Below are 288,358 nucleotides of genomic sequence, written 5' to 3'. Positions count from 1 at the left end.
CTCTTTGTTCAATATAATTTACTCTAATAATAGCTTCCTATTATTAGATTCTTCTGTCCCAGTAATCTGTTTCCATCTCTGCAACAACTGAATATTTTATTCCAGCTGAGTTTATCAATGCATAATTTCTGGGCATAAAATGTCAAAAATTAGCAATAGGTCAGAGCGGACTAATTAAGATGTAATATATCCTTACTTTTTGGGGAGTAAGTCCCACTGAACTCTGTAGGTCTTGCTTCTAATTAAGCAAGTCTACAATCAAGCTGCTCATTTTAACCCAGTTTAGGTATCTTTTCTGAGTAAACTTGCATAGCTTTGAAATAAAGTCATAATCATAACGTAAACAGCTCCCATAATTATGTTAAGTCCAGGTACACACCACCAAGATCATTTAGCACCAGAAACTAAAATTAACCAGTTGTATTATTGTAAAAAAAACATCATCTAGAACTTATAACTTACTGTGGGAAGGGGAGTTGTATAGTTACTACAGTATTCTGCATTTCCATTAATGGACAGGCACCCACATACATACTATAAGAGGGATGTGTATGTTTTACTGGTAGCAGCTAGCGGATTGATAGAGATGTTAATATGCATCAAATTATTATTGAGTCCTTAGAGTTTTGCCATTTGAGGAACCAAAACATACATGGCACTATTATCATGCAGAACAATGATAGACGAGCTACATAAAACCCAGTTGTTTGCTTTTGCTAAGATCACGGAGGGTATTCTGATTTCATTTTTTTAAAAAAAATAAGTTTAAGATGAGTTTAATACGCTTCCCCTTTTTTATTCATCCTTCAAAAAAATGAAAATTGCAATTTAGAATATGCTATTTTAAGCCACGTGCCTTGTTAACTGTAAATACTATGATCTGCCTTACAGTACACCTGATGATGCTTTTACAAATTATGACAGAATTATAGAGTTGAAAGAGGCTATTTCAGCCAATGAGTCCAACCTCTTGCTCAGTACAGGAATCCAAACTAAGACAACAGATAGCTGTCTAGTTTCTGAACACATTCAATAAAAGGGAGTACACCACCTCTGAATAATTGATCCGGTGGTCAAACTGTTCTTCCTGTTACAAAGTTTGTTCTAACATTTGGCTAGAATCTACCTTGCTGTAACTTAAAACCATGATTTGTTGTCCTACAATATGGAATGAAAGAATCAGATTTTGATCTTCGGTGTGACATCCTTTCACTTATTTGAACACTGTTATCATATTCCATCACAGTTGTATTTTTTTTTCAAGGACTTTTTCAATCTTAAGGACTTCGTTTCTAGTCTTCTGATCATCCACGTTGCTTTTCTCTGAAACAGTTGTAATTTCTCAGAATTCTTGGAATGTAGTACTTGAAATTTAACACAGCACTCAAAATGGAGCCTGATCAAAACATAATAAAATAGTTTCTATTAGTCTCAAGCTTCAATTCTATTTTCAACATGTTTCATCTGTATCTAATACTTCAAAGTAGGATTAATTTCAGATTAAATGCTGGTAGATCTGTAGGCTTTTTATACTAAATAAAACAAATTCAGGCTCCAGGTTTGATACCTGTGGATAATGTATTTTCTAGCTATATTCTATCTTTGACAACTGCACAGACAATTTTCCTGACAATTCTATTTCATAGCTATAAACTAGGCCATAGTCCAAGAATAGTTTTTTTAAAAAAAGAAATTTGTGTCCCTCAATTTTCTTAGCAGGCAAACAGTTCAGAAATATCCAAACCTACTTTTTTTCTGAAACATAAAAACAAACAAATAAACCTATAGCTAGCTGTATTGGTCTATGCAGAGCAGAACATCCGCAGAAAAATCACAGTTGGGAAACACTGTTATTAGGACCTATCAAAGTATCATTAAAGAATGTGTGAGTTTTCTGGTACTCTGTCACTCTTAATTGGGCTAGGTAATGCAAAAGCCAAGGAAAGACAGAAGAAATCAGAAAGACCAAACATTCAGGTCAGTGGCTCAGTGGTTAAGATGTTGGGCTTGTGAACTGGAAAGCTGGCAGCCCAGGTTTGGAACCCGAGCACCACACAAGTCCCTGTGGGTTTTACCCTGCTAGTTGCCAACTATAGGGAGGTGGTGCCCATCTCCGTTTCAAGGCCATTGAGCCAGCATTGTCCAAAGACATTTTCATAGTCATGTTGGTCATGATGTTCAGAGAGCTGTTACCTTTCCACTGAAGTGGTACCTATTTATCTTGCACTTGAACTACTATGTGGGCAGGAGCAGGGGAAAGGACAGGAGCTCATCCAGTTGTGTGGCGCTCGGGTCTCAAACCTGGGCTGCCAGCTTTCCAGCTGACAAGCCCAACATCTTAACTGTTGAGCCATTGTACTGCCCCAGAATGTGGTATCAGTCTTAAATACCAAAGCCAACTTCCCCAAAAGCAGCCTGCTCTTCTCTCCCACTTCTCTCCCAATACCCACCAATAGCACAGTGTCTTCTTGTGACCTCACCGTGCTTTCACCAATCAGCCTCACTTCCCTGCTTTCGTCCTCCCACAAGGCAAAAGAATCCTTCTTAACATTCACTCACAAACAGATAGAGCAGGGGTGTCAAACGTGCGTCATCACGTGGTTGTCACGTGACGTATCACGACTTCCCCCCCTTCGCTAAAATGGGGGTGGGGGTGGCGAGCGCGAGATGCATCCGGCCTGCAGGCTGCTAGTTTGACACCCCTGAGACAGAGAAACATAGACCTGTCAGACGATCTCCCTCCCCATCACCCAATCCACACTTACCTTCCTAATTCACTCTATACAACTCCCATCTCCAAGCACCTTCCTCTCACCGGGTAATTAGGGAAGGCTCACCTCTTGTGAGCTTTAAAGGTAACCCCCCCCCAAAAGTGGCAGGAAGGCCCATCCTGTTTAGCCTGTTCCCCCAAACATCAGTCCATAAATTAGCCCTAACCATTGCAGGTATTTTCTCACTGGGAACCAGCTGCCATTAATGCTGTCCAATCTGACCCAAACCACAAACCCCAACAACCACAGTCGTCTAAGGCTCTAATTCTGCTGTACAGTGCAAGCAACTCTTCCCTTTTCTTTAACATACTTTTGATTTCCAATGATTCTCAGAGGGATGGTATTATATACAATCTATAATGGTGGTTGTTCAATACTCTGCATGATACTTTGAATTCACATCCAAAACGGTGTTTCACTCCTGCCCTCTGAAGCACTTTTTTCTGAATTGTATCTGAAGCACTACACAGTCTCAATGTACAGTATAAAGCACTGTATCTGAAAAAGATCTAGAAATGGAAATGTTCAACTTGTTGTGGAAGGTCAGGAAAGGCTATTGGGGCTCAAGAGAATGACCTGAAGACCAATGTCAGTCTCCAGAGCAGCAAGAGAGATAAAGCTTACTCTGCACACATGCTGAGGTCACTGATTCTTTTTAGCAATTCAGCCTCTATTAAGAATAATGCTTCAAGCAACAGAGTATTATTGTAGCATCAAGAACAACAAAACCGTGCAAGTTATATCACCAACACAGTTTGTGCCTTCTTTTATACAGAAGTCAGTTTCTTGACTCCAAAGTTAACAGTGAAATAAGTTTGCGGTGTTTTTTTGAAGATTTACAAGACTGTAAAAAAAGACTGGGTCCCCAGGGTGATCATTATTACAGCCAGCTGGGAGACATAAGGCAAGAAGGAAAGGTGACCTTTCACTAGATGGTAGCTGCATGACAATATAAACAAGAGCTAGAATCCTGTACACACATTTTTTAGACTTCTTCCCCTTTATTATTTTTATAAACAACTCAAGTCAGCAAACATACCTAATATTCATTCCTCCTTCCATTTTTCCCACAACAACCACTCTATGAGGTGGGTTGGGCTGAGAGAGAGTGACTGGCCCAAAATTACCCAGCAGGCCTTTGTGCCTAAAGCAAGACTAGAACTCACAGTCTTCTGGCTTGTAGCTTGGAACCTTAACCACTAGACCAAACTGTCTCTCTGCCATATCTCTTATCTCATATTTATCTCATATCTCTCTATCTCCCAATTCATAATCATTAAACAGACCTAGAATCCAATAGTTGTACTAATAGGCCAATAGTTGTACTAAACAAAACAAATAAATTTCACAGTGACGTATGCCATGATGTGAGAACTCAGTGAGTAAAGGATGCCCCTTTAGGACCCAGCAATTAGATTGTTCTTGTCAGATGTAAATGCCTTATTCTCTAATGTGTAAATAGTATATGAACGGGGTATCAGGGGTTAACTTATTCTTCACTTCTTAATGTATTCATAATTCACCACTCCCATATCTAGCTCCACCCATTGTATATATAAGGAGCTGTATGCACCCACTTCCTTGCTTCTATCTGTGAATATTCAGTGAATATAGAATGCCTAATGTAAATAAAAGGAGATATATTTAAACCTTTAACTCTTGCTAAATTTATTGAGTCTGATCCTGAAAATATTGCAACAAGCTGGTAGCAGAGGATGGTTAATTGACTCAATAAATACTTAAAAATGTCTAAGAAAGATAGGCCCAACACCAGGGCATACAGCAAAGAAATGGAAACAGAACAAGAAATAATCAACGAATCCACAAACGCGATTTCGAGAGAATCCGAAGAATACACCACTGAAGACGAAGAAATAATAGATGAAAATGATGATCAGGAGGAAATCGAAATAGAGAATAACGAACTCAGGTCAGAGATATTAAAACTATTGAAGAGCCAGAAGAATGATGAAAGCCTCATCGCGAACCTCCAAGATATGCTGAAGAACAGCGGAGCAGCGAGAGAGAAGTACATCACTAATGAAAAATCAAAAGACCCAAAAATAGTGAGTGATATGACTGCAGAAAAAATTGTTGTGAAGAAGAAAAACGGTGATCCCGCGCGAAATTTTGAATGGCAGCCATCTTGGTTTCAACAGACCTCCAGGGTGAGCGAAGCAGAGCCAATCAGAAAACTCAATTCAAAATTTCTGGCGCGAAAAACATTATCAGACAACGAAAACGAAAAAGAAGATTCAAACACCTCAGAAGAATCAGAATCAGAAAGTGAAGATGATTCAACAAACAATCAAATAAAATCAGCAATGAAAACGCTTTTTGCTGCATTTGGGCCAAAACTAAGAATTACTAAAAAGCTAACGAAGAAGCGAACGAGCAAGCCAATGCCTCAAGACCTGCCCGCTCCCATCCTGACTACGAGAGCGTCGACGCCAGAACCCAGAGAGCCCTGCCGATACCGCCCCACGCCACAGACCGAAGCAAGCACCAACGCACTCAAAAGAAGAGGAAGAGCAGCCACCATCGTCAGGACTCCCAAGATCGAGCCAGAGACCGATTCGTCTGAGGAGGAGCAGAACGAGCAAGCCGCAACGAGGAGAACCTCTCACGACGACTCCAGGGAAGAAATGGACAACGCGCATGCGCAAGACTACGCAGACGGTCCGGGAAGACATGAATTGACGAGAAGACCATGCAGGCTCGTTGCGAGCATCCCCATGCCGTTTTGTAACTTTCTGCATTTACGAGACCACGGACTACCTCAGGTTGTAAGTAATGGACCTAATAATGTCGGAAATTTACCCAGTGACTTCCCAAAGCTAAGGATAGATGGCATTAATTTACAAGAATGGTATCAGCAGCTCCAGGTTGTCTTTATGAAGGAAAACTTACTGTTTTTTATCACTAGTCCCCCAAAAAGACCTTGGACTCTAAAAATAGACTGTTTACACCATAGAGCATTTTTCTTATTAATATCTAGTGTATCTCCTGCAATGTATCACAGCATTAAGCAAAATCTGACTGTTTCAGAAATTATTCAATGCATGTTCAATTTGTTTCACAGTGACAGTGTAGCTACCACCACAAGGATGTCTAAAGATTTCTTTTCATCTAGGATAAAACCAGGGGTTTCCATAAGTGAGCACTTAATATCTTTAAACAAAATAAGAGCTGAACTGCATTTAAGGGGGGAGGTGATTTCAGACCAAACAATGAAAAGTGTTATTATCAACTCACTTGATCCATCATGGGACAATTATATGTCACATTTAGACACAATCAATCTAGGATACTTATCCATAGAAAGTCTATCCAATAAATTAATAGCAGAAGACAATTCAAGAAGGGATCGTTCTAACAATCACATAGAACACAAACCATATAGGAAAGTAACTTTCCAAGAAAAATATAATGAAACATTTAAATGTCATAACTGTGGATCCAGGGAACACAATAGAAGAGATTGCCCCAAAACTTCAAAAGAAAGACATAGGTCTGAATATAGAAACAAATACAATTATAGACAGTCTTCCATGGATAGACATAGATATAGAAGCCCACCAAATTACAAAGAGAATAGAGGGGGCAGAGATAATTCAAAGGATAGAAAATCTGGTTCACTGAATGGATTAAATAAACAAGACAACACTAACATACAGCAGAATGAGAACAATAATTGGCTTATTGATTCTGGAGCAACTAATCACACCACTAATAACAAAAATATATTGTCTTCATTTGTAGAAGATAAATTTGTAATAAAGGTAGCTAACCAAGAAAAGGTTCAAGTATTAGGTAGAGGGAATGTAACCTTGCCTGGTCTAGGAAAAATAGAGGGGGTATTGCTAATACCTGAAATACCTCATAACATACTAAGTGCCATAAAACTAAGTAGAGAGTCTGATATTAACATTGTTTTTTCTAAAGGAAAAGCGACTTTGGAGAAAAATAAAATAGATATAGGCACTGTGATGATTAAAGGAGGCCTACCTTATCTGATAACAAAGGAAAAATGGTTGCATAACATTGATTCAAATATGGAAGATTGTATTGAAGTAGATGATGGAAACATTAGCAACAGTGACAATGATGAATGTAAAATATCTCATGATCACAAAGATGCACACAATGAAAAAAAACCAAAAATAGGTAAGCCAATTCATGATGAGTGTGCTCACATCTTACATAGGAAGTTAGGACATGCCAGTTTTCCTGTAGTACAAAAAATGACTGAACACGCAGAAGGTGTTAAAATAAAAAATTGTGAAAACTATTTGGAATGCTCAGTATGTAAATCCACAAAACTAAAAACTAGCCCCAGGCCAAGAAAATCTACTAGATCAACCAACAAAATTTTTGATTTAGTACACATGGACTTAGTTGGTCCACTAACTCCATCAATCACTTATAGAAAACGTTACTTCTTGACCATAGTAGACGATTATAGCCGCTATGGATTTGTTTATACATTAAAACACAAAGATGAAACCTTTCAAAAATTTAAAGAATTTTATAAACGCATAGAAACACAACACAATATCAAAATAAAACAAATCATGACAGATAGGGGATGTGAATTCATGTCTAAAGAATTCTCCCAATGGTTAAAGGACAAAGGAATGTTACATTACACATCTAGTCCATTTTCTGCGTTCCAGAACGGGATTGTAGAGAGAAAGAACTCAACATTACAAACCATGATTAGATGCACATTGGAAGATGCTGGCTTAAGCAAACAATTCTGGTCAGAAGCCCTACATTATTCCAATTACACACAGAATAGAACCTGGTCCAGCATTGTAAATAAGACACCATATGAAGTGATGTATAATAGGAAACCAAAATTGGCACACATGCACATATTCGGAGTCACTGCAGACGTACACATACCTAAGCAATTAAGAAGAAAGGGAGAGAACGTGTCCAGAAGACTCAGATTTATGGGATATGAGACAGGCACTAAAGGGTACAGATTCATTGATAATAATAACAAATTTATAGTCTCCAGAACAGCTGTATTCCATGAACAGGCCAACTGGTCTAAAATACATCTTAATGAAATATTTCCAAGTAACAACAAAGATACAAAATCTCAAGAGAAAGGGACTATAGAAAAGCAAAATATCAACAAATATAAAAACAAAACCAAAACATGGATAAATAGCCAACACAAAATAAAGACAGACACACTAACAAAAAAGGAAGCAAGATATTTGCATGATAACAATAGTAAACCTGAAAAAACAATTAGAAACACCAGAAATCAGATGCCTAATAAATACAAGGATTATATAATGCATATGGATGGTGAGTCAACGACACCTAATACATATGAGGAAGTGTTAAAGCTCCCTCGTAAAGAAAAGGAAAAATGGGAATTAGCAATGAAAAAAGAGATGGAAAGCTTACAAGGATTAAATGTATTTACACCTGCAGTTGCACCAAAAGATAAAACAATTATTGGTACCAGGTGGATATATAAAATTAAGAACTTAGAGGGAGGCAATACCCTATACAAAGCTAGACTAGTTGCACAAGGTTATGCACAGAAATATCCGGAGGACTATACTGACACGTATTCCCCCACAGTAAGAACTGAGAGTGTCAAAACAGCTCTAGTGGTAGCATCAGCACTCAATCTCGATGTATTCCAATATGACATACAGACTGCGTATCTACACGCAAAACTAGATAAGGAAATATATGTAAGAGCACCTCACAGTCAATACACAAACAAGAATGAGACTTGGTTGTTAAACAAGAGTTTATACGGGTTAAAACAATCTGGTAAACGATGGTATGATTGTTTAGTAAAAGTACTTAAAACCATGGACTTCAATGCCACCACTGCTGATAACTGTTTCTTTGTCAAAAAGGGTGATGATTACATAGAATTTGTATTGATCTATGTGGATGACATTTTATACATAGGAAAACATAAAGAGAGAAGAGAAACTTTTGTGACTAAGCTAAGTGAACATTTCTCATTGAAATCTTTAGGCAAAGTAAACAAATATCTTGGTGTTCAAATTAATAAGACTAAAAGAGGATTCAAACTTACTCAGAGAGATAAGATCATAGAGCTCTTAAACAAATGCAATCTAAGTGATGCCAAACCTTGTGATACTCCTATGCAGACTGATTTTCTAAGAAATGCTGATGAATCATCCCCTGAATTTAAAGATAACACATTTTATAGATCAGTCATAGGTTCACTTCTTTATATATCTAATTGGACAAGACCAGATATCGCTTTACCCCTCAATTTATTATCCAGACATGTCAGCAAGCCAACAATGTACCACTGGGAAGCCGTTAAAAGAATATTAAGATATCTGAAAAATACACTAGACTTTTGTTTAATGTTGGAACCTAACGATAATAAAGAACCAAAGCTTACATGTTACGCAGATGCGGACTGGGCTGGAGACACCTCATGTAGAAAAAGCACATCTGGTTATATATTCCTCTTAAATGACTGTCCAGTTTACTGGTACACTGGTAAACAAGAATTAGTGGCCACTTCAACGACAGAAGCAGAATATGTTTGTTTATCTAAAGCTGCAAATAACCATGTATGGTTTAATGATTTGATTTCAGATGTTTGGAAAAAACCTGCTTTGCCTTTTGTTATGCATGAAGACAATAAGGCAGCTATTGAAATATCTAGATCTGACGCCATTGGACAAAGGTCCAGACACATAGATATAAAATTTAAACATGTGAGACAATTATCTCAGGATGGATTTATTAAAGCAGTGCATTGTGAAACTTCAGAACAATTAGCTGACATATTGACAAAACCTTTACCTTCTAAGCAGCATAAATACTTAACTTCTAAGTTGTATGTTTTGTACTGTCCTGAATCTGAATGTAATTGGTGTTGCATAACGAATCGGCATTTAGAGGGGGATTTGTCAGATGTAAATGCCTTATTCTCTAATGTGTAAATAGTATATGAACGGGGTATCAGGGGTTAACTTATTCTTCACTTCTTAATGTATTCATAATTCACCACTCCCATATCTAGCTCCACCCATTGTATATATAAGGAGCTGTATGCACCCACTTCCTTGCTTCTATCTGTGAATATTCAGTGAATATAGAATGCCTAATGTAAATAAAAGAAGATATATTTAAACCTTTAACTCTTGCTAAATTTATTGAGTCTGATCCTGAAAATATTGCAACAGTTCTGAAATCCCCAACAAAGCATAGACTTGGAGATCCAGGAGTGAGTATAGGATAGGATATAAGATAGGAATTGTTGTCTATCGACATCTGGAGAATCTCAAAGATCCCTATGTTCACTAAAGTGTGAAGGGACCAAGAGAAAAACAGGCTGAGAGTAGAGTAGCTAAATTCTGATTGAATGCTAAGATGCTCCCATTCCAGAAATTTTCATTAACTGGTTGACTTCACCCATCACATTCAGCCATAATGTGGGTTGCCTGCATTTTGATTAGCATAGTACGTGAGTTAACAAAATAATCTAGTAGAATGAACACCAGTTCTCAAAGTTTATAGCTTAGCATGTTGTGTGAATCTAGCCACTATAGTATCTTCAAAAAGCCATTGTTTACCATCAGGTCTTATTGCCCAACAAAACTTTCTACTTTTAATATTTCAGCCATTTATTTCATTTTCTGAATAAATCCATGCAATATTCTATCAAGCTTGTTAACTAATAGACCAATACCTTGGTACCTTATTGTTAATACTTGTCAATTATAAAATATTTCATTTCTTACAGATACTTTGATTCTTGTTAGGATATGCGGTTCAACAAATGAGGTAATAATATACTTGAAAAAAAGTGTAACATTCGACCCATCCAGAATTGACTCCCGTTCCAAATACCAGAAAACCTTCCAAGTCTCATAGTAGGCCAATCCCATTTTTTTTGCCTGAAAGATGTTTTGTCAGCTTTATTGGGTATCTCTTAGGACCCCTAGGCCAGTAGGGATCCTCACTGCTGAGCCTGAACTTCCCTGCCCTGTTTCTAGTAACTCCCTCAAAGTTAGTTCAGGCATGTTATTTTGCTACCAATTTCCAGAACTAGAAATTCTAGGCATTTAAAAATGTAATTATCATAAATACATTAAGCCACTAACAATCTGCTGCCCATCCATCAGCACTAAAATTCAGATCCCCCACTTCTGCAAAGAGTTATTGGATCAGGTCAAGAACTACTGTATTACAGAAGAGTTAGGCTATAAATCAATCAAAAATAAAAATATCATCCCGTTGTGATACAACAGATATGTTTGTGGGTCAGTAAACAAAGAAAATAATTGGTCTGAGAACCAATGAAAGGGTTAAGTAAAATAAACTGATGTACTAAAAATAAGAGATATTTCATTATTTCAGAAGTTCAGTATAGCTTTCCTCAAAACATTGGACTGAAACTAAAGATGCTTTAAGGTAAAGGTAAAGGTTCCCCTCGCACATATGTGCTAGTCATTCCCGACTCTAGGGGGCGGTGCTCATCTCCGTTTCAAAGCCAAAGAGCCAGCGTTGTCCAAAGAAATCTCCGTGGGCATGTGGCCAGCATGACTAAATGCCAAAGGTGCACTGAATGCTGTTACCTTCCCACCAAAGGTGGTCCCTATTTTTCTACTTGCATGTTTTACGTCCTTTTGAACTGCTAGGTTGGCAGAAGCTGGGACAAGTAACGGGAGCTCATCCCGTTATGCGGCGCTAGAGATTCGAACCGCTGAACTGCCAACCTTTCAATTGACAAGCTCAGCATCTTAGCCACTGAACCACTACATCCCTTACTTAAATTACTTTAATTTTTAATTTAATTTAATTTAATTTAATTTTTGATTACTTAAAGGAAGTAATCAAAGCAATCTAGCACAAAATATCTAATACAATACAAATTATATCAAGTGTTGAAATAATCACATCAGCAAGAGCGACAACAAAAGCTTTTTAAAATGCTTAAGAAATGGGCCAGGTAACTTTGGTTTGTAATATGGAGCTATAAGTTTTCAGAGCTGAGGTGAATCTGAGAAAAGAAATGAATACCAAACCAGAACTTCAGAAAGGCCAATTTGAATGTGATAAGATCTGAAATGGGCTGGAGCTGTCTATAGGTCTGCCAGAGCCCTTCGTAGATTGCCACATCTGCGTTGCTTAAAATATAGCACTTTCCACAATAAAGATGGCGACTAAAACCATGTGGCTGGATGCTAGCAGAGGTCAGCCTAGTGCACTTAAAGGAGCCAGCCACGTGGTTTGGTAGCCTTACTCATTAGAGCAGCAAAGAGTCTTGCGAAAGGAGGAGGGCAGTGGGCAGACAAGTCTCCATCCGGATGGAGACATTCCAGGGAGGAATAGAAGAGGAAGGCTGTTCAAAGTATAGGGACTCTTCAGGCAGTGATCATCCCCAAGAAGCCTCGTCTCTCTCACGCAAGTATCTTGTTAGGAAATCTAGTGATTCGTCTATAAAAAAACATAGAAAGAATTAATGCACTGCAGGTACGTTAATGCACAATGTGAGTCAATAGTTTTTTTGGTGGATGGTGGAAAATGCGGTCCTGTTACTCTCCATCTGTGATGCTTCTTGGTGTTTCTCCCGGGTTCTCCTGTGTATGAAGATTGGGGGTCTTCATACGCAGAACGTCGCCTCTCTATCCCTTTTCAAACACATACTGGCTGGGAAAACTGTGTAGATGTAATGGCACATACACACAAGAAAGCTCAGAAACCCAAGCCTGCTCACTTTAGAGCAGATATGGCCAGTCTTTTGGTTTGTCTGGGCCACACTGAGTGGAAAATAATTATCTTGGGCCACATGTAAAACATATCATATAGTTAATGTATATAAATCACATAATAATGTTAAAAAATTACAGTCTTGTGCATTACTAGCTGTCGAGGATGACATGTGGCCCATGGGTTGGACACATCTGCTTTAGAGTGTCAAAGTGGAAGAAGATAACCTAGGTTGTCACCTCTCACAGTATTACGGAAATGTGCCCTTAAAAATGAATATGGTAATGCTTTCAGGTCACGAATTTTCCACTCGTACACAAATAAACTACTACTGGATTAGAAATCTGTCTTTCATTTTATGTGTGGGTGTTATTTTGTGGTAGTGCTTTTACTAGGAAATGATGCATGTCTGCAACCAAAGCTGGTAATTTTGTCTACACCTATATCTTGCTAAGATAATTAAGTGAATTAAATAAAACCTGCAATGGGTTGCGATGGTCAATAGTTATGACCATCCTCCATCTGGCGATGATCATTGTGTATGCAAAATTGCAACAGGGAATGCAAGAGGAGCCAATCATGAAAAGCATGCCATTAAATAAAATGAAAGGGCGAGGAGTCTTGTGTACCTGTGAAACTAATAGAAAAGGGAAGGATATAATACATTTGAATTAAGATGATCTGATCTTATGGAGTGAAGTTGATGGATACATGCAAAGAGTGAATGTCTCCTAGGTTTTTGAAGGTGCTATTGAGAGTAGGTTACATGGGATGGTGATATGTGCACAATATATTTATTTTATTTATTTATTTATTTTATTTTATTTATATGCCTGTCCTATCTCCATAGGACTCAGGGTGGCTCACAACAATAAAATATCCAATAAAACATATTAAAATACATGTTAACCTCCCCCAGTCCAGGTTGAACAACCATGCCTTTAAGTCGTGGCGGAAGGTGCGGAGATCAGGGGCCAACCGGTGCTCCAGAGGAAGTTGGTTCCAGAGGGTGGGAGCACCCACAGAGAAAGCTCTACCTCTAGGGGTCGCCAGTCAACACTGTCTAGCCAACGGTACCCTGAGTAGGCCCTCCCTGTGAGAACGCACCGGGTGATGGGGACCTGTTGCTGGTTACAGATGGTCCAACAAATATCCTGGGCCTAAGCCATGAAGGGTTTTATAGGTCATCACCAGCACCTTGAATCTCACCCGGAGGGCAACCGGCAACCAATGCAAGTCGCGCAGGAGAGGTGTAACATGGGCATATCGGGAACCACCCATCACGACCCGCGCGGCTGCATTCTGTACCAGCTGGAGTCTCTGGATGGTCCTCAAGGGCAGCCCTAGGTAGAGAGTGTTACAGTAGTCAATACGCCAATAAATAGTACAATGAAACAATCAGAGATAGTTGAGCAGTAGAGAATGTAATTGGGAGGGGAAAAAATCATTAGATGTCATGAATTCATGGATAGGAATGAGACAAGACAGTATAGGAAAAGTAATTGAATTATTCAGAGACCCAAGAATGAATAAGGATATTGACTGTTTCAGAGTAACTGCTTAGAAAAAGATCTGTTATTTTCAAATATGTGGTTTAACCATCATATGTTCATTCATATGTACACATGGAAAAGGAATGAATCAAAAGTGTAATTAATGTGATAATTTATTATGAAATGCTGAGCGAATTAGTGAGGAATATAACAACGAGAAGTTCTGAGTATAGAGCAGACCTTAATTTTGCAGTGTCAAGAATGGATCTTGGGCAAAAATGGACATGGAGAAACAGAAGTGAAAGAAAGCACATGAATGTAGAACAAAGGCAGGAAGAAAAATTAAAGAGTCCTGTATGAAATAGTATTAGAAGATAGATTAATCTTCCCAAAGAATGAATAGGAAATTATCTTAAAGAAAAAGGATACGGAAGCTGCTTGGAACTGAATGAAAAGAACTAAATTACAGTGTGTCACAGAGGTATGGGGAGTTCCATGAACAGGAAGTATGAGAAAGAATACTTGGTGAGCTGATGAAGTAAAACATTGTAGATGAGGGAAAAACATAGATGAATAATGACTGTTGCAAAATTTAATTTATATAGAAATAAAAAGATAGCTTCAAAGAGAGCAAGGAACAGGGCAGTAGACTGAAGATTGAGGATTTACACTTTATCACTCTGCCTGCTGTTTGCCAAAAACAATTGCTTAATTTGATATTACTTCTTTCTGCCTTTTTTTTTTAAGCCAGTCATACATATACAGAACGCATGTTCTTTGATTCTTCTTCTGATAAGAAGTAGCAACAAGGTTTGCTTTCCTCATCCCATTACTGTTCTGTTGTACAAAGGTAAAGTTGACAAGAGTGAATGCAGAAACTACAGGAGGATTAATTTGTTATGTGTTCCTGAAAGGATGCTAGGCAGAATTCTGACTGAAAGGATATGAGCGGCATAAATGAACACCATTTGAGAAGTGTGGTTCAGCTCTATCCAAGGAAGAGGGTGCACAGATCAGAATTTTGTTCTTCTGCAGCTCATTTAAAAATGTCAGATCTTACATATGTTGCTTCAGTAAAACACACGATAAAGTGACTAGACTTGGATTATGCAATGCATTGAGCAAATATGGAGTTGAAGGTTGATTGCTGAATAAGATTATGGAAATTAATTACGGGCGGGAAGAAATGGAACATTCAGGAAATGGTTCAACTTTGAGAAGGTAGTAAGACAAGAATGTTGTCCCTTGGATGCTTAATATATTTATGGATAAATGTATAAAGAATGCTTGTTATGGTATTAGAGATGTGTAATTTGGAAATATGAATCAATATGTATTTTAAAATGCAGATAATGCCATGTTGTTGACTAAGAATCTGAACAAATTGCAATATGATATGTTTTATAATACACCAACAAGTATAAATAAAAATAATGCTACAGGCTATATTTTGCTTTGTAGGATGGTAGTTTCTCTGTTTTAAAACATATCCCAAGTAAATTATTTGCACAGGCTCATTATGAGCTGCTGATACAGTTCTACAAGAGGGATTATTGAGTCTATCATTTTTACTTCTGTAACTGTCTGGTTTGGTATAGCAACTAAACAGGACAGGTACAGACTTCAATGGAAAGTTAGGACTGTAGAAAAACAATTGTAACCACCTTGCCTTCCACTGAGTACCTATATATTGCATGAGCCAGAAAGAGAACTGAGTAAATATCTACAATCCCCTCACATCCTGGACATAAATTGATTCAGCTTCTCTACTCAGGATACCACTATAGAGCATTGCATGCCAAAAAAACTAGACACAGGGACAGTTTTTTCCCTATGCCATAACTCTGCTAAACACCTAATTCCCACAGCACTGTCTTATGCCTAAGAGCATCTAACCATGTAGTAGGGTTGTATTATTATTATTATTATCCTTCTCATCTTTCCTGTTACCTGCTCCTATTGGTATCTTATGATTATCACTTTGTTGGTTGTATGTACACTAAGAGCTTATGCACCAGAAACAAATTCCTTGTGTGTCCTTGGCCAATAAAGAATTCTGTTCTATTCTATTCTATTCTATTCTATTCTATTCTATTCTATTCTATTCTATTCTATTCTATTCTATTCTATTCTATTCTATTCTATTCTATTCTATTCAACAGTGTTGCCTATCCTAATCTTAAATAAAAGCAGGTTTCAGCACCTTGGACAGTGTTATAAGAAAAAAATCTTGGACAGGTTCTCTCTCATGCACAGGGTTTTGTAGTTGACTTAAAATTGGGACTTTGGCTCAAGTGTTTCATATTCAAGTTATCATGAGAAAACATGATCCAAGACCTGAAGTGGCTTTGAAAACCAGGCTGCAGGCCAAAAACATATTGCAACCTTGAGAAAATAGTAGATGGGATCAAGACCATTTTTTAAAAAATAAATTTTACGACATTTAGAATTAATTTATACGAGCTTTTAAATTAAAGCAAATACAACATTTCCTTCATATGCAGTTTTACAATTCCACACCCTCTTCCTCCCTTTCAAAATCTACAATTTAGGGGCAACTTTAGTAGTGTTTTGAGAGCCTCACTCACTAAGGTGTAGAGAGAGGTGAATGGATGGATGGAGATGAACCCGTGTTAAAACTATATAAGCTCACCTTAAAAGGTGACTCACAAAAAAGGCAGAATACAGTTCACATTGGCACAAAATAATTCAAACTAATACATATGCAGATAATAACTTCCTCCCATCTATTGCCTCTTCCCATCTTGTTTGCTGCAGTTGGTGTGGGACGAGGTTGGTCTGGAAACTGGTGATTATTTTTTTTTCTTCCATTTTACCTCCAGGATTTATGTTGTAATTGTTTATAAGCTTCCTTGTAGCTGTGAAATGATGTTTATGTGAGTATGTGTCTGCGTATGGTCGCACACACACACACACACACACACACACACACACACACACACTCACAAGGACCCTTCATTTTCTTGATGGTCTTGTGATCCAATCTGCAGTCTATTTAAAAGAAAATGTCTCTTCTCTCCACTTTGTGGTAGTAGTAGCCACTTGGAGTTCTATTTCAGCTTCATTAATATTGATGGGCCTGGTCTCCTGACTTATTTGGCAGCAGATTTGTTGAAATTAATCTTCCGCAGTCGGCCGGGTGATTTGTTTCAGAGCTTTGCTTCAGCTTCTCTCATTCAACTTTTCTCTGCTTAATTTGGTTTTTCTGTTTGCATGGACTTATGATGACTGCTGTCTCTTGTTTGTATTCACAGGGAACGCTGCAGCCTTTAAGGGATCTCTGTTTTGTCTCGGCTTGTCACTGTCATTTTCCATCATTATGCACCTCTTGAATAAAAAATGTAGCCCTTGTTTCTGACAAAATCCACGTTTCTTTTTCTTCTCTGTGATTTTCCATCATCCAAGTGCTTAAATTTCTTGAATAATGACATATTTTATGAACAAATGGAGGCAGCAGTAATAGCTTTATCAGTGTTTTCATAGATATAGAAAGGGGGGGTACACATGCACACCCCAATACTTCAGAATATATAGCACTATAACATTCTGTTCTGTGTATTCCAGAGTGATGCCAAGTAATGCCTTTAAAACAATATCACCAATCATAAATAAAGTACTTGTAACATCAATCTTTAGCCATTCAAGTCTACTTTGTATTACTTTGGATCCCGGTTCCAAAACTGGGACTTGGTTTAGCACAAAAAAAGATTTACAGAAAAATAAATATATACATAATAGACCGTATGTGTTGTGACTCTGACTCCCGAGCCTGTCCTCATGGAGGAAGAGGACTCAGAAGGTGAGGGGGAGGAACTGACAAGGCCTCCCTCTCCAGGACCCTCCTCTCTGGCAATGCCTCAGGTTCCATCTGAAGGCCAGGAGGAGCAGCCTGGGATGGGCCAGGAGGAAGGCATTTTGGAGCACCCATTAATAGAGAGTGATAATGATGAATCCTGGCTTGATCCCAAGTAGCATCGGAGGAGGAAGCGTGCGCAGCAAAGGAAGAGGCATGGGAGGGCCAGGGATTGAGCTGAGTCACTGAGCCATGCCCCACAAGGGATAAAAGGGGGCGTGATTGCTTGGCAGGCTTTGTGACGGACAAAAGTTTAAACTCTAAAGAGTCACATCGTGAATCCTGCACTTCGGCTCAGATATATTTTGGACTAAACTCTTGTGGATAATTTGTCACTCTGGAAACGGACTGCAGATAAGGCCTCTCCTGCTTTTTGGGAGTACTAATTGGACTGGGCAGGCATTTTATAGTTAGCTGCCAGAACTCTCGTCTGCCAGGAATTCTGGTCTGTTTATACAATAAATTATTGGCAGGCGTGTTTGATACTGCATTTGTCTGTGTGAGGACGGGGGACAGAACAGTATCTGCAAAAGTTAGCGATCCCAAAGATGCTTTTTCAAGAGGCAACTGGACTTTCTGGTTTCTCTTTGAAGATGTTTCACTTCTCATCCAAGAAGCTTCAGAGCTGAAGAAGCTTCTTGGATGAGAAGCGAAACGTCTTCAAAGAAAAACAAGAAAGTCCAGTTGCCTCTTGAAAAAGCACTTTTGGGACAACCATGATCTGGATGACTGAGAATCTCTATAGATATTTAACTATGCACTTCGGGATGAATAGCCATCGAATGGCAGTATGAATGGATTTCCAGAAAAAAGGCAGACTATAGGAGCCATTTGTACTTCAGTTTGAGACAACACAGACTCATCCCCAGCAGCATGCACCTGCTTTCAACAGTGAAGAGTCACAGGGCAGAAAACATCCTGCAGAAAGCACAACTCCACAATACAGTTCTTTCAGCAGTTCCAAGAAGGCTCCACACTCATTTGCACTACTCAAGTGACCCTGAGGACACAGACAAACCTGCAAGTGGCCTCAACTATTCTCTAAAAAGGATGCAAATGACCGGCTGTCTGCAAGGAATATAAATCCTTCCATTACTCACTATCCTGTCAGAGCTGAAGAAGCTTCTTGGATGAGAAGCGAAACATCTTCAAAGAAAAAATAAGAAAGTCCAGTTGCTTCCTGAACAGTAGTGGGTTTCAATTTTGTTCACTACCAGTTCACTCGTGGGCGCGCGTGCGTGCACATGCATGTGCCGCTTCTGCGCATGCGTAGAGACATCTGGGTGGGTGGGCGGAGCCTCCTGCCGCCACTGCTACTGGTTCGCCCAATCTGGGGTGAACCGGTAGCAACCCCACCACTGCTCCTGAAAAAGCACTTTTGGGATCTCCACTAAATCAGCAATTTAAGAAGGAGTCTTTAGGATTACACAAAGTGACTTCCTATTTCTGGGCAATGACTAGGACCTATTCAATTGTGCTTTCCTCTCCTCTTACTAAGACTATTCACAAGTGTTTTTCTTTAGAGTTTCTTTTTTCATAGCTTGTATAAGTTATCCAGTATGAAGGTGTTGTGGCTCCGTTACCTGAGCCTGTGTCATCGGCAGGAGAGGACTCCCAGAGTGAAGGAGAGCAGTTGGCAAGGCCTCCCTCTCCAGGACCCTCCTCTCTGGCAATGCCTTTGGTGCCCGCCGAAGGGCAAGAGATAGGCCCGGGGCCAAGCACATCCACGCAGCCACAGGTGGACAGTAATGAGGAAGATGAGTCTTGGCTGGATCCTCGGCAGCATCATAGAGATAAGCGCGCACAACAGAAGAAGAGGCGTGCCAGAGATTAAGCTGAGTCACTGAACCATACCCCACAGGGTATAAAAGGAGCCTGGTGGAGCAGCAGACTAATAGCCTGTTATTAACATCCAGCTGCCTGCAATTACTGCATGTTCGAATCTCCCCAGGCTCAAGGTTGACTCAGCCTTCCATCCTTTCTAAGGTAGGTAAATTGAAAACCCAGTTTGTGGGGGCAATAAGCTGACTTTGTATAAATATACAAAAGTATGAAGGCTATTGCTTAACGCATTGTAAGCCGCCCTGAGTCTCTCGAGAAGGGCGGCATATAAATCAAATTAAGGGGGTAAGGTGGCCGTTCAGACTCTGTGACGGACAAAACTAACTACTATCGAGTCACATTGCATCTTTGGAAACAACATTATCTGCCTTGGATTTATTTTACGAACTGGACAATTCTTGAATTGTGTGTATTTTGTTTATGAGTAAAGTTCTTGGCAAGCAGCTACTGGGTTGCTGCCAAGCTTCTTATCGGAAGAATTGGTTGTCTGCTAGTTTATTTAACCCCCGGCTGTCTGTTTGTGTGCATGTGTGAGACGGGGACAGAACAGAAGGAGAACATGTGTGAGACAGACCAACATCTGCTTGCAGCTGGAAGAGGAACAAAGAAGTTGCACTTGTGGCAATTTAATGCACAAAGGTGGTGCAGATCTCTTGAGGGATCTGATAAAGAGTGTCAGATCTGCTGTCCTGCCAAACTGTTTTCTTTAACATGCGTGTTCTCTTTCTATTGAAATATCACAAAATGCCATAAATCTTCAGCACTGCTTTCTCATTGGTCTTCTTATGATTGAGAAAAATTGGGAAGCAAATAACGGAGGATCCAATCCAACTTATTTCAACAGCTTGAATTTTGTTTGCTCTTGAACAACAGCATTGTTATGTTCTTATTAAACGGTGAGTAAAGCCACAATCCTAATCTATACACAGAGATATCCATATTCTGAAATGAATGGAGTTTACTTTCAAATCAAGTGTTTTAGATTTTGTCATAAGTATGTGAAAATTATTTTTTTGAAAAAACTCTGTCAATACAGAACATAAAACTATCTGTGATGTTCTCAAAAGTCCTTAGATGCCATAATCTTTTCACCTTCCTTTTTTCAGCATTGCAGTGAGGAATATATCTCTTTGGTTTCTTGATCATCATAGGATACAATATGAAATTCCTCAAGCCAGAAGATTCTTGCAGTTGACTTTAACTAAAGACTGGTTTCTGTTGAAAGATTAAAAGAAGTGCATGTGCTATGATGAGTACATTAAACTACAAATGATATACAGTAATTAAAATTCATTTTATCCATTCCAGAAAAGCTGTCCAGATTTCTAGGAAGGGAAACAGCTATGTCTAAAATATTTATCTTAAAATATGCTGCCCATTGATGCAGTTATTGTGGTGGAACAACCAACTGAAGGGGAGGGCCTCCTGCCAAGGGAAATAAAGAGACATTTCAGTTTAGACCCAAAGGTGCTTTTTCAAGAGGCAATGGGACTTCCTGGTTTTTTCTTTGAAGACATTTCTTTTCTTATCCAAGAAGCTTCTCCAGCTTTGAATTCATGCAGAAGATTGAACATCTGAGATCAAAGGAAGGCAGTCAGTCTGGTGAGATTCTTGTAATATAGCTGATCAGCAATAAAATATCTGTCTGGGCTTATGCATGAATGGTTCTAGTTTCTTGTGCCTGACATCTATGAGCCAAGGTTGTACAATCTGTTGGGGATTCAAAGGTTGTGTACTTGATTTACCTTAGTTTTCTGGAGGCTGCATTTGTTGCAGAGCAGCAAACAACAGAACAAAGTGGTGGTTGGTGCTAAGGCAACTATTTATGACTTAAATGTAAATGTAAAATTATGTCTGATTGCATTCAGGTAATCTAATTGTTCCCAATACGCTCTGGTACCTCGGTACTCATTGTTAATTGGTTCTGGGAGGCACAAGTACTAAAATGATGAGTACCAAACAAAAGGGGCGTTGGTCCTACCTGACACGCTCCTTCTCGTTGAGTGGAGACAGCAGCCATGCTTGGGTAGTGACTCGTACGATCAGATTGGAGGACTGAGCCTGTAAAATTTGACAAGTCCCGCCTCTGTTGCCAGGGATCCCAGCTTTTGGTGAAGACGGAAGGAAACAGGCTCGTCGTGTGGCAGAGACATTCGTGAAGAGTACCAGAAAGAGAAAAAAACAATACCCCAAAGAACCAGACTGAAAACGGGTGGGGATGGCTGCTGTCTCCACTCAACGAGAAGGAGCGTGTCAGGTAGGACCAACGCCCCTTCTCCATTGAGGGTGGAGACAGCAGCCATGCTTGGGACATACCCAAGTTCACAGTGTTAGGCAAGGGAGGGCTCAGTCTGGGCCAACGACTCTCCTCCCGCAATAACCCTTTGTAACACACTACGTTCAAAGGCTGCCTCCTGTGGGGCAAACCTGTCCAATTTATAACTCTTAACAAAGGGAGAAGGAGAAGTCCAGGTTGCCACTCTGCAAATGTCCACTTATGACGCTTGCGTGGCCCAGGCCGCGGATGTTGCCGCGCTGCGTATCGAATGCGCCGTCAACCTTGCCGGTAAAGGAGAAGAGCGAAGCTCGTAGGCAGTAGCAATCGTCTGGCAAATCCAGCGACCGATGGTAGATGAGGATACCTTAGAACCTAAGGAAACAGGAAGGAAGGAGACAAACAAGGACTCTGAATGCCGGATCGCTGCCATTCTGTTGAGGTATATCCGGAGAGCCCTCCGGACATCCAACTTGTGCCACTTCTTGTCTGACAAAGCGGTTGGATGAGGGCAAAAGTCTGGAAGAATAAATTCCTGTGTGGTGAAACACAGAGTTAGTTTTAGGAACAAAAGTAGGATCTAGCCTTAGGACCACATGATCTGCATGGAAGACACATAAGTCGCTACTCATCGATAACGCTGCAATTTCCGAAATCCTCTTAGCTGTCGTAATCGCCACTAGGAAGGCCACTTTGCAAGACAGAAGCCTCAGGCTGGTAGATTTCAATGGCTCGTACGGTGTACCTGTGAGAGAAGTCAAAACAATAGAAAGGTCCCAAGTGGGGTACCTATGTAACACCAGCGGGCATAAATTAGAGGCTCCTCTGAGGAAGCGACGAATCAAAGGCTCCTGTGACAATGAAGGAAGGGAGCTGTAGGTTAGGATCGAAGCGAGAGCCGCCACCTGTTGTCAGAGATATTGGGAGAGAGACCCTTGTCTAAGCCGTCCTGCAAAAACATGAGAACTTGGACTATCGAGGCCCGGATGGGAGAAACGCCGTGCAGGTTACACCAAGTAGAAAATGCCTGCCAAGTGGCTGAGTAAATACGGTCCATATTTACCTAGATGCCTGAATGGTCTTTATGACCGTGGCTGGGAGATTGTCACACAGCAGTGCGTCCCACTCAATCTCCAAATGGTCAATTGCAACCACTGGGGATCCGGGAGCAGTATCGCCCCTTGAGATAGGCAGTCCACGGGCAGGGAAGTCTCCAGGGGGAAGACACTGACAACTGCAGAAGGTTGGCAAACCACGACCTTTGCGGCCAGTGTGGAGCTAGAAGGAGCAACTCCGCTTGTTCCTGTATGAGTTTCCGCAGAACCCTCGGGATGAGGGGAATTGGGGGGAATGCATAAAGCAACCCGTGGGGCCAACGAGAGCGCAGAGTATCTCCAGCCTCCGCCTGGTGTGCCGGAAATCTTGTGAAAAATCATGGAAGTTGGGAGTTCATTGGTGATGCAAACAATTCGACCACTGAAGTGCCGAACTTGGAGGACAGGACCTGGAACAAACGAGGATTCAGACGCCACTCTGTGTGATCAATTAGTTGTCGGCTTATCCAGTCTGCGCGTATATTCGATTCCCCTGATATGTGTTCTGCCCTCAAAGAAGCCAGCTGGCGCTCCGCCCAGAGACCCAATCTCTTGGCCTCCTGCATAAGGGCTCTGGACCTGGTGCGCCCTTGGCGATTAATGTGCGCCTTTGCCGTCACATTATCTGTAAGAACTAAGACGTGAGATCCGGACACTAGATGTTGAAAGGCTCGAAGGGCTAAATAAACTGCATGTAACTCGAGCCAGTTGATGTTTAATGATGACTCTGGTGTCGACCAAATGCCCTGGGCCACCTGATCTAGACAGTGGGCTCCCCAGCCAAGCATGCTGGCATCAGTCGTAATCACCAGCCATTGCGGTTCAAAGAAAAGGCAGCCCCTAGAACTGGCTGGAGACTGCCACCATCTGCGTGAAGCCAAATGGTCCGAATGGACCGAATACACTGTAATGGGTCTGGCAGTCAAAAAAGAATGAGCCGACAGGGATCGTTGCACCATTCCTGCAATCATACATTGAATGTCCTCTGGACTTAAAGGGGTAGAATCATGGTCTCGGGCTGGGCTGGCCTCCATAGAGGCTCGAACCAGAGCATAAGATGAACCCCCCACCCAGCTGGAGTGCTAGACTCCACAGCATTGATACCCCACAGATGGGGGAGATCCCAATAAGTCACCTGACTCAACTGACACCAGGAAGTCTAGCAGCAACATCTGATCTGGGGTCAGAGAGGGGTCACATCTACGTTCCCCTGGAGAAACCCTGGCTGTTGTAGATGATGTAGAACCACTGTCCTTGGCCTTGACTACAGGCTTCCGTAGAAGCTTTTCCTTGCGTCTAGCAGAAAACTTAGACTGAGGTTTAATGGATACTCCATCCCCTTGCGTGTGCTTGGCATCTTTATGCTTGGAAGCAACTGACTGCTCCCTTACTGTGGCCTGGTGGCCATGTTTTGACTTGGCCAGAACCTTAGGCATGATAGGCCGTATAACACCCAAGGAGTGGAAAATAGATTCCGTGTTAAGCAAGGCAGTCCTGTATCAGGGGAATGTCAAATTCTAGATGCAGCCTGTGATAAATATCTGAGGCACCAACAGAGAAAGGAGAAGGCAATTAACTCCAAGCCTATAAGGTGCAGCAATGTCTGACAAAAGGGCTGAAGGCAAGGTTAGGCCAGGGTAGCAGGCACAGCCAGAAAGACTGGAGGCCTGAGAGAAGCTCAACGTGTCGCCTCACCCCTAAACAAAATGGCAGCCAAAGCTGCCAACTCAGGGATCACCAAGCTCCATTACTGAGCAGATCAGCAATGTCAAACAGCTGAGATACGGACCGGTAAGAGAAGTCAAAGAGCTGAGCAGGAATAAATCACCAAGCCCTTGTGATGTGACTACAAGTGGCAAACCACAGGGAGCGCGAAAACTCCACTTTGAAGCCGGCGGCAAGGTCAATCAGCTGAGAAGCGGTTAATAGTGACAGTGGGCAGAGCTCTGTTCATTTCCGCAGGAAAGAATCAGAGCCTGGAGAAAAAGAACCGACAAGTGGTGATAGTCAGGGAGCGCAAAGACTCCACTCAGAACCCGGCAGCTAGTCTCAAACAGCTGAGAAGTGGCTCTATTTATTTATTTATTTATTTATTTATTTATTAAATTTTTATACCGCCCCCTCTCCCGAAGGACTCGGGGCGGTGAACAGCCAAGATTAAAAACACACAATACAAATATTAAAATGCATTAAAACAGAATTAAATTATCTTAGGCTTCTCCAATTTAAGACCCCGTTACCCATAAAATTCACCAATTAAAAAAATTTTAACCCAGCCCGGCTTGCTGAAACAGAAAAGTCTTCAGGGCCCGGCGGAAGGTCCGGAGATCCGGGATTAGTCGTATCCCTGGGGGCAGCTCATTCCAGAGGGCGGGTGCCCCCACAGAGAAGGCTCTTCCCCGGGGGGTCGCCAGCCGACATTGCCTGACAGACGGCACCCTGAGGAGACCCTCTCTGTGGGAGCGTGTTGGCCGGTGGGAGGTTATCGGAGGCAGAAGGTGGTCTCGTAAATAACTGGGTCCTAAGCCATGGAGCGCTTTGAAGATGAGAACCAACACCTATTGAGTCTGCTGGAGAAAAGCCGCGCCTGGGTGAAGGCCGACAAGCGGCGAGAGGCAGGGAGCGCAAAAAAAAACTCCACTAACAGTTATGCGGCTGGCAGTTACAAAATGGCTACCCAAAGACTGTGGGGAGTGCAAGATTCCACAAAGAGAAGCCACTGTTTAAAACGCAGGGCTCCACCTGCAAAGCCGGTGATTTTGAGCCACTCACGGGAGCGGAAAGCTCCACCAATGTACAGAAACTTACCAGTTCGATGAAAGGATGGAATGGCAGAATGGCTTCAACAAGACCTCAGAATTGTAATCTGAGGCTTCCTGAGGTAAAAAGGTTCACAGAATGTTCAGCAAACAAAAGAATAGCCAAGTACGACATCCAAGGTCAAATCCGAAGAATCAGGTATGAAAGAAAACACTCTTAACTCTGAAAGCTGTCAGAGCTAGCTATCCACAAACTGTGCCACCGTAAGGGTGGGAGCGCTAGACTCCACATTATTGTTACTCCGAACAGGAGGAGGAGATCCCCATAAATCAGATGACTCAACTAATAGTGGGAAATCTTGCATTGACATCTGATCTGGGGTCACAGAGGAGGCATGTCTACATTTTCCTGGAGACCCAACGATTCCACTGGGGCAGAACCAGTGCCTTTGTCTTTGATAATAGGTTTTCTTAGTAGCTTCTCCTTGCTCTTAGGAGGAGCCTCAGAACAAGGCTTAATTGCTACTCCTTCCCCTTGTGTATGCTTGGAAGCTTCCATCTTAGAAGCCACTGACTGCTCACGCACTGTGGCACTATGGCCATGTTTTGACTTGGCCAGAGCCTTAGGCATGTCTGGCCTTAATCAATCAATAGGGTTGAAAGGACACCCCTAAAATTTTATCAGCCCTGTAATAGGGTAATGTAAATTTAAAGGTAGTTTAAATCAGTATAAATGTGTTATAGATTGAAATTATATAGCCAACTCAATTTCCAGTAGCCAGATGTGGCAGACTTAGTTTATAAGGGCAGAATATGCTTATAGCCGGCATAGAACTAAGAATTGGAGGCTTGATAGAAAAAAACTGTGCCCTTGCCCTTAAACAAAATGGCGGCCGAGCAGTCACCTAAGAGCTCAAGCTGTCATAACTGTCAAAAACTGAAGCACTGCTCAGTCTCAAATGAAGGTAGATCTGTTTTAAATAGTCTAATTTGGCCAAATAATCAAAGCACTGTCAGAGTAAAGAGACTACATACAATTAGTCTCAGTCAGTTAATAAGCAGTAAGCCTGTTTGTAAAAAAACGCTGACAAGCGGCAAGCCTTTGGGAGTGCGAAATTCCACTTCACAGCCAGCCCCAAATTCAATCAGCTGAGAGGCAGTTAGGCTAAGCAGCAGTAGCGCTTTAACAGCCTATTGTGGGGAAAGTAGCTTCTGCTAAAAGCTCTGATAAACGGAGATAGCCAGAGAGAGTCAAACCTCGTAGCGAAAATGTTAATTAGCTTCAATCAGCTGTGAGGCAGTTTAAAATAGCAGGGACAACTCTGCGCTTTGTTAAAACTGCCGACAAGCGGCAAGAATCAGGGAGTGACAACTCCTCAAATGGAAAAGTTTATGGCTATAGTTGTTGGGAGAATCGATATGGAAGTGCAAAGCTCCACAGCTGGTATCATTATTTAATTGTTAGGATCCCACCGGCTAAGCCGGTGACTTTGGATCACCCCCAGGAGCGGAAAGCTCCACTAACCTTTGAAACTGACCAGTTTCAATGTGCCTCTGCTGAGATATGAATAAAATACACTCTAACGCTGAAATCCCCTGGCAACAGGGGCTCAGTAGCGATTCCAAGTAAATTGCTATCCAAAATGGCCGCCTATCAATCAAATAAGGGGGCGCGAGGCTCCGCAGCGATTCTAAGTAGATGATCGTTCAAAATGGCCACCTGTCAATCAAAAAGGGGAGCGCGAGGCTCCACAGAGATTTCGGGTGAATGCCTACTCAAAATGGCCGCCTGTCAATCAAAAACAGGGGCGCGAAGCTCAGCAAGAATGAAACTGCCTCAGAGCCTTCAAATCAATTAAGTAAGTGGAAACGCTGCGAAAAGGGCAATCAGATAATAAGGCAAGCCAAGACACAGGCTGGAGATTGTAAATCTCCTTTACAATTCAATGGCAGTAAATGAGACAAAATGGCTTCCAGGCTATAATGTGGAGCTCTGTGACTAGAGGAACACAATGTAGGGAGCGCAAACACTCCTCCAGCTACCACAATATATTTAAGGTGAGGTAAGGGATTGACCAAATAAGGAAGGGGCGCGAAGCTCCATGATCTCTTCAGTCAGGGGAAGTTTTTTTTTTTTTTTAATTAATATAGAAGGGGAAGAGGGAATTCCTTTTCACCCCCACCCCCTAGCAACCCAGCAACTCTAGTTGCTGAGGTAAAAAGGGACAAAGAATTAGTCACACTCACGAAAGAATAGTCCAAGAGAAATCCGAGTCAAACCTTGATATCAACCATCTGAAAAAGAGAAATAGGAAAATTAGTAAAATTGTCAGAGACAGAAAACCACACGACTGTCCAGTCTGAAGGACTGAGCCAAAAGCTGGGATCCCTGGCAACAGAGGCGGGACTTGTCAAATTTTACAGGCTCAGTCCTCCAATCTGATCGTACGAGTCACTACCCAAGCATGGCTGCTGTCTCCACCCTCAATGGAGAACACAGGACTGCCACGTGACCCTTTGTTTCAGCTGGAAAGAAGTCATGAGGCACATGACACTGACAAGTTCTAGCTTGTGTGTCGAGTATCAAAGAAACAATGAGTACTGGGATAAAATTTTCACGTCAAAATGTATCGAGCATCAAATTCGATGAGTTTCAAAGCAGTCGACTACCAAGGATTGACTATTTGATTGTTTCCCTTTCCTTCCACAATTACAATTTGCTGGCTACTCTGGAAGGGACTCTGGGTATAAAATATTTGGGGTTTCAAGTTTTGCTCTGGAGAGTATTGGGCTGTATCAACCAAAATATGATTTCTAACTAATCCCATTCATTTATAGAACATTTCAAAACTTTTAAATCTTTTGGTTTAATCAAAGCACATCAGCACTAACATCCATCTGAAAAATTAAGTAGAGCCTGCTTCCAACTCTAGACAGAATCACAAACTTTTAAAATAGCAAAGGAATTCAGCTCCTAAAGTGATTCATTATTTTGGAACACACTGTTTGCTTTTGCATCTCACCAAATTAGAATAGCAAGCCCAGTCTTCTTGGGTTCATGAGCTACTTAATCATGGATTAAGCATTCGGCGTGTCTCTATATTCTTCATTCTGAAAAATCAATAAAGCTTGGAATAGTATTGTTGCAATATTTTCAGGATCAGACTCAATAATATTAGTGAGAGTTAAAGTTTTAAATATACTTCCTTTTATTTACAATAGGCATTCTATATTCACTGAATATTCACAGATAGAAGCAAGGAAAAGGGTGTAGGTGGCTCCTTATATATACAATGGGTGGAGCTATAAGTGGGAGTGGTGAATTATGAATACATTAAGAAGTGAAGAATAAGTTAACCCCTGATACCCCATTCTTATACTATTTACACATTAGAGAATAAGGCATTTACATCTGACAAATCCCCCTCTAAATGCCGATTCGTTATACAACACCAATTACATTCAGATTCAGGACAATACAAGACATACAATTTAGATGTTAAATATTTGTGTTGCTTAGAAGGTAAAGGCTTTGTCAATATGTCAGCTAATTGTTCTGAAGTATCACAATGCACTGCTTTAATAAATCCATCCTGAGATAATTGTCTTACATGTTTAAATTTTATATCTATATGCCTGGACCTTTGTCCAATGGCATCAGATCTAGATATTTCAATGGCTGCTTTATTGTCTTCATGCATAACAAAAGGCAAAGCAGGTTTTTTCCAAACATCCGAAATTAAATCATTAAACCATACAAGGTTATTTGCAGCTTTGGATAAACAAACATATTCCGCTTCTGTTGTTGAAGTGGCTACTAGTTCTTGTTTACCAGTATACCAGTAAACTGGACAGTCATTTAAAAGAAAAATATAACCAGATGTACTTTTTCTGCATGATGTGTCTCCAGCCCAGTCCGCATCTGCATAACATGTAAGCTTTGGTTCTTTATTATTACTAGGTTCTAAGCACTAAGCAAAAATCCAGTGTACATTTCAGATATCTTAAAATTCTTTTAACAGCTTCCCAGTGATACATTGTTGGTTTGCTGACGTGTCTGGATAATAAATTGAGTGGTAAGGCGATATCTGGTCTAGTCCAATTAGATATATAAAGAAGTGAACCTATGATTGATCTATAAAACGTGTTATCCTTGAATTCAGGGGAAGATTCATCAGTATTTCTAAGAAAATCAGTTTGCATAGGAGTATCACAGGGTTTGGCATTGTTTAAATTGCATTTATTTAAAAGTTCTATAATCTTATCTCTCTGAGTAAGTTTGAATCCCCTTCTAGTCTTATTAATTTGAACACCGAGATATTTGTTCACTTTACCTAGAGATTTCAACGAGAAATGTTCATTTAACTTATTTACAAAAATTTCTCTCCTCTCTTTGTGTTTTCCTATATATAGAATGTCATCTACATAAATCAACACAAATTCAGTGTAATCATCACCCTTTTTGACAAAGAAACAGTTATCAGCAGTGGTAGCGTTGAAATCCATGGTCTTAAGTACTTTTACTAAACAATCATACCATCTTTTACCAGATTGTTTTAATCCGTATAAACTCTTGTTCAACAGCCAAATTTCATTTTTGTTGGTGTATTGACTGTGAGGTGCTCTTACGTATATTTCCTTATCTAGTTTTGCGTGTAGATACGCAGTTTGTATGTCATATTGAAATACATCAAGGTTGAGTGCTGATGCTACCACTAGAGCTGTTTTGACACTCTCTGTTCTTACAGTGGGGGAATACGTGTCAGTATAGTCCTCCGGATATTTCTGTGCGTAACCTTGCGCAACTAATCTAGCTTTATATAGAGTATTGCCTCCTTCTAAGTTCTTAATTTTATATATCCACCTGGTACCAATAATCATTTTATCTTTAGGTGCAATTGCAGGTGTAAATACATTTAATCCTTGTAAACTTTCCATCTCTTTTTTCATAGCTAATTCCCATTTTTCTTTTTCTTCACGAGGGAGTTTTAAAACTTCCTCATAAGTATTAGGCGTTATTGGCTCACCATCCATATGCATTATGTAATCTCTGTATTTATTTGGCATTTGATTTCTGTTGTTTCTAATGGCTCTTTCAGGTTTGCTATTGTTATCATGCAAATATCTTGCTTCCTTTTTTGTTAGTGTGTCTGTCTTTATTTTGTGTTGGCTATTTGTCCAAGTTTTGGTTTTGCTTTTATATTTGTTGATATTCTGTTTTTCTATGGTCCCTTCCTCATGAGATTTTGTATCTTTACATTTATTTGGAAATATTTCATTAAGATGTAATTTAGACCAGTTGGCCTGTTCATGGAACACAGCTGTTCTGGAAACTATAAATTTGTTATTATTATCAATGAATCTGTACCCTTTGGTGCCAGTTTCATATCCCATAAATCTGAGTCTTCTGGATACGTTTTCTCCCTTTCTTCTCAACTGTTTAGGTATGTGTACGTCTGCAGTGACTCCAAATATGTGCATGTGTGCTAATTTTGGTTTCCTATTATACATTACTTCATATGGTGTCTTATTTACAATACTGGACCAGGTTCTATTTTGTGTGTAATTTGAATAATGTAAGGCTTCTGACCAAAATTGTTTGCTTAAGCCAGCATCCTCCAATGTGCATCTAATCATGGTTTGTAATGTGGAATTCTTTCTCTCTGCAATCCCGTTCTGAAACGCAGAAAATGGACTAGACGTATAATGTAGCATTCCTCTATCCTTTAACCATTGGGAGAATTCTTTAGACATGAATTCACATCCCCTATCTGTCATAATTTGTTTTATTCTGATATTGTGTTGTGTTTCTATGCGTTTGTAAAATTCCTTAAATTTTTGAAAGGTTTCATCTTTGTGTTTTAATGTATAAACAAACCCATAACGGCTATAATCGTCTACTATTGTCAGGAAGTAACGTTTTCTATAGGTGATTGATGGAGTTAATGGGCCAACTAAGTCCATGTGTACTAAGTCAAAAATTTTGTTAGTTGATCTAGTAGATTTTCTTGGTCTGGGACTAGTTTTTAGTTTTGTAGATTTACATACTGAGCATTCCAAATAGTTTTCACAATTTTTTATTTTGACACCTTCTGCGTGTTCAGTCATTTTTTGTACTACAGGAAAACTGGCATGTCCTAACTTCCTATGTAAGATGTGAGCACACTCATCATGAATTGGTTTACCTATTTTTGGTTTTTTTTCATTGTGTGCATCTGCGTGATCATGAGATATTTTACATTCATCATTGTCACTGTTACTAATATTTTCATCATCTGCTTCAATACAATCTTCCATATTTGAATCAATGTTATGCAACCATTTTTCCTTTGCTATCAGATAAGGTAGGCCTCCTTTAATCATCACAGTGCCTATATTTATTTTATTCTTCTCCAAAGTCGCTTTTCCCTTTGAGAAAACTATATTAATGTCAGAATCTCTACTTAGTTTTATGGCACTTAGTATGTTATGAGGTATTTCAGGTATTAACAATACCCCCTCTATTTTTCCTAGACCAGGCAAGGTTACATTTCCTCTGCCTAACACTTGAACCTTTTCTTGGTTAGCTACTTTTATTACAAATTTATCTTCTGTAAATGAAGACAATATATTTTTGTTATTAGTGGTGTGATTGGTTGCTCCAGAATCAATAAGCCAATTATTGTTCTCATTTTGCTGTATTTTAGTGTTGTCTTGTTTATTTAATCCATTCAGTGAACCAGATTTTCTATCCTTTGAATTATCTCTGCCCCCTCTATTCTCTTTGTAATTTGGTGGGCTTCTATATCTATGTCTATCTATGGAAGACTGTCTATAATTGTATTTGTTCCTATATTCTGACCTATGTCTTTCCTTTGAAATTTTGGGACAATCTCTTCTATTGTGTTCCCTGGATCCACAATTGTGACATTTAAATGTTTCATTATATTTTTCTTGGAAAGCTACTTTCCTATAAGGTTTGTGTTCTGTGTGATTGCTAGAACGATTTCTTCTTGAATTGTCTTCTGCTATCAATTTATTGGATAGACTTTCTATGGATAAATATCCTAGATTGATAGTGTCTAAATGTGACATAAAACTGTCCCATGATGAATCAAGTGAGTTGATAATAACACTTTTCATTGTTTGGTCTGAAATTACCTCCCCCCTCAAATGCAGCTCAGCTCTTATTTTGTTTAAAGATATTAAATGCTCACTTATGGAAACCCCTGGTTTCACTCTAGATGAAAAGAAATCCTTAGACATTCTTGTGGTGGTAGCCACACTATCGCTGTGAAACAAATTAAACATGCATTGAATAGTTTCTGAAACAGTCAGATTAGGTTTGATGCTATGATACATTGCAGGAGACACACTAGATATTATTAAGAAAAATGCTCTATGGTGTAAACAATCTATTTTTAAAGTCCAAGGTCTTTTTGGGGGACTAGTGATAAAAAATAGTAAATTTTCCTTCATAAAGACAACCTGGAGTTGTTGATACCATTCTTGCAAATTAATGCCATCAACCCTTAGTTTTGGGAAGTCACTGGGTAAATTTCCGACATTATTTTGTCCATTACTTACGACCTGGGGCAGTCCGTGGTCTCGCAAGTGTAGAAAATTGCAAAACGGCATGGGGATGCTCGCAACGAGTCTGCGTGGTTCTCTCGCCAGTTCATGTCTTCCCGGACCGTCTGCGTAGTTTCGCGCATGCGCGTTGTCCATTTCTTCTTTGTAGTCGTCGTGGAAGGTTCTCTCCATTGCGGCTCGCTCGCTCTGCTCTGCTTCAGACGAGTCGGTCTCTGGTTCGACCTTGGGAGTTCTGACGACGGCTGCTGCTCTCCTTTTTCTTTTGGGAGCGTTGACACTTGCTTCGGTCTGTGGTGTAGGGCGGAATCGACAAGGCTCTCTGGGTTCGGGCGTCGGCGCTTTCGAAGTCAGGATAGGAGCGGGCAGGTCTTGAGGTATCGGCTTGCTCGCTCGCTTCTTCGGTGACTCTTTGGTAATTTTTAGTTTTGGCCCAAATGCAGCAAAAAGTGTTTTCATTGCTGATTTTATTTGGGATTTTGTTGAGTCATCTTCACTTTCTGATTCTGATTCTTCTGAGGAGTTCGAATCTTCTTTTTCATTTTCGTTGTCTGATAACGTTTTTCGTGCCAGAAATTTTGAATTGAGCATTTTGATTGGCTCTGCTTCGCTCACCTTGGAGGCCTGTTGAAACCAAGATGGCTGCCATTCAAAATTTCGCGCGGGATCACTGTTTTTCTTCTTCGTAATGACTTTTTCTGCAGTCATATCACTCACTATTTTTGGGTCTTTAGACTTCTCATTAGCGATGTTTTTCTCTCTCGCTGCTCCGCTGTTCTTCAGCATTTCTTGGAGGTTCGCGATGAGGCTTTCATCATTCTTCTGACTTTTTAATAGTTTTAATATCTCTGACCTGAGTTCGTTGTTCTCTATTTCGATTTCTTCCTGGTCATCATTTTCGTCTATTATTTCTTCGTCTTCAGTGGTGTATTCTTCGGATTCTCTCGAAATTGCGTTTGTGGATTCGTTGATTATTTCTTGTTCTGTTTCCATTTCTTTGTTGTAGGCCCTGGTGTTGGGCCTATCTTTCTTAGACATTTTTAAGTTTTTATTGAGTCAATTAACCATCCTCTGCTACCAACTTGTTGCAATATTTTCAGGATCAGACTCAATAATATTAGTGAGAGTTAAAGTTTTAAATATACTTCCTTTTATTTACAATAGGCATTCTATATTCACTGAATATTCACAGATAGAAGCAAGGAAAAGGGTGTAGGTGGCTCCTTATATATACAATGGGTGGAGCTATAAGTGGGAGTGGTGAATTATGAATACATTAAGAAGTGAAGAATAAGTTAACCCCTGATACCCCATTCTTATACTATTTACACATTAGAGAATAAGGCATTTACATCTGACAAGTATCACAATGGAGAGGGGGTCCTATATCTTGCTATATCTGCAGAAGGCTAATTATTCATACTGGATTTGCTGGAGAGCCCTATAGATAGTCCTGCTTTAGTGATCATGGTTGCATTGGCAAATTGGTCGTTAAGTGGGCACTAAGTGAAACTGTCACTATGCTTATGATCCTATTTCTTTGCTTTACAGACCTGCGATAAATGAGAGGACTGGTCACAAAATTACTGTTTCATCACCATCATAACTACAAATGGATGCTAAATGAGGCAGCCGCTAAAGGAGCTGATTATGAAGTTTAAATTACACACTGTTTATAATTAATGACCTTCCAGAGACTAGATTCTTCATCCTAACTTTAATATATAAAGTGACCTCTCTTTATTTGGCATACAAACAAGATTCTCCTAGCCATAGATTCAAGAGTGTTATTGTTATAATACTTTTAACATGAAAATGTATTAAGGTTTTCTTGCACTCAGTATTACTTCCATTTAAAAAAAAAAATCTTTCAATCTAACCTCCAAACCTCTGTCCCAGCCAGAGATAATGAACCTCCAGTCAATTTTCCATTTTAAAGCAAACTTTGGGCTCCACTCTTTTTTCGAGGTAACATAATGGTTCTTTGGCTAGGACTGCTCCAGATCAAAACTTTTAAAATAATGGACGATATACTGTGGATCTTGCAATATTTCATTCAATACAAGATTTCCATTCAGAGAAATTCTATGGAGCTGAACTACCTGACATCTGTTAACAATACTGATTACAGAACATCTGGCAAATCTTCCCACCTGGGGGATGATGAAGGAATGAAAGGGAGCTGAATGGGAACTGCCTTCCCCATTCATTGCAAGTAGTCACTAGCCCTGGATCCTAGACAGTGTGGCAGGCATGGGGGCAGGAGGAGGGGGAGGACTGGTGGACCAAATTGTCTAATAACTAAGCTAATACACTGTCCAAATAAGAATGAACTTTACAAGAACTGTTGGCAAAGGAGCATTGTTTGACTTCTATTAGTAATGGATGGCTACTTGGTCCACTTGGCAATGCACTGCAGCATAGAACACCTGAATGTGGCATGGAATGAATATAGGTAGTCTTTGAGTTACCACCCCAATTAAGCCCAAAATTTACCTTGCTAAGTGAAACATTGGTTAAGTACGTTTTGCCCCGTTTTACGACTTTTCTTCCCACGGTTGTTCAGTGCAGTTATTAAATTAGTAACATGATTGTTAAGTGAATCTGGATTCCCCATTGACGTTGCTTGTCAGAAGCAGGGGCAAGAACAGTACCACTGAACCCACAATAAACAGAGTCCGCAGCAAAACCTGAGACTGACAGCAAAGAGGATAACTATGAGCAGCTTGAGGGACTGGAGAATGAAAACAGGTCATGTGGAAGCCTATAATTCCCTATTGCCAGACACCTTGTGAAAGTATTTAAAAAATAATAATACTCCACTTATAGTCAGTCACTTTATGAGAATTCTTTGCTCATGTACAAGAATAATCTAGAGCAAAGATCCACAGTAGTTTGAACAAGCAGCATCTTGTTCAATGATATCAGTGAAACCAAGACGATACAGGTTGTCCTCGAGTTACAACCACAATTGAGACCAGAATTTCAGTAGCTCAGCAAGGCGGTTGTTAAGTGAGTTCAATTTTACGACCTTTTTTTTTTTTTTTTGCCATGATTGTTAAGCACGTCACTGCAGTTAACTGAATTAGTCGGGTCCTTAAACAAATCTGGCTCCCCTTATTGACTTTGCTTGTTGGAAGCCAGCTGGGAAGGTCACAAATGATGATCACATGACTCCAGGATTCTGCAACCACCATAAATACATGCTAGATGCCAAACGGCCAAATTTTGTTCACATGATGATGGGGATACCGTGATTGTCATAAGTGTAAGGAATGGTTATAAGTCACTTTTTGATTGTCAACGTAACTTTGAATGTAAACGAATGGTTATAAGTCAAGAACGATCTGCAGTTAAATTCAAACCATAGCAGTTGGTAGAGCAAGGTGGGTGTGAGCCAATTAATGGGCACAGACTACAGGTACAAGGCGTGTTTGTTGGTGTGATTCCCATAAGCCGTTTAGTTGAGGCAGGACAGTAGCAGTTGTCAAGCACTGGGGAACTCAGGTGATTCAGGCAGATCAAATGAGTATCAAGATTTAGCGGCTAAGACGCTGAGCTTGTCGATCAGGAAGGTTGGCAGTTCAGCGGTTCGGATCCCTAGTGCTGCGTAACAGGGTGAGCTCCCATTACTTGTCCCAGCTTCTGCCAACCTAGCAGTTCGAAAGCACGTAAAAAATGCAAGTAGAAAAATAGGAACCACCTTTGGTGGGAAGGTAACAGCGTTCCGTGTGCCTTTAGCGTTTAGTCATGCTGGCCATATGACAATGAAGATATCTTCGGACAGTGCTGGCTCTTTGGCTTTGAAACGGAGATGAGCACTGTCCCCTATAGTCAGGAACGACTAGCACATATGTCTAAGGGGAATTTTTATCTTTACTTTTAAGCTCTTTACAAGAATCTGACCAACTGGCCATAAAGGGAAATGAGCGGGAGATAAGAAGGCATTCAAAGTGGCTGGACTTAGATCTCTTGCGGGCACACAGGGACTCTTGACTTATGACGCGTTTGACTCCTCCCTCGGTCTCAGTCTGGTCATCTCCTACAGCAGTTCCTGTTTGGGAAAGAGCAGCTGACTTTCTTTTGTAGGATTAAGTTCTTGCTGCGTGTTGTTAATCTTAGAAATTCCACCGGTTTCATCCCTAAACTGTTGCATCATATTACAGAAACGGTTGCCAGCGCTCAGAGGAAGAAATATGTTTTTGCAAAAAGACATAAAAACCTACCAGCCGAAAATAAAGCCTATTTCCATGCTGCATGCCTCTCTAAACCATACACATCTGTGTGACCTTATAATTATTTTCAGTCCGTATGCCAATTTCCCATTGATATCAATGACGATTGCATGCCTGAATGGCTCAAACGCCGCATTTCATCCTTTGTGTTGGAATCATTATGCTATAACTGGTCAATGGGAGTGCTGCATTTGCACATTTTCAATGACAACATATTGTGCCTTCACAAAGGCCATTTTTGTCAAATGTAATAGCTAGTCAGAATTTGTTTCCATAATAAAAAAAGCAGGGTTTTTTTTGTTTGTTTTTTTGGGGGGTGGGAGGGGATAAACAGAAGAATCTTTTTTTAAAAAAAGAAAAGCACAGGTGCAATTTTGTCTTTTAAAAAAGTTTGAAGCTACAGTATTTGTTGAATATGGGTATTAAACCATTATTAATTGATTTTCAGCTAAAATATTTAAATAAACTGTACTACCATGAGTACAGCCTAAGAGGTTTAGGCCAATATTTAGGCAGCTGAAATTCCACTCTCTAACAAACTACAATTTCAGTACAGCTGAACCAGGGTATTTTAGCAGGGTACCATTGCTTAGGCCCCAAATATGAAGGGAAGGGAGGGGGCTGCTCTTCCAGTACATGCTTTGAAAATATCAGATGGATTTTCATTAAAAACAAAGAAATAAAAAACTCCTAACCAGTTAAATATTGTTAGAAGAAATGTCCTTCTGGGTTCAGCTCCAAGTGGGGAAAAAGACACTGGAAACATGGAGACTGCTTGGAAAGATGGTTTAATGATGGACAGGATCACATGGTTTGAGTTCCTGAACAGAAAAGGGCAGAGATGCTGCGAGTCCCCGGGTTTTATACCCTCTCTGGCTTTGAACTTCCTGGGGCCCAGAAAGAGTATCCTGATTGGTTGTCAGACTCCCAGGGGGTGGGGGTCTTAGCTAGCCTTGCTGGCTGATATAATCTTCCCAGGTGCCATGTGGTGAGTTTCTGTTGCTAAATGGGTCCTATTGTGTTAGTTTCTATTGCTAGATGGATCCTATTGTGTTGCAGATGATGGTCCATTGACAAAGATGGGAGGGAATTGAGTTTCTGCCTCTGGCCCATTGACAAAGGGTGCGGGGGGCGGGGGCAAGAAGGTGGGAGCTGCTTCGTCTTTAAAACATGCTTCTCCATTTCTCATCCAGGGAAATATAATATTCTGCCTTTTTAATATTTCCTAAAATATTTCATTCTTCTAGGAAAGGGGTGGGTGCTAACTTCCTACAATATAATGCTAAATGTTCCTTCATTATTTTAAGTTGCTTCACAAACTCATGTTTACTGCACCATTCTCTTCAATAAACTAAAAAAAAAAATTGAGGAAGAAAAAGAATGCTATGTAAAGGAAGATTGCCTTGCCTCCTCCTTCACATTTCTCAAACCCCCATCCCTTAAATCAGTGAAGGATGGGAAGCTGAGTAATTCTCCAATATACCATCACACGGTATTTCACTCCTGGTCAAGAACTCGGAAGATAGCATGGGGCCTTATAACACTGGAATTTTCCTTTATGCCAAATCATGGCAGTTTCAAATTTGCAACAGAAAATTTGCAACAGACTTCCCTGGATTACAATCAGGACAGCTGGGCCGTCCCTCTCCCCCCCCCACAGTCACATGACAGCACATCAAGTGTTTGGCACCTGATCCATATTTATGGCTCTTTGCCACATCTCGTGGTCATATGATTGTGTTTTGCTTCCAGTAACTGGCGCATAGCAAACCATTGATTCTAAGCATCCCAGAGTTACTCTGTGGTAAGAAGGGAGACCAATACATTTTATAAATCAGTAGTGACTGCTGCAAAAAAATTGTTGTAAAATAAGGTCAGTCATATGATATCTTGCTTTACGACCATCATGGTTTATGACCCTAATGGGCAGACTCCATTATGGTCATACTGTAACTCAAGGACTATTTACATTTTTTTCTGTCATGACTTCATAACATCTCCTTCATCTCATCCATAGCCCATAAGAGAAACAAACTTAAATCATTCTTAGGTCTAGTAAGTAGTATTTTCCCCATTATTCTGACAAATCTGAGGACAGTCTCTAGGGGTTCAAAATTTGTTAGCATCTCTATGCCATCAAGTTGAGGAACTCAAGACTGGACAAGGAGCGTTTCACCCCAGAAGTGAAGAAAAGCCCTCTCTATTCACCCAGTTATAGAATTTAGAGAAATCCTGGGTAGACTCCAATTTATTTATTTTTATTTCATTTATTTAATTATTTTGTCAACAAGTACAAGGAAACAAGTATCAGTATAGACATAGGCAAGGACACATGAAAAAATGGCACAAATAAATGGATATAAATAAGTAAAACATAGCCATAAACACATAAAATGAGTACATATAAACGGGGACAGTAGGACAGGGACAGTAGGCACGCTGGTGCGCTTATGCACGCTGGTGCACGTATGCATGCCCCCTTAGGGACCTCTTAAGAAACGTGTAAGGTCCACGGTGGACAGTTTAAGGTAAAAGGTATGGGGGTTAGAGAAACTAACAACAGGATCAGGTAGAGTGTTCCAGACATTTACTACTCTATTGCTGAAGTCGTATTTTCTGCAATCAAGATTAGAGCAGATTACATTTAGTTTGTATCTATTGATAGCCCTTGTGTTATTGGGGTTGAAGTTAAAGTAGTCATTAACAGGTAGGACGTTATGGTAGATAATTTTGTGTACTAAGTGTAGGTCCTTAGCATTATTCCAATGCTGAGGAATTTTTCTGATATAGCCTAATGTTCCATTAAGCATAATCTGATGTAAAAAAAAAATTCATTGAAAAAAAAAAAAAGATTCCTGCACCCAGAGATTGATACTGAGCCCAGTATCAAAAAACTAACCTTATAATCCTCCCATTGAAAAATCCAGTCCTAGGAACTCAAACGTTCTTCATTTCAAAGAGGCAGTTTAGGATAGAGAAGAATTCATTTTACCACTCTTCTGCCAATCCGAAACCAGTCACTCTTTCTGCATAGCCTTGGTTTATTTATGTACAGGATCTATATGGCTGCCTATTCCATATAGTAAATTTATTATAGGTGGCTCACAACAATCCATTAAACAAAGTTTAAAAAAAGAAGCACCCTGCTTACCCCAGGCACTGGATGAAACAGCCTCCCAGATCAACTATAATGTTCAATACTTGTGGGAAGAACCACAACCCTCCAGAAGGCTAAAAGGCTAGGGATCACTTCAATCTCAGGTGGGAGGCTATTCCAAAGGGCTGGGGCATCCACCAAGAAGGCAAACCTCCAAGATCCTATCAGGTGGCAACATTTAAGGGAGAGGACCTGGAACATGCCTAATCTACCGTATTTCCCTGAAAATAAGACTCCGTCTTATATTTTTTTACCCCGAAATAAGTGCTTGGCCTTATTTTCGGGGAGGTCTTATTATTTTGGGGCGCTTGGAGCAAGACGGAGCTCCTCTTGCCATCCTACATGATTTCCAGCTCTGTCTCCCTAATCCTAACCAGAGGAAATGGCAGGGACCGGCTGTGAATTGTTTAAATATATTCAGTGAGGGCTTATTTTAGCACATGCACTCAAAAGCTTGATTGGGATTATTATCCAGGGAGGTCTTATTTTCGGGGAAACACAGTAGTAGAACAGGAAGATACCTTCTCAGGAAGAGGTGATTGCCACAAATAACCTGGTTCCATGCCATGAAGAGCTTTAAAGATAAGAACAGCATATTGAATTGCACTTGGCCACTGGGAGCCAGACCCAGCACAGTTCATGCAGCAGTAATATTATTTGGATTTGGGTGAATCATGGGGCACCCAAAACTGCAGGTTCTGATGCTTTCTGAATCAGTTGCAGCTTCTGGAGAGACTAAGGGTTAGAGATTTAATGGAATTACAATACAGATAGTCCTTGAGTTACGGTGGCAATTGGGACCAGAATTTCTATTGCTAAGCAATGCTCTCATTAAGCACGATGTCATGTAGCAATGGCAATCCCTGCAGTCCCCATTGCCATTGTTAAGTGAAAATTGTCATTCAGTGAGCACCTCACAACTTCCTGCCGGCTTCCAATAACCAAAGTCAATGGGGAAGACGGCAGGAAGTTGCCAGTGCTTGGAAGCTTGCCGGCAGGCAGGTAAGTAGTTGTGGCTGAATGGGTCAGGAAGCAAAAGGAAGTGCCAGTGATTGGGGAGGCATGGCACAAGTGTGGCAGGGTTTGGAGGTGGCTGCTGTGGCTGGGAAAGGGAATGCAAGTGGATGGGGAGGCATGATGTGAGCGCAGTGAGGCTTAGGCGGGTGTGCGAGTGTCAGGATACAGAATGAGCATAGTAAGGTTTGGGAGGGCCACTGCCAGGTGAGGGACGGTGCACAAATAATGGAGGAGTTGCAGCACCAGTGCATCAGGCTTGGAGTGGTTGCTGCTGGGTGGGTGAAATTGGGGGAAGGTGCATGAGTGGCCAGGAAGGGTGTGCAAATGGCTGGGGGGACACGGTGTGAGTGGATACCAGCTGGGAGAGGCTGTCCAGGTGCAGGACACTTATCTGAGCAACTTGCAACCTTCCCTGCCAGCTTCCCCATTGATTTTGCTTATGGGAAGCCAGCAAGGAAAGTTGCAAATCATGCTCATGAGATGTTGCAACTAAGCCTAATTAATGAACCACCAAGTACACCCTCACCAACCTTGACAGGGCAAGCTACCAGGATATAAAATGGCAGCAAACCCCACTCCCTTCTAGCACTGATGATGTTACCTAGTTTGGTTAATGAAATGTCTCTAAGAAAGTAACCAACTCTGAGATCACCAAAGACCTTACTGTAGTTGTGATCTACTTGTGATCCCTGCAACTTAATTGCATCTGCTGTCGAGCCTCGCAGCACGCTCGACGCTACCGCGCGATGACAGCAGCAAGGAACATACATAAGATATACATACACACGGGGTGATGGTGGCACTGGGTGCAGGCGGTCGTGTGTGGGGTGTGGAGTGGAGGTGTTGTGTGCGACGGGTGTAGGGCGGTTCATGAACGTTGCTGCGGAAGAATGCTCTAGAGCACACTGATGCCCGATACGCTGATGAGGGAGGGTGTGGTACTAATAACAAGGGCATGGTATTAAGGAGGAAATGGAGGTAATGAACGGGCGGGCTATTTAAACGCTCACCGTCAGGGATCCATAGCGCTGATTTCGTTCGTTTTTGCGAATCGCAGCATGTGTCTGGAAGCCGACGTGAATAAACCAGCATTTTGCAAAGAGCTGAACTGTGTTTGCTGAGTTTTGATTGCGTCTTGCACGGAACTACTGAGATCTGCAATGTATATTCTACTCTTTAAATAAATTAACAAGGTGGGTTGCTGTACAGTGAGTTGTTGTATCCACAATGTATATTCTATTCTTTAGATAAATTAGGGTTTAATATAATATAAATTGGGTTTAGGGGTGGAGAATTTTGTGGGGGGGGATGTGTCTGGGGATTGTCATGTGTGTTGGGCTTGGTCTCTGGGTGTTATATGAATTTTGTTGTATGGGTATTCTGTGTATATATGTACAATGACAATAAACTTTAAACTTAAACTTAAATTAACAAGGTGAATTGCTGTACATAAATAACACAAAATGATAAAATCAGCAGTCTATAACAGCAGCACAAAAATAGTACAAATAAAAGGGGAATACAAATGCTTAAATGTTTGGGGAAAGTAGAATATTTAACAAGATGAAGCATTCTAATGTAGATGAGATGAGATTCTTTTTATTTTAAAAACACTTAGAAGGAGTTAATACAAAAATAGATTTTTTTAAAAAAAAAATCTCTTAAGAATTGGTCCCTTATTTTGTTGTTGGAAATAATTCTGATCCCTGGTATTGCTTCAGAACAAGTGTAAGATGTGTCTTTGCAGTACCTGACAACATTCTTCTCTGAAGGTAAGTTGGTGTGGATCTCTTCTAAAACTGGATGGGAGACAACATATAAACCCCACATATGCCATTGTGAGTTTGATCATTAAAGCGATTTAATTGTGTAAAATAAATAATAAAAAATAAGTAACCTTGGAAGGGTATCATCTTATATGGGAATTATATATTTAGGGCACGATTCTCTCATCTAACAGAAGATTAACTAGATAAAGGAAGATCAAAGGTATTTACAATTTACTTGAAATAATTGTATCCAGTTTTTAGTTCTGAGACCTTCGGGTTGCATCAAATTATTGAATATCCAGAACAGTTCCTTCTGTTGGAATAGTGTCTCAATGTTGTTCTAATTAAATCCATGTGTTTATATTTGCTTATGCTAATTTGTTTTTAAAAAAATCTTCATAGGGTATTCTTTTAAAAAACACAATTATGTAATAAAGGAGTTTCTCCCTAACTCTCTGCCTAATTACACTTAACCGTTCTAAACTGCAGTTGTGTATGATTGTGCTGATGCATTGTCTTTACGCAGCTTGGCACTTCTTTTTACAGAAACTAGGAGAGAATCTTTCTGAAAAATTGTTAAAATTCTTTCAGTAGATTTCTAGTACACCTATTTTATATAAAATAATAATAACAATAATCCCAATGGCCCCAAATAGGTAGCAGCAAGTAACTGACCTCAGCAAAGCTATAGAGGACTGAATTTGATAAGTATTTGGATGATAAGATTGCCTGGGAATCCCAGGGCTGCAGCCTTGACTGAGAAATTAACAACAAAAATTAACAGTCCTCAATACAGGTAGTCCTCAAGTGGTGCGGTGGCCTAGAGGTGGAGCTCTCGCCTCACAATCAGGAGGCTGTGAGTTCGATCCTAGGTAGAAGCAGATATTTCTCTCTCTGGGCACAATGAGAATGTATCTGCTGAACAAAGCTCCGCATTGGCGATAGGAAGGGCATCCGGCCAGTAAACACTCAGCTCCATTCAGTTGCTCAGACTCCACCTCGCAAGGGATTATGGGGTCGTTAAATGATGATGATGAATGCAGGTAGTCCTTGACTTACAACTACAATTGAGCCAAAATATCTGTTGTTAAGTGAGACAATTGTTAAGTGAGTTTTGCACGATTTTACAACCTTTTTTGCTACAGTGGTTAAGTGAATCTCTGGAGTTGATAAGTTAATAATCCGGCTGTTAAGTGAATCTGACTTCCCCATTGACTTTACTTGTCAGAAGGTCGCCATAGGGGTGCTCTGCCCCAGCTACGGACCCCAAAGAACGCAGCACACACAAAGTCTGTACAAACCTTAGTTTACTAAATTAAATCAGTCTTTTTCAAACAAAGGCTGTTAATTATCTTTCTTAACAGCCTACAAGAATCCAAAGAATAAATAATCGTAATCTTACTATGGTTGGCAGAAAGCCCAGAAGCAATTTGCAGAGAACTAAGATCAGGACGTGAAGGAGAGTCAACGAAGTTGTTCCCTGCAAATTGCCTCAGTCATCATCCTTCCTTAAATAGGCTAAGGGAGTGGCCAATTAGTCCCAAGCCTTACTCTCGAGGAGACCTCCTCCTGAGGAGCCACTCCTGTCTTTTGGCAGCTCTGCGCGGTCATGCATCAAGAAGAGTTCCTCTTCTTCTTCCTCTTCACTTATGAGAGCTTTTGGAGGTTCTGAAGGCCCTGGCTGAATCCCCGCCTCTGGCACCACATCTTCTCCAGCCTCCTCATTGTCCGACTCAAGTGCCAGCTGCCCAGACTGCTGGCGCAGCACCACACCAGCCTCCTTGCTGTCGGAATCAGCTACTAGCTGCACAGGCCACTGATGGGGCCACAACAGGGGGATCCAATGACCTCAGAACACAGCAATGGTCATAAGTATCAACCAGTTGCCAAGCTTCTGAATTTTGATCAGATGACCATAGGGATACCGCAACAGTCATAATTTTGAAAAACAGTCAAAAGTCACATTTTTCAATGCCATTGTAACTTTGAGCAGTCATTAAATGAACTGTTGTAGGTCGAGGACTACCTGTACAGACTGGCAAACCCTTTCTGTTTCATAGCCAAGAAAGCAGCATAATGTCAGGGTTCCAAGTAACACTCCCGACGAAAGAAGACTCAGAGGCTCGAAGTTCCTCGAAGTTCCATTTGATTAGAAATGTCATATTGGCACATCTGGGAAAATCCGAATCTGAAAGCTTCCAGGTTTTCCCCACTCAAAGGAAACTCCAAGTCCCTGCCCAGCACCCATGTCCATCACATGATCCAATCAAAGCATCATCCCAACTGAAGATGCCTCCCAGTTCAAGCCCTCCAGGTACAGGGCAAGATGTCCTTGACTCTTTGAGAAAGGAATGTTATTATGACTATATAGCACCCTGGCTCCATACAATTCCCTCTCCCAATTTCCCACAGCAGTAAATGTGGCAGGCCTGAAGGCCCAATGCAAAAGATAGCTTCCAGGCCGGACACATAAATGTGTCCATATAAGATCGCCAGTTATTGAACTTGACTTGAAGGACACTTTATTTTTTTACCAGCATAGAAAAAAGGGTCAAAAACATTCTGCTCTGAGGTGTGATTTTGTCACTGCCACTAGACCCAGGTGAAGTAACCAAATAAAAAATATCTATTCCTGGCTGTGAAATGATTTCCTGCTCCTGCTTTAAATGGATTTATTCTCAAATAATCTGGCCCATACTGAGAAAAAAAAATATGTCAGAATGACCTAATAAATTCTTGAGGTTCTTTGACTTTCAGAAACAGAAAATGAGAGAAATGACTGCTGCCTTTGGGGGAGGCAGGGATTGAAGGTACCAAAGCATGCTGTCAAAGGTGTATTTCAATTTATACTTTCATTCAAATTATTTGCTTTGAGTGGCACCTTAGCTGATCTTAAAAAGCTAAGTGGGAATGTCAGGTACTTGAATGGAAAATCTTACTGGAATCTTTTTAGGAAACTCCCAGCTTCATTTCTTACTATTTTGGTCAAAATATATTGGTTTTTGTCTAGCTTCAGTTTGGCATTCCTTTGTATTCCTGCGGTGTGTTAAGATATAATGTGGTTTGCTTGGTTTGGGTTTAGCACTTTATATGAATGCAATCAGTTATGGCTACCATTAAACCATGGTTAACCAAATGAGTGCCAATGCTTGAATTGGAGCTAGGCAATTTGGTACAATCTAGAAATTTGGACTGCATGTCACACATTCATATTATCACATAGCTGGAGGAGGGTTTTTTTTTTAGAGAATCTCTGATCCAATCCCTTCCTCAGTGTAGATCTATCATGATCATCCAGTCTGTTTTGAAGACCTCTAATGAAAGAGAACTCAGCACGTCCTAAGGCAGCTCATTCTACTGACTTGGTGGAGTCCAGAAGTTCCCTTGATGAGGGATCCTTAATGCTCTCTGACCTTGTTTTCTTGCAGACATTTCATTACCCTAACTAGGTAAAGTCATCAGTGCTAGGAAGGAGTGCTGTTTGCTGTCAATTTATATTCTGGTGACTTGCCTGTATGGGTGGGGGCGGGGCAGTCTTAGAGATCCTTTGGTTGGGCTGTTTACTAATGGCTCTTTAGCAGTTTCTTGATTGGGGTATTGCTTACTTGATTGTTGGTCTGAAGTTAACCTTGGAGTTAATCTATGCTGATCTGGATGCTGATTGCTGGGTGGAGAGGTGCTTGGGTCTTTTTCTCTTTTGGGCTGGTTGACAAAAGAGACAATTAACCAGCCTAAAAGAGAAAAAAGACTCCAGCAGTAATCAGCACCTAGATCAGCATAGATTAACTCCAAGGTTAACATCAGACCAACAATCAAGTAAGCAATACCCCAATCAAGAAACTGCCAAAGAGCCATCAGTAAACAGCCCAATCAAAGAATCTCTAAGACAGATCCCATTCACACAGATAGACAAGACACCAGAATATAAACCAGAGGTCCCCAAACTTGGCAGCTTTAAGACTCGTGGACTTCAACTCCCAGAATTCTCCAGCTAGCACTGATGACCTTACCTATTTAGGGTACTGAAACATCTGCAAGAAAACAAGTTCAGAGAGCACCAGTGACCCCTCATTTCAACCCTGAGCTACAAATATTCTCTTTTATTGGCCTTACCCTCCTTCTTGATGTTTAGCCTTACCCTCCTTCTAATGTATTGGTTGTGACTTAGTAGAAAGTAAGCACACTCCTCCTTCTGTAAGACAACCCTTCATATATATTTTAAGGGCGCCATTATACTTTTCCACAGACTTTTCTTTGGTGTAGAGATCACTATTTCATATGGTGTAGAACATATGAACATTTTCATATGGTGTAGAGATCACTATGAAGAGACAATGGTGGTTAGATGAACAAAAGCATAGTTAAGACTGAGAAACGGTGAAAGGATGAAAAAGCAGCTCATATGTATTCCTTCTCAATTCACTGTAGTATGAGAGGGAGGAGCAAATCAGGATTTCAAGATTTTGTTACTAGAGCCTATATCAATAAAGGACAATTCCAGGCAAGTTCATGGAGTCTGCTTCCTGACCTGGACTAGGGACTGATGGAAATTGAAGTCCCAAATATTAAAGAATATCAGAGTGTCAAACCTTGGCATGACTTCAGTCATTCTGACACTTGTTACATCACCTTCTTTTCAGCTTGTTTGATCTGTGAGCAATTGATTTGTCTTCCCTTATCTGCGATCAATAGGCTGATTGATCCCAAGAAGAATTTCAAACACTATTTAAACCAGATTTTCCCAGTGAAAAAAAGTATGGGTGGAAAACAGGAGAGTAGCGTCTGAGTGAGGTGAATCTCTTCATATCCTAATGATGATTATACAGGTTCATAATGACTAGTAATCCTACAAAGATACCCTTTTCTCCCAGAGTCAACTGCTATCTAAACCAGTAAATACATCACTCATCTAAGAGCACATACTTGACTGAGTCATTATGTAGCAGCCTCAGTCTGCAGCATCACAGCTGCTTCCAAGAGAATGTATTTACTTGTTTCTTACAGTTCTATCCCACCTTTCCTTCAGAAGCTCAAGATGGCTTAGAAAAGGATATCTCTGCTCATTTCATCCTCACATTCCTTCCCTGGGAGAGGAGTAGGATGAAGGAGAGTGGCTGGCTCAAGGTCACCCAGCAAATTGCATGGACTTGAACCTGGGCCTTCTCAGCTCTATAATCTGATACTTTAACCACAAGGAGACACGGGCAAATTTAAAAATGGAGCGTAACCTGAGAATTAAATCCACTTTTCTTGTGGATCAAAGTAAATGTGGCCACGCTGATATCAGCATTCTGGTAATAGGATCCCACCCAAGCCTGTCTTTCATCTTTAGGGTTTGCTTTAAAGTACAAGTGCTGGAATCATGAGAGAGAAAGAGAGAATTTTACATTCCCCTTCCCATTTGCATTCTATGCATACAAACATGGTAATTCTACAGTTGAAAAAAATGTCAAATATAGTTTACTCATTGATATGAAAATTTCATGAACTCTACTTTCCCCAGTACTACATATTCAACGAACCTAATTACTGAAGCTATTTACATTCATGAGAGTTTCTCTGCATCCCAAAAGGACAGAAATGTTTCCCCCCATCCAAATGAAAATGTTGATTCTTTTAAAAAAGCCAGTGTGTGTTTGATCTCCTAAAAATGGGCTTCTTTCAGATATTGTCCTCTCAAACACGCAGGCTCTTTCCTTGCAAAACTATGCTGGTTTGTTCCCTCAGTGTGGTGAGTGGAGCTTATTTTTCTGCTGTGGAATAAATTCTGATTTTTTTATATGGAAACAAGGTTCTGTACCAAGATATCCTCCTTTCCCTGCTTTGGATGGGGGAAAGAGTTAAAAATAGAATGATAAGGAGCTGCAAATGAATTACTTTCAGCATCATGTATGGTAGTTAGTGCCATCTGGGTACCACCATAGATAAACTCTATTAGAAGTTATTGTCCACTTTGTGAGATTTATCTATTTATTTTTCCTGTAGGGGCAACTAACAGTATTCCAGCTGCTGATTTATTCAGGCCAACAAACAGGCTACTAGAGATTTCTAAGATTATAGAGCCTGGATTAATATCCCATGGTCCCATCTTCAATATTTAGGCATGTAACTTTTCTATGTGAAATATATCCTCTCCTGTTTGATGCAATTTTATGCAGAACTGATATTTCAGGCCTTGGTTTTGTAACACCAGGGAAAAACAGGGTGCAGTTAAAATGGGAAGGTGAAGAAATATCCTGGAAGAAGGCAATATTAACCCACTCCTTTAATCATTGCCAAGGGTTGTGAGAGTCGAATTTAACTCAGAGGAGGCTTTAGCCTTACAATTCATATTTGCTCACTTTATTTGACCACAGAGATGTGCCAGGATGTATCCAGAACATTGTGCAGTATGTGCATTAGTCGAGATAGTCCTGCACATCTGATAAAGAATGACTGCTTGCACAGAGAGATACTGTAAATTCAGTCTTAGATCAGGCAGGCGATACAAGGGTCACCACCGTTACGTTGACAAAATATGAAATACTTGTATGGTCATTCTTTTATGCCTGAAGCATGAATTATTCAGTATTCATCACACAATTTTCATAACTGTTCGTCAATAAGAATCTTCGCAATAGATGCTTCCAGGTGAAGGTTTGATAAGTGAGAAATCCCTCTTGTGCAGTATTTCAGACTGGCACAGCTCTTTTTTTCAAGGATTCCCAGTAAAAGTCAAGTACAATAGACTGCACATTCTGAAACATCCTAGTCTGTCTCGGTGAGGAATTCTTAGCCCTTCTACCAATGGTGAAATCCAAATTTTTTTACTACCGGTTCTGTGGGCATGGCTTGGTGGGCATGGCAAGGGAAGGATACTGCAAAATCCCCATTCCCTCCCCACTCTAGGGCCAGCCAGAGGTGGCATTTGCCAGTTCTCCAAACTACTCAAAATTTCCGCTATCGGTTCCGAACTGCTCAAAATTTCCACTACCGGTTTTCCAGAACCTGTCAGAACTTGTTGGATTTCACCCCTGCCTTCTACAAGGTCATCTCCCTTCAGCACAGCTCTAGGAAAATGGAAAGGAAGGGGTTTTGACATCCAATCTTGAACCCAATGGGCAGCTGTACAATCCTACATGTGGGCAAGGTTGAATATGAAATTCCTTATTAAGCCATTGAAGCCAAATCACTAGGTGTACAGGAGGAACACAAGGGAAACAAAGCAAAGGCAACAACCACAATCAAATAACTCCAAATAAAATAAACATTGTCATACAGATTATATTAGCAGCTACCTCCTTGAATATATATTGGGATTCAGGATATATTCAAAATTTATGATAGAAGGTTGGAGAACAACTATCTGGTTCTCCAGTTCGAATGTGGCTAGACAGGTCATTCTAACTTTTCTTTCTTTCTCTCTCTCTCCCTCCCTTCCTTTTTAAAGTATAATACCTTCAGTTTTGCTGAATGTGGAAGATAACTGAAATATTGTGTGTTTGGGAAGATTGTCTGTTGCTTTGCCTGGTCAGGCAAAATGTTCCAGTTTTAATGTCCGGGTGTAGATGGCACATCAGAAAATTAAGAAGAAGGTGAATCTATTTCATAACAACCTTTGGTTGAACACTAGAAGTGCTGACACGTTTTCACCAATTGTGCCATTGTATGAAAAGTATTATAGCAGAGAAGCTGTTTTAGAAAACAGAAGATGAATTCTGTCTATTCAGTCTTCTCAGCATGGAAACAACCTATCATATGTTGTGGCATTCAAAAGCTTGGGGTTTATCATATGTAGTTAATTTTTTTTTCTCCCTTGCTGTGACTGAAGGAAAACTTCATAATATTAATTTTTCCATCATTTCAAAAAATGACTAAAACAGACCCAGGACAATAGACTAGAAGCTTTTAGGAACATTGATCTGCAGATGAATAACAGCAGGCCAAGAATTACAGTCTACTGGAGTTTCCCCTTCCAGTTCAGCATTGCTGCTGTGAGAAGCTTGATCTAATATTTTGTTCACTTATGTAACTTAGAAATAAAAAAGGAAGATGGCATTTGAGATGGCTGTGATTTGGAAAGATTGATAATATTAAGAACATTTATTTTCCCCTGCTATCCACTAGCTTTTATTTGCTGTTTCACTGTAACAAAGCTTAAGATCTTGCCGTACTGAAAATCCATCTACAGAAATGGCCAAGTAATTACTGTACTTTTCGGAGTATAAGACTCCCTATTTCCCCCCTAAAAGTGGGTGAAAATTGCGGTGCATCTTATACACCGAATGTTGGCGAAGCCCTGTGCAACCGCCGGCCCCCACCCTTTGGTCATTTTCGGTCTCCGCGCATTGCGTTTTTCACCTCCGCATGCCCCATTTTAGACCTGTTCCAGGCTGCAGGGATCGCCACAGCACATCGCCGTCGATCACTGCCTCCAAACGTCACGTTTTTGGTCTCCGCATGCCCCATTTTTGGCTTCAGTGCGTCACATTTTCACCCATCCGGGCGATCCCCGCAACCTGGAAATGGTCTAAAACAAAGCATGCAAAGGCCAAAAACGCAGTGCGCGGAGGCCAGAAACATAATGTGTGGAGGCAGCGATGGGCTCTGATGATCCCCGCAGCCTGGAACAGCTGATTGGCGGTATTCCGGGAGGCTGATCCAACCGCCAATCAGCTGTTCGTGCTAAATCAGGCTGCGATAACGTGCTGAAGCTAACCAAACTGATGAATACCAATGTATGCTGGTAGGCAGAGGCAGAATTTTTTTCTTGTTTTCCTCCCCAAAAACTAACGAGTGTCTTATACCCTGTTTCTCCCAAAATAAGACATCTGATAATAAGCACAGTCGGGCTTTTGAGCCCATGGCAATAAGGCCAAGCACTTATTTCAGGGTTCAAAAAATATAAGACAGGGTCTTATTTTCGGGGAAACACGGTACTCCTGAACATCTTATACTCCAAAAAATACGGTACTTTGTTTTACCATGTGCTTATATAGATGGTGGATATAAGGATATGGTGGATATACCATGTGCTTATGTAGATGGTGGATATAAGGATGAATTGAAAGGCTGATGCATTTTTGCCCTCTTTCTTCCTGCTTCCATCTTGCAATAAGAATTTTGAGTCAGAGGACAAAGGGGAGTAGTAGCTCTTATATCTGTTATATAAATATTTTGTGAGATGCAATATTTTTATTTTTTTTAAAAAAAAACCTTGTAGTTTTAATTGGTTCTAAACATATATCAACCATAATTAGGGTTAAATGGAAGAGGGGACTACCACTCAAGAACCAATCAAAAGTTAGCAAGAACAGATCTCTAGACAAAACAAATTCATAATGAAGCGCTGGTGAATGCCCAGACTGTCTTGAGTTCTTTGTTGCACTTAAAAGTGCAAGGTGAGAAAATAGTGGAAGATGGTGACCATGCAATTCCTCTTTCCTATGATAGTACAATTCAGGAGATATTTGTTATATAAAAAGGGCCACTTCATTTTCAATTACTTTCCATATTGCATGGGAGAACGGAGGCAGTCATGTCTGTTTAAATATCCTGCAAACTTTGGCACAAAGATTGTTTGGGAGTTATTTTAAACAAATAACTATATTGTGCTATCATTGCGGAAAGGAAGATGGATGTTTGTAACTGCAGTAAAAATAAAGTAGAATACTTATAAAGATTCCTAGAAGAGAAAGGTTAAAAAAATACTTCCTTATTTGTCAGAAGCCTTGATTATTAATTTGTTGATTGTGCAGTCTATTCAATAATATGTTCTAAACCAGGATTGTGGATTTATCAGACAAAGAAGCTATCAGTAAACAGCAACCTAATCAAGGAACCACCAAGAACACTCCCCACCAATACCGACAGGACAAGCCACTAGTATATATATAAAATGAGAGCAAACCTTACTCCCTTCTAGCACTGATGATGTTATCTAGTTTGGTAATAAAATGTGTGCAAGAAAGCAATCCGGCTCAAAAAGCACCAAAGACCCCACAGTTCAACCATGAACTACAAATATTCTCTAAATTGTCTATCTGTTCCAATAATATTTTAAAAAGAGCCTTGGTGGCGCAGCAGACTAAAATGCTATTAAGTAGCACCAGCTGCCTGCAATTACTGCAAGTTCAAATCTCACCAGGCTCAAGGTTGACTCAGCCTTCCATCCTTTCGAGATAGGTAAAATGAGGACCCAGATTGTGGGGGCAATAAGCCAGGGGTGAAATCCAGCAGGTTCTGACAGGTTCTGGAGAACCGGTAGCGGAAATTTTGAGCAGTTCGGAGAACTGGCAAATATCACCTCTGGCTGGCCCCAGAGTGGGGCCAGAATGGGGATTTTGCAGTATCCTTCCCCTGCCACACCCACCAAGCCCACCAAGCCAGTGGTGGTAAAAAAATTTAGATTTCACCACTGCAATAAGCTGACTTTGTATAAAAAAGAACACCGCTTAGGGGGGCCCGAAAGCCCTACTAAGCAGGTATATACAAAAGTATGAAGGCTATTGCTTAATGCATTGTAAACCGCCCTGAGTCTCTGGAGAAGGGCGGCATATAAATTGAACAAATAAATAAATAAATAAATAAATAAATAAATAAATAAATAAATAAATAGCAAAATTGAAATGCAAACCAAAATGTTGTGGCCCCTTAAAAAACTAGCAAATAACCTAGACACATGGAGCATAATGTGTCCATGGAGAGAGAAGCCTAGCATTCCCTAAGTCTTATTACTTGCTATCTCTTATAAAAACAAACTGTATATTTCAACACAAAGTGTTTTCCTTATGTCTAGCTACTGAAGCTAAGCAAATCCTGCTTAGGACAAATATATCTGGGTAGCTGTCGAACCACCCACTTCCCCTCCTCCCACCCTTTAGATCAGAAAGGGCCAAAATCATTTCCCTGTCTATTTTTCTCAAATAGCCATTTTGCTTTAATCTACCTTTTCCAAATGCTAAGTTTAATGAGAACTTCAGGCATTTCTCCAGCAAAAATATGTTGTTGGCTTTCTTTCCCACCACACACACACACACACTTTTATTTCCTTTTTCCCTTTTCTGTATTTTTCCCCCTTCTCTCCCTGCAAGCCTCAGTATCTATGTATTCAATTCAAATGTATTTCAAATAAGCAGCAAGCTTGGACACTATTGAAACACTGCTGGAGAACTGCTGAAATAATAGGTGTATTCGCCAAGGAAACCTGCTTTTCTTTTCAAGTTGACTGTATGCATTATTGCAGCTTCTCCTGATAATGGCTCATTTAATGGTAGGGCCAAGATGCAATCAATCTTTTCTGTCTCTCTCTCTCACTCACTCACTCACTCACTTTTTATCACCACCCTTACTGAGGAGTACACTGCTTGGCTGCAAGTACTCACCTAGCAAGATTGGAGCTGCTAAAGTTCACCTGGGGTGGAGTAGCTGCTACTTCTTAACCTCGGTGTCCTTGGGGAGGGGGCAAGAAGGCTGGGGAAATGGGACCTTTCCCTAATGCAGTTGAGAGAGATCCTGGGTGAGTCTGAAGAGCTTCGCCTTCCTCTGTAATTAGACCCTTGCTGAACTCTTTACAGTTGACTTAAGTTACTTGGAGGAGCCTCTCTGCTGGGGCTCCCTGATTGGCTCCCCACCCTCATTGATGAACCACAGCATCCATTTCCTCTGTACAATAAAGAAGGAGGGGTGGAGGGGGAGCAAGATTAGTAAAAGTTCACTTGATCACAATGAAAAGACTGATCATTAAAGGGCAATGCAAGCCAGATGTAAAAGCAATGTCTGGAGAGACACAGGCAGGCAATCTGTAGCTCTGGCCCAGTGGGGAACGCCCCCACTCTTCTTTCCAGCCAAGTAGGAAGGTGGCTCATTGTTTTCTGTGGTGGAAGATTGGAGAAAGGAGGAGAGGACAAGAGGAAGATGGCAAAGAGGAAGAGGCCTTACTGTTAGGAAAAGGGAAGTAGCTGCCTCTTGTGTTGGGTGCTAATGAATGGAGGGCATCAGTGAGTTGCTGGAGGACAAAATGCTGCCCCCTTCCTAGCCTGCCCGCCAAGGTTTTAACAAAATCAACTCTCCTACCTAACCATAGAGCTTCTCCATCAGCTCTTCAGTGGACTTGTCCTCACTTCAGGTTGAGCCCTCTTTCAAAATTCTACAGATTTCGAGCTACAAACTTGCTATCCAAACCATTCCTCCAATAAGCTGGTGCACTGAGTGAGAAAGTTGTCCAAGAAAGCAGAAACATCCTGCTTTACCAAGGCAGCTGACCCATTCGGTTGCCGTGTCTGCTAGCAAGCTTGTTTTAACAATGGGTTTAACTACTGTGCTAAATTCCTGCTTATAACAAGTCCCCCACACACCTGGTCATGGGGTCCAGGAGCTAGTATGTTTGAAAGATTCGCACTCTGCTGCTTCACTGGCCAACCTCTGTCCCCAGTCAACTACTGCTAAAGAATAGGCGTGTCTCAACCCTGTTTGTCTTCTGGAAGAGGTTAAAACAGCTTTTCTGGAGGGTCTGTTTAATTGATTAGGATAGTGCCATAGGAATTGTTTATACCAGAGGTCCTTAAATTCTCTGGCTCATTGACCCCTTGATGAAATTTCAGATTGTTCATTAACCCCCAAACATTTATTATATGAAAATAATGTAATACTAATTGCAATAGTACTATGAATAACAATGACCATTTGTATAATCCCACTGACCTTTGGGAGTTTGATATTGACTACTTTGGAGAGTCTTGGTTTATACCCTGCAGACTGAACAAAAAATATGAACATTCATTTTTATTGTAAGTATTATAATTACCGGTATATTGTACTATGGATGTTCATTCCTTATAAACAGCCAAGAGTCTCCTTCTGGCTGCAACAATAAAAAAACAACAACAACAACAACCAGACAGCACATCTGACCAGGCATTATAATCACCACATAAAGCACTCTCAGAAATTTGGGAGCTGTAGTCAAAATACAACTGGAGGATGTAAGATTGGGAAAAGCTACCTTAAGGCAAAGCATGTAGAGGCAAACACATATCTGCCATGAAATGGCCACTTTGTCCAGTCAATAAGCTATAGCCTAAACTCATCTGCAAATAAGGTTATCATATCACCATCTGGCATTTTGAGGTCAAAAAAGTACTCCAAAGACATGGAGCAGAAACTCCATAGTAAACTCTCCTGCTCCATGACTGTGAAAGTGTACTAGACCAATATTGTGATACTTTGAACAATCAGCAGCCCCATTCTTGGTCCTGCAGCCATAAGATCCAATATAACTGCCAGTTATATTGGATTTTATGTCTGGATCCTCATCCATTAAAAAAGAAACCATAAACCAACCAGCCCAGCTTGGAGAGTTGATGTACAGGTAGTCTTCGACTTACAACAGTTCAGTTAGTGACCGTTTAAAGTTACAACAGCGCTGAAAAAAGTGACTTGTGTCCATTTTTCATACTTATGACTTTGCAGCATCCCAGTGGTCACGTGATTTACATCCGGATGCTTGACAACTGATTCATCTTCATGACAGTTGCAGTACCCTGGGGTCACGTGATCACCTTTTGCGACCTTCTGGCAAGCAAAGTCAATGGGGAATCCAGATTCACTTAACAACCATGTTACTAATTTAACAACTGTAGTGATTCACTTAGCAACTGTGGCAAGAAATGTCAGGAAATGGGGCAAAGCTGACTTAATGAATTTCTTACGTAGCAATATCAGTTTTGGGATCAATTATAGTATAACTCGGGGATTACCTGTAGTTAGATGTGAAATGGAAGGCATTTCTTGTTTCCCTTCTTCAAAGCAACTCTGGAAATTTGGCAACCAATAGGCAGGACTCTCTTGAAATTTTTTCCACCTCCCTTCCTTTGAACAGGCCAATCTATGCCAATATACTCAAAAGTAAACTGTCACCTCTCATGTGGTATGACAGGGACTTATTGTTTTTTTCTATCAGTTGGAAGTTGAAGGCCACAGAGTATTGGACTTAAGAGCAGGGAGACCTATTGAGCTTACTACTCTTGCTTACAAGTAGGCACTTAAAGATTCAGTCTAAAGTTGGCCATGCTGCCCAGGAATTATAGGAACCAAAGTCAACATATCTGGAGAAAACAGGTTGGATAAAGCTGGTTTAAACTGCCCTAGCATTTTGACTTGAACCTTAGGTCCTAGTGAGATGTTCTTTGAATGCAATCATGTATGGGTTCAGAAATAAGGCCCACCGACATTGCTCATCAATGTGACTTTCCTTAATCAGATGCCTTTCAAATGTTTTGAACTACGGATAGTCCTTGACTTATGAAGAGCCCTGGTGGCACAACGGTTAAAGTGCAGTATTGCAGGCAAATTCTGACCACAATAGGAGTTCGATCCTGTTGGGGCTCAAGGTTGACTCAACTTTCTATCCTTCCAACGTTAATAAAATGAGGACTTAGACTGTTTGGGGCAATATGCAAAAAATGCTTACATTGTAAACTGCCCAGAGAGTGCTATAAAGTGCTATGGACCAGTATATAACCCTAAATGCTATTGCTATTGCCACGACTGCTCACTTAGCAACTGTTCAAAGGCATGATTGACCTGTCTGGGGGTAGGTTCATTCCTTTAATGGAGGATTGGACAACCTGAAGCCCCTCACAATTTTTGGAGTTCAACACTCATCAGCTTTACCACCATGGCCAACAGCAAGGAACTTGGGGAGCTGCAGTTAGAATGCCTAATAAATGTTGTCTGTGTTTGCTCTTCATCTTCTACCAATACCCTTCCTATTCATATCTACTCATAGTGATGCTTACTCTTGGATCATTGGGTTTAGGAATGGTATTAGTGATATGAAAAAAATGCTTAAATGGCTTGTAGGGATGTCTCAAATGTTATGTTTATTATCTCCCATGCTACTTGAATAGAAATTGAATCTTATCAAAACACTTGGAGGGAGGAAGCTTTAGAAGGGAGTTGAGAGATGAGGGCAGAGTTGCAAGGAGCCAGGCATCTCTCCATAAATCAAGCATGCTGGAAGACCTAAGAAGTCAATGCTTTAACATAGTGCTTCCCAAAACTTGGATAAATTATCCAAAAAGTGTGTAAAAGTGTGTAAAAGTGGGTAATGACACATGAACCCATTACCCGGCATCCATCACAACAGGAACATTTAAATTGCCCTAAAGATTACTATGTGTACTAAGATACATTTGAAAATCTCCCAGTTTATTAAGATGAACATCAATTAAATTATCAATGATAATTTGTAGAATTGACAAAGATAATTTGGTGATATTGTTTTTATAGTACAGGTAGTCCTCAAGTTATGATTATCCTTTCAGCAAGTTAGAATGGTTCTGAAAGAAGTGACTTACCATGGATCCTCAACATTTGGTAAGACTTTAAAAGCAGTTTAGGATATGAAGAAAAAAGTTTGGGAAGTACTGCTCTAATAGCTTCAGTGACTTAGGGAATATAGCAGGCTATCTTTTCGGCTCAGTCTGATGCATTTTTTTTTATTTGACAACCACTTCAAATAAAGTTAGGCTCCTAATGTCATTCTTACAAAAAAAAAAAAAAAAAGACCTACTGAACAAAGGAAAGTTTGGAAAGTGTTGCTGTAACAGTTTCAGTGATTAAGGGTATACAGCAGACCACATTTTTGCCTCAGTCCAATACATTTTCTTACTTGACAGCCATTTCAGATAGAGCTAGACTCATAATATCACCCTTAACAAAAACTCCACTGAATTCAGTGGAATTTTCTCCCATATGAGCCACGATGGGATGGCAGGTGTAAGAAATCCAGGCTTTCTAGATCAAGAGGAATTGTTGGCCATGTTGACCTGCAGTGCTGAAAACGGTGTTGATCAACCTATGAAGGGCCGGACCGGATGGTTTCTATTTCTGGAGGGTAGGGTGGCGATCCAACAGCCACCAGGTACACAGAAACATATTCACGGGCTTCTTTGGAAAACCAGGAGCCCTGAGCCCTTCTTCTTTGCTTCCTCTCCCCGACTGTCGCTCCTTTTTTAAGGCAAAAAGCAACACCAAGACAAAAGGCGGAGACGGGGGCGGGCGTGGGATCGAATTAAAGCTCTTCTGTGCAAAAGAAGGGAGACACGCAGCCCTCCCGCCTGCCGGTGCCGGATCCTTCCCGGCAAGTTTTCCGAACAGCTTTCTCCCGCAGCCGAAAGCTTGATGGATGGGCTCCTCCCGCGCTAGGTTGCTTTGCTGAAACATTAGAAAGAGCGCGAGGTAAAGGTTGGCGGTGCGGGGCTTGGGGGTGAGGCTCTCGGCGGTATAAATCATTCACGTTGTTTAAGGTACATTGATCCGTCTAATGGCTCGTAATAGACGCCTAATTACCGCGAGGAGGAAACTGCTGCAGAGGAGAAGGGCTGCGGAGCCGGAGGGGAGACTTCACCTGAAGCGTCCAAATGACATCGCCACAAAAGGGAAAGGAAAGGTCGCCCCGCGGGGCCCTGACGATATAACCCGGCCACACCGTCGGCCTGAGTGATGCCAAGGGAAGACATTAGGCGACAGCCGAAGCCAAGCCCACTGAAGCGCCCCGGATCTTTAGAAGCAAGGCTTGACCTTCCCCGTTGGAATTTTGCCTATCCTTTCTCCCAAATTAAAGGGTTCCCCGACCCCCCTCCACCAATTCTCTGGAGTAAGTTTAGAGGGAGCAAAAAAAGTGATTCTTCAGTATCGATAGAGGATATATGTGTAGTTCAGGGTTGAAATGAAATGAAGGTTCTGCTATGCAGTGAGGTCAGATAGTATGGCACAGTGGGTAGAGCATCTGGCTTGGCACTGAATAATCAGGAGGGATCCTTGGTGCTCTCTGGACTTGGTGGTTTTCTTGCAGACGTTTCATTACCCAAACTGGGTAATAGCATCAGCACTGATGGTGTTATCTAGTTTGGGCAATAAAACTTCTGCAAGAAAACAGCCAAGCTCAGAGAGCACCTCCTGATTTAGTGCCAAGCCAGATACTCTACCCACTATGTCATACTATCTGATCTCACTGCATGGTGGGCCCACACTCCTTTTCTCCATGGAGGAAAGGAACAGCAGAGGCCTCAGTGGATTGAGCAGCGGCTTCCATGCAGCCCCCAACCTTTCAGGTTCCGTTTAACTGAAACCCAAAGGCCCCGATTCAATTGAGTTGAACCCTCACGCCCAGTTGTTTGTTAAAATCAAGCTTTCTTAGGGAAGCCATTTTGAGGTAGGATTTTCTCCCACTTTCTTCCTCCTCCTCTTTCTGGTGGGAAGGTAATTTCAATTCTTTTCTCTGAGAGAAGGTGTGGTTTTTTCCCTTCTTTCTTCTCTACCTGTAGGAAATGCTTGTAATTATGAGCTCCTTGTGGGAAAAGCCCACCAGGAAACCCAGGCAGAGAAAGCCGAGTCCGCCCACTTCTCAGCCACAGGTTCTTATTTGTAAAAAGATCTGGCCACTGTCCTGTGAGGTAGGCCGAGTTGAGAACTAGTAACGTTGAGCAACAGCTTTCAGCTGGTATGACTAAAAGTGGAAATGGAAGATTCCCCCTATTCCAGCCTTGGACATAATCTTCCTTAACTTGGTGCCCTCCAAATGTATTGAAACTCCATTCTCTGTAGCCATGGCGGCCATACTGGCCAGAGACCGAAAAGACTCATTACTACATGGAAAAGGAGCCATGTTGGGGAAGTCACAAACTAGGCCTTGTTAGCAAAGGGTGAGCGACTAGAGGTCCTCCAAATATTGCTGAACTAGTTTCCCGCTTTGCTCCTCAGGGCCCGGATGCAGGGCCTGCTGGGAGTTGTGGGGAAGGCCGCAAGTCGTTTGTGAGGAGGCAATCTCGACTTCCAGCCTCTGGCCGGTTTGGCAGGAGGCGTCCTTCCCAACGGGCGGAGTAAATACGCGCCAACAGCGGCTGCCTGCGGGGAAAACAATCGGGACCCTCAGCCAAGAGGGATTATGTCCTTGGGGAGCGGCGGCCTGGTCTGCCTCCCACCCCGCTTTCTAGGCCGGGCAAAGAAGAGCCTCTCCAACTTGTGGCCTGTTGGGAGTTTCCGGAAACTCTGTTAAACGGCAGCGACGAGGTCTTTCTCCCCGCGCAGTAAACAAGCTTCTTAAAGACGTTTTGTTGAATAATCTCTCGTAATTGTAGTAATTAAAATCATCATCCAGTCACCTTCGTTTGACACAACAGAGCCTTCCCTTGTTAATTGTTCACGTGTCTTCAGCAGACGAGGGAGAGGGGCGCGGGAGGAGGAGGAGGAGGCGCACTCCAGGCCCCTTCTCCAATCCAGGCGGGTGATCCATTAGTGAAAAGGGGGCGCTGGGAAGCCCAGACGTTTCGAAACTGGCCCGTCATTTGGCCCCATAGCTCGGCCTCTCCAGGCAACTGTAGTGTGACCCGTCCCAGCCCGGCGGAAGTGGACGATCTGCTGCCGGCTGTTGCAGTGAAGAAGATGGCAGTGGAAGCGCGCCAGGATTCCCAAAAGCAGGAAAGGAAAGGAATGTGTGGGCGCAGGGAAATCTGGAGCGCCCCATCAATCCCTCCTTTAATTTCCAGAGTTTGACACCCAGGGGGACGGGTCTCCTTTGCTTTTGTCTCTCTCCTGGTCCACCATCCCCTTCTTTTTCTTAACCAGAAGATATTTGCTTCTAAATCCAAACCGTCTCTTCTTCTTCCTCCTCCTCCTCCTCCTCCAGAGGATCCTTCCTTTCCACCAGAAAGAAAATAAATGTTTTATCGGGGCTTCCCTAACCTCAGGGCACCTCTCTAGTTTCCCCTTTCACTCCTTTTTTTATTATCTCGATCCTGGAGGGAATCTATAGGAAGCACACCCCCACACACCCCCTTCAACTACACTTCCTGACGTGGTCCTGTTCCGTGGGAGGGACTGTCTCCTGGCATCCCTGGCCGGTTTTGTCTCGGGGAAACGCGCGGAGTACCCGAGACTGGGTGATGGGGTTGGGGGAGTGGGAGAGAGAGAGAGAGCTTGCTGCTTAAGGAGAAAGGGGGCACAATTATTGGTGCAAATGATCGGGGGCTTTCCTCCCTCCCTCCCCTCCCCTCCCCACCATCTGTTTGGTTGAAGGTGCGCTTGCTCCTTTCAGAAAGGTTGGCACGGGCGCGTCTTCGCCCACCCCCATCTCTGTAGGAACTCTTTCATCCTCTGGTTCTCGGGCATGTTAACAACTGCTCTTCAATCGATTGATTTGCAATAGCTACCCCCGCCCTGTTTGTGCGAAGAGAGCCCGTTTCATCTGAAGGCTCTTGAATACGAAACCCGTGTTGTTCCCCTCCTCCCCCAGCTCAATCATCTCTAATGAACCAATTGTTTCGTATTTCTACCTCCTGAAGATTGCAACTTTCAGAGTCGCTGCAGATCGGAAGGCGCAAGGAAAGGGGGAAATCTGGAAAAACCAAATTTGCTGAAAGGGAGCAGGGCCGGTGTCTTTAATTAGTCCATTCTTCTTTATTAGTATTCATATTGAGATTTGTGGGAAGGGAGGGAAAAAGAGTTGCATGTTGATTTAGCCACCGTGTTATTTACGATGTAAATATATTCCGAGACAAAAAAAAATCCCGTCACGGATCAATTGTAAAGGACCCGGATACATAATTTTTAAAAAATCAGTTCAGTTTATATGAGGTTCTCACCCCACTTTCGCTTCTTAGTCAGATTTGTTTATGCAGAATCGACATTTAATAGTGCTAATTGCACTCCAGTTAAATTGCCCTGATTGCAGAAAGGGAAGCAATTTTCATGCTCTCTGTCTGGGTTTGGAAGAAATTGTTTTATATTCACCTCTTTATAAAGAAGTAGAGATAAGGCACCGAGCCTTTGCACAAATTGCACTTATGGGCTGACTGGCAGCATTCAGGCGCTATAATAGAGCATTATTTGGCCGTTTTGAATAATGTAAAGCGGCTGCTGAAAGCCATTCTCCTGAAAATTGCTTTAACTTTTAAAAGGGTGATGATTCACTCCAAACCAGCCCCTTTGTTACATTGTCAAACATTGTCCCCCCCCTTCGCCAATGTTTTAACAGTCAGCTCAACACTTCAGCATAACACACTGATCTTTGTTTAAAAACTAGATTTTTTGAGTATGAAGAAATCTGACAGAAAACGTTTGAACCTCCCCCCCCAAAAAAGAAAAAATATTTAGGAAGCGGCTTTTTCTTTTTCCTCCAACACTGGATATCTTCCCTTCTTTTCAGACAGGCGCCGCTGCTCCGGTTCTAGTTCATTTCACTCACTTTTACTTAAAGAGGAGAATTGCTCGGCCACTAATTTGCGGAGCCGCCCGGCGCCCTGCGCATTTGAAAATAAGGCGGACGAAAATGTGTAATGAACTTCACGGGACACGACGCGTGCTTTTGTTGAGGCAAACGGGTGGTGCCTCCAAAGCTTCGTCTAAAGTCAGTGACTAAAAGATGTGTAACTGCACCGAACAAATATCTCACCTTCCTTTCTCAGCTAGTTAGACAGAAAAGGGTCTTCGTGTATCTCGTTATCTGCCCATCTCCTCCTCCTCTCCAGCTGCCCTCAGTTAGAAAAGACGCCTTAGTGTCATTAGCGCTCCCTTCTTTTAGCAAATGCAGGGGCGAATTCTAGCAGTAGACCGGAGAACTGGCCTTCCTCTTCACTAAAAGAGGGGGAGGAGGGAGATTATCACTTGTTGGGTGAAGGCTTCTGGACCGAGGTCCCATGGGACTCCCTTCCCCATCCCTTCACACCCCTTCAACGCGTTGTTGAATATCAGTGACTACCCTACCCCCCACCCCACACACACACGTCAGCTTTAAGAGAGATTTCACTGCTCAATTTTCTTTAAATTATGTTTTGCTTTTCGCTGCTCAGCCCTCTTCCTCCTCCTCTTCCGCCTCCTCCTCCTCCTTCCCCCCACGTGCCCCACTGTCATTGCTAAGTGTAAAAATGATGGCGCACAGGTCTGGGGACAGCCAGAGGGGCACGGATTCCCCTCCCCTCTATTCACATTTGAGCTTTTTGTTTGTCTACTTCTCCAGCCATCAACAAAACGGAGCAAGCTAGGGCTAAAACGCTACAAAGGAGGTTGCAACAGCCACATTGCCGCTGAGCTATTGAGTTTACTGCGAGCGACAAAATTAGTTTCTTCTTTGAATATCTCAGCGCAAGTCGCCTCCCCCCCTTCACCCATCCCGTCTTATTTAAACACGGACGGAGGGTTTTCAAGTGGTAGGGTGGGGTGGAGATAAATTGTGATCCTTTGAATCACGTGTATTTTGCATCTGCGAACTGATGAGGTTTGGACGCAACAGATGTGGCAGTAGAGAAGAATTAACAGGGGGAAAAATAAAGGCACTTTACCTCCCTATGTTCCCTACCTCCGTCCCTCCTAACAGCAGGGAAGATTGGGCAGTTCAATAAACAAAAGCGAACAGCCACAGCATTGCAGATGAGAGCTCATTCGTTTGTTTTATAGTTAATCTTTCAGCCAGGCATCAAACTGGTGAGTTGGTCGCAATTTCCTGGAATAGTCTGCCACTTGCCCTCGTCAAAATTCAGAGAGCTGGTATGGTGTTAATTCGACTTCTCACTTGTAAGAAAAGGATGAGACATATTTTGTTCAACGCTTTGAGGACTGGTTAGCCTGGATGGTTTCTCCAGTTAGTGGTGGCCAGTAGGAAATGTAATGCAGCCAGCAAATCTGACATTGGCTCTGTCTTTTCACAATTTACATACCTGTTCTTCGCAGGTAGAGGAATTTTACAGACACCGATGGCTAAGATGCAGGCAGTTTCGTCCCAGGTCCTTCCATGTAAAGGCGGTCACAATTTCTCTCTTGCTTCAATTTTCCAATCAAAGCAAGCAAATACACCGCACAAGCACTGCCAACATGCTGCAGATAGTTGAGATAAAGTTGTGTGTAACAGTTCCATCACTTTATGTTCTGCACCACATGCCTCATAGGCGACTATACCCTTATAGGCGGCAAGACCAAGATGAAGGAAAAAGGCTTTATAAGGTGAATGATTATTCTTTTATTTTACTTTAATGAATGGAGAATTAATGAGCTGTGCATTATTCGGGATATAAGGGGAGAAACGAAAGCGGGGAGTGGGGTGGGGCGGGAGAGAAATAATCTGAACTACAACCATTCCGGCTGTGTTTTGCCATTATACCCTGCCCTTTGTGCTCCCATCCTAGAAATCAACACCGAAAGCAGAAGTAGCATTCCTATTGTTCGTTCCTGTTATAACCTTAGTGGTATTTCAACCTAGGCATTATTTTTTTAAAAAATAGTTAATTGCAGTATAATGCTTTTAAAAGACTAAAGAACACTAATAAAATCCCCCCCTCCCGGCACGGCTTTGACTGGCACGCGCTCAGAGCCCTGGTTCTTGCATCTCAAGTTTCTGATTGGCTGCGGGGCAACTCCTGCTTGTCCTTTCTCCATCCTCATTGGGTTAGAGTCCCAGCCAGCGGTACTTCAAAGCAGGCGCTCTCTGCACTTAGGCTGAGTTTAGCGGTCCAGAGACAGGAGTGTACTTAGTGCACTGGAGTACAGCGGGAAGCTGGGAGGACGTCGCGCACACTCGCCAGCCTCCCTTCAAGGCAGAGCCCTCCTTCCGATCCGCTCATCCAGCCAAGCGACTTGGCTATGGCTACGTCTATCCTTGGGGTAAGTCAGGGGACGCTTCTTATACTCACGGAGGTCGATTTTCGTTGTCGTCTCCATCCCCTCCCCCATTTTTGACCCACAGTGTTGATCCAGCAGGAATCAGTTTGTGGTTGCAATCAGGAGACGAGGTTATATAAACTGTATGATAAAAGAAAGCCAATCATCTCCTTGAGGGCTTCTTTGAATTCCCGTTTCAGCTTTCGACCCTCTTTATTCGCTGTTTTGATTTGTCCTGGCACTCACTGCTCCCCCCCCCAATTTATATCATCTTAAATTGACCCCGTAGCAATTTCTCACAGCCTCAGATTTACTGGCGACCTGGTAGGGAAGTCCTGTGACCGCGTGTACGGGTTCGTCGCGCTTCCTTTTTTTTTTCTTTTTAGTAAGATGGCCCTCTCTTAATGTCTTTAGAGAGACCAGAGTGCCGCCGTCGCCCGCTCCAAGGTATATATGATTTTGATTTTAAGACGGGTTTGGCCAGCCATTATTATGAGAGAAATGGACAAACCTCAGCTTTCTCTTTAGGGGAAAAAAAAATCAGTGATGCGGTTTGCTTGTGTCTTTCTTCATTTCACTTCCGTCTGCCCTAGAGTGTTCTGGAGTTTCCTTCTTAAATTCTTTCTCCTTCCGCTCAGCACCATCCCGGGGAGCAAGTGACCGTCTGGATCGAGCTAGGCGGGACAAGACTGAACCTGGAGTTTTCCCTTTGTTTGCTTTTTTAAAGAGAATCCACTGCGCCCCAACTTTTGGCAAGGACGCCTTTGATTTGGGTGCATCCGGGGCCTCCTCCTGTGAGCGTCTCGGCGGGTGAAGGAAGCCGGGCCGTGTCCGATGCGCGCTTAGGGCTTAGAGGGCGACATTGACGGGCTCGTTTTGTGTCTCCCCCACAGGAAGAGCCACGCTTTGGAACCACGCCCTTGGCCATGCTGGCCGCCACCTGCAACAAGATCGGGAACACCAGCCCGCTCACTACCTTGCCCGAATCCAGCGCCTTCGCCAAGGGCAGCTTCCACCCTTGGAAACGCTCCACCTCCAGCTGCAACCTGGGCTCCAGCCTGTCCGGCTTCACTGTGGCTACTAGTCGGGGCTCCAGCGGGCTGGCCAGCGGCAGCGGCACAGCCAACAGCGCCTTCTGCCTGGCTTCCACCTCGCCCACTTCTTCGGCCTTCAGCAGCGATTACAGCGGCCTTTTTTCCAACTCGGCGGCGACGGGCGTGTCCCCCCAAGAGCCCGGCGGACAGTCGGCCTTCATCTCCAAAGTGCACAGCTCGGCGGCAGATAGCCTGTATCCACGGGTGGGCATGGCGCACCCGTACGAATCGTGGTACAAGTCCGGCTTCCATTCCACGCTGGCGGCCGGCGAAGTGGCGAACGGGGCGGCCTCGTCGTGGTGGGACGTTCACACCAACCCGAGTTCGTGGCTGGAGGTGCAGAACCCAGCCGGAGGCTTGCAGAGCTCGCTGCACTCGGGCGCCCCCCAGGCCTCCCTCCACTCCCAGCTGGGCACCTATAACCCGGCCGACTTCAGCTCCCTCACCCACTCGGCCTTCAGCTCCACCGGCCTGGGCTCCACGGCTGCCTCGCACCTGCTCTCCACCAGCCAGCACCTGCTAACCCAGGAGGGATTCAAGCCCGTGCTCCCTTCCTACACGGACTCCAGCGCCGCCGTGGCCGCGGCCAGCGCCATGATCTCGGGAGCAGCGGCCGCGGCGGCGGCTGGAGGAAGCTCAGCGCGCTCCGCCCGACGTTATTCGGGCCGGGCCACTTGCGATTGCCCCAACTGCCAGGAAGCCGAGCGTTTGGGCCCGGCGGGCGCGAGTTTGAGGCGCAAAGGGCTGCACAGTTGCCACATCCCCGGCTGCGGGAAGGTCTACGGCAAGACGTCGCACCTCAAGGCGCACCTGCGCTGGCACACGGGCGAGCGGCCCTTCGTCTGCAACTGGCTCTTCTGCGGCAAGCGCTTCACGCGCTCCGACGAACTCCAGCGGCACCTGCGGACTCACACCGGCGAGAAGCGCTTCGCCTGCCCGGTCTGCAACAAGCGCTTCATGCGCAGCGACCACCTGAGCAAACATATTAAAACGCACAACGGGGGAGGCGGGGGCAAAAAGGGCAGCGACAGCGACACGGACGCCAGCAACTTGGAGACGCCCAGATCCGAATCGCCGGACCTTATCCTGCACGAGGCGCGAGGCAAGGACTCCACAACGGGGCCCAATGACTCTTAAAGAGGAAAAAAAAAAAAAAAAAGAGCGGGAGGCGGCGGCGGGAGAAGTTTTTGGCGGGACGGGAGCCCGCCAACTAGAGCGCGAGAGAAAGGAGACGCGCGGGGGGAGAAGCCAAAGGCGGCGGCGGCCGCGGCGTCGCCGCCATTCGGGCTCGGCTGTTCCGCGAGTTCTTGTTTTTTAAAGCAAACGGGGTGGGGTGGGGTGGGTGTAAAGGTGACGCGGAGGGCGAGCTGTTAAGACTTTCAGACTGTTGGAGAGACCTTGAACCCGGCCCTCCAGGCAGAGACAATGCAACCATTTCCCCCAAACAATAAAACAACGAGCTTCATCTTCCTGGCGAAGAGCAATACAAGTGGCCGGAGATTTATTATTTTTTCATCTCTGCCAACCCCACCTTGTCACGCGCATTCACCTTTCTCTACCCCACCCCACCCCAAAAATAACAAGACTCGTCACGAACAGCCGCACAAAAACGGAACTCGCCACCCGGGACTACGGTGCTTTTCTTTTGGAGTGATTATAGTATAGTTATAAATCTAAATTTACTGCAGACAAACGGCAAAGTCTTATTTGGTGAAATATTCTACAATGATGCTTTTATATTTAAATCTGAGAAATCTCGTGGCGCGCCTGTGCGCCGTATATACACCCAGACACATATACAAAGGCTGAAGGTGAGAAACCAAACTGGAAAATACCCGGAGACGGTTTATCTCTTGTGATTCATCAAAGCTATGTATAAGTAGGATCCCAAAACACTCCCCCCCCCCATTGTGTTCTCTTTTTTCCCCCTTGTAAATGTCAGTTCTGATTTGGGGGGGAGGGGTGAATTCCTGAAACTCAGAGGAATTCTTTTTTTCTAATTATTATTTCTGATGCACTTTGTGGAGGTCAGTATATATGTAAAATATATTTAAAATGTTGAGTTTAACATTTCACTCGCACCAGTAATTTAAGGTTGTTTAAAGAGATTTAATGCGTTTATCTGTATTGGAAAAAAAAATCTTGACATATTTTCATTTTGGTATTATTAAAGGATTCTGAACAATGCGCTCTGGGGTTTCATTTTCCCCTAGTCAATCCCGCCGTTTATTCACTTTTATTGAAATCTGAGCGTCATAGACATTGCACTGACGAGATTAAAGCAATAGTTGCAATGTTAAACAGGTTAGGAAATAAATCCCATTCCAATCAGTACAATTTATTCTGAATAAACATGCTTGTGATTTAAATATATTAAAGGTGAATTAAAATACTGTGTGCCGTTCATACTAAAGATCAAACTTTATTTAAGAACTCTCTCAAATGATGGGTGCCAGAATTTTAATTAAGTCAATATTCCACCTCCTTATAGGGAAAAAAATGGGACCGAACCTCTTTTAATTCAGTTCCCAAATCCCACTGATCTGAACCATATATATGGAGCGCAACTTGCTAAAGCGATTGGGCTCCTTAGCAATGAGAAAACCTCTAAAACTCATCCCGAATATCAAAGGCCATTTCCATAAGACTGAGAGCCCATAGGAAAGATTTTGAAATGATAAACGTGGGCCGAGCAAACATTTTATTAAAGCGAGCATGTGAAATCTATAGCGAGGTGGCTCAGGTTACAGAAGGCAATCCCACGGGGAATAAATCGCAAGAGACATTTCATGCCTAAATGAAAATCTTGTTAAATGTTATTAATTTTGACTTGGAGCACATAGCAGCCCCCTGTGCCTTGTATTCCCTTATTAGAGATTCATGTCTTATCAAATATCTAATTAATCTCCTAGACATCATTTGTTCTGGCCAACTTTATCTCAGCTGGTCCACGGGGAAAACCCCTCAGAATGTTCTCAGTGACAAAGCTTCCCTGGAAGATCCTTTTAATTGTTGAAATGAACTGCGCCAAATTTGCATGTCAAACGGTAAAGGGCAAGGCGAGATAAAACGTAATCGTTTTAAAAGCCTTCCAAATTCAGCACTTGATTTGATAACCGAGCCTCTCTCTCTCTCTCTCTCTCTCTCTCTCTCTCCCCTTTTTTTTTTTTTATGTTATGGAGGACAACTGCTCTTTTTCTTTTCAAAAGGATAGTTGATCTATGCAAATCGTGGTTTGGAAATGCTTATGTCCCCCTGCAGTCAAATGCCCCATGCATGTTATTTGAATATCAGTGGCTCTGCCGTTGAAAAGGTTCGAGGATGCTCTCTGACTTCTTTGTGATTACGCAGTGCAGCGTCTTATTCTGAAGGAAAGGGTGGGGGGACCTCAGGAATAATTAAAGGCTGGGATAAGGCCTGGGAACACATTTGGGACAGGAATCTCATTTAGACAGCCTCTTTTCAAAATAAGGCACAGTTAAATTGACCAGAAGGCAATTATTGAAATGAAAATTATTTTCACTCCCTTTGTCTTCTGACCACCAACTTAAAAGCCACCGTGTATTTCTAAAAGAGGAAAATCGTTCCAATCGTCTCCTCCTTAATTGCGCTACTTTAAAGAGGGAGAGAAACGAATGGAAGGGGGAAAAATTGAAAGAAAATTTAAATTGAACATTTCAGAATGAAAGGCTAAAGTATACTCTCGGCTTTTCTGTCCATTTGGTTATGGAAATTCACACACACACACACACACACACAGGGAAAGAGCGGACACTTCTGTGTATGTGTAGGCAGACATATATTTCTTTCTTCTGGAAACTGATTGGCAATCAGGAAGAAGAACCAGGCTGCCAGGAGGCTCTGAATAAAAAACATCTGTTACATCTCCCAGGCAGAAAACTCGCACTGAGTTTTCCGTCATTATTGTGCTAAAAATACAGTAGGAAGGGGACTAAAATATTTCCCAAAGCTGGGTAAAAACGGTGTAACCCGAATTTGGGAAGGGTTATTTGGGGGAATCGAAGGACAGTTTTGATTTATGCGTTGGTGGCTATTCTCCCTCTCTCTCTTTCATTATTTCCGCTTTAATCTGATGAAGGCGAGAGACGCGAACTATCTTTCCTCCCCGGCTGGCCCGTCTAATCCGTTGGTTCGCGATTCGGTCGTAAACCTAAACTTGCAGAAGACGACCATTTAATGGGTGTGAAGTTTGCGAACGTCCATTTCTTTCTCTAACCTTTCCTCGCTTCCCTTCGCCCACAGCGTTTGTTTGCTTTGGAGCCTGTTTTGCTCTGGATCTGAGAGGGGGAAAAGAGACGGTAGCATCGGGCGTGGGGGGGGGGAAGCAGAGGTCGAAGGGCGCAGAGCTGGGCCAGCGACAGGATGCGGCTCTTCTCTCCCCGCCCGCCCGCCTCTCTCGGCTGGGGCGGTCATTGTGGGCTTTCTAAGGAATGCGTTCCTTCTCACTGGGCCTTGGGCAGGAGTCAGCTTTGTTTCCCAGTCCCTAATAAACCAGATCAAAGGCCCCTTTCGTTGAGGTCCAGTTTCTGTCAGGGTTACAACTTCTCAGCTCGGTGATCAAGCCATTGCTCCCCCCGGGGGGGGGTCAGAAAATGTCCATCATCGACACACTCCCCCAGATAGGAAAAGTGGGCAATCTGAACGCTTCGCGCCTCGGCTTCGGGGCCGGCCGAGCCAGGGAAAAGCGCCAAACAATCCTCCAAGGCGATCCCCGGGGCAGGCTGAAGTGGCAGCTTTTGAATGCATAATAATGAAGGAGAAGCGGGGCCGCCTGGAAGGGATCTTGGACAAGGAGCGCTTGTCTGAGCGGGGCTCCCCCCGCCCCCGGCTCCCAAATCGCGCTTAAACTCAGAAATCCAGAAAATGCGCGGGAAAGTGCAGATACACCATTGAGGGTGAAGGAGACAAGCTTTGTCAACCCCTTAGCCCGCCTCTCTTTTCAGCCGGACAATAATGCATTGCGTCCCACATAGAAGATGGCAAAGCAAACGATTTCTGGCCATTTTATGGAGACCGGGTATTCTTCCTTCCGGTGAGGGGAAGTTAAGAGACACATCGAGAGGCGGCGAAGGGAGGCTCCCACAGTATCTAACGAGCGACAAAAGGAACGGAAAGCGGGGAAACTCTGCCCCCTTCTTTAAAACCCGCTTATTTCTCTATTTTTAGGGTTGTTTTTCCCCTTCCTAGTTGCCGCCTGAGGAAGTTGCAAATAGTACAGCTTGGATAACCGAGACAACTGATCAAATTTCCCTCCTTTAAAAAAAGAGAAATCCACACGTGGAGGCTTCTATTTTATTTGCAGCCGCTCTCAGTATTTACCCCAGCTATATACTTCGCTATGTTCCATAAATGCAGATGAAGAGAAGAACGCCACGGAAAATCCGGCCTATTTGAGTAATTGGTAGACTAAGTGTTTATTTTAAGTGAGAATAATTTAGCTACAAATTTTCTTAAGAAATAACATTCTTAACATATTAAATTCTCTTCTCCCCCGCAAACTCTGATTTGCTTTTATGTTTGACAGTCACTTCTGAGTCATTGGAGAGGAAAGGAGGGGGGGTTGTAATTCCCGACTCTTTGGCGCCATCTAGAGCAAATTTCCTCCCGAAAGCAACACTTCCCTATTCCGATAAGAATTAAGATATAAATCCTTTAAAAAAAAAAAAGGACAAGTCAGATCAGCGCCTTGAAATCTGAAGTGAAGCAGCGAAGATAGATACGCTTTTTCCAGTCGACAATTTGTTTATAGAATTCGTTAGGAACTACTAAACCTTGGAGGGCGTTTTCATCCTTTATTCTCTCCACCCCTGCCCCGCCCGCTGATTTTTTAAATATATATTTATGTTAAGATATTATAATTCCTTTACCTCCCTGAATTGGGGAGCTATATAGCGCGATATTTGATCCTGAGAGGTGTTCCAGAGAAACCAGTGTTTTCCAAAGCAAGTGGTGGACCTTCTGACATGCCACAGGTACAATACTACTATAGGAGTTTAAACAGGTAGGTGCATGCCTCTCTTACCAAAAAAAGCAGTAAAGTTGGGCCAGATCAAATTAAAAGGGGAGGAGGAGAGAGAAATTAAAAATAATTAAGAAGTCATTCTGTAACCCGAACCACGTTTGTTTTCCTTGCTTAAAACACACACATACACAACAAAAACCCTGCCCATTTCAGATCTTCTACCTAGGAAGCGCGCCTCCAGTTTCCAATGATCGCCTCCAGTTTCCAATGATCGTTCAACAACCCAGAGTTTGGGATCGGGGCAGGGGTGAAATCCAAAATTTTTCCCTACCGGTTTTATGGGCATGGCTTGGTGGGCGTGGCAGGGGAAGGATATTGCAAAATCCCCATTCCCACCCCACTCCAGGGGAAGAATACTGCAAAATCCCCATTCCCACCCTATTCTGGGGCCAGCCAGAAGTGGTATTTGCCGGTTCTCCGAACTACTCAAAATTTCCGCTACCGGTTCTCCAGAACCTGTCAGAACCTGCTGGATTTCACCCCTGGATCGGAGCCTGAGAAAGTCCCCGTGTATAGCTTTTCGATAAACCGGCGGCGTTTTTGATTCCTTCAGGAGCACAGGTGGTGCCCCAGCAAGCAAAAAAGTCGCGGGGAAGCCGGAAGAGAAGATGGGATGGAGATTGAGGGGGGTGAGGGAGAGAAACCCTGCCAATCGCTTGACAGGAGATCGGGTCATCTGTAAGAAAGACTACACACTCGTGCCGGTTATTAAAACTCGATTACACACACACCCCCTTCCTGCGAATCCTCTTCTCCGCCTACAAGCATCGAGGATCGTTTTAAGGAAGAGATAACGCCGCGCTTACCTCCTTTTTAAACTGAGGAGCCGCTCCCTCCCTCCGCCTCCCCAAGCAAAAGCTCACTTTCTAAACCTCTCCCACTTAAGGAAGATCGGAGCGGACCTCTGCTGTGGAGCCCCCCTCCTAAACCCAGCCACCATTACCCGCAGAGTTTAGCAAACATACATACACACCACAAACATACACACACGCACACGCGGGTTTCCACAGCCAGGCCACGCGAGGGGAAAGTCGGCGGGAGCTTTGCTTCGCGGGACGGTCATCTGTGAAAACAACCCGGAGCGGTTCCACACCCAACAGAGACTCCGCCTCCACCGGCGGGCGCACCCCGAGCGAAATCGGGCTCCGCTCGCCGCGGTTTAAAAGCCCATCATCCCGGAGCTGCCTGTTTTCCGAGATGTGTTAATTACATACTTTGGAGACCAGGGCTGCAAAGTCCTTGTCCGTCCCCTACTACAAAATAGGGTTTTTGCTGCGGGGAGAGGGGGACGAAAGATATAAATATATATATATATATATTTTAAAAATTTGCCTTTCAGCCTAAAGCTGCCTTACCTGAATGTCATAATTACAGTAATTATGTACATCCAAATTACATGCTAATTAAATTAGAATCAAATCGTTCTAAATCGAAATCAAATGAGGTAGCGAGCATTAATCAATGACAACATAAATAGAGAGTTTCCTTCGGGGATATTTATTGCAACGATCCAAGAGGGAGCCTGAGCTGAAAAGTCACCTGTTTATTCACCTTTCAATTAGTAATAATTTATTCTCCTTTACCATCTAAATTCTGGCGCTGTCGGCAGAATCCCTCCTCCACTGCCAGGCTCTGTGGAGAATTAAACGGTAGGCACCCTTTCTGCCTTCAGCACCGCTCTAAAATCGGTTAATATCTAGTCTGCAAAAGGCAGCCTCCTCTTGGAAGTATCTGGGAACAAAGAGATGTTTTTGAGACTCCGGTTTGGCTGACTTTGGAAGCTGGTTTGGAAAGATGCAGAAGGAAAAAAAAACCAAACCCCTTCATTCTTCAGCAAACAACACCCAGAGGACAGAAGAGCCAGGAATTATTTCCCTGCCTTTCCATTAAGTGTAAGAACAGGGATTGCTGGCTGAAGCACAGTAGAGCTGTCACCCTTCACAAGAGAGTGACAATTAATTTGAATGTTTTAAAGGTAAAAGAAAAATAGCAGGTGTCTAAATGTGAGCTCCCCAATTTGCACTGCAAATACTTCAAGTTCCTGGCATAGCCAGGAAGAAATAACCGTGATCCCTAAAATGCCATTACCAGCAGCCATGGCTTGTAAACTGCCTTGAGTTGCCCATGACAAGATGGGCAGCATATAAATTTAATAAATAAATGGCATGAAGTTGGTTTAAGCAGTATGCTTAAACCAACACCCAGGGGGAGGGCCTTCTCTGTGGGAGCCCCAGCCCTGTGGAATGAACTGCCCCCGGAAATACGTAAGATCTCCGACCTCCAGGTGTTTTGCTGCGCACTGAAGACCCTGTTGTTCTGCCAGGCTGGGCTATCAACATAATTTTAAATTGGGGTATTTAAAATTTTCGGGGTTTTAAACTGGGCCAAATCTATTTAATTATTTTAATTTTTAATCACTGTTTTGTCTTGAGTTTTTAAATTGGCTGTACACCGCCCTGAATCCTTCAGGAGAAGGGCGGTATAGAAATAAAATATTATTATTATTATTATTATTATTATTATTATTATTATTATTATTATTATTATTATTATTATTAATATTAATAATAATAATAATAATATGCAGGATTCCAAGATGCTTTGATGTGGGGACTAAAACTTTAAATGCCCTCTGCCCCCTCCCCCCACAAAAGTACATTCAAGTTCTCTCATTTCTGGTCCCTAATAAGGTACAGTGTCTCAAGATCCTTGTTCCAGAGTAACCAAATGGCATCGGCCTATCAAGATGTACAAGACCCTAATTTAACTAGAAGCCCAATATGCTTTCTAGAAGTACACATAGTATGTTTGATCAGAAGATTTGATAAATATATCCTGGAGAAATTTTCCAGTCTTTAGATAGATGTGCAGTAACATTTCTGTTGAGTACCTCCAAGTTTGGGAGATGCTGGAGTTCCCAAACTAGGCCTCCAGTTGGCGACTGGGGGAAGTTGCTTTAGAAGGCTTTCCAAGTTAGCCTTGTTAATCTAACTTGTATCAGCAATTTTAAATGGGGGATTTTAACTGTCGGGCCAAATTGCTTAATATATTTTTAAATTGTTTTTAAATTTTGTATTCTTTGTTTTTTATCTATGGCTGTTCACCACCCTGAGTCCTTCAGGAGAAGGGCGGTATATAAATTTAAATATTAAATTAAATTAAATCAGTAAATTGGGTCAATGAAGACAATCATGCTTAAAATGAAGAAGACAAAATATGTCTAGGAATTATATCTTTGGGGGGGGGGTTGAACATATCTGGATCTCAACACAAAATTCCAACAACACATAATCCCAATATTTAGACTGAAGCAAGAACCATCTAGCAATTTTTTTCTGCAGAAAAAAAAAGATAAGTTTGTGGAACATCCTTTTGTCTCAGATTTGTACATTTAGGAGATGCGATCGTGGACTCTTTTTTTTAAAGTTAGGTACAGAAAGTTATTACTGCAGGTTGTTCTGTTTTCCCATGAGCGGGTGTTCTGTGGGTAGAGATCTGCTAAAAAAATGTACCATGCACCACTTTCATCTTGTGGCTAGGAGCCGGAGGGCTATGTTTGCATAGTTTAAACAAATTCTAATCGGAGATGCTTGTGCACATTTGTAAACCAACAGCACCTCCTACAGGGTTTAATTTGATATTGTCAAGTTAACATAGCTAGAGGCAATTTACCACTTTTGTGTCCCTCTTCTTTTTCCTTCTTTTTTCAACAATTGTGTACAGCTGATTTTTTCTAAACAAAATACTTGCAATTCATGTTATATTTGCCAACAAACATCAGAAATCCAAATGCAGGCTCTGGAACTTCAGTGACTTGTATCATCCATCACTACCAGCTCACCTCTTTCACAAGAGAAGTTCTGTTACAGTACTACTCTAAATCACCCCTTTTCTAGTGCCACAATCTTTTATCTTTAAAATAAAGTCTTTGCACACTTAGATCTCTTTTGATGTACTATTCCAAACGCTCTTCCAAAGTTCCTCAATATTAAGATACAGTGCAAAGTATGCTTAAAAGATCTGACTATCTTTCAGGGTGTCCACTTCGTTAAAAAAAAAATTTCTTTAGGGCAGGGGTGAAATCCAGCAGGTTCTGATAGGTTCTGGAGAACCGGTAGCAGAAATTTTGAGTAGTTCAGAGAATTGGCAAATACCTCTGGCTGGCCCCAGAATGGGGTGGGAATGGAAATTTTGCACTATCCTTCCCCCAGGAGTGGGGAGGGAATGGGGATTTTGCAGTATCCTTCCCCTGACATGCCCACCAAGCCACGCCCAAGCCACACCACGCCCACTAAGCCACGCCCACAGAACTGGTAGTAAAAAAAATTGGATTTCACCACTGCCTTAGGGGATGTGAATGTTTGTTGCTTAGTACTGGAGTGAATCTTGCAAAGTAATCCGGCAAAAACAAGAATGTCAGCAATTCCTTGTTTAGCATAAGGTCCTCAGTCTTAAAAGGCAAAAGTTACCTGTACATTGGGCATTATTTTTGATCTAGTTTCTGTTTGAGAGAAGTGAGAGAAGTTTAGTGAGCGAAGGAGAGAACTGGATGGCAGAGTCAAGGCTTTCCAATCAACAGGAGCACAAAATTATAGGCACATGCTCACCCAAGTAACTGACCTAACAGTAACCAAGAACAGAACACAAGAGAAATGCTTGCTAAGAATAGAGGGACCGGTACACTTAATCCTCTTGTGTGAGAGAAATGTAACAGCAGCAGCTGGGTGGCACGTTGCCAGCGCAGACAAAGCTGAACCAAATATTCCTTTTCTACCTACCACAAATATATATATGCTGCAGGGATGGGAGAGGGGAAAAAAGGAGGTTGCTCTTTGCAAAGAAAAAGAAATAAGATATCTGGCACTACTTGTCTATTATTCCAAAGGCCTTTTCAAAGTGGGGCCATAAATTTTCCTGGGCTGAAACTCAGGTTTTGCTGAACAATGATTCCTCCTCTCTCCTGTGTTCTCAAATACACAAGCCAGAAAAATAAGCCAGGGATGTTTCCTGTTAAATTCTTACCCTTGTGTCATCTTAGAAACAAACAAATACTGCAGTCTTGTGGAAAAGAAGTGTTCAGGTACACAAGAACTGACTGTCTGGAATCTTCCAGCATCTCTTTATATTGTCTATGTCAGTAAAGAGAGATGCAGGATATAGCCAGAAATGCTGGAGCAGCTCCCCCACCCCTTATAAACTTAAAACCCACACACTGTATCTAAGCAATATCATTGATGGTACAGTCCATGCAAAAACAACAAAAATGTTCTTGATGAATATTTTATAACCGTGAGAAATGTTTTTCCTATTATGGTTGGTTGCACAGTCAACAGACATTAAGACTGAATTTGGCATTTTTATCCACCTATTTAGTCCTTCCCAAGGATCTGGGATAGGCAGATGTTTAAAAATGTTAAAGGTATTGTGACAGGTGTAAGCTCTTCCAAATACAGCTGCCTTTTGCAATTGACTGGTGGTGATTTTGTTAAATGCCGATGACTTTCAAGTGGTGCTCCAGATGTTTTGGGCTTGCACCCAAGGCACCTATTATTATTATTGGTATTAGCTTTGCTTTCTTTTGCCACAGTCGTTCTACTTCTATTTGAAGGTTTCTGCATTTTGTGAATTTCTCCAGTTTTTTCTCTTCTCTTCTGCTGTCTCCAGGTACTACAATGTCCACTATCCAGACTGTCTTTCTTATTGCCGTATACTAAATAAATAATGTTTTTCTTATCGACAACTGTTAAGTATGGAATGTTAAATGGTAGGTGCCAGTCTGTTTGAATTCTAAAGTCCCAGAGCACTTTAGCTTCTTCATTCATTCATTCTTTTGTCTATTTTGTAGCCCATCAGGTCTTGCCTGTAGGCAAGTGGAATTTCTTGCAGATATTCCAAATTGTTGATACTTTGTCATGCTGTTTGTTGCCAGCCTGTGAAATTTTCTTGCACCAGCTAAGTGGTCCACTGTTTCTTCAGCTTCTTTGCAGAGGCAGCATTTGCTGTCTGTTGTTAATTTCACAATTCTGGTTTTATATGCTGATAGGATTTGGTCCTGTGCAGCCAGAATTTTCTCTTCAACTTTCCAGCTCTTAGCCATGAATCTTATTGTTTTCTGTTTTGCTTGCTAGTTTTTTTTTTTTTTTTTTTGTACTAGCCATGTTAAGACTGTGCTTTGCCACGTCTCTTGTGTTTTTTATTTGGTGTTTCTTGTAGGCCAGGTTGATCTCTTCTACAGTTGATAAGCCTTCACGGTTTACTAACTTCAGTGCATTTTCTTCACTGTCCTTCAGATATTCTTCCAATACCATTTTATCATCTTCAATTATCTGGTGTATTTGTGCAATATTCCACATCCATCTACTTTCCTTTTTAAATAGTGTCTGTCAATATTGCTGTGTGGATGAAAGGCATTTTTCACTGTCATTATTTTTCTGGTCTTCCTATCCAGGGCTTTTAGCGTCCAATCCACTATTTTTATTTTTTTTATTTATTATTCATATTTCTATGCCACCCACTCTCCGAGGACTCTGGGCGGCTTACACCAAAGACAATATACTAAATAGCATATTGCCCCCAACAATCTGGGTCCTCATTTTACCCACCTCGGAAGGATGGAAGGCTGAGTCAACCTTGAGCCGGTGAGATTTGATCCGCTGATCTGCTGAACTAGCAGTCAACTGAAGTAGCTGCAGTACTGCACCCTAACCACTGCACCACCTCGGCTCTTATTTCAGCTGTGTGTCTAATGACTGGAGTTACCTTGATGTTAATTACCGTGATGGTATTTCCTCCACTGAATTTGGACTAAGATCAAGCTCCTTCTTGACTTCAGTGTGCTTGATGTTGTCAGCTTGAACAATGCCCAGGTATTTGTAGTGATCTTCTTTGTCCAGACTCTTGATGTTATTTCCATAGAGCATCTTGATTTCTTCAGTTTTCACTATCATTCCCCTATAGATGGTGAAGGTGGCACATTTTCCAATCCAAACTCCTTTGGAATATGTTGGCTGTATAGATGACCCCCGTTTTCAGATGGTGTTTATCCAAAGAACTTCAGATCGTCTATGTAAAGCAGGTGCTACAGTCTGGAAGATGTTTTTGATGTTTGATAGCCATGGCCTGACTTCTTCAATATTGTTGACAAAGGAGTCAATGCAATAACAAACAGTAGTGATGATAGTGTTTCACTGAAAGATCCTCTCTTGATATTAACTTCTACTATTATTATTTTAAACTAAAATCAGAGATCCTTACTGGGATAGACTAGATATGTATTTTATCATTCAGAAACATTATATACAAGGAATAAGAACTGTCCAATTTCACCAATAGCCCCAGTGTTTACAGAGAAGTCAAGGATTTTAATTTTCAAGTAAGAGGGGAAAACAACACTATCTACTTTATATATTATTTTTATTGATAATAAGGCCATAGAATATATTTTCATTCTGTGAAAATACCACCACTTTATTACTTTGCATTCAAAGGCCACAGAGTTTAATTGTATAAGTTTTATTATAAAACTTATGATAAAAGGCAAAGATGTAACATACATCAAAGCTCAGCTCTGCAAAGTGAGTCACATTTCATTTTTATGCAAAAATCTCAGCATGGTGATGCAAAACCGTACAGAAAAACAAGCATTAATGAAGATGATTTAAACTATAGCAAGACTGCAAAATTGCTCGGTGTCCCACTAATGAGGTCTACCATATCTTAACAATAACGATCTGCAGTTTAATAAGATAGGGCTGGAATGGACATTATATTTCTGGAGCACACAACACTTAGAAATTCTTAACACAAAAAATATTTTTCTCAAGTGCTGCAAAATAACTGACACTGTGATACCAATGGGAGTTCACACATTTAGATAGTTGTGATGAAGATACACTTTCACAAGGACAAAACACATTGGCCTATGTTGAACAATGCTGCTCTGTTGCTTTAACTTAGGAAACCATCCTCAAAAATGAAACTAAAAGTTCAGATCAAAATAATCCAGTTTTTATGCCTCTTAACAGGAATTTTATTTCAAGCCACATTAAATGCCAACAAAATAATTCCATGTCTCTGGAACAGCTTCTTTTGTTTCTTGAAAGGCTTGTCTAGATATATTATCTAAAGAAAGAACCACGCTATTGTTGAAACTCCAGTACTGCACACCAGTATCAATGGCAAAAGAAAACTAGATGTACCAAATAACTTTTCTTCCCACTCCCCTCCACCTCCGAATTAAATAACTCCAATGGAAAAACCTGGTTTGTGTTTATTTACTGCTTATATGATAGATACAACGTAAGTATACAAGAATTTTTGAAGTGTGAGGCTGAGATTTTCTGAGACGTAGGAGCCCTTCCCAAGAGGTGTTGGGGGAAAAAAACGAAAGGGGAAAAAAATGCACGCACCACCCACTTTCTCTATTTTCTCCTCTCTCTGCTTCTTTCTCGGTGCTCCCTCTTGCTGTATTCATCAGGGTGGCTCTCTTTATGCTTCCTTTGCTTTCTGCTTACCTCTGAACTGTGGCTTTTTACTTCCTTACTCTTGTCTCGTTCCTCACTTTGACTGTAGTAAGCCCGCTGCCTTGAATCAGAGCGCTGCCTGCTGCTCCTCTCCCCTTTGCTGTGGCTCCTGCTTACATGTCCGGGTCGTTCCAATTCTTTTCTCCCCTCTGAGTTTTCCTTTCTGCCTGCGGGATTTCTTTTGCTCTCACCGGAGCCCCATTTGTTGTTCTTCTCTCTATCTTTGTCCTTGTTATCATGTCTGCCGGAGGGATCTCTGTAAAGTTTTTCCTTCCCCTTCTCATCATCAGAATCACTGCTGTCGGTCTCGGAAAACCGGGTTCTCCTTTTTTTCTGAGAATCTAATTTTCTGCAAGGGGCTTTGTCTTTGCTGCTGGTCTCAGTGTCGCTGCTGCTTGCTGAAGACTCGCTGGAGGATGCAGAAGAGTGTCTGCTGCTCTTATGTTTTCTGTGTTTACTTTTACTTTTTCGCTTCTGCTGCTTTTTCTTCTTTTTGTCTTTCTTCTTCTTCTTCGTCTTCTTCTTCTCTAGGCGATCTAGTTTTCTTTGATTTTGAACAGAGAAAAATTGACCAATGAAACAAAGTGGCATAACAGGGCAATCCTTTTTTTTTAAAAAAAAAAAAGGTCAGCAAGTAGAGACTCTACACTGAAATTTTAGATTATAAGCTTATTATTTTATTTTATTTTTAAAAAAAAGAATCAATCCCCAAACTTGCCTCTTTTAAAGCCATCCTTGATATAGTATATCCTGATCTAATAAATGTGTTCATCATCTTTTTTTTTTCTTAAAAGGTTTAGAGCAAACTTGACACTAAAGCGTCCAGATACCAACAAGTATGGCTCCACTGCTGTCATAGAATTTTTAAAACGCATGATTTCATAGCATGGTTGCTATAAAAGCAGAGCACTACAGGTAGTCCTGAACTTACAACAGTTCGTCTAGTGACCGTTCAAAGTTACAACGGCAATGAAAAATGTGAACTAGGACTGTTTTTCATAGTAACCTTTGCAGCATCCCCATGATCAAGGGATCAAAATTCAGATGCTTGGCAACCGGTTCATATTTATAACGGTTGCGGTGTCCCAGGGTCATGTGGTTACTGTTTGTGACCTTCTGACAAGCAAAGTCAACGGGGAAGCCACATTCACTTAACAACCCTGTGAGTAACTTATCAACCACTGCAGTGCTTCACTTAACAATTGTGGCAAGAAAAGTCGTAAAATGGGGGAAAACTCACTTAACAAATGTCTCACTTAACAACAGGGCAATGGGTGAACTGGAACATGTTCCTCAACATGAGACACTCTACCTGCAAAGTTCCCAATCAGATCCAGCAGTTACTGCTGTACATGTAGGAAGCTACTGAGATAAACAACCATTAAATGAGCCACAGTGGCGCAGTGGTTAGAGTGCAGTACTGCAGGCTACTTCTGCTGCCTGCCGGCTGCCTGTAATTTGGCAGTTGGAATCTCAGTTGGCTCAAGGTTGACTCAGCTTTCCACTTTCCACCCTTCCCAGGGGGGTAAAATGAGGACCCAGATTGTTGGGGCCAATAGGCTGACTCTGTAAACTGCTTAGAGAGGGCTGTAAAGCACTGGGAAGCGGTATATAAGTCTAAGTGCTATTGCTAATACACTGGTGGAGGAAGCACTGCTTAGCACTTCCCTCTCCCTGCAAAGGAGATGGAGATAATCCAAGGGATACATGCATTCTGTCCTAGATATCACACTTACATTGGAGTGAATATATTCATTTATCATTTAAATCTTTAAGTTATCTGTCCCTATTCACTAGGTACCTAGGTATTTAATCAGAGTAGTACAAACAAAATATAAAACAAATGGATCAATTATGTACAAGTTCTACTTTCCTAAAAGCCAATTTTATCAACTATGGTAGAATAAGAGTGGGTTAATGTTGGATCCAGTTAAGAGCAAATGAGATATTTCCAAATGTAATTTTTTTGTTAAAAAATAATCCATTATCTTTCAGCTGTAGTATAGAATTACTCAATGTAATTTATGTGTTTTCTCCTCATAACAAATTAGCATATAAAATAGTATTATAACGGGAACAGTTTAAGGATCATGCAATCACATTCTGCAAATGCCAAGTATATAAAGATTCAAGGATGTGCTGCTCACACAGCAAAGCAAGAGGAAGGGATTTCAGAACCCCAATAACCCCCAGCTCTCAACAAATCCCACTCAAATAAGCAATGAATGATAATGGACTTAAAATCATGGGAAAAGATAAGCTGCGATTAAGTATTCTGCACAATTATTTTACAATAGAATAATAGAATAAAAGCAGAGCTTTTAACTTCAAAATAACTCTTGTTAGTAGCCTCTACATCCTCACGATAGGATTACCTCAAAAGTTTTTGTTTTTGCTTCGTTGTCAAGGATTTCAGAAATTCTACTTCTGGGTCATCTTCTGCCTCGCTTGCAACATATTCCTAAAAAATAGAGAGAGATTGAGAGATTGAGAGATAGCAATAGCATTTAGACTTATAAAACAGTGTTTTATAGCCCTCTCCAAGCAGTTTACAGAGTCAGCATGTTGCCTCGAACAATCTGGATCCTCATTTTACCAACCTCGGAAGGATGGAAGGCTGAGTCAACCTTGAGTCTGGTGAGATTTGAACTGCCAAATTGCAGGCAGCTGGCAGTCAGAAGTAGCCTGCAGTACTGCACTCTAACCACTGAGCCACTGTGGCTCAGATTTAGCTATAGAACATGGACGGAAGGGACAGTATGGAGAATACAGAATATAAATAATATATTTTTTAAAATGGTTGAATAAATATTGTTTTGAGAGGTAGAACATATAATGCTGCCACAAAGAAAAGAGCACCAATGTAATGCACAGGAATAGGGTCAACTGACTGGCTTAGTTGGGTTAGTTCCTTTCAGCCACATCTCCCCCCCTCCCCATCTCCTTTTAAACCCCCTTTTACCCAACTGGAGCAGTTCAAGGCTTAAGTGCGTTAATCTGCAACCATCCTAACATTACATTACAGGTAGTCCTCAATTTACAATCACAATTGAGCCCAAATTGCTGTTACTAAGCAAGACAGTTGCTAAGTGAGTTTTGCCTCATTTTATGACTTCTCTGGCCACAGTTGTTAATCAAATCACTGTAGTTGTTAAGTTAGTAACACGATGGTTCAGTGAATCTGGCCTCCCCATTGACTTTGCTTGTTAGAAGTTTGCAAAAGGTGAACACGTGATTCTGGGACATGGCAACCGTCATAAATATGAGGCAGTTGCCAAGAATCTGAATTTTGATCACATGACCATGGGGATGCTGCAACCGTCCTAAGTGTGAAAAATGTTCACAAATCACTTCTTTCAGTGCCATTATAACTTTGAACAGTCACTTTACAAACTGTTGTAAGTCTAGGGCTACCTATATTTTGTCCCCATATGAAGTGTAGTTTAAAGGGAGCCTAGGACCAATCAGATGCTTTCCCCCCCCCCACAATTTCCAGCCTGAATAGCCAATTTGGAGGACATTAGAAAAACCATGTTCAAATAGTATCGCCTGACGGTCCCATTTACAAAGATCTTGTGCTATGGAGCTCGTATGAGACACAAGAAGAAGAAGAAGCTGAACCTTAAGGACACAAAGCATCTAGAAACTTGTATGACAGGTCCCTCATACACTTTGAGCTTGTTTTCTTGCAGACGTTTCATTACCCAACCTAGGTAACATCATCAATGCTAGTAAGGAGCGGTTTGCTGTCAGTTCTAGTTGCTTGCCCTGGCAGTGTTGGTAGGGGTGGTCTTGAGATTCTTTGGTGGGCTGTTTACTGTTGGCTTCTTTGGCAGTTTCTTGATTGGAGTATTGCTTACTTGATGTTGGTCTGATATTAACCTTGGAGTTAATCGATGCTGATCTGGGTGCTGATTGTTGGGTGGAGAGGTGCTTGGATTATTTTGGTACTCTTTTCGGCTGGTTGATTGTCTCTTTTGCATAGTCTATAGATACTGTTAATGTCTATGTGTCTACTGATTGGTAATTTGCCAGAGTGCCAGGCTTCTAGAAATTCCCTAGCTAGTTTTTTGGACTTGGCTGCACTCCTTACTAGCACTGATGATGTTACCTAGTTTGGGTAATAAAACATCTGCAAGAAAACAACCAAGCTCAGAGAGCACCAGGGACCCCTCATTCCAACTCTGAGTTACAAATATTCTCAATTAGAAACTTGTATCTTGCTTGCTATTAAGATGCTCCTTTTGAGGAGAAAGATCGCTGATCGGTAAGCGCGGCATCATGTTCTTCTATCTGAAAGTGATTTAACTATGCTGTAAGTGAGGTAAAATCCACGAAACAGGACAGCAACAAAAGAAATAGCACCACAACTCCGGCTCTGGCAGCATAACTCCCCATCTCTGATAAGCAAGGGTTTACCCTACATTTGTCAAGCTTCCCTTCTGGTAGCCACGCAGAGAGAAATGATACAATCTCCAGCAACACACAGGGCAGTATTCAGAATTGCACCTCCAAAGTATGGCATCCCCTGGTCGGCACTGTCATTATTTTTCACCAAGGGATAGAGTTAGATAAAGCAGCCGCCATCATAAGCAAGTAAAGAAAAGTCAAAGCCATTTCCTCTGGTAGATAATAAATCTCTACTAACCTGCAGGAGGCTTTTCATTTATTAAACTATGGATTGGACAAATTCTAGACTATCATTCCAGCTAACAAAAAAAGTGGGAAAACAGACGGTATTTTAAGAGACACCGAGCTTTCTCTACCTATCTGGCGTTCCTATGGTTATGCATATTACAAAAACATTAAGCAACAATTCACAACCAATCACATTTAGATTTACACACATTTTCAGCTTACTGATAAAAAGATCATTACCTGGGATGGATCATTTGCGGTCAAGTTTCTCCCCAGTACATTTTGTTTCAGCGCAAACCCACTGTTTCTCATCTCCGCTATTAGCTCTGAGGGGTGCATCGATGGCCCTGTTCACCAAAATCACAGTTTGAATGTATCATTTATATCTCTCTACCTTTTTTGGACTACACAGTGGGAAATTCAGTGGAAGCTTTGTTAAGTAAAATCATAGCTAAATCAACGCAATAATCTTCTGCTGAGCAAATAATCAGATACGATTTTCTAAAACAGCAGTCTGGAGATTCAGAATAGAAAATAATTGCATTTTTCTTTAAGTGCAAGGGGTTTCTCTTCTTATGTAACTTTGTCACATTGAAAGCAATATATTTTAGGTGAGGTCTGTCTATAAGCATTTGATACAAGCACATAAATTGAAGTACAGCAAGCCAGTTTCCAAACTAAAACATTTTCTGACATCAAGAGTATGCATTAGAGCAGGTATTCCACAAGCTGCATGTGTGTGTGTCTATAGTCCTGAGTAACCCAAAAGAGATTCACATTAAAAAAAACAAACACTCCCCTATTACAATTCTCCCTGGGGCTCTGCTGTTCCTTTTCCAGTTCAAGCAGGAACCCAAGGAGACAGTGTTTCTATAGTACAGCAGGCAGCTATAGGACTGTAAAGTCAAAGAACCCTTGGCAATATATAGATTCATTATTAGAAGTATGCAGCATGTTTAATATCTGCCCTAACCTTAACCCAATGGAATAGTTTTATTTATGGCGTCAGACAAATTCATTTATCCTGTTAGGGGATCAATATACTCCCAAAGAACACTGCTTTAAAGGGATTGCTTCTAATGTCTATGTAGCAAATGTTAAATAGATCAAGGCTGGGAGATAACATGGGGAGGTCTCCATCCTTGCACTTTCATATAATTTTAACTAGCATAGGATAAACTGAGGCCAGCTTTTTGAGATTTCATGGACATCACCATGTTGAGTAGTTTTTGGCATGTTTTCTCAAGTTTCCATTCTAATTCACACTAGGCTGTGTTAATGTAGTTCAGTCTTGCTTAGTTTTTTCCAAAATGATTCAATGTCAGTCAGGGGTTGTTTACAACATACCTGAAAATCCAAATGGTTTTAGAGCACTTTTTAAAACATAAATGCTACATGTGTTGCTTAAATGTTAAAAATTTTAAAAAGCGTTAGTTTAGGATAAATGCTTGTGAAAACAATTTAAAAAATTAAAATACATTTTATACATGCAAATAGTAGGCATTTTAAGATTGAATTCTTTTGCTTTTAAAGTTTAGCTAGTGCTTCTAAGTTTATTTAAGGTGTACTCTGCATTTAAGTTTATTTAAGGATTTAAGGTCTACGTATTTATGAAAGTGTTCAGAATTCATGTTGTTTGCTCCTATTACTGCCTCTGCTCCAAAGCAATATACATTTTTCCTTTCCTTTAACTAAATATATTTCCATACACTGGCTTTATTTTCCTACATACTGTGCAGAGAAATTTTACTTTAATGAGATTGTTTTCTTAACAAACTTGCCTTATTTATCCTATGATTAGCACCCCAGACTCGATCTAAAGTGGTACCAAGTCTACCATTGCAAGTAGAAAGAGCAATTCCTACATAAGAAATTCTGAATTTGTTTGTTTTAAGATATAATATATTAAATGTGTTTCATTAATATTATAGCATGAATGTTTGCTGAGAGTTAAGCATCTTCTTATGGCTTGGTTATTTCACAGCAAGAATCGGGCTGATCCCATTTTCTGGCTGTGAGGTTCTTAATTCACTGCACTGTTACTGTACACAACTATGAGCCATGTAAAAGCTGACTGGGTTACAGTTAATCACTAGCTGAATCAACAGTGTAATGGCATTAAAAAACAAGATTAATAAAATGTTCATCTGTATTAACAAAATCATATTTTTCAAACGATAAGAAGCAATTTCAGTTTATTATTCTTTCATTATTTGTTATGTTTATAATATACCTCTTCACCAGAGGATCAAGATGACAAGCAAACTATTTTCCTGGTTAATTTAATCCTCAAATAAAGAACATTCCAAGAAGAATATGGCTAGTCCAAGTTTTGATGGGTGGTTAACTTGAATCAGGCTCTTTCCATCCCAGCCCTACAGTATCTTCTGACTCCACATTGGTTCTTATCTGGATTTCTATCTGGAGTCTTGAGCGCCCCCTCAAGAAAATGCTAGACAAACTGAAGCAGGCTTAGAAGACAGCGATGTTGGATGAATAAAAATACAGTAGGACCTCTGGTCACGAACGTTTCTGACCTAGACCAAATCAGGTTCTGACCAAAAAATTCACACACACCCCTGCAGCTGATTTCCCCTTCCGCGCCATTTTTTTTGTAAGCGCCCAATTTCCAAATTTAGGTTCGGGTCACGACCAAATTGGTTTGCAACCAAAGTTATGGAACAAATTATGGTCGTGACCAGAGGTTCTACTGTATGAAAAACTATTTCTTGGGGATAAAAGGAAAAATGGAGGATGTATGTTTGTATGGAGGAAAACACAGACAAACATTGGCAAAAGTATTCAAGGACTATCAGCAGATTGTAAAGTAGGTTTCAGATCTGAGAAAGGAGAGAACATGAGAAAGAGACTGAAAATAAAACTGCCTTGAGGGCATAAAAGGAGTCAGAGGAAAGTCTGACAGGTTTTCAAGTTTCTGCTATTATCTCACACAGCAAGAAACCAGGGTTTCACTAGTCCTTGTGGTGACCTCCTCTCAGGGCTGACCTCAATTTTGAGAGCCTCATTACTTTCTATTCCGAAAGGCACTGAACTTTACTTTTGGTTGTAGAGATGGCATCAGATCCTCAGGACATTCCACTGTCTACAGCACAACTTCGCTGATGTACTGTTATAATAAACTGCGTGGCTATAAAATTAACAATCCTGCACGTCATGATATGTCTAACAGAGCAACTGAGACAAGGTTCGATAACCAACAGCCCAACCAGAACTTCTTCACTCCCATGGACCTTTGAAAGAAAAATTTGGAAGCCTGGGATCAATTTCTGATTTTTTTACAACTCGGTGTGAATTGTTTAGGTCAGCCAGTAGAATTTCCTACAGATCACTCCAGGTTGGGGCTCTTTTGTTCCGGGCTTGCCAAAGGAAGGGACAGCCTAAGGTTCTGTGCTTCTCAATGAAAGCAATGATCCATGATGAATAATTAGCAGAACTTTATGCCAAGTTTTAGAGCTGTATGTATTTGATGATTCAGCTGGGAGACAAAGCCCAACTGAGAGATCTACTGTATAAGCTGAACACAGAGTTTGTGAGAACATACTGGATATTCACTTATCTGCCAGAGAAGCGGTCTAGAATGATTGACCAGGTTTGAGAAGGACTTGATGAAATGAGAGATGAAGTTAGTAAGTGAAGTCACACCAGGGAATTGGGAAGAACTGTTCCAACATTGCATGTTAATTGATGTGTGATTAGAAAACTGAGGCATGGAGGAAGGTTTTATAGTAAGGGAAGGTTTTACAGCCTTTCTTTACCCACTCTTTCTCTCTTACACCTTACTGTTGCCTCTTTGGATGTCAGCACTGGAAAGCTCATGCAAATAAAAATGTTCCTGTCCTCAGCAGTGGAAAGGCTTTGATTCATATTTCTCCTGTGCAGGTGCAGAACCAACAGCCAAGACTTACTATTTCCAACATCTGAGTTAGCTGTGGAATTGAAGGCACATAGAAAGCAAGTGCCCAAATTGCTCCAAAACGTAGCGTTTGGGAAACTCCATAGATTCCCCTAGCAAGAGCTGGGTGAACAAATAACCACATCTTTCACATCAGATCAGAGTATAGCAACAACAGGGCTTGGATGAATGACCTCCAGGGACAGCCACAGAGTGAGGTTTCACTTCTTCTGTCAATGAAGTACAATGGCTTCAAAATAGCCATTTAAAATACTCCCCTTCTTTTACAGAATAAACACGACTGCCATAACAGCTGCAGGGCCAGAGGTAGTGTTCAAAACTTTGCATTGGGTGCTCAGAAAGTTCTGGTGGCCAAGGAGAGCAAATGTCAACGACTATTTCATCTTGTCATGTTTGTTGCTGGGCAAAGAGTGTCCCTGCCAAGCTGTCCTAGCCCTTCCTTTACAATGGGTATCCCTTGCAGTATCTGTTCCCTGGCTTGGTCTATCTTGGTGGGCTGATAATTTGTTTGGAGAAAACGTAGTGCAGGAAAGCATTATAAGATTTATCAAACAAAGGACAGTTGTTTGGCCATGAGAAGATTTATTGGTGTAGGGTTTCCTGCCTAAGCAAGGGGTTGGACTAGAAGATCTCCAAGCTCCCTTCCAACTCTGTTATTCTATTTTATTGTACATAAAGTATAAGAGGGGAAAATCCCAGTAGAAATTTAGGATAAAATTCTTAATGATATGAGCAGTATGACAGGAGACCCAGGGAGCCTTCCTTTCTGGAGATCAGCAATGGTCAGTCATTTATTGTGGTTGCTCTAATTCTGAGTATCTGCAGAAATTATGATTCAAAGGTTTCCTTAAAACCTGTATTTCGAAGATTAATTGTGAATATTGCATTTCATGCACTGGATTAGGATCTGGTTGGCTGGAGCCTTAAAGGAAAGAAGCAGTCATCACCGTGGCCTTCTGAATGAAGACTATTCATCCTTTTTTAAAACCATGTTAAAAATTTTTTTAAAAAATCTTCATCCAGACAATTCAAATATATGTGCCAAAAGTAGAATATTTTGACTTGCTGTAGAATAACTTTGACCAATTTCTCTCATGTTGTTATTTATTCTGGTTTTGCTAGCAAAAAATCAGAACCCTACTTTGGCTCTACTTATTACTTTGCTAAATACTTGTATGTTTTTCAGCATTTTCGCATTATTTTAAATGCTGTAAAATAACTTTTCTAGAATCATAGGTAACAGAGTGACTAAGTAGCAGAGGGGAAAAATATGAAGAGTTTTCCTTTCATACAGGAAGATAGAGAAAAAGTGTTCTAAAGATGCACAACATTTCAGTATCCTTTTGCACTGAGAAAGCACTGCACATCCCATTTAAAAGTGAGGTCCTTAAAATGATTGATACCACTACTTTGCATTCCAGTTCTCCAATAAGGGTGGTTGCTCCAGTCCTTTTATAAATGTCAGTGTGAGCCTCCAACGGTTTCCGATCTCTAACTCCTACCAGCTCTACCCAGCAAAATGAAAAATATTATAATTCAATGCATTCTTATTTTAATTATTCCTGCTACTGAACGTATTATAGCAAGAACTGGGGATAGGTGTGTACATCTGGTTAAAAACGCTGCTAGAAATAGTAAATTCTACTTCATTATGCCCATGTAATGTAAAACTAAGACTAAACTAAGTCTTATGGCAAATTTTAAGACAACTGCCACACTAATGCCCCCTCCCGCATGAGAAACGGCGTGGCATCGCTTAAGTTCTACTATTTTCAGATATAGAGGAAGAGATGACTGGCAGCTGCTTTGGATGATCAGCATCTGACCTACAATGTCAGTTTGCCTTCTGAAAGTATCAGAACTGTGTTTTTCTGGCATTTCTGTCATGGTTTGATAACAGTAATAGCTGATAACAATAGTTTGTTAGAAAGCAAATGGTTGCTTTCAATGAGGAAGAATTAATCACACATCATGCCAATGCCGTCCAACTCACATAGAAAAGTAGAGCATGAAGTTTTGCCTTTTTTTTATTACGAATGGTAAAAGTTAGTATCAGTATTTTTTTTTTTAAAAAAAAAAAACAGCTTAAGGTAAAACAGCATTTTGATTGCCTAATTTAACTTTATAAAGGATGTAGTCAATCTTATAGTGGGTCTCAGTAAACCGCACAGCTGGAACATTCTCTCACTGCTATGTGGTTTCCAATGATCAAAGTAAGTTACTTTATATGTCAGACTAAGATTTCATAATGGAAATAAATGCATCATCAGGGGGAGTACAGTTGTCATGAAATAATTACAGTCCTGGGAGATTACAGCCAAGGCTGTACCCCAGGGGTGTGATTATCCCATGATAACCACATCCAGTGAAATTGCCTTATTGCAAAAATAATCTCCATTCACCAGCAAGATATATTATTCAATAGGAGACTTTGGAAAGTGAAAAGATTATATTTTTAAAAGTCTGAATCGACAAATGGATTAGCATTATAGTCGAGGAATAAGGAAGAAAAAATCCTATCGCAAATAAGAGTATTATTTCTTTTGGTTACTTGGTATGGAGCACTTTTGCTTTTAAAGTACTTTTAAGGGGTTCTCATTAGTTCCTTACAGACATTTTTTCAATAGTTTGGGTGCAATCATCCTGAAATCACTCTATCCGAAATATTACCATGGGATTAGTTATCTGTAGGTGGGATACAAACATGAACCACAATTTGGTGGTTCTAATGTTCATACAGAACTCCATGCAAAGACTGAGCACTGGAATACTGACTGAATCACAGTGGCTGGAAAATTCATTAGCACACAAAAATATTTTCTCTTCACCTAAGATACCTGAAAGCATTTATAGAAGACCTTCGATCCGAATCCTGCAAAGTTAAGCACCCAATCGTTGCTGAGCTCAATAAAATATAGATAAATAGAACTTGACATTAGTTGACAAACTGACTGAAATACCTTTTAGACACCTACCTGAGCCATCACTGGAAACGGAGCTTGCATTAATTCCAGAAAGGCCAAATAAAGGACATTCCCGGTCTGTGTTTACGTGGCCCCACTTGTGACATTTAATGCATCTCACGTTCCTCACCTGAAAATGATTCATATTGACTTAATTTCACATTTCAGTTCAGCATGTTTTATTCCATTATATCCAAAGTAAAGTTTTCGTAATGCAAGCCTAATGTCATTTATTGTACACTACTAAATACATGAAATCCATCTAAAATAGAAGGAAGAATTCATAAAACTTGCCTGGATGCCAAATGGCTGGTCTCTAATGTTCATGTCATCTTTAGCATATCTGTTAAATACAAAATAGAAGCATACATATAATATTTATGCATTACAAAGAATTATAATTACTAGTTACTGGGGATTCAAACAAGATAAAAACATGGCTGCAATTGTTGAAAATGCAAAAATCACAGCATCAAAATGTTTCTTAATTCTAATTCATTCACATTTATCCAAAAAGCATACAGATAAAAATTTGGTTCTTCCTGACATCAAGAAAGGCTGAATAAAAAGGGAAATCTCCACTTAAGATTCATTTAACATGACTTCTAAATAAGATCCCAAGATCGCTGTTCCCTGGGGAAGCCTTAATTAGATGGCAAGAACAACCATTACCTAACGTTTGAAAAATCTGTTCTCACCCTTTTTATTCAAGCTGCCACATTCACCATGTCAAGGCTATGATGCACGTGGATTTTTAGCCATCTAAAATTGTGCTTTCATTGTGTTTATTTGCTTTCCTGCTCTACTCATTATTCTTACTATTTTAATAGAACACCATTGCTTCCTGGTTATTCTATTCTATTCTATTCTATTCTATTCTATTCTATTCTATTCTATTCTATTCTATTCTATTCTATTCTATTCTATTCTATTCTATTCTATTCTATTCTATTCTATACGTCTCTTGCCTTCGCTCTTTGTGGTTAAGCTGATTCAGGTTTAATGCAAATTTAAGTTGTATATGACTTTGAGTACTCTTCAGTTTGGGATGCTGCAGTATTTATCTTTTAAACAGAAAAATAATAGGCTGACATTTTGAATAAATATATACACAAGAAAGATATTAGCAAGATGGTTTCCTTGAATTTCATTGTTCATCCTGGGCCATTTCAGGAGAGGGAAAGTTTTATAAATATGGAACTTTGTTCATACTTTTTGAATGTGCTTATTATATATCTGCTGATGGAGTGAACTACAGTAGAACTTCTGGTCATGAATGCTTCTGACCATTACCAAATCGGTTCGGACCAAAAAATTCACATTTTTTTTCCTGCGGCCGATTTCCCCTTCTGCGCCATTTTTTTGTAAGCATCAAATTTCCAAAATTAGGTTTAGATCACGACCAAATGGGTTTGTGACCAAAGTTATGGAACGAATTATGGTCGTGACCAGAGGTTCTACTGTACTTGCAAATAGCTCTGGTTCTCTCTTGTTACAGACTTCATGTCCGCTGAATCTGCTTTAGAAAGTTGAGATGTGTTCTGAGACAGATTTGGGAACTCTAGACAGGCAGCAAAGAACAAGAGAAACTTCGTAACATGAAGTCCTTGAGAAAAATCCTAGATATTATATGAAAGCAGTATCTAAACACAGAATGTGTACTTTACAGTCTCAATAATATTCTTGGCTAATTTGTGCTTTCCTTCCATTTATATCCTTCCAACATTTTATTCTAAGATCTGATATGGTAACTCATGTATTCAGCTGATCTATTTCTGTGGGGAAAAAAAATACAAGAGGTATTGTCTATTGAAAAGGCAGTGCCTCTGTTCATTTTGTAAAATATACAGCTTGAGACAACAAGCTTCTTGCTTAAAGAACACATCCATGAAAACAGCTCTCAGAATACATTAATCAAATTATAAAGCAATAAGTCTTACTTTTCACGTGGAGCTACCTTCTGCCATTCAAATTTGTAATCAGTTTCTCCCTCCTGCTAAACAACAATACATAAACTCAAGCTGATATTTATATACACATTGAGATTTTGAAATATGAGAAAACATGACAAATTAAACATTGAAATTACCTCTTTGGTTTCTTGTTTGATGATCATGATGAAATGGCAGGGAATAGGATAAGGCAGACCATTAGATGAGACATATAGTAGGCAACCGGGATATCAAAAACATTCAGATCATGCAATTCACAGACCTCTGAAAAACACCTTATTTCATAAAGTTAATCTACTGAAATTTAGTTTTTGCTTTTTAATTATGCATAACCAAATGTGTGTGTTATAGATTTATAATAAAGCCTGCAGTTTTATGTAACCATACTCAAGAAATTCACTACATGTAGACTTACTCTTCAGTGATGCTTATTTCAGGATTTTTTTTACAAAACTAAAAATACTATATAAAAACAAAATATTTAATCCACTATTGTATGACCGATCTGCAAGGGTTCAAGTTTGAACCAGAAGAAGCATTTCAGCTCTTTGCCTAAAATGACTCAAAGACTAGAATCTTCTAGCATATTTGACAAGAATACAGGATCCTCTCCAACTCCCTATATCTACAGCAGGAGTGTCAAACTCATGGTCCTGGGGCCAGATGTGTCACACACTGGCCACGCTCAGCCCCAGTTTAGCAAAGGCGGGGAAAGTTGCGATACATCACGTGATGATGTGTCGTCGCAAGTTTGACACCCCTGATCTATAGCCTTTTTTTTTTTTTTTTGGCCATATGGAAGATTAAAAATTTTCCATCTCAGTGTAAGGAGTCTTTCTTAGAGGCTCATACTCTGATTAGAGACTTTGACAACATCTGCATGAAATTTAACAATAAGATGGATAATTAGTCCTATTTGGGTCCCATGTATGCCCGCTACCACTTTTCCAGCAGTGTTTGTCAGTGGGCTGTTAACCATTCCTAGCAAATGAACGCCTCATTTGAATACAAGATGTACACTACTTCCAACTATGGCAAATTGCAGAAGGTACTGTTACCGCATTTTGTGGCAGACTGTTCCTAATTTTAAATCACTTTACCGCAGCTTCTTGTGAGAGGACATAGTTACACATGGAGGATTAGCAGGGGTATAAGAGTGAATATGAGCTCTGTTGTTGATTAGAGGAGCAATTGCCAGTTCATAAATTTGCTTTCAGTTCTACAAGTGATAAGATGCTCTGCACATCACAATATTTTGATTCAGTTTACAAGCAAGCAAGCAAAATAGGATATGAAATCATGTCCACTACAACACAGGTTCCAACTTCTGAAATCAACAATTGTGGGCATCACTGCAAATTTTTCCTTTTGCTAATACTGTTGGCTGTAGTTTCTAATGGTCTTTCCTAAAGTCTGCAATATCATCTACTATAAAAAAACTGTTTTGTACCAAGTCAAACCATTGATCTGCTTAATTGAATGTTGCTATTCCACACTCTTCAAACTGACACCATCTGGATGTGTTAGATTTCAACTCCCAAAAGCTCTGGCCAGAATGGAAATTGAAGCTCAACGTAGCTGGATTATGTAAAATGGCGTCAAACCTTCACAGGTGAAAGACATTTGGTCTTACACAACTGCAACAGCTCTCTCCTGTGTTTGAGAGAGTGGTCTTTCTCACCCTTATCTGGGTACATCCAAAACTGAAATTGTTTGCTAGGAAAATATTTACTCCTCCAGGTGTTAACTGTAATTCTCTAGTACTTTTCAGTTATAATTAAAATGGGGTGGGGGAAGATAATGATAAACACAGGTGTAAAAAAAATCTGCAGGAAAAATTTGTCACAATTAAAACAAGATGATCAAGAACACTTTGATGAGTGTTATAGTTACTATACAATTGTTGGTAAATATTGTGTTAGTTACTAAACAACTAAAATTACCTTTCTTTGCTCCAGGTGGCGCTTCATACATAAAATTTAGACCATTCTTGACACGTTCATCTCCCATAAGCAATCTTTATAAACATATAATAAAATTATGATATATCACAAGATATATATATTGATTCAAAATATATATTTAAAATAAAGGTAGCATGTTTCCACAATAAGACATAGCTAATAAAAATGTTAAATATCTGCAGTACATAATAATAATTCTAGATTAAGCAATAATTACTTTTTAAACTGGAAGTTCAGCTCCAAAAGTATTCCTAGGCTTAACTTTTATTCCAAACATTTTAGATGGTCATGCACATTTCTAATGCACCATTAGAGAACTGAGAACATTAGAGACTGAGAACATTTTTCAAAAAAGAATCCACATGTTGAATTCAATTTTTAAAACACTGATATTCTCTGATCTTTCAGTCTGAGCAGTGCATGTGATCTGAGACCTCTAGGAAGTGAGGGAAAGAAAGATTTGCAGATTGTATAAAGTAGAAATTGCTTCATAGCATAGCTTCAGTGACCTAGGAGACACACCTATGGTACTCTGCTGTGGTACCTATTATATGGAAAAGCATATTCCATGGGATCTGGGTAGCCCTCACCTTACTGGCCTTCCATAAAGCTTTAAAGACCTGGCTTTTCCCTTCAGCTCTGGAGCTGGGATGTCATATGAACTGAGTTGGTTTTTCTGCTTACTATTGATTGCATGATGAAATGGATTGTTTTGGCTCGAGTACATTATATCTGATTGTTGGTTATAATTATTTTCAACCATATTAGTTGTTATTTTGGAGTTTTTGTTTCTTACTGAGAGTGCCATTTTTGAGCTGGACGGGCATATACATTGATTAAATAAATAACATCTTTCTCAGAGATGTTTACAGCAAATAAAATATTTCAATCATGTACTGAAACATTATAAAACAAACATGTATAATAAAGACAACAACCAGCAGAGTCACAAATTTAAAGGGTTATACTTTGTTTACAGATTTTTATCACCCAAGTGTAAAATAATGAGCCACATCTCACCTGTTATCATAAGATTCTTGCTCTTTAAGATATTGCTGCATTAATTCTTCTTGTTTCTTCCTGTCATAAGATATTTTCTGTTCTGCCATCCATACCTAGTTAGAACAGATTGATTTTGTAAAAAAATTTTTTGCATTCCTGCAAAAATTTCTTTCTTTTTTGAATTTTATATTGCATCTACACTGCTCTAAAATTTTGTAATTTTGTAATTTTGTAATTTTAAATCATTACTAAAAAAATTATCCAGGTGTTCTTGAAAGACTCCAGTAAGAAACGATGGGCCTTTTAACAGAAATATTTAATATAGAAGTTAGCTTTCTTACTAGAAATTGAAGATGAACTCAACTCACTATGCTCCATGGGACTACTATCACTATGTTCCATGGAACATTTCATAATAGTTTGTCTCTTATGGATACTAACACCTCTGTAAAGGTCAAGAGAAAATTTGACAGAAGAAAAACATGTATTCAATGACAACCTATACAATTTAGTCTCTATGGCACTCCTTTGCTTGAGGGTTGGTAAGAAAACACCCCTAAAGGTAGCTGAACCAACAGATGTGTTCATTTTAGAAGAAAAAGACATTTGAAATGAACCAAACTAATAACTGATGAAATAGGCAATTAACAGCTTAAAAAACCAGGAAGATGGGATTTTACAGATTCTGATGACTAAATCAATGGAAACAGCCTTGATATTAACATTGTCTCTATAAAATGATATATTATTAGTAATTAATATTATTATTAGTAATCTACTTAAGTATGTAAATAATTGTGAACAATTTGATATTAAATGTGAAGTACTCTTTTTACAATGCAGGTAAATTACAGGAGAAACTTCTGTGATCAAAAAGATCCCCAGGAATTGTCTAATACAGGCCGGATGGGTCATGCACAGGCCATGCCCACCCCAGCTCAGCAAAGGGGAAAATGTCGCAATACCTCACATGATGGCAATGTGACGCCATGAGTTTGATACCCGTGATCTAATACCTTTTGCTGTTTTGGTTGATGGACAAGATCCCTCTCCTTTTTTCACTGGAAATTTGAAGTTCCATGCTATATCAACATCTGTTGTGGCCCATCAGCAGCCTGTGCAGCTAGTAGCTGATTCCGACAGCAAGGAGGCTGGTGTGGTGCTGCGCCAGCAGTCTGGGCAGCTGGCACTCGAGTCAGACAATGAGGATGCTGGAGAAGATGTGGTACCAGAGGCGGGGATTCAGCCAGGGCCTTCAGAACTTCCAGAAGCTCCCATAAGTGAAGGGGAAGAAGAGGAGGAGCCTATTCTCAGTGCACGGGTGCACAGAGCTGCCAAAAGGAGGAGTGGCTCCTCAGGAGGAGGTCTCCTCGAGAGTAAGGCTTGGGGCTAATTGGCCACTCCCTTAGCCTATTTAAGGAAGGACGACGACTGAGGCAATTTGCAGGGAACAACTTCGTTCACTCTCCTTCACGTCTTGATCTTAGTTCTCTGCAAATTGCTTCTGGGCTTTCTACCAACGAAAGTAAGATTACGATTATTTATTCTTTGGATTCTTGTAGGCTGTTAAGAAAGATAATTAACAGCCTTTGTTTGAAAAAGACTGATTTAATTTAGTAAACTAAGGTTTGTACAGACTTTGTGTGTGCTGCGTTCTTTGGGGTCCGTAGCTGGGGCAGAACATCTGCTGTTTGCTTATTTGAGAACAAAAAGCATATCTCTACTGAGTTCAGTGAGACTCATTTCTAGATAAGGACTGTAGCCTAAAAAGCTTCATTAATATAAACATTGAATGACAAACCTGGCAATTATACTTATTTTACGGTTTAGTATGTCATTTTTGTTGCTTTTGTTTTGTGCCTTTGGGTCAGTTTTTCACTCCTGGCAAGTGACTGGACTATAGATCCTGTGGGTGTTTTCTGAAATGAGTTGCAACTCCCTGCTTCTTAGGAATGAGAATGTGTGACTGGCCCAACGTCACCCAGTTGGCTTTGTCCCTCAGGCAGGACTAAAGCTTATGGTCCCCTAGTTTCTAGACTAATGCCTTAACTACTACACCAATCTGGCACTATACTACGTGCACAAAGTGTCATATACGTCCAGAAACATGTAGAGCATCATATCATATGTAGAGAGAATACAGCCTAAGCACCAATTCACATTATATTTTGTAGATATCTTTGTGGCTAGCCATCTACATCTTCAAAGTCGACCTCAGGACAGTTATTCACAACCTTTGAGCATCGGTATAAATGTATATTTTGTACAATTTTTTATTTATTTATAAATAACGCAAAGCAACAAACGTATCTAACGCTCCTTTATTCTCTTATTGTCCCCAAAACAGCAATACCGTGAAGTGGGCTGGGCTAAGAAAGAGCAACTGGCCACCCAGCTGGCTTTTATGCCTCAGCGGTGAACTAGAACTCCCAGTCTCCCAGTTTCTATTTTGATGCCTTAACCACTAGACAAAACTGGCTCTATGCCAGGGATAGACAACCTGAAGTTATTTTTTTGACTTCAATTCTCCTCGGTTCATGCCAGCATGGCTGGCAAAGATCTGTAGGAGTGGTATTTCAAAATATCTGGAAGATTTCCTGATTCTGCTTTAATGGATGATGTCTGGAAATCCATTTGATAGTTGCCCCTCCTAAACTCTTCCATTGCTAATTCCTCCATCCCATTTTATTTCTGCCCCATTTTTATTCTTAAGCATATAAAACAATACGAGTTATAGTTGCAAATCTAGAGTCTAGCAGCAGACACCTGCTTTAAATTCAACAGGATAGGCTGTGGAAAAGAAATGCCTAAAACCGGGAAACAAATCAAAGCATTATAGTATAAAAGGGGCACCCTGTCCCCCACTCTTTGGTGAGTAAAGAGGACTCATAATGGAAACAGTAATTTCTGGTCCCTACCAGGACAATTATCTCCAAGCAAAACAAAGCAGAGATAGGAGAAGGGGGTGGGGGGATAAATTGGCAATATGCTGGATTTATTTGTTTACTTTGGAGGACAGGAGGGGATTTTTTTTTTTTTTTTTTTTTTTGCACCCAGGATGCATATTCAGATCTTTTTTTTTTTTTCAGGGAGGAAGGAAAACCCAACAGGGAGAATTTCCGAAAGCTCCTTCAAACTGACTAAATCAATACAGGCAGTCCTCGACTTACAACCCCAATTGAGCCCAAAAATTCTGTCCTTAATAAGTGAGACCTCTTGTTAAATGAGTTTTGCCCACCTTTTCTTGCCACGGCTGTTAAGCGAACCCCCTGCAGTGGTTAAGCCGACAACCCAGTTGTTAAGTGAATCTAGCTTCCCCATTGACTTTGCTCTCATCAGAAGGTGTTCACACGATCCCGAGTGGGGGCCGCACTGCAACCTTCATAAATATGAACCAGTGGCCAAGCATCCACATTTTGGTTGTCTGAACAACGATCGTTAAGTGTGAAAAAAAAAAAACTTTTTTTCCCAGGGACGTTGTAACTTCCAACGGCCACCAAACGAACTGCTGTAAATCGAGGACTCCCTGTGTACATAAACATCTCCCATTCAGGGAGAGGGGCTTCTCTCCGGCTGCCCTGCGGGAAATGGCCCCGAGACCGACGGGCCGCTCACCTTTTTAATATTGGACTTAGAGGCGGGATGAAAGTCCTTCTTGCACATGAAGTTAGCGAATGACTTCCCCATGGTGGCGAGGCGGCGGCGGCGGCGGCTGCCGCGGGGTCGGAGAAAGAGAAAGCGGCGGCCCTTTTTACGTTGCGACGGTGCCTATTTTGGCTTCCTCCGCCCTCCGCTTCTATTTACTTCACCCGAGCCAGCTTCGGCTTTGACCCGGGGCTTCCGGGGCGAGATCGGCAGCAGCGGCGACGTTTTCTACAAGCTGGAGAAGGCCGGGAAGCTGCTCTGCGGCCCCGCCTGAGCAGGATTGGACGCCGACTGGGAGGGCGGAAAAAGCATCAGCGCGGCGCCTGCTCCGCGCAAGGCAAAGGCGGTGACGCCAGACCGACTTGTGGATCTGACGTAAGGCTTTTGCGAGGCGCTGCCGGTTTCCCCATTGAGTAAGAGAACCGCAGGGGGGGGAAAAAGAAACGGCTACCCGTAACCGATCGGGCTTGGGTGAAACAGAAACAACAGGGAGCAGATTTACAACAGAAAACCAAACGAGCCAATTGAAGCAATGTGGATTCAGCAAGGGTGGAAAAAAAACAACAGCAGCAGCTTGCTAGCTTGGTGTGATCTGTTGCCCGTTGTTGCTTTGACATTTTGCAAATCCTTGGCAAAGTTTTAAAGTACAACTTGTGCGCCTTCGGGTTTGTTTTGGCTTTGGCTGCGGTTGCGCAAACTAGCAGGGTCTGGTTTACAAACGTGAAGCCATAAAACCGGGCTCGGCAAGCCAGCATGGTTAAGGGGGAACCGATGCCCGGGTAGCGTGAACCTTAACACGGAGACTTGTCAGATCTAGAGCCTGAACTTTAACACTCGTGTCGTGGCACCTTAATCCTGTTTGTCTATTTTTATTCGCGCAAGCAGCCTAGAAACTAGCGAGTAAGCGATGAAGTTGCTGTTTTTTGGAAAATAAATCTTCCCCCATTGGTCTTCCAACAGCCAAGTTCTGAAAAGCATCCAGGTTGGGAAAAGCTACCTCCTTGCAATGTTTGGGACTAACTTGTGCTAGTGGAGAATCTGCCTATTACTACTCTGTCTTTCTGACAGCCGCTTGATTTAGCCTGACAATGTTTCCCTTCCTTCCCCCTTCTGGTTTCTTATGTGCAGTGCACTTCTCACTTGATATGCTCCTCCTCCTCTTGCCTATTCCATTAAAAAAAATCCTACTTTTTTATATATACAAGGTAACAATCATAACAATATTCCTCCTCCTATTTTCCCCACAACAACAAAGCTGCAAGATGAGTTAGGCTGAGAGAGAAAGTGACTAGCCCAAAGTCACCCAATTAGTTTTTCATGCCCAAGGAGGACTAGAACTTACAGTCTCCTGGTTTCTAGGTCAGCATCTTAACCACTTAACCAAACTGGCTTTCATATACAGTATTTACTTATTCATTTACGTGTCTGGCATCTGATCTCACAAAAACAGCTGGATTCATGCAGCCTATTTTGTAATTCAAGTGGATAGAGAGATCCACTTTAAGATGAAATTGAGTCTTGAATGATCTTTCCTCTAGGTTCGTGATGGCGAACCTATGGCACGCGTGCCACAGGTGGCACACGGAGCCATATCTGGGGGCACACAAGTATTGCCCTAGCTCAGCTCCAGCACGCATGTGCACGCTGGCCAACTAATTTTGAGGCCTTCTGGGCCCACTGGAAGTCAGGAAATGGGCCGTTTCCGGCCTCCAGAGGGCCTCCGGTAGGGATGGGGAAGGCCGTTTTTGCCCTCCCCAGCCTCCTAGAAAGCCCCTGGAGCCTGGGGAGAGTGAAAAACGGGCCTTCTGGTCCCACCAGAAGTCAGGAAACAGGCCATTTCCAGTCTCTGGAGGGCCTCCAGGAGGTGGGGAAGGCTGTTTTCGCTCTCCCCAGGCTCCAAGAAAGCCTCTGGAGCCTGGGGAGAGCGAAAAAACGGGCCTACCAGGCCCACCGTGCCATCGCATGCCAAAAGTGGGTGGGAGCACGGGTGGGTCATGCATGCATGTGCAGGGGGTGGGGCGCATTGAATTATGGGTGTGGGCACACGTGTGCGACCCCCCGCGCAACCTCCGTTTTTGCCCACGCAACGGCAAAAAGGTTAGCCATCACTGCTCTAGAACTTGTAGAAATTTCTATAACCTTTTCAGCAGTAAACAGTGGTTGGATATATAACGGTTAGATAGTGGATGTCTCTAAAAGATCTAAAATTCTCCTGATCTCTAGGTCAGTATTTGTAAACTATGCTGGCTGAGAATTCTGGGAGTTGAAGTCTACATATCTTAAAAGCTGCTAAAGTTGGGAAACACTGGTCTAGTCACACATAGTTCTGCTCAACAATTTATTTATGACCTTGTGCAATATTTTCCACTATATTTTTTGTAAAATATCTATCTTAAGGGAAATTACAATAGTGGTTCATCCATTATGGAGCAATCAGAGAGATATTATTGTTTATTGCTTTATTTTTCAGGATGGCTAACAGTGTTGCTGAACCCTTTTCCTGTGATACTTTTGTGGCTCTGCCTCCAGCCACACTAGGTGGCCGAATCATCTTTGGGAAAAATTCTGATAGGCCTTCCGATGAAGTCCAGGAGATTGTGTTTTTTCCTGCTGCTGTTCATGATCCAGGACAAAAAGTTGAGGTAAGAGCAATAATTCTGGAAATATCCTAAAACCTATTGGGAAGTTTTATCTGAGAAACTTTAAAGATAAAATAAACATATTTATATCCAAAATCAAATGCTTGGGTAATTGTATAGCTTGCCTGCATAGGTATCTACATGGAATTGAAATGATGAACTGTGCATTGCAGTTTTTTGATGCAAACCATGTGACCTGTAAAATTTGCAGTCAAATCTGGGTTCAAAAGAGAGAGGGAGAGACAGAGGAAGAGATTTATTTTGTGATGTCATGGTGTACCTTTTATCATTTTTGCATCATTGCGGTTTCTAGTAGATACCTATACTGGATTGAAATTGTAAACCAAGAATAGAAGTTGCCCAGCCATCAAAATCTGGTTTATTTCAAGCCTGATCATTGGAGAATACAAATTAGCTGTCAGGTTTTGGCTCAAAGTTGCAATTAACCATCATGTGGTTTGTCTGGTTTGGGGTTTTGTGTATTCTGCAAACTCAGCCATTACAATGTATAATCTGTGGTTTATGATTTAATTCATTATTTAATCCAAGCAAATTGTAATCCAAACTATGATTAAGCAAATGATGGCTTAGCACAATGTGTATGATTCTAGTTACTATTATTTGCACCCAATGAAAATAGTTCTCCATAATTCCAGGCATCAATCTTTCCTAATTCTGTGGTATTTTAAGAACTTTTGCAAGCAAATTATTTAATCCTTTTCATCAATATTTGATTTGGTATAGGGTCAGACATCTAAATTTGAATGATTTTTCTCTTTACCTTGCACAGTGAGAGATAGACAACTCAAGGTCATTCCAACAAAATATATTCTCTATCTTAGAATATTTAGAATACATTTTAGGGTATGGGCCAGTAAAATGAGGACCCAGTTTGTTGGGGGCAATATGCTAACATTGTAAACTGCTTAGGGCTGTAAAGCACTATGAAGCAGTATATAAGTCTAAGTGCTATTGCTGTAGCCTCTTATCCTGAATTTAAAGGTAAAATCTTGCATGAAGATAGTTCTGAATTTGGATACAGCTTTCATAAGAAAAATGGTCTAAAAGGCAGGATTTGAGCCCATAAATTGTTACATTTAGACAATATGCACAAATTTATGAGGGCACTCAGATTTTTGCTCTTGTTGCCTTCCACTGGAACCTCTAAATTCCAGGACCTCATTTTGTTCAAAAGAATCTCATAATTCCAGTCAGAGGTTTGAGAGCCCCACAGCACTATGGTAAAAGCTCAGGGAAGTACTGAATCGGTTGTATGTAATTTTAAAAATAATCTGTAAAATATCTTTGAAATTATCATTATTGTAGTGTACTTACATAGAAATCGAACAAGTACCCGAAACCTATGCAGTTGTCCTGAGCCGTCCATCCTGGCTATGGGGTGCTGAAATGGGAGCTAATGAATGTGGAGTCTGCATTGGGAATGAAGCCGTATGGGGAAAAGAAGAAGTCTGCGATGATGAAGCTCTGCTTGGCATGGACCTTGTCAGGTTGTTATTAAGTCTGTTGGATAAGATGTGAAACCAAGTGGAAACCAAATGGTTGTTTTATACTTGCGGTGCTTTGTCAAACAGCCGTCTCTGGAAAATACTGTATGAGATGGAAAATAAACAACTCTGATATTTGATCTGGAGCAGGGGTGTCAAACTCGATTTCATTGAGGGCCACATCAGGTTTGTGTTTGACCTCGGGGGGGATTTGTGGCATGGCCAGGGTGGGCATGGCCAGCTCAATGTCAGTCATGTCGGGGGTGCCTGTGGTGGCCCGAATGTTCTGCCAGTGAAAAGGAGATCCGTTTCCACTGGCAGAGGGTATAGGAGGCCATCGCAGGTGAAAACGGAGCCCAGGTGGGCCACATGCGGCCCTCTTGAGCTCTCTTTTCACTGGCAGAGGCACCACGAGCCAGTCCTTCGCTGTTTCCAGGCAGCCCTGCGGGCCAGATCTAAGTACCCCACGGGCCGGATCTGGCCAGCAGGCCTTGAGTTTGACACCTCTGATCTGGAGGGTTTATGGGCAAATGGGGGCTTAATGCAGAATGGTGCTACTAAAATGAAAAACTGAAACATAAGCTTTTGAAGGAATTACTTTGGCCTGGTCCAGAAACTATGAATGGTACAAGATACTACAGGTAGTTACTGACCCACGACCGGGGTGTAATCCAGCAGGTTCTGACAGGTTCTGGAGAACCAGTAGCAGAAATTTTGAGTAGTTTGGAGAACTGGCAAATACCACTTCTGGCTGGTCCCAGAGTGGGGAGGGAGATTTTGCAGTATCCTTCCCCTGGAGTGGGATGGGAATGGAGATTTTGCAGTATCCTTCCCCTGCCATGCCCACCAAGTGACGCCCACAGAACCGTAGTAAAAAAATTTGAATTTCACCACTGCCCACGACCCTTTGTTTAATGACCACTTGAAGTTATGATGGTGCTGAAAAAAAGTGACTTGCAACCGTTCCTCACATTTGCAGCCTTCGGAGGGTCCCACAGTAACATGTTCAAAATTTGGGCGCTTAGCAATCAAAATGTATTTCTGCAGTTGCAGCATCCTGGTCCCACAATCACATGATCACCATTTGTGACTTTCCTAGGTACTTCTGACAAACAAAGTCAATGGGGGAAGTTGGATTCACAATGGCCGCAGTGATTTGCTTAACATCTACAACAAAAAAAGGTGGAAAAATCAGCCATGATTCACTTAATGGCTACATCACTTAGCAACAGAAGTTGGCACTCTTAATTGTGGTCATAAATCAAGGATTACTTACAGTTCATAAAATCTGATTTTCCTACGGACAGCCTACCAGTTCGAGAATGTCCGTAAGAAAGTTTTGCATGCGCAAACAGGCAAATGTCACTTGTGTCATTGCAGTTTTGTAGTTACTAGGATGTGTAGACGCGTGTGATAGTTTTCATCCCAAAAACCTTGTTTTAAGGTTTTTGAACATGAGCCCAGATTGAGAAATAAACGAGCATGTTCAAATTCTGTCTTTTAAAGTTGAAGATGAAGAATGTTACAGAAAGCTAAACACTTTAATTTGATTTTAGGCTTGGACTTGAAAGAGCGGATACTGCAGAAAAGGCTGTCAGTGTTATCATTGAATTGTTGGACAAGTATAATCAAGGTGGAAACTGTATGGAGAGTGAAATGACATTTACCTACCATAACAGCTTTTTGATAGCAGATAGAAAAGAAGCTTGGGTTCTGGAAACATCTGGAAAGTACTGGGCTGCAGAGAAAGTAAAAGGTATGAATAATAACTTTTATTCAATTTTAAAATGTCTCAGTGGACAACGTCTGTCTATCATATCTCTCAATCAATCTGTCTGTCTTTCTATCATCTAATCCATCATATCTTTCTCTCTCTGTCTGTCTCTCTCTTCAGCAGAGCTATATTGGTAAAAGTGATGCTATTGACGCTACTGACGCTATTACACTTTTTACAGAAAGCAAGCCTGTTACAATCTCTGGATTCTCTGCCAGCATAAAAAGCAGCTATAATCCTCATTTAAACCTGAAAGGTTTCTGGGGCAACGTACATCCCTTTCTTCAGATTTCTTCAGCACTGAAGAAAAAGAGAATGGGTGGGAAAAGGAAAGCATTTTAGAAATTATTCTTCCTGCGGACACACTCCAACATGCTTCGTCCTCATCTGTTTAAAAAAATTAAGTGGGTGAACAGTTATAATGAAAAATCTTAGCATTATATTAAAAACTGGCATACATTTCAGTTGCCAAGACCTGGCTGCTTTCTTCCGGTCATGTGCTTAATTTCTCTTTTCCAGTCATGGTATTGAGTTAGTGCTAATGCTTAAATTGATACTTGGTTATTTACAGTTTAAGCTGGAGAAAAAGTTAAATTTATAATTGGCCCAATGTATTTATTATGGCCAAGTATAATTATTGCAAATGAGGAAGGAGTGAGGCAATAGCAATAGCACTTAGACTTATATACCACTTCACAGTGCTTTACAGCCCTCTCTAAGCAGTTTTACAGAGTCAGCATATTTTCCCCAACAATCTGGGTCCTCATTTTACCCACCTCGGAAGGATGGAAGGCTGAGTCAACCTTGAGCCTAGTGAGATTTGATTTGCCAAATTGCAGGCAGCCAGCAGGCAGCAGAAGTAGCCTGCAGTACTGCACTTTAACCACCGTGCCACCGTGGCGCATAAGAAGCACTCAACATTCATATTGTTGGATTTAGATTCTTTCCAAATTTCTAACAGTAAATTTAGACATCTCAATAATTTTTAAGTAGGTCAGTTTGGGGCAGAAACATTTAGAAGTGTAATAGCTTGTTTTCTTCTCCTTTTAAACAGAAGGAACGCGGAATATTTCCAACCAGCTATCAATCACAACAAAAATTGACAGTGAACATCCAGAGCTAAGGAATTATGCTCTAAGCAAAGGCTGGTGGGATGGTAAAGAAGTATTTGATTTTGCTGCCATGTACTCATATGTAAACACTGCCAGAATGACAACTGCAAGTGGCAGATATTGTGAAGGCTATAAACTACTGAAGAAATATGCAGGTACCTTTGTTGTTATAGAAGAACTTACAGTTGTATTTCATAGTTGGGTTTGGATGTAGTGTTTTATGAGATTCAAAATATATTTTTTTTACCTGAAAGAACAGGATTAATATCTATCTTAATTATGTTAGTTTTCCTTGGTTTTGCTTTGAACAAGAGATCTACATACTGCCCTTTTATTTAAGATGCATATGTCAAACTCCATAACTTTTTGAATAATCCTTAACAAATACTGTAGCTGACTATTTATTTTAAATAGCTTAATTCCAGCTTGAGGCTCAATAGCATTAAGGTTCATTCTGATGATGTATATATTAAGAATACCTTGACATCCTCTTTTGGTGGGAAAATGTCTCTCATGATTCTTGTTATGGTGATTTCTAATTTGAGTGAACTACTGTTTCGAATGAAGGCAAATATACAAGTCCAGGGATAATGTTACAGGTTCCAATTTGAGTCAGTCACTGGGACCAAACGTTTAGTCTTCTGAGCTTTTGGACTTGCGCTGGAGCCCATCCTTAGTGAACTTTAGAAGTAGAAGTTCCCTGAAGATTCCAGCACAAGTTCTAGCACGAGTCCAAAAACTCAGAAGACTAAACCTCCGGTCCCAGTGACGACCCAGACTGGATCCCAAAATACTGTTTTTAAGCCTCTTTTCTGAGGTTTTGCCATGGTTTTATGTATTGGATAACTTAGATCATCTACATAGTTCCTGAATCAAATGCAGCAAGAGAACTTACACCGCTAAAATGTATTATCCATATATCATATATCTATGCAAGGAGTTCCAATACTTTATATAGAATTCACCCTAAATTGGCAACTTAAGGCCTTTAGCAATTTTTAAGTTTTTCTATCTCTTTTCTACCTGTCTCTCTTTCCCCATACCTATTTTCTGCCCCATCTCTGTCCCACTGTTTGTATTATTTAGAACACAATTTTTGTGTTTATCCAAAAATAGCCTGCCAGAAACACATTGCTCTTTCCAGTCTGATCTCTTCATCTGGTGATGGGTTAAGGTTGCCCATCACCAGATTCTCAGAGAGTGTAATCAATAGCCCTGCTGCCCAGGGATTCTGGAGCTGCAGTGTTAACCACACATTTGGAGGGAGACAATGTCTCAGTGGTTAGAGTGCAGTACTGCAGTCTACTTCTGCTGATTGCTGGCTGCCTGCAATTTGGCAGTTCGAATCTCACCAGGCTCAAGGTTGACTCAGCCTTCCATCCTTCCGAGGTCGGTAAAATGATGATCCAGATTGTTGGGGGCCTTATGCTGACTCTGTAAACCGCTTAGAGAGGGCTGTAAAGCACTGTAAAGTGGTATACCCCGACCTTCTTTCCTTCCGTTGCGAGCTGAAGATGTGGCTCTTCCGTCAACTTAACTGATGCGTTTGGAGGTACATTGTTATAATTTTAAATTGTTTTAATAGGGTTGCTGATTTTAATTTTTATTTCATTGTGATTTGTATTGGAAATTGTCACTTTGTAAGCCGCCTTGAGTCCCCAGGGAGAAAGGCAGCATATAAATCGCAACAACAACAACAACAACAACAACAACAACAATAATAATAATAATATATATGTCTAAGTGCTATAGCTATTGCTATGTATCACTTTGAAATATTTCTTTTTTGAAGTTTTGTTAGAGTTTCCAAAATGGCTGAGTCAAGGAAAAGGTCATGTTTTCTCCCTTGCTACTATCAGTTTCAACAATACAAATCAGAATTACTTGTAAAGGCATGTGTGCTTTGGGAAAAAAAAATAAGCCAAACACAGTTGCACCCTTCTGTTTCAATATTCGTTTTACCGTGTCCCGCCATTCTCAATTGCAGTAGTTATTTTGGGCTTCCTAGTGGATTCCTTCCCTGTATGATTGTCCTGTAATCATGCAAATTTCATTCATTTGCAGAATAGCAGGTTCTTAATGCTGAACATCTTTTTAATACTTGTTTAAGGTTATGGATGTTTTGGAGTTCTATTAGTGTATTTCTTCTAAATCCCTATTTTTTGGGTACTTAACTGAACCATTTTTAAGTCACACCAGGTGTTCAAGTGATCAGTCAATGCAGTTTTTTTTTTAGTTGTGAGAGAATCATTGCTGTAAACCACCTTTGTCTCTAAAGGTTTTACTTTCATTTATTTAACAGGAAATCTAAAATTGATATAAAGAAATTGTTTTAAATACCGCAATTGCTATTTTAAATTGATTACAGAATATTCTGAATTTACAGGAAGACATGCTGAAAATCTAAATTGGGAAAGGAACTGTCACCATGGAAGGAAAGTCCTTTTTAAAAAAAAAAGATTTACAGATGCCTGAGATCAGAGATTTGGCTGATTATTCCAAGACCATGTCTAATCTCCAGCCTGTACCCAACTCTTTATCATGTACATATACTTTGACTGTGTCTTCTTTCTTTCAATCTCTTCTACTCTTCTTTCTTGCCTTCTGCTTCAGCTCTCATTTTCATGGAACACTCTTTCTCCACCTTGCTCTCTTATATTATCCTGTTTTGCTTTATTTCGTTTTTCCTGCGGGATTTTTTGTTACCTTTTTTTCTGCATAACCCTAACCAGAATCCCATTTCACTTCTGTTCTCTATAGCAGATTGCAGCTGTGGTCCAAGAATTTTTTTTTCTGTTAGAAATGGAGTCAAAATGGTGCTTTTCATATCTTCCCATTTGAGAAAAAGATACCAAGCACATTTATTTATTTAGAGGTATTCCTTTGCCTATCACTTCACAGTACTCAGGCTGGCTCCCAACAATAAACTACAATTAAAATAACCTTAGAAGCTTAAAACAATATTTCTAAAATTAAATAATAGTAATATTAATAGCATATCCTGGGTCCTTGGGAAGAACTCGTTAGGCATACAAAAATATCATATCCAGTCTGAACATCTGTCTGACTGCCTGACAAACCATAACAAATATAACAGAGCCATAAAAATTCCAGGGATTGCCAGAGTAAACAGGTAAGCATTTAGCAGTTGTTTTAAAATCTAAAGTTGAAAAGAAAAATTGAAGTTACAGTGTTGCCATTTCTTTTAAATATACAAGTTGCTTTATTCCTGCTTTTTAGCAATTTTGCATAAATATGAAATAGTATAAAAGTATATACAGTATTAAATAAATAACCTATCTTAACTACCGGTAGGTAATATAACAGCTGAGACCATGATGACAATTCTTCGAGATAAAGAGAGTGGCCTTAACATGGAAGGTGCCTTCATGACCACAGGAAGCATGGTTTCTATACTTCCCCAAGATCCTAGTCTTCCTTGCATTCATTTCTTCACTGGAACGCCAGATCCTGAAAGGTAACGCAAATAAATATGTCATAATATTTACCAACTGACTATTGGGGGCGAGTCATTGGCCCCCATGGAGAAGGCTCGCAACTTGGGTGTCCTCCTGGACTCACGGCTGTCTTTGGAAGAGCCCTTGACGGCCGTGGCCAGGGGGACTTTTTATCAGGTCCGCCTGATTCGCCAGTTGCGTCCCTTTCTGGATAGGGACTCGTTAAATACGGTCACTCATGGGGCTCCCCTTCAGGAGCACCCGGAGGCTCCAGCAGGTCCAGAATGTGGCCGCGCGGGTGGTTATGGGAGCAGTGTGGCGCTCCCATGTGACCCCCCCTCCTGTGTGAGCTGCACTGGCTCCCGGTGGTCTTCCGGGTGCGCTTCAAGGTTTTGGTTACCACCTTTAGAGCGCTCCATGGCATCAGATCGGGGTATTTATGAGACCGCCTTCTGCTACCAATAGCCTCTCACCGACCAGTACGCTCTCATAGAGAGGGGCTTCTCAGGGTGCCGTCGGCCAAACAGTGTCGACTGACGGCCCCCAGGGGGAGAGCCTTCTCTGTGGGGGCACCTGCCATCTGGAACGAGCTCCCCCCAGAGATACAGAGGATCCCGGATCTGCGCACGTTTCGTTGTGCTCTCAAAACTTTTTTATTTCAGCAGGCTGGCCTGGCCTAACTCTCCCTTTTAAATTTTTAAATCATTTGATTTGTTTTATAAATTGGGTGTTTTAATCTGTGTTTCGGCCAAAATATTTAATAATTTTAAGGGACTTTTAATGTTTGTATTATCTGTATTTTATCTTGGCTGTTCACCGCCCTGAGTCCTCCGGGAGTAGGGCGGTATAGAAATTTGATAAATAAATAAATAAAATAAATAAGAACAAAATCTTAATCATCTCCTTATTTTTGTCATTTTAAATAAAAGGCTTGAAACCTTTCCGGAAGTATTAAATATGACCCAGTGTAAGTAAAGTAAAGATCAATAGAAGCTTTAGAAAAGTACAAGACTAAAGAATCTGGTAAAATTTTTGATTCATCTTAAGCCAATTCTGTAACAGGAAAGGTATTTAATGCTTTAATATCTATGGAGATTCTCAGTCATCCAGGTCATGGTTGTCCCAACGATGCTTTTTCAAGAGGTAACTGGAGTTTCTGGTTTTTCTTTGTGGACGTTGCGCTTCTCATCCAAGAAGCTTCTTCTACTCTTGAGCTGAAGAAGCTTCTTGGATGAGAAGTGAAACATCTTCAAATAATAACAAAAAAGTACAGTTGAAAAAGCATCTTTGGGATAATGTTTCAGTGGTTTTCGGCTGGAAGCATTAATTGTTCTTCTTTTAAAGTACGCTAGGAATCTGATCTGCTGGGAAGCCATCTTCTTGGTTCCAGAAACATTTCTACCTAATCAACTAGATTGTGACTGATATGAGAACTGATAAGAAAAGTTAGGTTCTCCTGGAATTTATGCCGAGTGAACATAACACTGTAATGTGAAAGTAGCAACTACTTTTCCATATTTGCTTATTTTCATTTTATTTTTTAGGTCTGTTTTTAAACCTTTCATTTTTGTGGAAAATATTACCCAGCTTCTAAAAACTAGTTCTCCGGTGTTTGGCCATGAGGATCCAGTTAAAAAGCAGCCACGGTTTCATACGAAGCCTGACAGAAGACATGAGCTCTATCGAACGCATGAACGGGCAGTTGCCATGATGGAGTCATCAAAGGTGGGTTGATCTTGGAATTGCAAAATGTGATTTAATTTGGAAATTCAAAGTAAGAACGTCTAGAATCTGTTGCATTTGTAGAAGCTGATATGCCTTGAAAAATTGTTCTGGCATATCAATTTTCAAGCCGAGGGTTAACATGAATTTATGGAATTCACGAGCAGGTTTTATGCATTCTCAGTAAACTCCCCCCAAATTCTTCATAACTATACTTTTAACAGCCATGCATTAAATACGATGTGAGAGCTCAAACCATTTATATTCAGAATTCTTACTGAACTCTTGGCAACAAATCAGGAGGAGCCTGGTAGCATCTTTTCTGACTAATATTTTTGTATTCAAAGGCATCAGCTTTCATTAGCTGCAGCTCAGTTTGTCCTCACAATCTTCTTCCTGTCACATTCAAACTCTCCTTCTTTTGTAACTTCTGGTTGTGGTTTTAACTATTTCCTCTTTGGCCTATGTTTTTCATTTTTTAGCTTAACATACTTAAATTTTGGTTCTGGATTAAATAGATTTTTGTTCCCTGAAACTCATTTGAAAGAAACAGTTGTTATGTCCTCTTCCTTTCCAATTCTCCTTTGAAGAAATCTTGCTAGACACAACTAGAAACAGTTTCCCTTTTGGCTCAATATATAAGGAATAGAGTGTTGTGGCTCCGTCCTCTGAACCTATCTTATCGGAGGAAGAAGGCTCCGAACATGAAGGAGAGGAGACGGCCAGGCCTCCCTCTCCAGGACCTTCCTCTCTGGCAATGCCTCAGGTGTCTCCCGAAGGAGAAGAGATTGGCCAGGAGCCAGGTGTTTCCGAGCCGTCGGATAGTGACGAAGAAACATTGTGGTTGGACCCACGCCAGCGTCGGAGACAAGTGGGCGCAGCAGAAAAGGAGGCGTGCCAGAGATTAAGCTGAGTCACTGGATCACACCCCACAGGCTATAAAAGGGAGTGTGGTGGCCATTCGGACTCTGTGACCGACAAAGCTAATCTCTGGCGAGGTACTTTGCACCTTCGGACACAACACCTATTTGCTGTGGATTTAATTACAAACTGGACTATTCAAACTGTGTGTATTTTTGTCTGTGTTATCGGAGTAAAAGTTCTTGGAAGGCAGCATCGGAGTTGCTGCCAAGTTCCTTATCACTGAGTGTTTGAAGAGTTTATTTAACCCTCGGCTGGCTGGTTGGGTGTGTGCGTGGTACGGGGACAGAACAGAGAGGGGAAAAAACAGGAATAATTAATCCACCTTTAATGCATGTTGGCTCTTCATATACCTGTTTTCTGTGAGAAGGAATTCCTTTCTAAACATTTGCTTTTGTCCTCCATATTTCAGACTCTTTCCTTTCTGTCGTCTCTTTAAATATTTATCCCTGCAGACCTTGTCTAGATGCTTCCAGCCACTCCTTCAAACTTAGGTCTCCAGAACCTGTCAGAACCTCCTGGATTTCACCCCTGAGCAAGAGGCTACTTCTCAGATTGGTTGGAGTCTCGAGCTGGAGCTTGCTAAGGGATTCATAATTTGAAGACTCAACATTTGTTGCAAACCTTTCCCTATATGAATTTTTTTTCATTATGTTGCTGGTTTAAACATGTTTAACTTGTATCTCCCTTTTCATTCAGGAGCTCTTAACAATGTACACCGTGCTCCCTTTTTCCCCCCATAGTAATTTTCTATTGTTAACTGCTCAGAGTCACTTAAATGAGACAGGCAGTGTAGAAATGTGGCAATTACATCAATAAAGTAAACAATTCAGTGAAGTTTTTCTGGCTGCAAGTGGCTGGACAAAAGTCAGCATGTGACTTTCTATGGCTGAAGGTGAACTATAATTTGGGTCTCTACACAGTCTAACATTCTAACCACTAGATCACACCGGTTCTCATTTAAAGTTAATTTTAGCAATCATTTGCTGTGTACAAGGTTTATATTTGATTCTATTTTCAAATTTGTTTTCTAGGAAAAGGCTGCACTGATCATGGAAAAGATCCAAAAACTGGAGAAAACAAAGATTGATGAGATGGACTGTATTCTCCAGAATGGGTCCCTGAATGTTGATCAAGCAGTTAATCTTTTTTCAGATTGTGTTGAAGAAGAAATACGTATATATGCATGACAAAATATCTGCAGTTGTTTCCCTTTATTAATCCAAGTGTTGTTTTCCAAAACAGCTTTATTCACTGTACAATGCTACTGGCCAAATAGCATTTATTATGTAAACTAGCTGGAAGATAAAATATTGGCATTAGCCTTAATAGAATATAATTGCTAATTTTAAATGTGACATGCAACCCATCCAAAGTTTAAAACATCTACAAAATTACTGGGTTTTTGTTTACTCTGCATATATTTTCAGCCTGTATTTGTTTGTTATTTCATACACTTACTGGCCAAATGTCGTACATGTTTAATAAGCAGAATTAATAATAATTTATATGCTGCCCCTCTCCCAACAACTTCAACATTTAAAAATCTAGTTGGACAAGAAGCAAAATAAATAAAGCAAATAAGTGAAGTAACTAATTCTGGAATTAATATATAATTAACCTAATCGACCCCAAGACATTTTAAAGACCAAAGTGGCTTTTGAGAAAACCAAAGCCTGTAAATTACAGCACATTTCCCATTTTCTTGTAAATGGTTTCTCAGATGCAAATTTAAATATTTAAGAAAACAACTTTTAAGAATTCAAGAAAGTATTTCTTTCTATACAGTTCTATTGCAGAAGTATGAAAATGTGGATATGGTTAACACGAATGCCTTTAATCTAAAAATAATAATATACATTCAGTGAGGTCTGTATATGATTTGAACTCGTACACAGACTTAGTCTTTGACAATGGATTAAAAGAATAAAAATTCTGTCCTGAAAAGCTCGCATTAAAAACATAATACTTCAGGATAGTTTGAATAGGATGTTATTTCCAATGTCATTATACACTGGATTTCCAACAGAAATTAGATGCATTGGCCCCTATTAGAAGAATAGGCTTCACTAAATAGCATTGTTCCACTGCTTCTATACATTATTGGAACATCATCTAAAGTTGGTGGTAATCAGATATAATTCAAAGCACCTCTGCAAAATGTGCTAATCACATAAAATCAAGAAATTGTTAGATAATGGGAAAGCTCTGATTGCCATATAATTATGATAATGGATGTTTGTAAGATGCCTTCATTGGTAATAGGACCTTGTTGGGTTCAGATTTCATTCCTCCTTTGGTTTCTCATCAGTAAGTGGAAGGAAAGAAAAGCTCAAGCAGTTAATCCAATGTTCATAAATAGGATGTTTTGCTGCTGAATGTCAAAATTGGTTTTAAAAAACAATCTAAATATTTTTCAGGCAATAAAGGAGGACTGTTGGGAGCCAGTTATAGAAAGGTATGCAGTCAAGTCATAGGAACATTTAAGTCCTTCTGATTTATCTAATGAATTAAATATAGCGTTTAATTTTAAAAAAGGGTATTTTCTGAGTTGAAAGCCTAAATTTGGGCAGAAAACTCATTTGAGTGGCAATCTTATGCCTATGGCAGTTAGGTAGTATAGCACTTTAATATGTGAATAAAATTGCACTATTAATGTCCAGAAGACTATTAATCATTTAGTTGTAATTCTTGACAATATAACTGAAAACCAGGTATATAAATTAGTTGCATGTCCCAATCTGGCATACATAAAAATGTGATGAATTCAAGAAGGAATTAACAAAAAATTATATCCATGAAAAAAAAATTCTTACGTAATATGAGATATTTTTATGAAAAATAACAATTGCTACCACAACAGCAAAAATATCAAGAATGAAATGCCATCTTCCTATGTGGGGGGATACAACCTAGAGCTGAATGTCACAAAAGTTCAAATTGAATACTCTTACCATGGCACTTTGGACTTTAAGCTTGAATCTATCTATTATATTAAGCCATAATTTAAACTATGATTAATTTGGAGCTTAATATTTGTATGAACCAGCTCTGAATTATTTAATAAATGATGTTTAAATAATCTCAGTGTATAGATTGATCTTTGAATGCAGTCTATCTAGCCTAACTTTAAGGATATTTTAAGAATTGAACCACAAGAAGTAAAAAGTATATAGTGTAACTTTTTGCTTCAACTCTTAACAAGGAATATTATACAAGTCAGGACAGCTGTATTTATTGAGTAACTGGAACAGCAAGAAAATCTGCTACCGTACTTTCAGGAACAAGTTTCTCCATAACTCTTCCCAATTTAAAAAAATAATAATTGGGTTTTGTAATACAGCATGCTTTTCATTTCAGCTGTAGATCAACTTACAAAGTAGACTTTATATAAACTTTTTTTTCCATTTTGGAAGATAGCCTTTTTTATATAATGCAGAAGAAATCTTGGCAGTATTTCAATTCATGTGCATCGATAGTAAAAAAAAAAACTAAAAAAACCCCACTTCCTTATGTCTGAATACATAAAATTGTGAACATGAAAAGGTTCATTATTTTTCAGGTGTTACAGAGTTAACTCTTTAAAAGATAATAGTCATAATTTTAATAAGCCCAGCTTCCAAATATAATCCATATTTGTATAAATATAAAACATATCCACACATAAATGTGCCATGCATCTAGTAAAAAAAATAGTGGTTAGATAAAGATAACCAACAAGTCTTAATAGTTGAAGAAACATGACAAATTGCTGCTTCTAACAATATTGTTGATGAACCACTTTCAGAAAAAAATATTTAAGCATTTTTCTTAACTTTAAAAAGGCCGATAAGATGTTCATGCCTTCCTATTATTCTACAACGCTGCTTAAGAATTAAAAAATTACCAGAGTTTTTAATAAACATATGCATTTAAAAATATATTACTTTTACGGTGAAACCTTACTAACATTACACACACACACACACACACACATTTCTATGAATTACTTAAAAATTTGCATTGCAAAATTAAAATTTAACAAGAAGTCAATTCAAGTTCTTTAATTTGCATATCAAGAGTGGTACTCAAGTACAATTTGACATTTTAAAAAATAGTAATTTGGTATTATTAAGTACAAAATAAATATGGCATCTACAGACTCCAACTGATTGCAGTCTGTGAAATAAATTGGTCCATTTTTGGCAGTTATGTGCCAATTACTTATCAATGAACCAAGGGGAAAAATTATGAAACAAATTATGCTTGAAGAAGTCCTGCTCACAATTATGCAGCTTTAAATCTCATTCAGATTTAAACAGACTGATAAACAGAAACCTGTATGCTTTAAAAATTAAAACTGGCTTATTCATATAAGAATCAGGATGAACAGCAAAATTCATTTGCTGATTTCTCCTTTAACACATCAATCTTCAGTTATTTTGTCAGTACAAGTAAGAGAACTTCACTGTTAAAACAAGACTAAGAACTGCATACACCAAAATGATCTACTGTTCCCTTTTAAAAAAAAACACACACATCACATGATAACAATGAGTTGTTTTCTCCACAGTATTGTTTGTACTGGCAAGGAAAGAAAATTCTTTTTTAAAAAAACCTAGTGTTTCAAAAAAATAAAACTGAGTACAAAGCCTGTTACTCAACTTTCGCAATTGGAAATAATTCCCTGAAGCAACTCATTTTAGTCAACATTCAGATTGCAAGACATAATTCTCTTTGGGTTAGAGATCAACACAGCCACATTATAAGCAAAAGGATCTCAAACAGCGTGCATTAGATGCGAGTAGGAGGGTCTGGTCTTGGCTAGCTTCCACGGGCATCTTCATTCCCTCGGCTGTCCTGTATTGCAGTTGTCGTAGCGGTAAAATGGTAATACAATCGCTCATCCCGAAATTCAAAGTCATTGGTAATATGTTGGATGATGCCGCCTTTCACCAGCCTCTCTCCATACACTACAGCTTCCCCGCGGTCCAAGGCAAGGCCAACTTCCAAAAGCCAGTTCACCAGATCACAGCCAAAGAAGACTCCAGTCACAGTCTTTGTGCCACACCTGTATGTCAAAGGAAGGATTCACCCACATGTTCTGTAAATCTCGTACCACCACTGCTTGTTGGATGAAGACAAGGGGAAAACAAGGAAAGACAGCATGATAGTTAGAAGGACATTAAAAGAAAGCCTAATAGCCAAGTATACAATTAAAGCTGTTTTTCCTTTTTGGCAGGCCTCAATCGACTTTTTTATTAGCATGCAAGCATCTAATGAAAGCACAATATACTATATGGTTAGTGTAAAATTATTAAGTGTTAGTTCACTATTGATACTCTTAGAATCTGAAATTAATCTTTAGTCACAGAAATTACTATTGGAACGATATACAGGTAGTGTCAGGCCTGGAAGCCATCTTTTGCATTGGACCTTCAGGCCTGCCACGTTTATTGCTGTGGGAAACTGGGAGGGGGGATTGTATGGAGCAGGGGTGATATATAATCATAACAACATTCCTTTCTCAGAGAGTCAAAGATATCTTGCCCTGCGCCTGGAGGGGTGTGACTGGGAGGCATCTCCAGTTGGACGGTGCATTGACTGGGCCATGTAATAGACATGTGGGTGCTGGGCAGGGATATTGGATTTTCATTTGGGTGGGGAAAACCTGGAAGCTTTTAGATTCGGGTTTTCCCAGATGTGCCAATATGGCATCTCTATTAAAACGGAACTTTGAGCCTCAGAGTCTTCTTTCATTGGGGGTGTTACTTGGAACCCTGATAGGTAGTTCTTGACTTACAACCATTTGTTTAGTGCCGAGGTCTTCAAACTTGGCAGCTTTAAGACTTGTGGATTTCAACTCCTAGAATTCTCCAGCCAGCATAGCTGGCTGGAGAATTCTGGGAGTTGAAGTCCATAAGTCTTAAAGCTGCCAAGTTTGGGGACCCCTGGTTTAGTGACTGCTCGAAGTTAACAGAAAAGTGACATACAACCGGTCCTTGCTTTTACAATCATCCCAGCATCCTGTCCTGTGAACAAAATTTAGGTGCTGGGCATGCTATTCACAATGGTTGCATGTCTGGGGGTCACATGATTGCCACATGTGGCTTTCCCAGTCAGCTTCTGATGAGCAATTTCAACAAAGGAAGCCAGACTTGCTTAATGGCTGAGTGATTCACTTCCCAATCATGGCAAAAAAGGTTCTAAATTGGTCATGACTCCTTTAACAATTGCTTTGCTTAACAATGGAAATTCTGTTCCCAATTGTGGTCATAAATCAAGGACTACCTGTACAGTAGTAGAAGAGTTAATGGTAACATTTTAGATGATAACCATATCAAATTCTATTTGAGACGGGAAAGTCCTAAGTGAGCATGCGAAAGGCTCAGATACTCTGTTCAAGGTTTGTACATGCTTCAAAAATTATTTTGAAAATATATTTTGAAAGGAATGAGAGCCCAGGAGCCTTTAATTATTCCCCCCCCCAAATTTCAAGCACTTCTTCAGAGCAGTTTTTGGCTGAATCATTTCTGAAGCACATACAGCTTTAGCAAATGCTGTTTAACATAGCATTTGATTAAATGCTTTTTTTTGTTTTGTTTTATATGCTCAAGATTTTTCTTTTATGGATAGTGTAGACTTCCATTTGCAATCTGAAAAGGAACAAATTCAGGGAGAATTAAATAAATTTGTCTGCTCTGTAGGTTAAATTTGGGTCTCTTAATCCTAAAATGCTTATTAAGCAAATTAATACATGGAGGCCTTGAGAGACAATACAACTGGTTAAGATTCATTTCAAACTCCAAAAAGTGTTTTTTTCTCAATTCAAAGCTGAAAAATGCATGCAACCTTGTGCAACCACCTCTAAGCCAATGTTGAGTATCTCAGGCAGCATAATGCTTTACTATGCATGACTGGGGTAAGGGTTGAAGTCAACAATGAAAGCAAGGCATGCCTTGTGTAAGGTCTTTCTATGACTTAACATGTCTGTATTAACTATGCACCAACAGTCATAGGCCCAACTTTCCATATGTAAAACTATTTTTAAAGTATAAAAACACACTTTCTTCCAAGAGAAGTGTTATCTATGAATCCACATACATACTTAATGTCAGGAAGCCCTTGGAGTGGTCACAACAAGCCTTGAAATGGATGCAGTACTTCAATGTTTCAGTCAATAGAAGAAAAATGCATGAAGCACTCCTCTAAGTGGTTTTTTAGAACTTTTGGATTTAGATCTAATTAAATGTTATTGAACAGAAAGCAACTATTTCGTGATCTAAAGTTAGGTCAAGACAACATACAGACTATGTGAGATAGCCTTTTAATTAATAAGCTAATGTTAATTTTAATTAATAGAACATGGGAACATATAACAAAATCAGTGCTGGGCCAACAACATACATTAGAGTTCTAATGCCAGGCATTCATCTGAGAAGAAAAGAGAGATATATAGATGAAAAGGAGAAGAAGAAGGGGTATATCACTTATTACAATCTGTGTAGAACAAACAGGGATAGTGATTAAAACAAAGCAACAGCATCAATCTATTTTTCTTTATGTAATATTAATATTTTAATATTAAAAAAGAATTTCAATATTTTATATTCCTTGGTTTTTCAAGAAATATAAGAAAGACAATTTAAAAATTGTTGTAAAATGCAGAACAAATATTTAAGAATTATTTATTTCCCACTTCCACAGAATTTTATATCCAAAAATGGAAATTTGGGGAGATATGTAATCCTAAATTTGAGACATGGCATGTGAATATGTTGAAACAGCCGCTGAATCACAGTTTAGGACTTCAGTAGGGAAGATTTTAAGATTAACAAGGCCACCAAATCTCCGAAATAATCACTAAAAATGGGAAAGCACATCGTTAATAAGTTACACTTAAGTTTTATCAATGGCTTCACACAATTCATGAAAGAAGCCATGTAATAATAGAAAAGGTATCTTTTTTTGTTCATTACAGGTAGTCCTCAACATACGATCGTAATGGAGTCTATTATGGTCGTACATCGGGTTGGTCATGTGACTGCCAAATTTTACCTTTTTTGTGGCCGTTTCCTAAGGAAACATGCCGGTTGTAAAATGAATGTGGTAGTATTAAGCAAACTTATTGTTTGCTATGGCGCCGTTTTGCTGAAAAGTGAAAGTAATTTCTGGTTTTTTGTAAAAACTTTGTAAAACAGTTACGTGACCGTGGGATGCTGCAAACAACACTGCTGTGTTACCAACCTCCTGAAGTGTGGTCACATGACTGGGGCAACGAGAGTAATTGGGTCATAACTCTCTTTTTCCAGGTAGGTCATAACCTTGAATGGTCGTTAAGTGACTGGCCATAAGTCGAGGACTACCTGTAACAGCATCAATTGCTGCCATTTAAACTTCATGGTTCAAAATGTTTATGCTGCGTTTGATTTCTATTATTTAAAACTATGTACTCTTTCCGATAACATATTGCTTGATATATAAATTAAGAAAAATAGTTAAACACCAAAGCACGTGTATCAAACTCAATCGCGTCACGTGACGTATCGCAATGGTTTTTGCCTTTGCGAAACTGGGGTGGGCGTGGCCTGCACATGACGCATTGAGCCCACAGGCTGTCAGTTTGACACCCCTGCATCAAAAGTTAATAGCAATATCATTTAGACTTATATGCTGCTTCACAGTGCTTTACAGCTCTCCCAAAGTGGTTTACAGAGTCAGCCTATTGCCCCCAACAATCTGGGTCCTCATTTTACCCACCTCGGAAGGATGGAAGGCTGAGTCAACATTGAGCCTGGTGAGATTTGAACTGAATATCAATTCAGAAATAATTATTTACAAATGAACAATTAACCAAGTGTCTGCTTAGTGGTATTTGGAAACCTGTGTAGCATATACTCCAAGTAAAAAGAAGGGTATCAACAGATGCAGAGCACACCCCCATCTAGAATATTAGAATAATTTAAATCAATTTTAACACTTATAAACAACTCCACCTTCTATCCTGGACAATGCTTCTCACACACACATCTCTGTGGTAACTAACAAATTGTTGGCATGTCATCCGAATCTCCTCTGGGACAGATGATTGCCTCTGTTCCACGGTTCTAGCACCCCAAAGGAATTCAAGCCTACATGAGAAAAAAGTCCATTTGAAATACCGTCTGGAAAAAGCATAATACAAGGACTTGATTTTAAATACCGGCGTTTTTGCCTGTGAGATTTTATTGTTATTGTGTAAATTCAAGATGTAATGATGTGAGCCAACTTTCTTTCCTATGCTGTTATGCACTTTGATCTAATTCGCACACATATGGATCCTAAATTACTTCTCTATTTGAGAACCTCTGTCAACTCAAACTTCCATTTCTTACTTCTGTCTAATATTCAACATGTTGCCAAGGTTCCCTAACCCTCAGAAGCAGGGGGTGCAAAGGAAGCGAGGAGAAAAAAACTGTATGAGGAGAGAATCAAATCACATTCTATGAATGAAAGAACTATTTCATTCATTGAAAAAATAATTACATTCCAAGGCTATATAATCATGTAAACATAGACATTTTATACCACCTTTAAAAAGTATTTTATGGATAATAGCTCATACACAAGCCTATATGTCACATCAATACCATGGAATTCAATTAAAGCAACATTATTTAATGGTTCTCCAATCCAGAATGTGTTAATATAAATTGATGTTCAATCGAGAAAAGTATTGCTTATGCATGTATTAAAAGGAGCAGCATTTTAAAATAAACCAGATTACTGTTTTGTAAAAAGGAACAGCATCAGAATTAAAAGCTCTCAATGCAGCTGAAATTAAATGGATGTATAAACTGCTAAAATTACCTCCTTTTGAATGGAAGAATAATTAGATGTTTGTCTAAACCAAACATTCCAAAAGAAATGAATCCCTGAAAAAGAAAAAAATAAATACTGTAATAAAGATTCTGGATGAACAATTGTACACAAATTCCTGAAATGAAGTTTTTAATTCTAACAAAAAGACAGAATAAAATGCTTAAATTTATTTAAATAAAATTCAGAGTACAGCATGGACCAAGCTCAAGAAACGGAAAAATATTTAGGCACTGATACCAACACTGTGATTTTTAAAGTCAGTCATATTCTTTCCTTTCAATATCTCTACCCTTATATCACAATTTCCTAACTGTATGTTTATCTTGACTAGGATTATTATAGTTTCTTAATTTTCCATGCTTCCTCTTATAATGAGACATACATGAGTTACAAACCACCCCCAAGTCCTTGCTTAAAACAACTGCAATTGGGACTGGCAACTCCATTGTTAAGTGATACAATCATTAAGAAAGTCATCATGCAACCATGATGGACTTACAACCTCATTTCATTAAGCAAATCACCCATAGTTCTTAAGTGAGACATTGCATGACCATGACTTGTGATTTGAATGCTGGCTTTTTCAACTGACTCTAGTTTTTGGAAGCTCGCTTGAAAGTGCAATAATGATGATCGTGTGACTGTGGGACACTGTAACACTTTTAAGTGTGAGATTTGGTCATAAAGGGCTTTTTTCAGCAACTTTGGATGGATGCTAAACAGGGCAGTTGTTAAGGGAGGAAGACCTGTATTGCTGGAATACAGGAGAATTTAAGAAAACTAAGATCTATGAACCAACTGTAATGAACAGCGTATTTTGAAAAGCAAAATGATAAGCAATTTGGCAAGCATGTTAACATTAAAGAAATAAAAATAACATCTCAAGAAAAGAAGGTAATGCAATTAAAATAAAGCTGAAGCTCTCAAAAAGCATTTTACTTCCATAGGAAAGACTAAAGGTAAGATTATTTAAGGAACAAGCCTATGGGCTCTTCCCATGCTGCCATATTGTCAGAAAGCAGATTTGCCTTTGTGGTTGGAGTTTTTTCTTATTGAATTATCTTTTCAGTGCAATTTTAACAGTATGTGAGAATGACTTTGCGGGATAAGGGAAAGAAAGGGGCCAGCGAAACAATAAGATGAAAGGGAGGAGCCCCAGTGGCTTAATAGTCAGAAGATAAAACTTAGGGAGGTCTTGTCCTAACTGATTGGGTGCTTAAAAGTGGTGGCAGGAGATCTGTCCTTTTAGATTTGAAAGATTCTGTTAATGTAGCCTTACAATAATGTAGAACTAACTCATCTAGTTATGTTTCCTGTCTGGTTTACCTGGGAACACTGAAAGCAATTTAATTAGCACAAGACTATTATTTCAGCTCCTGGTTAAATTTCACTCAGGCATTTTAATGGGAATGTCACTAAACATATTAGGGAGGACACCAGCTGAAATCCTACATTTTTACCATCTGCATCAGTTAAATCTGCATTCTCTTGGAAAACATTTTCTCTGGATGGCCTCTATTAATGAAACATCCCTAACTACTTACATGGATTATTTCCCCCTTTAAACAGGTGGAAAAATTTGTCAGTGCACAATGAGCAGTTTTAATTTTATCAAATTTAAGCTAAGAAAACGGGCCAAAAATAAATCCGGCACTTTCTCTCTCTTCCTTACAAACATAAGCCAGTCTTCATGTACACATTTACATATAGGTTCAATGAGACATGCTATTAAATACGTATGGATAAGTTCACATGATTAGTTTGAGACAGCGGATAAATATTTACCTGACCAAAATTAAATACAGCACAGAAGAACTGCAGTTCCACATAGAGTCTCCCAGGCTCTTGGTTAAATAACCACCACAAGCAACTTGATAGGTTCTGTGAAGGAAAAACAAAATGAACAAGTGCTAACATGAGTATCTCATTGCTACAACTTTCACACTGGCATTTCCTTTGGATTATAGAGACAGATTTTTTCCCTGCATAACTGTTAAAGTTTAGTGAGTTGCCCCTTTAGACTACTATTACTAAAACCAAGAGTTTACTGCAGGTCTGAACAACCTTTCTGGAAAGGGGTAACAAGACCAAGACAATAATTCAGTGATAACATCAGTAGGTGACAGTGGAACTCTTGGTCTTTCTTCCTCTCTTCCATTTCTGGGATTTTCTGTGATTGTTTTAAAACATAGTTCTTATACATTTTCTTTCTTTCTAAGAAAAAGAAGCAGAAAAGCACACCGCTGCAGTTGGGCACTTGCTGCAAGTAAACAATCTGCTAAAATGACACACACTTTGAGAATTACCCACTCTTTGTTTAGGGAGAGAATGTGAAATGGCTTTGCCAACACAACTGTAGCATCTCTCACCACTGGCAGGTTGGCTGCAACCATCAGAACTGGAACTCAATATTTGGAGACCTATTTATCATCTCTTGTCCACATAAAAACTTTTTTGAAATAGGCCCTTCTCACCTCTTCCTAGAAATGCAAGATATAAACCTGGGATCTTCTGTGGGCATTGGTATATTAAATTACCTCCATAGCTTTGTCTGTAGCATCAGGCTATTGTGTGAAGATAGATGGCAATAGGCTCTTAAAAAAGAGGGCAGCTCTAACAAATGTTCTGTTTCTGGATTGAGGGGCCCTATTCATGAACACTCATGCCCTGGTCCCCTCCCTATTGGACTGTTCTCTACATGGGGCTGCCCTTAAAGAGAATCCAGAAACTTCAGCTAGTACAAAATGCAGCAGCAAGAGCCGTTATGCCTGTTCTCGATAGCATTCATGTTACACCTCTGCTGTGTGGCTTCAATTCAAGGTGTTGGTGTTGAACTTTAAAGGCCTACCTGGCATGGGATTGATTATTTGAAGAATCTTCTGAATTTCATCTGCCTGTCCCACCAGATCCAATAGAATGGGTATGCTATGAGTTTTGTTATGTAGGGAGCTACATTTGGCGGGTTCGAGACTATGGCACCTGCATTGTGGAATATCTCTTCCCCCCCCCCCCCAACCCCCAAGATAAGGTCAGCTTCACCACTTCTGATCTTTGGGAGATCCCTCAAGACCTGGTTCTGTCAGGCTTGGTGACTTCAGGGGATGGGTAAGGTTGTGAGGGATATTAATATCCCTCCATCTATTATTTTCTTCCCCTGTTTTAGTCCTGTTTTTACAGTTTTAATACTTCATAATTATTATTATATAACACTTTTAGGTAATGATTTCTTTATACATTTACAATTTGTTTGTACCAGAGTCACTCTTTGTGAGAAGAGCAATCATATAATGAGCCTGGATTTAACTTCTTTAAAAATAACATTACGCTAGTAGCTGATATGAGAAACACACTTTGTAACGGAGAATAGGGTAAAATGACTACATATAAAGAATCATACATTTCTGCCTCCCACCAAAGAAATTCTTACAGCAAAAAGGCCCACAATGAGAAGCAGGCACAACAGAACATGTCTGGCCAATTGTTGGTCTCCAGTTTGCAGAAGCTGTTCTTCCTGAGCCAGGACGCACCTCTGAGAACTGCATGGACTCAAACACTGGTTTGCTGAAAAACATTTAAGTATCAACACATAAGGCATAACCACAACACTGAATCCTGTTGTTCTCTGAACAAAAGTCATAAAAAAAACAAGAAAATGAAAACACGATCAAATGCTTGGTTTAGAATTGGCATGCTTCATCTGGAAACCATAACTTGTGATTTCAAAAAAAGGAAATTGAATGTTGATTCAGACAAGAGTTGGTGATAGGGATGGGCAACCTGCTGTCCATTTGCAGTCTTCCAATACTCTACTCTAGGTCAATCCCAGACTTTATCACTGATATTCAATTGCTCAGTTTGAGTTGATCATTTCAAAAAGAGGAAATTGAATGTTGATTCAGACAAAAGTTCGGCTTGTAGTGAGAGAAAAAAATACTTTTTAAAAAAAAAGACTGCAAATGTTAATACTGCATGGACATTTTGTTAAAACAAGATTGAGTTGATGATTTTGGGATTCGGGGATTAAAAATGGATGAATAGGATCGGGAAAAGATTAAGATATTTACTTGATAAAAAAGGTGAAAGGCATAATTGTCTGACTTTTTTCATTTCCTTTCCCCCCCCCCTCTTTACCTTGCTTTCTAACTTTTTTGTTGTTTTGTATACTTTTAGTATATCAAAGACAGACAGACAGAGATGCTTCTGTTTGCTTGCTACCCAATCCAAATCTCAGCAGAATCACCCCTGGAAAAGTATCAAACTGCAAAAAAATTATAGTAGTGACTATCCAGATTTTTAATCTACACTTAAACATGTTATAACAGGATAGAGACCATTTCTGCACACGAACAGCCTGCTTAGATTATTAGCAATACCACCATTTTCAACTTAGCTGGGTCAACGTTAACAGAGTAGCATTTTTTTTTTACTTCTTGCGTCTACCAAATTGCAGGATAAAATATAGTAGGAATCAGAATTCATGATGTTACAGACTATTTTAAGTTAGTGACATTTATCACTAGATGGCAGCAAAAAGCTAATAAATACTGCACCTTGTGCTGCCAAAGCAACTCCTGCTCTTCAGTTTCAGAAGCTCCAAAGCTTGCTGCTACAGTGCAGAATGGCTTCCTAATCTTAATCTTCTTTTCCAAATTACAATACTTATCAATCCCATCTATCTGTAGCCAATTATTACATTACAGAACTTGCTTCCTTAAGTGTCAAAATAAGTGACAGCTTTCTTTTTTCTTCCTTAACTGTATTGCCCATCTATAGAACCAATAAAGCTTTTAAAGAGCTGCAAATTGGATGGATTTCTCTCTCTGGACAAGTCCAAGGGCCCACTTAAAGCTTCTTAAGCTTGAGTATCTCTATGAAAAAAAGAAGAAACAAGGCACAGTTCAGGGAGGACAAAATTTTCCTGGATGATTCCTTGTGGTTCTAGTTACTCTCAAATTTAAATCTAAGCCTGTATAAATGAAAATTACATTAAACTCTTGCTCTATGGTTATAGAGCCATGGTGGTGCAGTGGTTAGAATACAGTACTACAGGCTACTTCTGCTGACTGCTGGCTGCCAGGAGTTCAGCAGTTCGATTCTGACTAGCTCAAGGTTGATTCATCCTTCTGAGGTCAGTAAAATGAGGACCCAGATTGTTGGGGGCAATATGCTGACTCTGTAAACCGCTTAGAGAGGGCTATAAAGCACTGTACAGTGGTATGTAAGTACTATTGCTATAGCATAACATTTATTTTTAAAACAATATATTAATATTACTAATCAGCAAATCTATACATCATTATTTCATTTTTTTAATGTTTCATGCCAAAAGTTCTATAGGGGCTTCCAGTGGCGGATTAAGGCTCACTGGTGCCCTAAGCACTGACAAATCTTGGTGCCCCCTTATCAATTTTTTTTTTTACAAATCTTCATTGGTTTTTATTTTTTCTTTCTCAACTTTGTGATGCCCCCTTTGAGCCTGGTGCCCTAAGCACATGCTTAGTCTGCTTAATGATTAATACACCACCGGGGGTTTCCAATTGGCATTAAAGTGACACAATGTCTTTTCTTTAATCATTTTCACCATCTCAGCCAATTCTATCAACTTTATCGACCATTCTTCCATTATAAATATGAATGATTTTTTCCACTATTTAGCATACAGGAGTCTCATTGCTGTTATCATATATAAAAAGAGATCACCATGTGGATTTTCCAAATTTTTATCCAACAATCCTAACAGAAATACCTCAGATCTGAACCAAACTTCTGTTCTTTTTCTTGATTAATAGTTTTTGTTAGTTTTTATCTTTCTACGGTATTTTTGAACTTGGTGAAGTATCCAAGAAAAAAGAAAAATAAATAAATCTAAGCTTCCAAAGCCAGGATGAAGTACAAGATCTTCTTTCTGCCTCTGCTACTCAAAAGGGAGGGATAAACAACTCTTTTCTGAGAGACTGCGTCATGGCGAGAACAGCTGAAAATAGCGGTGCTCCGCCGAGCTCCGTAAAAAATAGCCGGTATCTGCTGACCGGGAGACCCTATGGGGTCAAAGCCGCCTTTGAGGAGTGGTGAAGAAAGGAGAGGTGCTTCATCGACCACAAGGAATTCACAATTTCCTCGTTAGGTCCGAAGAAAGCGCTCCTGAAGAGCAGCAGGGATGACAGCCATTTTTGGCAAGTCACAAACTATGACAACTGGGACATTAAGATTTGTGCTGGAGCAGTTTGTGGACAGAGTATTGAAATTGGGTGAGATAACTTCCAACTTTTATTCTGGAGAATAAAAGAGAATAAACCCAAGTAAAAGAATTTCAAAAATAATATCCAAGAATTAAGAAAGCGGCAATTAGATATATGGAGAAAGACTAAAGATTAAGAGGTGAAAGAAATGCCCAATGGAAGCTTTAAAATATAGAAAGCCTTTAAAATATGGAAAAGAGCTAAAAACAATTGGAAAGATTTTCCCTTACTTTGTTTACATAGGTAGTCCTTGACATACAACTGCCTGCTTAGTGACAATTCAAAGTTACAACGGGGCATCCAAAAAGTTCTTACAATCTGATTCCAGAATTCTGATAGCCGTCCACTCTGTTTGATCATCTAACTTCATTTTGGGCACTTGGAAACATCCTTTGTTTATGGTCCTTTGCAGTGTCCTGTGATCACGTGAACATGATTTTCCATGTTTTTGCTGAAAACTGGCATTTACTTCCAGTTTTTGGCAAAACTGCCCCATAGCATTTGCTTAATGACCGTGGATTTGCTTAAGACCGCCCCCCCAAAAAAGGTAATAAAGTTGGTTCAGTCATGCGGGGGATGTGCTTTTCAACTATCATGACTTATGACCATAATGAGTAGACTCTGTTACAATAATAAGTTGAGGATTATCTATATATTAATCATAGATTCATTTATAAAGCAAGCTCAGTTATACAAAGGATAAAAAGTGAAAACATGCAACTTGCAGCAAAGTATGCAAACTGCACTAAGAACTCTCTTGGTTAAGTTAAGATACAGTGTCGCATAATTGGTAAACTTTTGAATTTTATTCCAAACAAGATACTTTACCTGTCTCAACTGAGAAAGAACAGTTCTCACTGAGTCCAGTAGTAGATGCGGAGTCTTCTTCAGAGCAGCATAATTCTCCGTTTTGTTTATGACATGTGTAGAACTCTACAAGGAAAAATATATATTTCTTAGGCTTTTTAAAAAGAAAATAACCACAGTTGAATGTGCAATTGACTTGGGCAATGGTTAGGAAATATACATATACATTTTCTTAATAAGTTCAAAAAATATCCATAGGTAAACATACCTCATTCTTTTTGTCCTCCCTGGCTGGCTTTTTCTCCATACTGAGGATTGCTAGAAATGCTATTGAACTCCCAAACTCCCCCACATGCAAAACTGTGAAACCCATTATGCAGCAGATGTGGTTAAAATACAATGATTAATATCTCTTCACTGCTGGCTGGAGATGTAGATCACTATGGTTTCAATGGGAAAAAGGTGTTTCAAAGCACGTAGGAGTGCTCAGGCTGTTGCAATTTCTTCAAGCAGCTCTGAGGTTGCACAGATGGCTATCACAGCTTGCTACGTTTGGTTTAAACAGTTGCAAACAGATGCTACAAGTGCTTTGAAACCCTTTCCTCTTTTGGGTCAGGCCTTCCATAGCCCTAATCATAGCCTTAAACTGGAGGGCCATCTTAACCCTAATTCTGCCCTATGCTTCTTCGATCGCAATCTCAATCTTGAGACGTTCATTCCTAGTTGCATCTCTATTCCTCACTTTAATCTGAGGGACTCTACCTCATCTCACAGGTAAGCAAGGCAAGGTGCCTGCATCTCCATTACGAAACCAAGGGCAGAGAATTGGAGACCTAAGTCTTTCTTCTATTCTACAGTGGTAAGAGCCATCACCAAGTCAGGTTTCCCTGCTCCTAAAACTAAGTTGCAGTTGTTCATTATACCTCTTTCCAAGGGAGAATCAGTTTCAGAATGAGAGACACTGGGGGAAGGTTTATAATGTTGATTCGCTTCCCTTTCGGGTTCTTCTACTTGATGTTGAAATTGCTGGTTTAGAACCTCATAATTAGTCCCTGCTGTTCCAGATCGGTTCATACACATGAGTGACACACCCGAGAACAATATGCTGATTGTTACGATTACTGCAGTAGTAATCACCTGGCCAAAAGAGGAATCGAAAGGAGGAAGTTAGGCAAAAGTTAAATTATTATTATTATGATTCATTGCACAGTCCACCAGATGTTCAGACTGGATTTGGCATTTTTATCTATCTATCAAGTCCTTCCGAAGGACCTGGGATAGGCAGATGTTGATGTTTAATGGTGTTAGGGGTATCGTTGCAAGATGTTCTGAGTAAAGATGCCTTTTGTAATTGACTGATGGGAAATTTGTCAATGCCGCTGGTGTTTCAAGTGGTGCGCCAGTTGTTTTGGGATTGAACCCAAAGCACTTATGACAAAGATACACCTCCTACCTTTGCTTTCTTTTGCCATAGTCTAGAGAAGCTGGACTCTTAGGGTTCTTCAAATTTTGGGGAGAAGCTATATAGTCAATTAATTTAACGCCTCTTCACTTTCAAAAGCTGCTTCTCTTTATCAAATAATGAGCTTTTGAAAACTCATGAAGCACTGATCAACAAATGGTAATAGAAGACTCTCCCTACCTGATGTTTACCATAAAAAAATGCTGAGTCAATTTCACCAGTGTGTTTTCCAGCTATTAGAAGAATTCCAACAATGATTACTGGAATGCTGCAAAATGTAAAATACAATATAAATCATACATATAATTAATTTGTGATATCCTATAAATTTTCTTAGCAATGAACTCTTGCAAACTTACCCCCAGCCAGCTATAGTAATAATTCCAACAGGAATCTTTAGGTTTTCCCTTCTTTTCAAAAGGAGAAGAGAAAGAGCTAAAAGGCCTATTGAAAACAAGGAGAACATCTCAGTCTTGTTCTTTTCAGGAAACAATATTTCCCCCCACAAAAAGAGGATATCTCTCCCTCCCCTTTTCTGTCCTGTACAAAAGGCAGCCACATAACAAGCCTGTTGTTCTTATAGCAATAAAATTAGCTTGTGGGACATAAGAACCTGTCCATCCTGCAAATCAAAAGCAATATTTCATTATAGGGATGTCACAATTACTTGTTGGTATGTCAGTACCCTGTTTCCCCTCAAAATAAGACATCCCCTGATAATAACCCAATCGGGCTTTTGAGTGCATGGCAATAAGGCCAAGCACTTATTTTAGGGTTCAAAAAAATATAAGACAGGGTCTTATTTTTGGGAAAACATGGTATATCATGACAAGAGTCAGTCAGTATGTATGGGTGCAGATGCTATAGGAATGCTAATGATTCTTGTTGTCTAGGAGAAGAAAAATTGAGAGCATTCTATTTTAAATAGCAATAGCACTTGTATAGCGCTTTACAGTGCTTTGCAGCCCTCTCTAAGCGGTTTACAGAGCCAGCCTATTGCCCCCAACAATCTGGGTCCTCATTTTACCCACCTTGGAAGGATGGAAGGCTGAGTAAACCTTGAGCCTGGTGAGATTCAAACTGCCAAATTTCAGGCAGCCAGCAGTCAGCAGAAGTAGTACTGCACTCTAACCACTGCACCACTAAGGCTCATAATTTTCCACCACCAAGGCTCATAAAAGGAAAATAATTTCTAGGATTAATGTAATATATAATGTAACTTAATTTCTGTAATCACATACATGGCTCTTGCAAGTTTTCTAATCAATTGTATATTTATCCAGTTTTGCAAAATATAAACTATGGCGAATAAGTTATAACTGTTTTCAGACATTGGGAAAATACTGACCACAACTTCCTTATTAGAGCTGACATGAGGTTTGGGATTGCAGCACTGAGTTCTAAGTAATATATAACATAAAACTGCTTTTTAAATGCATATCCCATCACCAGCCAGCTGGTTGTGAACATTACAAAAGACAGGCTGTACTGAAGGAAATGGGCCCATGGGAAATCTTGAACTCTGGTCATATTCACTTCCAGTCCTTTTATCAACTGGAAGTCATTCCCATGGTGATTCCTTCTATTATGATGGTTAAATGCTTCATTTCTTCTCCATGACACCTCCCTTCCCCTGATCCTCACTTAAGTCCCATTCCCTCAATGCAAAGTGGGACATCCCTGATCAAGTAGGATTGTGGGTTATAGTTATCCAAGCATAATCCTTCAAGCAAACATTTATACTACATCCAATGGACTTCTAATCATACAGTGGCAACCTTCTTGGTCTTTTTTCCCTCCTGCACCTCCGTAAAGGAATGAACAGGAAGAGTTACCAAGACAAGAGTCAGATAAAAGAAACCTGAATGCAGGTCAGAACTACACTTGGAGAAAGCCTCTCAGACAAGACTGTCACTAGGTTTTACAAAAATAAAGAGAGGGAGCAGAAGGGTATTCAGACTTCCAAGATTCTATTACTATAATTTTATCATTAAAGTAGCATTAGCCTGCATGACTGGTTTCCTAATGTGATCTACCTTGAAGGATTAAAAAAAGTCTCATACAATCCAATAATTCAGTGATTCTCAACCTTGACAAGTTTAAGATGAATGGACTTCTAGATGTGATGGCTGGGGAATGCTGCAAGTTGAAGCCTACTCCTTTTAAAGTTGCCAGTTGAGAAATACTACAATAATTCTATTTACGACTTTTATAGGAGTTTGTAGAAATGGATAGAAAGGTTGAAGCTGATTCAGTGGTAACTGTTCAATAGGTAAAGAGAATTAAATGGATGTAAACTGGTGTTAAAGTTTATGCTTCAAGAACATAGGGTAATCTCCAAGCATTGTCCCTTTAGCATTAAGCCATCAAAGAAAACATATATTGCTTTATAGGCCAGAAATTTCTACTTACCTGTCCACAGAAAAGCACTATAAAGGGAACAGTACAGGACAATGAACACAAGAATCTGCACAAAAATGCTTTTCTTCTCAATGGTGAAATTCCACATTACCATTCCAACACAGGCCACACACTAAAAGAAATCAAAGCAATTGTGTTTAGTGTATATTTTATGAATGAGATGTAACTGAAGAAATTTTGATTAAAATCTCTCATACAGTAAAACGACTAACTCTACAAGATTTTAGAAGAGGCATGTCCTCCTGCACCAAGGTAAGGGAAGATGCCTCCAAGACAGAGCATGACAAATTTTTCAAACAGCACGGCATCATCTAGTGCAGGCAGACCGTTGTCAAAACTTATCATTATCAATCATTTGAAAGCCCTCTGCTTTTCAAGAAAATTTTTTTTTCACAATGCTACCTGTGTTTTGGAGTCTATAGTTTCCATATTAGAATTGTATTGTATAATGGACTTCTATTTTTTTAATAGTCCATACTATTAAAACAAAACCTCTTTCTCAATTAGCACTAAAATTCCAAAAAGAAAACGCCTAAATTTTTAGACATGAAAATGTTGCATTTTCAGTCAAGGAAAATTGGCAGTAGTATGAAAAAAGCAAAGTACAGTGAACACAATCCAATTGGAATGGAAATTCCCCATTGGCTCTTTTGCACTGCGTCTGTTTAAGTTTTTCCTGATTTGATTCTTCAACTGCAGTCTATAACTTATGCTTTGTAATGAACACTCTCATTTCCATTGATCTAGACTCTGAATTTACATTACAGGAGAGTCAATATCAGATATTACACTTACGTATAGCTTAATGTTTAGTTTTATTCACAACGTTTCAATAGCAGCTTTTGTTTTAAAAACACCAAAGTGATATCACACATTCTTCCATCATGCACCCAATATAAAACACATATAATTCAAAGGCAATAACAAAGTGAAAACCTGCTTGAGCAGAGTGCTTGCATTGTGTACCTTCTGTGAAAAAAATAATGCTGTCTGCAAACTACAAAACAACCATTCTTGGGGGGAAAATAAATATTTAGGGATATCATTCTCCATTTCACTGACCTGAGCAATGAGTAAGTTAGTTGTAAGCATATGCGGAAGTTGCTTGTATTTTTTACTCAAGAGAATAACCCCGAGGGACCAGATCTGAAACACAGAATGAACACAAGCTTTCACTTCTCCTAAATAATTATAAAATATTCCACCAAGGTTTTTATTTCAGTGACATTCAAATACCTGCTAAGGGATTTTCCTTGGCATTAGTGGTATTTCCATAATGGGCTCAGGTATCCTTACAATGAAGCTGAAAATCAGTCTCCTCTTTGTGCTGGGATTCTCATTTTTTCTAAGCTAGCTAATGAACCCTGGACTGGCCCTCCCTTCCACCTTGGACTTGGATGTACAAGGTGTACAAGAAAGCCGACCTGTTAGCATTGCGAGACTCCCCCTCTCGCAAGCCTGGCCCTCGACTTTATCGAGGGCCTACCTCGATGACGGGTTTTGGAACCCCTAGAGGTGGCATGTAGCAAAAAGGAGAGTGAGGGGTTTTTTGATTAGGATTTGTGCAAAGTTTTTAAGGGATTTTAAGAATGGGTGGGTAGGACCTGGGGGGTCCATAGAACCTCAGAGCGGCAGAGTGGGTCTGAGGGTCATGGCGGGAGGAAAGAGGGATGGGGGCTAGATAGGGAGCGGGGGACGAGGTAAAGGGCCATTCCATCGAAATAGTGGGTGGGAGCGGCAGATATGGCAGGCGCAGGGGGCCGTATCATGTTTGGGGAGTACGCACTCGCTGTTTGCGAGCGGTGGCGTGCTCCGGCCCCCAAGGCGCTTCTTGTATCCCAGGTTGTGCGGAGTCTCAGGGCCTGGCCCTCCAGCTGTTGTTGTGCAATGCCAGGTCTGCGGTTAATAAAGCCCCCCTCATTCATGACTTCGTGCAGGAGGGGGGTGCGGACCTGGCAGGGATTACGGAGACCTAGTTGGGCCATGAGGGGGGGTTCCCCTTGTGGAGATGTGCCCACCGGGCTTCCACGCATTTCATCAGCCGAGGGCCCAGGGGAAGGGCGGAGGGGCAGCGGTGATTATTAAAGGAAGTCTTAGTCCGAAGGAGGCCACTGTTCCTCAGATAGCCGGTTGTGAGTCCCTCTTTGTGAAGTGGGGTCATGGGGTGCAGATGGGTTTGCTGATTGCATACCTGGCTCCCTGCCACGTAGCAGCAGCCCTGCCTGAGGTGCTCGACGTAATAGCCGGGGTGGCGGTGGACACCCCCAGGCTTATGGTCATGGGGGATTTCAACCTGCCATCCGTCGGTGAAACGTCGGAAGCAGCCCGGGAGTTCATGGCTTCCATGACGGCCATGGACCTGACCCAGTTAATTCATGACCCCACCCACATCGGGGGACACACGCTGGACTTGATTTTTGTCTCTGGTCAGTGGTTGAATGATCTCACAATAGGGGACCTAGTCATTAAGCCCTTGTCATGGACAGATCATTCGCTCCTTCAGCTAGACTTTCGAACCGCTTCCCCTTGCCGCAGGGAGACGGAACCGACCAGGTGATTCCATCCCAGGCGCCTGATGGACCCTGAGAGGTTCCTGACGGAGCTTGGGCCATTCCCAGAGGCTCTGACTCACGGCTTGGCTGAGGAACTGGTGGCCGCCTGGGATAGTGCGGCTGCCGGAGCCTTGGACCGCGTCGTGCCTTTACGGCCTCTGACTCGATGCCGTTCTCAACTGGCTCCTTGGTTCTCCGAGGAGCTGAGAGAGATGAAGCACCGGAAAAGACGCCTAGAAAGCGATTGGAGGGCCAGCTGCACTGAATCTGACCGAACACTGGTGAGGTCTTATATCAAGACCTACCTAGTGGCAATAAAAGTGGCAAAATTTAATTATGCACTCTTATTGCATCTGCAGAGAACTGCCCAGCCGTCCTGTTTAGGGTGACCCGCTCTCTACTGCAGGTAGGAGCGAGGGAGGATCCCTTGCAGGGTAGAGCTGAGGATTTTGTGCAATATCTGCATGATAAAATCGCTCAGATTCGGGGCGGCCTGGACTCCAACTGGGTAGCCTCGGACGGGATGATGGAGGTGAGTCTTGAGAATGTTATCTGGGAGGAGTTTGACCCTGTGACTCCTGAGGACGTGGACAGGATTCTGGGGAGGCTTAATGCTACCACATGTTTATTGGACCCGTGTCCCTCCTGGTTGATGCTGGCCTCCCGGGAGGTTACACAAGGCTGGTTTCAGGAGATTATCAACGCTTTGTTGAGTGAGGGCGTCTTCCCATCCGCCCTGAAAGACGCAGTGGTGAGGCCCCTCCTCAAGAAGCCTTCCCTGGAGCCGGCTGTATTAGCTAATTATTGTCCTGTCTCCAACCTCCACTTCGCGGTGAAGGTTGTTGAGAGTATGGTGGCGAGACAGCTTCCTTGGTTCCTGGATGAAGCTGTCTACCTAGATCCGTGCCAGTCGGGCTTCAGAGCAGGTTACAGCACGGAAACGGCATTGATCGCATTGGTTGATGATCTCTGGAGGACCTGGGACAGGGCTTGTTCCTCTGTCCTGGTCCTCCTAGACCTCTCAACGGCTTTTGATACCATCGATCATGGTATCATGCTGTGTCGGCTAAAGGGAGTGGGAGTGGGGGGCACCGTGTTACGGTGGTTCTCCTCCTTCCTCTCTGACCATACGCAGTCTGTGTTAACGGGGGGGCAGAGGTCAACCCCGAAGTTCCTCACTTGTGGGGTGCCACAAGGGTCAGTCCTCTCGCCCCTCCTGTTTAACATTTATGTGAAGCCGCTGGGCGAGATCATCCGAGGCTTTGGGGTGAAGTGTCAACTGTATGCCGATGACACGCAGCTGTACATTTCAACCCCAGGCCACCCCAATGATGCCCTTGATGTGATGTCCCATTGCCTGGAGGGAGGAACAGGCTCAGACTCAACCCCTCCAAGATTGAGTGGCTGTGGTTTCCAACATCCTGATATAGCCAGCTAACACCATTGTTGGCTATTGGGGATGAGATCTTACCCCCCTCAGAGAGGGCTCACAACTTGGGCGTCCTCCTGGACTCACGGCTTTCTTTGGACAATCATATGACGGCCGTGGCCAGGGGGGCTTTTTATCAGGTTCGCCTGATTTCCCAGTTGCATCCCTTTCTGGATCGGGACGCCTTGCGCACAGTCACTCACGCCCTCGTCATTTCCCGTCTGGACTATTGTAATGCTCTCTACATGGGGCCCCCCTTGAGGAGCACCTGGAGGCTCCAACTGGTCAAGAATGAGGCCGCGCGAGTGATAATGGGGGCGACTCGTCGCTCCCATGTAACACCCCTCTTGAGCAAACTGCACTGGCTCCCTGTGGTCTTCCGGGTGCGCTTCAAGGTGTTGGTTACCACCTTTAAAGCGCTCCATGGCTTAGGACCTGGTTATTTACAGGACTGCATTCTGCCACTGTTTTCCTCCCACTGACCGACACGCTCCCACAGAGAGGGCCTCCTCAGGGTGCCTTCGGCCAAACAATGTCGACTGGCGACCCCCAGAGGGAGAGCCAGAGAAGGCTCTGTGGGGGCTCCTGCCCTATGGAATGAATTGCCCCCGGACATACGAAGGATCCCCGACCTCCGCTCCTTCCATCATGCTCTGAAGACCCTATTATTCCAGCAAGCCGGTCTGATGGGATAAATGATTTTAAATTGGGTTTTGAAAGTGGTTTAAAATGGTTTTAATTGGAAGTTTTAATTTTGGCCAAGGATTGAATTGTTTTAATATGTTTTTTAAATTTTGTCTTGTATGTTGTTTTATCATAGCTGTTCACCGCCCTGAGTCCTTTGGGAGAAGGGCGGTATACAAATATAATAAAAACTAAAACTAATCTAAAACTATCAAACCCTTAAAAACAAAGACACTGTATTATACCTCCAGAGTTTCACAGCCCTAGCCCTTCATCTCTGCAAGATGACTTCCACTAGCTTGATAAAGAGTTCAAGGTTTTAGCCCCAGGCAACAATCTTCACCCCCAAAACTGAAAACCCTAGGGAGGGGGGGAAAAGCGGCAGGGGAACAGAATACAACAAACATTGACTTCTCTTTTTTTCCCTTGGCCAAATAAGCTTCTTATTTAATAAGCTGGACATGCTTGTTTTTCACCTGTTAGTGAAATAGCATACAACTTGTTCCTTAGTAAGATAAGCGAGTGCTTAACTGGGAAAGGGTCCAGTGGTGAGCTGCCCCTGATTCGGACTGGTTCGCAAGAACCAGTAGTAAAACCGGAAGGAGGCTCCGCCCACTGACCCTGACGTCATCATAGGTGATCTGCACATGCGTAGAAGAGCGCACACGGCCACGATACAAACCGGTAGTAAAAGTAAGTAGAACCCACCCCTGAAAGAGTCTGAGTCAGGGGTGGGATGGGATCCTACTGGTTGAACAACTGGTTTGCTGAGCTGCACGCACGTGCGCAGTTTCCATAAAATTGAACTTCCGCATTGCCAACAAGGAAAGGAGCAAGGAAAACAACTGAAGAGGGCCAATTCAATCTGCCACCCCCGATCAGCTGGGCTTCAGAAGCAGAAATAAAGGTCAGTATAACCCGGGGGCGGGCGGGCAGGCCCACTTTCACAGCAACAGAGAACCAGTTCCCTCTCGGCAGGAAGTGGGAACTACTGGTTCAGCCAAACTGGTCCAAACTGTAGAATCCCACCACTGGTCTGAGTGGAATTGACCTTATTCTATTGTAAAACACAAGATTCCCCTCCCCCCAAGAAAGTCAGGAATCTTGAAGATTCATCTGTTGAGCTGTCAGTCACATTAGACAGAAGACCACTTGTGGGTGCAAGAGAAGAGCTTCTTTCAAAAAGCTGTTGAACAGAAAAGGGGAAAAAAAACCCTCTTCAATTTCTCTTTTTTTTAAGCTTCTGCCTTTTGTTGCCTCCTAACCAGGATGCTTTGTCATGTTCAATAATGAGGTTTTATTTTCTTCTCATAAAGAACAGGATGATGCATAACATAACAGAAATGCAGCATGAATGGTGTGACAATTATTAAAAAAAAACAAAAAACAAAATCTATGGTAATAATTTATCATCATGATTAGCTTTGTTAATATTCTTCAAAGTCTTATATATGATTTATTGAGTTATATACTCCATTTCATGAGGAGTTCGAGACAATGTATATTGCATTCCCTGCTATTTTTCCCCTTACAACAATAATCCGGGGAAGTAGTTTAGCCTGAGTGAGAGAGAATGATTGGTTCAAAATCAACCGATGAGCTTCTGAGGCCAAAGACTGACAGAATCTGAACCTCCCTTCTTCTTTTCTAACACATTAATCTTCATATCTGTTAAAAAAAATTTAACTTTGGTCTTTGGAAAGAAGAGGGAGGGGAAATGTTTGCAAAGTAGAAAGCGTGAGAAAGAGATTCAGAAACAGCTACAGCCTCATTTTATTGCTCTGAAAAAAAGGACAATGATGGTTTTGAACAGGCTTGCAAGATTCTGCAAATGTATCCTATAAGCAATAAGATAATAATTCCTGCCATGACTATTCTTTGACCTGGGCTAACCTAAAGGGCTGACAACATAATTGGGATTGCTAGTTCCTATTACTCGGCTTCTCCTCAGGCAACAGACTAAAATAGAAACCAGTGGCACAATTCTGTACTGTACGTATTTACAAGTAATTTAATCCAAACTGCATCTCTGACGCACAATAAAGCAATTTGCTCCATTATGCCCAGGATATGCCCAAATTATCCCCAGTTTAAGAACCACTGCTGTAGAACCCGTTTTAAACGGGACTATTAGAATCAATTTTTTATTTTCCTCCCCATCTTTTAAACACAGAATAGCACAGTTCTGATTAACGTGATACTCACCAAAGAGACCAGACTAACAATGCTAATATCAAAACTAACGTTCTGAATTGCTGCTGACAGTCTGTCTGGATCCATAGAGGGAATGGTCAATAGCCACGCGGAAACATACATGATGGGGGCAGACACGAAAGTACTGATCACCATTCCAGAAGTTATCTGCAATCACAAATCAAATTAACTTTATGTAGGACATGTAATAAAGCAATGAAATATTGGAGTAGGATTCATATTCTTAAAGATTCTTAAAGTGAATATAAAGAAAAAAACAAACTTTTCTTTTGGGTTTATTGGAAAAAGACTTGGAAAAAAAATTTGGAACTTTGATTTTATATAAATTGACAGCAGCAAGATTACTTTATGCACAAAAATGGAAGGATACTTCAATTCCCACAATGGATGAATGGCTGCAAAAGTTGATGGAGTTAGCACAGGTGACTAAATTGACTGTTCTGATAAAAGAAAAAAAACACAATTACTTTTGTTTCTACCTGGAAATCACTTCTGCACTTTGTGCTTGAGGTGTAGGAAAAAATGAAAAAATGATTTTGGGTTTTACTGATTCAATAGATTTGTTATAGAAATGGGTAGTTTATACTATTAAGTAAAAGTAAAAAGTTGAGGTTTGATGTTACTATCTTATTCTACTGCACCTAGGAAGTCAATGCCTTTTCTTTCTTTTTCCCTTCTTTTCTAACACTTTTCCCTTCCCTTTTCCCTCCCTTATTTTTCCTGTCAATTGCTTTTGTATTTTATATTATAAACTAATAAAAAGGGTAACTAAGACAAATCAAAGTAACTGCACATTTCCATACTTTATTACATGCCCAACAAACGGGTATATTTTCTAATACATTGTTTATTCTCTGTGCCAGCTTCCTCTTTCTGAGTTACTACAGAGGTAAACATATTAGTCTGCAGAAGAAAACCATTATTCCACAGGTTGATTATAAAAACATTTTTATTCTCCCTTTTATTTTACTGGGACAGTATTTTTACAAGTACTCCATGACTTACGATCACCATTGGGATCAGAATTTCTGTTGCTGAGTTAGGTAATTGAGATGTGTCCAATTTTATTACATTTTTACCATGCCTGTTAAGTGATTCCCTGTGGTTCTTAAATGAATCACACAGTAATTAAAAGAATCCATCTTCCCTCACTGACTTTGCTTGTTAGAAGCCAGTTGCAATCACCATAAGTGCAAGGATCAGTAAGTCAGTCACTTTTTTCAGTGCTTTTGCAACTTTGGTCATTAAACAAATCATTGTTGAGGATTATATATGTACTTTTGCATGCATTCCATGTCCCCTTAAACTAGTAACAAACAAGAAAGTACAGATGTTCCTGAAATCTTGAGGAATTATTACCATTACTTATTTCTTTTCCTGGCCTAAAAAGCTACCAAAATATTTAAGTGAAGATTGTGCCATCTGAAATAAGAGATTTCTGGTGACTTCTGTTTCTGGTGGCTTTTAATTTCTTTAAAAATTATCCTGGCGTATTTTTCATTGGATATCAAGATTAAGAATTACAGCTTTTAATAGCTATGCATTGTTTCAGGACCCACAAAAATTCTGCACCTAAGAAAAGCAACAATGACATTAGCATTAGCACTGTCACCAAACAATTCATGGCCAGAAAACATATATTTTTGCGTTTCATGACAAAATACTAATAATCTGATTAGTGAAAACATTCTACTTTGAGAGGTTTATCAGAGGATTCATTTTTAAAAAATACTTGCTTTGAAATCTTTTGAGGTCAAAATCTGAAAGTTGTCTATAATAAAATGACTTACACAGCATCTGCTTAAACAGGTATTGTCACAGTATGATTAACAGCCAGAGAACAGAGGGATGGGAATGCATAAAGTAATAGCAGCCTATTCCAATGGAAGATTTCTTTTTCACGAATAAACTCAGAAGTAGTAGTTTAACCAATAAGGAATGTTATATCATGATTTCTCTCTCTTTTTTTCCCTCCAAAGGGAAATCCAATAAAGCAGGAGTCTCCAACCTTGGCAATTTTAAGCCTGGAGGACTTCAACTCCCAGAATTCCCCAGCCAGCTTTGCTTTGCTGACTGGGGAATTCTGGGAGTTGAAGTCCTCCAGGCTTAAAGTTGCCACAGTTGGAGACTCCTGCAATAAAGCATAGACAAAGCCTCTGGATTTTTAAAAAAATACTTCTATTTAATAACTTTTTGTCCCCAGAGTTAAATATTTTAATATGAATCAACTCATGAATCTGATTCGTTCAAGCAAAATTAACTGCAATTGAAGCTAAATGGAAAAGTGCAAATTTAGATTGAAAGGTATCAATTTTAATGCTACTTAAATGTCAAGCCATACAATCCCCACTCCACCCCAAGACTTCTGAAAATAATCAGTTCTTCTACCCATCTTTTATTCATTACGCAGTTAATTCCAAAAATGAACTTCAAAACAGATGCATGAAACTTCTGAAATATTCATTAGCATATTTAATTATTTTCTAAATAATTAAAATTGCTATAATTTTTCCTCAACTTGAAGAAGCCAGTAAAACTTGCACAAAGAAATTACAGATAGTCGACTTATAACTGCAATTGGGACCGGATTTGATTGTAAATCATTCTGGTCGTGAGGCACCCACATGACCAGACCCAATTTTATGACATTATTTTGTGTAGGCTGCAGTCATTAAGAAAATACTATGGTCATGTGAACCTATTCATCCAAATGGGTGTTTTTTTGCTAGAAACCAGCAAAAAAAGCTACGAATTGCAGTCACATAAACCATGGAATGCTGCATCCAGTCATAAACGTGAGCAAGTTGCCAAGCATCCCAAATGCAGACATGTCACCACAGGGTATGACAGTGGGGTGGCATGGCCTTTTATAACAGCCAGAGGTTCTTTACGAGTTGGAAAGCACCTGTTCCAGGCTCGTTGTAATTTCAAATGGTTGTTAATGCAACCAGTCATAAGTCAAGGACCACCTGTAATTATGTGGAAAAGGAAATATTTAAGAGACATACAACTTCCACTTCCATGTTAAACTGTGTTGCAAATATAGCCACACCCGGAGCTGTTGGAAAGACTCCATAGAGAAATGCATAGTTGGATAAACTGGTATGGTTGACCAAACTCTGGCTCTTGTCTAATAATTCCACCATTTCCCTGCATAGAAGGGGCATCAACAGCCTAGAATAAAGATGGAAAAATAAGTTACTCAATTGTAAATTTAGGGCCCTAAATTAAAAATGATTTTTCAGTGAATCTTCTCTATGCAGGTCAACATTTAGACTTAATTCTAAATATAATGCAGATAGTCCTTGACTTACAACCATTCATTAAGTGACTATTCGAAGTTACAACAGCACTGAAAAAAAAGACTTATGACCAGGGGTGGGTTCTAAATTTTTTTACTACCAGTTCAGTGGGTGTGGCTAGGTGGGGGGGGGGGGACTGATTGTGTGTGGCCAACGTGACATCACTCACGCATTCAGTCACATGACCCCCCCCAAGCCACGCCCACCAAAAAGGTGGCTAAAATTTTTGGGACTTTTTGAAACTTTTTTTTTGACACTCCGGCCCCATATCCAGGTCGGGACGCATGGGATGGCGGTGGTTGTCTCAGCTTTCCCTCCGTTGCCCTTCCTGGCTGAAAAGCGCCCCTTCTCGCCTCTGACGGGCCTTCCTTGTGGTTGCAGCCAGAGCAACCCACTCCGCCAGCTCAGGGCAGCGGACTCAGCTGCAGTCCAGACGAGCCAAGAAACTGCGGGGAGCCTCCCGCGTGTTGCACCCCCTCCCAGCCTTCCCCCCGTGCCTCTGCACCATTTTTGGGCACCCAGCTTACTGGGCTGTCCCCATCCATGTCGCGACTCCAATGGCGGCGGCTTCAGGAGACGCTGGCGGCACAGAGGCGCAGGCGAAGGCTGGGAGGGGGATGCAACACACGGGAGGCTCCCCGCAGTTCCTCAGCTTGTCTGGGCTGTAGCTGATTGAGGTGCTTTAGCAGCCATGAGCTGCGCTTTCCTCCAAGTCTCACAGAGAGAAGCACCTGTTTCTCTCTGCCGCCCACAGCGCTTAGAGGAAAGCACAGCTCATGGCTGCTACTGGGCTGCCCCAGTCCCTATCGCGGCTCCAATGGCGGCATCTTTGGGAGGTGCAAGCGAAGGCTGGGAGGGGGATGCAACACGTGGAGGGCCAAGTCCGCTCCCCTTCACCTCCCCACACTTGTTTACCTGTCCCAGAGAGCTTGGGCTACGCCTCCCTCCAACCCAGCTGCCTTCCTTGCTGGCGTTGCTCCTGAGCGAACTCTTCTGTCCTCAGCTGTTGCAAAGAAGCGGCAGCTCTGGGTGTGCCATGCCCGTTTCGTTCTCTTTGAAAGCCGCTTTGCACTTCGTTTGCAAAGCAGCTCTCAAAGAGAAAGAAGCAGGCATGGCGCACCCAGATCTGCCACTTCTTTGCAACAGCCAAGGACTTCTTTCACTTGGAGCTCCAAGCTGCGGGGAGTGGGGGGGTGGCTGCAACGCCGGCAGCTTCAGTGGGCTCCTTCCCTCAGTGGTTTGTTTTCTTTTACCTCATCTAGACAACTTTGTAATTAAAGGCTGCTCCGCGCCTTTTGATCTTTCTCTGACATGGAGAAAAGCGACCCTGTGTAAGGGACTGAGCCTGCTACTGAACTCGGAAGCCAAGAGGCTTCTTTTCTACCCAGCCACTGGTGCACAGCGCCGAAAAGACCTCCGGTCGCTGCCGCCATCTTTGCGCATGCGCAGCTTTTACCAGCTGAAGGACTTTTCGGCACCCTGTGGCCAGGCAGCTGAGAGGCTTCTTTGCTCCGGTCAGCTTCGGGTGGGCGAGCAAGCAGCGACTGGGGAACCGGTTCGGGGGCGTGGCCTGGCTGCCATTACTACCGGTTCGGAGAACTACTTCCTAAAGTTACGACCTATTCGGTAGAACCAGTTCAAACCGGAAGCAACCCACCACTGCTTATGACCATTTTTCACACGACTGTTATAGAATCGCCATGGTCAAAATTAGGATGCTTTCAACTGACATGTATTTATGATGATTGCAGTCCCAGGGTCATGTGATCATCTTGTGACATTCTGACAGGAAAAGTCAATGGGGAAGCCAGATTTACTTAACAACCGTGTTACTAACTTAACAATTACAGTGATTCATTTAATAAGTGTGGCAAGAAATACTGTAAAATGGGGCAAACCCACTTAAAAACTGTCTTGCTTAGCAGCAGAAATTTGGGGCTCAATTGTGGTCATAAGTCAAGGACGACCTGCATTTTTAAGAGCACTATTTTGCAGCATTGAAGCACAAAGTACTTAAAGACTCTTACCATCTAATAATTTTAAATTCCTATAACTCAATCATAATAAAAAAGGGCAACCCATTTTTCAGAATGTGAAAGAAAATGGTACAGCTCACTCATTAGAAATTATTTTTTTAGTTCATGACAAAGTATTTAAGATTTAATTTCCAAGCATAAAGAAACACAATGAAAAAAACTTACAGTTTAGCCGTGATGAGGAGAATCAGTGCAACAAATGTACCTCTTGTCAGTTTCTTTATTTGGCCAACCATGGTGAGACCCAGGTAAAAAAGAGCCGAGCCAGAAAATGAATTGGCAAGACTGTCAAGGAAGTTTTCCAAATATTCAGGAATCTTTTGTTTAAGGATGTAATTGGAGATAATTCCTATGAAGACCATAAACACAATTGGATTCTGCAACACGTGGAGAAGCCCGAGTCCTATGATCTTCATTTTGCTATGAGAGAGATTCTGATTGTCTTTTGATTTCTGGATTTCACAGAAGATAAACCCCAAGGGGTTTAGCATCATAAGTGATATTGGAGCAACCAGGTAAATGTACTGGAGATACTCAGGATATGTATTTTGATACAAAGCTTCAACTAGAAAGAAAAAAAGATTATGATTAGAGAGAAAACAATATCTACATTTATGGCTGACTGGAAACCCCTAGTAGACTTTTTGCATGAAATGGGAAAAAATGAAGTTATGATTTATGAATTTGATGATTAGGGGGGAAAAAACTGTTACAACATTATTCCCTGCAGAAGGGATGGAATTCCAACTCAAACTGCATTCTATCAGTTGTGCATTCTATTGCACAATTTCTTTTTCTGAAGGTAGGAGGACATTTTGAACAATGAAGAGAAGCAACAGCATATACTTACAACAACATCATTATCCTGCCTTTGTTTATAGATAATTGAAGGTGGCAAATATACCTAATACTCCTGCCTCCTCCTATTTTTTCCACAACAATGCTGTGATGTAAATTGGGTTGAGAGAAAGGGGGTTGGCTCAGTTACCCAGCTATTTTTGTGCCTAAGTGAAGCCTAGAAATCACAGACTCCTTATTTACCAAACTGGCCCTCAATTGCATATTTTATTGGCAAGATAATTCGCTTGACTATAGGATTGAAAAATCCTATTTGCTGAGGAAGGACATGATCTTACCTAAGTGTTTTAAAAACCTTTGACAATATTGAATGGCCTTTGAATTGTAAAAATCAAACTTGGACTGGTTCTGAGAACAGTTATATAACTCCATCTACTTAGAACCTTTGTAGGCAAGCTTGAAACATGATATAACATTCCATTAATGATAATCTTGTTTTATAACTCTGGTCTTTCTCTCAATGAAATGGCCTTTGTATAATCTTACACCCAGTGATAAACAGAAATCAATTAACTCTTATATATTTATAGAGCAGCTGACACAAAATCTCTGTCATCGAAACACACTTTCCAGCCAGGAAAACAATGAGGTAGATAAGTTTCTGGCTTTTAAATTTAGTAACGTTGTCTTTCATCTTTTAGTCTAACAAGCAAATATTTAATGAAATATCAATTTGGCCATCTTTCCTAATGACCTGACCATCAAATGCTTTCAACCCAAATGTTTATTAGCCCTCTTGGCCATGCTGATAGAGATGATAGGATCAGTATCCCAAATCTCTCAAGAATTTTTCTCTGACCTTGATGGTGGCTCTCTGATATGCCCCAAGAAGCTATACCAGCTTCTATCCAATTCATCTGGTAGGAGTTTGCAAATTCCTATAACCGTGATGGTGAACCTATGGCACGTGTGCCACAGGTGGCACGCGGAGCCAGACCTGCGGGTATGCAACCGTTGCCCTAGCACATGCGTGCGCTGGCCAGCTGATTTTCGGCTGGCCTCACCCACACCGCCCCCCCTCCAAGGAGTCTCCACGCGGCCCATTTTGGATGCCAGGTAAGTACAGGGCTTACACGGAGGCTCTGGGAGGGTGTTTTCAGCCTCTGGAGGGCCTCTGGGGGAGTTGGGTAGGCCATTTTTGCCCTCCCCAGGCTCCAGGAAAGCTTCTGGAGCCTGGAGAGGGCAAAAAATGGGCCTGCCGGGCCCACCGGAAGTCAGGAAATGAGTCCTTTCCGGGTTCTGAAGGCTTCAAGGAGGCCTGCTAGGCCCAAAACATGGCATGGGGAGGTCGTGCGTGCATGCGTGGGGGGCAGGGTGTATTGAATTATGGGTGTGGGCATGCACACGTGCGACCCCCCCCCCAGCACTCCACCCACTTTTGGCACGTGATGGCAAAAAGGTTAGCCATCACTGTCCTATAAGAACCTAATACTTCTTCCTTCTCCTAATATTCCCACAACAATCCTATGAGGTGGGTTGGGTTAAGAGAAAATGACTTCACCTAGTGAATACAGGTAGTCCTTAACTTATAACCTGTTGCTTAGTGACCGTTCAAAGTTCTGATGGATCCCCCCCCCAAAAAAGTACTCGTGACCCAGTTCCAAAATTCTGATGGTTCCCCAACCCCACCCCCAGTCACAAGAGCACATTTCAAGTGCTTGGCTACTGGCCTGCATTTACAGCCATTTGCAGCATCCTATGGTCACATAACCACGAATTCCATTTTTGTCGAAAATCAGCATTTACTTTAGGTTTTCAGCCTAGTAAAAACTGGATTTGCTTAACAACTGCCACAGAAAAGATCATAAAACTGGGTCGGATCACATGGTGATCCACTTTACTACAATCACAACTTGCAACTGTAATCAGTGGTTCTATTATATTCATAAACTGAGGACTACCCACATATGTCCCTATAAAAGAGGTACCTGGAATGTCTCGGTATTTTCAGCTGGGACCACATAACTATGTGACATTATTAGCTGAATGCAACATTTCTTGCTGTCATATTAACCAATCGCACTATCTTTTTTCTTATCCCAAGCAATTATGTGGCAAAGTGACTTTGAAGTCACTTTTTTAGGCAGGGTGTATATCTTGCCAAAAGTTTATTGAAATAGTAGAGACACTATTCAAAAGCGGGGATGAGATTAGGCAACAGGATAAGGGACAGTATGAATCACCCGTTAAGTCTTTGAGATGAAAGACATGCTAAGAAAGATCTAAGCCTGTATATGAAATGAATTGATAAAGCCAGTACCAGGAAAAAAAACAGCTAAAATGTTCAAAGTCATAAGAGACAAAGGGTGACAACACTTAAGTTCCACCTTGAACAGCTGTTCATAAGGATGATGGCACAGCCCATGAGATCATAGAATCAAAAGAGTTGGAAGAGCCATTTAAGCCCCTGAATTTAAACCCTGCTCAAAGTCTGAATCCAAAAGAAAGCATCCTAAACAGCTGACTATATAGACTCCATCTGAACATGTCCAGTAAAAGAACTTCTAAGCAACTGGTTTTACTGCTAAGCTGCTTTTATTATTAGGAAGTTTTTTGTAATAATCCTACAATTATCCTCTAACTATAATTCAATTAAAATCGACCCTCCTAGTCCAGGTTCCAATCAATACAGTCCCTTAAGAGATGCTGCTCAACTCTTGCCCCACTGCAAGCATCTGAAGGGCAAATAAAAGGGCACACATAAAAAAAAACAGATCAGTGAACTGTATTAAGATGTGGAAGTTAAAACTGTGACTAGTTCTCCTTCCTGTTTTTTCAGGACTATAGTACTAGCAACTGACCAGAAGCGTATTCTGCAGAATCTTCCAAAGAGGCCCTTGCTTATGTACTGTACATGAGTATCAATGAAACTCTTCTTTTGAGTAGTTAAAGCAGCCATCTCTTTTGAAAGGCTAGCTCAGTTGCTCATGGCTCTGCATATCCACGTGGAAACAGACTGGAGTAACTTATGAAGTAGCCAGAGAAATCTTGTACATAAAAGGTTGCCTTACTGATTCTAAGAGAGACATTTCACAGATGTTCCTGTATGCCTTGAAACAGCTCCTCTGAAGACTTTTGCATACCCTAATTAAAGTTTTAAGGTTTGGGAGGAAAATTGAGTAGGAACAACATTATTACCCCCTCACTATTCTTCATATCTATAGAGTATAGTATAAAGTATTTGTATTTCTTTTTAAAAAAATATGTTGCATTTTATTGCAATTGGTTACTAGATTGCTAGTTTTATTGCAATGTTTTTTTTAAAAAAAGAATATTTAACTATATATGTATAAATTAAAATGAATTTTAGCAGATTTCCCAAACTTTCTCACAATCATCCATCCTAAACAAATACAATTGTGGTAGCGTACTAGAAGATATGCCTTGTATGCATTCTTCTAAAAATTGTATACTGTAGGGGTGCCAAATTGGCAGCCCACAAGCCAGATGCGTCACGCATAGGCCACATCCACCGCAGCTTCGCTAATGGGAAAGATGTTGCAAAACATCACATAATGTCAACATGACGTGGCGAGTTTGATACCCTTGGCATTGTACATGGCCTCATCCAATGCTCTTAACTTGTCAGGTTTTATTTGAGAGAAATAATTGTCCTGTGCACAGCTATAAAAATCAAAAATAGCATGTTCCTGAAAACTAGCTGGCAAATAGTAAAACTTTTTTTGCTACCATATCACTGTATTATACCACTGATTTGGTGACAATTTACAATCACAAAGACAAGATATCACATAATCTGCATACAGAAAAAATGCATATAACGAAAATTATGGGAACTTTACATATAATTTTTGTATAGTATCTGGCCTGCAAATCAAACACATCCACTTGACTTCAACAGGTCTACTTTAAGTAGGGCTGCTACATTCAGTCTATTGAAATCCAGAGTATGAGTTAGTAGCAAGGTACTAGTTTTCAATATTTATTACCCCCTAGTGACGACCAAGATTTTTGCTGCACAGATATATGGTAGTTCTATTTTAAGATGAACTAAATCACAATAGATGTTGTAACTTACAGTGAATGGCCTGCCTGTATTTTCAAAGATATGTTTAACAACTTCTGCAGGAACTCTGACAGAAGAGGATTATGGAAAAAAGAAGACAAATATTTCCATTCTGTAGAAAACCAATTATATCAAATTTCCTGTTTCATCACACTATTAAATAATTGCACCTTACATGATAACCCCAAACTTCATTCTGCTTACAGGTTCTTTAGTTAGGATATCTAGAATGACGTATATACCGGTATATTACTTAGGATTTAATGGTGCTTAAAGGACACAGCTATATTCCATTCTGTTAAGTACCTTTTAATGATAGCCACCTGAACTTGGTTTACCAATATCTGCTTGTGTATTACACTTGAGACTCCAAGCTTTCTTTCTCCAGCTAAGGATTCAAACTATTATTTTCTTATAAACGGCATCAGCATAAGGTAACATTAACTAACTGTATATAAATGCAAACTCTGTGAATCAGTGTAGCTTTCAAGAACAGGCAATATAAAAACGGTGAATACTTTTTTGTATCTGGAGATCCAAACGTAGTGCCTAATGTGCCACTCCCTACAAATGATGAAACTATTGCACTCCTGCGCAGAGAGTAAGTTTATATATCATGTTAATCTGTTGTTTATCCAATAATGGTTCATTAAGTAAAGCATGAAGGTTAGCTTCATCAGACACTGTGAGTCACAGAGCATGGCTTACAATTCATAATGATTGACTCCACACCAAATACTAACTACAGTACAATATCTATCACTTCTTACAATGAGATTTTGGGGTTTGGGTGCAGTTTCATATATGAAATGTTTGTCTTAAGGCTTTCACAGGCTAAAAACACTTACTGTACCTTTAAAAAAAACACCTCATCTTTGCAATATCAGGCCAATATATTTTTTCTTTTGGGGAGCAAAATATATTTTCTTCTCAAAAATTAAAACACTGTACTACAGGTACAAAAAGTGGCCAGCTTCAAAAAAGCTCTTCTCTATGCAGAAAGTTATACTTTGCTGATAAAGTGGCTAATTTATGTCTTGTATTAGAACTCCAGACACACCTAACCCCCTCCCACCAGCCCCAAATATGTGTTTTGGAAATGGGTATTACGCATGACGATTCTAAAGCACTATGGTTACAAAAACATAGAATGATGCTTACCTATAGGATATCCCAGTGCAAAGTCATTGCTTTGAGTAGCAAAGATAGGAAAGAGTCCAGCTTTGCTAAATCGTTTTTCAGGAGTGACTATTAACAATGTTAATGCACAAACTAAGAAGAATACTGAGGCTTTGGCAATCAGGATGCTGTACAGAAAGGACCAATTCACGTTGGAAAAATTCAGCAAGACCATATTTTTGAACAGTAAAGCTGGGAGTGCAAAGCGGGAGACAAAGTTTCCTAATCCTTTGGCCTGAGTTGATGTAATTACATTAACTCTTCCAGCTATGTATCCACAAAGGATAATGCCAAAGCATTGTAACAAAGCTGGAAAAAGCTTACTTATTGACATCGAAGGAGAATTACTGCTTAAGTTCAGTTGATCCTCAAACTTGCCAGATAGACCAGACATATTAGTTTTGGAAAATATATTCTTTGTGTTGAGGTGAGTAAAAAGATCCATGTTTATTCGTCCCTTCTCAAAATTTGAAAAGTCGAATCTGATCTGTAAAAGAAGAAAGGCAATGGGTTTTTTTTTTTTATCATTTTGAGCTGATATTGCATTCTGTATTTTTGTCTAGTGCATTTCCAACATGTCAAACCAAAAGCCATTTTCATATGTTGAATATTTATCAGTGGACACAGAACATTGACTCTTCTTGAAAACAAAAACAAAAAATAAAGTAGGTGGCATCAGGATGATGGTGGAAAGGAACCAAACTGCTTGTAGATAAATTAGTATGATTAATTTACTTCTGGGTAGATCTGCCAACCTAGTAATTTGAAAGCGTGCAAATGCAAGTAGATAAATAGGTACCACTTCGATGGGAAGATAACACCACTCCATGTGCCTTTGGTATATAGCCATGCTGGCCACATGACCATGGAAACATCTTCCAACAACATTGGCTCCCTCAGCTAGGAAACGGCAATGAGCATTGCCCCCCTGGAGTCAGACATTACATTTACCTTTATCAGATCTGAGTGTCTCTTTATAGAAAAACTAAAAACTCTTACAGAAAATCTGTGGGCTGTAAAAAGTAGGAATTAGAAGATAAATTTATAAAGAAATTATATTATAAAATTATAAAGAAATTATTTTAAAAATGAAGAAATTACTGGTCTAGAAACCAGAGGATTATGAGTCTGCATTGACAAAAAAAACCAAAAGGCAGAATAAAAATCTAAGAAAAAGAATTGGGAATCTTTTCATACAGCAGTGGGTCCATTTTATTTGGACTAGTGATATAGTAGCCCAGAATAATTGTGATCATGTCTGCTTTCCTTGTTTAGGATGCCTATTGCACTTAGGAATTCAATGAATCAGGTTTAATTTAGGTAGAAACTGAAATATACTTGCAGGTATGAAATCTAAGTATACTTTCCTATCACAAATAGAAAGATCAAGAATAGCTTTGTGGAAGAAAGTATACTGATTGAAATTGCAAAGAAAAATATCTGCAACAGGAAATAACATTGTTAAAACGTGGGGAGATGAGAGTTTTAAAAAATAAAACATAAGAACCAGCTTATTTTTGAATTTCCTGTTTTTGAAAACCAATTAAACCATCTATCATCTGATTTTCTACACTGAGGCCTGAACAAAATTCTATCTTGGTAGAAAAAAAAGAGAAAAATGCAAATATAATTTTGAAGATATGTCAGTTTTACTTAAAAGTGTATAGAAGTCACCATCAGGCCATGAAGGTATTACAATTACTTAATTCGCCAAACAATATTGCCATTATGTCATTGGGTAATTACAAGGGAAAGGAGTAAGTAATTGCAATAGGATGGTGTCATTTTGGCCAGTTGACCTGTATTGAGTTTAAGAAAGAGATTCTGGAAGGTGGAGAGAAGCCGGAGAGGGAGAGTCAACACTCAACAATGGGTGATATGCCACGTACAAAAGCACAAATTACACAATGCCTTTGTATCATGAGAGCAGCTCTATGCAGTGATTAAAGGTAGTGGACTAGGAACTGTGGGTACACTCACACTCTCTCAGCCCTAGGATAAATATCCTGGCAAGTTGTCTGTGGAGATTCTCAGGTCATGGTTGTCCCAAAGATGTTTTTTCAAGAGGCAACTGGACTTTCTAGATTTTCAGAAAGTCCAGCTGCCTCTTGAAAAAAAAAAAACCTTTGAGACCATCCTGGTAAGCTACTTCCAAAAAATGTTTCCAAGAAAACTGCAGTCTTTTCTTCTAATCTGAAGGCTTATTTTCTGAGATTCTAATAGCTATTGACTCCGGTATAAGTAGTACCCGCATTTGGACTTTCTGAATGCTTGCTTGAGTAATAGCAATAGCACTTAAGACTTATATACCGCTTCACAGTGTTTTACAGCCCCTCTCTAAGCGGTTGACATATCTTGGGTCCTCATTTTACCGACCTCGGGAAGGATGGAAGGCTAATTAATCAACTAAATCGCTACAAAGTTTGACTGATTTTAAAAGAAACGCATCCAGCCCAGGGTTAGGGCTTAAACAGAAGGGGACCGGGACCCCCCCACACACACACACCCTTCCCGCCCGTGCTCAGACCCCCGCCCGTGCTGAGCTGCAAGAGAAGCGCTCGTCTCACTCGAGGCGGCCCAGCCCGCAGCCAATAGGATGGCGTTTACGAGGAAAGGGAACGCGCTTGGTGGCGAGTTTGAGTCTATTTTGCAACCAGAGCGGCGGTGCCGGCCGGTGCTGAAAGTGCAGCAATGGGCGCGGGCGAATGCAAGACTCCCACAGAGCGCCTAGCAAATTCACCATCCCCCGCTTAACCGCTTTCCCTGCTGTCACCGGGCAAAAACAGAAGCTCCCACGGAGGAGGCGCCTTACAAGGCAACCACCTCCGAAATAAACACACACACACACACACCATGCCTTGTATGTTAGCCCCAGGAGTGCCACAAGCCCACCCTTTGGCTAAAGTCCAGTCCGTGAATAGCAGCCCAAGCGTGGTCCAAGGGGAGAAAGCTGGAAGCCCCTCCTCAACCCCACTGCCTCGTCTTGGAAGCCGGCTAAAGCTTTCCCTCCCTCCCGGCGCCCTCTCAATTCCCAGGTTCCCCACAAGCAAGCAGCTGGCTCGGTTTCCACCCCCTGCGAGAGGAGCTGCAGCCAGCTGCGACCCGCGCCTTCCTCCCTTCCTTCCCCGCCCGCGCGCCGCCCGCCTGCAGCTGTTCTGATTTACCTGCCCTCGCCCTACGGGGGCTGCAACAGCGAGAGCAGAAGCAAAGCGGGCATCTCCGGCCCTGCGGGGAACCTGTCGTCTTGACGGAAGGCAGCTCGCGCGTGGGGCTGAACCCGGCTGCGTGTGAGCTCACCGCAGAGGCGGGCCCAAGCTGGCCGAGCCCGCCCCGCGTCTGGGTTTAGCTAAAATGGCGATGGGGTCGCGGGCGGCTGCACCAGAAAAAGAGGGGTGGGGGTTGGAGAGAGAAAAGCGGTTCCCGTTTTAATCCCACCTGCCGATCGCATTTGCTCCGTTTTACCTGATGAGTAAAAGCTTACACCTCTTCGTCTCTGGTCCCTTTATGTAATGAGCTCTCGGCCGTAGACCTGTATTTACTCGGAAGTAATTCCTACATGCCCGAATGGGGCTCCCTGCCATATGACGCGGCGCAGGGTTGCATCCTTGCGAGATAGCCCTGCTGCATGTCTCTGCTTGACGGTGGATTCTTAGGCTCTAATTAGCCTCGATTCTGATTTATTATTTTTATTTTCCAATATCCAACCGATCGTTTAAAAAAATAAAATAAAAACAACTGCTTATCCTGGTAGCCAAACGGGGCTTTTCCCTACTGCTGAATTGAAGCACCAGCGTTGAGTATGTACAAAACTATAGAAGAGGCCGATTCCTGTTCTATTTTTATTGCCTCTCGAAAGCCAATTAACCACCTGACTTCCCTGCAAGGCAGAGGTGACAACACACCTCCATTTTGACACACCTGGAAGTTGCGGTGCCAGAAATAAGGGGGAAATGTTAATAGGGCGAAACTTCTCTTAGCAAGCAATCAGATGGATTGGCAAGGTAGGTTTATGCTAATGGTGAAATCAGTATGAACATGCTGTTTGCCAATTCAGATGCCTTTTTTAAACCCTTTAATGTAAAGGGGGGGGGAAGGGAATACAAAAAGAATACAACAAAGGCATGTTTTTTAAGTGTGAAACAGTTTTCTCACTGGAAAAAGTCTCCCCCCCCTACACTCCATGCTCAATAAATCCATTACTTTTTGTGTTTTAATAAAACACAAATCTTGGGCATAAAATTCAGAATTACATTCACATCTTTAAAACATACCTCCCTAAAACAAATTAGTAAAATATAAAACCAAGATGAAATAATCGTGGGATTGTAAAAGTTCCATCCAACATTTTATACTTAACATCATGCCAATCCTTTTAAAACATTCTCTAGTAGCATATCCAATAAACATGAAAAGTCCTTGTGGAATTAATTGCATGTTAGGATTATAATAGTGAATGTACTCAAGATCCATTGGTGAATTGCTGATTTGTTAATATGAGATATCTGAACACTTCATTCCAAAGTTGTTGCCAAATATCCACTTTAACACTCAGCTTTAGTCGCTACCTTTAGTTGTCTAAAGTAGATGCCAAATCTCATATCTACTTTAGCAGCATAATGTGTGTTTATCTTTCTCAGTCAGCCAACACTGCCCTTCAGCAGTTTTCTAAAAGGCCACTTTCACTAAAGTAAGAAATTAACACATCTCAAGTTTCAGTTTGAAACAAGCAAACCAGCATAAAATTGAAAAATTCTTCCCTCCTGGCTTAATCTGAGCTCCCCCCCAGTTCCAACTTTTAAATTATCCTATATATGTCTGTCAGCTTATCAATACAGTAATGCCTTGTATCATCCAAAAATTGTGAAGTTCCTTGTTAAATATTAATATTTAAAGCTTAATTTTCCATTTTTCCCATTTTATTCAGACAAGGATATATATACTGGTAACTCAATATTGCTATAGAGACCTGAAGGAGTAAACAAAAGCTTAATTCATAGCAAATACACAGGTAGTCCTTGACTTATGACCACAATTAGAGTAACAATCCCAGCAATCTTGGTTGCTGTTGTAACTCTAAACACATGGGTCATTCAGCAGGAAGTGAAGGAGTTCAAGTAAGGAGTATGGGGGTGCCACACTGGGGTTGGGGAGGCTGATTGAGGGGTGCTACAGTGTGGCAGTGAGTATAGGGAGGTCAGGTGGAAAAATAAGCTGAGACGAAATTCTGTGTCCCAGCGCTTTGACTATGACCACAGGGTACTTGCTGTGTATTTTAATACCTACTTATTTTGCTACAACAGACAAGCTGCAGAGCAGCCTACGTCTCTAAACCTTTTAGAAAAACATATTGCGCACTTTAGACTCCATATCTGCAAAAAGCTATTATTTTGATTCAATTACCTCTCAATAAAACATTTGCAATTATTGGCAGACAATTCCACCCTCTTTAAAAGAGGCAGTGATCAGGCCCTTCTTTTTTTAAAAAAAAATGTATTGTAAAACACAACTATCATACATTATATTATGTTACAGTGGTGCTTACCAGTATTCACTGAAGGTTATTAAGACTCTTAACAATTAGATGACATAAACCTTTAAACACTAAAAAAATATATTAACCCTCTTTTTAAAATATTAATTTATATCTAGAGCTAAATGTGGCATTAAGTAGGCCATTCCTGAAAAGGCCAGTGACCTTGTTCCTCCTGGACAAGGTGTTTGAATGGATGGTGATTCATTAGTTCCACGGTCTCTTGTGTGCAATTGACTTCTTCCACCCATTTCAATCCTGTTTAAAAGACTGGCTATGAAATAGAAAGAATCTTTGGTTGCTTTGTGGGAATGACACTGTGTTGGAGAAAAATGGGGAGTGCAGTTGTGTTGATCTTTCTGGACCATTTGGAGACTCTCCACACTATTTACCATGGGATCCTGATTGTCAGAAGTTGGGTTTTGAGGACACTGTTTTAAAGTGGTTCCTCTCCTACTTAGGATGACTATTTCTAAAAGGTGATACTGAGAGGATTACTCTTTGCCTCATGGTGGTTGGGTTATGGAATCCTTCAGGACTTCTTATCTTTTTAACACCTACATAAAATAGTTGGGAGAAGTCGCTCAGAAATGTGGGCTGAGATGACCCCCACCCCAGTTGCCATTGCCGGGAAAGATCTTTAGTACGGAGATGAAGCCAAGCTCTAGCTCTTCCTTTAACTCAGGTGAGACAATTTAGTGCCTGAATCAGTGGTTGGTTGGGGTAATGGACTGGATGAGAGCCAATAAACGGAGACTCAGTCCAGAGAAGATAATGTGTTTATGTGGTGTCCTGCTAGTCCTGGAGTATTTGCACTTGCCCTAAAGGAGCATGTTTGCATTTGGGTGTAGTCCTAGATCCATCACTGTCACTTGAAGTAACCTTGGTAGCTTTGGTATCAGCTTCAACTGATATTTAACATCTATGACCTTACCTGGGCAGAATCAGTTAACAGGGATTATTCAGACTCTGGTAACTTCTTAGTTGGATTACTGCAACATGTTGTTTGTACGACTGCCTTTAAGTCAGTCTGGGGACCTCAGTTGATTCGAAACAGAGAGTCTAGACCACTCAAGGGCCTGATGGATACAAATATATTATGCCAGTGTTTTCCATCTATGTTGAATGCTAATTGTTTCCAGCCCTAATTCACAATGCTGCTTTTCACCTTCAAAGCCCTAAATAGAGCTATGCCCCTACAGGATATGCCTTTTCCCACATATATACCTCCTTGAATCTTGAAATCTTATAATGGGGATCGTCTTGCAGATCCATCCATCAAAGGTGGTGACGTAGGCCTCCCTAAGGGGGAGGCCTATTTCTGTAGAGGTACCCCATTTATGGAATTTCCTCCCTAAAGAGGTTCAACTGGTGCCCACATTGGCATCATTTTGGCATGAGGTGACCACCTGTTTTCCCAAGCTTTTGAATTGTATTTTAATTAAAATTTGTATACTTTTTAGTTTGCATTTGATTTCATTATATATATTTTAATTTGAATTGTATTTATGGGTGGGTGTATTTGCACGTGTGCTTGAATTTAGATACCTAACTGTATTCCATAAGATTAAGCAGAGTGTGTTAATATATATGGTGTATTTTAAACAAATTGCCATTTATTTAATTGAGGCCCAAGTGTCATTCAGTTGTCACAGGTCTGCCTTACGGATTTCAAAATAAGCAAATTGGATGCTGTCAATTTTTATTGCAAGTAGTCCTCACTTAATGATCACTTGTTTAGTGACTGTTCAAAGCTACATTGGCGCTGAAGTGATGACCAGCCCTCATGGTCACGTGGTCGCCATTTTCAATCTTCCCAGCTGACTTCCGACAAGCTAAGTCATTGGAGAAGCCAACAGGGGGATTCACAAATCATGGTCATGTGATGTCTTGCTTAATGGGTGATTTATTTACAGACAACCAGGCCTCATTGCTAATGAGATGGTCATATGACCACTTTGCTTAGTAACGGAGTCCCTGGTCCCAGTTAAGGTTGTTAAGCAAGGACTACTTTTCCATTGTAGAGATCTAACTAAAAACAAACAAAAGAGCACCATCTAGTGGTCAGTTTTAAATGTGAAGCAGGCAACTCAAAAGAGTTTTATTAAAACCAGACTGGTAGATGTTTTAAAATGAAAAGTAGAATCTTAAGCTCATATAAATTTTATATGTAAATTAAATTTCTTAAACAGCTAAATAAATTTTTTTGGTGGAGATCATACAATTCTGAGAGATGGGAAGAATGATATTATAAGTGAACTGGCACTATCAAAGAGGACTGCACTGAATTTACCCATGGTGTATACAGTCCCACTGAAGCAGTGGTGGGATTCAGAGAATTTAACAACTGGTTCTCTGCCCTAATGATTTCTTCTAACAACCAGTTCACCAAACTGCTCAGAAAGTTAACATCCAGTTCTCCCGAAGTGGTGTGAACTGGCTGAATCCCACCACTGCACTGAAGTATATGTGCTTTGCTAGCCACTTAATAATGAGATTCTAAACCATAAAGGTTATCAACCCACATTTTGTATATAACAAACACAAATACAGCTGCATCTGACAAACCTTTAAATCATTTTAATTTTTATTCCTTTGTACATGCAAGAAATTCACTTGCCATTTAGTTTCTCATGTACTTTAAGATAAGCATGTTAATAACCTAAAGTCAAATAGAAACAACCTTATTTACAATATAGGCATGTTCTATTCCATGATTTATGTGCAATTTTATAAGAAGGGTATGGATCATATATTTAAAATGCATATCCTGTTATTTCACAAATGATTTGATTCATTCATATGAACAGGATTTAAACTTTGCTTTTTTCAAATTTTAAACACATCCATCTCAAATTTCCATGAATTCATCCATCCAAGATACTGCTAGAATAAAGATCTTAAAATTGCAGTCTGGTAAGTCTTTTGCAATTCATTATATTGTATTTCTGTACAGTAAGGTAAGATGCTATATAGTGAATACTGTGGGTTGTATGTTGCTTGAATATCACACATGATAAAGTATAAATGTTGTATTTGAAATTCACAGTGGAGACAATCAGTTTTAGATCTTGTTTCTTTTCAAAGCTGCCATTTAGACTCAAGGCACCAAGCTGTTTTAAGGCACCAGGGATGAAAATCTGATTTTATTTTTTCCCCTGTTTGCTTATCGTGCATAAATAAATATGTACTCTAAAACATCTATACTAAAATGTGTTAAACATGTTGTTTTTAAAATATATCTGGTGAAAGAAAAAGAGGTGGTTTACACAACCAAAACAAATCTCTTCTCCTTTGAAACATTTTCTTACAGTATTTAGCATAAATTCTTTGAGGAAGATTCCTATAGAAGATAAAGTGCTAACAAATTATCCTCTGAGAAAGAGAGAAGACCATGTTTCTCTCTGAAGGCCACATCTGCACGTTAAGGCTTTGGTTGGAATTTTAGATTTTATTGCACTAGAAGTAAATTTGCCAAGTTAATTCTTTGACTGATTAATGGTTAAAAAAAACTAATTTTCTAAATGCCACAAAGATGGCAGCTATTTAGTAGTAATAACTGTAGTTATAGTAAGCAATATTATCTGGTATGTGCTTATAACTAAGCACAGTAAGGAAAAATAATTAAGCGGAGTACAGGTATTTTTATTATTTGCCTGCTCTTTCTATTCCTGGCTGACTATACTTCTTCACATATCTTGAGTAGTTTCTTCCTAAACTGGTTCTTGCTGGATGTGTTGGGACTATAAGTCCCATTACTTCTAATCAGCCATGGTCAAGATGGTTGAATGATATGAGATTTGGAATTGACAGCCCACTGGAGCCAGAAAGCACGTTAAAGAAAACTGATCCTGATTTACTGGCAGAAGAGCAGTGCTCTATTACTTTATTTATAATGGCTAATCTACTAGCATAAGAGTACAAGTATGACAGGCCCTTTCATTGATAAATCGGTTTGTCCAACTTTTCTAGCTCAAAGGGTTCTATTATATTAACTACTGCAACTGCAGTGAATTTGGAATTTCTTTCTGCCACATTCCCTTTATATGCTAACAAAAAATAAATTGACGATCAAACTACACATACAAGATGCAGAGACTTTGCAGCATATAAAAAAAATCTGGGTAATACAAAAAACAAATATTCCAGTTTCTGCAACAAAATGTAAATAATTCAATTATTTTTTGTTCATCATGTTTTTAATCCACACACGTGTACTGTACAATGGCAATCAGACTGAAACTGGAATGATTCATCCGTATGAATGTCAGAATTAAGTATATACAAATAGGGCAAAAGTCCATTGAAAAATATAATTCTAGACCATATATGACCCTGAAAAGTGCTGAAACCTATTTCTGATTATAGTTTATGTAAATCTCTCATTTTATAGCAAAATTTGTGTGGGTAAAGGTTTTGGATCCTGAAAGGTATTCATTACATACCAATTCCATCACAGAAGTGGGGTTCAAAGAATGAACCTCAACACTAAAAAAAAAATCCCAAAAAGTAAACTTAAAAACAACATTCACTCACTCACAGAAAATGCAATGTTATATTCTCTGCTCTCTTTAGTTCTATCTTTACCGTAAACAGGAACTACACAAAGGTGTATCTTTGCTGATAAGGCCACTAATACAAATACCATTGTGAACACTTTCAAGTGTATCCTCAGACTTTTTCCTCAAATATGTGTGTTTACTTTTCATGTATGTGACTAAAGAGATCTTACTTCACCTTTCCACAATTCTGTTGTGCTTTACATTAAATTAAACACATTGATTCATCAATATTTCTGCTTCTTCCCATCTCATGACATCGTCGCTCAGCATCTGCCATCTTGATTTTTTAAAAACCTCCTTTATAGACGCTGCTAACATCATTTGAAAAATCACTCTCCTGCCTCTACCTTGCAAAGTTTTAGGCAGATAAAACCGAGATCCTGGAAATTAAATCTTCATAACTTACCTCCCCTAAGTAGAAACTGTATTTGTTTTATTTTATTATTACCGGTACTTATTTATTAAATTTATATGATGTCCATCTCACCATCAAACCACTCTGGGCAGCTTATCACATGAATTTCAATACAGAATCATAATTCTGCAAGGATTCTTGCCATAAATTGATATCAGCTAGATAAAATAAACATTGCAAATTGCCAAATCCATTTATTAACAGGCAGGATTCCAAAACCATGTGGTCCCAACCCTCAATAACGAAGTCTTCTCTTGCACCTTTTCAGGTAAGGAAAATCCTGTGAAAGGAATGATCATCGCAGCAAAATCAGAATGTAAATAATAAACTCTTCTGAGCCCAGGTTGAAAACTTAATGAGAGCTTGTAAAAAGCTCAATTGAATTTCTTCTATAGTTAGACATTTCCTACATATAGCTGGATATTTGATTAATAGCTGCCACGCAAAAGAAAAGAAAAGCTGTTTGAAGCACATATAAGCCAAGTAAAAAATTCCCATACTCAAAAGTATCAACTTGTACCATAATAAAAATGGAGGTCCAGCACATATAGATATTAGCAAAAAATTTTTACAGAAATCATAGTGGCATTCTCTGATACTTGGATACACTAAATAATTGTTGAGTATCTGTCTTTCGCGGATCAAAATACAGGCTTTTATAGTAAACATTACATATTATTGGAAAGCTTTGGGTTACGATACATCTTAGAAGGGAGCTCTAATAGTATAACCATTAGTGAAGTGATGGTGTAATCCTCAAGATGACAATGACACTCAATCATCCCAACCTAATGACTGAGTGCCCAGTATTTTTCTTTTTTTAATTCTCCACTTCAATCCAATTGAGCCCAACAGCTAGCCTGAGATGCGTTTGTGAAAGCTGTAACGGAAGTTATAAGCAATCTCGATGGCAACATTCTTTTGGTCTCTGAAAGACTCCAATTCATTACAGATCAAACAGATTGCCTGAGAAAATGTCACGTAATTATCCCAATCTCCTCCTAAAGGTGGAGTGTAGCAATTACTGTGCCACACGGTTTTTTTTAATGGCCAAATGGGCCAGATCAAATTGATCAGTAATCTCACAGAGATTACAGTTTAAAAAGTGAACCAAACTTCCACCCATAGAAATAGGGAAGATTTTCATCTCCAAGAATTACATCTAAGAATGTTATGCTATAAACCAAGGCAGCTTTTCTCTCCTTGTTGATGACAAGGCTGAGCAGAACTGCAACAAATGATAGTTTCCAAGAAGTTTTGAAGATAGTTTTCAAGGTAAGGATACTTTGGCATTTTATTGGAAGCAAGTTCCACTAGTATCAGTAGAACTAAATGCCAAAAAATGGGAATAAGATCTCAGTCACCCTGTATCTAAACCAACGTAGGCAGGCCATTTAAAGCAAGTCCTTCAGCTTCACCAAATTAAATGGAAAAATTAAAAAAATTAAAAAAACCTAAAGGTAAGGAGTTGTGCTCAAAAGTGCTGTTGGAGAAGGAGCATTGTGACATGTGGAGAGGTTCAAAGAACATGTAAGGATAACAGTCATCCTGAAAAGGATTAGAAGCCCACTTCACCGTGGGATGGGTGGAAGTGGTGGAGCACCTCTTTCTCTGCGACTGGATCCACCTAAAGAAAGAGAAAGCAAACCTCACAGTCATCTTTTACTGACAGATTTATCAAAACCTGGAAACAGGTTTGAAAAACATACAGGAATTTCTGAAAAAAAATATCTTGGTAAGTGGTAAAATTACAGCTTGTGGGTTAGCAATGGTGGCATCTCTAGGGAGGCAGAAGTTCCATAGTATTCCAGCCTCAGCATTCAAAAGCTGCCCCTTCTCTAAGCACACTGTGACATTACACACATATATGAAAGGGCAGTCTAGAATTGTTTATTGGCCAAGTGTGGAAAAGGAATTTGTCTTTGGTGTATATGCTCTCAGTGTACATAAGGAGAATAATATACATTCATCAAGAATAAAAAGATACAACACTTAGTGATAGTTAAGGTTACTAATAAGCTATCAAATTGTACTAGGAAAGAAATAAAAACAATATAAATTGAAAGATACAAGCCAGTGGTGAAATCCATTTTTTTTTACTACTGGTTCTGTGGGTGTGGCTTGGGCATGGTGTGGCTTGGTGGGCGTGGCAGGGTAAGGATACTACAAAATCTCTATTCCCATCCCACTCCAGGGGAAGGATACTGCAAAATCCCCATTCCCTCCCCACTCCTGGGGGAAGGATATTGCAAAATCTCCATTCCCTCCCCACTCTGGGGCCAGCCAGGGGTGGTATTTGCCGGTTCTCCGAAGTGCTTAAAATTTCCACTACCGGTTCTCCAGAACCTGTCAGAACCTGCTGGATTTCACCCCTGATACAAGCAACATGGTTATAGTAAGTGGGAAGAGATAGATACTAGTAAGGAAGAATAATAGTAATTCAGTCTTAGTACATTATTTGACAGTGTTGTGGGAAATAGTTGTTAAGCAGAGTGATGGCATTCGGGAAAAAACTGTCCTTGTGTCTAGCTGTTCTGGTGTGCAGTACCCTATAGTGTCGTTTTCAGGGTACAAGTTGAAACAATTTATGTCCAGGATGTGAGGGATCTGTAGATATTTTCACAGCCCTCTTTTTGACTCGTGCAGTATATAGATCCTCAATGGAAGGCAGGTTGGTAGCAATTGTTTTTTCTGCAGTTCTAATTATCCATTGAAGTCTGTGTCTGTCTTGTTGGGTTGCAGAGCCAAACCAGACAGTTATAGAGGTGCAGATGACAGACTCAATAATTCCTCTGTAGAACTGTATCAGCAGCTCTTTGACAGTTTGAGCTTTCTGAGTTGGCGCAGAAAGAACTACACTGAAAGAAAGAACTACAATACATTACAATCTACACTGTAATGCCATGACACTTTCACCATTCTGATGAAAATGGAACACTTCTGCAGATAGCAGTCTTTTCAGGGAATAGGCCCCCTTCATGCAACTCCATACAATGTTCTAAGCCAGGGGTTCCCTGATTACTGGCCTTAGCCTGCTCGGAACTGTGCCGTGTAAGTGGTGGGTTGCCCCCAGTTCAGACCGACTCTATAGAACCGGTAGTAAAACCGGCGGGAGGCTCCGCCCACTGACCCCCAACGTCATCAGAACACTTCTGCGCATGTGCAGAAGCGTGCATGCACAGCCGTTGCAAACTGGTAGTAAAGGTAAGTAGAAACACACACACCCCTCGGGGTGAACGCGCATGCATGCAGCTCATTTGAGCGAGCGGCAGGCACGCTCATGTGCGAAGCTCCATTTGTACTAAGGGCAGATGTGCATGCCCGCCATTTGCACAAATGCCACTCACACAGAACCATCTCTTTTTCCTCCCCCCTGGGCCACCAAGCCAGAAAGGTTGGGGATCATAGTTCTAAGCTATACAAATATAAAAGCAATCTCATTAAAAATAAATTATTTAAACATTCAAATTAGTCAGCCTTTCAAGATTTGGCTATCATGGTTTTTAAAATCTTGAAGAGACATCTATTGGCATGGCAGAATTATGGCACCCTTAAATGCAGCATTATAGCTAACCCCTCTCACCACCCCAAAAAGGAAGACAAATTAAGTTTTTCAGAAGAGAAGAAATGTGAAAGGAAAAACAATAGTTTGTATAAGCACTTATGGCCCAGAATATATTTTGTAGGTTATAACCTTTTAATATTAAACTTTGATTAAATGACTGTTTAAGGTTATAGATAAAGAGCATATTTTTGCAATTAGAATATTTATTTGTATCCTACCTTTATTATTTTTATAAATAATTCAATGTGGTGAACACACAAGATACTCCTTCCTCCTCCCATTTTCCCCATAACAATAGCCTGGTGAGGTTGGGCTGAGAAAGGAGGATTGGCCAAAAATCACCCAGCTAGCTTCCATGTGTAAGGTAGAACTAGGATTCACAATCTCCTGGCTTCTAGCCTGATGCTTTAACTACTAAACACTATGTTGAGCACTAAGCAATAATTTTTATGATGCATGAGAGTAATATGACATTATCATTTCTCAACAGTGAAAACGTTGAGATTTTTCTAAAATCTAGTCCCTTAAGATTTTATTATTGTGCCCTCTGATGCACCTCCGATGTAAAATGATGATGAATTAGAGTGAATCACTAGACGAAGAATAGTCATTCTATCTGCTGACAATTCTGAAGGTAGAGGAACTTCATTGAATAAAAATTTGCTAGCTATCTGTATTTATTTTCTGCTTGCTTATCTTTTCTTCACAGCTAGTGGTTTGTGCTTCTTCCTTCCCCAATATCTACAGAAGGAGCAGATCAGCAGAGAATCAGGGCAATGTTGTTTCTCCACCTTTCGCTGCTTATCTTGGCGGGAGGTATCTATCTGCCTTTTCAGCAAACAGAGGTGGGTTGAGGTAGGCCTGACTGGCACTTATGAGCAGGGATGAAATTTGTTACTACCGGTTCTGTGGGCATGACTTGGTGCTGGTGGGGTAATATGACTGGGTGAGCGTGGCCAACTTTTTTTAAAAAAAAACTTTTCAAAGCATTTTTCTACAACCTCTTTGGCCAAAGAGGTTGCAAAAAAATGCTTTGAAAAGCCTCTGCCGATCAGGCAACTCAGCTGGGATCGTCAGAGGCTTATCAAAGCATTTTTTTTACTACCTCTTCGGCCGAAGAGGTTGCAGAAAAAAATGCTTTGAAAAGCCTCTGATGATCCCAGCTGAGCCACGCGATCATCAGAGGCTTTCTTTTTTACTTTTAAAAGCATTTTTTCGTCGGAAGAGGTTGTAGAAAAAATGCTTTTAAAAGTAAAAAAAAAAAAGCCTCTGATGATTGTGCGGCTCAGCTGGGCATGTTGGGGGGGCGCAGGGATTTTTGCTATCGGTTCTCCGAACCACCTGCCGCCATCGCTACTGGATCAGGCAATCCAGTCTGAACCGGGAGCATTTCATCCCTGCTTATGAGTAATATATGGCCTATCTATCTGACTTACCTTGCAATCTACCAGACTATCCAATTGGATCACTGAAATAACTCATTGGGGAAGAGAGCAGAACTGAGCCACTCCTGTTGAGCTAACTGGTACTCTTTCCATGATCTTACAAAAAATAATTATATTTAATATTTATGGAGTATCTGATGAGCATTCAAAATGTTTCACATATTTTCAACTCAGAAATAATTCACCAAGTACGCTACTATTAAATCTACTTTCTAAAGGAAAAAAAATACTTACTTCTATTGTCATTTTTTACCAATTTACTAGGATAACTCTTGTTCATGGGCACATATGGTTCTGGAGGTGGCAAGTCAGACAGAGGATGGAAGGAAAATCTGCTTTCCCATTCATCTAGATAAACATAAAGGAATTGTATAACATTAGTGCATACATAAGACAAATCATGTTAATACAAATCTCAACTAATAGGCTCATTCAAGAGCATTCCATAAAACTGACTACTACATTTTACAAAATATTGGATTGTTGACATATTATTCAATAGAGTGTATATTTTGTAAACCAGTCTTAAACTGGGCGTACATCCAAATGTGAATAGATCTTGTTTAGCATAGTTGGGCTTATTTTTCATGAGACTATTTTTCATGAGACTGAGGGTGGCATTATATTTCCAAATATTGGAACATCTTTAGCTTCAAATCACTTTATTTTTCCAACATAAATACTGTACATCCCTTTGATTCAGGGTAGGCTGACATCCAATATGTCTTGAATGCATCAATTTTTTCCTTAAATTGTCTCATGATTTTACATACTTTTAATTTGTTTTAAACAGGACTTTCATATTATTACAAATATGTTTAACTGAAAAGAACAGTAAATTCATTTCACTTCCTCTTTCCATTCTCATTAACTTCACCCAGTCCATATATCTAAAATCAACCTGGCACTGGTCATGAAACCATATAAAAATATTACTAACAACATGCGAGCTTACAACATCTGCTATTTATTCATCAAAACATTTCTAACATCTTTGCAACAATAATGTTCTGTAATATAACTCATCCAGATAGGCAAGCTCAGCTTCTCTTATAGTTCTTATCTCTAGCAAGATTGATGCAAAATACAAGGACTTATATAAATTCTAAGGTGGTCAAAGGTTTGTTCCCTCCATCATCTGCATTTACATTGAAATGAAACATTCTTTACTTATAAAAAAAATCAGTATTTTTTTATAACTAGCCTTTGATTATTATATGAACTGAGTGGTGGAAAAATGTGATGTGTGAGCCTCACATATACAATGACAGATATGGAAACCTCTCGCCATACAGTTGAAAGAGCTTTCTTGCATTCTGGAAAAAATGGAGAGTTCCTTCCAGAACTCCACAAGAGAAGAATTTTCCATAAACACCAGGACTCTTGCTAATATGGTGTTGAAAGCAAGAGGGGGAATAAATGATCCCAAATACCACCAGAGAGGCCTCTAGGGAACCATCTTGCTTTGAGGTTATGGGAGAAGAAGCATAATTAGATCCGTGATTAGCCACCATCCAGCTCATTATGGTTGGTCCTTCTGCTTCTGTCCTCTGGAGATGGCAGAATAAGCAAGAAAAGTTCAAGCAAAGGGAAGGTGGCCAGAAGAACATATGCCATGTAAATCTGAAGTCTCGTCCAATCTGCTACTGCTCTCTTGTTTATTCTATACTTTCACTTCCTTTTTTTTGTGTAAATCTGAAGCCAAATAACTGGACTGACTGGTTTATGTAGAGAAGTAAGAACTGAGATAGATATATAATACAGAGTAACAGAGTTGGAAGGGACCTTGGAGGTCTTCTAGTCCAACCCCCTGCCTAGGCAGGAAACCCTACACCACTTCACACAAATGGTTATCCAATATCTTCTTAAAAACTTCCAGTGTTGGAGCATTCACAACTTCTGGAGGCAAGTTGTTCCACTGACTAATTGTTCTGTCAGGAAATTTCTTCTTAGTTCTAGATTGCTTCTCTCCTTGATAACCCATTGCTTCTTGTTCTACCCTCAGGTGCTTTGGAGAATAGCTTGACTTCCTTTTCTTTGTGGCAGCCCCTGAGATATTGGAACACTGCTATCATGTCACCCCTAGTCCTTCTTTTCATTAAACTAGACATACCCAGTTCCTGCAACTATTCTTCATATGTTTTAGCCTCCAGTCCCCTAATCATCTGTCTTGCTCTTCTCTACACTCTTTTTAGAGTCTCAACATCTTTTTTACATCGTGGCGACCAAAATTGGATGCAGTATTCCAAGTGTGGCCTTACCAAGGCATTATAAAGTGGTATTAACATTTCACATGATCTAGATTCTATCTCTCTGCTTATGCAGCCTAGAACTGTGTTGGCTTTTTTGGCAGCTGCTGCACACTGCTGGCTCATATTTAAATGGTTGTCCACTAGGACTCCAAGATCCTTCTCACAGTTACTACTATTGAACAAGATACCACATATACTGTACCTGTGCATTTTGTTTTTCTTGCCTAAATGTAGAACCTTACTTTTTTCACCATTGAATTTCATTTTGTTAGATAGCTCCCAATGTTCAAGTCTGTCAAGATCCTTCTGTATCTTAAGCCTATCTTCTGGAGTGTTGGCTATTCTTGCCAGCTTGATGTCGCCCACAAATTTGATGAGTTCCCCATCTATCCCCTCTTCCAAATCCTCGTCCAAATATAAATTGGAGATGAACAACCAAAATGAACAGGATGGTGGCTAATCGCTAATCTGTTTATGCTTCTTCTCCTATAAACTCAAGACAAGTTGATTCCCCAGAAGCCTCAATAATTGGGACCCTTTATTTCCCTTCTGGTTTTTTATGTCTGCAAGAGTCCAGTGTATATGGAAAATTATTCTCTTGCTCTAAGGAATGCTGAGTTCCTTCCAGAAGGCAAGAAAGTTCTTCCAACTGTATAGCGAGACTCTCCATACCTGCTATTGTACGTGTGAGGCTCACAAATCATATTTTTCCACCATTCCACTGACAGATTGGAAACTAGGCATTCAGACAATGTCAAAACAGGAATACCATCACTCACCATCACAGGATGAATCCTGGAAGCCATTTCGGAGGACAGATGACGGGAGTGATGGAGGAGGGGGTGGGGGTGCTCCAGAACCTGGCCTGTCAGGAGGAGGTGGGGGCACAGCCCCACCTCTGGGTTTTTCAAATCCTCCTCTTGAGGGAAGCTGGGGAGTAGCTGGCAGTGCCCTGGAAGTACTTCCGTTTCTGGTTAGCGGAGGTGGGGGTGGAGGGAGAGATCCTGAAAATAATGGGAACAAAAAGTAAAGGTAAAGGTTTCCCTCACACATATGTGCTAGTCGTTCCCGACTCTAGGGGGCGGTGCTCATCTCCATTTCAAAGCTGAAGAGCCAGCATTGTCTGAAGATGTCTCCATGGTCATGTGGCCAGCATGACTAAACACCAAAGGCACACGGAACGCTGTTACCTTCCCACCAAAGGTGGTCCCTATTTTTCTACTTGCATTTCTTATGTGCTTTCAAACTGCTAGGTTGGCAGAAGCTGGGACAAGGTCAGTGGTGGGTTGCCCCAGTTCGGACCGGTTCTATAGAACCGGTAGTAAAGCCGGCAGGAGGCTCTGCCCACCGACCTCGATGTCATCAGAAAGCTTCTCCGCATGGGTGCAGCCCCATTGCGAACCGGTAGTAAAGGTAAATAAAACCCACTCCTGGACAAGTTATGGGAGCTCACCCCATTACGCAGCACTAGGGATTCGAACCGCTGAACTGCCAATCTTTCAATCAACAAGCTCAGTGTCTTAGCCACTGAGCCACCGCATCCCTGAACAAAAAGTAGTTACTGACTGTACATTTTTGCCAGAGCCAATCACTCTTCTCAAACCTCCAAACAAGCCCCCACTCCAGTGCCTTATTTTGGAAAAACACACCCATTTTTCTCATAAGCTATAAGCAAATGCCATTATCCCTCCCAGGTAAACCAGACAGGGAACACAACTAGATGAAATCATTCTACTTTATTGTAAGGCTACATCAACAGAATCTTGCAAGCCTTAAGGTACAAGGTTGCCATTTTAAATTGCTTAATCCATTAAGGTGGGTTCTTCCTAAATTTCCTAAGCTTCTTTCTCCAATCATTAAGCCTGGGGGCTCCTGCCACTCGTCTGATTATTTCCTAGGTAGCTTCTCACACACACATATATCTAATTCTGCTTGGGGCAAAGAGGCAGAGATTGAATTCTCAGTTTGAGAAAGCTTCCATGAACATCAACTGGCAATCATAAGACATAACTATCACGTATCTTAAGTTTACAACATGCTGAAAAGTTCAGCCAGAGTTTCAGTTAGAAAACAGTATGTATCCTACACTAAGCCAAATCCAAAAATGCAAGGGAATTCCTAAAGGAGGAATTCTTCCTATAGGAGGCTGAATTTTCCTACAAAGCAGTCATAAACAAAAACACTGAGATAAGCACTGCCTACAATCCATTTCAGAAAGAAAGCAATCAAAAGATGAAGAAAAGAGGCAAACAGACTTAAACCCTCTTATCCCTCTTTTCACATCTTTTAACCAACAGTCAGATAGGCAAGTACTGGAACCAGATAAAAAAGAACAATCAAGGCTGGTACGACAAGCTACTACACATATACAGCTAGTGAATTCCACCCTCCATGTTGTTACCTGGCCCAATAACGAATCAGCAAAGAAACAAGCTCAGAGAACATTAAGAACAATATCCATCCATCCCATCCCTCCATCCATATTCAGGTAGATCAGACTAGGAATCCAATGCCATATAGGTGATTAGTATTTTTTACTGCAAAGCCATAACAAATCTTGCAAGTATAAATTTGCTTCTCTCTTCCTCCCTTTATCTTTGTGATAACTAGGGAGGGTTTTGTTAGGTTACATGGCTTCCGTGGACTCATTGTTTTTTTCATATGACCATGTTCTTGGTAGCAGCTTTTTCTGTCCCTCACCCTTTGCCCTCACGCTATTTATGTATGGATATATATATTGCATAACCCTGCATTCAGAATATGGCTTTACATTTTGTAGTAATTTTTGCTCAGATAATCTTACCTGATCTGCTAGGCGGGTCCCTTACAGGAGGCGGTGGTCTCTCAACTGGGGGGGGAAGTGGAGGTCCAGGACGATTGGAGCCAGGCAGACATGGAGGTTGAGAAGAGCCTAGCGATAGGTTCCTTTGAGGAAGCCGTGGCATTTCATCATTTCCGCCAGATGCCGGTGGAACTGGAGGTGGGCCTGGCCGACTTGGGGGAAGAGGAGGAGGTACCTGAGATCCTGCAGGTGGCCGTGGTGTGGAAGGAATTGGTGGTTTATGGTTTTGGGGCGGGGGAGGTGGTAGGGAAGCCTCCCTGCCAAAAGATGGCCTGTTTCCACTTGGAGGTAATGGTGGAGGTGTCTTATCTTCTGTTGGCCTACCTGGTACTGGAGGGAGAGGAGGCCTGTTTGAGAAGGGAGACGGAGGACTAACTGGTGATGATTGTCGAATGGATCCTCCAGGCCCTAAATTTCTATTACCTGGGAAAGGTGGAGGGGTAAGCCCTAAGCTCGCTTGTCTGCTGGCCCCGGGCACAGGGGGTGGTCCCCTGTTGTACAGACTAGATGGAATAGGTCTTGGAGTATTTGGCACAGGAGGAGCACCCGTGTCAGGCCGGGAGCCAAAGTCAGGTCTTGAGGGAGGCATTCGGTTTCTCTGTGGCTCTGGAACTGGAGCTCTTAGTCCAGAAGGACCCGGAAATCTGCCTACTCCACTTGGAGGTGAAAAAGGCTTTGCGGATGTTGCTCGCCCTCCTGGTGGAAACACTGGAGCTTTGTTTCCTGCAGAATCTAAAAATAGAAAGCAATTAGTAGATCCATGTACAGAGGTGTGTAGAAGGGGAAATAAATTGTATCTGGGGGATTTTGTATAATCAATTTTGACCTATAATGTTGAAAAGATGGAAATATAAAGCAACAGCTCCTTCCTCTTAATATATATCCAACTGGCAATCTTACTCATTCAGGCACTTCCAATCATACTGAACTTCAATTCCAATAATCCTGAGCCCAAAAGCCATTGTGGATGTTAGGGCTTGTAACAGTCCAAAACGTCTGGAAGTTATCAGGTTGGAAAAGCTGATTTGCTGCCAGGAACGGCTAATACAAGCCAGATTAGAGAGAGAAAAAATCTACAACTGTATAAGAGTTTTCACTTCGTATTTGAACGAGGCTCCATTTATTTCGTGTTATTACCCTCTCTATGTTAATTTCAGTAAGTATAATTAGATCTGCTTTGTAGCTCTTGAAGAAAACTTCTACATTCAATATACTATAAAACAAGAGGGAAGGGCAAAGGCATTTCTGGACTATTCCTAAACTTCCTGAAGGAAAACAGGCAACCTCTCAAAGAAACTCTGGCATGTTAAGTGCTATGAGATTAAAAGGAAGATCTATAAAAAGCTGCTTTGACATAAGAGATAATGCTGGCTTTGAACAACTGTTATATCACCACTTGTTCAAAGTGCACTTTAGGTATTTTAACAGTGCTACTTCATTCATATGCTTGCAAACAAAGAAGGTACAAATCTGTCTTCCTGTAAACTCCCTGGTTTATATTCTCTGGCCAAGAAATGTATTGAAGTGTCAAGAAAACAATAAATCATGTGGTACAATGCATATTGCTTTGTGGAAATCTGTGCACTGTTTATATATATATATATATTGCCATCTTGTAATTTTATACTGCTATTATAAAATGCTGTTGGACTTTTTAAAATGAGAGTTGGTGAATAAGCATCTTAAATAACTAAAATAAACATATCACTCTTTTTCAGGCATGCTGTTCCAAAATTTGATACCAGCATAATGAAAACAATTAAATAAAAGACAGCCTAATGGAAAATTATTATTATATTAACTTTCACAATTTCCTGACTGGTCTACATGTCATACTAAACCATGTCATACTAAATCATTGCACATACTTCATTAAGTTACAATGAAGTATGTAAAATTAAGTAAAATTAAGATTTTATATACAACATGCTAAATCCAAATCAAACCAGCATTATGGTTTGGTCTGATATGCAAATCCAACTAATATACTATATAACTCCAACCTATTAAATAAATCAGTGCAGCCTGGAGAATACACTATTATGGGGCTGAATTGATGGACTTCGGGTTGATTGATAAATTGGACAAATCACTTATCCAAGCTCACAGAATTATTGTATAGATAAAACAGAAAAATTTCATGGCTAGCATCTTGAACTTTGCAAAGCAGGGTATAAATTATTGATGAATAAAATGAATAGGCAAGAACCTGAATGCAATGGAGCAACTAAATACGATTCTCTAGATAGGGGAGAGGCAGGAAAAAAAGTAACGTGATCTTGGCTTAATACCTTTCCACACAACTGAGTTAAAAAGTATTTTCTAGCTACCCTTGAGTCAGCAGAAAACTATAATGGCATAAGACAGGCTGTTCCCACTGCCAATCCCTGTTCCAACTGCCACCTCTATTTCTAGTTTCCTCCATGGTAATGGGCAATAAAACCTAATAGATTTCATACAATCTAGAGTTGACTTTGAATAATGTCGATGCAAATGGCCAGCCTTAAACTACGCGACTTTGGACATATTATGTGAGGACTTAGCTCTCTAGAGTAGGAATGGGTGCCTCATTTGAAGACTTGAAGGACTAGGTTAGGGACAGATTGTCATAGAGGAAGTCTATCTTGCCAAGAATCAATAATGACTTAATGCCACATAATCATTCAAGTTTGTGTGTGGGGTGGGGGGAATGCTACATAACAGCTATAGATGGCTTAACCTTGCCATTAAGGGTTTGGAGAGCACCATGGGAACCCCGCAGAGAAAAAAAAAATGTCAGGGCATATTAGGACTGTGGTTAAGTGCAAGTGGAGACATGCCTAAGTGGTGAATACTGAGTCAACATTTTTTTAAAAAAAGGATTTATGTGTTGTTTCCATACTTCTACGCCTGATAACAAAAAGGGGGGAAAAAACCCAGCAATTGTGCCAAGAACATCTAGGGTCGGGTAAAGGAACAATGTTCAGTTTCAAGTGCACATGATCTATTAACAACTGTATAACTCAACATAGACCAAAAGCGAAGACTCTTGTGGCACTTTGAGACAAACCTGTGGGTTTTTTCAGCTCGGAAATGATGCAAGGCCCCTTCCTTGTTGTGCCTGCAGCACACAGGAAGTTAAATATCTTGCTTGAGAGAAACCACTGTTCTTTTGTGATAGGAGAAGAATGTTTTCTTGAGTTTTTGGCTTCACAGATTTAATAGTATTAAGTATAGTCAGTCCAAGGTACTGTGTTTCTAGGAATGCAGCTGCCTTGATAGCACACCTCCTCCTTACCATTATCTCTGTTTGTAGATCTAAGTTTTGGCATCCCTGCTTGGAACAATCCTCCTAAGCCAGGAGGTCCACCGCCACCATAACTGTTACCGCTGTTACCGCTGCCACAGCTACCACTGGAGAAACCAGAGCTGCCACCTCCGCCACCACTTGACCCTTTTGGTTCTGCAAAGAGAGGAAAATTGAAGGGTTCTTAAATCACGATTCTGAATCCACAAATACCGTACTTTGGCTATTTATATCTAGCTTAAATTAAATAATAACCACCCTGTCCCTAAACAGAAAATTGCTTTAGACTCCAAGCCTTTATATCATAACCATATTAATTAAGAATTTTTAGTTAATAGAAGTTTAGTTTAGTGTACAGCAATTATTATTTATTTAAGTCTGTGATGCTAACTCACCACATTAACCTCTCCCCATCCGGTCCCTTGCAGCTTTGTTGGACTTCAATTCTCATAATGTTCAGCTAGTAGTCTAATCTTTCATCATGAATGCTGGAAATCATGTAAATTGAAGTCCTTGGAATGGCTACATATAGATTGTTATGAATAAAATCTCCCCACAACTTCAGATTAATGACTGGCATTTATTTCTAGGTAAAAGGAAATCTAAGAACACCAACAGAATTTCTTTGATTCGATCTTAGAATAAATTACTTCAGTAAAAAATAGGAAATTCTGTTTTATGTCAGCTTTAGAATTATATTTCAGAGATAATTCAAACCAATTAATATCTTTTAAGGATGATGATAATGATAATGGTAGTAACAATAATAATAATAGAAAATTTCCCATCTTTTTACTGGGACTTTGGGACTGAGAAATCCTATTTATTGTAGACCAGCAACATCTTGTGGTCTGCTGGGAGCATTTTCTTCTTTTTATTTATGTGGCTGTTTTTCTATGATATGAACAACTGGGTAGTTTACCTGTTTCACTATTAAATGGTTGCATTACAGATATTTAAAATGTAAAGGCTATATTTGTCTTCTTCTTTTAATGACATTTTCATTCTGTTTCTGTTAGGTGACATTGGTCTGCCCTTTAAAGACAGAGGAATGGTTGGAACTTCCAGTTACACACGTGGAAACTGAGGGAGTTATTATATAAATTATTTCAAGTTTTACATATTTGATATTTTTATTGCTAGAAAGGCAAAACAGACTGGTTCTGAGAAAACTGAAAACCATATTTCTCTCATATATTGGAGTGTTTGTTGTGAATGCACAGAGTGCAGGCTCAGATTCCCATAGACCATGGGTGTCAAACTTGATCGCGTTACGTGACGGTTTACAATGTTTTTTGCCTTTGCAGAGCTGGGGTGGGTGTGGCCTACATGTGACGTATCCAGCCACGGGCCGCCAATTTGACACCCCTGCCATAGATGGCTATTGTGCCAATTTAGATATCTCCATCCACATCTTGTCGAAGGAGAAATGCTTTATTTGTCCTGCAGGGCATAGTATTTTTGTTTGTTTTTAAAATCTGCTGAACGTCGAGGCTGAGAAATGAAGGCTTTTACATTGTTCTTCAGAGTTCAGATTAAAGTGTAATTTTCAAGAAAAAAGGAAGTACAAGAAACTGAATCAGATAAAATATCTTTTTTGAAGAGGGTTATATTTCTGAAGAAACAGATCACAAGGCCAAGGTGGAATTTGCATTAGAACTGTTGTTTATTTCCCTCTTGATGTTTAAATTTTCTATCTTGTTTTCTATGTAAACTCTGTAATTGAGTATATTTTAACCGTTTATACAAATCTTCATTGGTGCAGGACTAATATTCCTTTTTTAGAGTCTTTATGACTTGGAATAAGAAGTTCCTCTCCAATGCTTTTTTTAAAATTATCAATGGTTAGGGGAAAGTACACCGTATCCCTGGGAGACAGATGGTAGCAGAGACAACTATCAAGGGACTTTTCCAAAGCAGGAGGCAGGGCCAGGACAAGAAGACCCAGGGGGCCTCTGAGAAGGAAGGTGTGAGGCCTCCAGAGTTCAGGCTCACAGGCTCAGCCATTCCATTGACTAGAAGGAAATACTTACTATCAAGAACTGGGGCACTCCTATCATTGGTAACAGCCTTTTTCAGCCTTTTCCCTTTGGAAATATCCGACAATAAAGCATTTCGTCCTGCCTGCTCTGATTTATTCAAACTAGGCTTCTCTATGTTTGCCTGCAAAGTAAAAATACAAAATATTAGAACGAGGACAGAAGCACTTCAATCAGAATATTTCTTCCTGAAACCAGCACGTTTTTTTGCATCAGAGCTTCATGATTTCCTATAGAGCTTTGTTGCTTGCACATCCATGAAACACTTAGCTGGATCAGATTTTATACCTTTCAAATTACAATTCCGTGAGGGCTGGGTTAAATGGAGTAACTTCCAAATTCTGATTGATATCAACAGTGCTACCTAGTGTGCCTACTCTCCATCAGCACAGCCTGGGGATGAAGAAAATATATTACATCTTGTCAGTGGTGGGTTTCAAAAATTTTTACTACTGGTTCTGTGGGTGTGGCTTGGTGGCGTGGCATGGCTTGGTGGGCATGGTAGGGGAAGGATACTGTAAAATCTCCATTCCCACCCCACTCCAGGGGAAGATTACTGCAAAATCCCCATTTTCTCCCAATCAGCTGGGACTCAGGAGGCAGAGAATAGATGGGGGCAGGGCCAGTCAGAATTTTTACTACTGGTTCTCCGAACTACTCAAAATTTCTGCTACCAGTTCTCCAGAACTGGTCAGAACCTGCTGAAACCCACTTCTGCATCTTGTTCAACAACAATTGCTAACATTTTGGCTTTTTATGTATTTTAGGAAGAAATCTTTAAAACTATCATGTCTTTCCACAAATCCACGTAGCCTTGAATCATAGTTACTAATTCAAAGTAGTAGCAATTTAAAGCTAAAGACTTATTTGAGTCAAGCTAAGTCTAGAAAGACTTCAAGCCATTTTTCTCAGTAGCAAGGAGTACAGAATGTCAGAAGAAGAAGAAGAAGAAGAAGAAGAAGAAGAAGAAGAAGAAGAAGAAGAAGAAGAGGAGGAGGAGGAGGAGGAGGAGGAGGAGGAGGAGGAGGAGGAGGAGGAGGAGGAGGAGGAGGAGGAGGAGGAGGAGAAGAAGAAGAAGAAGAAGAAGAAGAAGAAGAAGAAGAAGAAGAAGAAGAAGAAGAAGAAGAAGAAGAAGAAGAAATTTGCCAAGCTTCACTCCAAAAAAAAACCAGTATTGAAATATTTTTATTTTCCTCTGCTTAAATATCTTACCATCACACAGCAAAATGTATCATTTCAGAATGCATGTTTGGAGTGAGATTCATCAAACAATGTTTGGCTGCATATGTGTATGGAAAATGATATGAAGAGAGGTTGCACCGATAATTTATTTCAAAAACAGCATTTCAAGAAAAATTGGTAAATGGTTTGATAAAAAAGATGGATGAATACACAGTAAAAGATAAAGAAAAATGATATTTAAGGATTCGTTCCAGTGGATACTTTTTAGCATCATGGTTGATAGGGCAGCATCTGATTGGAATGGGACAACTCGCTGCAGCCAACTCACCACGACCAATTGACCACGGCTAACTCACCACAGCCAATTCGCCACAGGACAGCTCACCATGGTCAACTCGCTACCAGACAACTCGCCGCAGAATAATTCAACAATTTAATTTAATTATTTAAAATTATTTTAGAATTATTTTAATTTTTGTCATTCACATTTCATTTTGTCCCTCCTTTGACATCCTTTCTTTAATGATTATATTCCACAACTCCTTTGATATTAATGTAACTCTTGTTCCATGGCAAATTGTCCCACAAAGAATTGGCCATGACGAGTTGTTCCATGACGAATTGACTGAAGAACTGTCCTAGACCAGTGATGGTGAACCTATGGCACGCGTGCCTCAGCTGGCATGCGGAGCCATATCGGTAGGCACACGAGCGTTGCCTTAGTTTAGGTCCAGCGCGCATGCGCGCACTGGCCAGCTAATTTTCAGGCCTTCTGGACCCACCAGAAGTCAGGAAACAGGCTGTTTCTGGCCTTCTGGCCTCCAGGGGGGTGGGGAAAGCCATATTTGCCCTCCCCAGGCTCCTAGAAGGGCTCTGGTGCCTGGGGAGGGCAAAAAACGGGCCTACCGGGCTCATCGTGCCATCGTGTGCCAAAAGCGGGGGGAGTTTGGGGGGATGGAGCACATTGAATTAAGGGCGTGAGCACGCACGCGCGCACACGGCCCCCTGCGCTCCCCCCACTTTCGGCACACAATGGCAAAAATGTTAGCTATCACTGTCCTAGACCTACATCTGATGGTAGGATCACAGGCATAAGCCAAGCTTGGCATCAGCCATCAATGTATTCAGCCTGGGACAATGATTTATACACACCAGATTTTTGTCTTTCGGAAGGTTATAGAGAAGTATATAGATATGAAAAAGTTGCATTGTACACAGAAAAGACATTACAAAAATGAATCAGCTGGAAGAATGAAATATTTTGCACAAATATGTAGATGAATGTAGGCTGATGTATGTTGTTCAGGGGAATAAAGGTGAATAAACTGAATACTTAACCAATGGCTCAACTCTAAGCAGTGTGAAAGACAAGGCTGAGTCATTTCCCCCCAGTAGATTAATTAATATTACGGCTAAATGTACATTCATGTTCATGGTGATATTAGACTTGTGTGAGTTGGGAACGTGGATGTATATCCATTTTGTAGGGAGACGATGCTATGTAGGTGATTAAGAACTCAAATGATTAGCAGCAAACATTAAATAGATCCTATGAAGCAAAAAAGAAATGTTTTTTTTCTCTAAAAATGAATGTATTAAAGACTAAACCAGTTGTTTTTAACATGATAAAAGAAAGTCAGGTTGGGAATGAACTAATGACATCCTCAAAAAGGGGGAGGTGAGAAAAATAATAACAAAAGACAATACATGAAGTGGTACAGAGACATGGTGGAAAGAAGGACAGAAATATGTGGAGTAATACAGGGGTGAAATCCAGCAGGTTCTGACAGGTTCTGGAGAACCGGTAAATTTTGAGTAGCTTGGGAAACCGGTAGCAGAAATTTTGAGTAGTTCGGAGAACTGGCAAATACCACCTCTGGCTGGCCCCAGAGTGGGATGGGAATGGAGTTTTTGCAATATCCTGTCCCCAGGAGTGGGGAGGGAATGAGGATTTTGCAGTATCCTTCCCCTGGAGTGGGGAGGGAATGGAGATTTTGCAGTATTCTTCCCCTGCCACGCCCACCAAGCCACACCACGCCCACCAAGCCACGCCTACAAAACCGATAGTAAAAAAAATTGGATTTTACCACTGGAGCAATATAATGAAATGTATTGGTGTAAACTAGATTTAAATAGATTCCTTTTCTTTCCTTTTATATCATGCCTTCAAATTGCTTGGCTTATTATTTCTTACTCTTTTTCTGTGCTTTGGTGTATAGCAGGGGTGTCAAACTCAAGGTCTAAGGGCCACATCCGGCCCACAGGGTGCTTAGATCTGGCCCTGGAAACAGTGAAGGACCAGCCCATTGTGCCTCTGCCAACGAAAATGGAGCCGGAGAGGTTGCGCTCAGTCTTTGGCCACAACGGCCTCCTGTAGCCTTCTGCCAACGAAAACAGAGCTTGGGGAGGTCGCGTGCAGCCTCCCGGGGCTATGTTTTCAGCCATGATGGCCTCCTGCACCCTCTATCAGCAAAAACGGAGCAGGAGGCTGTCATGGCTGAAAACGGAGCCTTGATGAGTGAAGTTGAGCTGGCCACGCCCACTCTGGCCACGCCCCCCTTGAAGTCAAACAAAACCCTGATGTGGCCCTCAATGAAATTGAGTTTGACACCTCTGGTATATAGGTATCACATTGCTTCTCCAGAATGAGAATACCTCTAGACTGATCAGTATTTATGAATGAGAAGCTCAGCTAATTAACTAACTCTGGAAATTTCTTTTCCTGAAGTAAAATGCATGTAGCATAAATGGCAGATATGTGGCCTCTAAAGATGCAATTTTATATAAGAAGGGCAGCTGTATAAATGTTATAAACTTACTAACTAACAAACAAGAATATAGTAAAAATACGCCCAGCCCAGTTACACATCCATCTCTGAATGTCTAGGGACTTAAATGAAAGCAGACAATCAAATTCGAGTACAAATAAGCCTGTGAGGAAGCTACACTTTTAAAAAATTGCTAATTTGGAAAGACATGTTTGCATAACTTATTTTCTATAAACTAACACTTTTAGATTAGTGGATAATCTCATAGGATTTCCTGGCTTTATTTGTAGAGGAGCAAAATTGTTGATTACAATACTTTTTATTAAAACCACTTGAAGATTTTTCATTTGCCAGTTCAAACAGCTGTGTAGCTATTTCCAATTTCTTAAACTTGCAACCTATGTTTAAAATATGCTGTGTAGTGCTAGAAAATCTAAACTATATTTTCTTAACAGAAAATATAATAGCCTATAATAAAATTTAATATAAACATATGAAAATATTTGCAAGGGTAAGATGAAACAGCTTAAATTTTCTCAAATGTCTTAAAAGCTGACTCAAGTTTGTTCAAAATTTAACTAAAGTATATTTTACTTCCTACCACTATCTCCCATCTTCAGTGTAAATTTTGCACAATGTTCTTGTGCTTTGTTGTTGTGTTAAATTTCTATTATATTTACATGATAGCAGTGTTCCAATATCTCAGAGGTTGCCACAAAGAAGAGGGAATCAATCAGAGGTGGGTTTCAGCAGGTTCTGACCAGTTCTGAAGAACCGGTAGTGGAAATTTTGAGTAGTTCGGAGAACCGGTAGTAAAAATTCTGACTGGCCCCGCCCCCATCTATTCTCTGCCTCCCAAGTCCCAGCTGATCGGGAAGAAATGGGGATTTTGCAGTAACCTTCCCCTGGATTGGGAATGGAGATTTTACAGTATCCTTCCCCTGCCATGCCCACCAAGCGCGCCCACCAAGCTACACCATGCCCACTAAGCCACGCCCACAGAATCGATAGTAAAAAAATTTGAAACCCACGACTGGACTCAACCTATTCTCCAAAGCTCCTGAAGGCAGGACAGATGGAAACTAATCAAGGAGAGAAGCAACCTAGAACTAAGGAGACACTTAGAACAATCAGTGGAACAACTTGCCTCCAGAAGTTTTGGATGCTCCAACACTGGAGGTTTTTAAGAAGAGATTGGACAGCCACTTGTCTGAGATGGTATAGGGCTTTCTGCCTGAGCAGGGGGTTGGACTACTGTGCACTTAATTACATGCCCTGTTGTTGATTATTTTGTAAATCATAACCATTCACCCTAGCAACCCTTTACATGCTCTGAATATTTTAAACATACACACCAGACAAAAGAGGTTGTGGATGCCTGACTGAGTACATTTTACAAACCTAGCCAATTGTTTAACAAGTTCAGCAAAACATGCTTAAGCAAATCATAGTATCCCCTTTCATGGGTAAACAGATAAATGAGAATGGAGAAGTAGTGGGTAAATGTGTTGAATATGTTCACTCCTCCAAAACATATTCCAGATGTTTAGTGACTACCTTAAACGCTGCTCCAGAGAGACATGGAACTTATTACAGAGATGCTGAATCTATCTCTATGGGAAGCACTGAGTGGGTCCCAATTCCATACCTACATTTGCAAGGTTGCCTCTTTGTTAACTTTCATAAATGTAGCATGATTTTAGCTAACTCAGGAGTAGTAGGGGATTATTTTTGATCCTTTCCCAAAATAAACGCCAGTTGAGTGCCATTGTAATTTATCCTGTATATATGATTTATTTTAATCATCACAAAGCTGAGCACATCTGCTAAACCAGGATTTTTTTCCCAACAAAGCTTTGTTGAGGAAACTTAGTAGCCTGATTTGCCTATCACATTTGTTTGTTTAACAAACAAAACATTTCATGTCTTGATGTATGAACCCGGTTAGGAATCATCTAAGGCAGAGGTGTCAAAGTCAAGGCCCAGCGGCTGGATCTGGCCCATGGAGTGCTCAGATCTGGCCCGCTGGGCCCTCCTGGAAGTAGTGAAGGACTGACCCGCAGTGCCTCTGCCAATGAAAACGGAGCTTGCAAGGGCCACATGTGGCTCCCCAAGCTCCATTTTCACTGGCAGAGAGTTGTAGGAGGCCATTGCACCCAAAAATGGAGCTCGGGAGCCCGTTTTCACTGGCGGAGCACTCGGGCCACCACAGGTGCCCCGCAACACAAGTGACATGTTGGCCCCCCCGCCCCCCCAAGGTCAAACACAAATCTGATGCAGCCCTCAATGAAATTGAGTTTGACATCCCTGATCTAAGGTCTACATCATAGTAGCATAATCTATTTTTATTCTATTTTTTTTATCAGTATGTCCTTCTATATAAATCCACAGTAGAAGATCTAGCTAAGTTCACAACAACCTCCCTGAGAATAACTGGGCTAAGAGAGTGAGAAGGAGAAAGCACGACTGGCCCAAAGTCACCCAGTCAGCGTCCATGGATGATTCCGTGCTCCTACTTCAAATCTTTAACCCTAATGCCACACTGTTTCATTGTAAATCAGGATAACTCAAGACAGCAAGCTTTTATGACTAGACTTTGATCCCCAAAGGCACCTGATATTGCTTCCAGAAGTTGTAGGTGCTCTAACACTGGAGGTTTTTAAGAAATTGGACAACCATTTGTATGAAATGGTATAGGGTTTCCTGCTGGAGCAGGGGGTTGGATTAGAAGACTTCCAAGGCCCCTTCCAATTCTGTTACTCTGATATGCATAGTAGTTGAAACCTTAATAATGTTATTTATCTTAGCAAGTTTTTCAGAAAGCACCAAAAAAAAAAGAACAAAAAGCTGAAAGAGAACGATATGAAAAACAACAAAAAACAGCCAACTGAACAAACAACAAAACCAACAAAAAAATGAAAATCTGTCTGCCTATCATTCTAGTCTAAAACATGCTTTATTTTCACAGGACAAGCTAGGATGATCAAGTTTCGTCTCTCTTCCATTATTTTTATTTTTTAAATTGTAACTTACCTGCGAAAATGTTGGCGGAGGGGGCGGAGCTGGAGGAGGCGGAACAGGCATCTTCTAGACGTCAATCTCACCTTTGTTGCAATGAAACCTATTGGGGGAATACAAATAACCTATATGGTTACAAACTGAGCCATATTTGATCTAGTGGTGAAGGAATCAAGCTAGAAAGCAGGAGACTGTGAGTTCTAGTCCCACCTTAAGCATGAGAACTGGCTGGATGACCATGCGCTCTCTCTCAGTCACTCTCTCTCAGCTCAGCCCACTTCACAGGGTTGTGGTGGGAAAAAGAGGAGGAAGGAGTATCAAGTATGTTTGCCGCCTTGTGTTATTTGTAAAAAAATGGTGGAATAAAAATCAATAAAATTCATGAGCAACTATTCCCCCTTTCTCCATTATAATTTATAATAAATTTGTAGTTTTAGAGAGCAAAAGATCTGACTTGACTGAAAATCCAGTCAATCTACTTTTGTTTAAAGAAATAGGATGATATGGGACAGAAAGCTAAGATAAGATAAAGGCACAAACATCTTCGCATGTCAATGTTTCAAAGAGCAAGTTTCTAGGTCATCTGTCCTATTTGGACCAAGATATCTACTATGGCATTGCCAGGGGAGAGATCTAGATTCAGAAATCTCCATTTAGCTATGATGCTTGTGAAGATCAGTCTCAAATTCTCAGTCTAATCTACTTCATAAGTTTGTCATAAAAGATAAAATTCAGAGAAAAGAGGAACAATAATGTGGACCATCCAGAGTTCCTTGAAGGGAAAAAAAAATAAGAAAAGTCCAAAACTCCTACGTGCTACAGAATCAAGGAAGTAAACCAAAAACAAGAAGCTTAAAGGCAATTTTTATTATTCCTCCACCAGCGTGCTTAAGAACTGGATGACCTAACTTTCAGTGCTAACATCTAGTTACATACCCCCCACCCCCCACCCAAAAAAAAGTCAGGGCACCTCAGACATGGAAAAGCTTTAGAAAGAGAAAAGATTTTGGTGTGAAGACACCTGAGAGTTCATATTCAGTCTTTTATAATAATGTCTTAATGGCAGCGTGTTTTTTGTAATCACTGTTTTCATGGTTTTACTGCAGACGTTTTGTGAGATAGGCAGCATATGATAAATAATATTCCAAAAGACTTAGATGTATCCTATTGGGAAATAGATGGAAGATATACATGTATTAAATATTTCCAACACAGAATATTGAGGAATAGCCTGCAGTTTATTCCCATCACTTCCCAAAAAATATATTGTAAGTTGCAGAGAGAAAGTAAATTTGATCTACAGTTTGAAAAGTAGAAAGTTTGGTATGAAGGTTGTAAATAAAACATGGTCCAGATCAGTGGTGAAATCCTCTGCGGATCACCACTGGTTTGCTGCCCGCGCATGCGTGGTGCGCGGAAAAAGTATGCGCGCATGCACAGCATATGCAAAAAGCACACTGCATGCGGTGCATGCCAAATGCGCGCTTTGCGCGGAAAAAGAAGTCTTCACTAGGTAAGTAGAACAGCGAGAGGGGGGGGAAACAGCTGTGCCGAGCGATTTAGAATATAAACCGCATGGTACAGCTGATCGTTGGAAATACCGGTTCATATGAACCGGTAGCTTTTTTTTACTACCGGTTCACCACTGGTCCAGATCAGTGTTTCTGAACCTCAAAAAGATTCATGGACTTCAATTCCTAGAATTCTCCATGCTAGCTGAGGAATTCTGGGAGTTGAAGTCCTCACATCTTAAAGATGCTGAGGTTCAGAAACACTGACTTAGGTATTATTAAGTAGATCATCCTTTTCTTTGGGGACTAGCCAAAAAGAACAAGTAAACAAGACTTTCAATCCAACACCAGGTATTTTAAACTGTTATTGGGAAGGGTGGTAAGGGAAAGAAATGAATCGTTTCTCTTGGCTGCATATTGTTGCTCCTCCATACATTATTCTTACGTCTAATAGCAGCATGGAGGAGTTTTCAGGTTCTAAAAAGTACTTCTCTGAAAGGAAATGAATGATGGGGGGTGGTGAGGAATGCCATATATCAATCCAGTTATCCTATTGCTAAGATTTAGTCAGCAATTTGATCAATACAAAATGTAATATTATCTAACTCAGATATGTTCTATACTCTCTCTTTCCTAAAGACAATCAGACTAAAAGCTTGATTTACAATATTACAATGATTTGCTCTGCAGTCACATTTTCCTCATTCTTATATTAAAACACTTCCATCAATTAGTATCAGCTGAAGTTGTCAGTATTTTAGCATTATACGTTTTGCTATCAATCTACCCCGTAAAAAAAGAAGCTGTTTTTTCTGCAACCATTTTGTCTAAATGTGAAAACTGCAGTCTAAAGTTAAATCTGTTTCACTTCCTGTTAATAGAAAAATAGTTCTTGCAGCAAACCACAATTTTTTTTATTAAACTACAAGTTTCAGGGTGTTTTTTCTTTCAATAGCTGCAATGGTTTGTTGAATTCATATCCTACAGCCAACAAATCCTGAGAAAATACTTATAGCCATTCAAATGTAAGTATTTTTGTTATTCTGAGGTGGTAGCAGATTATATAATGCAGTAAGCAGAAACATATCAGACTGATTATGCTTAGAATTCCTATGAGGATTAGACAAACCATATTTAATTTTCTTAAGACACATTTTAAATACATAAAGCATTTTAATGAATCTTAAAAATTCATCGCGTACCAGTAGCTTTGAGTACAAACTTCTGTAGACTACCCAAATGTTCATTTAGCATTTTGTTTAAAGGTATTTTGAAAACAGAAATGGTATTAAGCATAATGTAATTTATATTGACCAAGCATCCAGATCTCCCTGCCTTTGACAAGTTCTATTTCTCAAACCAGACAATTTATATAAATTATGTCACTAGGTTTACCGTAATTTATTGTGTGTCACTTATGTGATTACATATTGATCCAAATGATGTCAATTGATCCAAATAATATACATTCATATTTAACAAACTCCCCCTTCCCTCGAATAGCCTGTTACTGTATATGAAATTTCACTGTATTGTTTTTAGACAGATAAACACTGAAAATGTGGAGGAAAAATCACAGTCTTCGTGCCCAAAGCTTCCTTTCCTTTCTTGGATCTTTGGTTGTTGTAACAACACTGGCAGCAATCTTTAGATATGTAGCATAACTAAAAACACACAATTCTAAAATTAAATACTTCTAAACCCCTTTCAACCTGGGAGGCCCAAGACTTGTCACAACAGGTCTGCAACCTAAGACTTCTATAAAAAATTAGTAAAACAAAAACTAAAGGCAGTCCTTGTTTAGTGACAACAACTGGAACTCGCAATTTGGTCATTAAGCAAAGCAATTATTAAGTGAAACCATAACTGTGTGCTTATGTTGTTACTTCAGCTTTCCTTTGCTTTACAGATCAGAGCTGAAAAAGTCATAATTGCACGGATTAGTTGTAAAGTTACTTTTTCCGTCACCGCTGAATTGCAAATGATCACTAAATGAGGCAGTTGTTAAACAAGAACCACTTGTATAGGCAGTTTCACAGGTGCCTGTAAGATCAGCAATGATGTTGTATTGAAAATCTTGAATGGTAACTTAATTATTTAAGACCAAACTTTTCAAATACCCTGAGCTAGGCTAAGCGGGTGGTTATGGGAGCGACGCGGAGTTCCCATGTAACACCTCTCCTGCGCGAGCTGCACTGGCTCCTGGTGGTCTTCCAAGTGCGCTTCAAGGTTCTGGTTATCACCTTTAAAGCGCTCCATGGCTTAGGACCTGGTTATCTACGGGACCGCCTGCTACCACCAATAGCCTCCCACCGGCCAGTACGCTCCCATAGAGAGGGGCTCCTCCGGGTGCCGTCGGCCAAACAATGTTGACTGGTGGCCCCTAGGGGGAGAGCCTTCTCTGTGGGGGCACCTACGATCTGGAACGAGCTCCCCCCGGAGATACGGAGGATCCCAGATCTGCACACCTTCCGTCGCGCGCTTAAGACTTTTTTATTTCATCAAGCTGGGCTGGCCTAAATCTTCTCCCCTTTTTAAATGTAAATTTTAATTTATTTTTAAATTATGGGGTATTTTAAATTCAGCCAAATTATTTAATTCGTTTTTAATTTATTTTAAATTTTTGTATTTAAGTGTTTTATTTTGTGGCTGTTCACTGCCCTGAGTCCTTCGGGAGAAGGGCGGTACAGAAATTTAATAAAATAAAATAAATAAATAAAATAAACACCCAGATGTCCATTAGATGACAGCAAAGATTACCCAAACAATTCTTAACTCTTTGTCACCATCAAGGATTGTATGTATTTTGCAGTAGGGTAAAGTAGCCTATAAACATCTTTGTAGCATACTTACAAATTTCAATTCCTTTGCAATCAGGACTAGGATCCCTGACCTAGAATTACAGGGTATGTAGATGACATGCACCCAATAGGCTATTTTAAACCTATTCACTTAAAAAAAAAACAACTTAAATTTAGACAAAAGACAGAAGTGGAGAACTCTCTGCAGTTATTCATTTCCTGAATGATTAGCTCTAAATAGAAAAAGAGGAATATTGGCAAGGATACTAGAAGATTTGGAAGGGAGAAGTGGAGAAATGGGGATTAAATCAGTAGTGTAAGACTTAGTACTGGTCGTCCTCAATTTATGACCACAATTGAGCCCAAAATTTATGTTGTTAAATGAGAAATTTGTTAAATGAGTTTGCTCCATTTTATGACTTTTCTTACCTTATGTGTTAATTACTGCAATTCTTAGTCACATAGTTATTAAGTGAATCTGGCTTCCCCATTGACATTGCTTGTCAGAAGGTCGCACATGACAAGGAGATCACATGACTCTGGGACACCGCAACCCTCATAAAATGTGAGTCAGTTGCCAAGCCTCTGTATGAAAATCACATGACCATGGGGATTCTGCAAAGGTCATAAGTGTGAAAAATGGTCATAAGTCATTTTTTTCAGTGCTGTTGTAACTTTGAACGTTCACTAAATGAACGGTTGTAAGTCGAGGACTACCTGTATTCTCCTAAAGGCTCACATTTTTGGTCCAAGGCATAATACATTGAAACGCAAGCTTGTAGGACCAACTGAAGTTGAGCAGTATGCAAATACTCACACTCGGAAAGAAAGAAAACAATAACATTGAAGTGCCAGATTTTTTAAAGGATATAAATGAGTGTGTTGTCTCTTTAAAAAGGGGAAATTGGTAAAATAAAATAAGCAGTTTAAAAACAGGTTGGGAGATGCATTTTTGAAAATTAGCGTAATCTGGAGATACGATGATTCGGGACAGGGTCAAAAAAGGCAACATTGGGGTAATACACACAGAAAACCGTCACAGTTTCAATCATGTGGTCCTGACTGGCAGAGAAGATTGACATGCAGTTAACATGGCCAGCCTTGACTTTGACTGTATAATCCACTTAGTGTTACTATGTCAGTCTGTAAACCATGGTTTATGGCAAAGCATTATTTGGCTTGTTCAACAAACCATGGTCAAGACAAACATGGCTTTGTGTAACATGTGAAGCCACCCACCTGCATACAGTCTGCCTCTCTTTCTCACTCTCTATTCCTAATCATGGTTTGTGTAAGAATATAATGCATAGGACAAAAGGAGAATTAAAAGGCAAAAATTTAAAGATATGTGTTATATACCCACGTACTCCCACACCAGGGGTGGGTTCCACTTACCTTTACTACCGGTTTGCAATGGGAGCGCGCTTGCGCTTCTGCGCATGCGCAGATCATCAGTGATGACATCAGGGTGGGTGGGCGGAGCCTCCCGCCGCCATTACTACCAGTTCACAAGAACCGTACCGAACCAGGAGCAACCCACCACTCTCCCACGCCAACAATTAGAAACAAGAGATGTAGAAGAAGTAAAACAAGCAGGCTATATATCAAGAAACACTATCCTTTCCTTAACCTCTTGAAATCTTTCCTAAAGAAAGCTGTCTAAAGTTGTCATTAACATGAATATTATTAGCAGAGAACAGCGTATTATTAAACAACAAAGCTACCTATTTTCATGGAAAATCAAACTAACCAGCAACGATGAGGGTGGTGGGGCATACAATTTATATTTAGGATGCCAATACAACTATTATTATTATTATCATCAAGAGCAGGAGTTTCCAAACTTGATAATCTTAAGACTTGTGGACTTCAACTTCCAGAATTCCTCATGCTAGCTGTGGAATTCTGTGAGATGAAGTCCACAAATCGTAAAGTTGCCAAGTTTGGAGAGCCCTGTTCAAGCGCATACTTGGTACAATTGCAAAAAATAGATCCTGCTGCTATAGCAGTGAACCAAAACAGACCAAAACTTCTCCAAATATATTCCAATTGTGAACATATCTGTATTTGGGACATCAAATTAAAGTACACATTTCTATTCTATAAGGTACAGTACAATGAGCCACAGTGGCGCAGTGGTTAGAGTGCAGTACTGCAGACTACTTCTGCCGGCTGCCTGCAATTTGGCAGATTGAATCTCACCAGGCTCAAAGTTGACTCAGCTTTTCATCCTTCCGGGGTCGGTAAAATGGAGACCCAGATTGTTGGGGCAATATGCTGACTCTGTAAACCGCTTAGTGCTGAAAAGCACTGTAAAGCAGTATATAGGTCTAAGTGCTATTGCTACAGGACTTCATATTTTTAAAGAGAGCATTCATGTCACCTCATCAGATGACTTTCAGATAATCTAGCAATATGCTTACAGGGCTCCACTGGTTCCAAAAAATTTCTATTGTTGTTCATCAGCCTTACTGCCTCATCCAATTTTTAAAAACATTTTTTGGGGGGCAGAGCAAGCATCTCAATGAGATGGTACTGAGTTTTTGTGGCCATGGGTTTGTAAATGCCCATACCTATTGTACAGCTGTTTTTTAAATGCCCATACCTATTGTGGTAGTTGTATGAGTAAAATGCGATATTCCTAACATTTCAAATGTGACGACCTCTTCCCTCCCAAATTTGCTTACCTCTCTCGCACATACAAATATATTAGAAAGTAGGAAAAAGACAAAAATCCAATCCCTTTCCCCCCCCCACACACAAACATTCATAATATTGTTCTGCCAACTACAGTAAAGTGAAATTTGTTGCAAATAAAAAAAAAAATCACTTGTGCTTATCTTTCCAAAAGCTAAGTATCTTACCTCTACTTTGGGTACGCAAATCTTAACTACAAAAATATGTCAACAGTCTAACAGTCATTTATTTACAGAGCTCTTTTGAAGTCCTTTAACTGTCTCACCCTTATCTGTTCAGTTGCTAAACTCAATCACTGGATTTTACTTTCAGTTTCTTGATCTCAGTCTTTTATAAGTTAAAGAGAAAGAAGAGAGTGAGAAAAATCATATTTTTTTTTAAACGTCTTGTAAAGCCAGCACTCCAATTGCTCATCTCTGCCCCATTTCTCCTGGGATATCCTTCCATTTCTCCATCTTTCACAGCTAACCTGCTTTGCAGATCTTTTTTTTATTCCTGACTTTGCTTACTCCTGCTGGGATTATCTCTTGCACGTTCCTTCTTCCTCTGGTGATCTTCTTTCCAACTCCACTCCCTTCTTTCCTTCAGACTCTTTGGTGCCCTTCTCATCTGATGCACGAATGTACCACCAATCCACACCAGCACACATACACAAAATGAAACTACTTTGCCTGACAAATCTCCTTATCAACCTTAGATAAGATAGACATGCTTGCTGACAGATATCCTAACTAAACCAAGAACTTTCTAGCTGCCTACGTGACACTTCTTTTGTATCTGGCAAGATCAAAATCTAACCTTGAGGGGGGAAAAATGCAAAACTTGATCGCGGTTAGGAGGTGATGTGATAGCCATCTTCAAATACTTGAAGAATCTATTTATTTTCCAAAGCACCCAAAGACAGGACAAGAAGCAATGAGTGGAAGCTAGTCAGTGAGAGATCCAACCTAAAATTAAGGAGAAACTTCCTGAAAATGAGAACAATTAATCAATGGAACAGCTTGCCTCCTGGAGTAGTGAGTGACCCATCACTGGTGGTTTTCAAGAAAAGATTGGATAATAATTTGTCTGGGATGGAATAAGGACTCCTGTCTTGGGGAGGGGATTGGATTAAAAGACCTCCAGACCTCCAGCCTTCTGATTCTATGGCAGGTCATCCTGTCACAGAACTGAATAAACATTGAAGCAGAAGCCTTAAAATATACTTATTCAGGGTTAAAAAACAAAACCACTTTCCAATTCCCCATCCAGACCCTCGGGAAAACACGAACAAAATCTTGGACTCATTCATATGTCATATGGTCCACCTTATTTTCATTGCTCTTCTATGTGCCCCAACCTTACACCCCTGTCTAATTCCCTGGAATATAACGAGGAAGAGAACGTACAGCACAACTAGATTTGCAAGATTCTGTTCTTATAGCCAACCGCAATAAAAGCCGCTGTTTCTGTTGAGTTGGTTTCCTGGTCTGGTCTATCTAATAGGGCTCTCTGTAACAATAATACACTCAGTTTAATCTCGGAGTATTCCATTTGGTGATCTCTGATATTGTTTTGGCTGTTTGGAGACTGTATTAATAAAACAAAATAATTGGATTGTTGGGAATTGATGAACTACTATATTTCTGTTTTCCTAACTGTACGATCCAACTCCTTGTAATTTCTAACACTGGCATTCCAGTTTCTAACTACAAACAGTGCATCTTGTTTCACGTTCTGTTAATTTCAGACTGAACTTGACTGTAAAACTCACCAACCTTCTACATTAGTGGTTGGATCATAAACTTGGATAACTTAAGTTTAAGGGTTGTCTTTGTAATTTAATTAATATTAATCAGTCGTTGATTGCATTGAACCCAGAGACTGTCTTTGCTATTTTGTATATTATTTCTAAGAGACCAATAATGTCTTTGTTTTTCCATATCCTGAGTACAATAATAAGCAGAATAAGTGACCAAATTTCAGAACGTTTTAATTCTGTGATTCCTAAGATATATCAATGGGTAGACAATTCATTTCCTCTTTCATTGTGTTGAAATTTCTCATGCTTCTAACAATTTTGGATGCATAATAGAAGAGCATACTATATTTGTTCATATATTTATTTATTAAATTTATATGCTATCCATCTCACTGTTGAAGTGACTGTGCGGCTTACAATATAATAAAAGTATAAATATGCAATGATTAAATATTTCATTATATAAATATTAAAATGATTAAAATTAACAAAAGATAAATAAAGCTTCTAGATGTACATATATAGATATAAAGATGCAGGCATATAGCTGAGCTGAAATGCATATTTTGAATCCTTCTCCTGGTGGTGCTCCGTGGACAGGGCTTTATGATCTCTGCACAACCAGAGAGCAGATCTGCAATTGTGGCAGATGTCTATGGAGTTCTCAATCATCCAGGTCATGCTTGCCCCAAAGTTGCTTTAAAAATCAAAGATGCATTGATTTTTCAAGAAAGTCCAGTTGCCTTTTTAAAAGCAGTTGTGGCAAGAAACCGTGTAGTGCCATGGACTCTCTTTGAATCTTTTAAAGTCCCAGAGTAAGCAGGGCTGCCAATTCAACCAAGTAGAATAATCAGAACCTGCTCAGACCCCATCATATATGCAGTCATAGGCAACATCTTAAGGCTGCCAACTGACCTCAAGCTCCACTAATACAACTCATTTTCTAGGTGTTATGTCTTGGGATGAAGACTACACACTAATGTTGTAGTTACCGAAATCTGAATTCATATTAACTGCATAAACCTACTCATCCACCCACAACTCACGAAGTATGTAGGCAGAATTCCATATACATGAAAAATGCATATTTCACTCATCAGAGGAAGAGTAGAGGCATCCAGCCACATAATTTCACACTTCTTGGCATGGCCTTGCAAAGGAGAAGTGGTACTTGAACCACCTCTGGAAAACAATTCTGAAAAGTGTTTTCAGCTGCAAGAGCACTGAATGGTGGATAGAAGAGAAGCAACAGAATGGAAGCCTCTATAATCTGGCCAAAACTGTCTCATTTATTTTGGTCATATCATGAGGGGGGAATTCACCGGAGAAAGCAATTATGCTTGAAAGAGTTACAGGTAGAAGGAAACCAGGCCATCAAAGAATATGGGGAGTGGACAACATCAAAGCTGACACCAGACAAAGCATACCAGAACTCAAAGAAATGGTGCCAGATCAGAAGATGTGGAGCCAGACACGACTGAATGGATAATATCATTGTCATCCTCAAAATCATCGTATCTGGCCCCTATCCTACATTCAGGGTTAGAAGATTTAGATACAGTTAACTATTTTCTAAAGTAATTAACATATTGTTTAACTACAGGTAGTCCTTGATTTACTACCACAACTAAGCCCAAAATTTCTGTTGCTATGTGACACATTTGTTAAGTGAGTTTTGCCCCATTGTACGACATTTCTTGCCACAGTTGTCAAGTGAATCACTGCAGTTGATAAGTTGGTAACGTAGTTATTAAAGTGAATCTGTCTTCCTCATTGACTTTGCTTGTCAGAAGGTTGCAAAAGGGGATCACATGATCTTGGGACACAGCGACCGTCATAAATATGATCCAGTTGCCAAGCATCTGAATTTTGATCACATGGTCATGGGGCTGCTACAAGAGTCCTAATTTTGAAAAATGGTCATAAGTCATTTTTTTCAGTGCCGTTGTAACTTCAAACAGTCACTAAATGAACTGTTGAAAATCTAGGACTGTTTGTATTTTAATTTCATTATTAAATTCCTTCCCCACCTTTCGGTTTATACTAATGTTCAAGTCAGTTTACAGCAATAGACAATTCCAATTATAAAATGGAATGAACTTAATGCAATTAAAAGCAATATGAAAAATATTAAATACCGTATTTTTCAGAGTATAAGATGCACCTTTTTCCACCCTTAAAGGGAGTGAAAATTTAGGTGCGTCTTATACACCGAATGTAGCCCCGCCCACCCAGTGGCCCCCACCCTTTGGCCTCTGCCTCCCAGCAGTTTACCTCCTTGCAGCAAGCAGCAAGAAGAAACAGCCTGTTTCAGCTTCAGCACAGCCTAATTAGCACATGTTGATTGGATCGGCCTCCCGACTCTCAGCTGATTTGCTCTCAGCTGTTTTGCGCAGGGCTCTGCTGCTTGCTCCAAGGAGGTAAATTGCTGGACTAGATTTTTTTTTCGCTTGTGCTAATCAAGCTATGCTGAAAACGAAAATGAAAGTAAAGCAGGCTGTTTGCTGTTTGCTGCAACAAGGCAAAATTGCTCAGAGGCAGAGACAGAGGGAGATTTCTTTTTCTTCTTTTCCTCACCGAAAAAGGTAGGTGCACCTTATACTCTGGTGCGTCTTATACTCCAAAAAATACGGTAATTGAGAATGAACAGTTTGGTGAAAGCAGCAGTCTTTTTCTATCTTTCTAAATACTTGGGAGAGCAAACACCAACAGTATCTCTTTAGGGATGGGAATACTTTCTATAATCTGGGACAAGGTCATTTCTTCACAGACCTGATATCTGATTTTCTATCTAGCAGAAGGGACATCTTCAGAAAGAAAGATAAAACCATTTTAAGCTAAATTGACTAGATCCTTCTTGGCAAATGTTTACAAAAGAAGGACCAACTCATTGCTGAATATGAATCCAGTTTTAGGAGTTAAAGAAGATTTTAAAATGACATTGTGTCCTCAACTGACCCTGCAGTGGTTACAGACTATTGGTTGGCGAGAAAGCATGCAAGCTTCGGAAACTTTTTAGTACTTTTTTGGTACTTTTTTTTCCCCAGAATTGTTTCAAAAATCTTGCCAGTTCTTTGGAATAACTATCAGTTTAGTTCGTATTTTCAAAAGCATATACTTTTTTTTTAAATAGTCAAATGTATTTGATTCTTGTTGCAATTATATTCTGATCCCTTAGGATATAAAAGGAAGCATCACATCTAGGAAACATTTGGGTTTTCAGCACAAAATTGTTAGGAATAAAAAGACCCAAAACTAAGAAACAATCTGAAAATTAGGTGGTCAGCCATAACACACAACTGTGTTTTTTTTTTTACTAAGTTTTAATTGTTTTAGCGATGTAGTTTACAAAGTGGGAAGAGTTGCTTCTGCTAAAATAGGGGGAGTCAGAAATCCTTAATTTAGCACAATTCCATTCTACTTTCAGTTTACCACCCTTGCTTAAGGTTTTTGGCACACTACGGGTGAGGACTGTTAGTGATCAGTGGCATGGAAGGCTAATAGCAATAGCACGTAGACTTCACAGTGCTTTACAGCCCTCTCTAAGCGGTTTACAGAGTCAGCATACTGCCCCCAGCAATTTGGGTCCTCATTTTTCCCACCTCAGAAGGATGGAAGGCTGAGTCAACCTTGAGCCTGGTGAAATTTGAACTGTCAAATTGCAGGCAGCTGGCAGTCAGCAGAAGTAGCCTGCAGTACTACACTCTAACCACTGCACCACCATGGCTAATACATAACTGATGGAAGGAACCTTCTATGGAGGGAATTTAATGGAGTATCTTGAAAGGTTTCTAAGCTAGAATACTTCTCCATTCTGCAACATGTGTTTATTTGCTTTATTTTTTATTTGCATCTATTCACCAATTTCCTCAGTCAATAAAAGAGGAAATATTTCTTTTAAAGGAAGATGTGGAAAATCATCTGGTTGGAACAAACTGAAGTGCAAATTACTGATCTTTTGAAAATCACTTTGGTGCTGCTGTTTTCTTTTCTTTCTTTTTTCTTTTTGTCTGAAGTGGAGCTGTGAATGATGATGGCTACCACAACTGGGCTGAACATTTTTGGACAACCCCAAAATGGCAGCAATACATTATTAATATGTTTGCTGCCATCTAATAGTCATCTGGATTTTTGTAGCACAAATACATACAGGTAGTCCTCGACTTACAACAGTTCGCTTAGTGACCATTCGAAGTTACACTGAAAAAAATGACATGACCATTTTTTACATTTATGACGATTAAAGTATCCCCATGGTTAAGATGGTGGACTAGGAGTAGGTAGATCCAGGTTCTACTCTTCCCTTAGGCATGAAAGACAGCTGGGTGACCTTGGGCCAGTCACTCTCTTCCAGGTAAGACTGGGAAGTAAAAAAACAACCACCACCTACCAAATCATGTCAACGTTAACCTTTCTACAAAGGTGGCCGAAGAAACTGAATGGACCTGACCAGAAAGTGATCAGGAATCAAAACTGATTCAAAAGTACTTTGATTTCTTGTCTAATCATGAGTGACAATCAAATGTTAAGATTATTTAACCAAACAGTAAGAATTATTTTAAGAGACAGAAATTCATCTACTAAAAATAAGAAACCTTCTCAAGGAGGATTGTGTGATACTTTGGATTCTATTTCAAAAGCATTTTTTTCAGAGTGCTAGGGAGGGTGAATTTAGCAGCTGCCTGCAACTCTTTAAAGCACACAGGTGCCAAACTTGATAGCATCATGGGCCAGATTGTAACATATCACATTTTTTGCCTTTGCGGAGCCTGGGTGGGCGTGGCCTACACATGACGTATCTGCCCCGTCGGCCACCAGTTTGACAGGCCTGCTTTAAAGCCACTGTGACTTCTCTTGGGACAACATCCATAGCTATCATGGAATCATAGAAATAGGCCTTAAATAATTCAGCTCCTTTTGCATTTCTGCCCCACTCTGAAGCACTTTGGGGAAGAGAATTTGAAAGCCTACACATACCTATTATGTCTAGGCTAGTGTTTGTTGATATTCTATATATTTATTTACTGGAAGTCAACATCAATAAATTCAGTGAGATTTCTTTCATAACAGGCATTGATTGATATGATTGTCCTGTTAATCTAAAACAATGAGAGCGAAAGCAGTTTTTGCAATTTGTGTTTCCTCATCCATCCAACCATCCCCCCACTTCTCTTTCCTGGTAGAGGAAATTTTTCAAGATGCACATTTCCTGGGTTTGCATGACATACTAAACCGCAATGTAGCCAAACACATTTAAGCCCTAACATTCTGTTTAAACTTAACTCACATGATTTAGAGGTCAGTATGTTGTGTATATCCAGAAAATAGAGTAATGGAGTAAATCCCAGTTAACTGTAGGTAAAAGAAGTATGGCAACACAGTCATGCATAGCTATTCATTTGATAAAAAATATAAATTATGATTATGTGACTTATTTGTTCAAGAGCCCTTTTGTAAAACTAAATGGATCCTAGGAATATCAGGCTAGGGAAATATTATCTATGTCCTCATACAATATTTTATCTCCCAAGTCTGAGAGAGATAATCGATAATGGTATTTGTAGCAAGGTGTGAGAAAAACCTTGGGAGAAAGAGCTGCAACCTAAACAATGAATAGACTAGGGCAGGGATGTCAAACTCAATTTCATTAAGGGCCGCATCAGAGTTGTGTTTGACCTCGGGGGACTGGGGGGTGGCATGTCCAGGTGGGTGTGTCCAGAAGGTATGTCCAGCTCACTATCACTTATGTCTGGGGCACCTGTAGTGACTCGGGTGGCCGCCCCAGGCTGTGTTTTCGGCTGGGACGGCCTCCTGCAGTGCTTTGCCAGCAAAAATGGGCACAGCCCCCCAGCCTCTGTTTTCACTAGCAGAGGGCTGTAGGAGGGCATCACACTGAAAAAAGGAGCCGGGGGGGCACATGTTAAGGTCACCTGGGGGTTTATCTGTGTCATCAGGGTCACCTGAGTGGTGCAAATTGATGTGGAGCCTTCTTGGAACTGTTGAAAGGCCATCTATGTCAAAATTGAACAGCCCTCTCTCAACAGAGGGGGAGGGATACAACATCATCTATCTCCAATCTACACACAATCCTTTCAACATTTCCAAGAAGGCTCCATACCAATTTGCACCACTCAGGTGACCCTGATGATACAGATATGATCTTAACGACCTGCTAAAAGAATGCAAATACCAGCTGTCTGCAAGGAGTATAAATCCTTCCATTTCCCACCATCTAGTCAGAGCTGAAGAAGCTTCTTGGATAAGAAGTGAAACGTCTTCGAAGAAAAACCAGAAAGTCCAGTTGCCTCTTGAAAAAAGCACCTTTGGGACAACCATGACCTGGATGATTGAGAATCTCCATAGACACTTAACAAAGAAAGAAACTTAGGAAGGACCTGCCCTAATAGATCAAGCAATTGAATAATTATGTTAGAACCAGTCAAACCAATAAAAAAGATTTACGGATTTGATTTTTCTGAGTTCTGCAGCTGGCAAGCTATTCCCAAAAACAAGGGATAGAGGAGAAGCCTGTACATACAGTTTTCTTCCCAGGACACAGCAATGTAGGATAGTTCTCCATTAGCCAAAGTTTCCCAATTCATCTGAATTAAGGGATAATGATCATTAAATGGGCTTAAAAAGCACAGGACATTAAGCCATTTTAAACTGAGGTTAAATTTCTTAGATCATTCCAAGGTTTGCAATGACAGGCTACCTGTATAATTGATTGAAAAATTCCTCTATTGATTGCTGAGCATTATAAACTGGAAAGGGAAATAGTTATGGAAGGACACAGCTTATCAGCAGGCCTGTTGTATTTAAGAGACAATCAACTTGTTATTATATTTTATCTTGGAAGGTCGGTTTCATATCAAAGTAATCCATAGTGCAGTTTGCTTATTTAATGAGTTGTGCAAACCAAAACACAACAATGCTTGTAAATAATAATAATAATAATAATAATAATAATAATAATAATAATAATAATAATAATAATTTTATTTCTATGATTTTTTTTTCTTGTTATATTATCTGAACTCAACCAATTCTTCTTTATTCAGGAAATCATTGTTAAACAAATCATACCTAAACTTGAGCTATGAACTAAGAAATGGTTATGCATAGACATGCGCGCACATACACATACACACATTCCACTTGGATTTAAATTGTGAAAAGTTTCAGATTGTTTTACTATTCATAGACTGCCTACCTTCAATTCAGAAAAAAAAATTAGTAAAGAAACATACGTTTGGAGCCATATTGACAGTACCTTCCAAAGGAAGTAGAAATGTTTTAGCAAGCATACAGTACTTGTTTCCTGTATAGATTTAAGCACTTGCTACAATAAATTAGAAATTACATTTTATTTATGTTCTCAGCTAATCTACCTATAGTCTCATTACATAGCAATGCTGCTGTAAGTAAAACATTTTGGCTATACTAGCAAAAAAAAGTATGTTCATTTTCTATTTCATTTCAGCTTTAATAAATGGAAAATCTGGTTTCCAAAGATTTTGGAAAACCTTCTTTCTTGCCAGAATAAAATTGAAATCTTAGTAGCTCTAAAATGCTATGCCCATGTAACTGTGCGAGGTTTATACATTTCGTATCAGCTCCTACTTCACCAAATAAATAATTCTAAACCAGGACATAACGTCCTTTCACTATATCCATCCTATACATGTTGATGTACAATACAGCCAAAATTGCTTATTTCGGAATCACTTTGTAAATGTGAAAACTTCACACAACTTTTAACCAGAGAACAAGCCAAAAGAACTACAATTCATTCCCCTAGTTACCCTCGTCTGGATGAAGGGAATCATAAGCCACGCATGAATTGTTGCCAAGAAAACTTCACAGACATGTCCATGCAGTCAGCAAGAGTCAAGCTCCAGCTGAGAAATTTTTTTAGATAGCCTAGCATTCAAAAGAGAAAGCAAAATAATATGCAGGCATGAAAACAACTGAGCCAAAGATACGTTTTTCACCGTCCATGCAGAATCTGCTTCTGAAAAGACCAAGAAAGACAACTGTAAATGTGTAGAATATACCGGTGAAGGCAAATCTTGTACAGATCCATAGGTGGGGAAAATCTCTATAGAAACGTAGCTCAGGTAGAAAACCAGAAGGAATTAATGCAACAGCGATTCCTAAAGCAGACTGGTAGAAACAAAACGTATCTTTAAACTATGACCTGCAGTAACTTTTGCAGAGAAATCAAATGTGTGCTAAAGCTGAGTGGTTTTTGTTCATGATCAGATACAGGTGACTGGGTATTGTTTGAGTTTCAAAGCACAAGCTCCCCCTCCCTCCCAAACCAATAAGGCATTTCTCACCACTAACCATGTTAGGTTGAATTACTGGCAGCTGGAAGTTCTGCAGCGACTGAAGCATTTTAAGTTCTCCATTTCCATGCCTTATGGGGAGAGATTGAAAGAATCAACTATCGGGCACTTCCACACTGGACCCCTAAGCTGTTACAATTCTGCGCTAATGATGGCTGGACTTAAACCATCTTAGAAAATTCTTTCAGATTGGGCTGCTTGACCAGCAGGCTTGCAGTACAGCCCTCCACTAAAAATCCCCCTGCTGTTCTGCCTTCCCCAAAGTTTTGTAACAAGAAAGCAACCCCAATCCAATCTGTGTGTCTGTGAGTGTCATTCTGTACATATGTGCTTTTGAGAAATAGTTTGCATTTAAAAGTTTAAGCATTTTTTTAATGATGCTGCAGGATGGCAGGATCCCTTGGGTGAAGGGAAATTCCTGCCACTACGCTCAATGCACAGTTTTCCTAGAAGAAATTAAAACACAGCAAAATAAATTAAAATACAGTTTAAGCTACCAGAAGCTGGAAAATACCATTTGAAATATGGTGCAAGAAAATACAGGTAGAAGTGCAGATGGGACAAGTAAAAGACGATATCATCCATTCTTCTCTTCCAGAAAACATTGGTGGCCCACACTCACAACAGGACAGCCTAACAGTGTAGATATGTACAGAATTTAGCTAGAAAAGATAATTCTTATGGGTGACATAACACTTCGGATACTACAATAGTCACATGCAGAAGTTGAAAAAACTTTTCTCAGCTGCCTCAGATGGCATGATTAGATTAAGCAAATTTCAAATTCAGAAAAATACCAGTTTTCAGCTGATCAGGAGGAACTTCTTAAGAATAAAAGAAGCTGGATAATACAGATAGTCCTCAACTTACAACAGTTCATTTAATGACCGTTTGAAGTTACAACGGCACCGAAAAAAGTGACTTATCACCGTTTTTCCACTTACAACTCATGGTCAGGTGATCAAAATTCAGACACTTGGCAACTGACTCATATTTGTGACGGTTGCGGCGTCCCCTGTTCATGTGTTCATCTTTTGAGACCTTCTGATAAGCAAAGTCAATGGGGAAGCCAGATTCACTTAACAACCCTATTACTAATTTAACAACTGCAGTGATTCACTTAACAACTGTGACAAGAAAGTTTGTAAAATGGGGCAAAAGTCACTTAACAAATGTTTCATTTAGCAACAGAAACTTTGGGGTCAATTGTGGTCATAAGTTGAGGACTACCTATAAATCAGAAACTAGGGAGTTTGTGTTGTAGACTCTACTTTGCTATAAATGTTCAGCTCATTGGTGAAAATGCTTCTGTTCTGGATTCCCTAAATTAAACAGAAAAGTGGTCTTTTGGCATTCATGCAATTTTCTTAGAAACAATCAGGACGATATCTGGGATGGGGGGGGATTCTTAATTTTTAAAAACTTCCTGTTCTGGTTTATAACTGCTATATACCAAGCAGAGACAATTCAGTCAAGATCAATTGACAAACTCTGTATCATTTCCATATATATATTCTCTATTAGGTCATTCCATCCCACTTTTTCATTTTTCCAAAATGTTTTTCATTTAATTTAAGTATATATTTAAATAGAGCCTCAAGTTATTCTGATGCTTTGAGCCAAGAACTGTTCTGGAATATTCAAAAAGTATACAAATCAATTGTTAATTAAATTCTGATAGACATGTAAGTCCATGAAGTCACAACACCCAGTGGTCAAATATTCAGGCATGTTTTGGTAGCTATGATTTTTTTTTTTTTTGCTCATCAGATTTCCCAGCAACACAAGGAGATAAATTATCAGTTCCTTCTAAATGAATTTCAACTTTCATTCTCTCTCAATCTGAAACAAAATAACAATCATTTTCATAATTAAGCTCTATTAATGTTTCTGTATTGAACAGAAAAGAGACGAAGGACATGATGTAAAAAAACCTTCTTTCAAATGCAGAAACACCTACAGGTTTTTTAGATGAAAAATCTTTACATGCTGAATTCTGGTGAACAGAGAAAAAATGATGGGGGGGGGTGTCAAAATAATCCTGTACAACAGGATTCCTTAACAAGAAAAATGAGCTAGTGACATACTAACTTGTAATTAGTTTAGAAAAGTTGTGATGCGTTCCAGCAAACATGGTTTTTTTAATGGTTGCTAATGACAGAGACAGAAAGTGCACACAGTACTCTTAATCACTTTCATTTCAACAGAGTCTGCATTGGGTTCTCCGCAAAATCAAGACAATGTTCACCTACTGTACTAAATTATGTGGCTCGTTTAGTTTAGTGTGTTATATGAACCCAGCTACTGCAGCTTATACATATTAGCTAAACAGGTTGCATGAAGCCAATTGTAGTTTATTTCATAAAGCACTGTAATGCAAATCGTAGATTATCGTATGAAACTAGTCTTAGGAGTATGTTACCTGAAATAATAATATCAGTGATTCTACGATTAGTTCGATACCCCAGGAATCTTAAGATAAGAGTATGCACTACATGCTTAAGTCAACTTTTGCCTGAAGACTGCTTTCATCCTCATCTTAACATAATGAACTTGAGTGATTAGGTCAAACATCAGTTAAGTCCAGCTTATTTCCCACTGACACGGAACAGATGCTCTCGGAAGCCCTTAGGCCTAGGGCTAAGGTCCTATCAATCTGTATCTATTATAGAAGCTGTGACTGGATTGATGGTAAAGTAGCAAAGCAGAAAAACATGGATAGCGCAGAAAAGAAGACAGAATGTTCTAAGATCTGTTTGGGATAGAGGCTGGTTGCTAGCCTTAATTATCTTGTATAAATTCCACAAACAGCTTTGCTAAATCAATCCAACCCCAGCATGCCAGTAGAATAGCTGCTAAGTAAATCTATTCCCAGCACATAGCTTGCCATCTAAATAATGTTATCTTGATTTCCGGTTTAGCTGAACATTTTCGTTGTTGTTGTTGTTTCTTGCATATTTGCAGAACGCTGTATTAGGCTTTAGACATGTTGCCCCCCCCTTCAAAACACTGTTTCATAGAGGATCATTTTTGCATACTCCTCTGCCGTTTGTTTGCATCTTCGACAGAATTCTCTACCTACCCACTTCCTCTTATTTCACGTCCTTCCATTTTTTTTTCTGCTCAAGTGAAAAATGATTCATCCACAAACTACAAGCTCTCTTTTGCTATTTTCCAGTTTGAATGGTTTAAAAAAAGCCTTCACAAAAACCTTTCCATACATGCTGCAGTTTATGCAAGGCCCAAGAAAATGACCGTCTGTAATAAAAAAAGAATCATTTCAAATGAGAAAACAATTCCTCCTATCTACCTATTTACTGTCAGGGAAAGCAAAGCCACGTTTGGTAAGGTTTTTCTTCTCTGGACAATTCAGAATTAGGGTAACTTGTTGCCTCCTTTCTTCTCTGAACTACAGTCTCCATAAACTATTCTCTCTAAGCCCTTTTTATCTAACCATTTCCTTATAATCCAACATTGTACAACCTTATCTGTATCTGGAACCTCGGAACAGCTTTGCCACAAGTCAGCTCTGTCCAACTGTTTGTCCTTCTACAATCTACTCAATCCACAGCTTTAAATATATAAATTACTTTGTCTCACTTCCTTGTGATCCTGTCCCTTGGTCAGTTTCCTTAGTTTCCCTCTTTCCACATATTCTCCCACACTGGAAAGTATCTCTAGAACTTTTTATCTCACAAGTTCCTTTCTTGTCTCTTCCTCCATTTCCCCTTTCTCCAGGTTCCCTTTTCTTGCAAGTCAGCCACGTTTTCTCTGAGACGATAGTTCCTTAGGGTCTCCATATTTCGTATGATTTCCTTGAGAAAATTATCTTGAGCCTCAGGCTTAGCTGCAGTGGTGCTCTCTCAGCCAAATTTAGCATTTTCCCTTCCCTCATAAAACGAGGATTAAATTGTTCTAAGTCAGATCCTTGCTCTCTTGACTTTTGACGGATTTGTGAACGATCCTCTGCCACTGCAACCACTAAGTCAACGAATGTCACATGCATTCTAGCTCAACTGCACCAGCCTCAAAACTTTATCCCTCTTATTTAGTGAACAGACCAAAACGGTAGCTGCAAAATAAGGAAACAGACCTGGGATGGCTTCAACAGAAGATGTCAGTTGTCTCTGAAGTTCACTTCAGCTTTTCTACTCATTTCCTGTCAGCGCAATATATACCAGAGTTCCGTATTGCACCTCGTTCAACGAAATAATAACATTGCCCCATCCTCCATCTAGTTTGCTTCTTTAGAAGAGTTTTACTTCACTTTTTGTTTTTTGTTTCTATATAATATGCCACAGTGTGTGGGAGTTTTTTTGTTTTGTTTTGCCTTGGCTCCTTGGGGTTCACTGTTTTGCCACAGCTCCTTGGGGTTCACTAAGATTAAATAACAAACACACGGAAAGAATTAGGACTGAACAGGCATGTCTTTGGGTCAGTCTCATGCTAAAGACCTCAATATGCATGGATGCGATGAAACCCTTTTCAGTGCTGACTCATATACAGTACTGTATACAAAACTCTGCTCCCTGGCCACCAAGACAGGACCACACAAATGGGAATGCACATATGGACACACACAAACCATACCTTACTTCCAGCAAATCCCATTGTTATTTCCATAATTTTCTGCAGTCTGATCTGCTTTGTTGCTCAATAGAGTTGTCCTCATTTTCCAAATCTGTCTCAGCATGAAAATAGCTAATGGGACTTTTGAAAAAGACCTATGCAACAGGAAGAATAAGCAACATTTTCAAAGAAAGTTATCTGTCATCTAACAAGATCTCTTTAGTAAAAATGTTAAGTCCAGTTTGGGTCACTTAAAAGAAAATTGGGCAAGGGTAAAACCCAGTTTTAACAATATAAAAACACACCCTGGGATGTATTTTCTCTTCTGTTTCTATTCCTAAGTCATGCAATTATGATACAATGTCATTGAAGCTACCCAATTTTTCTTTGAAGTACACCTCTACAGAATCATGTTATAAAATGCCTGGGACAGAATGGAGGAAAAATACAGAATAACAGAGTTGGAAGGGACCTTGGAAATCCCCTGCCCAAGCAGCAGACCCTTTACCATTCTAGGCAAGAGGCTGTCTAGTCTCTTCTTAAAAGCCTCCAGTGATGGAGCATCTACAACCTCTGAAGGCAAGCTGTTCCACTGGTTAATTGTTTTCACTGTTAGGAAAGTTCTCCTTAGTTCTAGGTTGCTTCCCTCTTTGTATAGTTTCCATCCAATAGCCATAAAATGATATCAAGAAATAAATAAAGGGGTGGGGAGGGGAGGCCAGGCCTGAAAATAGCAAGCAAACAAAGTTGCAAACTCTCTGCAGAAATTTATGACCAGAAGTAGCAAGTGGTGTATTAACCCAGAATTTGTTAACTAATGCACTACCTAGTCATCTAACAATAGGCTAAGCAATACCTTAATGCAGGAGTGGGCAAATGTGGCTCTTTTACAACCTGTGGACTTCAACTCCCAGAATTCCTGAGCCAGCTTTAATGCCTTAATGCATCAATTACCGTAATTCATATGTAAACTGCATTTGTAACAAACAAGACATATGTGTTTCTTTCTTTTCCCCTTTGAGACTTTGCTAAAACAGTTTAGGCTGCCTTCTCCATACAATTTTAACTTGCCTCATGTGAAGCTCCCAGGAGTATCTATTTGTAGTGTGTCTATGGAGTTCTCAGTCATCTATATCATGGTTGTCCCAAAGGTGCTTGCTGAAAGGCAACTGGACTGTTTTCTCTTTTCTTTCTTTGAAGACATTTTGCTTCTCATCCAAGAAGCTTCTTCAGCTCAGATTTTAGTTTGAATTAGATCTGAATTTAGAGCTGATTTAGAGCTGAAGAAGCTTCTTGGATGAAAGTGAAATGTCTTCAAAGAAAAAAAAAATCAGAAAGTCCAGTTGCCTCTTGAAAAAGCACCTTTGGGACTATTTGTAGTATACACTCTTGTAAGCTTTTGTATTCTTTTTGTATTCTTTTGGTATAAGGGGGATGGAGACATACAACCATTATTTCTCTGTGTTATTTTCCTTGAATTCAATCAGCTCCTATTCTGTAAGGCTACAGGAAATTATTACCAACTGAATTTTCTTAATTGATAGAAGTGGCCACTTATTTGTATTGCTGATAAAGTCATTGTATTTATGACTTTATCAGTAGTTTAATTTGGGGACTCTTATTGTTGGGAACTGTAACTGTATCATTGATGTTTTATTGTTATGAATATAATCCACCAAGGGCAATTGCAGCAGCCCCTGCCCCCAAATCAAAGAAAACATTTCAATTGTACAAATAAGTAATATTCATATCCTATTAGGCTGGGCAGAAAAAAAGGTGTTTTTTTAAAAAAAATTATGGGTTTAAAAGCATATATGCAATGCTAGTATATAAATGCTCAAACTTCATCTCCAAGTAAATTAAGTGGAATTTATGTAAAAAGTAACGCGCATAGAAATGCATTTCATGACAGGAATAATCCATGCCTGTTTTGTGGTGGGCTAGGAACCATTTGGGAAAGGTTTGAGATCTTTTTAGTCTAATTATTCTTGAACAATATCTTATTTTAACATTCATTGTAAAAGATGCTATTGCAAAAAAATGGGAAACCCAGACGCATTGGAAGGTTGCAATGTTGTACCTGCTCCCAAAAATGGCTGCCCAGATAGCCATGTTCAGTCATATCATCTGACTAGACATCATGAACTATGCTTTCTCTCCTATGTTTTCTATAATTTATTTTATTATTCGAAACTCAGAATAAATAAATCATGAGCTGGACCAGGCACACATGGGCAGAAGTCTCACTTGGAAATTGGGCCTGAAAGCAAAGACCGCCAAAAGGCAGTCATTTCTGCTCGAACAACTATTTTTTTTCTGTAAAAATTCAAAATGATCTCTTTTGATTACCAGGAGAAAGCTGCTTACAATAGAGCTCTGCAGCATAAAAGAAGCTGAAGGGAAGTTGAAGAGTTCAGGAAATTTCTTGATGTTTGTTCAGAGACACTGCCTCGTTGTCTTGCGTTCGGCTTAAAATTGATCTAATTTTTACAAACTTGAATTAAAAATGTGAGTGCTCTTTGTTGACAATAACGGGACTTTTTTCCAGGGGAAATCTGCCAGCTGAAGCTGTTCAAGGTTTGGGCAGTGGAAGGAAGAAGCATTAGCACCAATCTGTAAACTGGACTCCATACCACGTCCAAAAATATAGTTTTCACTACTCCCTCATGGCTAAATGTCAGAGGTAAAACTTTGTCTCTTTTTACTATGAAAAATCCATCTTAAACATGATAGGGAAATGTAGGGAATAGGAGATTCAAAGCTGTTTCTCACAGCAAATAAAGTGGAATGTACAGTTTTAAGCCAAATTCATAGTAAATAAGATGATCAGGGTTGCACTGAGGAATTTTTCCAAATCTACCTGGACATGTCAATGATAGATTCTAGATCAGGGGGAGGCAGCTATGGTCTCTTTACAACCTGTGAACTTCAACTCCCAGAATTCCTGAGTCAGCATGGGAGTTGAAATTTACAGGTCGTAAAAGGTCCATAGTTGCCCATCCCTGATCTAGAACCTCCTGCATGCACTACTACTGAGTTACAACTCCTGGTAATTTATTAAATTTATTGGATATGAAATTTTAGACCTGACTGATAAACTATTTGTTGGACCAAAGAAGCTAATGCTAACTTACAAGATGCCCAATATTAAATCATTGTTAGACTTTCTAGCTCAGTATTACATGCCTGAGCTAACATGCTGTGTTAAACCATGGCATATCAAACTATAGTTCATGAGAAGAACCTCAACTAACTAGGTTCACATAGCATGTTACTCCTAAAACCAGATGATGGCTTAGTGTGGTATAATATATGAACTAATTAAGTGAGTGGTAAGAGTCATAATTAAAAAAACAGCAGCCACAAATAATTAAGTCTTTCACCTCCTTTCACGAAATACCAATGACTGAAACTTGCTAGGTACAAAGGTAGAAAGGTTGCAAATTATTTATATGCCCTCTGCATAACCATTATTTTCATGAACAGTGGTATTAACAGAGAATACAACCATCTGCCATATAGCAAAAGGGTCCCCAGACATTTAAAAATTAGCTTCCATTACATAATGGGGAAAAACATCTATTGTGTACAATAATGAATTGGGAGATATTACCTTATCAAATGGGATTGTTATTTTGATATAGCCCCTTAGGGACTAAAAAGTGGCAGAAGTGGCAGTAGTGTCATTTTCCATTCCAGCTGTTTCATGATGACTATGATGGAACAAAAATAAATCTGCTTCAATTTCTAATAAAGTCTCCAGCTCTTATTATGAGCTCTTCATGGAATTATTAGAGCTTCCTCTTCAGCAGGTCATCCAAATGAGTTATTCAGGATGTGGTGGATGGTTGTTTAAAGAGACTAACAATAAACAGAACAAGAGACACATAGCCAAGCAGTGAACATGCATTCACACACTTCCTAGGCTGCAGTCTATGCATTTAGAGCTAAATGTAAGCTTCCTATGACACATTATCCATCTTTCCCTGACTGGCACACTAAGGATAATGGGCCTATTCAAATCTGAACAAGCCATAATTGTTAAAGCTTATGAACACAATGAGGGTTAAAAGGGAAGAGTGGGTAGACCTACTTGTGCAGAAGGATTCTTATGTGCTGCTACTATTTGAGAAAAAGATGAGTCAGCGAAGACCATTGGACTCTGCCAAGTACTGCCTAGCCTTTGTGTCTCCAGTCAAAGGATGTCAATTCTGGAGATGACAAGGAACAACTAGACGACCTGTTTTTCTCAACCAGATTGGTTATCCAGGGTAATAGTACGAGCTGCACTGGCTTCCGGTGGTCTTCCGGGTGCACTTCAAGGTGTTGGTGACTATCTTTAAAGCGCTCCATGGCTTAGGGCCTGGGTATCTACGAGACCGCCTTCTGCCGCCAATAGTCTCCCACTGGCCAGTACGCTCGCACAGAGAGGGACTCCTCAGGGTGCCGTCAGCCAGACAATGTCGGCTGGCGACCCCCAGGGGGAGAGCCTTCTCTGTGGCGGCACCCGCCCTCTGGAATGACCTACCCCCAGAGATACGCATGATCCCGGACCTCCGGACTTTTCGTCGGGCCCTTAAAACTCACTTATTTCATCTAGCCAGGCTGGCTTGATCCCATCTTTTGGTTTTAATTTGTAATTGATTTTATTGGGGTGTTTTTAAATTGTGGGCCGAAATTATTTAATATCTTTTTAAATTGTTTTAAATTTTGTATGCTGTGTTTTACCTTGGCTGTTCACCGCCCTGAGTCCTGTTGGAGAAGGGCGGTATAAAAATCAAATCAAATAAATAAAAATAAAAATAAATACTGTTAATTGATGAAATTATTTTATACATGAGGTTCATAGATTGCACTAAGTCATTAATTGGTTTAACCAGAGTTTGTTGAACAAGCCAAAATGGCTGGGTTCACATATTATAAACCAGCCATTTCCTACCTAGGCAATTTCCAGACTGCCTGAACTTCAATTCTCCAAGTTGTCAGTAATGGCCAGTCTATTTAAGGACTTGAGGTTCACAGCTGTAGAGGGAATCTGGATAGCTCAACAGACAGAGCTCTGTAATTTAACACCAGCTGTCTGCAATTAAAGTAAGATCGAATCTCGCCAGGCTCAAGGTTGACTCAGCCTTCCATCCTTTCTAAGGTAGGTAAATTGAGGACCCAGTTTGTGGGGGCAATAAGCTGACTTTGTATAAATATACAAAAATATGAAGGCTATTGCTTAACGCATTGTAAGCCGCCCTGAGTCTCCGGAGAAGGGCAGCATATAAATCAAATTTAAAAAAAAAAAGAATCTAACTTGAAGAAAACTGTCCTAGACCATAACAGTCACTTAGTGACTAAATCATAAGTTGAGGAGTACCTGTAGTTGACTATCATTAAAAACAATAGCTTTGAGGACATGAGTTCAGCAATTTTTAAAAGTGCCTCATATACATCAGGTAAATCCACAGAAGTGATGACTTTTCGGTCACAGAAAGTTTGAGGTGCAATGATATGATCATTATGTCACATCAGACTTGTTTGTTGTAGCCACTTCTGTAACTCCTGCTGATGTTTCCATTTGTTAATTGTCACCAATCTGAACCATTTCAAATTAGGGAAGAGTGGAGGTTAGTACTGGGGAAGCAGTAAAGCGCATGAAATACAGAACAATTTCCAGGTAATAAGATTACTTAATCATCTGTATCTATAGGCGATGCCTTGCAAAGCTTTAAATAGCCTATTATTGGTAGCTAAAAAAGGCAGATTTCAAAGCAAAAGAACTTCTTCCAGACCTCAGTCAGCTTTCATCTCTTTCAAAGCGATGGATGACAAAGGCTAACAACTTTTACATACCTCAAGGATACCTTTGGATGTTGTTGAAAGAAAGAGAAAAATACTACTTTAACCCCACTATAGCTAAGGAGTCATTCAAGGTTATTGGTCTCATCGGCTTCCCACTCCTCATGCGGAATGGGACAACTCACCACTGGACAATTCGCCACGGGACAACTCATCCCAGGACTACTCACTATGGGACAATTTAACAATTCAATTTAATTATTTAAAATAAATATTTTTTTTTAATTTTTGTCATTCACACTTCATTCTGCACCTCGTTTTGCATCCTTTCTTTACTGATTCTATTCCACTATTTCTTTGATATTAGTGTAAAGTTATCCCACTGTGAATTGGCCACAGCAACTTGGCCTGATGAGTTGGCCGCCCCAAATTGTCATAGACCCCTCCTCATGTGCCACCTGAAGCAGATTGCTTCTCTATGGCGCAATGCAAAATCAAAACCAAGAAAAATTTATAAAATGTCATATTTTTAATTTTAAGCCCTGGCCCTTATGTTTCAAAATGTTTTCATGTCCAGAAAGGGCTGAGATTTGAATCAGTATGGCCAAAGAAGTCTTTTAAAACGATTAAATAAAATAATGTGGGCTCATCCTATTTTAATGAATTAAAGCACTGGAACATTTGGACACAGAGTGAGGCATTGTAGCCATACTAGCCATCTGAAAGAGCTAAATATTTGGAGAAGAGAATATGAGTTTTATATGTTTTTATATTTGGGATCTGGGCAAAACGTGCCCTGCTTGGGAATAGACCTCATTGAAATAACTGAAATCTCCTTCAGCAAAACACATACGTGAGTTGCAAGAGAATCAAAGCAAAGTTATTTACAGATAGTTCTCAGCTTACAAAAATTGAGCCCAAAACTGCTGTTGCTAAGTGAGACAGTTAAGTGAGTTATGCCCAATTTTATAGACTTTCTTGCCAAATTAGGGAAGAAAGGGAATCTGTTAAGGGAATCACAGTTGCTGTTAAGTTAGTAACACAGCTGCTAAGTGAATCTGGCTCCCCCTTTGACTTTGCTGGTCAGGAGCCGCAAAAGGGGATCACATGACCTGGGACACTGCAACCGTCATAAATACCAGTCAGTTGCCAAGCGTCTGAATTTTGATCATGTGACAATGGGGATGCTGCAACGGTCAAGTGTGAAAAACAGTCACAAGTCATTTTTTTCAGTGCCGTTGTAACTTTAAACGGTCACTAAATGGAACTATTCCAAGTTGAAAATCACCTGTACTATTAAAGTGAAACCTCCTAATTTGGGGTCCTTTCGATGTGTTCAGACTAGAACTCTGGAACCTGTAGGGCCTACACATTAGAGGGTACCAATCTGGAATAAAACTGTAAAATATTTAAAAATAAAATAAGAGTAACACTGTCAATCTATCACTGCTCAGATAAGACTCCTTACATACCTCTGTTCAGGCAGGAGGAGGATAGTGTGACACATCCTGGGGAAAATACATTTCATTTGGAACATTTTCAGCTTCACTGGAGCCTTTTTGATAATCCCTGCCTTTTACTGCTGGAATTCTACACTACTGAAAGCCTTCTAATGTGAGAGGCTAAAAGATCTCTCAGGGGAAATGCAAAATTACTGAAAATAGAAAAGTATTTTCTCACTTTAATAAGAATAAAAGAGTATTTCAGTTAGTTTAAAATCCTATCAATGTGGTCTAATTAAGTGGGTTTAGTCATGAGCCTTCAAGAATGAGGAAAAACAACACACACTTCTAGGAAAAAAGTACCGCTAATCTTTTCCCCTCACTTATTTTCAATCGTAGAGATTCCTTTGAGAATGACTGAAAAGTTCTGGAAATCTGTTCTGATTCTATTTAAAGGACTACTGTTGCACAAGTGTTCACGTGACAGAGCAAATGATAAAAAGACAACCAATGGGCTGAAATGCTGCTATAATTATTCATACAAAAAGCCAAATGAACAGCATTTGGCTAAAAATTGAGATTGATTGAACCATTCCCCACCTCTTGATGGGAATTGAGAGAATTGAAATTTTACCACACGGAGGTCCCCATGAAGGGGAAGTCTGCACAACAGGAAGATAACACTCAGAATCAGGGCACAAAGAAAGGCATCTGTCCAAGCATCACAAGTTCCAGCTGTGCATCATAACATTAAAATAAATCAACCTGCTGAAATTCAAATGAAAAGGTAGCATGGCATTTGCTTATGGTGGCAACAAGGAATATTTAAATATGTAAGTATGAATGTTCCTAGTACTGTAGCATAAGTATGGGGCAAGTAGAGGCAGTAGGCCAAAATGCTTGCTCTATGCTTGTAATATCTGCAACAATCAATAGATTCTTGTCTTTGTTTCCTTGGTTTCTGAGCAGCTGTCAATCAAATAATGCCTCTAATAATATCTAATATACATTTGTCAAAGACAGAGCATCCTCCTGGTAGGATCTCATCAATTCAGAAACACAAGAAGACTAGAACATATGCCCCAAAATAAGTTTAGACAATTTAGAAAAATATTAGCACAATATACCTCTACTGATTTGGCCTAGGTAACTTCCCCATTGCAACTCATTTCCCCAAAGATTTTTAAGTTTGGGCTCCAGTCAACCAATCACCATTCCCACGACCTGCCCCTCTTTTTAAATTCAGTCATCTGAATCTTTGCGTTATATTGAACAATGACTTTACTCACTCATAGATACAAAACTGTTAATAATTGCAAATATACGTGAAAAAATAATGGCATTTGAGATGTGCAAGCAAGGAAGGCAATTTTAATCATCCAGAAGGGAAAGGTTAGAGAGACATCTCTCTATCAATCCAATATGTACTGTATCATGATCAAAGGACATGCTTAATAAAATTAAATATTTGGATTTGCAGATCAACAAGAGAAAAAGTTATCTCTGCAAATTTGTGCCCATTTCCCATGGCAAGGAACTCATCTGTGAAAGCTTCCTATTTTAGAAGCCATGTAATTACAGTTTGTAGTTTCTTTTTTTTTTATGGGAAAAGGCCAGCTAAATGTAGAGATGACCAAGCTAAGGAGGTATGATCACACAGTCAACAAACTTCTTTACAATTACAAGACCAGGAAGAAAGAAGAAAGTTGGTCAGATTATTTCACAAAGCTCATGGCAAGCAAAATTCTAATTTTGAATGCTTATTCGGGCACCTTTACAAAATGGCTCTCAAAAGTTGGTACAGCTTTTCACAAAAATCTTCCAAAAGAAGAGAGTGAGACTGCTTTGGGTCACATTCTCTAGCTTTCCAGGAAGTTCTCCATCTTCCTGACTTACCCTTCTTTTCCTTTCTGAGCAGCTATGCACATTTTTTTGGAAAGTGCTCTGATTGCAGTCATCCATTATTTTTATTTTCTCAGAATACCTCTGGGACCGACTTGGGACCCAGGATCATTTATAAATAAAGATGAAGCCAGACGTTGATGCTTTGCAGGACACCAACTTTCCATTTAGTTTTGACAATTGATTGTTTATGTTTGAAGTATTTTAAAGTCAAGTGGGAAGGAAGGTCTGGGAGACATTAGAAGTGTCTGCAAAAGATTGATGCTTATGGGCACCATCTTGCCTACCCCAGCTCTTGGGAATCATTTCAAGACTCGGGCACAATTACATTTCCCCCCCTGTGACTAAGAATTCGGTACCCGAGGGGTTTTCCAGATGAGTCACTTTTGCATAAAACTCCATCTGTGGTTCTTGTTTTGCTACCAACTATTTTTATTCTTCTTTGTGTTTAACTGACATTACTGTTTTCTTATTGATGACAGAAAGGCCATTCATTAAATATTCAGCAGACATATATTGCAATCCATCACACTTTTTTCCTTTCAGGATAAACAACAGAGCATATTAGAAGAAAGAGTCAATGCTCTTCTGCTGGCAAAATTAGCTTTAAGAATACAATTTTATTTTTAGAAAGTGGATACAAGCCATGATATAATTCATATACCATACCATACGTAATTTAGAAATCTTATATTGAATAAATCACAGTTTATTAAGTTCATAGATTAACAAACCCATTCTGGTTTAGCACAGCACCCCACTATTTTTAGAGCAAGTAAAGTTCAGATATAAAGGCTGGACCCAAAATCTGAACAAATCAAACTAAATCAGAGGTGGAGAAGACCAGAATTTTTCCATGCTACACAAAACCATTAAAGTCAAGCCAGGATCTCAAAATACCAAAAGCAGTATAAGGAACTTAAATATTTGAATTCTTGCTAAATTTTATAATAAGCGGTTGTCTGGATTTTTACAATCTTGGTAACCATACATTTAAGTAGCATAGACCTGAGTGTCTAGTGGTTAAGACACCAAGCTAAAAACCAGGAGACTATGAGTTCTAGTTCCACCTTAGGCATGAAAGCCAGCTGGGTGACTTTGAATCTGTCCCTCGTTCTCAGCCGAACCTACCTCATAGGGCTGTTGCTGTGGAGAAAATAAGAGCAGAGAGTAATATTAGGTATATTCAGCGCCCTGAGTTATTTATAAAAATAATAAAGGTGCGATAAAAAAATAATCTGAAAAATAATAATAGTAATTAGAATCACTTATCAACCTGGATCAAGGGTAGATAAAATACAGGGACTTTTGACAAATATAACTGACAGTCTTCAGACAGTATTTTGGAAATGTTATTTCCAAGACGTAGCCTGGATGAGTACCAGATGGTTGCCTGCCACTGGTTTCTGACCCATCTTCCATGCCAAGTGAAGGAGACAAGTGGGCTTTGTGCAATGCACACAGCTGTTAGAGTTATTCAGATGTACAAAACTCCCTACAGTTAGACACCAGAGTACCTCTTTTTAATGTTTGTAGCAGTGGCACCATTTCCTTGTTATATCTGATTTTTAAGATTCATAGGAATGGAATTGCTTCTTGTTCTCAGCAACTTGTTTATGCTGCCTTTCAAGATTTATTATAATGTTAGTTGAATTTTTTAATTGCCCTTCAACCTTGAACTCGGTTACTGGGGAATAAGCCCTAATTTCTTCAGTGCACGTAGACAGATTTAGAATTATAGGTTGTTCCCAACTATAGGCTTCTTTGAACAGTTGGTTGAAAATCAAGACCAAAAATGTACAAAAATGAACAAGTCCACAAGCAACTAAATCCAAAGAAGAGTGACAAATAAACTGCCAGGAAGCTTGATTTCCTAAAACACTTCAAAAATAATCATATTATTTAGCAAGTATGCTTGGGACTTCTTACATTGTTCCATCAGCAATGCTAGCACCATTCCTTCCAAAGACAGACATTGAGGAGAAAGCATCTCTTCTCATGGAGACTCTCTACTGATTTAAGGCCCTGATTTTCCTGAGTCTTTGATTGCAAAGTGGGCAAGCTTTTATAGGCAGAAGAGGCTCTTTCCTGCAGACTGTACAGGCAGAAGTAGGACAGGTGTGCTTATTCCTGTATCCAGTAGCTCTCACATTCCTGTTCATTCAGTTTCAAGGTGGTTTCCCTCTATTATTGTATTCTCAATTAATGTAAAGAACATCCCCACAGATACATTATTATTAGCATATGGCATTGTTACATTAGCCAGGAGACTATAGTGCTAATGCAGATTCATGCCAATTTACTAACTCTACTGTGGGTCAAGTTCACAGAGTTTCCAAGGTGCGCCGCAGGAGGGCAAGCTAGGTTCGCACTAGAAAGACGAGCAGGAGCATCCAAAGCCCCCCTCCTTCCACCAGAGCCACCTCACAAATGAGCATCACAGCCAGAAAGGTTCAGAACTGGCAGGAATCTAGCCGCCTGCACAAAGCAGCAGCTCGTCTCCCCACTGAAATAGAATCTATTTATCTACTTGCATAAAACATGCTTTCAAACTGCTTGGTGAACAGAAGCAGAGGCAAGTGATGGGAGCTCACCCCACCATGCAGTGTTGGGGTTCGAACCTGCTGGAGCAGAGACCATCTCCAGCGTCATTAAGCCATTGAGCCATTGCATCTCTTTAGATACACTATTGACTGGTAATGTATTGGGGGTAGAAACAGCTTCCTCTTGAATAAACCCAAGAGTTGATCACTTACTTCCCATTTACCGTGGGAACACAGAGATACTAAGATTTTTACCAGAATCAAACTCAAGCACCTTTATTGACAACAGTAGGGAAGTGTTTGCCATTGCTTTTTTCTGGGATTTTATTTTATTTCCAGGTTTAGCCAGGTGGCCTCCCATTTAAATAATAACAAGCCCAGAGCCTACACAGTTCTGAAGCCAATAGCTGCACACTACCGGTAGTTCAGATAAGATTTAAAATGAAAGACATAACACTTATAATACCTTTTTTCTTTTTTACCTTTCAAGTTAGTCTTGACTCTTGGCCATTTTCTGGACCCTACAGTTTTCTTGGCAAGATTTTTTGGAAGTGTTTTACCACTGCCTGCTTCCTAGGGCTGAGAGAAAATGACTAGCCTAAGGTCACCCAGCTGGCCTTGTGCTGATGGCAAGACTAGGATTCCTAGTTTCTAGCCTGATGCCTTAACCACTGAACCAAACTGGCTGTTTCATGACACAGTTGATGAATAAACGAACATTACATTACATCCAACATGTTTAATTACATAAAATTCTCTTCACCCCTGAAAACAAATCCAGAGGCAAATTCATTTTATCTAACTGAGGCACATCTAAGAGAAAGAATTCAAGTGAAGTTGTTTGTTCACCCTTGTCTGAAGCGGGATTTTTCTGTCTAATCTATGAAAGAGGCAGTCATTGATGAAGTATATAAAGCCAAAGCAGATCACAAACACAATCCTTTCTCCTGTCAAGAGTTTATTTCTTTCCTTTTAAACATTCAGTCTTCCTAACCAGGGCAACTTCCAGTTTCCATCCACACTAACTTATCAGCAGTGCTCAAGTTTATATCCTCACAAATGTACAGAGGTTCCTATTAATTCATCACTAAACAAGCAACAAGATCCAGACACTCTTTTCAAAATTAAGCTTTTTTTGGAAGAAGCATCCTTCCCCCATCTCCATTCAGGAATCACAGAACAACTTGTTGGAGAGTTTTCTTGTTACATGACCAACACAAAATAGGCCAGGAAAATAGTATACCCAAGGATAATCAAGAGGCTGACTTCATGAACACAAGCAGCATATTAAGCTTTCTCCAACTCAAAACCCTCAACAGATGTGCCGAGACTAAAACTTCCAAAAAGGGTCCCAGGGAGCAGGTTATAAGAATATTTGGACATGGCCAGCGATGTCATTGTATTACCAAGATGGGCAGAGTCAAAATAGTTGGCTTTTTGGCGAGTTTGGGGGAAATTAAAGGAATCATGGTTTTCCCACTTGCAATGTATGGCTGTGAAAGTTGGACCATAAGGAAGGCTGAGTGCCAAAGAATTGAGGCCTTTGAAATATGGTGCTGGAGAAGACCCCTGTAAGTCCCTTCGATTGCAAGGTGATCAAACAGGTCAGTCCTAGTGGAGATCAACCCTGACTGCTCTTTAGAAGGCCAGATCCTGAAGATGAAACTCAAATACTTTGGCCACCTAATGAGAAGGAAGGAGTCACTGGAGAAGAGCTGGGAACAATTGAGGGCAAAAGAAGAAGGGGACGACAGAGAATGAGGTAGCTGGATGGAGTCACTGAAGTAGTCGGTGTGAGCTTAAATGGACTCCGGAGCATGGTAGAGGACAGGAAGGCCTGGAGAAACATTGTCCATGGGGTCGCAATGGGTCGGACACGACTTCACAACTAACAACAGCAAAAGGAATCATATATGTATCAGTCAAATGTAAAGTATATTTTTGTCATTTGAACTCCTCCAAATAGATAAATGATCCAATTTGTGCAGCAAGGAAATGTTTTAAGGGATGAAATGGATAGCTTAAACCTCTGTAAGAGTTATACACTTTCCCCTTTTAATCCCTCCCCAAAAAAACCCAAAATTTTGGTGCCAGAGTGCTTTAGTGTCTGTGGAGCAAAAAAGGATCCTGGCAGCCACTTGAGTTTTATATCTTTGTGCTGCAGTCCAATACACTTTAGGGAAACCTGGCAGGGAAGATAATTGTTCTCCATTTTTACTCCCTCTTGCAAATATTAAACCACAGGGAAAGAAAAATATGAAATGCAAGAAAAATATTAAGGCTTGTTCAATTCCAATGAAATAAGTTATCTGCATTTGAATCACAGGTTAAATATTCTCTTTAATAGGGCAGTGGGCATGATCTACCATTAGCAACAACAGAATTTAAGAACATAGGCAGTGCCCTGCTGGATTGGACCCCTGACCCCTGATCCAGGGGTCCAAACAGTCCAAGCAGACTGTTCTCACAGTATAACCAACTGCACAAGGAAGCCAGCTCAGCGTGGCCATCAAAGCCAATAGTGACTTGGGATAATTTGCATGTTATCACAAGCACGTAAACACAATCATAGACTCTTTCACAGCTGTTTCACTACTAGTTTATTCAATGGTAATACTGAGTGTATCATCCACAGTTCCATAACAATACCTTATAACACTCTGAAACTAAGAAACCTGTAGCAAAACTATTTCTGTTCATTGCAATTTTTTAAAAAACCTGCACATTTCACAACTCTTGCAGCCAAAGAAAATAAATTAAAGACCATCTCACAGGGGAAAAACAACACATGGCTTCCTAGACTAAGTGAATACATCTGTGTGGCACATCTGCCCCAAATAACTTGTTTTTGCCTCCAGTATACTTAACTTTCGTTCATCCAATATCAAGGATTTTGTCAACTTAACTTTCAGAGACATTCCATCTTTGTTTACAGTGTACTTACCAAACTGGCAAATTCAACCTGCCGCTTAGATTTTTTTGCTTTGAACTCAAGTTAAAAGCTTAAAGCTGAAGTTTTAAATCTGCTGAAGTTACCAACTGCTGAGTCTAAATCTCATGACTTTTTGTTTGACAGGATGGAATATTTTAGCCCAACAGATACAGTACTTAACATACTTGGGAGTCTCCTTTGGCCCTAAACTCCTCCTCTGGAGTCTGTTGCTCCAAGGGCAGAAGCAGAGCTAGTATTTTTACACTATAGGAACCGACTGGATTTTCAGGCTACACTAAGCTATGATCATTATGTCAGATTATGTCAGATTCTTTTGGCTCTTGGTCAAAATATAAAAGCTAATTTGGTCTAGGAGTTAAGGTACCTGGCCAGAAACCAGGAGACAGTCAATTCTAGCCCCCTTTAGGCATGAAGGCCAGCTGTGGTGACTTTGAACCAGTCCCTCTCTCAGCCCAACTCACCTCACCGGGTTGTTGTTGTGGTGGTGAAAATAGGAGGAGGCAATAGTATTGTGTAGCTTTGCCTAATTCATAAATGCATTTTACATTATGTAATGTATTTACTTATACATGTATTTATAAATTGGTTATTTATAAAAAATAATAAGAGTGGGATAAAAAAAAATCTAAAGAAAAACCCCAATTACGTTTTGTTGACCAAATCAGAAAAGATAGATTCAGTGAAGAGGCAAAAATAATATCAGAAAAATGACATAGGGACTTGATGTACTGTGGATACAGCCCTGAGAAAACTCATTTTAATGGGTTGCACACAAATTTTAAAAATAAATCTTTACAAATTACATGTGACTATGGCTGGATTTATGCACTAAATGATAACAGAGTTTACTTGGTGTAAAACAGGCCTGTGGTTTGAAAACCATGAATTATGCTCAGAGTAGTAAGCAACTATGGCTCATTCAACAAACCATAGTTAAGCACCATAGCTTAATGACATACTCAGCCATTTTTATGAGAGAAAATGCACCAGTATTCACAGTTTTGAATGATCTACAAATAATAGTCTGAATATTGCTTTTGCTTAAAAATTACTTTTGGAGATTAAATTTAAAATAACTTTAGTATGACTTTTCCCAGCCTGCAAATTCAATCATCTCCAGCAAGCACAACCTGAAAAATGGTGAATGGGCCCTATGGAATTTGAAGAAAAGCTCACCTAGGGAGATCAACTTGGTGAGAATTGTTTTGGTCAATGGGAATTCTCAAAGGGCTCAGTAGAGTTATTCCCAAGAATGGGATCTAAAATTATAACCTCAAGTGCAAAGCAAAGAGTTGTACACTTTGAGATACAAGGCATAACTTTATCAGCACCCAAATATGATCATTTCAGCTCAGACTAAGATGACAATGTAGTCACCACTGAGGTGACAAATTCTTAGCCTGGGATTACTCATCACATTAACCCATCATTTTTCAAAGCACAGTTGCTAAATCTAGCACTACTGAATAAATCATACCAAACCAAACCAAACAACATTATGGCTGATATATTGTGTGAATCTTGTCCTTCAAGAGAGGAGTAAGTTTTGCCCTATTTTATGATCTTTATGCCACAGTTGTTAAGCAAATCACTGCAGTTGTTTAGTGAATTGTATGGCCATTAAGTGAATCTAGCTTCCCCACTCACTTTGCTTGTTGGAAGCCAGCTGGGAAGATTACAAATGGTTGATCACACAATCCTGAGGTAAAACAACAGTCACAAATACACGCGAGTTGTCAAGTGCCCAAATTTTGATCACATGACCATGAGGATGCTGCAACGGACATAAGTGTGAAAAACAGTCATAATTCACTTTTTTAATGCTATGGTAACTTTGAACAGTCATTAAACGAATGCTTGTAAGCTTGTTCAGATTCCCCATTGCTGTACCAGACTTAACTCTCTGAGGCTCACTGTTTTTTCCCCCACTACATCCTTCTAGTCTCAACACAGGCTGTCTCTACCTCAAGAACAAGCCGTGCAGCTTCGCAGACCACTAGAAACACAGTTGTACTGATTGCCCAAATAGCAAAAAGAAACAAATATTGCAACAGTTTCAATAACTTTCCTAATGCTCGCATTTCAGAGCACTTCCCAAGCACTGTCAAGTTAGAAAAACTGCAGTAGTAGTTGTGAACATAATGGCCACATGAAATGGCCTCAATAGGAAACTGTCTTGTACCATGCCAGATCCATGGTCCACCTGCATCCTTTGGGTAAGTTTATACATGACTCTAAACCCTGATAAGAGTTGGAACCTTAATTTAGAAGAAGTTGTGGGCCCAGCAGGGAAAAGGCCATGTCAGCTATGCAGGCAGGGCAAAATTCCCTCCCGGTTTCTAGAGTTGGCAGAAGTGCCTTTGTGTCCAAAATGGATTTATGGCACAATTTATGACGAGCACTTAGCTTTTCAATTTTTCTTCCCTCACAGTTGTACCAACAATGGGGGGGGGGGGGTAGGGAGCTTTTAGGCCACAAGTGACTTAGTACTTGTGTGAATTAAGCTATTTGTGGCTTATTTAGAAAATGTGTTTAAAACAGATCTAACTTAACATACCATGTAATTGATACCCAACAACCCTCTGAGATTTCAGAGAGTAGCTTCTTTTGGTCCTACAGGATCTAGGGATGCCAAGGATTAAACCTGAAATAGGTAAACATCTAAACCACAATCCTTTGGTTACAGTTAGGATCATAGTTTGGCTGTTGTATCCTGTTAGATACCAGGCTAGAAATCAGGAGACTGTGAGTTCTAATCCCAGTTTAGGCACGAAAGCAGACTGGATGACTTTGAGTCAGTCATTCTCTCAGTCCAACCCACCTCACAGGGTTATGTTATGGAGGAAAATAGGAGGAGGAAGGAATATTAGGTATGTTTGCTGCCTTGAATTATTTATAAAAATAATAAAGGTGGGGTAAAATAAACAAATAACATCTGCTTAGAATAGCCATAAGAAGTTGGTTTTTAGAATTAGTCTGGGGGAAAAACCAGGATGACATCAGATGGCAGCAAGGAGATTTTTTTAAAAATATATTTTTGCTCCTATTAGTGATTGCCTGATTACTGAAGATCAGTTACTACATTAGTGTGTGGAGCAATCATAGGTATTTCTCATTAAAGGAAATGCTTGCATGCTGCAGACTTAAAGATCAAGATGACCTTTTAAAAGCAGCAACAGATCCCAGATATTTCCAAATGACTAGAAGATATAAGCCATCTTCAGATAAACCAAACCTCAAGAAAACTCACAAATAGTGCAGGACAACTTGATCCTTTGGCAACTCTGCCTTTCATTTCAAGGCATTTCCTGTGTTGCATTTTAGGTTGCATTTTATAAATATATATATATATATATATATTTATTTATGAAACAAAAGGTCCAGTGGTATCCTAGGTGCATTAAGATCTGTGTGGCTATGAGCTATATGCCGTTTGGCATTTCCCATCTACCACTCCTTCCTACCTACCCCTTTTTCCTTTCTAGTCAACCTAACAAGCCTCCCCGGTTTCTTTAAGAGTGGAGATGACATCAGAAAAGAAATCTTACAAACTCTTGAATGCAACGACCATGGCTTGCGATCTGGACTTGACCACATTTTAGACAGCGACCGGGAAAAGGTTCTATAATAATAAATCTTAGCAAAAATGAAGAGGTCAACCTGGGTGTAAGTCTCCGATCTTCCAATGCTTTGCTAGTTCATTCCCATTCCCTCCCCCTCCCCCAAACTGTGGATTAAGAGCAGCAAGAAAATCCGCCCCCCTCCCACCACCACCACAACTTAAAGCCAAGCAGTGAACTTCAGAGCGAAAGCACGGCGGCACCGCCGAGAAATACCGAAAGAGCGAGACTCACTTTGCAAAAAAAATAAATGAACGCATACATTACATCTATACTTTCTCCACCAGCAGGGGCTGCTTACAAGCGCTTCCGGAAAGACTCCAGAGGGGAAATCGAGGCTCGCTGGGAGTCCAAGGGGAGCGCGTAAGGGAGGAGATCAGCAAGAGGCTAAAACTGGGGAGGGGAGGGGAGAAAGAGAGAAAAAAAATCGGCACGGGGCGCGCAAGAGTTTGGATGGCTCTCCCCCCTCGGCGAAAGATCTCTCTACAAGCGTGAAGGGGAGAGAAGCAAAAAAAGAGCCAGCAATCCAGATACAACAGATCGCTAAGTTTTGAGAAGACAAGCTCCGCCGCCGCCGAGTTAGTGCTTATTTGCTGCTGCTGCACAACACACAACCACACACACACACACGCACACCCAGGGTGAAAAATACCAACCTAAACTTCTCCGCGCTCTTTCCTTCCGTCTGGAGCCATTCAGAGAGTCTGCCCACAGCCAGGGCTCTTCCCCCCCAGATGTTTATGGCAAGCCAGCGGGCCCGATGTGTTGTCAGCTGCCTGTTAACCCTTTCGGCCCCCACGGGGCAGGGCGAAGGGAGAAGGCGAGAGACCGCCGGCCCCACCCTTCGGGAGCCCCTTCCAACCAAGCCTGCCTTTCCTCCTCGCTGGCCCTGCGCTTGGGGTCAACCCAGGAAAAAAAGGGGAAGGGGCGGGGAGAGGCCGGGGAAGGGAGCCCTCCACTTCTTCTTCTTCTTCTTCCCCTGGCGGCGGTTTTGCGCGGGGCTGCCTGCCTCCCAGGATCCCGACTTCCAAAAGGGGGGAAAAAGGGAGGAAACAACGCCCGTGCTGCAGCCGGGACCTTTCGGCCGGAGGGGCGGGGAGTTGTGCGCGGACTTTGCCAAGCATCTCCTCTTCTATACCAGGAAAAGGAAGGATGGGCTCCTTCTGAGCTGGCTCTGCCTTAGGATACACTCGCTTTCCCAGTTACACGGGTTTGATTCTCAGCCACGTCGTCGTCTTCTCCCCATTTCCGCCTTAAGGAGCAAGCAGGCCCGGTATGGGCGAGAAACGCTCTCCTTACCCGAAGCAATTGCCCTCACACGGCCCCCCTTTGCCCCGTGGCTGCTGCAGCTGGAAACGCGGCCTATCGTTTTTGGCAGCGCCGACCGCCTCTCTGGAGCAAAGCCGGGTGGAAAAGCCTTCGCTTTGGGGAGCACACCAGTAACAAGAAGGAACGATGGCTTTGGATATAAGGAGTTAAGTGACGTTTCCAAACAGGCCTGAAGGGGAAAAAAAAAGGGGGTTACTAATACAGGTAGTCTTCGATTTACAACAGTTCATTTAATGACCGAAGTTGCAGCAGCACTGAAAAAAGTAACATATGACTAGTTTTCCACAGTTGCAACCTTTCCAGCCTCCCCATGATCATGTGATCAAAATTCAGATGCTTGGCAACTGTTCGTGTGTTCATCTTTTGCCACGTCCTGACAAGCAAAGTTGGTGGGGAAGCCAGATTCACTTAACAACCGGGTTACTAACTCAATAATTGCAGTGATTCGCTTAACAAATGTGGCATGAAAAGTCGTAAAATGAGGCAAAACTCACTTAACAAATAGCAACATAAAATTCTGGGCTCAATTGTGATAGTAAATTGAGGAATACCTGTACAACATAACAAAAAGAAAGGAAGGTGTGTTTGTTTGGGTGATGGATTTGTAGATTTTGTTTGATCTTTGCTGCAGTTTGGGATACATAGGATTTTTGATAACCCAAACCAGACTTGGTGCCATCTTTGAAATGCAAAAAAATAATACAAAATACACTGCAAAGTTGCCCAGTTGTTTTCTTTCAAGCAGCTTCCCTCAACAAAACCCATTGCAAATCAAAAAATGACTTGACCGGAGTAGGCAGTATTGGTGTGGTTTGTCCGTGCTTGTTTTTAATCCTTTGCTGAACGTTTAATCATGGTTTCAGAGCCAGTTTGATGTAATGATCAAAGACTAAAAACTGGAAGACCATGAATAATGCTACCTTTGGTCTAAAGGCAGCTGGGTGATTTTGGGCCTGACACACACACACACACTCAACCCTAGGAAGCAGGCAAGGATAAACCATTTCTAAATTATTTCCAAGAAAATACTTCAGGAATTAGTAGGAGTAAAGACTGATCAGAGGCAGAAAAAGCATGCACAATTGGTTTGATTCACACATAAGGCACAATCTTCAGGAAGCAAGTGCTGCACCTGAACTTGAAATGGCACACAAAAGACCACATCTCAGTGTGTGGGAAACTAGCTACTATAGACAGTATAATTTACAATTACATTTAGATTTAAACTTAAATTAATATACAGTTGATAGGATTGCTCAATAGCATTCAGTAGGCTTTTGTAATTTGGTGGGACCCTTAAAGGGACACATCCAAAATTGCTAAGGGAGATGGTACCCCTGCCATAAATTGTGGTTCACAAACTAGAGTGTTTCTATTCTATACTAGGCTACTCCCTTCTAATCCTCAAAATAGCACAAAAGATTGCCAATTGGTGTTGCCATTAGAGAATCTGCTATAATAAAAAGCATCACACTAAATAGGAAGGGACTTTGGAAATGCAGCTGTTTCAAAAACCATGTTTGTGTGGCACACTGAATCACATCCTAGTCAACCACACATTTTATTGGCTAGAATTGCTTTAACCCAGCTGGTGGTGTTATTTAGATCCAGTTTTTATAAATCAAGAACACTGGGCTAATTGAATAAACCATAGCTATTTGGCATGAAAATAAGAGCTTCTTGCTTTCTTTGTAAAAGGAATTTAAAAATGAAAATATGAAACAATAGTTCACTAATGTATTACAGAAAAGATTATACTGTCCTGAGGAAGAAACTCAATATCACCTTGATTTTATTTAGTATGAGATGAGAGACAGGAAACTTGGAAAAGTTTTCAAGATTCAGTTATTCTATCCTACAACAATAATATAGCTTTTCAGAAATCCCATTGGTGTCTGTCTTGATCTGGTCTATATCAAAAGGCTAGCATCAATCTTAAAAACCTGTTGAAGTTTTTATGTTCGTATTACAATAAACATTGTCAAGGTGAGGTTATTTTGAGTTTCTTCAGCCTATCACTTTTTTCCAATAGATACTTCCTCTTTGTGCTGGAAACTAACTACTGAATTTGGCTAATGCAAATGGTGAAAATTTCATTTGGTTTGTTTGTTTTTTAAATAAAACCTACACTTTGTACTTTATGCCACTATAATAAACACTTCAAGCATAGATCTTGTCTTTGAGATACATTCACTTGATATTCATAAAATGACTAAATAAATGCCTTTATGCATAAACATACAGCAGCTCTAAATATAGAATTCAGCCTCTTAAAGTTGATGGTTATAGCCCAATCTTTCTTGCTGCCTCTGCATGTCTTGCCACTTCCTGGTTATAGGATTTTAACAACATTTACACATTTCCCTATAAAAAATGACAAAGCACATGAGGATTTTTATTCCTTATTTTCTTTTGTTTTATTGGCTTGTTTCTGGGTTTAATGTGGTACTCTGAGAGGAAAATCAGGGTTAACATTTTAAGACTAGCCCCTTGAACTACTATCTGCTGTCAGGCTGGTATTCATATTGGTATTTCAAAGATGCCCAAGTCCTTTAATTGACCACATATCACTCTGCCTCCATCCCGCCTTCCTTTTGGGAGAGGGAGGGTTAAGTGGGACACAATTAATAGTAGAAAACCCTTAATCCAGGGCTCTTTTTTAGCAAACAAAAGAATCTTGGTTAAAAATGATGGCTTTAAAACTAGACAATGAATGTTCACTGGCATTATTCGGTTTTTTTGCTATGCAAGGGGAAAGATAAAAGAGATGAAACCTTTTCTTGTTCCTTTAACAGCTGCAAGGGAGGTAGATATTTAGCAGCTGTAACTTTCCTGGTATGGAAATGATGCAGCCCTGGGAAGTTTCAGCTGTGGAGTTTGGATACACCTGCTACCCCACCCTTCTCAGCTGCTAAAGACCCAAGATCTTTGCCAGGAGGAAAAAAAATAAAATAAATGGTAGCAATGTGCTTTGTCCAGCTGCTCTCTGAAATTGCTAAGAGCTAGCCGTTTACGGAGGAAGTTGATCCTCATTATTTCCTGCCAAGTCCGACAGTTGCAGATTTATATAACACATCTCTCCTTTGTGCTTCACATCACTTAATCTGGGAAAGAAAAAAAAAGAATGACCATCTTTGTTTTATTTTATTTTGATTGCATTTGATATTCTCAAATTATTTATAACCTGCTTTTCTAAGCAAAAAGCATCTTCAAACACCAACAACCAGTGTTTGTGTCATCAAACAAAAATAGCTTTATATAAAGACAGTAGCTGGGGCAAACCCCAGTTGTGTCCAACTGCTGACAAAATGGGATGTGCCCCTGAGAAAATCCTCTGAGGCCCATCTCCAAGTCTAGTTTGAACCCTGGTGTGTGTATGTGTGTGTGTGTTTTACAGCAGATCTTTAAAGGAGGAACACTGGACATACCCTAAGGCCTAAGCATTTTATGTATGATCTGTTCCACATAGCTACAAACAGGGATCAGGCTTAGTTCAGAGTTCTTTATGGCAGCTATAATCAGAGTTCCATATTTCCAGTTGTGCCAGCTGAGTTTTCAATTGTTTAGTTTTAACTATCCACTGAAGGCAATTAAGGGAGGGGCTCCTTTTATGGGAGTTGTCCTGTATCAGCAATTACAAATGCAGGAAATCACACTTAGAATTCTTTATAGCAGCTATAAATTTTGCTATTGTGCAAAAATTCAGGCAAAACAAGTTTAATTCAGAAGCCCAAATTCCAGTGACACATTTCCAGGATGTTCAGTGCAAGGTTGAAACTCTTTGCCAACAAAAGTCACACTCGAATCCTTCTTCTGTAGAATATGCTACATCATATTGCATCATTCTCACGCCACATGGTAGTTGTCTGAATCTTTTGCATGATGTTATCATGACAGTATTAATTCATTCAATTTCTGCCCTGCCTCTCTCACCTAGGTGGCTGGGCAGTTTACAACATCAACTCTGCACTTTTTACAATCTCTTGGTAGTATCACTTGCTCCCTTTGTGGATACCCTTAAGGTCAGACCATCCACGCTGATGGAGTAAACAAAACACAGATTGTCAGATGATGGGAAGAAACAGTGGTTGGACTGTAGATTTGTATTCTCTTATGCTAATTGGGAAAAGCCTTGTGATGTCTCAAGTATAGGCCTTTCTTGTTCATGTTCCGTGGTTTCATTTTGGCTAGTATTTGAAAGGGAGGCCTCTTATATACAAAAAACATTCTTTATTCTGTTATCATTTTAAAATTATTATTTTACAGAGGTTATGGTTATGTTATGTAGCTATATATATATACAAACTAAAAATAGGCAGTTTTGATAAGTGCACAGTTCACTCAAGAACAATTTGAGACTGGCTTTAGGTTAAAATTATTTACTCATAATAACCCTTTTCTGGTTTTCTCCTTCCTCATCAACAGTATTCAGTGGCAGAACAGGATTTACTGTGTTAGGTTAATTTCAGGGGGGGGGGGAAACCCTTTTCACTGACATTCCCCCCCCTGCAGTCTAACACAGCAGAGCAAAAATCAAAGAAACAGATTGGCTTTGAGGATGATAGATGAAAAGGCAGAAACTGGCCAGGAAAGAAAAATAACAAAACATTCAATTATGTCGATATTGTTGATTTATTCATACATTAAGGACAGTTTCTTCCATCATATTTGTAGCATCAAGTATATTTGCAGTAGTTTTGTTTTGTTTTTAAATCTAATACATATTAAACAGTATTTGAAGATTATTTTGAGTAGTCTGCCCAGGATTTATTTACTTAATCAGTTTATTAGCTTTCTTTCAATCATGAAAGCTACTGTATATGGTTTATAGGAAAATAATTATTCAAGAACTTCAAGGAGCAACAATACTGAATAATTATTCAAGAACTTCAAGGAGCAACAATACTGTAAAAAAACACAATGTTCTAAACATGGGTTTACAAATTATTTTGCCTCAGGACATGTTAGAAACACGTTACAGTAACTTTAAGGCTAGCGGGTCAGGGCTGTTCCAGCTTCTGGAGTTAGTCATTGCACAGTGAAGGAATGGCCACAGGGAGAGTTAGTATAGCCGAGAAAATTTAACAAACAAAATGGACACTGACTACACCCTCTCTCCGCCCCGCCCCCCCGCCCCCATGCGTCTTTTGAATGTGACCACATGGAAATATTTTAATATCTACAATAATCCACTGGAGAGAGAAATGACAAGCTTTATGTAAATGGGATTTTTGGCATTGTAATTCAGCTCCTTGCAGCCTTAAGGATATGATTGTGCAGCTCTGTGGTTATCATTCTGCCAATTATAGTTAGTTATCATCTAGTTAGATTATTTCTTTCGGTCTCTCTATTCTATAAAAACGTGGAGATTCCACTGTTCTCCCCTTCCATATTTTAGATATGACCAGGGTCAAACCCAATTCCTTTCTTTGCCTAATCCTATCAGACGACCCAAATTGACCTTCCCTGCCTCAGACAAAGCTCCTCTGTAAGTCCATCTAAATCAGTGGTGAAATCCAATTTTTTTTTACTACAGGTTCTGTGGGCGTGGCTTGGTGGGCGTGGCAGGAGAAAGATACAGCAAAATCTCCATTCTCACCCCACTCCAGGGGAAGGATACTGCAAAATCCGCATTCCCTTCCCATTCCTGGGGGAAGGATATTGCAAAATCTCCATTCCCACCCCAATCTGGGGCCAGCCAGAGGTGGTATTTGCTGGTTCTCCAAACTACTCAAAATTTCCGCTACCGGTTGTCCAGAACCTGTCAGAACCTGCTGGATTTCACCCCTGATCTAAATCAAAGGCTAGATGGTTACAGCACAGCCGAGAAGCAACCCTTACAAGGGAATTGAAATATAGAGAACCTCCAACCTTCCATCCCCCATCAGTTGATGGCCTTGAGATTTTCTCCCTCACAATGGACTTTGATCTGCCCCTCCTGAAAGGGCTGTTCAGTCTAACATCAGAACTCACCCCAGCTACAAGGACAAGGACCTGCCTAACTTCCCCAAACCGGGCAGCCAATTGGATCCCTAGGATTTCCTACCTTGTAGGCCTCAACTTCTAAACACTTTTGCTTTTCCATTGGGGCCCCCTTTCCTGGCACCCAATAATCATCGTAATATAGTTCTCCTCCTCAGAGGTTAACTGCTTAAAATACAGACCTGAGGTGTGCAGTGAAAAACACGGGGTGGGGAAACAGTATTTTCAATACTGCTAAACCTTTCTGTATAATTTTATTGAAGGTTCTGAATTTAGAGACCAGCTTGAGTTGTGTGGCTTTGCCTTTTCCTCGCTGTTTGATTTTATTATTTATTTATTTATTTATTTATTTATTCAAATTTCTATACCGCCCTTCTCCTTTCGGACTCAGGGCGGTGAACAGCCAAGATAAAAACATCTATACAAAACATCACAGTTAAAAAATAAAGTTAAAATAATTTATAAATTTGGCCCATAATTTAAAACTTGTCAATTAAAATCAATATTAAAATTTTAAAACTAACCCTAAAATCAAGACAGACCGGCTAACTGGAAAAAATGAGTTTTTAGGGCCCGACGAAAAATCCGAAGGTCGGAGATCACTCGTATCTCTGGGGGTAGATTGTTCCATAGGGTAGGTGCCACCACAGAGAAGGCTCTCCTCCTGGGGGTCGTCAGCCGGCATTGTCTGGCCGACGGCACCCTGAGGAGGCCCTCTCTGTGGGAGCGAACCGGCCGGTGGGAGGCTATTGGTGGCAGAAGGCGGTCCCGTAAGTACCCTGGCCCTAAGCCATGGAGCGCTTTAAAGGTGATCACCAACACCTTGAAGCGCACCCGGAAGTCCACCGGAAGCCAATGCAGCTCCGCAGGAGAGGAGTCACATGGGAGCGCCCCGTCGCTCCCATAATCCCCCGCGCAGCCGCATTCTGCACCAGTTGGAGCCTCCGGGTGTACCCCAAGGGGAGCCCCATGTAGAGAGCGTTACAATAGTCCAGACGAGAAGTGACGAGTGCTTGAGTGACCGTGCGTAGGGAGTCCCGGTCCAGAAAGGGGCGCAACTGGCGTATCAGGCGAACCTGACAAAAAGCCCCCCTGGCCACGGCTGTCATATGCCCTTCTAAAGACAGCCGCGCATCCAGGAGGACACCCAAGTTGCGGGCCCTCTCCGTGGGGGCCAATGATTCGCCCCCAATAACCAGCGATGGCGTCAGCTGGCTATACCGGGACGCCGGCAGCCACAGCCACTCGGTCTTGGAAGGGTTGAGTCGAAGCCTGTTTCTCCCCATCCAGACCCGCACGGCCTCCAGGCACTGGGACATCACTTCCAAGGCATCATTGGGATGGTCTGGGGTGGAAATGTACAGCTGAGTATCATCAGCGTACTGATGGAACTCCACCCCAAAACCACGGATGATCTCACCCAGCGGCTTCACATAAATGTTGAACAGGAGGGGCGAGAGGACCGACCCTTGCGGCACCCCACAAACAAGGCGCCTTGGGGTCGACCGCTGCCCCCCTGTCAACATGGATTGCGACTGGTCGTAGAGATAGGAGAACCACCGCAAAACGGTGCCCCCCACTCCCAGTCCCTCCAGCCGGCGCAACATGATACCATGGTCGATGGTATCAAAAGCCGCTGAGAGGTCTAATAGGACCAGGATAGAGGAAGAACCCCTATCCCGGGCCCTCCAGAGATCATCCACCAACGCGACCAATGCCGTTTCCGTGCTGTACCCAGGTCTGAAGCTGGACTGGAGCGGATCCAGATAGACAGCTTCATCCAGGTACTGGGGAAGCTGTCGCGCCACCACACTCTCAACAACCTTCGCAATAAAGCGAAGGTTGGAGACTGGACGATAGTTAGCCAAAACAGCCAGATCCAGGGATGGCTTCTTGAGGAGAGGCCTCACCACCGCCTCTTTCAAGGCGGCCGGCAGGACACCCTCGCTCAAAGAAGCGTTAATAATCCCCTGGAGCCAGCCTCGTGTAACCTCCCGGGAAGCCAGCACCAACCAGGAGGGACACGGGTCCAATAAACATGTGGTTGCATTCAGCCGCCCCAAGATCCTGTCCACGTCCTCGGGAGCCACAGGATCGAACTCCTCCCAGATAACACTCTCAAGGCCTGCCTCAGTCATCTCGTCTGAACTAACCCAGTCGGCGGCCAAGTCTTCCCGAATCTGAGTTATTTTATCATCCAGATACTGTACAAAATCCTCAGCTCGGCCCTGCAAGGGGTCCTCCCGCGCTCCCAGATGGAGGAGGGAGCGGGTCACCCTAAACAGGGCGGCTGGGCGGTTATCTGATGACGCGATAAGAGCGGCAAAATAGCTAGATTTCGCCGCTTTTATCGCCACTAGGTAGGTCTTAATATGAGACCTTACCAGTGTCAAGTCAGACTCGGAACGACTGGCCCTCCAACCGCTCTCTAGGCGTCTTTTCCGGCGCTTCATCTCCCTCAGCTCCTCGGAGAACCAAGGAGCTAAGTGAGTTCGGTGCCGGGTCAGAGGCCGCAAAGGCACGACCCGGTCCAAAGCCCCGGCAGCCGCACTATCCCAGGCGGCTACCAGGTCATCAGCCGAGTCGTGAGCTAGAGTCTCAGGAAATGGCCCAAGCTCCATCTGGAACCTATCAGGGTCCATCAGGCGCCTGGGGCGGAACCACCTGGTCGGTTCCGCCTCCCTGCGACGGGGTACGGCGGTCAGAAAGTCAAGTTGAAGGAGCGAGTGGTCAGACCATGACAAGGGTTCAATATCTACATCCCCTATATCAAGGCCACTCAACCACTGACCAATGGAATGGAACCACTGATGCAGGTTCCATTTCTGCTGCCCTACCCACTAAGCCTATACATAATTAAACCTGGGTTGGCCTATTTTTTCCCTCTCTAGCCCAGGGGACCCCAAACCGTGGGACCCTCTGGGCCTCTTTGAAACTGGACCGCGGGAGAAATGGGCAAGTGTGCATGTGTGAAACTCCACTCGCGCGAGCGGAGACCATTTGTACTTGCGCAGGTTGCTCCATTTGCACAAATGGAACGTCATGTGGGAGCCCTCTCCACTTGCACGAGTAGATTTCGCTTGTGTGAATGGAGCTTCGCGTGTATGAGCATACGAACCCTCTGTGCATGTGAAGCTCCATTTGCATGAGCAGAAGATGTACATGCGTGCAGATCACACAAATAGAGCTGTGCACATGTGTGTCTGATACACACACCGGAGGTGGGTTCTACTTACCTTTACTACTGGTTCGCAACAGGAGTGTGCGCGCTTCTGCACATGTGCAGATCGTCAATTATGACGTCCAGGTGGGTGGGTGGAGCCTCCCGCGGCTTTTACTACCAGTTCTAAAGAATCAGACAGAACCAGGAGCAACCCACCACTGACACACACACATACATGCCAGGGTGCACCACCAAGCTGGAAAGGTTGGGGACTATTGCTCTAGTCTAGCCCATCTTCTTATCCCTTAAGAGACTAAGATTTAGGTTCTTAGAAATATATATTTTATTTAGTAAGGAGGGAATCCCTAAAAGTGCTATATCCCTAGAATCACTCCTCCCAAAAAAAAAGGATATGTGGGATTACTGCTTGGAAGAGTTCCCGCCAGCATCCAGCAGTGTCCCAAGAGTTTATGATAATTTCCCACTTCCAGTGATCTCGGTTACAGTTACCAGGGGGAGAGCAGTGATGCTCAGGGGCTGCTGGTGCCAGAGCCAAGGGGACAGTAGCAGGAACTAGAATCATTAAACAGCAGGAAAATCATTAAACAGCAGGACGTGTTTCACTCTGATATATCTGTCTCCTGCCAAGACTGTCCCTGCAAGGCCAGCTGGTTTATGATTGACTAGGCCCCTCCCTTCCCTGCTGAGGCTTTCAGATTCTGTTTCAGTGAATTTTATTACTGATGTTCTTCCTCCCAGTGAAGTGTTATGTGAACGTATTTGTGATACCAAGGTGGTTCATTATATTCCTTGTGAGGCTTTCCATCCGTTCAGGAGATACTGGAACGTTTTTTTAAGATCACTTTTTAGGCACATGGGCTTAGTCAATCAGGTCATCGCAGATCATAGGTCTCATTTTATATCCCGATTTGAAAATGGTCTCTTCCAACTGTTAAATTGTTCAGTTTCATTTATCTTTGTATCATTGGGTTCTAGAGCAACAAATGGAGAAGGTTAATGGATTACTAGAACAATATTTCAGATGCTATGTCTCTTATCAGCAGGACACTTGAACTGAATGTTGCTTCATGCAGAATTCGCCTGCCCATAACAACTCAATACAGTTCTTCATAGGTATGATCACTTTTCAGATAGTCTATGACTACCAACCATGTTTTGCCCTCCAGACCACCAACATCCTTTGCACCTTGGACTTCTGCAGGGGAAACGTAGGCTGCTCAGTTCCTCTTAAATAAACACATTTGCAAAACCTATGCACAAGTGTGCTGTAGACTTGCAAGGTATGAAGGCATCAAGATTCAGGTACGGATTGGATGTGACTTTTCACCAAGTTTCTATTTTCCTCTCCCCCAGTGGTGGGATTCAAATAATTTAACAACCGGTTCTCTGCCCTAATGATTTCTTCCAACAACCAGTTCACCAAACTACTCAGAAAGTTAACAACCGATTCTCCCGAAGTGGCTGAATCCCACTACTGCTCTCCCCCATGTAAAAGACCTGAAGTCAAAGTTTGTTGACCCCTCCCCAATACCAATTAGCTCTGTGATCTTTCATTGGAATTCCCTGCTTCTTTGAAGATTAATCTAATCCACTATCCCTCTTTGTCTGTTAGAGTGTTCAAAATGCAGTCACATGACTGGGGCGGTGTCCATCACAATTTCAGAACTCAGTTGCAAATACTTCTGGGGAAGACTGTTGTTTCTTGAAATGGTTACTAAGCATTAAGTTGTAAGTTGAGGGCTACCTCTATTGGCATTTTAATTAGTCTCTTTTTTAAAGAGAAACTGAGGAAAGGCTATTTTTGAGCAATTTTTATGTTCATTGTTGGTTCAGACCTTATGACTCTTAAAATTTATAAAACATTGGGAAGATAAGTTTGCTGTTTTTGTTTTTTTTATTTCCACCATTGTTATGCTAACACTATTTTTTTCTTTTTTTGATTAATGAAGTACAGAACACACAGAGATACATACACAAACATGGATCCTGGAACTTGGTGTTGTGTTAGATAAGATGAGCAAAAGCTGACAAATTCAATACAGTATTTGCAATTAATCCAACAAGCTAAGCAGATCATATTAGTGATCCTTACACAGCAAGGCTCAATGGAAACATGGCATTATTAAAATGGTTCTTATACAACAATGGTATTCAGCTGGTTCTAGCCGGTTCGGGTAAACCAGTAGTGGCAGCGGCGGGAGGCTCCGCCCATCCACCCAGACATCATCACGTCCCATTTTTGACGCTGTGCACATGCACGAAAGGTCCTGCGGATGCGCGTGCACTTACATTTGTGAACCAGTAGCGAAGGTAAGTGAATACCACCCCTGAACGGTACCGGTTCAGAATGCATAAGCTCTTCTAGTATCCAAGACAGATTTTGGTTATGCTAGATCAGTGTTTTTCAAACTTTTTAACATGAGATGTGTGGATTCCCGGAATTCTGGCCAAATTTGAGAAACAGTGCACCAGATGGTGCTTTCCAATGTTTGGGTAGCTGAATTTTGTGGGAGGAAACTTGGAGTGCCCTTAAGTTAAGCATGGTCTATTGCTGTCAGCATCTTCATCTTTTTCTTATAAAAGTGAAAACAGGAACTGCTTAGTCAGCTTCCACATAAAGTCCATGTTGCCTCAGTGAGAGAGGAAACCACAGCAAAGAGGACAAATATAAACTTCAAGAGAGCAGAAGAGTTGAGAAATTTGAAAATTATATGCTAACAACAGGAGGAGCACAACCGGAGAATGTTTTAAAATGTATACCCCATCATTTGCAACAAAATCTGGTCAGTCGAGCACAATTCATTGGCAAATTTAGAAAATCAAACCAGGATTCGTTGTAGATTAAAATTAAAACATAACCCTTATTGAGATGATATATATTTAATGCATATTAGAATATAGCCATAGCATTTAGGCTTGTATACTGTCCCATAGTGCTGGTGTGTGTGTGTGTGTGGGAGGGGTGTTTTACAGTGAAGAAGCATTATTTGCATATTGCCCCCAACATTCTGGGTCCTCATCTTACTGACCTTGAAAGGATGGAAGGCTGAACCTTGAGCCCCATCAACTCCAGGCTGTGGACAGTTTGCCTGCAATGTTGCACTTTAATCACTGTGCCACCAGCTTTATATAACTTAAAATGTAAATTATTTGCTATCAAAATATCCATATCCCCTAAAATTAAGGTAAAAATCATAGAACAGGAATGAACAGAGCTTGAATAGATACCGGTAGTGGATAAAATAGGTCATCATCAGAGGATATATGGGGTCTCCCCAGGTATATGCATGCTATCAATAAAAATTGCCTCCTTGTGGTCATCCCTGGGCTACAGCTGCAGAGATTACAAAACCTTCAGATCTTATAATGACTTGCCATGTCTTTGGCAAGGACGAGGAATCAAGAACTGTACAGATTTGAGTAAGGGTATTTTTCACTCTGATCTTGGGTAAATACAGAATTTATGTATTTATTCCATTTGTAGGCTGCCCATTCAGCAAAACACCGGGTGATGTACAGATTAAAAACAAAACAAAAAATCTAATGTAAGAATCAGGGAAACCAACAGGGATTTCCCAATCTCCTTTATACTGAGCTCATTAAAGTGGAGTGACTGTCAAACACTTTTTCCCAGACGTCTCATCATCAACTTGAGTTGCCATTGATGAGATAATCTGTCCACTAACTCACTAGCAGCTTTCCCACAAACCCTCAGAGCAGTGGATGCTGGCTGAAGAAGGAACAACACCATCAACTCCTAAGAAAAAAAATAAAAAAAGCCTATCAATGGTTTAAGCCAGCGGCCCTCCACCCTTTTAGGCATCAGGGACCGGTCCAATGGAGAAAGGTTTTTCTGTGGACCGGAGGGAACGTGGTTTCGCATTCTGCCTCCATCTCACGGATGGGGGTTTCGCTTGTTTGCACGGCTCGGTTACTAACATGCTGTGGACCGGTGCTGGTCAATGGACCAAGGGTTGGGAAAGGAAGAAAGGAAAGTAATTTTGAAAACTGCTGTTCCACATGGTCTTCTTACTGTGCCTTAGGGAGGAAATCAGTAGTGCTGCTAAATGTATATATATGGGTAATGGTTCAGCTGGCCAAAAGTGAAGGCTTTTGTACTTCTGTTGTTGGGGAAGTAGAGAAAAGGAAGAGAATCCTCTCTTTGTCTCTTCTCCACCTCACTTCCATGTTCTTGAGCCATGCATGGATCCTTCCCAGATGTCTTTGCCAAACCTGATGGTTTTGATTTAGTTTCTTGAGATAAAAGTAAAAGACAAGGTGGCAGTCAAAGGGAGAGGAGGGCAGGTAGAAGATCAGAAGAATGAGGCAGGGAAGGTAAGGGAGGCTGAGACTGGCATAGTAGGAAGTGGTGATTGCTGGTGGGAATAGTGATCTCAACGAAAGACATACCTGAGAGGATCAAATCATCAGATTGTTTTCTTACTAAATCACAGAGTTCGAGACTCTTTTAGATAGAGAGACCTACACAAAATTGCTGTCAGAAGAAAGTTGAAAGTATGAGAGAAGTGCCAACACCATTGCAAAGCTCTACAGCTCCACAAAAACTATCCAAAAGTCCCGATTTACTGTACTGAGATGGGAAAGTTTCACCCACTAGAGTTTACTAATGTGAATGTGGCCCTCCTAAATAGTCTTCCAGGAGATCCATATTCCCCTGGGTAGTGGTGGTGGTGGTGGTGGTGGTGGGGAAGGTGTCATGAGATTTGGTTCCCTTTGGAGACAACACAGGAATAGTCATGGAGACATGGAGCTCTGCAATCAGATGGAAGGCGCAGTCCTGCAGTGGGTTAGTTGGATCCCAGCAGACCACTGACCTTCAAAGATGACTCCTCCATGCAACTTAGTGTTTGCTTAGGTAGATGTCTTCTGTTTTCCAGTGGAAAACACTATTTTCCTACCAGATCCAACTTTGCCTGTGTCAGCAGCAGGCTGGCCCTGAAATGGAGGCTCTATTGTAAGTCTCAGCAAATGATAATCTTGCAACTGGAGCAAGGGCACTGTGTCGATGGAGCCTTAAGCCTCTACTAGGGTTATTCTAATTCCACATTCATACTTTATTCCTAATTTCATACTCCAGTTGAGCCCTTTGTCCTCCTTCATACTTCTGCAGGGTTCAGGTTGGGTATCAGGAAGAACTTCCTAACTCTGCGAGCTGCCACATGGAACAGGCTGCCATGTGATGTGGTGAATTCTCCTTTGCTAGAAGTCTGAATATATTGTACTAGATCCTGTACTGAGCAGTGGATTAGATATCCTCTGTGGTACCTTCCAATTCTGTGTTTCTATGATGCTGTGCTGCAACCACAAGCGTGGTAGACTTGCCAGTGTTTTCCTGCTGCTAGAGGTCATGGATACCAGGAAGAACTTTAAGAAGTGGGCAGGCAGAGACTCAGTTCCCCAAAAACTGTTCTTGACCCACTTAATGTAGCCAGGTGCTGCGAGAGTCAAAAATAAGGAACTGTAATTCCATTACTGGTTAACTAGTTATGTGAACCAGCCCTCCAAAGATCAATGCCAAGGATGATAATCTGTACCTTACTTTTTGATTTACTTTGAGAAAAAAATGTGTGTTTTGCCACTAGTGACTTACAGCGTCTTCACAGCATTCTTAAAGTGATAGAAAGCCTGGCCTTGCTGTTGTTATTTTGGCACAGTGATGGATGGATGTGTTTAAAAGATGCTAGTGGGGACATGGCCAATCTCTCTGTGACACACACTTAAAGTGTTAGTTCTCAATCACGTATCACAATGTAATTGATTCATCATTCCTATTAGTGTCAATCTTGCTCTCCTGGATAGAAAGAATCGAAGAAAGAAAGTCAAGGCAGAGCGAAGATTAAGGTGGTGAATATGATGTTGATAATAAACAGCTTATGTCCTGTGATGATGCCTTTAATATTGTTAAACAACATCTCTTTATCCCCGGTCCTTGGGAACAGGTCTTTGTATTTTGAGATTTTCTCCAGTTCTTTCTCTTCTCTTCTGTCGTCTTCGGGTACTGCAACATCCACGATCCAGACTTCTTTTGTCTTTCTTATCAATATTATTCTTACTATTAACTTAAGGATTTGTTGGGGACTCCATCATTTTCTGTCATAAAAGGGCTTTTTCCTCTTGCCATAGGATTCCCTGTCATGTCCATTAATGCCCTGCTGCTGCTCTGGCCATGCCTTTCTGGTTCTTTGTAAGCAAATAGGGCTTCTGTGTAGGGGCTATGGTGACGTAGTGTTTAGAATGCAGTGTTGCAAGCTAACTCACTGTTCACTGCCAGGAGTTCAATTCTGACCAGCTCAAGGTTGACTCAGCCTTTCCTCCTTTCGAGGTGGGTAAAATGAGTACCCAGATTGTTGGGGGCAATAGGCTGACTCTGTAAACCTCTTAGAAAGGGCTGTGAACACTGTGGAGGAGTATATAAATCTAAGTGTTATTGCTATTGCTATTCTTTCTTACCACATCCAGCCCAGGATATTCACAAGTTAATGGAGAAAATGGCATTAAGATTGTCACTTATGGAAAGCAACTTCTTTCTCAGGGAGATAACCTTCTCAATCATAAGAATGATTCCTTTGGTTTATGATTTGTTCCCTGCTGAGGTTTATTTTTTCCTCCACAGAAGATTCTGACCTCATCTACCGTACCCATAGCTTTGAATTCTTCCCCCGTGTAAGCAGCTTTATGAGCAAACTCAAAAATTCCACTATGATCACAGCTTTAGTGCTTGCCACCTTTGAAATATGATGCCCATGTCAGTGTTTTAATTAGCACCCCTTGGGTTATGCCAGCCCGCCTGGCAAGAAAAGTGCATCTCTGCTCATATGACTGACAGAGGGCATTTTATAGTTATATCATCTGAAGCCACTTGCAGCTTCTTTTTCCATTGGGTCAGGAAGAGGTGAGAAAAGAAAAGAAAACTGCTAAGAAAGTAGCTTCATAACGTCCTGTGCAGGTCCATGAGGAAACCACAAGTGCAATATCAGGGCTATAGAAGACCCCAAACAGAAAAGCTCAACTAATATTGATGAGGAACCCAAACTATGGATAGATCAACCAGAACATCCCAGATAAAACTCTAGAGAGAGAGAGAGAGAGAGAATTGAAGTCTGATGATGATCTGTGTGAACATTGGTTGGTTATTTATTTAAGGAATTTTGGCATAGAAGTTAAAGGCTAAAGGTATGGGGCTAGAAATCCAGAGAGTGTGAGTCCGTGTCCCATATTAGGCATGAAGCTAGCTGGGTGACCTTGGGACAGTCCCTCTGAGAAGAAGTCATGGCAAACCACTTCTGAAAAGAAACCAGCCGGTCACCAATCAAAAGTATGTAGGTAAGCAAGCAGTAGTGGGTTCCTCACCTTTGCTACTAGTTCGGAACTGGAAGCATGCTTGTGCGCGTGCTCGCTTTGCTCTCGTGCGCGCTTCTGTGCATGTGCAGAGCGTCCGTGATGGCATCCGGGTGGGGTGGGCGGAGCCTCCCGCCACCACCACTACCAGTTCACCCGAACTGGGGTGAACCAATAGAAACCCACCACTGTATGCAAGTATGAATACTGTATGTACATGCAAATATATATAGAGAGAAATAGATGGTTAAATTGGCAATAACAAAAAAGAGTTATTAGCCCCAATCTGTCTTTTTTCATCAATGTAAAGAATAGCAACCAGGACTCTGTGTCACAATTTATAGGATTTTGCACAAAGAGACGAAGAAAATGTGAATTCTTTAATCCATATCTTTAAAATCATTGAAGAGAAACCTTTCCTCTTAGATTTCTGTCCCCATGAGAGTCCCAAAGGTGCTTTTCCAAAAGGCAACTGGACTTGCTTGTTCCTTTTTTCCTTTTTCTTTTTGCTTTTCATCCAAGAAGCTTCTTCAGATCTAACTTAGAACTGAAGAAGCTTCGTGGATGAGAAAGGAAATATTTTCAAGGAAAAAAAACCAAGAAAAGCACTTTTGGGACAACCGAGACCTGGATGATTGAGAATCTCCATAGATGTTTGGAGATTATAGATTATAGATTTAACCCTGGTGGTACAAACTTAATGTCCTTCAACAGGACAACATATACTTGAGAAGACACAAAAGGCCTTCCCTCATTTGCATCTAACCATGGCAAAATCATATCCTGGCAACCTCTTGTTTTTTACTGTCTCCCTAGCAACATCCTTATCTCCAGTTCCAGTTCATTAGTGAGGTAGAGTTAAGTTGTTTTAAGGAGTACCAGCATTAAATATGTTTAAATACTACTCCCCTGCCCTTATTCCAATGTTATGCAAGGCCATTCTCAGTTTGTATCAGATTTGGTAGGATTTATATCACCCATTCCTGTGAAGGGAAGTGAAAGGAATACACTGATTGAAAATGGAGGCAATAGAGAGGGGATAAGAACTGGCAACAGGAAATTCTATGCTGGCATAGTTGTCTGCTTTCTCAAGTTCTTTGATTGAACAATGGGGAATGATTCTGAATTGATATTCTCCATTGAAAAGTAGCTACTTAGATTCATATACCGCTTCACAGTGCTTTACAGCCCTCTCTAAGCAGTTTACAGAGTCAGCATATTGCCCCCAACAATATGTTGGGTCCTCAGTTTACCGACGTCGGAAGGAGGGAAGGCTAAGTCAATCTTGAGACTGTGGGACTCGAACTGCCAAATTGCTGGCAGCCGGCAGTCAGCAGAAGTAGGCTGCAGTACTACATTCTAACCACTGCGCCACCACGGCTGCCGTTTTGGAGGCAACAAAGCATTTTAGCATTTTTATGTAATTTGTATCATTTGGTGTGTTTTAATTGGGCAAATGATGGAATCCTATACATCTTCCTATTTCAAATTAGAAGGTTTGGGATCAATAGGGATTCATGAGTTGATTCTTGCCTACTACATCTTCTTTTCTTATCGGGCTTTTCCAGACTGCCATTTATGTCAGCTGATAGAAAGCATTATTCAGTGGCTGGGATGGATCATACCCATGGAGCACAAAAATTTTGAGTGCGGACTATCACAAGTGAAAAACCATGATTGTTGGTTGTAGTAAACTGCATCTAAACAGAGAACTACAATTAAGATAGATAGTTACATGGTGTAAATGAATACATGTATGAATTTTCTTGGTTAGACACTCGTATTTAAAGAAGACACATATGGGAGATTGCAGAATTATTTACACTCATACAGTGAAACATTTTCCACCTTTAAATCATGACTTCGACATTTATTACTGAAGTTCCATTGGAATAATAGAAGTCCAATGTAACCTACAAATCACAATGTCAATTTATGCAGAAACTTTAAGCATGAAGAGAGAGTAAATAAGTAAATAAATAGATAATCTGAAAGCCCCATTACTTGATTGGAGAGGGTGATTGGTTTTTTTTTTTAAATGAGTTTAACGTTTTATTTTTATTTCGTAGAATATTTTTATGCAGAATTAGAAAATGTTAACAAGATATTTAAATCCATATTCACAAATGTTTTTGTAACAACAGTTTGTGTCATGCTGTATATTGGCATGAGTGAAATCAGTTCTGCAAGGTTACTGTCCTATATTTATATGAGGAAGTAAATCCTATTGAATTCAGTTGAACTGCCGTGACTAGACACACAGATTTGCATCTTAAGCTTTGAAAGGGCAGACCTTTGACCTGGTTAAATCTCACATCTGGACATGGGTACAGGAGATACCCTTATGTTTTCTTGCGGTATTATTTCATTTTTGTTGGCATTGAAATTAAATCCTCAAGATGGAGATGTTATGGAAACATGCCTCATCAAAAGTAAGGAATGAAGTCAAGGAGGAAGTGGATGGAATTGTAAACAATCAAAAAACCAAACAACCCCTCATGTAGGAACAATTCAGGTCATCAATAGTCAATAATGCTATTTCCAATAGATTCAGGATACAGAGCTAAAGCATTTTATGGATGATTAATTTGGTCTATTGAAGTCCCAGGATGCCTTTTGGATTTGCATCTTTAGGCAGTTCTTGGTTAGGAGAGAGGTGGAACTGGGATACTCCATTTGTACCCAAGAGTAGCTAACAGACCTTGTCATGGGCTTTGCCCTCTTTATGGTCATCAACACACAAACTGGAGCTATGAATGGACCGGCAAAATGAAGATGCTTCCATATATTTTCCATATATTTTCCTTTTCACCTGCTTGGGAAGTGCACAGGGGTGAGAAATGGCATTGAAAGTAGTAGGGGGGAACCATACTTTCCTCCATGCCCTAATAGTTCTAACCTCCATAAAATTGGTGGCATTTTAGAAAGATTGGGAAATAACAACTGAAAACATTCCCTAACAAGCTGAGGCATCCTTCATGCTCTGAATCAGGGGTGGGTTCTAAAATTTTCTACTACCGGTTCTGTAGGCATCGCTTATTTTGTGGGCGTGGCTTGGTGGGGGATAATGTGACTGGATGGGCGTGGCCAACTTTTTTTTTTTTTACTTTTAAAAGCATTTTTTCTACAACCTTAAGAGGTTGCAGAAAAAAATGCTTTTAGAAGCCTCTGACAATCAGGCAACTCAGCTGGGATCGCCAGAGGCTTTTAAAGGCATTTTTTTCCTACAACCTCTTCGGCTGAAGGGGTTGCAGAAAAAATGCTTTTAATCATCAGAGGCTTTTTTTTTTTACTTTTAAAAGCATTTCTTCGGCCGAAGGGGTTGTAAAAAAAATGCTTTTAAAAATTAAAAAAAAAAGCCTCTAATGAGGTGGGCGGGGTAAGCGAGTGGCGACTGGGACAGGGACCAGTTCAGGGGCATGGTCAGCCAATGTTATTACCGGTTCTCTGAACTACTACAATTTTTTACTACTGGTTCTTGCGAACCGGTGCGAACTGGGAACAACCCATCCCTGCTCTGAATCATCTGACTTTGTGATTCATGCCAGAAGTGGCTGAGCTTGCGTAGAAAATTAATTTATACTGATCAATTCATTAGGGGCAGTGGTGAATTTTTTTTTACTACTGGTTCTGTGGGCGTGGCTTGGGTGTGCTGTGGCATCATGGATGTGGCAGAGGAACGATACTGCAAAGTCTACATTTCCACCCCACTCCTGGGAAAAGAATATTGCAAAATCTCCATTCCCATCCCACTCCGGGACCAGCCAGAGATGGTATTTGCCAGTTCTCTGAACTACTCAAAATTTCCGCTACTGATTCTCCAGAACCTGTCAGAACCTGCTGGATTTCACCCCTGGGATGAACCCTTATACTGATTGAAGTGTTATTAGGGTAAGCAAAGAGCATTTTCTATTTTGGTATCCCATATTCCTGGAGATATTTCACTAAAAACATTACTATATAGCCTTGTTGAATGCTTTCTTAAATATCTAGAACAGAACAGGGGTTTAACTCTCGGCCCAGTGATTTTATTAAGAAAATCTGTTACTTTTTGTGTTTATGTAATATGTGGAAGCAGAAACTTTAGATCCCAAGAGTGAATGACAAGTTTTACACAAGGCTTCTGATTCATGGTGTTGTGGGAATTCTAAAAGATGGCATATTGGACCCCCTTTAAGGCAAATTGCTGTAACCAATTTATAGCTTAAAATATGTCTATATTATCCTTACATATTTCTTCACACTGATTGATATTTTGAAATATCAGAAGGAGGGCATATGGATATTCCTTAAAATGCATGAATTAAGACATGGTTTTTTTTGGATCTTATCGTTTGTTGATATTAGGATGTTCGCTGAAGGAAGTTTGCACCCTATTTTGTTGCTATAGCCTCTGAACTATATATGAAAACATTTGGAACAATTGAGAGATCCTCCTGAACAGGGATATTGGGAGCTACAGGACAGAGGTGGGCTAAGGAAGTTTCCTTCTATAAATTTCCTGAAGTTCACTTACTCAAGGACAAACCATGCTCTCTCACTGAATGTCCTTATTTCAAGCTTGCTGGCTTAATTCAAGGAGACGGCCAGCAAAAACCGCAAGGGTTCCAATGATGCAAACTAACATGAAGATGCCAAGGAGAAGATGATCCACCACCATTGCAACAAACTTCCATTCTTCTGCAGCCTGATGGATAGAAAAGAAATGTAAGGAAAATAAATTAGAGTTTTCATAAAAAGCCAGGAGTAATGTAAACAGATTTTCTCTTCAGAATTTTTCTTCTTTTGATTGACCAAAGATATGATTGGCAATGAAAGTCAACATCTATAATGACCATGACATATGGAAGACTGTGACTTGGAGTGTAAGAAAAACAACAGAGGTTGAATTAATAAGTGAAATAATAATAAAAAATAAATATGAGGAATTGAAAGTAATGATATAATAAAACAAAAATGAGCTAAAGACAAAAGTAAATGAACAGTACAAAAGACATACGTCCCTTCCCCATATTGTTAAATAAATGTAACATATTTTTGGGTTTTATGGTTAATTTCTCAACAAAGATATAATGAGCACTAACTATACAGATTCCACAATTCTTTTGACCAATTACTGTATTGTACTGATATATTTATGTATCAGCTATTTTTTTTCTTTTTCTGTTTGCTCATTCACTCTTTAAAATGTTTAATAAAAGAAAAATTTGGTCAAATAGAGACAATGAGCACTGACCACGTTGCACAACAAAAATAAAATAAAGCAAGATTTGGTTGTTATTGGAAAGTGAATTCCAAACACACAATTCATCCTACAGATAGAAAGATAAATGATTTGGGAAGGACCAGATAAAAGCTCTATTTATCCCAGAACATATTTTACCTGCTGTTACAACAAGCTAGATTGTTAGAACAAAATAGATTGTTTCCAAATCTATTTACTGTATTAAACAATTATTACATTTTTGGCCAGAAGAGGGAGCCAATTACCATGCAGTAACATTTGACTAGGTGGCTACTGAAACACTGAGCTGGAAAGAAAAGACAAAAGTTTCTTGTAGCAACAACTTTTTAACCTTTTGGGTATTTGGGGAATAATAAACCTTGTTACCTGTCTGGCACACTGCCCTGCTGAATTATAATGTTTTATTTAGAGGGGTTTTTTTTTTTAAATCTAAATGGAAAGATAGAATGGTACATAGAAAACCATCAAAATCAAGTCTCATTTTTTATTTCTAAGATTTCTCTAGAGCAGGGGTGTCAAACTCGATTTCATTGAGGGCCGCATCAGGGCTGTGTTTGACCTTGGGGGTTGGGGGGGGCATGGCCAGGGTGGATGTGGCCAGCTCAACATCTCTTTTTAACCATGATGGACTGCTGCATCCCTCTGCCAGCGAAAACAGAGCTCCGTTTTTGCTGGCAGAGGCACCGCAGGCTGGTCCTTCACTATTTCCAGGGTGGCACCTCAAGCACCTTGAGTTTGACACCCCTGCTCTAGATTGTAGATTAGATTTAATAAGACTTTTCTGGAAGAATAAAAAGAATGGGCGGGTGGGTGGAATCCAGCACTTTGTTTGGAAATATTCTCATCTCTCCATGGGCTGGGGAAATCAAATGGCTTCCTCCTAGTAAATGGGGATTTTCTATCTGGCCATCCCTTTTGCTGCAGCCATTTTAAGAGAGGGCCTGTGATATATTATCAGAGTTCCAAGTAATGCCTCGCTGAAGCCCCCACCCCACATCCATGGGAGATGCCCATAATAGATAAGGCCAGGAAACCCTCTAAAAGCCACCTAGCCAAGTTGTCCAGAAAAGGGTTGGATTCTGTACCCAAACTTTGTGGATATGCATACACATCACTTATCTACACCCCCACCCCCACCCCATTCCCCTTCAGAATCAGCCATATTATGCAAAGTATCGGAAGAAAGCAACAAATAACATGCACAGGAAATTAAAGAGAAGAGTTAAAAAAGAAGGAAAGAAACATAATTAATTCTGGTGTACGTCAACACTATTCACTATGCTGTAACTTCCTTTCTATTCTTGCAAATGATTCAGTCCGTATGCTGGTTCTAGGAATGTGCAAAACTCACCAGTTCAGAAATCCAACAAGTTTGGGAACCCAGAATTTTCTGTTTCCCTTCTGAATTGTGCTAAACCTACTTCAGACCATGCAGTTTGACACTATCCAAAAATAAATTCCCCTAACTAAAAGCAGATTGTTCTGGACCAGTGAGTATTAAATGTTCCTAACTGAATTTAAATATTAGGCTCACATTTAATTTAATACAATATATACATTGCTTTTTATTCGTATTCTCTATACACATTGCTTTGCTTTTTGAGGATTACAACTTTCTTGGTCTTCCCTGTCCTCTTGATATATTCATTTTTTCTTTTTTTTTTAGGCACTAACATTTATAGAAGTCAATTCCACTCTTCAACATATGCTCTTTTCACCATCCTCTCAATTCCTTTTCATCCTGAATGATTTTATCTCTTTCATTTTTAAGTTCACTTACTCTGCCGGAGGCTCCTAATTTAGCCTGTTTTCCCTGCACTTCAAAAAAACAATTTAGAATGAAACTGAAGTGATGGAATGCTGAAAGGAATATTTTAATTATGTGTATAAGATGGATAATAATATGTTGAATATGTTAAAAGCTTTTCCCCCCTGGTATTTCCAAAACCAATTTTAATTCTGATCAAAATTGTTCTATATTTCTTAATCTTAACCTTTTCTTGCTCTCTTGGACTGTATACTTTGCAACTATTTTTTCTCTATAAATTATACATAGTCTTCCTCTTGATATAGTGTAGTTCCTCTTGATATAGATCTACTGTAACTCCACACATTTCTGTGGAACTTCATAGCATAAGTCTTTACTGTCTGACCAAAGCAACTTCCCCAGCCTTTATGAATATATGAATACATTTATTCTTAAATTAAAACAGATATTTTAAAAGCAGATCTGCACCAAAATTCTTGGACCTGTAAGTAATCCAATCATTTTTCTTTATGCTTTCGTCTTGTTCTTATTCATTTATTCGTGTTACCTGATGTCATATTTTTCTTCTTATTTTCATTCACTGAGAAAGTTGCACAAGGTTTTTCAAATATTGAAAGATACCTCTGCTTTTTCCATTGTATAACAGGCAACTTTCACCAGCTTATGGATTTCTTCTTTTATATACACCTATAACTATCCAGATGACCTCCATTCATACTTTCTGATGTGTGTTTTAATCCATTTGTTTATATTATGTTTATTTATCAATGTCACTGCACAAGATTTGTTCTCCGTCATGCAGCTGTTTCTCTTTCTTTCTCTTAATTTCATAAATACAAAAGACCTTTTTATTCTTTTCTTCATTTTCTTCATGTTCTTTACCATGTAGTCCTTATCAAGTTGCAATTTTCCATATGCCATAGTTATCAACTGATGAAACGGACTCATCAATACAGGTAGTCCCGCCACTTACAACAGTTCATTTAGTGACTGTTCAAAGTTACAACAGCACCAATCTGTTGACACTTACAATCATTGCAGCATCCTGATGGTCACCTGATCAAAATTCAAGTGCTTGGCAACTGACTCATATTTATGACAATTGCATTGTCCCAGGATCATGTCATCACCTTTTGCAACATTCTGCCCAGCAAAGTCAATGAGGAAGCCAGATTCACTTAACAACCGTGTTACTAATTTAACAACTGCAGTGATTCACTTAACAACTGTGGCAAGAAAAGTCGTAAAATGAGGCAAAACTCACTTAACAAACGTTTCACTTGCAGCAGAAATTTTGGGCTCAATTGTGGTTGTAACATGAGGACTACTTGTATTTACCTACATCACCCATTAGGAATGAAATTCACCTGAGAAGGCTCAAAACAGTATTATCTACTTTGTGGTTCAGAATATTTTGGGGTTTTACATATTCCAAGAGCGCTCTCTCTCTCTCTCTCTCTCTCTCTCTCTCTCTCTCTCTCTCTCTCTCTCTCTCTCTCTCTCTCTCTCTCCCTCCCTCACACACACACACACACACACACACACAGAGACATGAAAGTAATGATTTCAAAGGATTCACATTGGATTACTAATTCTTACATTATTGGATTCTTGATCTGATTTCATTGACTCGGCAATGTATTTGATGCCTTCAATTGCACTTTTAACATCTGGATTTTTAGTAAGCGATGTCTGGAAATTCATAGCTGCGGGTCCTTGTTTCCCTGAGATTTCAGAGATATCTATGTCCTCAGTGAAAATCCTGTTCTCCTGCTTATTTTTGGATGGACGTTTCATTGTTGAGAAAAACATAAAGTTTGGAATTGTTTCAATAAATATCTGAAAGAAATAGATACTGATTAGAGAATTTAAGCAAATTACTATATGTCACTTCTCTTAATCTCAAAAGGAAATAGATGACAGTACTATTTGACACTGGGATGCTGGGACTCAAGGAAGCAACTAGTAGTATATTCAGAATAATTCAAGTTACCCACTATTGCTTACTTGTTTAATGATTATTAAGTGTTCAACTATTGCTTAGGATGGGAAGTTAGAATTACATGGACTTTTATCAATTTTTAGAGCAAATACTGTTTTTTTTTATATATATATATATTTTCTGAGGTTTTCGCGGGTGTTTGTATGTAGGTCTTTGGTTATTCGGGTTTTCTCCCGCGTAAAATTGGAAGTGTCTTGGCGACGTTTCGACGAAGTCTCATTCGTCATCTTCAGGCTGGTGTTTTCAGCTTCGTGCTTCTAGGAGCAATGTGTGATCGCAGCTGTTTCTTCCTTATAACTGCCAGTGGGGGTGGGAGCTGATTGGGTGGGAGCTTGGCTGTGTCCTGATTGGGTGGAGGCTTGGCTGTGCTCTGATTGGATGGGGGGTTGGCTGTGCTCTGATTGGATGGGGGTGTGTTCTGTTTGGGTGGGGGCTTGGTTGTGCTCGGGTTAGTCTGAATTGCAGGGGGATTTGAGCTGGTGAGCTGCGTTGCTGTTGTTTGGCTTCGCGTTTGTGCCACATCTTCATGGTGGGTGTCAGTTTGCTTCATGTATGGATTGGAGGGGTTTAAAGTGGCTAATGATGCAGCTGTGGTCTGGCTTCTGGTTTGTGGTCCACGCAAAAAGCAAACCCAAACCCACACTGATGAGGCATGACCACAAACCAGAAGCCAGACCGCAGCTGCATCATTAGCCACTTTAAACCCCTCCAATCCATACATGAAGCAAACTGACACCCACCATGAAGATGTGGCACGACCATGAACATGAAGCCAAACAACAGCAACGCAGCTCACCAGCTCAAATCCCCCTACAACTCAGACTAACCTGAGCACAACCAAGCCCCCACCCAAACAGAACACACCCCCATCCAATCAGAGCACAGCCAACCCCCCATCCAATCAGAGCACAGCCAAGTCTCCACCGAATCAGGACACAGCCAAGCTCCCACCCAATCAGCTCCCACCCCCACTGGCAGTTATAAGGAAGAAACAGCTGCAATCACACATTGCTCCTAGAAGCACGAAGCTGAAAACACCACCCTGAAGATGACGAATGAGACTTCGTCGAAACGTTGCCAAGACACTTCCAATTTTACGTGGGAGAAAACCCGAATAACCAAAGACCTACACACACACACACACACACACACACACACATATTATTGTTTAAAATTAATTAAAATGGAAAAAAGAGAACTGCAAGCAGTATTAACAAAATAATACAACACTAAAACTAGCCACTCAAAAGAAGATGAAATAGACAAGAAAAAAAGAAAGGGTTATTTGACATATACAAAATAACTTAAAGTTAAAATCTAAAATAAATTTAAATTTAACTTAATTGCCTGAAAATCCTCTTCCTTAGCCTTTCAGTTCAAACACTGACTTAACAACAAGCCATTGCTACAACAGCTTTATAGAGTTAGATGCTTCTAAGAAGTAGTATTCTTTGGCACATGCTTCTCTGGAGCAATTGGAGCTAGGATGTATATATTGCCTCTGAGAAAAAGAGATAATATGGAACTATCTTGTCTAGGATCTATTGAGAGCTTGTTTTATTGATCTCTTCTTAAAGGTGTCCATCACCTCATTTGTCTCACTAAGGTCTATTGTTTGGGTTAGGACGGTACTGAATGGAGATATACTTCCCTTTATTTATCCCAATCTCCTGTCCTAAATTTGAAAAATGTAGGTCATCTTACCTTCCTCACCCACTGTGGCATCGTGTGGGTACTAGGTGAGCGATGGTGGGTATTGATCACTATGACAGTGATAATGATAGAAGTTATGACAAACACCATGGTGAACAACATGTATTTGCCAATCAAAGGAACAGCACTGGAAGTTGAAGGAATCAGCTCCACAATGACGAGAAGAAACACAGTCAAAGAAAGAAGGACAGAGATGCTCAGAGTCATCTTCTCTCCTGGGATAAATTAGGAGGAAATAGTAAATTGAAGGGATTAACAAACAAAATAGAAGGAAGTGCAATTGGTGATTCATGAGAAGCCAGGTAAGTATTATTGTATTAAATTTGGATCAGTGATCTTGATGGCCTCTATAATGGGGGATTAAATCCTGAACACAGAGGTCAGTTCCTTGCTGCCTGATTTAATCAACGTGACCAATACCATTTGGGGGACCAATAATCCAGGGCACCAATTGATTCCCAAGATCTATGCAGAGGATTGTGTGGGAAACCCACATCCTTAAGAGGAGCAAGCCACTCTGACATCCAACATCCAGCCACCAGATCCACACAGATAAGAAAAATATGCTCTGCCATTTTTCCTCTTTTCCCTGTCCCCCTTCCTGATTTTGTAGCATGTTTCCTAGGATGCCAAATCCTATATGCCTTTTAGCTGCAAAGGCGAAGCAATTAATTTTACCAAATTCTCAAAATGCTTCCCAACATCATTCCAAGTGGATTTTTGTTTTCAAAAGGCAATAAAGGCATGTTTTGTTTTCAAAAGGCATGCACAGACATGCTGTATATGCCAAAATAGCTTTGCTGATGTACACAGACAAACCCGGTCTCTTTGGCTTTAAAACTGTTAAAGTTCACCTTTAAAGCAGAATAACTCAGGGTAATGAAAGGGTTTTGCCACATAGAAGAGGGAGTCAAGCTATTCTTCAAAGCACCTGAGGGCAGGACAAGAAGCAATGGGTAGAAACTAATCAAGGAGAGAAGCAGCCTAGAACTAAGGAGAAATTTCCTGACAGAACAATTAATCAGTGGAACAACTTGCCTCCAGAAGTTGTGAATGCTCCAACACTGGAAGTTTTAAAGAAGATATTGGATAACCATTTGTCTGAAGTGGTGTAGGGTTTCCTGCCTAAGCAGGGGGTTGGACTGGAAGACCTCCAAGGTCCCTTCCAACTCTGTTATTCTGCTCAGTGGTGAAATTCAATTTTTTTTACTACTGGTTCTGTGGGCATGGCTTGGTGGGCGTGGCAGAGGAAGGATACTGTAAAATCTCCATTCCCTCCTCACTGCTGTGGGATGGATATTGCAAAATCTCCATTCCCACCCCACTCTGGGACCAGCCAAAGGTGGTATTTGCCAGTTCTCCGGACTATTCAAAATTTTTGCTACTGATTCTCCAGAACCTGTCAGAACCTGCTGGATTTCAACCCTGGTTTTGCTTCTGCTGGAGAGATGCAATTTGATATACATCTGCACATACCTGAGTCTGTGGGGAGATAAAATACTAATCCAGTCAAGAATGAGAAGAGAAGGCAAGGAATGATGACGTTGACAATGAAGTAGAGAGGCAAACGCAACAATATAAAGTGATAGGTGATATCAAGATACGGCGTATCAGGGCAACAATCATATTTCACCGAGTGCTTCCAACCTTGGTAATCTTTCATTGCCCATTCTCCACTTTCCATGTAGTTATCCAAGTCTGGACGGGGATCTTCCTGAAAAGGGAAATGCTTCCTTCTAATGAATGAATAATGAATGAAATAACGAAGTCGTGTGATTCTATATTATTCCATACTAGATATTCAATATTAAATACTGCAAATTGGTATTTAATGCTTAGCCTGGGTTTTTAACTTCACTTGAAAGAATTTCATGGCAGGATTAAGATATTTTTGTCTAACAGGTATCCTCAATTTATGACCAGTCGCTTAGCAGCTGTTTGAAGTTACAATGGACCTTTTATGATTTTTTTTTTTTTTGAAAACTGGCCCATAGCGAACCACTGGTTCACTTAACAACCACAGTGTTCGCTTAGTGACCAATGCTAAAATGGTTGCAAAATTAAGTCAGTCATATGGGTGACCTGGTTTACCATTGTCATGACTTATGATCATGATGGGAAGCTCTATTATGTTGGGAACTATCTATATTTATGTCTGTGTACAAATCAATCATGCTGGGAGTTGTTATGTATGTATCTAATTTGTGCAGGAAATTCAAATGTACAGTGAATTCTGATTGGTTCTTGTTGCCCCTGAAAAGTATATAAAGAGGGCTGTTGCCTGTGTTCCTTTGCTGAAGTCTCACCCTGAATTAAAGAGCTGTTGTTACTAGCCTGCTTGTGCCTCTCGTTATTCCCGCGCTACAACATTGGCGACGAAGGTGGGATAGAGGACACAAGAGGCAATTCAAAAGAGCTTGGAGTTTCAGCCAGGGTGACTAGCGAACACGGAGACACGGCATGTCTGCCTACGTTCCGCCAAAACCCTTCGACCCGACCCGACCCGAGAGAAATGGGGATCGTATCTGACCAGGTTCGAGTGCTCCCTGGAAGCGAGCGAAATGCAAAGGTTCTCAGCGAACAGAAAAAGGGCTCTGTTCTTAAGCCACTGCGGGCCAGACGTATTCGAGATGGCCGAATCACTCTGCGAGCCAACCCCAGTTCCCTGGGACGTCCTTCAGGCCAAACTGAGAGCCCACTACCCTCCAGTTCTGTCTAAATTCGTTCAGCGCTACGAACTCTGGCAACGAGTTCAAAAAAGAAGGAGAGCCGGTCAGTGCTTATGTGGCTGCGCTTCGAAAAGCCACAACGCATTGTGACTACAGAGACTTAGACGACGTGTTGCTTGAACAACTGATTTGCGGGGTTCGAGATACCCGGTTACAAAGGCGTCTTTTAGCCACACCAGACCTAACGCTAGCCGGCGCGCTAGACGAAGCCCAAGCACACGAGGCATCAACGAAAGCTTCGGAGGCGCTGCAGCGACCCAGTTCAAGCAAAGACGGGCCAAAAACAGCCCCCGTCCACAGAGAAGAGGTGCGAACCAGCACAGAGGAAGAGTCGGACGAGGACGTCTTCCATACAGAAAAGAAATCGAGCGAACAAAGCCGCCGCCACGAGAACTGCCCTAGCTGTGGCGGGGATCACGAGAGACATTCGTGTAAATACAGAGAAGCCATTTGCAGGCGTTGCGACAGGAAAGGCCACCTAGCACGAGTTTGCAGAGCTCAATTTCTGTGTAGTCGAAAGTACGTGACTACCGCAACCAACCAGAATCGGCTCGTTCAAAACAGCCAATAAAGATGACGGCACGAGAAAACGACGCGAACCTCAAAAGCGGGAGACCTACAGCACGAGAATCGGCCAAGCCAGCACAACCAAGGACGAGAAAGTCTACACGAAAGTAGAAATCGATGGCAGATCGTGCTAAATGGAAATTGACACTGGGTCTATGTTATCGATCATGTCCTGGTCAACACTCAAGGCACTCCTGCCCAAGCTTCAGAAGAACCAGCTGTCCTGTCAGAAAATCCGCCTACTCGACTACCAGGAAAACCGAGTTCCCGTTGAAGGCGTGGGCACGTTCCGGGTCACCTACGATGAGTTCCAGAAAGAGCTGCCCCTGACCGTCATTATCAAGCCCCTACCAAGTCTACTGGGCATGAAATGGTTCCGGGCCCTCGGCATGGGCTTCACGGGCGTTCACAGCATCAGTGGATCATCACTTAAAGAAACCCTGCTCCACGAGTTTCGGGACATTTTCGAAGAGACTCTAGGCAAGTACATGGGGACCCCTATATCCTTTAATTTAGACCCCAACGTAGCGCCAATCAGACTGAAAGCAAGACGAGTTCCATTTGCTTTAAAGCCCAAAATTGATGTGGAGCTCGACAAGCTTATTAAGCAAGGGTTGCTAGTTCCCGTAGATCACGCTAAGTGGGAAACCCCAATAGTCACGCCAGTCAAATTGGATGGCTCAATTAGAATTTGTGCCGACTATAAATGTTCGATTAACAAGGCGTTGCAGCAGAGTGCCTATCCGGTTCCGATAGCCCACCATCTACTACACTCCCTGGGGCCTGGCAAGCTATTCACAAAACTAGACCTTGCGCAGGCGTATCAGCAACTGCCAGTAGATGATGCTACGGCAGAATCACAGACAATAGTAAATGCACCAGGCTTCAGTTTGGGGTCAGCATCGCCCCAGGACTCTTTCAAAGCACAATGGAGCGCCTTCTACAAGGCCTCCCAGGTGTCATCCCGTATTTCGACGACGTTTTGATTAGTGGTCAAGATGAGACTCAGTTAGGCCAGAGGGTTAAACAAGTCCTAACGAGGTTCATAGAAGCGGGACTTAAATTCAAGCGAACAAAATGCAAGATAGCGGTTCCATCAGTGGAATTCTTAGGCTACAGAATCGACGGCACGGGCATTCACCCCACAGAAAGCAAAGTCAGGACCATTCAAAGCGCGCCCACCCCCAAGTCAAAATCCGAACTGCAGGCTTTCCTGGGCCTGCTCAATTTCTATACGATGTTTCTGAAACACAAAGCCACCGTTGCGGAGCCTCTGCACAGGCTCCTTGGAAAAAACATTCCATGGGTTTGGGGCAAGTGAGAAGCGGCCGCATTCAACGTAGTAAAGAGACTTTTGTCTGAGGACAGTTTCCTCATTCAATACAATTCCGAACTACCTCTAGTATTGGTCTGTGACGCTTCCCCCTTTGGTGTAGAGACTCTGTTTTGTGCACTGTAATGGGCTGGGTAACGAGGGGTTGGCCTACCAAGGTGGATGGTGGTGACTTTCAATTGTACTTTAACAAAAAAAATGAACTGTCAATGTTGGGGGGTTGCTTGTTGTGGGGAGACAGGGTGGTCATTCCTTCGTGATTAAGGCACAGAGTTTTAGAAATGCTGCATGCAGGACACCCTGGGATTGTGCGTATGAAAGGCCTAGCTCGTAGTTATGTTTGATGGCCACATCTCGACCAAGATGTCACTGAGTGGGTGGGGAAGTGCAGGCCCTGCCGGAATCCCACCCTGATCCGCCCATAGCTCCCGTTCGTGAATGGGAAAAACCAAAGGGGCCATGGGGGAGGATTCACATCGATTTCGCTGGCCCGTTCCACGGCCAGAATTTTCTTATTATTGTAGATGCATATTCCAAGTGGCTCGAAATTGTCCTAATGCCATCTACCACTTCTGAGGCCGTAATCAAAGTACTCAGAAAACTGTTCGCAACACACGGGTTGCCGACACCCTGGTATCTGACAATGGCCCCCAATTCACGGCAACTCAATTCGAAGGCTACCTAGCCGAATTAGGCATAAGACATGCATTATCCGCTCCTTTTCATCCGGCTTCTAATGGCCTTATAGAAAGATTTGTAAGAACAGCCAAAGAAGCTCTTTCCCGGCTTGATGCAGGGGATTGGCAGGCTAGAATAGATGAGTTCTTAGCGGTACAGCACTCCACCCCATGCCCGACTTCAGGCCGCAGCCCAGCCGAGCTCTAAATGGGCCGAAAGCTAAGATGCGTTCTCGACTGACTGCATCCCAATTACTCCCCCGATAGCTTCAAGGGGGAAGGGGGAGGACTAAGACAATTCCAAGTGGGAACACCAGTTTTTGCTAGAAGCTACACCAATGGGCTCTTATGGGTAGAGGGAACCATCGTAGGAATTACCGGCCCAAAATCATATACAGTCGATATAGGGCATGGTAAAATCTGGAGAAGGCATATAGATCAATTGCGTAAACGTGTACAAAACGAAAACTCATGTCCTAACTATCAAGGTCTTCCTGACACAGCTACTTCAAGCCCGAGTAAGATGGAATACTTATCTGGCAACCCTGAGTTCCAGCGCTGCCCCAGCGAGTCGACACTCCCAGCCGGAGATAGCCACACCTCCGGAGAAATCCAGGAGGTTCCATTGGCGGAGCCGGGAGAGACAGGTCAACCAGGATTAAGACACGCCCTGGTCACCTGCGTGATTTTGTATGTAAATATGTAAATAGATAGAATAAGTGCCTTCTGGGAGTGGAGGGGTGTTATGTATGTATCTAATTTGTGCGGGAAATTCAAATGTACAGTGAATTCTGATTGGTTCTTGGTCGCCCCTGAAAAGTATATAAAGAGGGCTGTTGCCTGTGTTCCTTTGCTGAAGTCTCACCCTGAATTAAAGAGCCGTTGTTACTAGCCTGCTTGTGCCTCTCGTTATTCCCGTGCTACAACAGGAGTGATCAGCAGAAAAAGGAGAAGGGACTGCCCTGGTAGACACTGGCTGGATCAGGGGTGAAATGCTCCAGGTTCGGACCGGATCACCCGATCTGATAGCGATGGAGGCAGGTGGTTCGGAGAACCGGTAGCAAAAATCCCTGCCGCCCCCCATGCCCAACTGAGCTGCACGATCATCAGAGGCTTTTTTTCTTTTAAATGGCTCTGACAGTCCAAGCTGAGTTGCCTGATTGGCAGAGGGTTTTTAAAAAACCCTCTGACGATCAAGCAACTCAGCTGGGATGGTCAGAGCCTTTTGAAAGCATTCTTTTACAACCTCTTCGCCGAAGAGGCTGTAGAAAAAATGGTTTTAAAAGTTAAAAAAAAAATTGGCCACGCCCATCCAGTCACATTACCCCACAGACACACCAAGCCACGCCCACAGAACCGGTAGTAACAAATTTTAGATTTCACCACTGGGCTGGATACTGGGATGACCATGGCGGATCTGAAGGAGACAGTGCGAGACAGAAGGGCATGGAGATGCATGGAGATGCTGATCCATAAAGTGGCCGAGGGTCGGACACGATTGAATGGCTGATGAGGATGACGATGTACAAATGGATAGGTTAAGAGGCAAATAGAAATGGAATTTATCATTCCTTCCTTAACTCTCAAAAGAGCCAGTCAGGTGTAAACAAATTTTAAAATGAGTTCCTCTGGGAGAGAATTTGATATTGGTAGTTTCAGCAAGTCATGATGGAATTAAATCAAGAATATGCAAAGCTTAACCAACGTTGTTCTTCTCCAAACCCAAATGGAACTCAATCCAAACTCTATTTAAAAAGACTCTTTGGTATTCCTGGCTTGAGAGTAAATCTAAAACATAAGGGATATTTTGTCATGAAATCAAATTGTGAATAGAAGTTATTAAAATTCAGATAAGAATGTAAGTTAAGATAGAGCTAGATAGAAGTAGAATTTGTGTACAGAAGTTAATTAGAATAGAGATACCGATGTAGAAACTAGTGTTTAAGTTTTGATGTGTTTGGTTTTGTTTGTTTTTGTTGTGTGTTATATTTTCTATTTTTTGCTTTTTTCTACTTTTTGTACTGTGTATTTTAATGTTTGAAAATTTAATAAATATTATTTTTTAAAAAAAAATCTTTGGAAGGGTTGGGTTTGCATATGCTTTTTTAAAAAATGTGTATGTTAGTTATGTAAGGTTACCTGGTTATACCAGGCAGTCCTAGAAAAGGGAAGATGGCGTTCTTCAAAGAAATCAGGCGCCACGCTTTTAAAGATTAAATAGTCCTTGCCAATCTGTTACATTCTTTTAAAAATAGCATGGCATGGGTCTCTGTAGGATTCTTTTTAAATTCTGAAAAAAAATCTGCCAGATCACAAAACTACAGGAGAATGAAGTTTAGGGACCTTATCCATCTGTAAGATTAGAGCAGTATTTCTCAGCATTTTTTTACAATTGCACTTTCGTTGCACATATAGATTTATCTGGGAGAGGTGGAGGCTTCCTTTTGCTTTAAGCATTTTCTAGCCATTAATAAAACATTAGAAAAATGATCTGACAATTAAGTCCCATGATATTGTTCAACATTTCAAACCGATAAGCTACATTCCATTACACCTCTGCATAGTGCTAAAGAAAACTGCAGGGCCTAGTCCAGATGGTTGCCAGGTGTCAAGACTGACTTGAAAACAGAACGAACCAAAAACAACTACCTAACTAAAGCTTACCGGGTCAATGACAACCACAGTGCCATCGTAAGTCCACGTTCCCAGCTTCATACTGCAGTTTTGCTCATCAAAGGGGAAGTGGGTGACTTTAATTTCACAGTAGCTTTTGAAGATGGCTGGTGGAGTCCACGTGATATGTCCTGTGTAGTTCAGAAGAACTCTGGTGAACTGGTCGATAGCAAAAATTCCATCTGCACTAAAAAGAGAGGGGGGAAAAAATCAGTCGTAGGAATAGCATACAATTTTAATATACTGGCTGCATACGTTGCACAGAATGTTATCAGTGGTTTGGGATCTTCCTATTTTTGGCGCCTTTCTTTTAAAATACTGTACTCTGCAAACTCCATTTGGTAGGAAAAGGGTTGCATTTTAAAAAATTTAAAAAGTATAGGAAAGTCTGTATAGCAAGGAATTAAATCTTTTATTCACCATGCAGAATTAAATTAAAAGGTTTTTTTTTTTCAGTTTTAAAAAAATCTTTCATTTGAAAAGGTTTGATACCATCTTTTGCAAGTTAAACTGAATGTTTGTGATAGCTGACCATGGATGATGCGTTGGAATAAAATAGCACTTCTCACCTTTTCCCCAAATAGTCTTTAAGAATATGATAGGGAATATAGGAAGTCCAGCGTCATCTAATCTGGCACTGGTTTTTAACTTTATTATAATTCTTTTACATTGTACTTCTTGTTTCGTATGAAATCAGTATTTTGCACATATTTTAAAACCAACTAAAAAAACCACAGGAGAGTAGAAATGTACAGTCATTTCTTTTGACCAGGGGCAAAAATATGTAAAATTAGCAGGTTGGGGAAACAACCAAGCCTTTTTGTACCTGGAGTTCCATTTGGGCGCCTTTTCAAGCCATTTCAAACCACAGACATGGCTAATGACTTAACCTGCCCCCTTCAATCTGGAACTAAGGAGAAATTTCCTGATAAGTGAGAAAAAATTAATCAGTGGAACAGTTTGTCTTCTGGAGTTGTGGGTTCTCCATTGTTGGGGGTTTTCAAGAAAAATCTGGATTTTGGATAATCAGGAAGAAATAAGGACTTCTGCCTTAGGCAGAGGATTGGACTAGAAGTCCTCTATGGTCCCATCCTGCCCTAGGATTCTATGATTTTATGATTCTCACATTCTTCCTATTAGCCCTTCAGCCAGGAGCCTAAACTGAACTATCTGAGCCAAGGTAGGCCTCTTGGTAGGCCCCCTAGTGCTGAGAAAGCATAAATCCCTAGACCCCATTAAGCCTGGGATGATAAAATATGGCACAGAGAAAGCAGCGTGTGCGTGTTTGTGTGACATGACTACTTTTCCTCTTCTTCTGCAGCAGCAACACACAGGTCTTTCCCATCCCTTCAACAGTTGCCCAACATCCCCCATCCCAGCTGTTATACAAGGGAAATTACTCTCACTTTCTCATTTAGAAGTCAGCTGGATGTAGTAGAGTACTCATGACCTTCCCCTTCAACTTTCTGAGATTATGCTCTTTGCTATGTGAGAGGCAGAAATCCAGACCACCAGATGGCAGCAAAGACTGATTTCCTTGTCTCTTTACTGCCATCTAATGGTCATCTGGACACCTGCTGGCCAGAATATACCTATCCTCTCTCATTCCTTCATAAGCAGGAAGGAAGAGGAGAGGAAGGGAGCAGCCAGCAGCAACCCCAGGGAAGTCACCAGGACCTCTGAGGGTCCCCTTCCAACATTTCCTACTGGAGCTGAGGCAACAGCTTGTCTTGGAAAGAGCAGTCCAGAAGGAGGTGGCAGCAGCAGTAGCACTGGGGTCCCCATTGGCTCCTGCTGGGGTTCCGTTCCACATGTGAGTTATTATATCAGAGCTGCCAAGATGGGACAATAGCTGGACTTGTCAGCAAGGAGATACTGATCTCCAACACTTTGTTCCCACCTAGTGGTCATTCAGGTTTTTGCATCCTGATCCCAGTAGCTCCACCATACGCTGTCAAATTTGTTGAAAACATTGGACAAGGAGTGAGTCCTGAGGGCTCCCTGTGCCCAAAAGCCAAGGTAGCTGTTTCTCCACCATATTCTTGCCACTGGGGCAGCCATCTCTTTTTTTGGGTTGAAGCTAATTGTAACATCTGCAGGGTATTTCCAGTTGCATCAAAGCAGGGAGCATGGTTCCCCCAAGGAAGCCTTTATTTCAGAGGTCACACTCACGCAGAAGCTGGGTTTACAGCCGTTTGTGTAGTCTGAATGTCTCTCTCTGTGTTCTCATGATGGGACTGTTCCTCAGAATTAAGGTGTAGATCAAAAGCTCTACTTACTTGTTATACAAAACTAAATCTGGACGCCAGATCTTCTCCGAGGGGATGCGGATTTGCTTCACACCACCATACTCTGATGGATTCCATCTCAAATTTACATCTACCCATTGCTGGGGGGGAGAGAATTTCAGAGAATTTATAAAGTCTTATTATAAGTTTAACAAAGAATAATTGTTTTATTCATGAAATGTAAGTTATAGAATGAACAAAAGCAATTTGGCTATGCCTGGTTCGGGAATGTGTATCTCCTTATGTCATAAAATGATTATCAGTGTATGTACCATGTTTCCCTAAAAATAAGACCCTGTCTTATATTTTTTTGAGCCCTGAAATAAGCTCTTGGCCTTATTGCCATGCTCTCAAAAGCCCAATTGGTCTTATTATCAGGGGATGTCTTATTTTGGGGGAAACGGTTTACATATTCATAAACATATATACATACACATACACATACACATACATATAAATATACATATACATATACAACTAAGTTCTTATCATTACTTATTATAAATTGATTATGTTTTAATTTACATACTTTAACATACTTAGCTACTTAATCATATTTATGTAGGGTAAGGAACTCAATGATGATGTGGTCTGTATGAAAGACCTACACTTTGTTTTCAGAAATATGATACTTAAGTTGGAAAATAGGAAACTATACTTTGAAACCATTTGCTGCATTCCAACTCTCCAGGGGCATTGTGGGAATTTTTCCTTGGATGTCCCCCCCCCAGCTAGATCCAGCTCATTTGCATCCTTTTGAAAGGCGTTTGTCAAATGTATTATGGAAATGGAAAGAGGAAGAAGAGCTACTTCTGGAAATCCAACTCAATCCTGTCTGGTGCTTAGAATAAGCTGTCTGATGGGTTTATCTCAACCAGATGCTAGAATATGTCCCACAACAAATAGGCATTTAGAAAAAAAAATGCTGAGATCAGGTTTGGTTTTCTAAAATCCAATTATCAAAATGCACAGTGCCGCTGCTGTGGCAAACTTTATAAAATCCTTTAATTGTGCCTCTCTTTAGTTGTAACCCACAGGAATATCGCAAAGGAATTCTTCAACCCCTTGGAAAAGGCAACTCTAATCCAAAAGCATTCCTCGAACAGGGGAACAAGGCCGATCAAAATGCACCTTTGGGCATCAAACACAATGTGCTGGTTTATAAATCATGGAGTTATTACCTGTTTCAGACGCACATTGGTGCTTACTATTTGATTTACTTCATCCTTAGGAGAGAGAAAAAAAATACAAGGTTAACAGAAAACAACTTGTTTGCAATAATTGCTGTTGAGATTATTGGTTAAAAACCTTTGTTGTTTTTCCTTTCTTTTCTTTCTCTCCAAGCACTGATTTCCCACTGCCAAAATGCAGACTGTTAACTATTTGAGTCGGGAATCTACTTCTCTTTGCTCTGAAAAGCAAGATAGTTGACCAATTGTGCTTTAGAAATTAGTTAGATTTCCTCCACCCAATTAAAGAAAGCTTAATCAATTACTGCCACGAGACTGTTCCTTCTTAGTCAAAGATCTTACAAGTAGTCCATGACATACGACTATAATAAAGCCTGCCATTACAGTTGTATATTGTAGTGGTCATTTACAACCTTTTTTTGGCTCAGCCTTATCTTTGAACAGCCCCTAAGCGACCAGCTGTAACTTGAGGATCACCTGCCCTGATGACATTTGCACAAATTTTCTGAAGAGAGAAGCAAGAGGTCTCTGAATTGGGAGGGTGCATGTAGACTCTTGCAGGAGGCAGCATTGGAGAGGTGGCAGAGAAAAGATGCTTAAAAGGAATTTGCCATCTTCCTGGGCAGAGCCAGCTAGAAAACACTGTACTCCAATTGGACAGCATAAATTGGACTAAGGTAACATTTTATACATGGGCTTGCAGCTAAAGATACCTTTGGAAGTTTTGATTAGGGCATCGTTTAGGTACCAGAATGTCATTTACATTGCTAGTTTTCTTGCTTCAAATCACTTCAGCAACAACAAAACAACATAAAACAAACAAAAAAAAAGCATTCCACTCTGGATTTGTTGCATTCTATTGTCTGGATCTTATTCCAGATCAGTGGTGGGTTGCCCCCAGTTTGCACCGGTTCTATAGAACCAGTAGTAAAACCGTCCGGAGGCTCTGCCCACCAACCCCGACGTCATCAAAATGCTTCTGCGTGTGTGCAGAAAACCCAAAAGCACACAAAACCACGCTTCCTCTGGTCTACGGAAAAGCCTCTCTCCACAGAACCAGTCCCAGGTGCCCAAAAGTTTGGGGTCCCCTGGTCTAAAGAACCCCTCCCAATTCTGTAATTCAAGTTATTATTAAAAGCTTCAAGCTCCTATATTTAAAAGTGTACCTGTGCCCATGCCAGTCTGCCGAAATCCGCAGTTGAAGTCCTCCAGGTTTAAAGTTGCCAAGGTTGGAGACCAGTGGTGGGTTCTAAAATTTTTTACTACCGGTTCGGTGGATGTGGCTAGGTGGGGTGGCATGACTGATTGGGCATGGCCAATGCGACATCACTCACGTACTCAGTCACATGACCCCCCCCAAGCCACACCCACCGAAAAGGTGGCTAAAATTTTTGGGACTTTTTTGAAACTTTTTTTTGACACTCCGGCCCCATATCCAGGTCGGGACGCATGGGATGGCAGTGGTCGTCTCAGCTTTCCCTCCTTTGCCCTTCCTGGCCGAAAAGCGCCCCTTCTCGCCTCTGACGGGCCTTCCTTTTGGTTGCAGCCAGAGTAACCCACTCCGCCAGCTCAGGGCAGCGGACTCAGCTGCAGCCCAGATGAACCAAGGAACTGCGGGGAGCCTCCCGCGTGTTGCATCCCTTTGCAGCTTTCCCCCTGCGCCTCCGCACCATTTTCAGGCACCCAGCTTACTTGGCTGCCCCATCCCTGTCGCGGTTCCAATGGCGGCGGCTTTGGGAGATGCTGGCAGCACGGAGGCGCAGGCGAAGGCTGGGAAGGGGATGCAACACACAGGAGATTCCCCGCAGTTTCTCAGCTCGTCTGGGCTGTAGCTGATTGAGGTGCTTTAGCAGCCATGAGCTGTGCTTTCCTCCAAGTCTCACAGGGAGAAGGACCTGTTTCCCTCTGCCCCCCACAGTGCTTAGAGGAAAGCATGGCTCATGGCTGCTACCGGGCTGCCTTAGACCCTATCGCGGCTCCAACGACGGCGGCATCTTTGGGAGATGCTGGTGGCACAGAGGCGTGGGCGAAGGCTGGGAGGGGGGTGCAACACATGGAGGGCCAAGTCCACTCCCCTTCGCCTCCCCACACTTGTTTACCCATCCCAGAGAGCTCAGGCTACACCTCTCTCCGACCCAGCTGCCTCCCTTGCTGGCATTGCTCCTGAGCGAACTCTTCCATCCTTGTACCTTGTTTGCAAAGCAGCTCTCAAAGAGAAAGAAGCAGGCGTGGTGCACCCAGAGCTACCGCTTCTTCACAACATCCGAGGACTTCTTCCGCTTGGAGCTCCAAGCTGCGGAGAGAGGGGTGGGCTGCAATGCCGGCAGCTTTGGTGGGCTCCTTCCCTCAGTGGTTTGTTTTCTTCTACCTTGTCTAGGTGACTTTGTCATTAAAGGCTGCTCCGCGCCTTTTGATCTTTCTCGGGCACAGATAAAAGAGACCCTGTGTGAAGGGACTGAGCCTGCTGCTGAACTTGGAAGCCGAGAGGCTTCTTTTCCACTCAGCCACTGGCGCACAGTGCCGGAAAGACCTCCGGTCGCTGCCGCCATCTTCACGCATGTGCAGCTTTCTTCTCACCAGCTGAAGGACTTTTCGGCACCCTCCTGCCAAGTGGCTGAGAGGCTTCTTTGCTCCGGTCAGCTTCGGGTGGGTGAGCAAGCAGCGACCAGGGAACCGGTTCGAGGGTGTGGCCTGGCTGTCATTACTACCGGTTCGGAGAACTACTTCCTAAAGTTATTACCTATTTGGTAGAACCGGGCCGAATCTGGAGCAACCCACCACTGTTGGAGACCCCTGGGCTAGATGACCAATCTACTGGATGCTGTGATCACATGATATTGCAATTTACTACCGCATCACTTAGAAACAGAAATTCTGGTTTCAATTGCCATCGTAAACCAAGAAGTAAATGCACATGGAAGTGAAGCTGTAGGTTTAATTATGAAAGAAGTTACAATGTATATGAAAAGATAAGATTTTATGGCATTGAGATTGTTGGTAGTGAGAATGGAAGAATGAATGAATTCATTCAGTTAATTACATTTTTTTATTAAATTTGCTTGCTGCCCATCTCGTCACAAGGTAACTAATTATTTGATTAATTAATTCATTAAGCAAACCCCCCAAAAGAATGGGAATACTGATAATAATGATAACGACATGTTAAGGGCTGTGGTGGCACAGTGGTTAGAATGCAGTATTGCAGGCTAAATCTGCCCACTGAATGGAGTCCGATTCTGACAGGATCAAGATTGACTCAGCCTTCCATTCTTCTGAGGTTGGTAAAACGAGGACCCAGAGAGTGCCGTAAAAGCACCATGGAACGACATATAAGTCTAAGTGCTATTGCTATTAACACTTTCACCATACCACATTGATCAGCTGGATAAGTTGCAGTCCCACGATGACTTTCACAGCATGAGTATGATTGCTTACTGGACGCACAACTTTGTTGTAGTTTGCAAATAAATCTTTAACCAGGCGGGTTTCATCACTGGAACCATAGACTAGAATAGCTGCAAGACAATATAATAAAAAAAGCAACATTTGAAAAACAGTGAAAAAACATTGTGAAAGGCTGAGCGGATGCCAAGTGTTTGGAGCTGAGCTGGGTGTTTGGAGACTGAGGGAGAAGCCAGAATGACTGCTCATGTCCTAGGCTTTCCAGGATGATCTCTGATTCTTTCCTGGGTTGCAGACATCACATTGGGGTGTAATCAGGGGTGCTGTTCAGCAGGTTCTGACAGGTTCTGGAGAACCGGTAGCGGAAATTTTAAGTAGTTCAGAGAACCGGCAAATACCACCTCTGGCTGGCCCCAGAGTAGGGTGGCATGGAGATTTTGCAATATCTTTCCCCCAGGAGTGGGGAGGGAATGGGGATTTAGCAGTATCTTTCCCTCAGGAGTGGGGAGGGAATGGGGATTTTGCAATATCCTTCCCCCAGGAGTGAGGAGGGAATGGGGATTTTGCAATATCCTTCCCCTGCCACGCCCACCAAGCCACACCATGCCCACCAAGCCATGCCCACAGAACCGGTAGTAAAAAAAATTGAATTCCACCACTGGGTATAATCCTTCTATTGTTTAAATTTCCCAAGAATACTTTTAGATTGGATTGAGTTCTTTTGCAGAACTCAAAAACATATGGAAAATCAAATCAATGTTGGCTTTTTTCATTGCAACATGCTTGCTTTCAATTTAGTTTTTAAATTAAACTAATCTTTTAAAAAAACAAAAAACCTGAACCAATAAATGAAGTTGGAAGATGCTAAATGATTGACAAATGCTTGCATTCCAGGCCTATAGTGGAGTTTTAATCAGTGCTGATTTCTCCACTGTAGTCACATGAAAGAGTATTTACTCAGTCATTCGTTTACAAGGTTTAGAGGTCACCCAACTCCGAAATTACTTCAGGGCAGCTTATTCTAAAAATAGAAAAGAATAAAAGAATAACAATAGAAAGTAATTTCAGGCATTCAGACAAACACCCTCGAACACATAGCTACACATTGTAAGCATATCCAACTGGGCTTCACCAATACCTTACTACTCAAAGGGCTGGGGGAACAATCAAGTTTTTAAAGACTTCCGAAACATAATGAGATATCGTTCCAGACCATTTTCCAGACTTGGTAACCGCTGGTCTGGTAATAACTAGTCATTCATCAACCAGCTGACTTCTACTTTTTAGTTGTCCCTTCCATCTCATAGATTTTGGCCATAGAAATATACCAGGTTCTGACAGCAGTTCCCAGCATATTTTGCTGACGAAGACATAGAGAATAGTGTTTCTCGTCTTCTCTTTGAAAAACCTGATTGAACTGGCTGTCATTCAACATCTGGGGAATCTGGGTTTTATCCTCCATCACAGGAGATCACCTGAAGAATTCTATGAGGAACTGCCCTGGGATCTACCATTGGCACCTCAAGGAGTTGCTTCTCTCACTGTAAATAAATGCCTCATTCCTGTGGTTGGAACTGGGGAATTAAATGATGGTTAATTACACCCCAAATGCTAATCATCACTGAAGGAATGCCTTGGCCACCAGACTTCCTTTCAACCGGATCCTCTCCCAAGCAATTTGATATGGTTAAAATTGTGTCTAGAACGACTTCTACAATGAATAAAAATAAAAATAGTTTTCTTATTTTGGTTGACATCTTTAAAGAAGAAAATGGTGATTATTAAAGTTCTTTGCAGTGAAGGTAACAAAGATCCACTGATAAAAGCCAGCTCCTCTTTCTTCTGTTGCTTACACTTTTGGTTCATGCAAATCTATGATTTGATATTTGGAGAGTCTCAGCATAAAGGAAGCCAAAATGACATCAGCCATTAGAAGAGGAAACCTAGACTGTGTCATGAGTAAAACTGAGAGGGATTGCAAAAACAACATCTTATCAGATTATTAACCCCAAGGCTGCCCTCTCCACTTACACGGAGAATTTAAGATGAAGTCAAGAGAATAACTGACTGCAGAGGTATTTAGTTTTCAATGGATTGCATATGTGCAATTAAGAGAAAGTTTTAATATAGTTAAAAAGGTAATAGGCTATCTAAGATGGAATTCAAGGCTGAACTACTGCTTGTACATGTAAATTCTGTGCAATTTTCTGCAGAAATGATAAACATGTGATTGCGAATATGTATAAATGTTTGTTGAAATTTGAAATTGAAGAAGTTAAAAATGCATGATAAAATGGGCTAGGAACTTTGGTTATAATATACAGACGGATCAGTGGGAAGGAATGTTATAATTTAAGAGAGAATGACTATAACATGATGTAAAGTTGGTAAATGACAACTAGAAATAAAACGATTAGATGGATCCAGAGTAAATGGCTTGCAAATATCAAGCTATAGAGAAATTAAAGCTACAGCTGAAAGAAGTGCAGAACAAAAGTTTGGGGGGGAAATCTGATCTTTAAGTAAGGCTGGTCCTCTGTTTAAGATATACTGGATTCAATTCCAGCCTCCAGCTCTTTGAAAAATCTCTTTAATAGATTGTGGATCTCTTCAACAGAAAAGGATTCCCTGCAAATTAGGTGGGGAGGGTAGTTTTGGTGTGAGGAACTTTCAGTGAAGCACAAAGAAAACTTTGACTGTCTGTCAATTAAAAAAAGAATACATCTAAAATTCCTATTGAAGAAATATTTTTATTAAAGTAAATGGGATGGAAGGTGTAAAACAATGTCCATGATGTCTTCAAAAGGCAAGCAAGTTTAAAATTCCAAGTTCTATTGTTGGTATTTTAATATCTGGTTGTTTCCAGGCAGAATGAATGGAATCCTTGTGGATCAGAAGTTAAAGGAGAGGGGCAGGTACAGTCAAGAGGAAAACAAAGAGGAAACAAAAATAGGTTTCTTCCCTATTTGTAGCCCTCCAAGTCGGGGCGTAATTAAGGCCTATATAAGGCAGACAAAGAGAAAATTCTCCTCTTTCCTTTTATCTATTATTTATCTATTGGGTATGAATCACTAAGATAACAACACAGTAAAGGGAAAATAAATGCTGACATGTGCTCTCGCTCTCTCATGCATATACATTCAAATACATAGACATGCAGACTTCCCTAGGAATGTTTTTTCTCTCTGTCTGCTCTTTCCATAGGAGCTGCTGTACCAATGAACAAGTTAGACTAAAATTATGCAACCGATTGAAATGATTTACCTGAAAGTAGAAAGATGAATAAACAGTAGGTGTCCATCACTTTTCTTCTTTGATATAAACACTTGGACATCCAATGTGTTCAAGATCCTGGTTGAAATCAAACTTTGTCTTTTTTTTTTTTTTTAACAAGGGTGCTTGGAAATAGGACCACGGAGCTATTGTTTCACAACACCTGCTTATGCGGACAGGCAGCTGAAAGCCAGCATGCCAACTGGAAGGAGGTACAGTCTATTTTTAACAAGCCAACAGGAACAGTCTATTTTTGACAAGCTTAAACTCAGGACAATTTTTGTCTAAGTTGCACATCCCATGGGTGTGTGTATAATTTTTTTTTAAAAAAAGCTGTCGATTGTTCCAATACTCCTAGCGCATTGGTCTTGCAGTAAATGACATTAATTTCACCAAACTTTCCTTTTCTAATGGCTTGTTAGCTGTTAGCCAGGTTCCTTTTGAACAGTTCCATGTAAACATTTGAGCATATCCTAACCCTTGTCACATGGCTAAACTTGCCAGTCTAGCCATCTACTAAAACTCAACTTCTCCCAGACTCCTCCACATTATGAAGAATGACTGATTGATCTGTTGATGCCTGTTGGAAGGGGCAGGAACATCGCTGAGGAACTGACCAATCTCTTTCTTTAGCTTGCCATGTATACTGGAAATAAAGATTTCCCCTAGCCAGTAGTGTCTAGTGACTCTAGGGGGCGGTGTTCATCTCTGTTTCTTAGCCAAGGGAGCCAGCATTCTCTGAAGGCATTTCCAGGGTCATGTGGCCAGCATGACATCACGTTGCAGCGCAGAGCGTGTGGTGAAACACAGAATGCTGTACTTTCCCTCCGAAGTGGTACCTATTTATCTACTCACATTTGCATGCTTTTGAACTGCTAAGTGGGCAGGAGTTGGAACAAGAACAGGAATTGTCTGTGGTGTGGTGCTCAGGTCTCAAACCTGGATTGTCAAAGCTCACAAGCTCAGCTTCCTAACTGCTGAGCCATCGTGCCTGGAAATAAAGACCCCATTTAGTGACAACCCACAACAATGGCTAGATAGAGGTCATCATCAGGCACTGCAAACCTCATGCCACTATAGTTTACTTCTAGCTCAAGAACTGGTAAATTGTGGGTAAAGAGCCTGAAAGAAAATTTGGAATATATATGTTGAAAACTGTAAGAATCTTGTATGCACAAAGATGGAATGACATAGTAATCCCCACAATGGAAGAATGGGCAGTAAAAGCGATGGCATTGGCCAGAGATGGCAAAACTCACTGTTCTAATTAAAGAGAAGTTATCTAATTTTGTATCCATTTGGAAACCACTTCTGGATTTTGAAAAACTGAAAAACTGAGGTTTTAATTTTATTTTCATAAAATTTTCATAAAATTAATTTCATTTAATTTTACTTAATGATAAGAATGATTTTGATGCTATAGAAATGGCTTGAAACATTTAGAAATAGGAAGCAAAAGGTTGAGGCTGTAACTTTTTTTTTGTATTCCATTGCACTGAAAAATGTCAGAAGTTAATTTACTTTTTTTCTTTCTTCTGCATTCTTCTCTTTTCTTTTCTCAATTTTTTTTTTGTTTTTATTTGTATTTCATCCTACAATAATGAAAGTTTTAAAAAACCCCACTGCACTCCAAAGATCAGTAGTGGGGGATTTTTCTCAGGCAGGCTTCCTCCAATTTCAAACTAATTTCTATTCAGGAATTTATTGTAGTGATCATGTTGATTTGAAGTTGACTTGTCCTATTTAACTCTGCATCCTCCAGAAGGGTATATATAACTGAAGGATCAAATATGCTAAATAGGAAGCAAGAGTTTTTCCTTTCAATAAGAAAGGAACGGTTGAATGTAGAGAAAATAAGGAGACATTTCCTGACAGTTAGAACAATTAATTAATGGAACAACTTGCCTCCAGAAGTGGTGAATGCTGTAACACTGGAAGTTTTTAAGAAGAGGTTGGACAACCACTTGTCTGAAATGGTATAAGGTCTTCTGCTTGAACAAGGGATTGGATTAGAAGATCCCTTCCAACTCTGTTATTCTATTCTATTCCATTCCATTCAGAGGTGGGTTTCAGCAAGTTCTGACCAGTTCTGGAGAACCGGTAGTGGAAATTTTGAGTAGTTTGGAGAACCGGTAGTAAAAATTCTGACTGGCCCCACCCCCATCTATTCTTTTTCTCTCAAGTCCCAGCTGATAGGGAGGAAGTGAGGATTTTGCAGTAACCTTCCCCTGGATTGGGGATAGAATGGAGATTTATAGTATCCTTCCCCTGCCATGCCCACCAAGCCATGCCACACCCATCAAGCCACAGCCACAGAACTGGAAGTAAAAAATTTTTGAAACCCACCGATTCCATTCCATTCCATTCCATTCCACTTCTGTTCTGTTCTGTTCTGTTCTATTCTAAATTCTAAAATAGATGACTGATACAAATCTATTCTATTCTATTCTATTCTATTCTATTCTATTCTATTCTATTCTATTCTATTCTATTCTATTCTATTCTATTCTATTCTATTCTACAGGAGAGAAAAGAAAAGTTGTAAAGAGATTTCAGGCAGAGAAGAAGGAAGCAATGCTACCTATTGGAAGATCCAGTGCAATGAGTTGCCCGCCAAATCTGGTGGGTTACTAGTTAATAGAGACTGTAATTGGATCTCCCCAAATGTGTTTGTCACCACTTTGAAGAGTTGCTTGTGACAGTTGATCTGCATTGCAAGAATACCTCTAGGATAAGATCCTTCCTGTTTCACAGCGTAAGAAAGAGCACTGGCAGCAGTCAAGGTAAAACCACTAGCAGTATTGGAAGAATGTGTTTGGATGATGAACTCAAAGAAGGAATTTCAACCTCAGTTTCTCTATTGATAGGACTGACAGTGCGTCTATGAGTTCATTGGCACTCGTGGGCACCACATTAGAAACCCCAACTTCAGTGGACTGTGTGAAGCAGATCTATAGATAAGAGCTTGGGTGCTCAAATTAATTGAATAGGTAATTCCTGGTAATAAAAAAAAGGGGGGGGATCAGACTACTTAACACATTTGTTCTTAACTACATTATTGAAACGTCTTTGGCATATTCGCTTAGGTTAGTGAGAATCTGTTCACCTCATTATAAAATGAAGTTATGTTTCTTACTACCATCATAAGTGACCATTACATAAAGTTAATTCCAAGCAAACGAGACACAATTGCGGAAAGATTATATTTTAGCCACAAGAGGGAGCATTTGATCTGCAGATCCAAGAGCCGCAAAAAAACCCCTTTAGGGTCAGCTTTTCATTATTGATTTGGGCTCACTTTTTAAAAAAATTAACATCACAATAGATTTTTGTATAAAAATGCAACACTGCTTACCTATGCTCAAAACACCCTAAAACAGCAACCATGGCTGAAATTCTATCTCCCCTTCCTTCCTTCCTTCCTTCCTTCCTTCCTTCCTTCCTTCCTTCTCTTCCTTCCTTCTCTTCCCCCTCCCTTTCCTTCTTTCCTTCCTTCCTTCCTTCCCCCTCCCTAACCTCCTTCCTTCCCTCCCTCCCTCTTTAGTTCTTTCTTTCTTTCTTTCTTTCTTTCTTTCTTTCTTTCTTTCTTTCTTTCCTTCCTTCCTTCCTTCCTTCCTTCCTTCCTTCCTTCCTTCCCTCCCTCCCTCCCTCCCTCCCTCCCTCCTTTCTTCTTTCTGAAAAAAGTAACCCTGTGTTCAGTTCTCTGGAGTGGACATGCACAGGACTGTCCTGCAAAAATCAGCTTTGTTAAGGTGGTGATAGAGGATGCCATTGCTTCATTTAATATTGCCAGTGGAGACAGCTGGCTTGCTTATCCTGCACACGCATGAGATACCCACAGCCTCCTTTGCCAGCTTCTTTTATTCTTGGCTAGGAATGACGCTAGAATGGTCAACCGCTCTGCCAGCATTCTTGGCACTGGAAAGAACTCCCTTAAATAGAACTGAAAGTGATTTAGAAAAATGCATTGCTGAAACTATGGTAGTGAACAGAAATGGAAAGCTATTAAGCTCAAGGAAGATTTTCTGGAGACAGGAGATGCCATTGAAGCAAAAAGCAAAAGCCTCAAGATGAGAAGCAACATAGGGAATAGTTTCACTGGATTCAGATCAGCAGCGAGCCTTTTTTTTTTACACACTTCAAATTAAACATTTGGGAGTCAGTCTATGGAAAGAGAGAACCAAGTTCTTCCACTTCAGTTATTTGGGGCTTATACGATCCATTTGTTTGAAATGTTAAAGCAAGAGATTGCTTGCATGCTGAAAAGAAAGTTGGTGATGAGATGGAGAGGACACAGGAGTAATTTCTCCATCCCAGAAGACAAGAGACAGAGAATGAAAGCTGCCTTGGTCCATTGGACTGTGCTCGGTTGTTGCAAAGCAGCCCAAAAGTACCAATTCCCTTCAGAATTGAATCCCCTCCATTAAAAATGGAGCACACCAAACCTGTACGGTCCTTTTCTGAGAATGAATTATTTGCAGCACGGCTGAATCAAGGTCAAGAACATTAATAGATGGAAGCCAGAATGAATCCTTCACTGAAAAAGAAGACTTCCTTGTTCTAAATCTAAATCTTTCAGGCTTCATTACGGAGCAGCAATTTTCCACAGATGCTCAGAGTCTTAGATTACTCTTGGCAATGGCTTTGCATCACACACACACACACACACACACACACACACACACACACACACACACATACAGAGTGTCCATCACACCCACCCTTGGGAGGGGGCACCAGGTTGGGGAAGGATACTGTAGCAGAGACAGGTTACCTTTTGATCCCTAGAATTCCAGGTCCTACAGGTCTAATATTCTCCCAAAAGTAATATACTGTATGTGGGTCCATCTTTTGCCTGTTACTGCTAAAAGATAAAAATGAACTATGTACAGGTAGCCCTCAACTTACAACAGTTCGCTTAGCGACTCTTCAAGGTTACAACAGCACTGAAAAAAGTGACTGAGGGCCATTTCTCACACTTTAGGACCATTGCAACATCCCTGCGGTCACATGATTTACATTCAGATGTACATTCAGATACTTGAGAAGTGAGTCCCATTTATGACGGGATCATGCGATCACCTTTTGTAACCTTCTGACAAGCCAAATCAATGGGGAAACCCGATTCACTTAACAATCGGGTTACTAATTTAACAACTGCAGTGATTCACTTAACAAATGTGGCAAAAAAGTCGTAAAATGGGCTAAAACTCACTTAACAAATTTCTCAGCAACATAAATTTTGGGCTCAAGAGTGATCGTAAATTGAGGACTACCTGTATAAAGCATCTGTCATGAGGCAGCATGAACTATTTTTATTTTATTTTGTAGATATTTATCTTTTCTGTCTATTCAATAACTTGGATTTTACATCCTGTGTTTTCAATTAAATAGAGCTCCGTCAACAGAAGAAATCATTTCCAATTCTTCCTAATTCTGATTGACTGAACAGGAAGAGTCAGTTTGGAATTTTATTTATTTATATTTATGTCTATGTATAATTTATTTATTTTATCTCCCCACAATGCTTCTAACAGCATTAATATTCCCAATCAATCACCTACAGAACTAAGAACCTGGTGTTCTCAGCCTATAAACATAATCCTGTATTTTTCCAAGTTTAATCCAGAGCATAATTGCTTCTGAGGAAGATTAAAAAATACATTTATTCCACTGGAGTCTCATCTGAAAAAAAAAAAAAGCATATCTCTTAGTGCTGAACTTGGCAATCTGTTATCCAAGGACTGTATCTTGCCTACATTTCCTACTCAAAGGTCCACATGTGAAAAACGATTCCAGTAATTCTATTCAGAATATGGATGAATTTGAAAACTTCTGAAAAGATAAGAGTTACACAAAAGCACACTTACTGCTTTACAGCTAGAATCAAAACCTTACAACCTTACAACCAACCCTTGCAGGTCTCTAAATCAAAGGAAAGCTGAAGAGTGTAAGCACAATTGCGGTTTCACTTTGTGATCATTTCACTTAATGACCAAGATGCTGGTTTCAATTATGGTCACCAAAGGTCAGCTTCTTGGATGAGAAGTGAAACAGCTTCAAAAGAAAAAACAAGAAAGTCCAGTTGCCTCTTGAAAAAGCACCTTTGGGACAACTATGGCCTGGATCACTGAGAATCACTACAGACTTTTAGCTGTACAATTTGGGATGAACACCCTTTGAATGGTGTGCGAATAGGAATGGATTTCCAGAGGAAAAAAAATTGCAGACTACAGGAACCAGGAGCACTACTCAGGTGATCCTGAGGACATGAGGACAGAGATAAACCTCCAAGTGCTTCAACGACCTTCTAAAAAGATGCAAATGACCAGCTGTCTGCAAGGACTATAAATCCTTCCATTCCTCACTATCCTGCCAGAGCTGAAGAAGCTTCTTGGATGAGAAGCGAAACCTCTTCAAAAGGAAAAAAAACAAGAAAGTCCAGTTTCCTCCTGAAAAAGCACCTTTGGGACAACCATGACTTAGATGACTGAGAATCTCTACAGACTATGGTCACCAAACATACTACTTTGGTGTAGAAAAGTACATAAAACAATTGAGTTTGTTAAGGAATAGATGTAGCCAATAGGTATACTGCTCTTTCTTTACAAAAATAGATAGATGGTTCCCTCCCTCTTTACTAAGGAAGTATCTGTCATCAGAAAGATTTCATTGAATTTTTGTAAACCCCTGATTCTCTCTGGAGAATTGGAAACTGAGTTGTCATTGTTCAAGGGACCTGAGTGAATTTTTCCCTTTGCTTTACTGTTTCAAAGGTTCTTTATGAAGAATAACATTTTAAACATTGGCCGATTTTTCTGCAAGTTGAATGACTGTTAGAAGAGACCATGGAATGTATATTTTTGGTCTTGAGTTAAAAAAAAAAAAAAAGAGAGAGAGGAAGGTTCAAATTGCCATTATATAGCTTGTACACTCAAAACATTTTGAGTTGTTTTCCATAGGAGCACTTGAATTGTTTTAAGCGTTGTCCATTACAAAGGACATAGCGAATTCAGACTTTCTGTTCCAAACACAAAGCATTTTTTTAAATTTTGGGCATAAAGTTTATAGGGGAGCATTACAATAATATATACAATATAAACATCAGGGTTACCCTGCTTATTTAGCCTTGAGTTTCACCAGTTTCATGGAGAATGCTCACAGGTAAACAAGTGGAGAATTATAAGCATAGTTTGTGATCCTTTTTAAATGAAGACAGATTCATAACATGTTTGTGTTATTTACTATGGCCTTTGAGTAGGGGGTCACATTCATAAGTAATGTTGCTTCTTTTAAAAGATCCTGGTATTTGACTCACAGGAAACATCTCTCGTTTCTTCAGCCAACCGGATAGGGTTCATATTTCAGAAAGCATGTAATGACCAGTTTGCTTGAATTAATAGTCCTCTTTAACATTTGCTGTTGTCAATCAGTACTGCTCCTTTATAAGAGTTCTATGCAAACAAAAGAAAATACTTTTTCAATTCCGATTTGTCTAAATATTCTTGGTGGAAAAGAAGATAAGAAATAGCATTCTCCAAGCTATCATAATTCCTGTGATGCTGTGTTTTTACTCTTTATTCCTGAGAGCGTATTACTTCATAATTCTTTTCTGGTTACAACTTTTTACAAAGTATTAAGTCTTAGATTGTTTTAGGTTAATCTTAAACCAAAAAAAATATGTATTGAGTACCTGCTTTGTCTAAAAGCTATTACATAACCACTGGTTGAAAATATGCATCTTTTCAAAAGGCCCGAAGGATCAGTAATGAACTTCTATACCTTTTTCTTCCATTCACATATATGAGGGCTTGCAGAAAAGTTCAAGATCCGACTCTTGAGTAAAGGAAGCTTAGCAGCATATGTTTAATGTGAGAGATGGCAGCTGAAATCGAATACATCAGATCTGAAACAGGAACTGCCCATTTTTATCAAGCCATAGTTTCTCTGACTTCCTCTTAGTGTTAGGTTGGTCTAAGTTACGTGCTTCGTATTTATTGCCATGCCAGCATTCATGTTATGAAGTTACATAGAGTAATGGCTACTTCTGCTTGAAATGGATAGGTGCCACTGATTCCAATCATCTGCATAAAAATGCTGAACATATTTGAGTCTGGAATCCATCACCTGTTTATGGGTTTATGTGAAGTGCAAGTTCATCTCTGAACAGAATGGGAATGATCAAATGACCTATAAAAATAGTTCTGGTTTTGTGTGTGTTGAGTTTTTAAAATTCTGTCAGAGGAGGTTAAGAGCTACCCTGGTCTTCCATTCATTCATCAGTTCTGCGGCTCCATGTATTTGGAATTCCCGCAAAAATACCTTATATTCAATGATCAGGAGGAAAATTCCAAACCATTCAGAGATGTATCAAGGTCATCTCCATATACCACCATTGTCACTCCTCAAGTCCTCAAAAGCATTTTGTTAAGATTTAGTTACAATAATACAATGCTATTTCATACTTATGCTACTCTTTCTCCAAAAAACCTTCTAACCAGTATAGCTTTATCCCAGCTTGTCATCATAAGGCCCTTGTAGGGTAGGTGTTAGGAAGCCCATAAACTAACTCAATGGGCTTCATGACTGTATAGAAACTTGAGCTCAGCTCTTTTATCTTAAAGGCACTTCCAGACAACCAGCTTTTCAAAACTTCTGAATCTAGTTTAAACCCCTTATGAGATTAATTGAATTTGTTTTTAGTATATTTAGAGTATTTGTATAGACAGTGGTGGGATTCAAATAATTTAACAACCAATTCCCTGCCCTAATGACCGCCTGGGTGGGCGTGGCCATGGTGGGCATGGCGGGCATGGCCAGGGGTATGTCTTGGCCTCTTGAATTACTTCATTCCCAGCTTAGTCCAAATTAATTGCAAACCAAGTCTTTCAGAATAAGTCCTTTGGGCTTATCACAAACCTTTATCTTCTTTGGCACCCTGCCAAAGGCCTCTCTTGGCAAAGCCCCACAAAGTTCAGAAGCAAGAGATGCCAACCAGAAACAGATTTAGCAATGTTGCTTTCCTACAAATAGCCCAAGAGCCTTGTGACAATTGTTAAGCAAGCACAGTGATCTTTGAGCAAATGTGATGGTCATTAAGTGAATCCATTTCTCCAAATGGGTATTGTTGTTTTGTTTTCCAGAAACCTGAAATAATGCTGGAAAGTGGCAAAAAAATCACCACCACATAACACAGGGATGCTACAAATGGCTGCAATTGTGGGCTGGTTGCTAAGTGTCCAAAATGCGATTACGGGACTATGGGGAGGGGTGCCTTTCTCAGAACTTTAAAAAGGGATCCCAAGTAGTTCAGAGTACATGTGTCGTAACTTCTAACAGCCACCAAGTTACCAGTCATTAAGTGAGGACTACCTATGAAAGACAGCCTTTGAGTTCCAAACATATGTAGTAGAAAAAACCAATCTGAAATATACTAAAAATATTGTAGACTTTACAGGGATTGTTAAAAGAGGCTGTAATTACACATAATTATCAACCTAATTTTCCCTCCATTTTAATGAAGATTCAATCTAATTGGTGCATTCTAATTACTTAATAATAATGAGTATTTAGTCTGTTTTTAAAATGCTTTCTTCTCCTTGAAAATCTCTTTTCAGATTCAGCTCCCTGATAACGTCCTATAAATTAACCTGGAAATGGTCCAATCTAAAAAAAGAAGCACATTTTAAAGTGAGGGATTAACTCCTTACCGGTCTGAGACTCAAAAGGCCAGCTCTCATTTTTAAGATGTACCTGATAATGAGAGGGATTGTCTACAGACATTCTTTTTTTTGGAGACAGCACTACTGTGGCCCCCTTCCCCCCCACCCAACATCCATTTGTTTGCTTTTCAATGCCCAGTTTACAATGTGGCATATAAAGAATGGTGCACTTGTGGGGGAGATTGCAGGCTGAATAGTCTCCTGTTGTATATCTCCGAGGGCTGGACTCTAAATGCAGGGGTGAAATCCAGAGGTTCTGACAGGTTCTGGAGAACCAGTGGCAGAAATTTTGAGTAGTTCGGAGAACTGGCAAATACCATCTCTGGCTGCCCCAGAGTGGGGTGGGAATGGAGATTTTGCAATATCCTTTCCCTGGAGTGGGGTGGAAAGGGAGATTTTGCAGTATCCTTCCCCTGCCACGCCCACCAAGCCACACCACACCCACCAAGCCACGCCCACAGAACCGGTAGTAAAAAAAATTAATTTCACCAGTGTCTAAGTGGTATATATTTTTTCTTACTACAGCTTTGTTTCTCCCTCCCTGAATTAAAGGCGTATGCAATTGTAGAATTTTAAAAGGTATTCTGGATCTCCCAAATTAAGATGAATTCTGTAGTCTTTGGAGCGGTTTAGTAGGGTGAGCATGGACTTAAATACCAAATGCAAACCACAACCAATTTTAAGCCATTCATTAAACTGGACTGAAAAGACAACAACTAAGATATTATGGCACAAAATATTGCAGCAAATACGCTTTGACCTGTAAGTTACATTAACTGTGAACATTTGTTTGTATACATTAGCTCCTATTACAGTAGTTATTTAGTATTACGATCGGAAGGGCAGTTAGCTTCGGTGATCGTATTTATCGTTTCTTCAAATTGCTCTAATTGCTCTACACTGATTTGCCCCCAAAAATAAAAATAAAATAAAATGAAAGGATTCACTTGTAGCTTTATAATTATTCTAAGATCCACCGTGTTTCCTTCATTCCCTTCTATTACACCAGTTTTCCAGATATGTTTAACTTTTGAAAGCTGCAATTTCTTTGCTTATTGCAGCAAAACATAAGACTTAAAACCACAAATTGCTAGCTTCATTGGTAGACATTTTTTTTCTGACGTAAAAGCTATACCCAGATTTTTTTAAAGAAGAAATTCAGAATCTTTTTACCATCCTACAAAAGCTAGCGTAGCAATTTGAAGGAATCAAGCCTTTATAATTTAATCAATTGCAAAACTTAGTACCCCTTTTTCATAATCAAACTGCCTCTCCACAGTTGTTTCTACCTGTCCCACTGACTAGTCTAACACAAAAGGGGCATACTCTGAGTCCCCTCAATTAAAGAATATTGTCTAAGGCAGGGGTTTCCAACCTTGGCAACTTTAAGACTTGTGGACTTCAATTCCCAGAAGTTTTGCTGGCTGAGGAATTCTGGGAGTTGAAGTCCACAAGTCATAAAGTTGCTAAGGTTGGAGACCCCTGGTCTAAGGAAACTTTGGAAATGTGCCTTTTCTTTTGCAGTGCCTACAATAACATCTCTCCTGAGATTAGAACTGGCTTTCCCCAAAGCATTAAAGACTTGGGTATACTAAGTTTGGAGCCTGGGAACTGGAAGGTTTAATGACCCTTGGAGGGGATTCTGTTGATTGGTTTGCCTGAGTTAATCCTCAGTAACCACTGTAGCTTTTTGAGATGATGATGATAGATAGATAGATAGATAGATAGATAGATAGATAGTTAAGAAAGTTAGCACCCACCCCTCTCCTTGAAGAATGAAATATTTTAGGAAATATTAAAAAGACAGAATATTATATTTCCCTTGATGAGAAATGGAGAAACATGTTTTTTTTTTGAGGCAAGAAGCAGACTCACTATTAAGCTCCAATCCTCCTCAATAGCCCACAGCAGATGTCAGCACTTAAGATATAAAGAGATAGCTAGCTCTATTCATAAGCAAATACCCTCACCCAAGATCCAACAAAAGTAGGATTAACCCTCAACCATAATAGGAATTGCCCGACATCCTTTCAGAAAACAAGCTCCTTCATTGCATTATCTCAGTTGCACCACACCCTCCAGGCTTCAACCAAACGAAACTGTGTTTCGGCCAAAATATTTAATAGTTTTAAGGGATTTTTAATATTTGTATTATCTGTATTTTATCTTGGCTGTTCACCGCCCTGAATCCTTCGGGAGTAGGGCGGTATAGAAATTTGATTAATAAATAAATAAATAAATAAACTCAGATAACCTATGAAGTTAGCTATGACCCCTACAACAGCCAATAGAATACATGTTCTTGCACAGGAACAGGAAGCTCAAAGGCAAGGCCCAAGAGAGTGTATAAATAACCCTCCGTCTCCACTCCATGTGGTCAACTGCACCAGGACCATGTGCTTGGTGGTTCTGTTCACCATTAAACCCTCTTTCCAATCAGCCTCCAAGTTTCCAGTGTCTTTATCCTGGCTTGGAACTGAACCAGATGGGTATTTCTTCCAATGATAGATAGATAGATAGATAGATAGATAGATAGATAGATAGATAGATAGGCAGGCAGGCAGACAGACAGACAGACAGACAGACAGACAGACAGACAGACAGACAGACAGACAGACATAGATGTAGATAGATTATACATACATAGATACATACCGGTAGATACATACATACATACATGGAGAGAGGGAGGGAAGGAGGGAGGATGGAGCTCTTGTAGATAAAAAAGGGTGTGATTCCCCCCTGAATTTACCTTTACTAAATTGGCAGCCTAAGGACCTCATTCCAGCATCATGCAAAACCAAAATGGGATTTTGGGACCTCAGCCAACTGTGACAAACTGTATTGCTTAGTATAGTGTGAACACAACTGCTGAGCATTCAAGGGTTTTCATAAATCCTTCTTTCAGAAATGAACATGGGAAAGATACAATCATGTGAGTTGCATAAGAACTGTATGACCAGCAATGGCAAATACGAGTAACTATTTCATTAGCTTTACATAGTCCTGGCAAAAAAAAAATTAAGATGTCCAAGAAAATATGAGATACATTTAAAGCCCCCATGATTGCCATTACACACTTATTAGGGAGTGAGTCCCAATGAACTATTAGGATCATACTATTAGACTCTCAAAGGAAGCATTCAGTATTATAGTATTTCTGAGAGTATTATCCTGGCAATAGAGAGGGCCCAGATTCCCAGCAATCTGGCCTCTAAAACGCTTGCATTAGGGATCAAGATTTGGAGGAGTATATTGTTTAACATAAACAACAGCTGTGCCAGTGGTGGGTTGCTACCAGTTCGCCCAGGTTTGGTGAACTGGTAGCGGCGGCAGCGGGAGGCTCCACTCACCCGCACATCTCTGCACATGTGCAGAAGGTTCTGCGCATGCGCAGAAGCGTCACACGCACAAGCAAGTGTGCATGCGCCCACGAGCGAACCGGTAGCGACGGGTTTTGAATCCCACTACTGAGTTGGGTCCTTTCAGTTCAGAGATGAAAAGACAGAAATAAGTAAATAGCTGAGGATCACCAGAAAAGCAAAGCAATGCAGCGCTTTAATCAACCACTTGCTTTCCTGCAGTTTCCAAGTTAGACTTTGCATTTGGGAATATCAGATCACTCAACCCAAAGCAACTCCTCCCTCTTTAAAGATTAAAGGCAGCTGGGAATGTTTTGGGTTCTAGCCAGTCTGATCCTTCAAAAGATTAGTTATAAATCCAGGACCCATCAAGAAGTAGTTGCTGAAAATAACATCAGTTTCCAACTTTCCTTTTAAGACAAGGTCACTGAAGAACTTTCTCAGTCAAGGTGTCAAACTCACGGCATCACGTTGCTATCACGTGACATTTTTCCCATTCGGAGAGCTGGTGGGCGTGGCCTGCGCATGATGCTCCTGGCCCGCAGGCCACCAGTTTGACACCCCTGTCTAGGTGTCAAACACCTTTGCGTTGGGATTTCATCATCCTAATTGTGGGTGGCCCCTTATGGCTGAGGAATGGACATTGGGGAAGTGTTTGGACAATTGGAACAGTTGGAAGTTTCACTGTTTCTTTTTGTCGGTTCTTATTAATTGTTGATAGGCTTTATCAGATGTCAGGGAGATGGTGAGAAAAGGAGGAATGGAGTTTTGTCCAGGAGCAAATATTAAAATAATAACTGGTCGGAGGATATACAGGCAGTCCTCAATTTATGACCACAACTGAGCCCAAAATTTCTGCTGCTAAGATGTTACGTGCATTTTGCTTCATTTTACAACTTTTCTTGCTGCAATTGTTAAATGAATCATTGCAGTTGTTCAGTTAGTAACTGTTCTGTCCCCGTCTCACACACGCAAACAAACAGACAGCCGGGGATTAAATAAACTGGCAGACAACCAATTCTTCCAATAAGAAGCTTGGCAGCAACCCAGTAGCTGCTTGCCAAGAACTTTACTCAATAAACAAAATACACACAGTCAATTGTCCAGTTCGTAAAATAAATCCAAGGCCGATAACGTTGTTTCCAAAGATGCAATGTGACTCGATAGTAGTTAGTTTTGTCCATCACAGAGTCTGAATGGCCACCTCACCCCCTTTTATACTCTGTGGGGTGTGGTCCAGTGACTCAGCTTAATCTCTGGCACGCCTTTTCTTCTGTTGCGCGTGCTTATCTCTGTGACGCTGCCAAGGATCCAGCCAAGACTCATTTCCCTCATCACTGTCCACCTGTGGCTGCGTGCACGTGCTTGGCCCCGGCCCTATCTCTTGCCCTTCGGCGGACACCGAAGGCCTTGCCAGAGAGGAGGGTCCTGGAGAGGGAAGCCTTGCCAACTCCTCTCCTTCACTCTCGGAGTCCTCTCCTGCCAATGACACAGGCTCACGTAACGGAGCCACAACAGTAACAGGGTTGTTAAGTGAATCTGGTTTCCCCATTGACTTTGCTTGTCAGAAAGT

The 288,358-nt window shown here is 40.6% G+C and overlaps 6 protein-coding genes and 1 long non-coding RNA gene across 14 annotated transcripts; 3 read left to right on the top strand and 4 right to left on the bottom strand.

Moving 5' to 3' along the window:
- The first annotated feature begins 66,210 nt into the window (after positions 1 to 66,210).
- On the top strand, positions 66,211 to 68,459 carry SP9 (Sp9 transcription factor). The gene is made up of 2 exons (XM_070956893.1): positions 66,211 to 66,231; positions 67,122 to 68,459. Exons 1-2 carry the CDS (start codon positions 66,211 to 66,213, stop codon positions 68,457 to 68,459), a joined length of 1,359 nt encoding a protein of 452 aa, XP_070812994.1.
- Positions 68,460 to 81,616: 13,157 nt separating this feature from the next.
- On the bottom strand, positions 81,617 to 102,256 carry CIR1 (corepressor interacting with RBPJ, CIR1). Its single transcript, XM_070935297.1, has 10 exons — positions 101,956 to 102,256; positions 98,359 to 98,453; positions 97,318 to 97,391; positions 95,512 to 95,522; positions 95,363 to 95,418; positions 93,717 to 93,765; positions 93,435 to 93,552; positions 86,766 to 86,872; positions 84,263 to 84,348; positions 81,617 to 82,431 (listed from the first exon to the last, which is right to left on the bottom strand). Exons 1-10 carry the CDS (start codon positions 102,025 to 102,027, stop codon positions 81,786 to 81,788), a joined length of 1,314 nt encoding a protein of 437 aa, XP_070791398.1. The 5' UTR covers positions 102,028 to 102,256; the 3' UTR covers positions 81,617 to 81,785.
- Positions 102,196 to 118,198, top strand: SCRN3 (secernin 3). 4 transcript variants are annotated; one of them, XM_070935019.1, is made up of 8 exons: positions 102,196 to 102,360; positions 104,456 to 104,627; positions 105,951 to 106,132; positions 107,686 to 107,885; positions 108,958 to 109,170; positions 112,331 to 112,493; positions 114,018 to 114,198; positions 116,151 to 118,198. In XM_070935019.1, the coding sequence occupies exons 2-8, from the start codon at positions 104,457 to 104,459 to the stop codon at positions 116,304 to 116,306; spliced, it is 1,266 nt and encodes a 421-aa protein (XP_070791120.1). In that variant the 5' UTR covers positions 102,196 to 102,360; position 104,456; the 3' UTR covers positions 116,307 to 118,198. The 4 variants fall into 4 exon arrangements, with proteins under 4 accessions (XP_070791120.1, XP_070791280.1, XP_070791044.1 ...); XM_070935179.1 differs by having other exon boundaries at positions 102,196 to 102,398; XM_070934943.1 differs by lacking the exon at positions 102,196 to 102,360 and adding an exon at positions 102,424 to 102,534.
- Positions 118,199 to 119,144: 946 nt separating this feature from the next.
- GPR155 (G protein-coupled receptor 155) lies at positions 119,145 to 157,416 on the bottom strand. 4 transcript variants are annotated; one of them, XM_070934755.1, is made up of 17 exons: positions 157,331 to 157,414; positions 154,149 to 154,653; positions 148,268 to 148,667; positions 145,773 to 145,938; positions 142,756 to 142,911; positions 136,948 to 137,031; positions 135,877 to 135,997; positions 133,824 to 133,908; positions 133,645 to 133,732; positions 132,926 to 133,139; positions 132,024 to 132,128; positions 128,384 to 128,517; positions 126,742 to 126,837; positions 124,945 to 125,009; positions 124,092 to 124,226; positions 122,503 to 122,529; positions 120,078 to 120,166 (listed from the first exon to the last, which is right to left on the bottom strand). In XM_070934755.1, the coding sequence occupies exons 2-16, from the start codon at positions 154,609 to 154,611 to the stop codon at positions 122,526 to 122,528; spliced, it is 2,316 nt and encodes a 771-aa protein (XP_070790856.1). In that variant the 5' UTR covers positions 154,612 to 154,653; positions 157,331 to 157,414; the 3' UTR covers positions 120,078 to 120,166; positions 122,503 to 122,525. The 4 variants fall into 4 exon arrangements, with proteins under 4 accessions (XP_070790931.1, XP_070790856.1, XP_070790706.1 ...); XM_070934681.1 differs by having other exon boundaries at positions 120,159 to 120,219; XM_070934830.1 differs by lacking the exon at positions 122,503 to 122,529 and having other exon boundaries at positions 119,145 to 120,166; positions 157,331 to 157,416.
- Positions 157,417 to 166,040: 8,624 nt separating this feature from the next.
- On the bottom strand, positions 166,041 to 227,956 carry WIPF1 (WAS/WASL interacting protein family member 1). Its single transcript, XM_070934517.1, has 8 exons — positions 227,644 to 227,956; positions 187,086 to 187,173; positions 180,097 to 180,226; positions 178,055 to 178,219; positions 174,739 to 175,509; positions 172,715 to 172,939; positions 169,918 to 170,031; positions 166,041 to 166,300 (listed from the first exon to the last, which is right to left on the bottom strand). Exons 2-8 carry the CDS (start codon positions 187,134 to 187,136, stop codon positions 166,245 to 166,247), a joined length of 1,512 nt encoding a protein of 503 aa, XP_070790618.1. The 5' UTR covers positions 187,137 to 187,173; positions 227,644 to 227,956; the 3' UTR covers positions 166,041 to 166,244.
- Positions 227,957 to 246,748: 18,792 nt separating this feature from the next.
- CHRNA1 (cholinergic receptor nicotinic alpha 1 subunit) lies at positions 246,749 to 273,878 on the bottom strand. The gene is made up of 9 exons (XM_070934333.1): positions 273,693 to 273,878; positions 270,396 to 270,541; positions 267,018 to 267,062; positions 265,828 to 265,937; positions 263,540 to 263,735; positions 257,046 to 257,283; positions 255,561 to 255,784; positions 253,454 to 253,693; positions 246,749 to 249,528 (listed from the first exon to the last, which is right to left on the bottom strand). Exons 1-9 carry the CDS (start codon positions 273,760 to 273,762, stop codon positions 249,397 to 249,399), a joined length of 1,401 nt encoding a protein of 466 aa, XP_070790434.1. The 5' UTR covers positions 273,763 to 273,878; the 3' UTR covers positions 246,749 to 249,396.
- Positions 272,450 to 276,861, top strand: LOC139310234 (uncharacterized). 2 transcript variants are annotated; one of them, XR_011599878.1, is made up of 3 exons: positions 272,450 to 272,503; positions 273,823 to 273,913; positions 276,226 to 276,861. It is a non-coding gene; the product is annotated as an uncharacterized lncRNA (long non-coding RNA). The 2 variants fall into 2 exon arrangements; XR_011599877.1 differs by lacking the exon at positions 272,450 to 272,503 and adding an exon at positions 273,641 to 273,717.
- Positions 276,862 to 288,358: the final 11,497 nt, after the last annotated feature.

The sequence above is a fragment of the Pituophis catenifer genome, unplaced genomic scaffold (assembly GCF_029215685.1).
Source record: "Pituophis catenifer annectens isolate HBS135680 unplaced genomic scaffold, rPitCat1.0.hap2 SCAF_1, whole genome shotgun sequence".
NCBI classification, from domain to species: domain Eukaryota; kingdom Metazoa; phylum Chordata; class Lepidosauria; order Squamata; family Colubridae; genus Pituophis; species Pituophis catenifer.
The sequence above is the reverse complement of the archived record's forward strand: the minus strand, read 5'-3'. Positions and strand labels throughout refer to the sequence as shown.

What these genes read in the sequence shown, in the direction of transcription:
- SCRN3 (XM_070934943.1), top strand. An exon ending in ATCCAGGACAAAAAGTTGAG is followed by an intron (nt 104,628 to 105,950) that starts GTAAGAGCAATA and finishes TCATTATTGTAG; the next exon opens with TGTACTTACATAGAAATCGA. An exon ending in CCATGATGGAGTCATCAAAG is followed by an intron (nt 114,199 to 116,150) that starts GTGGGTTGATCT and finishes TTTGTTTTCTAG; the next exon opens with GAAAAGGCTGCACTGATCAT.
- WIPF1 (XM_070934517.1), bottom strand. Translation starts at nt 187,136, where the DNA reads ATGCCTGTTCCGCCTCCTCCAGCTCCGCCCCCTCCGCCAACATTTTCG. An exon ending in CTCCGCCAACATTTTCGCAG is followed by an intron (nt 180,227 to 187,085) that starts GTAAGTTACAAT and finishes TTTACTTTGCAG; the next exon opens with GCAAACATAGAGAAGCCTAG. An exon ending in CCAGGATTCATCCTGTGATG is followed by an intron (nt 170,032 to 172,714) that starts GTGAGTGATGGT and finishes ATGTTTATCTAG; the next exon opens with ATGAATGGGAAAGCAGATTT.
- CIR1 (XM_070935297.1), bottom strand. Translation starts at nt 102,027, where the DNA reads ATGGGGAAGTCATTCGCTAACTTCATGTGCAAGAAGGACTTTCATCCC. An exon ending in ACCAGCCATTTGGCATCCAG is followed by an intron (nt 93,553 to 93,716) that starts GCAAGTTTTATG and finishes AATCATTTTCAG; the next exon opens with GTGAGGAACGTGAGATGCAT. An exon ending in CCGCAAATGATCCATCCCAG is followed by an intron (nt 84,349 to 86,765) that starts GTAATGATCTTT and finishes TCTATTTTTTAG; the next exon opens with GAATATGTTGCAAGCGAGGC.
- SP9 (XM_070956893.1), top strand. Translation starts at nt 66,211, where the DNA reads ATGGCTACGTCTATCCTTGGG. An exon ending in TGGCTACGTCTATCCTTGGG is followed by an intron (nt 66,232 to 67,121) that starts GTAAGTCAGGGG and finishes TCTCCCCCACAG; the next exon opens with GAAGAGCCACGCTTTGGAAC.
- GPR155 (XM_070934830.1), bottom strand. Translation starts at nt 154,611, where the DNA reads ATGGATCTTTTTACTCACCTCAACACAAAGAATATATTTTCCAAAACT. An exon ending in TTAACATGGAAGTGGAAGTT is followed by an intron (nt 142,912 to 145,772) that starts GTATGTCTCTTA and finishes TTGTGATTGCAG; the next exon opens with ATAACTTCTGGAATGGTGAT. An exon ending in TCATTGTGGGCCTTTTTGCT is followed by an intron (nt 126,838 to 128,383) that starts GTAAGAATTTCT and finishes TTTCCTTCACAG; the next exon opens with AACCTATCAAGTTGCTTGTG.
- CHRNA1 (XM_070934333.1), bottom strand. Translation starts at nt 273,762, where the DNA reads ATGTCCAAGTGTTTATATCAAAGAAGAAAAGTGATGGACACCTACTGT. An exon ending in ATTCATCTTTCTACTTTCAG is followed by an intron (nt 270,542 to 273,692) that starts GTAAATCATTTC and finishes ATTGTCTTGCAG; the next exon opens with CTATTCTAGTCTATGGTTCC. An exon ending in TGCCACAGTGGGTGAGGAAG is followed by an intron (nt 253,694 to 255,560) that starts GTAAGATGACCT and finishes TATTTCTTTCAG; the next exon opens with ATATTTATTGAAACAATTCC.